Source organism: Corvus cornix, chromosome Z, assembly GCF_000738735.6.
Source record: "Corvus cornix cornix isolate S_Up_H32 chromosome Z, ASM73873v5, whole genome shotgun sequence".
In the NCBI taxonomy this organism is placed as follows: Eukaryota; Metazoa; Chordata; class Aves; order Passeriformes; family Corvidae; genus Corvus; species Corvus cornix.
This window is the reverse complement of record NC_046357.1, coordinates 55,691,506-55,979,863: the sequence shown is the minus strand read 5'-3', so window position 1 is coordinate 55,979,863 and position 288,358 is coordinate 55,691,506. Positions and strand designations below refer to the sequence as shown.

Below are 288,358 nucleotides of genomic sequence, written 5' to 3'. Positions count from 1 at the left end.
GAGTTTGTGTGCTAGTATGTTACTTTAAGACATTAATGGATAGGCAGAATTGACATGAATTATGAGGGGTACAAGTTACAGTTCGTTCCAAAACAATCTGTATCTTTAAGTAAAATTTTAATATCAGAAAAAACACAAAAGCATCTCAAACTTAAACTGAGAGTGATTCTATGAAAAACTATGCTCTACATTTTATAAATAAATAGTAAAAAATCAATGCAAAATACATTTTCAGAGCTGGCAATACTTAAACAAAGCCTAATTCTTGTTTAAGAAACTTGTTCAGGTGGCCATATGCATTTCAGCAAGCACCATTCATTTTAGTCCCCAGTGTATTGATATTCAATACATATATGGTGTTTTCCTCAGTTTCTTTTGTTCAAGGTTATTTATTCCAAAACCTGGAATCCTAATAACTGTACTTGAAAAACAGCTCTGAATGTCAGCTACATGTACGTTATCATTCTGTAACTCTGGTTCATTGCCAGTTGGGTTAGTTTCCACTTCTACCTACCAGAGCATTTTCTGGGTGCTTCCCTTGTTTGCAATGTAAACCCACTGTAATCCTCATGCCCTTGCCAGTGACACTCTCCCCTGTGAGAGATATTTGGTTATCTCAAAAATTTATAATACAGTTATATTTAGAGATTTTAAATCTCACTTCTTATTTTGCTCTAGATTTCTTTATCTATCAAAATATTTTGTCTCATGCTTTCAAAGTGGTCACTTCCCTACTTTCCAGGAGTGTTGGTGGGGTTTTTTCTTTGGTCCTTTTTATTCTATAAAACATTATGCTCAGTTTAAAAAATTGGCTCCTTTTAGCACACAACAAAAAGATTTCCAGTCAACCTAACTGAAACAAATTAGGCCTAGGAGGAGATAGAATAGTCCTAAGCCACTGGGCCCCTCCTTATCTTGCCTTCCACATGACACTGTATATTTTTTGTCATGGAAACACTCATAGCTGCGTTTTGTTCTCTCACATTTTGTTCAATAGCATATACTGTATATATACTTTTTTTTAACCCAAAGACATAGCTGTATTAAGTGGAAAAACATCCTGTCAAATCACCTATCTTATTGATACATTAGTTAAGGTTTGTTCAATATTGTGAATAGATCACATGGTAAGTGTGCCAAGTATTTTTGTTTTTTAGCCATTACTATAACTCTAAAAAAGTAATGTTTTGGTTTCTTCTGAAGTCTGCATATACCCGTACAAAGTCAGTGTGATTCCCTCACTTTATTTTGAGGGAATCGGAAAGATGCATCCTCTGGTTTTTAGGCTTTCATGCATTATGCCTATGAATGTCACAACCTCTGCATGCCTAAAGCCACATCTGTCAAAGACAGAACCATTTTTAGCAAAGGATGCTAGAAAATATACTACAGGGGTGAGTCCATATAAGACCTCCCTGAGAAGAAATAGAGTGCCATTCCTTACCTGGGAAAAAAACTTAATATTTTTATTCCTCTCCACACAGTATCTCCTCAGATTCAAAGACATCTTATTTTAAAGTGTTTGCATTTATATATGAATTATAAACCACTAACTTACAGGAATATGTAAGTTATATAGGGATATAATATGGGACACAAAAGCCAATTTAAGAGAAAACCTACGTGCTCAAGCATGTAACCTTTACAAGCGTAAAAAATCGTATGTGAATGTACCCTATTAGCTTTTACTTACAGTGCTGTAAATCTAAAGTAACTCCTCTGAACTTAATAGCTTTACTCAAGATGTACCCCTTGTACAGATGAGATTAGAATTTTGCCTTTTAACCTCAATTAAACTCCATGTGCACATAATACCATACCATGACAGTCAGGATGGCTGAAACAGGTCCTCTGCATGAAACACTATCACTAGGGAAATGTTGAGACAGTGATATTTAGAGGAATGTTTAGGTCTAGAATTGGGTTTAGTTAAGCCAGTAGCAGTCTTAATTACTCACCAGCAGTGTCCCTGGGCAGAATACTGAATTTAGAGCAACTCTGCATGTATAGTTCTCAGAGTCTGTCTACTTACGAAAAATAATGGCAGCTTTCTTCTGATCTGCTCTGTTACTTTTCCCCCAGCAATATTCCTCTACTTTTTAAAACATACGCTAAAGTACAAAACTAGATCGGAGGCAAGTCTTTGAGGCTTTGCTCTGGCTGAAGAAATAGAAAAATATTAATTTTTCACTTACGGTCTAAAGAAGACCCAACAGCCAAAACATTGCCTTTAGCTTGGCTTCTATTTCTGTGTATCATTTTTTATCAATTCTTTCATTTCCCAACTTTCATACTGCTACCACATCATCCTATTTTTATGAGACATCAGATTCTTTCTTCTGCAGGAATCTCATAGTATCCTGACCAGGTAACTGATTTTTTAGCAGAAACTCCTGTTAGAGTGAGTGGAAAATTCTAATTCTGATTAAAAATCCATGTCACAATTTGACCCAAAATGAGAGAAAAAGTCTTTGAGAAAGTCAAGAAATAAATGACACCTTGATTCAAAATTGGAGGCTTTGCATGAGCTCCTAAAGTGGAACACTGAAGCATATGCATTTTCCTTGGCTTTTGACTACTTTCCAGGTACATAGGGAAAAACAATCAGATTATAAGTGAACTGAGAAACAGACAGAAAAAACAAAGTCATATCAATTATCTGTGTGGAGAGTTTTGCTACATTCTGTTCCATACATTTCATGCTTAAAAAAGGAATGCAATTATCAAGTATTCCTTTTCAATTGTTATTACTTCAGAGGTATAATTTACATTCTTAAATGTTCCTACGTACTTTTCATTTCAAACAACTGTCACACCACTGACAATATCACATTCACCAACATTTATTTTCATATTGTATGTTGCAGTATTTTTCTGTTAACTATTCAAAAATACCACTTTTTTTTAATATACTATTTAGAAATTGGCTTAAAATTAGTAATAGATAGATATATATGCTGATTTTAGTACATTGTAGTTTCATTTTTGAGATTAATTTTTAAATTTTAAAATCTGTTGATACTTGGTAAAGTTAGAAAAATCACCGTTATGTAAAAATGATCTTTCTAGTTTCCACATACTGAGTTAAATACAGTGGAAGAAATATTAGAATACCTAAACCACTCCTTTGAAAGATTAATTTGGAAATTAAACTTTGACACAACATATATCCAGAAGCAACAAATTTTTAAATCTTTTTATTTACTCCTGAACTGGAATATCTATAATTTTCTTTTATGCCAGACATTGAAAAAAGCTTCACAAAATATTGTGATTCAACTGGAAAAATAATTCCTCTCATTATTTTAGATTGGTACACTGCAGTCTTAGGTGAGCATGTTTCCAACAATATTTTTCCACTGTATTAAGTCACCTGATAAAGCAAATAAGCAGGATTTATTTTGTGGTTTTTCTGGTTGATATTTGGGTTGGGGGGCGGGGGGGCATTTTTTCTTTGTTAGTTTGCTTGCTTTTGTTTTCTTGGAGATACTTGTTTTCTTTTTTATCATTTAGGTTCAGGCTCAGAACAAGCTCTTTTAATGAGTTAAAATGGCCACAGCAATTTCAAACTTTCAATTGAAAAATATAGGGACTCTGCTCTTTGTACAGAAGTGCTGTGCAGGGAGAATCAAATGTTATCAATAGAGGGATGTAAGCTTAAAAAAATAAAACTAATGCAGAAATTGAGGTCTGCACTACTGGGTATGCTATCTGTATAGAATAATAGATGGCAATTTAGAAATCCAGACTTGATTTCAGTTTTCACTACAGACTACCAGAAAATATTGCCAAACTTGACGGTGACTAAAATCACTTTTTAAAATCAAGAGAGACGTAATGTTTCTTAGCTCTTTGTTTGCATAGGCTGAGAATCTGCCAACTTTCTGAGCAGAGGAATCAATGGGTTTGCTTAAATTGCTCATTGTCATAATAGAATTTATTACTCAGCTACATTTTTTCTACACTAGTCACCAGTCTTGACTTAATTCTGTTGTCCATACTGATAAAAGTGAATATGTAAATTGAGGAACTGGAAAAAATGGGAAAATGGTGCTTAGCTTTCTGATTAACTTAGGCAAGGATATGTCTACACAATGAAATTAAATTTGAAGTCGTATTCCAGGTATTACTGCAATAAAGAGATTTTTTTTCTTGGATTTAGCATTTATTATATTATACCTAGGTTAAACTAATTATGCTAACTAGCATGCTCAATTATCATTTGAATTGTCATAATTTTTCAACTCCTTTTGATTTCTTTCTGTCATTTAAAGCCATTTCTGATTATTTCCTTTGTGAGAAATAAGAGTTTGTGTTTCTAGAACACAAATGCAACTGCAAAATCATCTAAGTTCTAGAATTTAATCAAAAAAGTAAGTTTCGCATTATTTCTTTTTTTGGCATTTTAAAGTCGAATTGTAATATCAGGTATTCCCACACGCAAATCTTGCAACACATTTCCTTAAAAGTCTTGCAGTACTGTTATTTTCCTTTACATACAAGATTGTTTGGTGTACAGGCACTTCAGCTATGCAACTACAATGACATGTGTAGAACTTGGTTAGACAGGAGAGAAGTAACCTCACCTTCAACAACATGAAACAATATTATAATGCAGAGAGATATGTTTTAATAACAGTAAGACCAAAATTGTGGTTTCTTTTTTTTTCCTGAGGAAAATCAAAATGCCTCAGCAGACATGAAAGTTTTCAAAAGTAATTTTTTTTTTCCATTAGATATGTTCTTAAGCACTTCCATTCTTATGTTCTTCTCTTCTGGCCTCATTCAACAAAGACACAATGCTTGTTCCCAGTGAAAGGAAGAATCCTTCAGTAAAAGGCAGAATAGCACCACATATAGCAAATATCCAGGGTATTTTCTGCTACCCTGCAGCTCAGCATTTAGGTTCTGTGCTTGATTGTTTTATCATCAATATTGCAAGAGTTTAGATACTGACATAGTACATTTCATAATTAGGAGATAGAAAAGCCACTTCATTGCTCACTAGTAAACTACAACAATATTTACAAAAAGCAAATCAAATACAAATCTTGACATTTACTATACGTCCAGGACCATTTTTTTGACATACAGAATTTGTGTATAATAATAATCACAAATGCAAAGCAGAATTCTTTGGTTATTTTCATATTTCATCTAGTAAACTAAAACTTAAAGAGCATGTCCTTCTTGTTAGGGCAAGGATATAGCCCAGTATAGAAAAAGAGTGCATATCTCTGTGCAGTGTTTAGGATAAAGGGTTCAGCACCAAGAAAAGATCAGGAATTAAAAACTTGACTCAGTTGTAAAACAACCCCCACTTTCTGCCTACATAGGGAATGCACCATCTAAGGTCTCCCAGATTGATGGGAGGTTTGACCATCCAGTAACAGAGGTGACTGATTGTCCACTGTGTAGTATTTGCTCATATTCACATGAATCTCTTCGAGGTGCCCTGTCAGAAGACTGAGATTCTTGGATGGAAAATGGAAGCATATCCCAGCTCCACTGATGGCAGTCAACTAAAAAGCTCCCACTTACCTGTTTTCCAGATCTATTCTGGTTTTGTGGAGATTGGTATTAAACCTCAGAAAGGAACAGTCAGGTTTTATCTGCAGGTTGTTCTGTCAGAAATTCCTGATGTCCTACACAAAGTTTCACTGATTGCTGGATTTGGGTCAGAAAAGAAATTTCCTTGAGGGAACATTGACTGGTTCTCGAGATTTTACTTTATTGTTCTTTCCCCTGCATTTGAGAAAGGAAATGATGGTTTTTCAGCCGCTGAGTGTCTACTACAAGATGCTGAACAGTCTCAGCTTCTGTTAAAACCAGCATATCACAGAGGCAGTTAGCTTTCGTAGGGGTGTATCTTTGCTTGGTCCTGAGGGGAGAAGGGGAGGCAGGAATTAACCTGACAAGAGCATGAATGTTTTGAGAACTACAGTTGATCTGCCTAACCTATGCACACCACATTTGGCTGGGTTCTTTTCCCTTCATTACAGACCTTTATTTAAAATTTAGAGACAGAGAGAAAAGAGAGAAAGAGAGTGAGAGAGAAAGAATCCATTTTAAAAAGTATAAAGCATTTACTATGACTTAATTTCAGAATTTGCTTACAAAGACGTAAAATCCTCAGTCAAGCCATCAAGATTGAACTAAAACAGATCAATATGGGACTGGTCTTAAATGGTCAAACTTAGGAGTAAGGTAGTCTAATGCACCCCAAACTGATTCTTAAGAAAATTTCTTTCTGATTCTTGTTTTTGAAGATGAATTTCCTGGATAGACTTGGCATAAAGGTTATACTGATATAGGCTTTTAGTGAAGGTATGCCAAATTCAGTGCTTGACCCTAGTGCCAGGGAGATTCAGCACTTACTTTTTTTGTTATATAAGTTACTGATACAGTTGTCACCCTTACCCTGAAATCCAATTTCAGTTGTGATCCTTACTAAAAAATTATCAAAAAAATTTATAGTTCTGAAAACCACCACTGTAGGTATGAAGTACAAAATCATTTTACCAGTTGCCTGGAGGTCAGCTATGCTTTAGAGTAACTTCAGATTGAGAATTTTCCTTGTCTGCTTCAATAAATTTGCTGAAATTCACTGGAGAAAAAATAGTCTGTGTAGATTTATTCAATTTATTGATCATGTTTTTCTAAAATAAGTAGTATCTAGGCTTTCCAAAAGCAGATGGCCTTTCTAATAATCATTGCAGATAAATATTTTATTTTAATTTTAACTAAACTAATATCTAGAGGAGAGTACATTGCTTTCTAAATGAACATTTATCTAATAATTCTTGATTTTATTCAGAAGATCTCCAAAGATGCTTCTCTGGAATGAATTTCAGGATAAGAAGGTTTGGTGAATTTTAATAAAGTTTTTGATCAGATGAGACACTGACACACAAGTTAGGCTTGCATAAGCTTTTGCTTGTTTGAAACTTAGTGAAGATGATCTATTTAACTAGGAGTTAACTGCCAATGCAAATCAGGAGTTCTGCTTTCTGGGAATACTTGAACTGAAGAACACTGACCCTAAGGCTTCCTAATTTTACATTAAGTTGGACAACTGTTTCTCTCATACCAAACTATTGGGACCATTAATAGGAATATTTAGATTTCCATAGTTCTCTTAAATAATCTATTGAAACTTTACATCTAGCAGCTCTTAATCCAAAAGTCAAAGACACTTCTTCTTAAAATGTCTCTTAGTTATTGAAATCACCTGACTTCTCAAACTAAGTAAAAATGTTCGTGTGTAATTGACTCAAATTTATTTTGCTTTCCAAGTTGCTCTGCTTTCAACTTCTTTACTTGTCTAATGTCATCATACTACTAGCTGGCAAATTGCTATAGAACTCTTCACTGAAGAGAGAGTTGTCACCGAAATTTGAAGATAACATAGAAAAAAAATGCAGTTTCCCGTACTCAGAATGATAAAACATAAAATCAGAGCAAGGTCCAAATTAGTTCCTAAGCAGTGCTGAATATGCTCTTGATCCATCTGTGCTTCGAGGCCATGTCTAAACAGAAGATTCATTCTGGCAAAATAATACAGCAGATGTACACATTTAAAGCATACTAAAAACCTTTATTTGTAAACAATTCTGAATATTCCTTAATTATATGTGTATAAATAAAGTCCAAGTTAGATACCTGCAGCACCAACTCAGTTGTGCCCATTTTTGACTCAAGCTGATGGCAAATGATAAATTTCCCAGTGAAAATATGTCCATTTAAGTCCTTCATGGAGAATTTCAAATTAAAAAAAAAATATTTTGAAAGAACAATAATTCCCTCAAGCTTTCTTAATATATAGAAAATAAATTTTAAAAAGACATATAATTTTGGTGATGGAAGGTCATCTCTCAAGGTCTTCTGAAAGACAGTTGCAGAGTTGAGAGATCACCCTTCTTAAAAAAAAATAATAAAAGCCTCCAAGTAGTGAGCTTCACAATCAAGTGTACCTTATTTTATTATTAATAAGCATTTATGAAGAATTTGATATATGAAGTGCCTTCTCTCTGTATATGTATACCTATACATCTTCTACATTAATGTAAACATAGGAGACTACACATATAATTCCTCACATACACAGACATCCATGCTAAGCATTTTGTAAGGATGCTGTATTACTTGCAATATCTGTGCAAATAAAGATAGGAAAAGGGTTTTGTTTTCATCCTGATTTATGAGTTAAGATCAACAGATCACATTTTCATATTTTAGAATACTCCATAATTCTACATTTTATTCCATTGCTACTTGAAATTTACATTTTATGGAGTATTTTACATCACAATTATCATACAAAGACAAGTTTAAAAAGATATTAGCATTCTTCCCATATTCTTAACTGGTTAAGGGAGATTTGATGTTATTTCCTTCAATAAGTTTTCTGCCTTTGTGAGAAAGACTAAATTGCTTGTTTTGTGAAATATTTGTTAAAATATAGTTTATCCATCTATAATCTGCCCCAAACTTATTGTACAGAAAGGCTTATTACTAATTTATACACACATTTTATACCTAATTTGAAGAGGTATAACCACAAATCAGGACATTTTGTTCAATTTACTCAAGGAAAAAAAAAAAGACCTTTTTCTTTACTTACTAAGTTTCAGACCGTAGCATTTTGGAACAACACTTCCAAAACTCTACAAACTTTATTGTAATAATCCATTTCTACCCAAATCTATGATATACTAAATACAAATTTATCTGGAGCTTTAACCTAGATTATGAAAAATAAATTTCACAAATACATAGTAGAATGAGTCTTCACGGCAAAATTATAATAAAATTGACTTCTTATTGTAAATTATTGTGCAGATATCTTCAATTGCTGTAAAATGTTTATTCTTGGCTTTGCAATGCTTTATATTCTGTTTGGCTGAAGAGGTTCTAATTTTATTCATCACTGCACATTTTTTCCTCTATAAGTACTACTTATCCTTTCCTGCTCTTTGGTAGAGTGAACCAACCAGAGGAAACTGGATGTACATAATATATACGGGCCTATTTTTTGACAATCTTACTTCTGCAATCCCCTACCATACTTAGGTTGGCCCTAGAAAACAAACTTTACAACCTTAATTCTTATTTAAATACTGCAAAAATGCAGGAAGGATTATTATTAGTGGTATTATTTTTAGCAAAACAGGCTGGCAAACTTGAGGGAAGAATAAAAATTGTTTGATTCTGTTCTCATTTTAAATCATGGCAAATATGAATTAATTCTATTAACCTCACTGGGGACAACCAAAGTCAGTAGGTCAGGCAATGTCCTGGTTTGTAAAGGCTGATTTCTAACACTGATACCCCCACTGCAGAAAGCTCTTCTTCTCACTTAGTTGCCCTAAAGGACAGCAAAGCTCGCATTCCAAGAGCAGCAAATATGTGTTTGCTCTCTGTGTTTACTTCTGACAGCCAAATCCTCCTCTGCACTGGTATGGAGGAAAAGACAGCAAGCACAGAATATCTAAGAAAAGAAAAGCAAGAAAAGGACTGTGGATAAACTGCAAGAGACAGATCATGTCAAGGCTATACTCACACTTGCACCAACCCTTTGTGACATCTAATACACACCAAGATATAGCTGGCATCATGAAATGGCATGGCAGTATTTGAGCAAAAAAGACCATGTAAGAAAACATACAGGATAACCCACTGACTTCATCATACCTAGTTACTATTGGAAATTATAAGGGAAAAAAAAAAGTTAAAATGGATTCCTTTCCAATTCAGAATATTCTCTGATACTGTGATTCTGTGATTTGGTGTTGACAGCTCTTTTTTACCCCATTTTTTTAAAAATATGATTTCTATTATTTTTGAAAAGTCTTTTTTCTCTCTAATTTAGCAAACAATGACACAAAGAAATTCTACTCTGGAGTAAAAGCTCTCTAGGTAGTTCATCTATATTGTATATAAAGTATCATCTATATTGCATATAGTATATATATTTTACATATATATGTGCATATATATATGTGTATAAATATAGAAAAATAGATATAGATATAGATATATGTATATACATATGACTATAAATGGTGCACGGCAGTGATGGTGCCAGTAAGACATAGAGAACAACTCAGAGACACCAAATCAGCTCTCATATCATTCTGTCAAAGTGCTTGAATTTGGCAGGCTGAACTATATCCTTCTTATTGAACAAAGTGGCTGAATGTTCATGCCATGTTCAAACTGAAAATTAAGGATGAAACCTGGGCAGGCCCCTCTGAAAGTAACCTGGCCTGGTATTCTGTCAGTGTCTACTCAAAGACAATAACTTATAAATTATTTGACACTCAGTAATTTTAACGTTCTACAGACATTCATAAAGAGATCTTGATTTTGCAATAGTACCAACATCGCTCATTGACTTCAGTAGAAAGATGCAAGCGTCTTTAAAGGGCAGTGCAAGCTGTCTAAACCACAAAAATTTAAAGATACATTTTTTGACCATTTTATTTGTAAGCATGTTGCTATAGACCATAATATAATCATATGCAATATGCTATATTTGTAACACGCTCACAGAAAGGAATAATTCACACACTGTATTACAGGAAACTGTGAAAAAAAGGCTAAGGCAATAGATATCTACCTATGTCAAATAAATGAAAGGAATGTGCCAATATCTAATATAATTAGACCTTTGGGATCTTCAGCATAAAGCTATGCATCTTAAGCCAACCCTTTTAATTTCTGATTTTTTAAATTTGTATTTCAAGATAGTGTTTGTATTCCTATTACTACGGTGATGGTGTCAGGGCAGCAAACACTATCTTGGTAAGTGTCTATTATGTGTGCTTCTCAAAATGAGTATGCAGACGAACTATCCACATTTATCTTTAGGAAACATTTTATTTGAAAATTTACCCTTAGGCAAAAGCATCACCTTGAATCATATAACTACCTAATCATAAAAATTTAGAGATGAAAAAAAGATCTAAGAGGTGATCTAGTCAATCCTCTCAAGAACACAGGATTGTAACCTGCAGTAACTTCTCTGGAGTATTCTTCACTCCAGGTCTAAAGGGCTCAGGCTATGGAGTTAACATTATTTCCTTTCAATCTAACCCACCATCCACCTCCTCACTAGGAATTTTTTCAGATACTCAGACAATGATCTCCTGTGCTCATATTCTTATTTACCTTTCCTAGGTACATAGTCCATCACATCAGCATGTTACATTGTGTTTTATGTTTTATTGGCCAGGCTTTGTTTAATGTCAAAGAAAACTCTGAGTGCATACAAAAAATGACCCACATAATGCAAGCCTTTGGTTGCTGGAATTATTCCTTATGCAAGCACCCACACATATTTCCCTTGATCATCCATTAGCTTAGTCGCTTCTCGCAAGCTTTTCTTCTGAAGAAATGCCTCCATTTTGTTACTTTACCAGTTTTCCTCTTCTATTCTCTGTATCTTCTCAGTTTGATTTATCATAGGTCTTTTTTAATGGTGAGTTATATTCTAGGTAGTCTAATATTCCTATGTCAAAATTATGGGTTCCCAACAGGATGCTTTTACATATACTGCATATAAGGCATTGCTGCTATTTCTAACTTTGTTTTTGTCTTTGTTTTTTTCTTTTTAAGTCAAATTTTATCCCTGTAACTTGTTCTCTTTACCCTTTGGTCTCTTTCTATTACTCAGTATCTGTATCTATTGAATATTTATTTGTGTTTCAGATATTTTTGCCATTCATATGTTCATTACCTTTTTTTTAACACATTAAATCTTACATTGTGGTTTCCATAAAATATTGCTAACCTGTTTTAATTATGCTTAGTCATTTACTTTTCCCACAAGTTTCTATAGTATCTCCAAATATAGTAGCATGAGCTTTTTCTTTTGCACACTCCAAATTATTAGTAAATAAGTAAATTCAGATTTTAAATTCTGTATTCATAGACCAAGATAATAAAATTCCTTAATATTACTAAAGTGTCTGTAATTATTTAAGCTATTTTGGGGGGGGAAAGGGGGGATCATGATTATTTTCTTTAATTATTAGAACATTAAAAGTGCATGTTCTTTAGCTCATTTTTAGGTGAACTCATCATTTTGCGCCTGAGAATTCAAATATCTTTTGATGTTTAACACTATGTAACTTGTGGCAAGTTAGACACAGGATTGGGCTTCACCTGAGGGAGCTAAGGCATTAAAACATATTAAAACCAGATCAAAATCCAGTTTAAAAGTGAAAACATAGAAGATTGTATCCATTTGTGAGAAATACCAATTGTATAGGGTGAACCTGAAACTCTGTTTTAGCAGCTCCTAATTATAGGAGATGCTGAATTTAAAAGACACCATAAGACAATAAGACTGCCTGAAAAGCAGGCACCTTACAGGATTGGGCTCAATGACTGGGAGTCAGTACAACATGTTTTTATTTGATAGGCCTTTTAGCCTACATTCCCAGATATACTTGATCATATACTGCTTGCGACATATTCATAAAATATACACAAGTTTACTTTTCCATAGATGAAATTGGATTAATGTTTTAAATTTCACTGAGAAATTAAGCCTTTGTGTTATATATAGTACCTTATGTTTGTGTTCACAGTCAGGGAATGTATGCTGTATTACTGTATGCTATTAGCAAAATGTGATCAAATGGCTCACTTTCATTTCTGTGAACTGGCACATCTCTTCAATGATACTCTATTCATTTTGCAGATGTTGAGAGACATGAGCAAAACATGTGACTATTTCTAAGCAAAATACTTCAAAATTGTATACTTTCGAAGTGACAGAAATATTTTAAAAATGTATCCCATTTATGCACCAAATGGAGACTTTTGCTGGGAGAATTTACAGCACTGTCTATCAACAGTGTTTAGAACAGGAGTGGTACCTTTCAAATGAAGCATTTACAAGTCACCACTTGCCATTAAATGTAGCTCCATGTTCAAGAGGTTTATAATAATAGCCTTTAATTAAACTGCAGACTGTTAGGGGGTTTCTGTTACCCTTTGAAGTTCTTAATTATTAGTTGCATCCAGTCTTTTATGCCACACTTAAGGTTAAATTAAATAATTAAAATATATGTAGAAGAGAAATAAAACTTTACATGTTTTAATTCTATTTCTGAATTTCAAGGTTTTTAAGATAATAACAGATGTTTTGATTTTCTTGTGTTGGCATACAATAAATGCAATGCAATATACATTAAAAAAACCCCAGTAGATTTTGTGGGAATAATCAGTAAGCATGACACATGTAAATGAGCTGTTTTCTATGCATGGCTGGCAAAAGTGCTAATTAAATAGTTGGTATTCAAGGCTATGCTCGTTCATTGTTTAGTGACATACAAATCCAGTGATGTGTGCCAGCAGACATTTTAAGTTGAATGTTTTCTCGTCTATATTCTTTGTCATGAAATGGTGGCACCATGATGAGAACACTAGTGTAAGCAAAACACTGAAATATGCTTTAATAATGTTTTAACCATGTAGCATCACTAGTCTAGTTTTCTAATGAATTTTTAATTTCTTTCTTCTTATAAGGACATTATGAGTTATCGCTGATGCATATTAAATCATATACAGGAGTAATTTTCTCACTAAATTTGCATAAAATGACTAAATGCTAATGCACCAAATGGGGCTTGCTATATCTGGTACAGTAAATATGCCCTTGCAGGCTTTCTGCAATCAGTCTCCTGTATTTCATTAGCAGCCAGATAAAGGTCTGTTCTGAAAAGGGAAAATAAAAACTATTGTGTGTACACTGAGATCTGATGATGCCTGTGATGATTTCTATCTGATGATTAGGACCCAGTCTAGATTTAAAATTTGGGTGAGACTGAAAATAAAGTTGTTTTGCAAGTATAGCTAAATGGTACCCCTCAGAACAGCCTAGTGCTTCTAATAACCACCATGCTGCTTATTGAGGCTTTACACATTTAGCACTGAATACTGACTTGAAAACACATGTAACCCATTGTTTTAATTTTGCAATTACTGATGTATCTCTAACACTCCCTGTTAAATCCATAGCCACTAAAATCTTGCCATCTCCTCACTGTTCCTCAGTGTATGTTAAAACTGCTGTTCTCCTCTTACTGTTACATACACTCACCTTTCACCCATATTAACTCTTCCCTTCTTGTCTTCCTATTAATAGAAATTCTATGGATTAGCCAAAATATATTATAATTAATTGCAAGTTCACAGTAAGAACGGCACCATTGTTGCAATATTATTAATCCAAAACAAACTCGTTACATTTAAGGATGGAAACTTTGTTCTCTCTCTCTTTTGATATGTGGAACATTTTTTGACCTGGTACAGAAAAGGTACTATTTAAAAATAAATGTATGCTTTTTCCTACACTTATTTTGAATTAGTCTTGATAAATAATTAAGAAATGCGTAATATATTATTTAGATGCAATGGTTTTGTGAATTTCAGTGGTATTTCAACTACAATTATAGAAATTTATTTATCAGTAAAAAAAATTACATAATTGCACTTCAAAATCCAGTGGACTGGAGAGATATCAGAAGGACATCCAGGAATGTGTGTAATGACTCTGGGCATTAGATTAACTTAATAATACAGTGCTATGCAAGATGTTAATATACTACATAGCTGTATATGATGAATTATTTTTAAAAGATGAAAGCAAATAATCGCTTTCTCTTCTCAGTTTTATTTTAAGAAAATATTTGAACACAGACTAGGAATTAAACCATTCTATAGGAAATAAAGTATTATTCCTGCAAGACTGGAGGAAAATTTAAATTTAAATGTCATTTACAGTATCATCCCAGAATCTCTCTCCTCCAGCTACTGTGGGAGCTGTCAAATTAATTACAATTTCATTAAATGGCTACCTGATTTTGTGTAGTTTAGTCTATCCCACCAATCATCAGTGGTAAAGGACAATGCAGGGAAGAAATGGAAGTTTTTTGTACTGTCAATACTCACAGACTGGGGACAGAGGTGACTAACTCCTGATAACTGTGTTAAGGATCTGTACTATGCAACTGCATTAACTATGGATCTTCCCTCAGCACATGAAGTCACAGACTCAGAGAATCACAAAATTAACTAGGCTGCAAAAGATCTTTTGGAGACAAATGAGGTAGAGTGTATGGATACGATGGAACATAGTAAATTCAATTCATGACGATTCAAATGATGACACAGATCATAGGTTTCCAGATTCAAAGTCACAAGTTTGCATATGCCAACTGTGTCCATGTACATAAAAGAGGATCTACATAGCTGTTATATGAGCCCAGCCAGATGAGAATTATGGGAATTTAAAGGAAAACATAAAATTTATATTCATAAATTTCCCAAAAATATATTTATGCCCACTGGTAAAACATTGGTAACTCATAAAATCCCAAGTACTCAGCTGAACAGGAATCTCTACAATGTATGCTTATACCAATTACAGCCATAGAGAAGAAGGTATAAATCGTCTATTTTGAAACAATTATCTAATGTGGAAAAATAAGTGAAGAATTATCTCTGGCTCTGTTTCAGCCTGTACTACCACCAGCCTGTACTTTCCTAAACACCTACAGTGAATTCTGAGATGCTACAGCAGCAATTGTTTTCTGTGACAGAAAATAGCTAAAGACATTAATTCATATATATATGTATATATGAAAGAAAGCTAGTTTTACCTATTCTGATGTACCACTGAATAGGTAAAAGTAACTGAATTAGCTGAAACTGCTGCTGAATTAAGACAGGTGAGAGGAAACTGCATATGTGTGATACCATCCTTGCTGTGAAGGTTTTCTGTTACTGACTCCAGCTTTCTCATACAAAGTTACTGTATGTTAGATTCCAATTACATGAAGCTAGTAGTCTTAATCTGATGATAATTGTACTATTTTATTACACCCTAAAATCTTGTTTCTTAAAGATTGTATTCTACATGACAATGATACTGGAGTATTTTTTATGTTAATGTCCCTTTCAGACAACTGACAGTATTAACAGAATAAATGTAACTGAAGAGATATCTTTTTAAAAAATCATAGTTAAATAACTATTATATGTCCCTCTTCACTGACATAGGGTTTATTCTGAAGGGAAAATGATCCATTCAGACTATAAAGGTTCTTTTTCAAAAGGTGAAATGTTACTCCTATTTGAGTCAAAAATAGACCTACCCATTTTTGACCTAAAGCACAGAATATTAATTTTTCCCAACAAACTCTTATAAGACCCTAAAGAAGACAAACTGCTGACTGTCTTGCATAGTCATTTACTCACAAAGTTCATTTTGACCCGGCTTTTACTTTCTCCATGCTGAGGTACAAACTGGAGGTCAAAAGGCTAAGCAGAAGGTGATTCCTTATCACAATTTCCTGTGCACTGGCAGTTTCCATACTTTCTTTTTTACATGGGTGTGCTGATCTTGCTCCCTTCTGCAACCTTGCTCACTCACCTCACAGTACCATCAGAGCCATAATAGTCATTTAGCAAATGAAGAAGATCTGGGTTCTTGTCAAACACTGCACTTCAGCATAGATATTTAAACCATCCATGTTTAGGAAGAATGAATACCCATTCACTGTTAGTCATGGTGTGAATCTTGGGCCTGTCCTGGGCAGTTCCAGGAGCTAGACTTCAATGATCCTTGTGGGTACCTTCCAATTTAGGCCATTCTAGGATTCTATGCCTCAGATTTAAGTAAGAGCTGAAGGAACTGAGAAATATGGCAACAAAGCATCTACACCTGGAGGAGAAAGATCAGTTTTGCCCTGATCTCAGTGCATTCCATGATTTTTCTTACATTAAATATGAGTGTTTACCATTCTGGCACAAACCACTTTTAAAACGTGTTTTTATGGTGTAGGCCAGGCACAGAAATTTCAAAGGCAGGTGGTTATGGATTTTTAAGTAACAGCAAAGCACCTTGAGTATCAGGTAACTGCAGGGCCCTCCAAAGAGCCTTTTAGTGGCCTATGCAGAGCAGCTCTTGCGACATGACACTGCAGTGAGGGGCGCAGGGCAGTCACCACTGCAGGCGGGTTGAGCTGCACCTGACAATGCTGCGGAGCCAAGATGGTATCATTAGCCCCGCACAGCGTGATTTCTTCTTAATCCTTTCTGCAACTTACAACAAGTTTAAATGTCCATGCACGATGTCATTAATGGGCTTTCGTAACTGCTTAAGACCTCGACCCCTTTTTTTTTTTTGGAACCTGCCTCGTCGGAGGAACACACCGGCGCGGCGCATCAGTCGCGATAGTAACTCAGTTACTTCGAAACAGGGGGAAGAGGGCGCTGGCTGCCGCCAGAGGCGGCTCCTCGGCGGGCAGTGCTAATTAGAGGTTACCGCTCACGACATTTCACAGCGGTAATGCAGCCACGCGGCCGGAAAGAGGGCACAGGGGATGAGGCCGGGCGGGGTTGCACCGGCTAGGTACTAGCGGGAAGAGGAGAGACACAGAGCCCCGGACCGATGCATCCCGCCGCATCCCGTGCGCGCCGCCACCGGTCTCCTGGGAAACTCCAATCAGAGTGGCCGCCGCGCAGCGGGAACCGAGCCCGGAGACTGGACCGCGTAATCTCCTCGGCTGGTCTGAGGCTGCGGGCGCTAGGGATGCTTTTCGGCGGCGCCACCGTGGATCTGGGCCCGTGGCTTGGGCTTCGAACCAGCAGGATCGGCTTGGGGGGCCGTGGAGGGGCTTTCGGCCTGGCAGGGAACCCGCGGGCCCAACGCAGCCTCCTCGTTTGCCAGGGGAATTTCTGTCCCCTCTCCTCTATCTTTCCCACTCCCGCAAGCATGGATTAGCATTAGTTGTATGGAATTAGGGGGAAAATAGCTTTCTGAGTATTAGATTTAAAGACACAGACTGAACACCACATTCTCTTTCCACTGCATTGCTGCATATATCCCTAAAGTCAGGCCGTACAGCTTGGTGTCAGACTCAGTCCTGATCCCCACAAAGTGGATGGCACAAGTTCATCCATGTCAGACTCTGACCCTGACAGGGTCACAGCAGCTTTACACCATAAACTGTGGATGTATATGTATACAGACAAAAATGTATCTTTATAATTATCTGTTTTTACACAAGTGAGAGCTTCAGGAAGAAAAAACCAGGTAACTGTTGACAGGCAAAAGCACAGTCACAAAGGGCTCCTGTCTCCTCCTTTCCCCTCCTTTCCCACTCCCAGAAAGGGCAATAAGAAATGCCCTAATATTTACCCCATGCACTTGCCATTTAAATAGGAAATCTAATCGTCAAAGTCTGACATTTTCTTTCTTCTAAATTAATATAATGGAGGGCGTAAGGGGTAATAAATGTGCTTACTCCAGGGTGAGCAATCTATGGAACGGGTGTATGCTTTAAAAATTTAAACGGACTTTTTCCATCCTGCCTCGGTGGGACAGTTATGCACATACACCCATCCTTCTAGACAAAAGAAAACAGAAAACAATTTTTAATTCACATAGGAAGGGAGGGATCTGGCCAAACAGGCAGTGTGTCCTTGGCTTCTCTACAAAATGAAATAATTTCACACCACCTGTTTTAATTGAAACAAAATTATGAATCTACCCCATGCCATTGCATATTAATGGCAACTTCAGGAAAGGGGAGGTGGGCACATGAATATGTCCACTCATACAAACAACTCTTCTTTGATACGTGAAAGGAACTCCCTCCTCCAACAGCTGCCAGGTTTTGTACAGCAGGCAGGGGACTGGTGAAGGCCTGGCTCCTCTTTAAATCTCCCTATCAACTGCCTGTGCTGCCCTGTTTCTGTTCCAGATCCAGAAGGCCCCAGCTGCCCCTCACTCACAAGTGGTTGCATGAGAAAGTCAGAAAAGAATTTATCTCGCACCAATGCCTGCCCAGTTACCCCACCAGACCTCTGCCTGCCCCATGAACCAGCATTCCCAGTGTCCAGCGCTGTAGGCAGCGGAACTGCTAGGAAGTGCAATAAGTGGAGCTGCTGAAGGGATGTGTTATTCAGCACAAGGGTAGTTGCTCACCATTTCAAGTTTCTATGCCAGGAACTGTACCATGCTTTATGAATCACAGGCAGAATCTTGGTCACTCAGGTTTAAAACACAGACATTCTAACAAAGCCCACACAACTAACCCCTCACCATGCATTTGAACTGTTTCCTAGTCTGCACTGTGCATGAATGCTAAGCAGAGGACTGACCTGAACAGCACTCATAACAGAAACCATTATAAAGTGAGGGTAAAAAAGCAGTAGTTAAAAATTGAGAGAACTGAAAACTGTTCTTCTGGTACCTGTGTCAACACTGAGGTGCCCTGCTGGCTTTCCTCCAGCTCCTGGAGAAATACATTTCCCATTGCTTTGCTTGTGCCATTTCTGCTAAACTTTAAAGAAGAAATCATCTGCTAGACTCAGAAAAAGTGATCTGTGTACTGTAAAGTACGTCTACTAATATTTCATCAGTCCCAAGCTGGAGGGTTAAAATGGTTGCTGAATACAAGTTAGTTTGCACAGTTTATTTTTTAAATTTCTTAAGAAGCAGTTTGGTTGCTTGAACTTTTCAGGAAGTGATTATTCAACTCTATGTGCTGAACTCATTTTAAGAAAATCTAAGTGTTTGTCTGGCTGAAATAACTTGTAAATGAACTAATTTTTTTTCCTCTGTCTTTTTTTGTTGTACTTCAGGCATTGTAGGCACTAGCAATTATATTAGTTCTAGTGTGGGAAAATATTATAATTGAGATCTGGTAAGTTATTTGCAGACTTCAAGTTTTTCTTTACACTGTGCTGACATTTAGTACAGCCCCGGTGAGGAAAACAATGCTGCCATTCATAGCTCTAGACGTAGATTTCAATCGACTTAAGCGGGCATAATGAAACTTGGTCATTCACCGGTTACCCATATTGTGTTCTCAAATTTTCTCTCAGCAAAAGTATAATGACTCAGTATTGTATGGTTGCATAGACAAGGGCTCAGAACAAGAGACACTAGTTTTGTCTGACGGTGTGAGAAAGTTGTGAAGGGATCTTTTCTTCCAGATGGTGTTAAATTCAGCTGCCTTTTTAACATTGGCCTTGCACAGCAATCTGCTGTTCTCTTTTCACAAAGAATAAGCTCCAGTCCCTGCTAATTAACATGCACACTCACGCAACCTGCAACTACCTTCCAACTGTTTTACAATGCACTGGTATGCTAAATAAACTTGATCCGGTCTCCTCCAGTGCTAGAAGTAGCTTGGAGAGAACTGGGCACTGAAATTTCAGCTTTCTGTGTTTGGGTTTGGTTTTTCATCCCATTACATAAAGCTTTTCCTTTGCTTGATAGACTGACTTTTTTCTCCTACAAGATTTGAGGGAACAACACTTAACAGGTAGGTAATCCTAGGGAAGGATTACCTTTCCTAGTTACTTGCTGCATGAGCCTCTTAAAGCATAAAAATGAGGGCCTGCTACCACATTTCCATACACTGTCTTTTCCCAAGTTAGAAGTTTACTGTGTAGGAGAAAAGGTGCAGAGAAATGAAGGAGTGAAGGAGTAGGAGTAGTAATATTAATAATAGCAATAATAGCCAGCGATATTTTATTGATTGATAGTCACTTGACATTAATAAGGTACAAAACAATTTAAGATGACAATGGCCAACACGCGATTATAATGCTGCTATTTTTCTCTGATGCTTTCCTTCACAAATTTACACTGAAGACCAAGACGCAAGCAACAGCTTAAGTAAATTGACACTATTCATGCCTAAGTAAACAATGGGTTTCCCCAGAAAACAGCTTATCGCCTTAATTGAAGCTCGTTGAGAAAGAAAGCCGCGCACTTTGTCATGTAAATGTTAATTTAGTAGACAATGGCTCTACGTAAACAGCACCCCTAGACAAGCAGTAAATGAGGGGCGGGCATTTTGCGGTGAAAGGCTGATGGCTCAAACACGGTTCCGACGTAAATAAACACAGCTCCCCTCGCCGGGCGCTGCAGCAGTAAAACTTTGGCACATGTAGCGCAGCCAAAACGGAAGTTTAACCTCAAAAGAGCCTGGCCGGGGTCCCGGTCGGCACTGCCGGCAACCACCGGGCGGGAACCTCTGGCCGAAACTAAGGTTGCTTTAACAGCTACAGTGAGGATGGGGTAACTTTTGAGGCAAAATTCTTTGGTTTAGCTACAGAGTACGCCTGCTGCATCCTTCTTACAGTGCAGTGTGTGGCGTGAAGGTGAATATTCCCACTGTAAGCCCCAAACCAATACGTTTTATAAGCAGTTCAACAACAAAGTGAAAATACAAAAGAAAATTCAATAACTATTAAAAGCGGCGTGCAGAGGTTTGCCCCAGACGGATGGAGACCACTGAGCCCCATTCCCTTATCGCTGATCTTGTTTTAATCTGCCGTGGAGAATGTTCGGTTACTAACACAGTATCATATTCCAGCGTGCCTCTGGGAAGACGTTTAGGTCAAGTCCAAAGGAAATACGTTACCCCGAGCAATTAATCCTTCTCGATTTCGCTGCGAGAGGCGCCTAAGCCGCCATAATTACAAAGATAAAAACAGAGGACTCTTGCAGGGGCATCCCGACACGCCTGCCCTGGCCTTCCCTTCCTCCATCGGGACCAAAATCCGCGTCCCTCCGCGCCCTCCGCGGGAGAAGGGTTGCAAGTTCCGCCCCGGCTCAAGTTCCGCCCTTCTCTCGCGGAAGGCGTGTTCTGCAGCCACGTCCCCTCGTCCAGCATTTCTGGGATGGCAGCGGGTGGGAAATGCTCTCGCGGGTGCTGGCGATGGGCTCCCCCGGCCCCGGCCCCCGCCGGGCTGTCTGTCACCGGCCGCCCGGGCACGGCGCTGCCATTTGCCCTGAGCGTGGGAATGGGAGCGCCCAGCTGTTCACATCTCCTGCACGTCGTTTAACGGAATCAATTAGGCAAGACAGACCCTCCGCTTCTCCATCCCCTCCCTCCACCCTTTCCCCCCCCCCCCCCCCCCGTGTTTTTGTCAGGTCTGTATACGTCCTAATTATTTCGGTATGGGATGCCAGAGCTGTTTCCCGGATAGATCTGATCATCCTTAAACAAAAAGAGAGGAGGCGCACACGTGGGTTTTGGAGTAAATGTCACTTTCATTTCCAATGCTAGGCGCAGAGCAAGGCACAGAACATTTTTTAACACTTTGACAGGGGGGAGGCGATCTCGTCTGCATCACGTCTTTCTGCTTCAGTAGCTTCCTCAAGGAAACCCTCACGAAACAGAGAAGCATCTATGCTCTCGTTTTGAATAGAGGAAAAAAAAAATCGGCCATTATTTTTTTCCCCCCCATCTTTGTCCAGCTCCGCCGCGTTCTAAGTAGATATAAATTATTAAGCTTGTCTGCACTTCGGTGTAAACTTTTTCTGAAAGACGGCGTTCATATAATTTGCAAGTAACCTCGATGCCTTGACTCAGATGCACACAGACAGGTTTTGAGTTGGTTTGTTGCTTTTCTGTTTTGGTTTCTTTTTTTCCTCAGTTCAGTAGTCAGCTCTGTGTTATCAGCACCACCATCTTCATCATCACCAGCAACCACCTTTATTTTTTAGGCCATTTCATTGCAATGAATCACTTCGCAAAATGAAACTCAGCATTAGGTTTCTAATAGAAAAAGAAATCATGTATATCCTCTTAGTCCGGTTGAACGTTGACTGTTCTGGGTTTCTATTTATTTATTCAACAGCAATATTTGCACATACATTGTTTACCATCAGTACCATGTTCTCTCTGCAGCGGGTAGATATCCATTCTGTGCCATGCGACAGCTTCATATTTTGGAATAAATATGCCATTTACATTCCTCCAGTCTCATCTTCAGCTGTAAAAATGTTAGATTCAATAAGCATTCCTGACTCATCTCGATTATTACTGTCTCTCGCAGCAGTCTTTCATTTTCACATGCTGTACGATGATCTTGAAGGAGTTTTTACTTTCGGTTATCTAGCTTTATGAAGACCAAAACACTCATACAGCTAGATAACCAAAGATAACAACTCGCTTCCCTCAAAGCTTTTTTAAATTTTTTTTTTTTTTTTTTTTTTTTAGTCCTTGCTACAATCCAGATTCTTTCTGGCAAACATGTTGTTTCCTCCAAGAGCACTAGTGCTGCTTTAAAATGTCATCCTTTTATGTAAGTATGTCTGTATGTATGTGCAGCTAATAACTTCCAAAAGCGATTTCTTGCCTTCAAAGTTTATTCTGAACTTTTTGTTTCAGCCAGTAATTTCCGGGAGGGATAGCCAACAATTCGTCTGTTAATACCAGAAAATAAAAACCAGCTAATATGTTGAGTCAAGTTGCATTAGGAGAGAGGAGCATCCATCCTTTTACAGGCCCCTATTTGTATTGTAAATCGCTTCGTTTTCACGAAAGACTCCTTAGCTTCTATGAAGATGTAAAGCCTTCTGCAATTTCCAGCGCAGTATAAGGAGGAAGAAGAAAGGGGGGAAAAATCCATTTCAGTAGGAGGTAACAACATGACTCGAGGATGCGGCTCCTGATCCCTTAGATTATGCACGACATAGACCTCTTTGCGAAATGGTGGCAGCTTGATTGCAAATATCTTGCCTGCGTGTGTATTTTGGGGGGTGGGGGGAAGGAGGGGGGAGCAAGAGGGGGGTGAGGGTGTAGATTCTCGCTTTCTCGGAGCTCCTAAAGCTTGGGGAGAAGAAGACGGCGGTCTTGCCGGCTGCTGCTGCCCCCGGTCTGAAAGGAGAAAAGGGTCATCGCTGGAGGGTTTCAGTGCCAAAATGCGGGCCAGCCCGGCAAGGTCAGAGGTCTTGGACCGCGGGAGACCAAGGTAATGATGATGTCATGAGAAACCTCAAGTACACACGGCTATTGATATGCATGAGCCACCAGCGGCCGGCGCCGGGACCGAGTCCGGTCTCGCCTCCAGCAGCGCCACCTCCGCCGCCCTGACGAGGGGGATCCACTCGCCGCCGTTACCTTCCTCCTCCTCTGCAGCACAGACCGCTCTAACATCCAGAGGCCGGGAGGGAGGACGCTCTCCCGGGGGCCGGGAAGCAGCCTGTCCGATCCCAGGGAGCGCTGCTGCGCTCCTCTTCGGGCAGCCCCCGCTGGCGCGGAGAGATGCCGCGGCGGGGAGCGGGGCCTTGCGCTTGGAGGCCGGGAGGGGGGCTGCGCAGTGAGTCGATGTGTAATTACACTGACAATTTGCTCTGTCGTTGTGCATCTATGAGGTTTTTTTTGGTTGGTTAGTTGCTTTGGGGGTAGAAGGGGTGTGGATTTTCATTTCCTCTTAACTTCACATCTCTGTCGTGGTTCGCACCTATCGTGATTCGCAGGTATTTACAGCGGGACTGTCGTGCGAGGCGTTTTCCTCTGCCTGTCTGTGCGAGAAGCTGCGAGCAGCAGGCTCAGCGTATTCTGTAGCATCTATACCTTCTCGCCGCCCTTCTTCCCACCCCCACTCCCTCCCAGCCTGTGTGTATCTGTGTCTGTATTAGAATGCAACACAGGTGAACATTGCAGCAGTATTTATCTACGACCATGCATCATCTGACGAAACGCCTTAGTAAAAACGCTGATTTATCGATTATTTTTATTAACCTCGTACTAAGAAAAACTGCATGCTGGTGTTACTCATGGAACCAATGGAGGCAAGTCTTTCTAAATTGTTAGGATGTGTTATGTACAGTATTAGGATTTCAGTCTCTCAGCTCCTCCTCCCCCCACCCCTGCCCGCTAAAAGAACATTATACTTTGAATTATTTAACAATATGATTTGTACAGAATTTTCTTAAGTCTAAAGAGCAAACATTAAAGGTCTCTCGAGTACGTGTGATAAAATGAACCTTCTCACTGCGATCTACCATTAATTTGGTAGAATTAAATTAATAAATTAATAAATGCACTTCAACAGCTCTTGTGTGCTGTGTTCAGTATGAGATACACACCAAAAAATTAAGCACAGGCAGACTATGGACTGCTCAGAACTCCTAAAGGAATACCAAGTTAAAATTCATGCTGCTACTCCTCTTCTGAGGTGCAAAATAAAACACGACATGTCCACGTACAATCACAGTTCACAGGCCACACTGCATTTAAATACATTTGTTAGTCAGTTAACCTGCGCTTACATGCATTGCTATTTTTAGGTGGATTTTTTTCTAATGCAAGGGGTTACACTGAAGTTGTTGATGCTCTGTGTCGGCTACAGAGCTTGCTTGTATGATAAATCTTATATCCCCTTGCGTGTACACAGGGGAGCCATACATACATGTGTCAGTCTAGGTGCATGTGTCTATGTGCTTGTGCTAAAATATATATGCAGGTGTATGTGGTTATACTGTAAAATAACAACTGTATCAACAAGCCCATTTTTATTGCAATTATGAAAGCATGAAAATGGGGAAACAATCCCATTTGTCAGACACGGCCCAAAATTAATAGTGCCACCAAGAAGTAGCACATACACATTGCTAATCTGCTAATTGCTAAATCTGAATCCAGCAGGGATATTTCTAATTTATTTGTGTTTTCAGATTCTAAGACTTTGAAGCTGAGCACTTCTGGTTTAAACAGGTATTATATATCCTGGCATAGACTGCTTTTTTACCACCAGTGCTTTTTACCTAATTGATCCAATTGTGACAGCATTCTCGGCACAAAATGGTTAGAATTTTTATAATGCTCATTATGACTTACTGAGCTTCTTCATTACCTCTTGGGCTGTTCAGGCACAATGGGGGCAACTGAGTAAGATATCTCATGCAACCAGAGGCACATGATCACTGTGATATTATATAAATTTCTAATGGCTTTATGTGAGTTTTTCTGAATTGGCAGATAGGCGAAAGATTTTTTTTTATGGCAATAGCTAGGGGCAGTATTGTTGGTGATCAAGCATGTGTTGCACGGACAGGCTTGTCAGCTTATGCATTGAATTCTTTCAGTCAGAGGCATGAAATTACAAGTGATCATGTATGTGTGTGTGTGCATCTATGCTCATACGGGTACATATGTAGATATAAAAGAGCATATGTACATATGTGTATATATAATACATATTAACACAGATGCATATGTACATGGTAAGTGCATGCATGTCACCAGCTGTCACACTACCAGATTTAGAGTTAAATGCAAAGTACCTTATTGCAAATTGGCATTTTTTCAAAGACACAAGGCATATCTCTAAAACACCAAGCTGTCTTCTCACAGCCACCTCACGTATGAATTAACTTGGGAAGTAACTGCAATACACCTGACATATTTTGTTGATTAATCGTTGGAGCTTAAACACATCAAAAGAGGCAATGCAATGGTTATGACCTAGCTGTTCATTAGCCTTATTACCAATTACATTTTCTAGCTCTCAGACATCTAGAACTTTAAAATCATCATAAGTTGTTTAAGTATTTGCCTATTCTGAATACAAAAATATATGCAGCAGTTGTAAAGCACTTTTCTAAAAGTGCAGTGTTGCCTAGCACGTGGAAAGTTTAAGCAATGCACAGTTCTGAAAATTCTGCCCAAAACATCACCTGAATTGTCAAAAGCAGCTGTTAACACTGCTTGCTCTCTTCCAGTTTACATAATTGTATAAAACTTACTTATTCCAAAGTCACTGTAGAAAAACCTGCCTATTGGAAGTTATGGAACACAAACACTGACTTTTTACTCCTAGATCCCTAATAAATTCCTGCTAATGGCCTGTAGATCGTCATGCTTATTTTCTAATCTTTTTATAGGGCTCCAGATGGCTGTGACGTAAAGAAGAAATATCCTGCATAGATTTCTTAAGAGCAAACCGCCTCCACTGACTTTAAAGAGGAATGCTTATGATTCTCTAATCATTGCAATCAGACCTCCATCCTATCTCCAGCATCCCCACCTTCTTTGGGAAGACACACAGGAACACCACTTAAGCTGCCGTGATGTATATAAGAGGGGCGTAGTGTTACATAAATTCCCTTTTCGTACTAAATTATGACAAAATTAATGTAGAGGTAAACAGTACAGCATGCCAGTACAGTCCAAGCCATTTTCCCCGGCAGAGCAGCATCCCTTTTCTCCTATCCAGGTAAGTCACTCGACTGTCTCGCCTTCCAATGAAGGTTCCTCATCATTCCTTTGTGACCACAATTTCATTTTACAGGCAACTGAAGGTTATACTTCTCTTACATTGAACATCGAGTATGCAAAGGGATATCTACTACAAATCCGAATTCATAAATAAGAAAAGAAAGTGTATCAAGGATTCAAAGTCACAGAAAAAATAAACCCACAAAGAGTCAGTGATTACACATGGAAACCGTGTGCCGTTAAAGGACATGTATTCTGTAGGTAATATATATAGTACCTTCTGACTTTTATTAAACAAACAAACAAGCAAAAAATTACCGTTTCTTGTTGCAATTGTCACTACCTGTGGTCTGTCTGCGTTGTTTAAACCTGAAAAATAGGCCCCCAAAAAGCAAAGGATCATAATTTAAACACTTCCAATGTTTGATTCTTGTTCCGGAAAGATATGTGAATGGATAAACCTATGTGTTTAGAGGGCGCTGAGTATATTGACTTTGGGGATTATTAGACAAATCATTAAAATGCTTGACCCTAGATTAAAGGGGGAAAGAGCTAGCCACATTTCCTGCAGATGATTTAGGATGACACAAAATAGATATGAGTGATATCCTCCTGTATCTGCAGGGTTAAAGACGGCTATCAATGTTTACAGGAAATAATATGAATAATATATTTTTTTTAACTGCATCATTATTTCTGGATAATTACACTTAAAAATAAAAGGCTAAAAATATTATTTGGGGCTGCTGAACGGAAGGGACAAAAACTATAGAGGCAGATCTGGGATTTGTATAATATAAGATACCTGTTACGTAACGAAGGTTGGAGGCTCCACCTAGCCTTCAGTTCAAAACATGCAAAACATATTAAACCAGCCTTTCCCCGCCAGATTTCCCATATGTTCCTGACCAATGATGTCCTGAAACTGGAATTACCGGGAAGGCATAGTCTCTATTTACAGCTCTGCGAGTTTATCAAGGGCCGCGGGGGTAAATAAATACAACGTAAGTTGCTGGTTTTCATTGCATTATATTGATCACAACAGCCTCAGCTAAAAAAAAAAAAAAAAAAAAATTCCCAGGCAGCAACAGTGTTCTTAGATGCTACGATGAGGCAGTTTCACCCGTTCAACGGACACGAGTGGACCGCGGTTGTCGAAGGATGCCATTGCTTTGATGGAAAGGATAGAGGGATGCAGGGGGGCACCCCCGGGCCAGGGTGAGCGGTCGGGCCGCACTTCACTGGCCCTCCCCCAACTCCATTGAAACTGTCCTGTCCCCGACACTCCCTTGCCAGGTGCGTTCCTGTGCTGAGCAGAGCCATTTTGACAGGGATGCATTTTGGAGAACCCGAGAAGTGATGGTTGCTTGCTCCGAGTGACCCACTACCTGGGAGGCAGCGGATGGACTAACTGCTGCGAACAATCCCTTGAACCCTGACCAGCTGCAATTTATTCCTACGACTTCTCTTCTTCCCCCTCCCCCCTTGGTTTTTTTTTTTTTTTTTTTTCACTTCCCCCTTTCCTCTCCCAATCCCCTGCCACTTTGTGGGGATTTTTTGTTTGTTTTTGTGGTTTGTTAACTGCTATACTTCAATCCCGTGAGTGTTTGTTCCTGTGCCTGCACACCTTCCGAGGGTACCCAGGCACTGCAAACCAAATTCACAGCTCAGCATCCGCTGGCAGTCTGATAGATAATGAACATTTCCCGCAACTAAATACAGCCCCACGACCAACAGGTTTAGCATCAGACACATAAAATCGGCTCACCGGCGTAAGCCGCTGTGTCCACTAATAAACCCTGCCTTGTTAATCAACTGTCCCTCGCCGGGAGCTAGAGGAAGCCGACAGAGCTATGCCGAGCGACTCGCTCCGACTACCCGGGGAGAGCCGGCCTCATCGCGGGCTCACAGGCAGGTGGGAAACGTCCATCTGCTCGGGGTTCAGCTTCCCCAAATTTTGCAGGGAATTCAGGATACCCACATACATACACAAACACTGAGGTACTTACATTTCTTCGCCTTAATCGGGAAAGATTTTGCCCCACATGTAGGGGGTGAATTGAACCTCTGGCGGCAAACAAAGATTCCCACGGCCAAGCCCCCTCGGAGCAGAAAAAGCTCTTTCAGGTCTCCAGAAATTCACGTCTTTCCCCTCGCCATTCCTATTTAACAGTGCCACGTAGCTCCACGGTGTTGTTCTTGCTCCAACGGCTCAAAAATAGTTAAAAATCTTCCATCCGTGAAAATGGGAGAGAAACCAAGAAAGTTGGCTTGGCTTTGCCATTATTTTTTTCTTTTTCCACACTGTTTCCTACGCCCCGGAGTAGAAAGTGAACTGTTGTATGTGAGGCTCTGCAAGTTTTTTGGAGGGGTTGGCCAAGGTCTAGTCCAGCCCTCTCTGTTAAGAAGGACGTGCTCTGAAATTCAACAAATTTCCCCAACGCTTTTGTTGCTGATGAACTGAAGCCCTATTGTTCATCCATTGCCACGGTCTTTTTCAGTTCCTACTATACGTTATGCATTGCCAGAGATAATGAATTTGCACCAAAACCTTTCATAGTCCCGTTCTGACAGACGGAACAAATTAGAAATGTCTTGTGTAAAGAAGAGCAGTGGCTACTTTTTCCGGGAGAAGAAGGGAAGCCCGCATTTCTTTGGAAACTTTAAAAAAAAAAAAAAAAAAAAAAAAAAAAAAGGTCGAGTTTCCTTATGTGTTTTCCTCCACTTAACTTCTGAAGAAGAGTTTCATCTGAGTCTTGATTTTGGGAAGCACTGGTATTTCGTGCAATTTTTGTCCAAACCAAGCAGCTGGCCAACAGCAGGTAAAAAAAGAGAGAAAGAAAGAAAGAAAGGGAAAGGGAAAGGGAAAGGGAAAGGGGAAGGGGAAGGGGAAGGGGAAGGGGAAGGGGAAGGGGAAGGGGAAGGGGAAGGGAAGGGGAAGGGAAGGGGAAGGCGAAAGGGAAGGGGAAGGGGAAGGGGAAGGGGAAGGGGAAGGGGAAGGGGAAGGGAAGGCGAAAGGGAAGGGGAAGGGAAGGCGAAAGGGAAGGGGAAGGAGAAGGGGAAGGGAAGGGGAAGGGGAAGGCGAAAGGAAGGGGAAGGGGAAGGGGAAGGAGAAGGGGAAGGGGAAGGGAAGGGGAAGGGGAAGGGAAAGAAAGGGGAAGGGGAAGGGAAAGGAAAGGAAAGGGAAGGGAAGGGAAGGGGAAGGGGAAGGGAAGGGGAAGGGGAAGGGGAAGAGAAGGGGAAGGGGAAGAGAAGGGGAGGGATTAGGAAAAATCATGGTGTTAACAAAAACACTCTTCCCATTCCCGCTGTCAGGTGAACTTGTAGCGTGACCTCTCGTCACTGGAAGGAGGATGCCCCAAAACGCTGCCGGTTCCTTCTGTCCCCTCTCATCCATCTCTCCGCGTTTAAAACCGGCATGAAAACACCCGTGAAAGCCCCGGCTAGGTTTTAGGGTGCGGGGGCTGGCGGGAAGGAGTTTGGGTTAGCGCCGGAACGGGAGGTGTGCAGGGAGGGGTGGAGGGAGAGATGGAGGAGGGATAGAGGGAGGTGTGCAGGGCGAGGAGGCGGCATGATGGCGCGCCCCTGCTCTAGCCCGTCTGGGGGGCGTGTGGGGTGTGCCCGAGGGGGGCCGATGGCGTGTCGGCCCCCACTCCGAGTCGGCTACACACGGCTTCTCGCGTGGGCAGTTTTCAAGGAGGGGAGGAGGCTGCGAGGGTTTGGGGCGGGCGAGAGGAGGGGCCACGCGCAGAAATTAATAAATATATACGTACACATATATACACCCTACAGATGCCTCCACACAGACACACGTAGTGTCTGTGTATGCATGTGTAGGTATCCATCCATATATATATAGACGGATGGGGGACACACGCCTGTTATCATATACGTATATGCATGTATATGACAACAGGCGTGTGTCCCCACGGAGCTTGGCTCCAGGGAGAGGGAAGGCGCTCCACTGTTCCCAGGCGCAGATTTCCGCGGGGAGAGCCCCGCAGCAGCCCCGAGCAGACGGGCATCCCCTACCGGTACAGCCGCCAGAGACCCGGAGGACAAAGAGACCTCTGTGAGGATCCAAACGCCAGCCCTCAGGGAATCGAGGGAATTTAGCAAGAGTCCCTGGCTGCACGTACCAAAAAAAAAAAAAAAAAAAAAAAAAAAAAAAAATTATGAGTCGACACCGCCCCCCCCGGTCAGAAACACACTCACGTTTCCGGTTCTTGGAGAGGGCATCTCATTTTAGTTGAGATGCTTGAAGGGAGAAGCAGTGCGTGAGTATGCGGCGTGCAGCCCAAGGAACGGCTGTTCACAGAGGTACTCTGGAACAGCTCATAGAAGGCTGATAAAAGCATATATAATGTCAGCAGAAAAGGAGAGAAACTCTGGTGCTAACAGAGAACACTCCTCGCTTCTAAGCCACCGGCTGTATCTCATCCTGCCGCCTCGCCGTCTAAAGTTCCCCGGGATGTGAAAGTTCTCCCAAACGTCACGACACACCGCAGTCTCCAAAAGGAGAGGGGGAAGGGAAAGAGGAGGACAAAACGCTCTAACCTACTGCCCGCTAGCACTGTATCTGTCGCTCACCGAATTCTCCCTCACACCGCGTCTCCTCCCGGTGGAGGAAGGGGGCATCACTGCAAAGCCGTGAGAGCGACTTGGACTTTCAGACCAGACCGGCGGCAGTTGCGACCCGAGATGAGGGCCACCCTACTCCTCCGGCCGCTCGCCTAGCCTCCCCTCACTTCCTCTGTCCGAGCCCCGTACCCGCGATGCGCTACGGAGCAGCGCCCGGATGGATGGACGCTGCACCCTCAGTGGCTCAACGATCCTCTGTCATGCAATGTTTTGGGGAGGGAGGGGGAAATTTTCTTATTATGTTTTTAAATTGGTTGGAAGCTTCTATTTTCCACTCGTCTCCTGATGAAAAGAAGCAGAAAATAGCGTCCAAATAATAACAACAACAACAATAATATATATATATATAAGGAACAAAAAATGGGAAGAAAACAGATAGAAAAAGGCTGGACGGAGTCGGCGGTGCTGCGGTGAGGTGCGCTTTCTTTTGGGGTCAAGCATTGGGTTGGGCAGCGCTGCTGCTACTGCCAGAGCTTATTTCATGGGATAGAGCGCGGGCGGAAGCCTGCGCGCCCGCAGGACAGAGCGGAGCACCCACGCGGCTGCGCCCTCGTCCCGCGTCCCCCCATCCCCGCTTCACGTTCAAGGTTTAGCGGAGAGGTCGCGTCTATTGACGTCAGCTGAAGGCATTCTGCACGTCCATCTACACTTACACACATTAAAGAAATTAGGGCATTAAAAAAAAGAAGAAGAAGAAGAAGAAGAAGAAAAGAATATTCAAATCCCCCTCCCTGCTCGGAGAAAAGATCGAGGATTCGAAGCAATCATCCCTATTTTCGGAAGATCCTAATTAGCGGAAATTAGCGGGGCCTCCCCTTTTCTTCCAAATATCATCATCATCAACAAAACAAACATCCCCGAAATGACTGATCGGGGCCGGGCTGCGGCGCGTAGAAGAGCCCGTCTGGGCGCGGGCGGCTGCGGTGTGTGAGCCGGGATCCACCGTTGCGCCATTCTCCTCCTCCTCCTGCTCCTGTTGGCTCCAGCGTGTGTTACTTTTAATACTGATGCATATGTAAAGGTATATTTGCATTGTTTTTAATTTACTGAAAGTTGAAGCCTATCACTTTTCCTTCGCTCCCTCCTTTCTATCTCTTTAAATATACTTGTCTTTTTTCACCCCCCTCTCCTATTCCCCCGGTTTTGGTGAGACTCTGCAGTGTACGTGTCTTTTTACCTAGTTGCCTCCATGCTTCTATTCTATATAAGATTACAGATTATGTACAGTGCTAGTTTTATAAATCAAGGTGCACAAGATGTTTATTGGACATTAAAAAGACAGGAGGATCTTATTATCCTGCTCGGTTATCACACTGCTAGCTGGAAACTGGAAGTTTGATTATCTAATTAACTTTAAATTAAGAAAACGAAATTTTAGAAATCACCAACACACCCCTCCCCTTCCGCCCCGTTTTAAGGTATAAGGCAATATAGATAAAGCGTGTAATGGGGACTGCTTAAATGGATTTAAAACATTTCATTGCTGTTTTACAGCCTATAAATGCACTTATATCTGCCTTTATTTCAGGAATGGTTTATTTCAAAATATTTTTCTTAAAATGTGCAAAGCCAGGTACGGAGAGCTTTCCCCGAGGGAGACATTTTGTAATTTCTGTCATAGGTACTCATTATTAAATGTATTACATATCGTTTTTAACAAGTACATATTTGAATCCATATACCTAATTATTTATAGAAAAAGTGTTATTTTAGATTATTTTTTAAAATACTGCTTGTAGCCTTACACTTGCTTTATCTGAAAATCCATAGGCCTTGAATTATATGACAAACACTATTACTACATTTCAGTTTACCTTAATGGGTAATGATAAGAAAGAAGAGTAGTTTAAATATTAAAACCAGAAGATTACTCTGTTTTTTATACTCCACGAGTGTTATGTTTCTAAATGAATAACGTTATTCCACCAAAAAAAAAAAAAAAAAAAAAAGCGCCCGTGCACAATATTTTTTTCTTTTACAAAAGCTCATGTGCATGCGTAGATAACTACACTATGAATGACTTACCTGAATGGACATATCGGGCAAGAGTTAGCCCTCCCCAAAGACTGTTACGCATGTATTTTTTAAATAAAGCGTGGAGTGTCTCTTACTCAGTGCCCGTTTCACCACAAGTATATTTTAATTCCTTGTCATTTCTTACGTTATTTCCAGCGCTACTTCTCGCTCCAGTTTTACAAGCCCTACACTGATATGTCATCCAGTAAAAAATAGTCAGGTGTCTACCCGTAAAACGTGTAAAAAATAATACTCTCCGAAAACGGAAATCGACACGGTCATCCCTCAGATTAGCTCTTACCTTACCACATATAGCAGCAATCCATCAAGAAAGTACCATTTCTACACATTTTTACCAATAGTGGGTGCCGGGGACTGCCGGCCCGCGGACGCAATCCACCCCCCGCCCACCTCCTTCTTTTAATGAGCGCACGTGCAGCTGTCGCTCCCTCGCGGACCTCCATTAGCGTGTGCAGGGAGGCAGGCAAAAGTGAGCGTGGGTCTGTCCGTCTTTCCGTCTCCGCAGCGCATTCCGCATCATCCCCCACACCCCACGGTGGCTTACCCCGCGCCTCGCTGCAGCCCCGACGGGACGGGCGTAGCCGCCGCCTCCGCCCCTGGAGCACCCCCCCGGCGGGATGCCGGGGGTCCGCCTCGCAGCATCCCTCCCCCACCTCTCCCCTCCTCGCCCCGCGTTACTGCACAGCGGCCCCGCTAATCACAACAGTCGCTTTTGTATAAGCCCCGGGGGTAGAGGGGTAGCAGCACACCACTCCCCCGCCCTGCCTGCGCGGCTGCCTGTGCCACGGGCAGCGTGGGGAGAGCTACTTTTCCCCCCACATCCCAGACACTTGACACTTGAACATGACGGGTGGAATAGGAACAATAAATACAGCCCCCGCCCTCCCTCAGCCCCCCGCGCACCCATTACCTAATACCGGTCTAATATCGGATTTACCGCTAAAAACAGGCCTATGTTCCGCTGCGCATCTGCACGGATCATCCAAGGTGATCCAAATGTCACCAAAGTTGGCGATTTCTCGGATTCTCGTCCAAGGATAGATAAACAAATGAATTCATAACAGCATTAACGATGCCCAGATTTGGGGTGGTCGCTGCGGCCACGGGGATGAGACAGAGTGCTGGGTTATAAATAATAAATGTCTAAAATAAATCCATTTCTCCATCTTCTCATTCATTTTCCCCCATCATCGGGTTTTTTTGCTCCCACCAATGCTTTTAACACCTATCCTCCTATAAACCCAGTACTCAGCATTTTACACTTAAATATTCTCCCTCATCTCTTCATCCCTGTCTTCTTATACTATATATAAATAATCCGAACTCCATATTGCCCTACATGTAAGAATTATTTTTTAGAAAAGTGGAGGTGCAGGTACTGTGGGTATAGTGGAAGGTCTTTGTTTTCTCTTTTTCTTTTCTCTTTTTCTTTTCTCGTTCCTTTTCTCTTTCTCTTTACTTTTTGGTTTCCCCGCAACACTTAAATATTGAAATGAAAAAATGTAGAATTTCAAACAGATAATATTTGGTGAAATACTGGAAGTTTGGGATGACAATCTATTTTTTTTTTTCCGTAAGAGAAAAAACTGAATTTAGAATTTTCTCTCTGCATATGTGGGAAAAAAAAAAAAAAAATCGAATTCCTTACACAAAAGCTTCCAGTGCATACCCACCCTCACTGTGTACCTCCGTTGGAAATAATAATAATAAAAATCCAATGCCCATTTTTTGTGGTTAAGAACATCTCTCATTATTAGAGGTACAAAGGCAGAAATCAAGAGGAGCAGCGGAAGTGGGTGTGGAAATTGCAATTCCTTCGTCCAGACTTGATATAATCACTAAATATTGGGGTTTTCAGAGGCTGAAGTACAGCAAATTCTTCGTTAGGGGTGTTTTGGCGAGAATGCAGAATGCCAACTTCAGTATCCCAGCCCGGGATGACCGGCCAGAGCAACTGAGTCTCCGTGCACGGCACGGTTTTGACTTTCAGCACAGGCTGAAAAGGAATGAACCAAATTTTCGCTATGTCATTTCTGCTCTTTTAATTTAGTGTCCGGTTTATACCTAAGCGTAAAATAACTCATCGGAAAGACAAGGTTTGAAATTCACGGTTATCTCGCTGTTTCCCATGAATACTGTCTCTTGCAGTGCAGAGAACTTGATTTTTTTTTTGGGGGGGGGGATTTTTTTTATTTGCCTTTTTCATGTCCTTATTATGTTTTGCTTTGATTTTAAATTCAGTCTGCAGGTGCGAAGTTTATGTTTACCTCCCTCCCCACCCCGTTTGCAATGCCTGGGCAGGCCGGATCTCACTTCTCAGTGGGGAGAAAAGGCAGGAAGGAGGCGGGAGGACATCCAGTTCCTCCGTGCGGTCGGTCCCGCCCAGTGCCCGGGGCTGCCCGGCCCGGCTGCCCCGAACCCCGCACCCCTCATCCGCCTCGGCAGCGGGGGAACAGCGCCACCTCCCGGTGCCCGCCCGCGGGCAGGACCCGCACCGTGTGCGGATCCCGCCGTCTCACGTCTCCTCCCAGTGCCTTCCTAATGATACCCTTGGCCATCGCATATGGGCTCTGCTCCACCAAAAAAAAAAAAAAAAAACCAAACAAAAACCAAAACCAAACCAAACCCTAAAGTGTTACGAAAAAAAAATTAGAGAGATACCCAGCGGGAACAAGGATGCTCTGCAGGTAGAGCACCCCTCCGGTGACAGGCAGTGCTGCCTGTCAGAGTGCTCTCAGCTTTCCGCCCCGTCTCTACTCCTCGCCCCCAGAGAGGGTGGGGTGTGTAACTGTCGCCCCCTTCTCCTCCCCACACCTCGCTTCGCATGCTATTTGTTGGGATCAAAATACGGTGTCGGTCTGCGGGTGCCTGTTTGAAGAGAAGTCGGGCTTACGAAACGCAGGGGGCGGGGGAGGAAAGCTGCAATATCTCAGGGAACGGCAATATTTTATTATTCCTCCCTGCAGAATGGCCGTCCGTTCTTTACTGAATTTGTACCGGTGCTGCGTGGAAAGACCTTTTTCTCGGAAGCTCTTGTTAGCTGATCATAGCAGGCTTTTGCCTTCCCTCGATTCTCCCTTCCTCTTTTTAATAAAAGTAATGAAAATGAAAGGTTTGATGTTAAAGAAATGCAATTTTTACGAGAGGGAATAGCGGTGAAGGGCTCTAAACGCAGTAGGCTCTCAGGAAGAAGACGCACTCCCGAGAAGTTAGAGGTTGTATTTGATTGGATTAACCGTCCCTTCTTTTTGAGTTTTCTTTTTTTTTTTTGGTCTCTTTTCGATTTTGGTAGTTCATTAGCTGAACTTTCTCCAAGACAGTGTGCTTCTATAATTGACTTCCTACATCTCCTCTTAGGAATTTGTGGTTGTCTCGTATCTTAACAGGCTGTGGACAGATAGAAAAGTAACCCGCCTATCCCTCGTAGGACGTTTTTTCTGCACCTCCAGGAAATGATTTCTTCTTCGACAAAAAAAATATAAGAACATGATGTGGGGTGGTTTTTTTTGTTTTCTTTTTGTTTTGTTTTTGTTTTTTGGTTTTGGTTTTTTTTTTTTTTCCCAGTGGGCTCGTATATAAAACATTTAAATTTAATAGCAGCGTCGCTGCTAAATGCAGTTGCAAAATCACGCGCGACGTACCTTCCCCGCGGGTGTTTTAGCTGCCGTACCGACAGGTACCAGCGATGCACACGGAGGAAAACACACAAAACTCGGCTACATCTCCCACGTAGTAAAACCCAAGTGTAAATTTCTCCGCCCGTCAATAGGATAACTATTTCGAGTTGTTTTTCTTAGCATTAAGGACCTTCTCAGCCAAAGGACCCAGTAGATTATCTGAGCGCCGCTTTCAACTGGAGCGGTGGAAAAATAAGGATTAAAAGCAACGACAGAACCGACGGGCTCCGGAGGTTCTCGGGAAGAAGGCGTGGTGGCGGCCTTTGTCTGTTGGTCCTTCTGGGAAGGATGTTGTCCTTCTGTTCTGGTACCACCCGGAACTGCGATGACTATTCTGACACTAAAACGACTGTTCTCGCTCATTTTTGCCCTGTACAACATATCGCCGTCTTCGTCCCACCCCCTTTCTGGGGGCACCGCATCTCCCCACTGTGCCGCGCCGTGCAGAGGTACGGACGGACAGTGCTGATGGCGCCGGTTCCCACGCTGCCGGAGCACCCTCCCCCGGAGCAGGGACAGCAGCACCCTCATTAAGACCTCGCAGTTTGGATGCTTATATGCCTGTTGACAAAACCTTTCAGAGCTCTCCCAGCGCATTCCCCGAACTGAGCATCGGGAGGAGGGCTTGTCGGGCAACCCATCCCACCCTCGGGACATCGACCAGGGCAGACACGCAGAGCCCCTTGCCCTGACAGCCCGCTTCCACTCCTGTTTTCTTCTCCATCTTTTCAGTAGCAACAGGGGAATCTAGAAACTGAGCTAGGGTGGTGTCAGACTGCTGTTCAGCTCCCACGCTGCGGGACCGGGGAGGTCTGGCGGGGAAGCACGGTTTTAAAGAGTGATGGAAGGCTGTCACCTCACCTCCCTCCACTCTTACTGGACCTCAGATCCCCTCTTTCACATCCCCAAGAGGACGCTGGGCAGGAGAAGACAGACCTATACACAAACCTGTATATTGTCCCCTGTCGCAGGGTGTGCCCCATCTTTTTCCAGTACAGACTGTCACAGTCACAGTCACAACCCAAACAATTACAGGAACCACCAGTGCCCACCACCTGGTTCCCACACCACTGATTTTGATTTCATCCCGAGGGGCACTCGACGGCCTTCCCCCGCTCCCTAATCCTTCATGCCTGTGCGGAGCGGTGCGGTGCGATGCTCAGGGCGCAGACAGCGCGGTGCGGATATGCCACGGACCCCTGCACGTGTGTATGTTTAACGAGCCCATGGGTGAAGCCACATCAGCTGATCAGGTTTGAAATCCAATAGCTTCCCTTCACGTGAGTAAGTTTTATCACCGACGGTAAGAAATTAGGGGGCAGGAGGATGTTTAAGAAAAAAGGGGTGCGGCGGTAAAATTTCTCCGCCCGGAAGAGACGCCTTGCTGGATCGTCCTCCTCTTTCCGTTTGGCCTGGACCCCAACTTTCTCCCTCGCCCGTTATTTCAGAAGGCAGAGACGGGAAGGTCAGAGAGGGGACAGGGAACGGCGGGGTTTTCCCGCCTCTCCCCCAATCCCGGACACACTTTTCCCACCTCGTGGTGAAATAGCACTGGCAGACTGCTCCGACCTCCCCCCATATCCCTCTCTGGGGACTCCCCATTCCGGTACTCACGGCGCTGCCTCCTCAGCCGCCTGCCGAGCACCATTATTCGCAGGGACGCCGAGAGAGGCTTCTCCAGCCCACCCCCGCTCGGACGGGCGGGAAGAAGCGACGGGGGGGAAGGAGGGGCCGGTTGCTGTTGGAGAGAGGGCGGCGGCCACGGGTGCTGCCCCACACCGGACTGCGACGTGGCTCACTCCTCCCCTTCGCTCCGGTATTTCCCACCCACTTACCTCCACTGCTCCCGCCTCAAGAGAGACAGCCGTCGGGAACGGGGACACGTCTTTCGAGGGGGCCTTCCTTCAGAAGCCCTGCCAGGCAAGGCGAGGACTCGGAGCTTAGCCTATGGGCCCCAGCGGTACTCGAGACTGGGGCCAAGAGAAGGAGAAGGGTGTCCGGGACTGCTCGCGTCCCACGCCGATAGTTAGGCGGCCGGGGCTCGGGTGCGCTGGTGGCTGGGGTGGGCATGGCCCTCCCCGCGCCACGCATCGCCCCCCGCGCCAGCCCTGGCTGTCGTTATTAACAGTACTGTTCCTACTGATGCTGATGGTAAATTTAAGAGGCCTCTGCAAACGGAGGCCGGCGGCGGGGCTGGAGGGGACAGAGGACATGGGGAAGAGTCTTCTCGGGCAGGGTGAGCTCTGCTGGAGGGAAGCCCCCCAGGAGGATAGCGGACCCGGGAAGAATGCTGAGCGTCTTTGCTAAAGCGCCAGCGGTGCCCGGCACTCTCGGTTATCGGGAGCCAATGAGAGGCAGCTGCCCCTCTCCGCCACATCTGTGTCCGAATGTTTGGGGCCGGAGCATCTCGACTCGGACCCCCTCGAAACTTTCACTGCTGCAGATATACCGATGGCCCTTGTAATTCCTTGGCTGGACCTTTATCTGGCCATATTCTCCCAAAGCTTTACCGAAAATTGTTGGCATCTGTACCCGGCGGGTACGTCCCCACAGTTGTGACTCCGACATCCGTCACGACTTGCGCGCCATTTGCCAAGATGGCATAATTATAAGCCTTCTTCCCTCTGTAATACAAATGACGACAAAATATTATTTGCCATACAGCTATTTGGAGCAGAGTGCATCAACCAGACTGTGGTTTCTGTGGGGTTATGCAAGTTTTGTTAAACAGAGTGAAAGTAAGCTAACAGTGGTATTTGTCAACACATTTCTGGACGCTTATGTCTAATATATGCTATACCCCAAAAACCAAATAATGTAATGAGAAGTTGTGTTAATGCTACCGAATTAAACTAATAAGAATTAAAATATATTTAAAACCAGATTCTACTAATATGAAAATAAATGTAACATAAGCACAAAAAGATGCGTTTTAAGCATCTTATAAAATGTTCACAATTTGTCTTCAGTTTCTATCGATTATGGTTTTATATAAAGTTATTAGTATAACAGAAACAGCTAAGCCAGACCACGTTGTAATTACTATTATTTAAATTACCGAAATAAAGTTCTTCGAATAATGCTATTATTTCAATGAATGCAGAAATATGTTCCTTTTAATTTAGTTATTTCCAAAATAAAAACTAAAACGTATTAGGGCTGACTTCATTTCACAATGAGAAGAGTTGGTATTATCCTTGCTGTAATGTCTGTAATGTGCCACTACCTGATGAAGGAAGGTCCTGAATTTGTATTTTTTTTTTGTTTGTTTTTTTTTTTTTTGTTTGGTGGTGGTTTTTTTGTTTTGTTTTGTTTTGTTTTTTGGTAGGGATTCATGAAAATTGCTTTCGACTTCAGAAATCAGCTAAGCTAGCTAAGCTCTTTCTGGGCAGGTCAGCTCCAGGCATCAGCTACTATTGAACTCTAAGAATTCAGGCGAGATAAAAAGTGGATTGTTAGACAGGAAATCATCAAATTGATTCTAAGGCCATTGAAATCCGGTGAACCGGATTTTTAAAGAGTGAGAATTGGCCCAGCTGTTTAAGTTACAAGGGTGTGTGGCTGCTTGTTTTAAAAAGTAGCTCTCAAATTTATCTCTTGTTAGCTGACGTATAAATAAATGGCAGGTAAAAGCAAGGTATTCGGCTTTTTCAAAGGAATTTAAAGGGGTGGAGAATCTGCTGAAGTTAAACTTGTTTATTTCCAAATTTATTAATGACTGTTCCACCCATGCAGCTGTGCTGAACATAATTATCAGATAAAAAAGTCTTGCTAAGAGCCTGAAGCCATACAATAGGGTATGAACAACTTAAAATCCTTCTTAATTATTCTGGCCAAGGGAAATACTTAGTTCTGTTTTCGTCTTTCCTCTAACGGTTTTCTCTTCTCAAAACTCTTATCGCGAATAGCACACCTACATTTCTGACAAAAGAGTAGGACATTCTGAAAACTGTCTGTCCAGGCAACGAGAGCCGGAATCGGGATGTTCGGTCTGTGGCATTTCCTGAAGAGAGTTCGACTTTAAACAGGACACACTCGTGCTCCTCTTCCCCACACAAAATCACTTCAAGAGCATCGGAAGTATTAAATGTAATATTTTTGCTTTAGTTATTTGAACAACTCAAGGTAGACTCCAGTCCTGCGGCTGCTGCTCAGCCAAAACTTCCGTTATGGGGACGGGACACTTTTTTCTGGTGGAGGACTGAGCATTTCTCAAAAATGAGGATAGAAAGTTTTCTGTCTTCTTTGGAAACTGAGACCTTTTTTTTTTTTTTTTTCCCCCCCTCTATTTTAAACTCTGAGAGGAATGTTATAAAAATGTGCCTAAGTAATAAAACGAGAACTTCGGAACATGCTTTGGCTTGGCACGCTTTACTTCAAGTCTTTAAAACAGAGTAAGATCCCACTCCTACTGCAGTCTAACCCAAACCATCCCATGATCCTCTGATTCCGGGATTCTAAGGTTCTATGATTCTACGATCGGGAAGTGCGGCGTGTGCACGGAGCCGCGCGGGACGTCCACGGCGGGAGGGACACAGTGATAGCTCTCTGTTTTCCGTGTGGGTGAGGAAGGAGATGTGAGCCTGCCCGACCTCGAAACCGAGGTGGGAGTTTCCCTGCTGGGAAGGTACCAATAGGCTCATCCTCATCAGCTACGTGAGGAACATAAGGCAGTTCTTCCCTGAGCTCCACTGACTCGTTTCAGCTGGGATTATTATTCCCGTTAGAGGAAAACGAGAAGTTGATATGAATCGCCTCAGTTACTTTCTTTTTTGTTAGGTGAGCATGTATGTTTTCCAGACATGATCAAAGGGAATAATTTTCTCTAAGAACTGTAGGAACAACAGGATTAAATTTTTTTTAACCCCTATATGAATAACCACACTCGCTAAAGACCAAGGGGTTGGAAATTATCTATAGGAGTGGTTCAACCCACAGTGATCGTGGACCTGCGACGCAGGATCCACCTGGAGGTGGGAATCAACTGCGTGTAGGAGCAAACTTGAAACTCTCACGTTGGTGTCACACCCCATCGCATGGATTAGGTGTCGCTATGTGCCTGCAGGCACCCCCGTAACCTGCGGTACACAAAGCTCTGCGGCTGGCTTGTAAGGGTAGATAGATGCAGTGAGAAGGGAGGGCTTTGGTCACCGAACGCAAAGCGGCTTTGAGGAAGGGTTCTCAGGCACAGTCCCTGACAGGTGAGGAAACACCCTCGTCCTGCGAGGACAGCTTCTCCCCATACACAGGCTGCACGTAGCTCCTTCTCTCCTACTTCCAGAAAAAAACAACCTTTACCTCATGGGCAAGTTGTCCAAATCTGGGACGGGAAGGAGAGCAGGACGTAGGGACACACCTCCCAGAGCAGAAAACCTCTCTTTGCTGTGGTTTGGCAGGATGCAGCGCCATCCAGAGCAGACATTCGTGCAGGATGATGGAGACCCCGCCTGCTTCCTAGCTGTCACCGGGACCCCACGTCCGCTCCGCCATCGCCAGCGAACCAGCCAGCGCCAAGTAAAACCTTCAGGGCTCGGGAAAACCATTACAAAAAACATATTTGTCCGCCCTCATCCCCTCTGTCTGGGTTAATACCGGGTTTTCATCACGACATAATTGCTTCTGCCTGGTTTTGAAGCTGTCCTGAGCGGATCGATGCTTGCGCCTTACCCGTCTGGTGGGGGGAGATATAATTCCCCCCCAACAAACAACCAGCCTCCAAATGGTATATTACATTACACCTGTTATTATTACCATTATAAATATGATTATTAATAATCATCATTAGCATTGTTACTAAAAAAAAAGGTCGAAGAAACCAACCTGCGGAGGTAGAGTGGTGCACTGTCCCCGGAACGGACGGACAGTAAGACGGACAGAGAGGGAGCGAGACCAGGGCAGACCCCTCCCCCTTGGGTGAGAGCCACCGCTCGCCAGCCGTGGGTGCGTGGGGCGGTGCCGGACCCGGTACCAGCGGCGATCCCGAGGGAGCTGCGGACGCGGGGCGGGGGATCGGGAGGGACGGGGGGAGCGGCGGATGCGGCGCTGCCGCTCCCTGGCGGCACCGCGCGGGAGCGCCTCACCCGGCACGCGCGCATCCCGCATCCTGCCGCGTCCTCCGGGGTCCCATACCACCGCCCCCGCTGCCTCGGGGACCCAAGAAACGCGGCAACATCCGGATAGGCAGGAAAAATAGTGATAGGAACGGTAAAGCACGCGGCAGCGACACGGGAGAGAGCAAGCGCAGCCTTGCCGCCGCCCGTGTCTGTGCTTTGCAAGGAAAAAATAAAACAAAAATCGGGATAAGTCTGAAAATAAAGGAGACTTTCTGCTTCTTAAGAGATGCTCGAAACTTCAAAAAATCGCTGTGAAATGCGGTGGTGAGTCTGCGGAGGGTCCCTCTGGATCAGCCGGGGCCCAAAGCAGAAAACACAGTAAAAAGGTGAAAATTTGGAAAGGGTGAGGGCAGAATGCGAGGGAAAGGGGGAGAAAATTTGAAGAAAAAAGCGGTGGAACGAGGCCAAGGAGAAGGATCGTATTGAAAATGGGTGTGGAGACAGGAGGGCTGCTGAAAAAGATGTGACAAAAAGAGATGAGACCTGAAAACACCTGCGGCAGGGAAGTGTTGTGTTTTTCAGTTTGTTTATTTGTTCTCCTTTTTATTATTTTTTTTTTTTTTGTAATGTATATGTTCAGTGGGGTTTTTTTTTTTTTGGTGAGTGTTTGTTGGTTTGGGTTTTTTTGGGCTTTATTTATCTATTTATGTTTAAAATTTTATTTCAATAATTTTATTTTATCCCTGTTAGGGGCATGCAGTGGTTCTGTTAGCCGGGGCAGCTGCTTTCTTGTCCTCCCTACCCCGATCCGCACATCCCCATGAAGGTTCCGCAGCTGTCCAGAGAAAGAGGTGAGAGTTTGTAGGTTCGAATCTCCGTATGTGAAAGCTTCCTTCAGGAAGCACAACTTGAGGTAAGTTCCCACCAGCCATCCCTTTTGTCACTGGTTACCAACTCTCACTTGCATCAGAAACTAAACCTTGAGCAGAAGTAACCCTTGAAGGGAAATCCATGTTTATTAATGAATATTAGCTTTCTTGAGCCTAACAGACCCCTCCCAGTGGCAGAGTTTTGCTGCTACTAAGAGTAAAACAAAAGCTTTGTGAGACGGGCAGAAAACTCCTATTTAAGGTATCAGCTGAACCATTAAAAACTGTTTTCACTGGGGCTGTGATGAAGAATCAGGGTGTTATTTTAGCTGCAGACCCTGCTTCTCACACAGCCCTTTTGCTTTGCTTGTGATTACTGACCCCAAATATGTGAAATAGATAGCTTTTATTCCTAAAATATTATGGGGTTTTGTTTCGCTTTGAATGAATTTGCAGATGAATCTATAAACATGAAAAACATTTCATCTGGTGTTCAGCAGCCAACATTCAAAGGCAAGTGCATTTACAATAAAGCTCTTATTACTTGCAAATAAAAGCATCTTTCACTTGCCTAAGGATTGTTGTAATCAAGATTATTTTCTAGGCTAAGATTTTATTTGTTCACAGAGATGCATACAACAGTCTTTCTCTGTGACTTTATGTTTGACAGTTGTTAAGTAAAACGGTTAAATGCTCAGTTACTGCTCCTCAACTCTACCTAAATACCTATCATATAATTTTGACAAACAGAAAAGAGACAATTAATAAAATGAAACTCAAAATCCATTCTCAATTGGACACTTTTGAAAGAACAAGATTAAAATGGATAGAAGTAACATGCACTGTTTTTCCCTGTTGTGTCCAGAGCAATAGAGGTAAATGTTAGGTGTTAGATATAAAAACCTTGTTTGCCTTCTTCCCCCTCCATTCTTAGATCTAGTTTTGAGGTTCCCCAGGTTTTCCACATATTTACAGTTTCCTTATAAAACAAACTCTAGACTCTGATATAGACATTCACTTTGTCAGCCAGAATCTCTGCAGCACATAACATCACCACTGTTGTTTTTGTAACCCATTAGTCACTTATCAAATAAATTGATATATTACAGGGGTAGAAATATCAAAATTAAATTTATACTTCCTTTTCTTTCCATTCACTTCATTACACAGGCTGCGGACTATATATCTTTTAAAATGTTGAGCAATACTGAGATTATGTATTTTTTTAAAAAAAATGTAGAACTGTCACGATAGAGGGGAAACCCAGACGCTCAATATGAGTGATCAGCAGGAATCCAATTTATTGATTGTACCAGAACTCCTTATATACTAACAATAATAGGCTTCATGCATATTCGTAACAGCGCATTCTAAGTGGTTCACGTCGACTAAGCTGATCCTAAACCCCTCCTTAGTCCCCCTTTCGTGGTCAGCAGTTCTGCTTTTTTCCCTGGCCTTCTAACCACAGATGTCCATTGTTTATACTGCCAAAACCTAACCTTGCTGGCTCTGCAAATAAACCCATAGTTCAGCAGTAAGGCTCGATGGTGGTTCAGTTACTGAGCAAGATACATGTAATATTCTGTAACTTCAGTTGTTACACAGGATGTGTGGTGCATTGTCTTATGAGACCTTGCTCAGCTAACTGCAAGGGTCTATGTGCCCATTCTCACGTAGCCAGCTTCTCAAATCAGTAAGCTGCAAAGAATCTGTATATCCCGAATCTATATGTCCTTTTTCACGTAACCAATCTCTCACAATTCCCCCGTTTATATTAGTTTGAGCAAGTAAAACTCCCTGAGTTAGTTGATCTACACGTTTGGCTAAACAAGAAAATATAATGCGTGCTCCAAGCAATAGCAAAAGTATGATGCTGACCCATCTAAGACCTTCTTTTATGAGACTTACGGCCCAAACTCCAAGTCCTCCAAAGGTCCCTTGAAACCATCTATCGAAAGGACTGCCCGAAACAGTGAGCTTTTTGGTATGTTCAGTGAGCCATTGAAGCTGAGAGTGGATTGATTTACTGTGATCTGATAAATTAAAGCAGCACATTCCTTCTATGTCTTTACATCCATGTCCATGTGCTAACAGTAGGAAATCAATGGCTGCACGATTTTGCAGTAAGGCGTGGTGTAAGCTATCCACGTCTGCAACAAGCTCACCTATCAGATGTGAGGTGACATTTGCTTGCTTGCCTGTCCAACATGCCAACCTTTAAGCTGAGTGAGGGCACGTGCTAATGCAGCTCCTGGGACCAAAAGAGAAGCAAAAAAGACAGCAGGAGTTTTCCATAACTGCACATCATCTCTGCAATTAGGATCTAATGGAAGAGCGCTTCGTCGTGCTCATTTGTGTGTAATATTTAACTGTTGCTGAATGCTAGGAGCAAACATTGTTAGTTTCCCAAAATAGCACGGTCCTCCCACTGGTTTAGAAGGCACTCCTGGCCATGCCCTGTCCCCACAAATGAGGAAAGTTCCTGAGGGCAGAGCCCTAGGTTCTTGTGGAGGATTATGAACTGGCCATACTGAGCCATTGCAGTACACTGTGATGTTAAAGTACCATGAGGTGGTAGGGCTCAGCCATGTACTGTCTTTGTTTGGCCTTTGGGGGCTGACATTGCTGTCAAAGTGACTGCCTTTAAACATAAGACAATAGGGACTGGGCTGAGAGCCTAAGAGATCTAGCTCTTGTGGCTCAAACATAGATGTATTAAGGCCTAAGGCAATTGCTCGTGCTTGGGCAGCTAGAGGGTTTTTCTTTATTTTCAGGTCATTGCAGATGTTAAAAGTAGAGAGGTGAGTATCGAGATAGTTATCAGTGAGGGTAGAATGGCTTACATTACAAAAGGTTGAGAGTGCAATTTCTGGCTCTGAGTAGTTGAGAGTGTATTTTTTGAGGCTACTAGTTTCTGCTAACAGAACCCCAATAAGGCAAGTGCGGAAAGGGTCAGAAGGCGTTGCTAAGGATAAGCAAAAAGAATCTTGGCCTGTTTAGTCAGCCCAGGTAATCCACATGTTTTTTGGTGGTCTATAGCGCTAACGTGGTGTGGATCGGTAGCGTGCATGGTTATCAGCAATGTTGCAAGCACTAAAGCGTTGACACATGCGTTCCCACTTACAATGGCGCACCATCCATTGGCGTGGTACCTTAAGGCCATCTGCGCAAACTCTATGCACTTTTGCGGATTTAAGCTGTAAGCGAATGCGAGCAACCTTGTGATTAATTCAATAGCGAAACTCAGCAATAGCTCGTTGTTCTACTGACTCATAAAGAGTAAGACCCTGAAAAATTGGTAAACCAGTTTCCCGTTCTAAATCTCTCTGTAATGTGTCACGTCACCAAGTTCCCTCACAAATAATACACCATGCTCCCCCTAACAGAAGTGTCTGATGAACCCACCACTCTTTGTTACAACCCCCACATCGGATAAGAAACCATGCAAAATGCCCTGGCTTCCCGCAAACACCACAGGTTCGACAATTAAGTTTCCCTGGATAATACCAAGGGCGTCCACTAGCTGTTCTGCTTCCTCCCGGAATTCAAAGTGCCTAAGTCGGGTAGGCACGATGTTTGCAAGATGTGTGATCACCGGATCAGCTACTAGATGTAGCCGAAGCAGACTCAGCTCCGGAAGGTGATATTATGGAGGATCCAGGCTTGCACGGTGTCGGTTTGACCCAGCGGCTGGGTATCCACTGCGGACCTGTAGGAGTAAGCACACAAACATAGCCACAACCGAAATATAACACTTCTGCAGGGCCTTTCCATTCCCCAGTAGCCATGTCCTTAAAGTGAACATAGCTTCCAGTTCCCCTTTGAGCTGGTGGAGCCCCTTCTTTATGTTTTATTGCAGGAGGCTCCTTTTCATCACCAAAAATACAAAGATGGTTTAATACAAACAAAGCTTTTGCTACTCTTTCTTTTGGGTCTATAATATCTTTAAACTTCTCTAAATATCTCTTTACAGTCCCATTAGCTCTCTCTACAATAGCTTGCCCAGTAGGTGACTGTGGGATTCCTGTGGTGTGACTGATGTTCCATGTTTGCAGGAACGTTTGAATGGTCTTGCTAACATAAGCAGGGCCATTGTCCATCTTGATGGCTTTCAGGACTCCCATCACTGCAAAGCAACTAGTTAAATGTCTGCGCATGTCTCTAGCCTTTTCGCCTGGCTGTGGTGTAGCCCAAACGAAGTGGCTATAGGTATCAATAGAGACGTGGAGATATTTCAGGCGGCCTAATGCTGGAACATGCGTAACATCCATCTGCCAAGTTCATTGGCTTTAAGTCCTCTGGGATTAACTCCACAGCCTATTCCAATTCCACTATTATGGAAACTGCACAGCAGACAGGCCTTGACAATTGCTTGCACTTCGGCTATGGAAATGCCGTAGCTTCGTGCAAGTCCTTTAGCATTCTGATGGAAGGTGGCATGAGCCTCTCTCGCCTGTTGATGAACCGGTAGTGGGGGCTGGACGATTCCTGCCACTAGCTGATCAGCCCTGTTGTTTCCTTCCCCTAGGCCGTCTGTGCTCATGTGGCTTCTAATATGTAGCACTGCATATGCTTTAGTTCGTTTAGCAATTGCTATTTGCATGCTGACAAGGAGTGCTACCAGTCTCTGATTTTTGATGTCACGCAGTGTTGCATCCTCAATGCGATTCGCAACCCCTACTACATATAAAGAATCTGAAACAATATTGAGGCGAATGTCCTTCCATCGCACCAAGGCCCAAGCAACAGCATAAAGTTCTAATGTTTGTAATGAATCCTCTGGTGTTGCTTTTAGAATCCGGTGCCTCCTAGTGTTATCATCTTTCCATGTGACCGCTGCTTTCCATGACTTTCTTCCAGCATCAGTGAACACAGTAAGCGCATTATCCAGCGGTTCTTGAGCTCTTTTTGGTTTAGAAATCCACCCATGGTTAGTCATCCAGGCTAACACAGGTGCTGGTAGTGGCTTTGCTACCAAATTAGGTCCTTCGCTCAAGAGGGCTCGCTGCAGCTTCGGTGAGTTAAGCAGGAACCATTCTAGATCCGTGGGCGATATAGGTATCCAGATCGTCCCTGGATCTGTTCCATCCACCTGCAAAATTCTGATGCACGCCTTTTGAATTAAATCTGCTAAAGTTGCCACTTTCTCTTGAATTGTCCTTCTAGGCTACAATGGTGGTGCAATCCATTCTAGGACCCTAATATCCTTGGGTGGCTCCCCCGTTTCTGTTAATTTGCATTGGGTGATTGCAGCGAGCAGATATATTGGGCCACAAATGATTGTAATGTCCAAAGGTAATGCAGGATCACGTCTTGAAGTGAGGCCTGTAGTGATCTGCTCTGCAATAGTCTGTAGCACAGCCTTCTGTTCAGGTGTCAGTGTAACTGACTGTGCAGGGTTGGTGCCTTTCAAAAGTGAACGAAGCTCATTTAGCAGTTCATTAGGAATGCCAACTACGGGGCGAAGCCACTGCAGATCTCCCATAAGTTTCTGAGCATCATGCAGGTTACGGATGTCTGTATGAATGGTAAGCTTTTGAGGTTGGATAGTGTTGTCAGTGATTTTCCAACCTAGATAAATCCACGGAGCTGAAGTTTGAATTTTCTCGGGAGCTATGTGTAGGCCCCGATCATTCAAAGTATTTGAGCGAGTATGTCTCGTCCCATCAGAGCAGCGACACCAAGTGGCAATGGGATGATGGACACACTGCAATTTATCACTTGCTCAGCTATAGCCCATTGCAATGGGACTTGCGAGCGAGGGTAAGTCCTCCCACTCCAGTGACTGTAGTGTCAGATTCAAAGGTGGGCCAATGCTGAGGCCAGTGGTGACTGCTGATGATGGATACATCAGCGCCAGTGTCTAAGAGTGCTGTCAGGGTAACAGTCTCTTCTTGGTATGTTACTGTCACCTGGCGGCGTGGCCAACTTTTCAAGCTCACAGTGAGCATGGCTGCCGGCCCTGTGGATCCGAAGGCTCCCTCACCCCTAGGGTTGGAGTGTATAGGTGATAGTCCTTCAGTGAGAACCGGCAAAGGCACCAATTGGGCTAGTCGAGTGCCCTTTTCTATAAACATTGGTGGAAAAAAGAGTCTGTATCATAATTTGAATTTCTCCAGTATAATCCGCATCAATTAGTCCTGTAAGTATTTGTAATCCTTCCATAGTAGCTGATGAGCATCCGATTAAAAGTGCTCCGACCGCTTTCCCGTTTATAACTATTGGTCCTTTGATCCCGGTGGGGACACGCTGCGGTCGATTGTCTATAAGAGTACAGTTTATTGAGGTTGCCAGGTCTAACCCGAGGCTCCCCTGGGTTGCAGGTTGGAGATGAAAGTGCTGCTCAGTGCTGGTAGAGGTGTGCAGGTGTTGACTTCCTGGGTCGCTGGGTATGCTGCCGCTTTTGGTGTCATCGCGGGGTGGGCCTTCCCGCTCGGCTTCTTGTTTCCCGACTGCCCTCCGGCAGGCAGCACTGGCACGGGTGTCCGACTGGCAATGCTGACACCAGATGTTACCGGCGTTACAATCCCGTCTCATGTGACTGGAGACTCCACAGCGAAAACATCGCAGTTGGGTGGTCTGTCGTCGAGACCCGCTCCGGTGATTTTGCAGAGGTGCAAGGGCAGCTAAAACCTGACTCTGATTTGCCTCAATCTGCCTCTGAGCTACCTCAGCCTGCTGTTTCATCCCTATTCCCAGTTCCTTTCCAAGTTCCTTTATTGCATTAACAATCATAGCTTGGGGACCTACAGGGACCTGTGACATTCTCTCTAGTGCCTCCTCAATAGTCCAAGTAGCAGGCAGAGTAACTAACACACTACGTGCAGTGGAGTTACAATTCTGGATAGCACATTGTTTAAGCAAAATACCATGCATATAGTCTGGAAGCCCAGTTGCTAAAACAGCATTTGCTACGTGATCTATAAAGGTACCAAATGGCTCATCTCTTCCCTGTCTGATACTCATATATGATGGCAATCCTCCTGAGTCCTTAATCTGATCTATTGCTCGCCGAGCCAGCTGCATGCTTTCCCGGACCTTGTCAGGACCTACGAGAGCTTCTGTCCGGGTATAATTTCTCAGACCCATTAATTCCTCTAAAGTTACCCCATGTAAAGGATTTCCTGCTCTCCGCTGCGTTGCTACCGACTGCTGGCATAAAGCCTGCCAGTAAGCTCCAAACAGCATACGCTGGTGCTGTGTTAGTATTAGCTTAGTGATATTTTTAACATCATTCGGTAGCAAGAGCATAGAGCCCCACAAAAAATCAAGCATTTGACGAGTTGGTTCCCCTTTTATCCCGGATTCATTAACAGTGGCTCACAGCTGGGTAAGCAATTTCCAATCTAAACCCAAATGTATTCAGGTTTGCTGTCCTGTACAGATGTAATGCTACAATGCCTATGGCATATTGTCACCCTAAGAGCTTCATTTTCTGGCTTAGAGGTGATTTTATAAGATCACTTCTTTTCTGAATGCAGTGAAGCCTCTTGACTTGGGGCGTAAGCAATTACAAGGCTTCCACTAAACTTCCCAAAATCAAAAGAGGAGCTTCATTCCTAGTAGTGCAATCCACTAGGATTAGTGGACTGGACACACTGGACTAGAATTAAGAAGCACAGAGAGACCACAACTGTAATGATTTCAAAGTTAATACACGCACTTTACAAACATTTGCAAGATTAAAAAATTTATTAGGCACACATTTAAAAATTCAGGTATTTTGTGATTTTGTGAACTGGATGAAAGCAGCAATTTATCTCCAAGTTGATCTCAATGGGAGAGTGAGAATCTGTCAGACTGATTCATAACACCTTATTTCAGCAGTGAAGAGATGAATAGTTTTGCTGATGGAATTAGCTCAGGTGGAAGAAAGAACTATTTTAAGCACAAGTAAAATTACATTGTCTTTTCTACTTCCCAATCCTTGATATAGTTCATATTGACAAATATTTGGCAGGCCAGAAACTACTCTTTGTAGTATAACTGAGTATTTCAATAAATGTTACTTTTTTGGCTGCATTGGATAAAATAATATCTATCACTTTCCAGAAGAGGTTAACAAAAACAAGCACCTGCCTTTTAGAAAATATAAGGTTTTTTTCTTTTAAAACCCATTTTTCAAACAAAAATCCTTCTAATTTCCTAAAAGTGGCTACTTTTCTTCCTTACCCCTAAAAACAAATCACCTTTTAAAACTGGAAGAAAAGAATGTGATTAAGAAAACAACGGTGAGTAAAACATAAAACTCTACTTGCACTCTGTGCTCTCACATGGGAAAGAGCAGATAGTCAAATAGCTATATGACTAGCAATTTTCCCCAAAGAAGTAATTAAAACATTGCTGTATATACAGCACTACTGGAAGACAGTGCTGAGTTAAACAGGTTGGTTTGTTACTTATTTAGTAAAAGGAAAAATGAAGAAAATCTACCCTTTATACCCATAGGCATGTTTTCAAAATCATACACATTTCCTGCTACACACATTGTCCTTATAGCCTAACTTCAGTGTTTTAAAATGAGAATAGGGTGAAGGACTGAGCTATTCAGGTGTCCCTGAAGAGTTCTTAATTTCATTCCTGGCCACAGGAGTTTTTATTCTTGGCAACAGGACAGTGATCTCCCTTCACGCATGAAATTTAACATTGTTACATGATGCACCTGTATGTGTGATTTGGAGGGACTGAATGGCAGGGCCTGGTCTGTCCCCGACAATTTTGGGGATTCTGGCAATGATGGTAATTACAAGGAGGGGTGGTTCAGAGACTCCACAGACTGAGCTTTGGGTACTGATTCCCTTCAGCAGCAGAAATAAATGAATCAGCCAAGTATATATCACACATTTTCCCTAATACCTCACTATTACTGCTCTGTTTGTGACAAGCAAGCTCATGTGAGATCTTGGTTTGTTTGCAAATGGCTTCCACTGCGCTGCCAAAAGAGGGATGCAGTGTATGACAACCCTTGTTTCCTTCCAGTGTCCGTTTGCATTTTCCATTCTTCTCAGATGGTACTTCTGGTTAGCTTTTCAGATCAAGACTAACTGTTGAAATTTCTCTATAAAACTTTTCTTCCCTCAGTTTATTGTGCTGGTGACAAAGGTAGCTTCTCAATACTTCCCACCATATTGTAGCCATACAAAGCAACAGCAGCAATCCTCACTGCTGAATTGTCCAAACACTGATTCTCACATTTGCTACTGCTAGGTAAATACATAACATGTTTAGCATTCAGCATGGAATTTTCTTTCCTGTTGCCCACAGCTTGTCTGGAAGGCAGGGGTGATGCAGCTTGTGTGCCTCAAAGAGATGACAAGCATCTGTTCTTTGATCACCCTTCTGTTCTCTTACATGAATATTGTGTTTCTTTAGTGAACTGCGCACTGTCTCCCTCCTCACTTTCACCCATCCCAACTAATTAAGTCTACATTCATCTTGTCTGCTCTGCTTTTGGAACCATATTTTTTGTCTACTGTGTCGACAAAGACCCACCAAAAAACCTCACTCATGATACATTTTGAAAGGAGTAATTTTCTAGGACAGTGCCATATTCTGTGTGACCAAAAATTGATGCTTTGCTGGGAAAATGATTTGAATTCACATACAGATTTTTGGATCTTTTCAGTCTCAGAACACGGATGACACTGACTGCAAATAGAACAAGAGTGGATATTGTAAAACTCAGTGCTTTTCCTGTGATAATTTTTTAAAGTATATTAGGTGCATAATTGACACTACTACGTGTTGCAGCGGGGATTACTGTAACACGCATATATCAAACCAGGAGTCCTGTGGAAAGGAAGTATATATGGACAGATTCATCACAGATGTTTCAGAGATGTTTATTTCTCCAGCCGCATGACCGGGACTCTGCTCAGGAACTCCGCAGTCACGGGACCCGAGGGTCCTTGGCCACACAGGGAAACACAAACCAACCAATGGAGAACGAGGCTGACCAGGGGCAGGGAAACCCCGTGTCTCCCCCCCAGGGCCCCTCTCCCAGGGCTCCATGGCAGGGGGGGAGACCCCAACATCTCACCCATTTTATTTTAATAAAAGGAGAATGAAAACAACTGGATAAACATACCAAGATCAGTTTCAAGGCAAAACAAGCCACCCTCCTGAGTCTTTAAATGTCCAAACAGATTCTCTGGAACATCTTAGGGCTGACAGAAGGGAGACAGAACTCTCTGGGCATGCTTTGTGGGGAAACTGAGGCAGGAGAGGGTTTAATTTCTTCCCTCCCCCTTTTCATCCCCTCCTCGGCATCGGAGAGGAATTGTAGGGAAATGGAATTGTATAGGGAAGCCATGGGGTGAAAAACGGATTAGGAATAAACTGGGGATAGGGTAAACTTAGGAAAGGGTTCATATTGGGTATAGGGTAAAAGGGGGAAGTAGGCTGTGGGTAGGGAAGTTGCTGGGATGGATATTGTTTATAATTTTGTGCATAACGGCTGCCTTTGACTGGAATACCTCCAGGCCCAGCAACATTTGCTGCTTGTAAACCCTTCTTTCCTTGCACTATATGAAATTGTACAACTTCCCCATCTCCTACACTTTGCATGTAATTTTTAGGGTTATTCCTTTTAATGGCAGTTCTATGGATGAAGAAATCTTCCCCTGTATCATCTCGTGTTATAAATCCATAGTTGGTTTTTACATTGTACCATTTCACAGTTCCTGTGATTTTCGTTGCTATAACTTCTCCTATCACATGCTTGCGTGTTTGTCGTGGCTGCTGGTCCCGCGTGGCCGCCGCCTCGCCAACTCCGACGTCTCGGCTGGGCCCCCGTGTTGCGGCTGCTCCGTGCTCTCCGAGCAGCACTGCTCTGGCACGTGTCTGGGCTCTGTGCGGCCCCGCGTTGCCATCACCGCTGGCCCCGTGCCCTGTGAGTGGTTCCGCTCCACAAACTCCACGCTGCTTTGAGTGCGGCCCCATTCCGGCTCGGCGCTGCGCTGCGTGGCTTCTCGTGTCGCTGCTTCTCCCCCCGCAGGGCTCTCCGAGCCAGTAGCTCAGAGTGGTCTTCCACACCGATGCCCGGTTCCTGGCTGCTCGTGACCCACGACACCCACGGCGCCTGTGGCATCGCTCCCTCACTTGCGGTCGCGTGGCCGGGGACCCTGAGACAGGGATGGGGTCTGCGATAAGGCGTGCACTCCTGAGGGGGCCGGGCGCATCCAGCACAGGCACCTCTGCCGGCACGGCTGCGGTCACGCGCCCCTAGGGTGGCAGCCGCGCGGTCTCGGCCACGGGATAAGTATGATCTTCTGCTTTAGGGGTAATGGGACCATATAAATGCTCCTCAAGAGCTTCACTGATTAGGTATGCATGGAAAGCTTCTCTTTGATCCCTTACCTTATCCCAGATCTCGTCCCAGAAACACCCCTCACAAGATCCAGGAGGTTCGATATCAAAAAGTAAGTCTCGAGAAATATAGGAGAACCTTTTGAAAAGCCAGTTAAAAAAATGTTCTAGATCTCCCGGTTCCAATACCTTTTTGTTTTGTTGTTCAAGGATTCCTTTTACTTCTAGATACATTTTTTTCTGTGGCTCAGAGAGCCCCATTTCCCACAATTATTCCATAGTCCAGAGAGAATATCCAAACCAAGATGAGAAGAGAGAGGTCTAGAGTGGTTTTTTACTCACGAATTTTCCTCAGGGATCAGTGTCAAGCCCACATCCTCCACCAGTTTGTTGCAGCGGGGATTACTGTAACACGCATATATCAAACCAGGAGTCCTGTGGAAAGGAAGTATATATGGACAGATTCATCACAGATGTTTCAGAGATGTTTATTTCTCCAGCCACATGGCCGGGACTCTGCTCCCAGTCACGGGACCCGAGCGTCCTTGGCCACACAGGGAAACACAAACCAACCAATCGGGAATGAGGCTGACCAGGGGCAGGGAAACCCCGTGTCTCCCCCCCAGGGCCACTCTCCCAGGGCTCCATGGCAGGGGGGGAGACCCCAACAACTCAGGACCATTTGTCAGCAAGATCTTGAGTGGTTGTGGATGGCAATCACTTTACATTTCTTGAAAGGTGTATATTACTGCCAGTAAAAGCCCTTTTTCTACTCGACAAAAGTATCAAGGACAGTCCTGAATCACTCATGATAAGGTTTCTGTCTCTATGTGTAGTCTTAAATTTTTTTATTACATTAAGTTATGAAGGAAAAAATAATTAATGATTAATCTGACACAGCACAGTGAAGAACAGAATGGCAGCACAGAGAGTGCCAAGTAACAGTTTTATGGAAAATGACTTTAATCAAAAAAATATGATTTTATAAGATATCTGGGTTTACTGATAAGAGCAACTGTGTAGTTCTATGCAGGTGTCCTAGGGGTGACTTAATGATGTGTATCCCATATCACTGCCCTATGCCTAGGAATTAATTTTGTGCCTTTCTATGCCTTTAAACTGAGCCTGAGAGGGGGGAGGAAAAACTGAGCAAAACTTCTTCAAAGCAGTTTGCAGCTTGCTCAAGGTCACACAGAGATAGCGACTTTTTTTTCAGCTGCGGCAGGAGAGTGAGAGCAGAGGGAAGCACCCGGCTTGCTGCTTTCCAGCCAGCTTTTGGCCAGTTTTTCAGCTTCTTTTTCCCTGGAGAGAGACTGAGTTGAACTTTTGTTTTTTACTGGAATTTCGGATTTTCTCCCTTTTCTGCTGGACTGCTTCAATATCAGAATACATCAGGAGGACTTTCCACTGAGCACAGAGGGCCTGGCCCTGGGCCAAGTCCTAGCTCCGAGGAGGAGGGAGACCAAAGGGAGGACTCTAACATTTTCCCAGGTTTTTCTCCACAGCGAGAGATTTTATTATTTAGCATTATTATCCTTTTCCCGTGTGTTTGTTAAATAAATAGTTTTTATCTCTTTCACTCTCCTTAGAGGAAAAAGTTTCTTTTTTCCTGAACCTGGTGGAGGAGGGATGGTTGTAACCTGCCTTCTCTCAGAGAATATATTTCTAAATTTGGCCAAACTGGCACAGCAGGGCAGTTTGATTTAGCAATGCCTGACAGTCTGAGTGAAGACTATCAGGTTATCAGTACAACACATATTGTAACGACTTAGGAACTGATCAACCAGTAGACCTCAAAAATTGGTGTCAGTGGAAAAACTCTCAAATGAAGTGTTTTTCTGACAGAAGTCTTATTGCTCAGTTGATAGCTCTGTGCTTTCCAATATTTTATTAACTATTTGAAACTAAACAAAATACCCTACAACTGGCAACTGCAGATTGGTTGGACAAGAGAGAAATAATATTAGTTATATGGAAGTCACAGAGTGTATTCTAGTTTTGATTTGTGTCAGTCAAAGCATTTTCTAACACATGCAAGTCAAATGTGAAGTCATGCATCATGGGTCTGTGATTGCAGCCACCAGCAGAGTGGAGCTTCTTTTGAAAAGCAATAACCTTGTTGAGCATCTACAGTAATTGTCATCTTGAGACTGTTAGAAAAAAACCCCAAAACCCCTTGTTCTCAAAAGGTGATGTGCAGAAAGTTTATTTTGCATTTTTGTACAACTCAAGAACAGTATGTCACATGAGGACATTCCCTCATGGGGGAACACTCCCTCACGTTCACACATTCTTAGATCCATTTTTAAAAACAGAAGCTGAAAAATTGGAGACCACATCTAAAAGCTATTTGAATGCTGGGGAAAACAAAAGCCTAAGACAGGTACATAAATGTATATTAAAAACAACAACAACAGCAACAGCAACAACCACAGGAAGTCTTGTCTATGTAACAAAAGTAGCTTTACTGGCTGTAAAGCACTGAAGAGGTCTTCCTTGAGGGAAGTATTTGTATTTATCAAGAGTAGGCACAAATCTTTAACGGACAGAGGATGCCACAAGTACAAGGGAAGTGAAGCACTTAAGCCTTGTTATCCTACCACAAAGGTGTATTTTGGCACATCAGTGAGCTCAGTGTAAGGTGACGTGAAAATCTACTTCCCACAACACATAAAAAGTCAGCTGAGAGGATCTCAGATTCAGTCTGTTTTTCTAATCTGAAGGGGCTCACTTAAACCATCTAACTTTATAAAAATTAAGAGGCTACTCCCTGTAGGGACTCAACAGTCACTGGAGGGAGACAAAGTCCTCTGTGAGAGTATTTAGGGACTGTTTTCAGAAGGAGCATTTTCTGTTACAGCTGTACAGCATGTCCAGAAAGAGAACTATTTCCTGATAGTAAGGTAATGCAGTACTTGTGCTCGAGGCATGAGCTCTGGCATGCCCCAGGTCAGAGAGAGTCCAGCTGTGTTACTTCCATGCATCGCTGAAGCGACTTCCTCATCAGGAAAAGAGCTGCTGGCTGAGCCAGCTAGCTGGCTTCTTTGCAGAGGGAACATGGCAGGAGCCGAGATGGTATCGGCTCACGTTAGCTCGGAGACAGAGGAAGAGAGGGGCTGTTCAGGTCTCATTTCTAACAGGTTTATTGTTAGAAGTTTCGCAACCTGAACAAGCTCGGAAGGCTGGAATCCGATGTGATGGGAATGGTGGGAATGATGGGAATGATGGGATCCTCCCTTGAGGCTCGTCCTCAGTTTTATAGGGAATTTGAAAACCCTGGTGAAAGGGGAAAACAACCAATGAGTTACAAGCCAAGGGGAGGATACAAATTAACAAGAGCCACTGGGGGAAACCCAGAGGTGGGAGTTGTAACAGAGAACCAGTGAACAACTGAGTAACCGAGAATTTTCCCGAACCGGGGGAGGCGGCTTGTGGCCGGGCACCGCCCGGGGGGTGCAGCTTAGGCTTCTGAGCCGCCCCTCGACCCACCCTCTGAGTCTGCCTCTTCGGGAAACTCGATCCAGGGGATGGGCTGGGATTGACTGGCATCACGCTGCCCCAGCCCCGCAGCGGGCTGGGTCACACCAACAGTAAGGCAGGGGTGACACAGTGCTGATGGGTGTACATTGCTGCTCAGCAGCTGGAGGCACCTAAGAAGTGCTTATGCAAGCAAGGAGTGGGACAGAATATCCCAAAAGTGATGCCCCAAGTGTCCCAGAAAGAGGATGGACCAGGAGCAGGTGGTATTTCAGGTGTGGTGTCTGCACAGAAACAAAGCAAGACAGTGTAAATGAAAGACTGAACTTTGCTCTGGAACAGATGTCAGTATGAATGGTGTGCCTGGTTGTTTGGATGCCAGCTCCACAGCATCAATTTCTGAGACAGGAGAGTCAGACAGCTAGACAGTGAAGGTTTAGTCTCATGTCTGTCTGTTTTGGGGGAAGTGGTTTGCTGCTGCAGGCAATGGGAGACAAAGGGGGGAAAAAAGCTGGTAGGAGAGCAAGAATCCAGCTTCTCTTCATGCAAAACCAAGAAGTAAAACTCTGTTCCTGAAGAAGCAGAAATTCCAGCTGCCAAACTGCATGCACCTCTATACAGCAAAAAAAAAATCAAAATGTGCATACATTCACTGACAAAAATTCCTGTGTTTTCAGGTTACAGGCAATCCACAGTTTGGGGCTGAGCCTCACAGTACCTTGGATGGCCTGATGACCCCTCCAGTGCCAGCACCAGGACCGGGTAGAAGTACTGTCCATGGCTACACTTGATAAGCCACATGGTAAATAAGTGAGCTGGCAACACCATCTTCCATTCTACTCTAGCTTAAGATGTTAAAAGATGGTGGTAGTAGAAAAAAGTTACTTCTTTGGACTTCCACTAGACCTCCTCCCTTAAGATCTCTCTTCAATATATGCTACTGCTTTCTGAAATCGGACATATTTGAAAAAGAGGGTCTTGTCATCTCCTTTTAGTCCTTCTTCACTCTTTTTCTTCATCTTTAATGACATCTCTGTGGTGACATGGGCTTCCCAACTTGGATTTATTTTTTAGTGTCACCTCTGTCTTTATTTTTTTTTGTATAGAAACTTGTCAGAACACATCACCTCTCCCTGCATATCAGAGGATAGAGGAAAAAAGCCACTGCAGTGTCTGTAATTCAAAATAGTCCTGTGCTCTGTCCTAGCTTTGCCCTGAGGAAATACATGCAGCAATATGCTCTCAGGTTTGGCCTACAGAGATGGCAATTCAGATTGTTAGCTGATTTTTCTATTTTATGACCTGCGTAACACAACCAGGTGAACATCCTGAACATCCCTGAACTAGTTTTTTCCCTGTAGCCAGCTTTTTTTGATATGGATTGTTTGGTGACTTATCTTAAAAACATGATCTCACAAACACTATGGAGGTAAAAAAACAGACAGTGATGATAAACTTTCACCTGCTACTGATTTTGCACAAAAGAAGGGCTTTTTATTAAGTTCATAGTCTTCTAAAGGTTTATACTTAAGTTCCATTATTGCGTATCATAAATATAAATTTAGGTATAACACAACTATACACTTAAGCATAACTACACACTTAATTTATCTTATTTAAGCTTAGTAAATGATGGAAAATATTGGCCATGTAGTGTTTAACTGCAAACCCACACATAATTATGAGTGATCCTCTAGGAGTCTTCAAATACACCACAGGCTGAATAGAAGATAACGTCAAGTCATTAAAAAAATCAAAACAAAACAGCTGTTTCCATCTCTACATTCAGAGATTTGAGGTCAGAAATAACCATTTGTATGGCATAGTCAGATGTCTTTGTTTCCAAGATGTAGGAGGAAGATAATGTGAGCTATATTTTTACCAAAACCTTGTGAGCTGTGATCAGCAATGCACCACTAGCAGTTTCTATAGCTACTCTATCTGATGGGAGCTGCTGCCATGTGTCTATCAAAACACAGTTATTAACACAACCACACAAAGAGAGAAGAGTGCTTGATTGATCACACAAACAATGGATTTGTGTCACAAGACCTGTCCTCATCTCCCTCACTTTGAAAGTACCTGCTCCTGTAGAAGAAAAGGAGGTCCTGCTGCTCACCCACGAGCTAGGAATGGGAGCACTGAGGCAAGGCGCAGGTTTAAATTCCCACCAGAAGGAAGAGGATTTGAAAATCACTCTTTAACTGCTTTGCCATTTTTTACTTTGTGAAGCTCATGCACAAGGAGCTGGGGTTAGCAGGCAAAAGGACAGATACTGCATTCAGGGCACAGTTCGGACTAATAGGGTCTGTGCAGCAAAACTGGCAGGTGCATAAGGGAGATGCCTGGGTGCTGCTAGGCAAAGCACATTTTGTCTGCTCACAGCAGTGGTCAGGCAGCTCCTGATGTCACTGATAAACCTTAGGGAAGTGCCTTTGAACATACAAGTCCTACTCCAAAGCCCATTGAAGGCAACTAGACCCCTTCCAACACCTTCCATGATCTTCATCTTGAAACATGCACTGCAGATCTGCCTGGTCAGTTCAAGCAAACTGGTTATAAAGCTGTGTGGGGGTGTCTTGATGAAATGCTTTGATCAGGCTTGAATTTCACCTTTTTTTGTATACACAGCTGGATTGTTAGTCACACAAGTGATGCCAGGTCATCAGTCTCTGTGGTCCTTCACAGAGATGGAACAAATTCCAGTAACAGAGAGGTTTCTCCATCTCAGCATGCAAGCCATAGTAAGCCTTTTATCCCCCTTCACCAAGAACATAGTGTGTATGTCCTCATTTGTCTTTGTTTACTTAGAGATTTGCAGCTGAAAAGGTCTTGAATAGGTCAGGAGTGTCTTTGACACAGGAGAAAACTGAGATGCAGAAAGAACAGCTTGCCTCTCAAGATTTGCAGAGTTTTTATTCCTTTAAATTTAAAAGGTAATTAAGGTGAAAAGATTGCCTAGAAAAGTTTCTAAGTATCTAACATATAGTTAGTAATAATATAAAGTCCTCTGATCTGAAAATATCTTAGTCTTAGTTACAAAAGATTAGTTGCTGTCCTATGTCACTTCAGGAAGAATTTTCCCATTGTTCTCCAAAGAAATATTAATGAACAGTTATATTTTGCAACATGCCCAGAAAAGGGATAGACCCAATCAGACATGTTACACAACAGAGAAGAGATTAAGGGTATTGGTGCAACCTTAACTTCAAGGTGACACCTATAAGCTGTGGCCTGGCATGATTTTGAAGACTCACAGTCTTTTAATGAAGACTATTTCTGTCTTGTTGTTTGTCTATTCACTAACTCTGTTATTAAAATTGTAATTTTAGTCCTCTAGTTTTCATAGAAAGTTACTTTGGACTTACAAGACAACAGGGTATCAGAATGCTACCTATGCCTCCATCACCTGAGTACCCAACAGAGCAAAGCAAGTTGCTTTTTCTCCTTTGGGCAATGTGAGGACAGCATGAGATTTTTCCACATATTCTAGCCACAGAGAGGAGTTTTACACTGTAAATTAAACTCAGTCCTGCTTAGCCTGTACCCTGGTATAAAACAGCATTAACCTTAGGGAAATTAAATCACCCATCAGTGAGGCTGAGACAAGGTGCTGCTGTGCAAGAGCTGTGTGTCCATCTCTGGCTGATTCTTTGCATTTATCAGTTAAACCCGGTGTAGTGAGCAAAGGAGTGGGACCACTTACTTATGTAGAGCATGTCTGGACCTGTTCTCCAAAAATCAGGGAGGCAGTGGTGAAGTATGAGGTTTCTTTAAAGTAACTGGATGTAGTCCAATTGTTGCCTTTCTCTGGTCTTAGAATTAAGAACCAAACATAGTTTAAGGGAAAAGGGGTTTTTACCTTGGTATTTATTTAAGGATCCTTAAGGTGCACCAGCTTGCCCAGGTGGAATGCGCCGAAATGCACACCCAAATGCACCCTGATGATAGATCACATATGCAATATATGACCTTGAAAATTAGCGTATCTATCAAAGATTACCCACTGAGATGCTCAAATGAAGCCCCCCATCCCAAGGAAGCCCCCCCTGGCTGGGCCTATCTTAGTTTACAGGATGTTCTAGGGAAGACCTTGGTTTCTCAGGATAGCATAGGGCTTTCTGGCCACAACTGCAAGGCCTCCAGGATGTTTGGTCTCCTGGCTTAATGGAATACTGGGTCTAAGCTAAGTTATCAGACTTAAGGAATTGTAAGTATGCATGCTAAAAGCACTGGGGATACCTAAAAGCTATATAAAAGGGTATATAAAAGGTATATATAAAAAAAGGCAAAAAATCATCATTGCATCACAATGAGTAGAAGAGGCTTTTGAAGTTTTTTCTTTAATTTTTAAATTTTTTTTTTTAATAAGGAATAGAGGAACTGTCTGGGGTCACTGACTGTCAAAGAGAAAGATTAGAGGAAATCCAGATGCCTGGGAGATGGAAAGGAAGGGTCTTCCTGAAGCCTAATATCCTGTGACTCCAAAAAACAGAGTAGAAAAACTGTATAGGAGAGACAGATACTTCTCCTTACTAGCAAAACTATCTTCCTTATAATCCAGTAGGCTGGAGAAATCTGTTGCCATTCAGAAAGTGGGAAGGGAAAAGGTCTTGCTAATGCCTGTCTCTTCAGCAGCTATTGATAGAATATTTAAAGGAAGACTGATGATAACATCAGCTGAAAAACTACCCAGATACAGAGCCTCCTTCCAGCTGCCTGAATGGCCATAGAAATTTCTTAGAAACAGCAGCTGGTCTGTTTGGCTTTGTCAGAAGAAATAAGTGCAAGTGGGCAGCTACGACTCTCACAGCTATAAAAACATTCGTAATAAGAGACCATATTGGATAAAAATGACCTGGAGAGTTACAGTGCCTACTGAAAAATTACCCCTAGATTAAGGTGTCATTAATTGTCTTTTATATAGCCTTATCTTTCCATGTTTGGCAAACAGAACAAATATGATGTAAACTGCCTCTTCATAGGGTAAATATATTTTATTGTGTTCTTTCTTTCAGCTTCTGACTAGGGGAAAGTAATTTTTCTGTTCATAAGGAATCACAGGAATTAACAGAGAACAAATTGATAATTTCTTTCATTATACAGCCACAGTAAGCCAGAAGCTGAGTCTTGATATCCTCAAAGAGGTGTATGATGAGAGCCTTGGCTGAACTGAGCTTTCAGGTGGCACTCTCTGAATTTGTCTTATTGTGAGCATTCTTATTAATGCTATCACTCAAGCAAGGTTTTCTTAAAAAGTTAATTCTTAAACACATGAAAACTTTAAATAACAGGGTATCAGGAAGAGATACTAAATGATAATAGGTGAACTCCCTCTTCCCTCTGTACTTTGTAATCTTGTAATCTTCATTACTGGTCTTGTGCTCCATTCCAGTAGCAATTCATGGTATCATACACTGTACAATCTTCACACAATTCCCCTCAGCATCTTAGGAAACATTCCTTCCCTCTTTCTTTTCAGTATTTCCTGTGTGGGTGTTTTCTTGTGGGTACATGATCCGTACCCCACCCCTGCTAAGACTGGAGTTTGTACATCACTCTGCTCTTTTTCTCCCTGGAGAGGCTCTGTTTCCCTGTTTTTCCAGAGAACTTTGACTGCCTAAAATAGTAAGAGCCACGGTAAAGCAAGCTGTTGGTTTCTCACAGTCCTTCAAACAAAGCATACAGTAAACTGCAAGCAGGTAACACCTCCGTGCTGCAGAAGGTGTATCACCTTTGGGGTATGTGATGCAGCAGCAGAAGGGAGAACCCAGTCAAAGAAATAATCTTATAGGAGAAAATTACGTCATAATTTATAAAAAACCCTTGAAAAGCCTTAGAATTATAAGCAGTTGATTATACTTTCCATGTTTCTTCCTTCAATACCCTCATTCAGATGTTATTCAGCCTGGGAGTAAACAACAACATATCCAAACAGCAACACGTAGACTGACCATGAATTCTCAGCTAAAATTTTCTCTTTAAAATCATATCTCTCTGTAGAAATATGTAACTAATTCTTGTCGGCGATTGAATCACAGACCCAGACTGGCAGAGAATCTGAATCGTTTATTCAAAGGAGTGAGCTGGTTTTATACACTTTTCCAAGGCACAATATTTCCTTATATGGCGTGACCTATCCCGTGTTGCCACATCAGCAACACACTTTCTCAATGTCCTTCTATGGGGTGATCACTCGCTGTTCACCCGTCTGTCAGCTCCTGGAAGGCTCCTCTCCATAGGGGTCTGCCATGTGACACCTCCTTCCCCCAGGGTCTGGTGGAGACAAGCGTCTCTGTGTGCCACCATGTGCTCCTTTGTGCTGCCATGTGCCTCTGCAGGCAGGTTTTACAGCTCACTACTCAATTCTCTCTTATAATTCCCCATAAATTCTCTTTCTAATAACATTCTTCCCTAAGTTCTGATAAGTTAGATAGGAATATTACAAGGAAAAATTAGAAAGGAGCAAACTGGTATCTTGTATAACTGGCATATTAAAAAAAGAAAGAAATTATGACAAATGAGGAGAAATTTGGGAAAGCACTTTGCATGAGGAAATATTCTGAAAAATCCATACAAAAATCCTATTACATTAAATTGTGTCTCTTTTCTGTCCTCCATCTTAAAATGTGTTAGAAGGCAGTAAGCAACACCCAAGGTCCAGTAAAAAAGCATGTGTTTCAGAGTCAAAGCTCAGTGCCAGATTCTGCCCTTGGGTCACAACAACCCCCTGCAGTGCTATAGGCTGGGGAAAGAGTGACTGGAAAGCTTTCACTTTGGTGAAACTGGTGAGATTTCACTTTTTATGGTGGAAAGGACTTGAGGGTGCTGGTTGACTGTTGGGGTGGCTCATCCGGCTCTCGGGCTGAAACCATCAAATGTCAGTCACCAGAAGAGATCACTGAGATCTAAGTTACCTCCCCCTGGGTGGCTCCCAATCCTAAATTACCTCCCCCTGTTCCAGAAAGTTCTCCCTTTTTTAGTTATTAATTGGTTCCCTGTTATGACTCCTGCCTCCCTGTTTTCCCCATTTGTTCTGAAAAATTGTATCCTCCCCTCTGCTTGTACCCCATTGGTTGTTTTCCCTTTCCCTGCCTTTCCCACCCCCCTGTAAAGGGGCTAGCCCGCGTCTCCTCGGGGCTTCGCTGGTCCCTGGACCCTCCTGCAAATAAACCTGTTGGAACTCACACCAGAAGCCCCTCCCGCCTTCTTTGCCTCCGGGCTAACGCGAGCCTAATCCATCAGCCGCCCGACGTGCTTCCTCTGAGGAGGAGCCAGCGCACGCACCCATCCCACGCCGATTCCACTGAGCCGTCCAGCGAGGACGCTGTGGAGGCCAACGCTGCGTCCCCTCTGCCCGAGGGCAGCCAGGGCTTGTGGTGACAAACCCCCGGTTGCATTAGTTGACAGTTGCTGAACATGAGCCAGTGTGGGCCCAAGTGGCCAAGAAAGCCAATGGCTTCCTAGCTTGGGTCAGACCTAGTGTGGCAAGCAGAACCAAGACAGAGATTGTTCCCCTGTACTGGGCACTGGTGAGGTGCACCTCGAGTGCTGCGTTCATTTTTGGTCACCTCACGACCCAAAAGACATTGAGGTTCTTCAGTGAGTCCAGAGAAGGTCCATGGAACTGGGAAAGGGCCTGGAGCACAAGCCTGATGGGGAGCAGCTGAGGGAATTGCAGGGGGCTCAATCTAGAGAAAAGGAGGCTCATATGGAACCTTGTCACTCTCTACATATGTCTTGAAAGAGCTTGTAGCTAAATGGGTTTTGGTCTCTTTTCCCAGAAAACCAATGACAGGATGAGAGGAAATAGCCTAAAGTTATGCCACAGAAGGTTTAGATTGGAATATTAGGAAAAATTTTCTCATTAAAAGGGATATCAAATCCTGGAAGAGGTTGCCCCGGGAAGCGGTAGAGTCAACAACCCTGGAGGGACTTAACATATGTGTCAATGTGGCATCTGGGGAGGTGGATTAATAGTGGACTTGGCAATGAAGGGTTAGGGGCCGGACCTGACATCCTTAGAGGCCTTTTCCAGCCTAAATGATTTTATGATTCAATCAAGGGAAAATCTACAGTACAGCACAATGGGGCAGGGGACAGGAAGAGACTTCTCGCATTCCAGCATCTCCCAGGCTGAGCAACCCTAACCCTAACTCTAAACCTAATCCTAACCCTAACCCTAATCCTAACCCTAACTCTTTCCCAATCAGGAAAGTGGAGAGAGGGACAGCTGAAAGTGTGTTATGGCATTGCCTTCGTTGGCTATACAAGTTGCTGGAGCATCTGTTTTTCTGTGGCTTCCCTGTGGATACTTTTCCCTAAAACAACAGTTCAGTTGTTTTAAAAGCTACTGTTTGTCTCACAGATTTCTGAGGCAGAAAGAATTTTGTTTTCTCTGAGCCATACTAACATAAGATGGGTTTTGTCTGTATTTTTCAGTGTCCTGAAAAACTCTTACAATAAAAAGAATTAAAGAGAAGAAATATTAGATATTTAATACACTGACTCAGGATTCATCTGCTATTTAAGAAGTGGGAGGCTCAGAAAGATCAGCAGTAGAAAGAAATTTCCATGAAAATATCAGGAGGTGATTGATAGGTATCTGTTGCATGTTGGAAGAAGAAAAGACCTGAAAATTGTACCAAACCATAATACACTTGAAGTATATCCACATTTCTTCCTGAAGATGTAGAGTGAATCAGCCCCAAACACTTGATTGGAGAAATTACCTGTGTTTTCAGGAGGCAGGGTATATAATTCCTGGGCTACATTCAGAAGTTTGCTGATCAGTCATTTTTGTTCTGAAAACCTTAAAACCTTGAGCCACTGTTCTTCCTCTGTTCAAGGTCCTTTAACCTTTTAAAGGGGATTAGAAGTCATTGCACTGGTAACTGTCATTGCTTTATTTGCAGGTTGATCTGCAGTTCTGCAAACTCCCTGCAAATTGCTATTTACACTTGTGAGGGACACCCACAATGACATGTGAAAAGCTCAATCAGGATTAATTTTACCACTGTTTAAATGTAATTTCTCTTTTTGACCATTCAAATTTAGAACAGCTGAAATTTCAAACATTTCAGAAAGAGGGCGCTGGAATGATGTTCGCAAGCTATTTGCTTTTCTTGTATGCTTTTCATTTGTCCAGCTGTCTTCTTCTATCTGTCTTCTACCTTGGGACAAAGTCTGTTTTTCTGCAAGAATTGAACAATTTGATAGACTGAATTTTTCCGTTAATATTCGAGGGGTATAAATAGCAAAGAAGTCATTGCAGGAGGTTGTGTTTGGCTCAGCCTCTGCCTCTGCATGCTAAGGTAATATAGGAGAGGTTTTAAAAAATGATTGTTATATTTATACTGCATCTGTCATGATCATTTCTCATGAGCTGCTATATTACCCTCACTAAATGATTTCATGGTTAGACTATAACTAAACTTGATTAGTTCACTGTCTCAGAGATATAAACACATTTTAGGAAACTCTGAAAATATCCCAGTCTACATGCAGAGATATTAGTGGCAATAGAAAACATCATCCAACAGCCTTTGATTTTGATCCATGTAATATATCTGTGGAATTTTGCTCAGGAGTTTCTGCACTTAGTGCTCTAATTCTAATTCTAATTCTGATTAAACCACAGCATCCTTGTTAAACTGGTCAGTCTAGATACTGTAAACAAAGTCTGCACAGGATGTCTAATCCAGCATATCCATTCACATGCTGGTCTGATGGGCTAGTTTCAAAAGCAATCTTATACACAGAGTATACTTGCTGATAATGTCATTTTGTGACATTTTCTGTGTAACTGGGTACTCTGACTGAAAAAATATTCCATTATTTATTGCTTGTGTATATGTGATTTATTAATTAAAGTTTGATGACTAATACTGGCATATTTACACATGCAAGCAAACCTTTTCATGGTGAGAGCAGTTTTGTACCTGGCACTTTGCAGAAGACTACAAATCCATCTTTTCAGCAAAATTCTGGTATGTAGTTGAACAGCAGGTTTGTGAAATTACAGACCCATGTTTGCATTCATGTCATCACTTTGTTTTCACTTCCCATCTCTATACTTACACACTGATATTTTCTCATTCCTGCATGTGCATGTTAATTCTATCAATCATGCATCCTTAACTGTACCCTTGTGTCTGTAATTTATGCAGTTACTCATTTTTCCCTGGCTGCTGTGGAATAAATAAACAGTTGCATGTTTACACTTAAGCCAACTGGGTATACTGCACAATACTGGAAAAGCACAGATTCACAGATTCATTTAGGTTTGAAAAGACCTCCAAGATGATTGAATCCAGCCTGTCTCTCATCACCACCTTGTCAACTAAACCATAGCACTAAGTTCAATTGTTTCATGAATACCTTTAGGGATTGTGACTCCACCACCTCCCAGGGCAGCCTGTTCCAATGTTTAACAACCCTTTTTTGTGAAGAAGTTCTTCCTGGTGTCCAACCTGAATCTCCCCTGACACACCTTGAGGCCATTTCCTCTTGTCCTTTCTTTGGTTGCCTGGGAGAAGAGACTGAGCCCCACCTAGCTACAACCTCCTTTCAGGGAGTTGTAGAGTGATAAGGTTACCCCTGAGCCTCCTTTTCTCCAGGCTGAAAATCCCAGCTCCCTCAGCCAGTCCTCATATGACTTACCCTTTAGACCTTCTCCAGCTTCATTACCCTTCTCTGGATTCACTCCAGCACCACAATGACTTTACTGGAAGGGTCCAAAAACGGACACAGCACTCAAGGCGTGGCCTCACCAGTGCTGAGACAGTCACTGCCCTGGTCCTGCTGGCCACACTGTTGCTGATACAAGCCAGGGTGCCTTTGGCGTTCTTGGCCTCCTGGGTAAAACTCAGTCTGTCCTGCTATCTGTTGACTAGCACTCCCAAGTCCTTTCCCATCAGGCAGCTTCCCAGCCACTCTTTCCCCATCCTATAGCACCGCATGGGGTTATTGTAGCTGAAGTGCAGGACATGTCACTTGGCCTTGTTGAAGCTCATACCATTGGCCTCTGTCCGTCAGTCCATCAGTTCAGCCTGTCCAGATCCATCTTCAGATCTTTCCTACCCTCCAGCAGATCAACACTCCCACCCAATTTAGTTTCATACTTTCTGAGTGTGGACTCAGTCCCTTTTTCCAGATCATCAATAATAATTAACGGGACTGGCCCCAATACTGAGACCTGGGGAACACCACTGGTGACCAACAGCCAGGGTGTAGCACCACTCACCACCATTCTCTGGGCCCGGCCATCCAGCCAGTTCTAACCCAACAAAGAGTGCAACTGTCCAAGCTGTGGCCTGACAGCTTTTCAAGGAGAATGCCATAAGACACAGTTCAAAGACTTTGCTGTGTCCACGTAGACAACATCCTTAGCTTTCCTTTCATTCATCAGGTAAGTAACATGGTAACAAAAGGAGATCAGGTTGGTCAGGAAGGACCTGCCTTTCATAAACCCTTTCTGCTGATCCCCTGGTTGTCTGGTAGGTGATGAGTGATCACACTTGAGTGGTTTGCTCCATAACGCTGCTGGACACAGAGGTCAGGCTGACAGGCCAGTAGTTCCTCAGATCTTTCCAGCTCTTCCTGGAGATGTAGATCACATTGGCCAAACTGAGGTCATCTGGGACCTTCCCAGTTAACCAAGACAGAATATAAAAGATGGAGAATGCCTTGACAAGGCTTTTCTACCAGCTCCCTCTGTACCGTTGGATGAATCCTATCCAGTCCCAGAGACTTATGAGTGTCTAAATGGCTCAGCAAGTCACTAACTATTTTCTCTTGGATTACAGGGGGACTATTCTGCTCCTTGTCTAGAAGTTCAGCGGTCAGGTTTCCCTAAGAATAACAGGTCTTACTGTTAAAGATTGAGGCAAAGAAGGCATTAAGTACTTCAGCCTTTACCTTGTCCTTGCTGACATGGTCCCCCACTGTGTTCAGTAAAGCATTTTCTTTGGCTCTCCTTTTGTCTCTGATGTATTATAAAAACACTTTTTTTACATCTTTCACACCAGTGATTGACCAGATTGAATTCTAATTGAGCTTTTTCCTTTCTAATTTTCTCTCTACATGACCTAACATCTTGTATTCTTCTTCAGTTGCCTGCCCCCTCTTTCAAAGGTCATAAATTCTCTTTTTCCCCCCAGAGTTCCTGCAAAAGCAAAGCCATGCTAGGTGACAGGTTTAGCTCTTGGCTGATGATGTGTGCTGAATGCTTCATCTGTACTGTATTAATTTCCAGCACTTAAAATCAATATGCATAATCTGAAAAAAAAGGGTTTGCAGGGAAAATTAGGATGGTTATATAAAGTGATGTCTAGACACAAGAACTGCCACATGGGATCACATCAAAAGTCCACTTTTCTCATTACCTTCTCCCTTACAGCAGTCTGTAGGGGATATTCCAGGGGAAGAACACACACATACACAAAAAGCATACATGAATTGTTCCCTAGAATGCTTCTTATTTTCAAAAAATAAGCCATGGAAAATCTTCCTTTGCTCTTGCTGGTAAGTGTATCATCATGCTTAATAAGACAATTGGAACTATGCCCTCTTAAATTAGCAAACCCATTATGAACTTACCCAGGATGTTTACTTTCAGAATCTTTTATGGCCAAAAAGCCTACTGCTTAATTACACATAACATTGGTCATCATATGGCCTTGTGAATCTGCTGTCTGATGGTTTCTTTGGATATATGTGTTCTCCTTTCAAGCAAATTTGTCTCCTGCCCATCTTGTTCTGTATTCAGAACAGACAGAGTAATATGTATTAGGTCAAGATTTCCCACTGTAAAATGCAACTGTAAAGGATGTCATAGTGGTATTTTCTAGCTCTCACTGCCATAAAAAAATGTTACCATAGTGTAAAGGGTTGCAAAAAAGTGACTTGGGCCCCACAGGATGCTGCATTTTCATTGTGAGACTGAAAACCCTATCCTGAGCAACTCTACAGAAAATAATTATCTAAGTAATGTCTGCCAAAACAAAATAATGATTTACACCAATTATGTTTATCATGAAAACACACTAAGTTTTATCACTTCTAAGTTTTTCCTGCACAGTTAGATCTTCTATTACATCATTTCATTTCTTTGGTCAAAGAAGTAAAACCTTCACAACTAATGGTGATCAATCCCTGCCCCCAGAAGGATGCAACATTTTGTAACCTGAAAGAACTTATAGATCATTGTCCTGATAAATAGAGACAGATACTTCAAGCTGAAAACTTTGGGCAGACTATGAATGAACCACAGACAGAAGCACAAAGCCAGAAGAGGGTAGAAAGGACAATTAGAACAGCACACTTTGCAGCTTTCACAAGCAATGTACTCCATTCAAGTTCAAGTATTCTCATGTTAGCCTTCAAGTATCTTTAGGAATCAAGGGGATGCAGAATGGAACAAAAGCTTGCTACAATAGCTGCTGGAAGAGGAGAAAGAAATACCTTCATCAGTAGAAAGTCTACTGTTAACCAAAATATCTGCTCACAACAGAATTATCTTGGATGTGTCTATATGGACTGCGGAGAATGCAGTATAGATTTACCTATTGCAGACACTCTCAATACTTACTGTAAAGCATTAAGTACAATACATGAATAAAAAAAATGTAGTCATATGGCTAAGCAGTCTGAATGTCCCAAAATCAGGGACTCCAGAAAACTGGAGTTCCATGCATCAGTTTAGATGGAGCAGGTAAAATCTTGCTGCATTGGTAAATTTCCACTGAATTAATGAGGAATAGGCTATGTCTGTCAGTAGAGACATGAACAATATCTTTTTGCTGCTTATAGACTTAATGATCTGATTGTTTTAAAATAATTCCTCCTTGCTGTTCTTTGGATTCTCTCACTCCCAGTATTTTACCTCTGGAAATGCAAGCATTGTGTTTGAGAAAGGGTTAGGTATGAATGAGTCACATTGCTGGCTTGCTCTCCTTAATGTGACATATGCAACAACTGTCTCAGCATAGTTTCCTGGTTCTACAAAGATGCTATGTTGATTTTTGCTAAAGAAAAGAAGAAAGGAATTTTCAGGTAAAGCAAACACTCTGGGTGGAAGATGTATGCCTCTTAGTTATTATCTCAGACTGTACACTTCACAATTGCTTTTTAGGATGACATATGTGAACCTAAAGTGAGAAAGCTGATTTAAAGAATTCTTGACTCTCCCCCCACCTCCCATTGCAACATAATTAAAAAAATTGTTTATAAATATAGTTCATAGTATTTACAGCAAAGTAGTCAGTATGTTTATGCTTATTTTTTTCCAGAGCAATAAGTAGCACAACAAAGTACATAACAGACTCTATTTTCTAAGTAATTTCTTTTCCAATGCAGGTATAACATTATCAGTATTAATCACACAGATGACTGCAAGATGACTCCCAGATAAATTTTTTAAGCCAACTGCATTTTCAGAAATATTTTGTTAATCCTGGCCAATGATGACATAAAGGGATTTACTTGAGCAAAATATAATATGTAGTAAAACAAATGACATTTAATCTTAGTTTTAACAGCTCATTGCTAGGCCAATTGCTAGGCCATTGGTAGTCCAACACTGCAATACTAGCAGTATTTCTCCTAAATGAAATTGTTGTGAAAAGGAACAGCACAGCACAGTTTTCTTTCATAAACATATTTACGAACTAGGCTTTGTAAAGTTATTTTTGAAACTGTCCCATTCACCAAGCACCTTAACTTTGTAATAGGTTGTCTGCTTCTGGCATAAAACCACATCTTTTTGAAATAAAGTGATTCTTTTATTCTGAAAATATAAATATTAGTAGGAAAACCCCCCTGTAACTCCCCACAAACAACAAACAAACAAAAACTCCCAGAAAAAAGTATAGAAAGGTGAATAGATTAATTCTGACACAGTCCTTATGCAGGTTTGTTAGACAATAATAGATCCAATGATATATTATTTTTACACAGAACATGCATTTTTTATAGGGTTTTTGCATGGTTGTCCCCATGGATATAATTCACAGGACATGTGGGAGTTTAGATTCCCTTTCAGTAACTAAGCACCTGAAAGCCAGGCATTATTTCATCAAGCTCCTCTGCTAGTCAGATGTCAAGGACAGATTCAGATGGCCTGATTCCAAATGACACTGACTCCAGAGGAGTGATGGAGTTTCTCTGAATTGGTGGAGTGATGTGTGCCAGAAAACATTGCTTAGCTTTCAAAGCAAGCACAAATAATTGGTAAGGGACCTCGAGGCAGCTGCTGGTAGTTAAAGTGCTGATTCTTTCATGTGTTACAATTCAAAACAGTGAAAACTGAACACTATTTAAATTAATAAAAAAATGCACAACAGACACCATATCACTAAGAAAGCCAGTAACTTTACTGATTTGTCTGCAAAATACAAATTATACCTTATTTCCAGCAGGAGAATCTTTTGAAATTTTCCCATTTTTGTTCACTACAGACAGCTGAATTAAGTCCCTTGAGATACACAGATGTGGTTTAACTTAGTTATAACATCTTGTCATCTAGTGGCGACAAAGTCCAGCTTATGCCGCTGTGAGCCTCTACTTTAATATTTGTTGCAAATGCTTGTATGCTCCCATTTACAAGCTATTTTTTTATCACCATTGTTTTATGGAAGCAAATCCCCATGAAAGAGAAGAAAAAAAGAAAAAAAGGATACAACAAACCATCTGAAGCAATCCAAGTGTAATGCCTGCAGTAACCCAGGTCTGATATTAAATACACAAAAGACTCTAGTACTGCATTTTTAATTTGTAATTTTTTTTAAAATTATTTATTTAACTGACCTTTTTTTGAATCAAACTGAGGTATGGATCAGTCTGAGGTATGAGAAGGGAAGGTAGAAATGCAACACGTGATTATGAAAATAATCAAATGGATATTTTTGATGCAGAAAGTCTGTGGCTCAAAGCTTGGATTGCTCCACATCTTTGGTTAAAATATATTAACAAAAGCCTTTTATTACATCTACAGTCTGAAGCATTCTAACAGACACCAATGTTCCATCAGTCCTTCAAGAGACCTGTAGTGGCAGGAAATTAATGCCATGTAACTGACGACATCACAGCAGATGGCACAAACAGGAACAGATGAAGTATGCCATGTTTAGGCAACAGCCTTTATTGAGGTTTCAAGTGGCTTTTAAAAAATTACAAAGCGTTTACCTTCAAGGTGAAGGAAGAAGGAAAACAAAACAGCTGTTAGACTACAGATAAAAGAGGGTATATAGGATAACACATACAATACAAAAGGGTTGACATCCTTGAAAACAGCCTATGAGTTCTATTCTTATGCTAACTTTACCTGAAAAAGATCTGAGGACAACAGATAGTTTTTATATTAGTCATTAAAAATTGCTAAATTCCTCTTCTGGGAAAAATATAAGCCATTTTGTTATAAAACACAACTTTTGAAAGACACTGAAATGATCAAAGCTTTACTGTGAATGGCTCAATGCATACAGTGTACATGTTGTGCAGGTAAGGTATATCATATAATTGTCACCAGCAATTAAACACTAACTGACAACACCTTTTAATAGAGATTAGCTTAGCTATAACAATACTTGCAGATGTCTAGAATGCCACTTCAGGTGTTTGAACTTGCAATTAAGAATGTTGCCTAAAACATCATATAGCATGGGTTAAGGTAAAGTAAATGTTAATACTCTTTCAGGGCTCTGCCCCAAACTCCTTAAATACAAAGGAATCACACAATAAACCCAAATTAGCTTTTGCAAATACAATAAATGGTAAGGTACAGATAAAGGAACAAGAAAGGTAGACAGTTATAGTTTACAGAAAGTGACTTCACAATCAAAGTTGTGCTTCTTATCATTAGATCAGTTTGCAAATATGCATTATCCCCCACAATTTTGCCAGTATAAATTAGTTGCCCTCTGCAGCAGGAACAAGAGGGCTGACTGGCATTTATTTTCACGTGATTCTGTTCTACTTGTGTTTATACAAAAAATCACTGTCAGAGTTAATATAAATTGCCCAGGCAATATTTTTCACGCTACTTTCTTCTTAGTTACTTGCAGTAATATATTACACTGCATCTTCATTAAATATGATACCTTTCATTTTTTTCATGTGTTGCTGAGGCAAATCGCAAGGTAAACTCTTAATATGGCTATTCTTAATATATCAATAGACCAAATCCCCTTCCCCACTGACAAGTTTCTACTACGATACCAATAAAATTGTATTTTTTCTTGAAATTACAAGGTACATTTGTGATATATTTGCATATTTTTGACACACCAAAGTTCAAAATTCTCAGATGAGAATATGAATACAGATTAATCTGAGGGTGAAGAAAGTGGTTTCAAACACAGGGGTTTTGTGTTTGAAAATTAATTATGGGCCCCATTTTACCTTTTTTTTTTTTGTTTGGTTTGGTTTGGTTTGGTTTTTTTTGTTTATTTTTTGTTTTTTTTAAAACATGCGTATCTTTGTTTACCCTGCAGTTTGCTACACGAGATAAGATGGACGCATTAGTAGCACAGTATTCTGCTTAAAGAGTTTCCAGATTATGCTATAGCCCCTGCACGGCTGAAAGTGCCTGTAAGGCAGGCTTCTGTAAAGTCATGGTAAGTGAAGAGCCTGTGTCCTAATGCACACTGTAGTCTGATCATCATTCTCTACTACAGAGAGGTACACTCTATCACTGAGCAGTGCACAGCAACTGCATATATAGGTGGAAAAAAGAGTGTGGATTTCACTTCAAAGTATTTTGCGTTGACATTTCACTGTCACAGCTATATTCTTCATCATAATGTCAATGTATGTAGTTGAGACCTAGAAGGACTCTTGAAAAAAGGAGAAATATTACACTTTTACTATGGCACTAACATTTTGCTTAAACACTTTTTCCCTCCAACAGAAAGATTAAACTGAAACACTTGAATATACCATTTTTTCTAATATACAAGAGGGACAAAGAGGGACTGAAAATGACACATTCCCTCTGGTCAAGCTATCTTAGTCAGAGGAACAATATGAGGCTGGAGAAAATGTGGATGTCGTGTGCTGAAGCAAGTCCTGCTCCGGTGTAAACACACAGGGGGCGTTGCTCAACAACATGCCCACTGTGAGATGACGTGCGGAGGTCCATGAGAACCAAGGACCAGATGGCCAATATTGGCTGTGTAAAATCAACCAGTTTTGAATGACCTTTTAACTGATGATCTCTTTAAGAGTTTTATGTCTGTGAGAGGGGAGGAATCTATACAACCGGCATGTTTGTGCCAATCCCTCCCTTTGTCTCCCCCGCTGCTTCAGCACATATTCACCTGCGCTCACGTAGCTGACAGCCATTAAAGCTGTACATTCAATTCTGACAGGCAGAATACCAGCTTCATTAATGAGAGGGCCAAGTTACGCCACTTTGTCATTTAACCCATGGAAAACTACAAGATACGCAGGACGTTAAGAAATAGAAGGGCCCTTAACTTGTTACAATGCACAAAACAGCATGAAAGAACTAATCAGTATATACAATGGATGGCAGTTCACCCAACTGATTGTAAAATGCTGTATTAAAATGATTTAAGTTGTTACACCATGGGTAAAGTATAATCGTTTACAGATCAGTCTTTCAACAGCTGACTTTGATCTGTAAAACATATACCCAGTAAAATAAAACTGAAAGAAAATAGTTAAATGTGCAACTGCACAAATATAATTCCCCACTATTAAGAGAACAAAAACTTTTGCTATTACCATAATTATTATATATATTAGAAAGCTATACACAAGCATGTTAATTTCACAGATTTTTTTAAAAAGATTCTTAATATTTTATATAATTAGAAATACACATTTCAAAAACAAAACTTATGCAAAGAGAAAACAGTTATCTTGGTTAGCAAAGCATGGAGTTCCTCAAGGCTTAGGGTAGTGCTTTCTATACAAAAAGTCCTTTTTGTTTTTTTCTTCAGGACTGTTTAAAAGATTAGCAAAGCTATCAAGGAAAAAAGAACACATTTTGGCTTAAGGAAACTACAAAAGCCACAAATGCTTTGCAAACTCTGTCTTACTTTTTAATATGAAAATAAGCAAAATGTAATGTACATATTTTTATACTTTTTTTATTTAATAAATGATGCAGACCCATAATTTTAAAAATTAAATATGTCAGCCCTCGAACTCAACATTTTTAGAAGTATGGTCCTCTTGAAATGGTCTGATCCTTTTTAAATGAGTGCCATACTCCAGAAATATGCCTGCATGTTTGTGAGCATTTTCAGTATGTTAGGTGACCCAGACTCTTTCTAGCATCAATTCATGGCCACCCAACTTCTGGGTCTGTCAAAACATCTGTACATTTTCTATATGTTGCATAACAGCTGCTTTCTCTCTCAGTAAAGATCTGCCATTTCTGGCAAATGTTTTCATTTTGTCTATTTACATGTAAATAACGTTGAACCTGCAACATGACACTATCTATTGTAACATACATTTTGCAAGGGAGCACAACAGTGAAAAGAAGTTAGCCTTAAAATCTATTTTGTACAAGTGTTCTGTTGTACAACTCAAGTGCTAAGCTTATCTCAGCATTTCTGTTTATCCTTATACTGCATCACTGAGGCAATTTAAAAGTACTTTTACAAAACAGAGTACCTGACTTTTTTTCACACACAGCACATATAATGCATATCGACCCTTCCCCCCTCCCCCCTCCCGTTAAGGTATAGCACACACACACTGCAAGAAAAAAAACCCCAACTAATAGTAATAATGCTATCATGTTGCCCATCCTTCAGAGAGCCGCATGCGCTTGACAGAGGGGCTTTCCCTTTCGTCCGGCGAAGGTCTGGTGAGTCCAATGGGGGAGTGGAATTCGTTCCGGTGATCTTCTCGGTCACTTCCATCGTAGGAACTGCTACAGCTGCTCAAACTGTCAACAGGAGATCTCCCCGCCTCATGGCGCGTGTGCTGTTGGTATCTCGATGATGTGGTGGTACGGTCTCTAGGAGGAGAAACAGGTTCTGACTTGATGTTGAGGCTTTGAGTAGAAGGCAGGGAGAGATTTGTACTCTGAGATAAATGAGTGCTAGTGCAAGCTCTGTAGGAGGAAAGGAAACCCAGTTACAGACGGAGGAGGCATGGAGCCCCCAGATATGCACAAACACTCACACAAAACACCAGTGTAAAAGCTCACCAGGAACAGCACATGCAGAGAGCTTGGGCACTGTTGTCTGAGCAGAATTCACAAATTCCAGGAGATGAAAGCACCACAACAGACAAGCCCTCAATTTGGAGAGAGGTCTCACTTTCAATCTCTCTCTTTTTTTTAAAATCAAATGTCATCACAAATTTGGGAAGGTGAGCCTTTGCACTGTTGGAACCACCTGCAGGTTTCTGTGTAACTAATACTTGTGCGTGTGTATGCATTAGCTGAGACAGGGGAAGCATGGACTTTCTTCTGGGTTTAATCCCATTAATTTGAATGCACACAACTATTTTTATTGTGGTTTGTTTTGACATGTGACTTCAGATGCAAAACAGAAACAAAAAATTCTGGTCTGGTAATTTTTATACCTTTCAGAATAAAGTTGAAATTACTGGTCCTAGGATTGACATCAACAAAATAGCACAGGCAGGCAAGGATTTAGATATGATTTATGGTTTAAATCTGTAAATCCATAATTCAATCCAGAATGCATTTGGATAAACTACAAAAGGGAAGCAGAGGAATAGGAGAAGATAGAGGACAACTCTGCTTGCCCATTGGAAAGCCAAGCTCAAAGGATGATATTAGCAGACAGACCGCTATGCTGAAACTTTTTCAAAGGTAGGCCGTATAACTATTCTAAGCTTTTTTTTTTTTTTTTTTTCTGTGCATTTTTGTGGGCAGGTAGTGGCAGAGGAAAGAGGAAACAGGTAGGGACGAGAGTGAATACTGAGAACATGCTTTATCTCTATGGGAGAAATGAGATTACTTTCATCTGCAGAATATTTTGTACAAAAGCACCACCTCCTGGCAAAACTTGACTTTTCATTATTGAAATAGAATTCTCAACATGCAGTTCCCATTATGTTCCAGTTCAAGGACCATTTGCTCAGCTGAAGCTAGTGTATTACCCTAGAGACAGCATTTCAAGGTTTCTATTCATATTTATTTATAGAGGGGTAGGAAGGCATTAAGGGCAACAGACCACTTGGCTTTGCAAGATTTTAAACCTAAATGGATATGCAGGCATTTTTTAATGCAAGAAGATGCAATATTGTGATTTGTAAGGAATTTCTAAGTATGTAGAAGACAGAGGTAAGTTTAGGTGTGGTCTTTTCATTTATTGAAATACTCTACTTTCCCAGGTATCTCATCAACTGAAAGCTAAGCGTTACTGAAACAACATTTACTACTACTTGGATGAATTTTTTTTCTTCTGACAGATTAAAAATAAAACTATAAGGCTTCAATATTGAATGATATAATCTTCTTTTATCAGGAATTACTGCAGTGCTTAATAATGAATGGATCTTTTTAGAAAATAAAGTAAACAGGATGTTCTACCTCCAAGTTTTTCATCAACCCCTCAGTCTTATACAGATGTATTTCTCAAACCTGCAATAAGCCCTTTCTTAAGTTACGAAGTTCATGAATAATAACCTTCAATAGTAAAACATGTAACCTTTTTCTTTTTTCAAGCAGGATATTTTCTTTGTATTGTTTCTGTAAATATTAAATTAATACATATAAGAAACTGTAAATATAAGACTTTGCCATTCCAACATAGTGAAATATTCCATTCTTCCTGAAAATTTGTTAAAAACAATCCAACGAAAATCCAATATACATCTCTGTCATTTTTTTCTTTTCATTTCCAGTGACTTTATTTTTGTGTTGCTTAGGAGATCCTAGGACTTCACCTGAGTAAACAGGCTGTCAGTTTAGTATGATAAGATTACACATGAATTTACAAGCCAAGCTTATAGCTAAACTGAAAGTCCTGTAATAAAGGATGGTGGAGCCTGGGCATTTGATTTAGAAGTGTTTGATTTGAGCAAATGACATGCCACTTTGCAAAGCTGGGGATAATTAAAAAAGATAAAAATAGATAAAAAGAACTATATTCAGTTAAATGTGTTCACATGGAACATACTAGCATTCTATTGTGTGACAGCACCCAAGGGAACAGATCTAGAGGGTTGAACTGAGTGTCATTGATACAGAGCTGGTATTGCTGTGCTGGAATATTGCCTTTTTAATAGTGCCTCAGAAGTGAGTATGAGAATGCATCTCTATAGACTTTTCTACAGATTCCTTGGGAATCACCGGCATTATTACATAATCACCTGGCATACAAATTAGAGGCAGTTCTATAAATGCTACAGGTTGATTTGAATTTTGAATCCCCCCTTTTTTTCTGTACATTTAAAAAAGGATAAGAAGTCATTTTGGCAGGTCAAGACTGAAGTTCTGAGATTTAGAACAATATAAACAAATTGTAACAATACAAATAAATTGTAGCACTTATTTTGAGTCACCGTTTTTTTCTTTCTAAATATAAACTTTTTCTGCTGAAAGTATTTCTGTGATTTGATATATTTTTATTTCATTATAATTTGCAATATTTCATTAACATTTTCTGAAACATTTTTATGAGAAGTTCGTCTAAGCTAAAATGGTCACTTACATGGGAAACATAGTGTTACACATACATGTGAATGGTGAAATAATAGGTGCTAAGGTGCAGTTTATAAATCTGTATTCCAAACAGAAGATTGACCTCTATTTAGAATGGAAGCTGCGCCATAAGAAATGAGAGTTCAGTCTGCTGCAAAATGGTTTAATTTCCTGTATATGTATGTGTGAGTGTAGAAACAGCTGTTTGCACTTATATGTATCAATGCGTATTTTACACTGCTGCTTCATATAATTACGTTAATTTGGCCCTATTTTCATCATGTGAAACCTTCACTAAATCCCCTGGTAAACAAACAGGTCTTGGATATGGAAAAACTACTGAGAAACTAATGAAAATTATTTCAAAGGTTTGTATATAGTTATGTGCACTGAATAGGTGCCAGGCAGACCACTTATTCTGACATCATGACCTTTTTCCACATATGGTAGGAAAACACTTCATTTTATGGGGACAATGAAGGAAATTAATGTTTTAACTTGGCACAGCAGTCCCTGTTGAGGCCAGTGTAGTTAAAATTCGATGTTTATTCAGATTATGATGGCCACATGGAGAAATGTTGGTTCCTATCTGGTTTCGACACAGAACAACAACACAGCTCTGCTGTGTGAGAAGTGGGGAGGAAGACAGGGTGCCATGAACTTGGGATGATGCCAGCTCTGTATGCATCTCCTTCTACTTGAATCTCCAACTGGTATTGAAACTCAGCATGACACAGGTAGAAGTGCAGGTCTGAGTAAGTGGTGAGGACATGAACATGGACAATGTAGGGTTTTCTAGGGAGAGAAAGTGGTCTATTGAAGGAAGAAAGCCTCATGCACCTTTTCTATTATGCCTACACTTGCTTCTCTAAATCAGTTTATTTCCTCACTTCATATAATTTTCTCCCATAAATACATGTAAATGAACATTGAAAATTCATGGCGAAATTTATTTATGTAACCTTAGTTATGTGCTAATTTGTATCTAGGAGAAGATATTTTTGACTTACTAGCAATTCAACTTCTTCCCTCCTCTCTGTTTTTATTTTAGGTAAAAGCTAAGTGTTTTTTAGTTGGTTTTGTTTATTTTTTAATACTTTTCTGATCAATGTAAAAGCAGAATAAGAACTTCTGTATCAGGACATTTTGTTAGGCTCTCATGTGCTAAGGTTTACACTTTTTAAAAAGGAATTTTAAAACAAAGAATAACATGAAAATGAATTACTAGAACATCTTATTTATAATTGTGGCATAAGAAAAGAAGGCTCAATCTGAAATACATAAGGTTTTATTAAAAGCAAGGAAATTGTCAGAACTGATATAAATTCATTAAACATGATGTAACTGTTTCAAAATTTTTCAATAAAAATTGTTTAATGGAGAATATTTCCCTATATCTAGATATAGTTATTATCTAATCAAAAATAATTATTGCTAAGTAATAATCTTGCTACGTAAGGATCACAGAACAAGTCAATATTATGTATGAATTTGGACAACTTTTTGTTCATCTGTGTAGAAGTTTAGAGAAACTTCTCTTACTTCTCTTAAATAATTATCTATATTGAAGCATCTTCAGATTAAATGTTGTTTCTATGCTTGCATTCATATTTTAGGAAAGTGAAAACTTCACCTGTGGATGTTACTTTTAGATGAAAATATTGTCTCTTAGGCTAGGAAGATTTCTCATACTTTGGATTTTTGCATAAAAATTTTGATAATTTATTACAAAGTTTGAGAAGGATTTCCCTTTTGGTTATCAGCAGTTAAATTCTGTTAGTCTTTTTGGAACATGTTAAATAAGCAGTAAGAGACATCAGTGTAATATTCAGGCCAAATCCCAAAGCTTTGGGAGGGACTGATTTTCAGTAGAATTTGTATGTGTATTTTTTCCAGAGGTAGATGCAGTTAAAAGACCATGAAAATACTATTTTGCTTTTTAACGCAAAAAGTTGAAAAGTCTGGCTTGTTTTAATGTCCTAGTCATGTCTAAACAGGCTCTACATTGTTATGCTGTTCACCAGGATCAGCAGAAGGCCAAAAGGTGCACAGAAAGTGAAAGTGAGCTACTCCATGTACTCATGTATTTACCCTCTAGTTCACCAGCACTAGTGTGGCTCCAAATTGCACAGTCAGCGTGAAGAACTAAGAGCTAGGTTGCAGAGATCTCTTATTACCTTCAAGATGGTTCAGACAGTGCTACTGAAATTGCTGAGGACTGATCTGGAGCAAGATACTACATCTAACCTATCTTATTCTACTACTAACCACATTCTTTTGTCATGCATTGAGGAAGCAGAGCTGATTTTCACCTCTAGACTTTGGTGAAAAACAAAACCTGAAGGAGAGCTGTAATGTCTCTTCCATTAACTTTGTTTTCCCACAGGTTTTTATAGCCTACTGTTAACAACAGGCATCTCACAGTTGCCAAATATTTCAGTGTATAACCTCACTCAGCACAGAGATTTGTGTTGTCAAAACCTTTCTAGATGTTTTTTTCTCAAGTCTGTGAAGATGACTATAATTTTGTTTCATTTTTAAAATATTTTTGCAAATTCTAGATCAGGTTGACATGGACTGAATATATTCTACAGAATTTCAAGTTTTTCAAGTAATCCAAAAGTTAAAACAAATGCTTTTGCATGTAGAACTCAGTGAATAAAATAAAGGCTTATGATTTTCTGCAGTGATAGAAGACTTCTTCAGAGCTGCCTGTGAAGCAGCTTTCATAGCTGAATTCATTTACAAATCATTGAAAGAATAGTAATAAGAGTAGCAACTCAGAATGTAATCCACAGCCACAGTCATTACACTTTGACATTCTGCAATATGAATCAGAAACAGATCACAATGTGTGACATATCTGAAAAGGCATGTAGTTAGTTTAGGAGCTAATTTATACTTTTTTTTTTTTTGGCTAACCAAATAGCCTTATTACATTCCTTGGTATGGTACTGATTGTTTATACAGTGATATCTAACAAGCGAGCTTTCAATTTGTTTGAGAATTTATAACTGATTGTTCAGTAAGTCTGAATGCTGCCCCAGAAATAGTGCAAACTCAAAAAGAAAAGTGTAAGAGAAAGATATTAAGACTATTTTTTCTAGCACGGCAGGTATTTCAGCTGTATGTTTTTATGTCATTTGTATCTCTATATACTTATTCATATAGGAATGAGGTTTAAAAAAATTGTTTCATTTGAAACACTTGTATAGCTGTCCTTAAAAACCCAAATCTTCTAGATGGTAAGGACATTAAAATAAGTTACAAAAAATGGTCAGATAAAGTAGAAAGAGAATTTTGAAATTTAAGCTGCATTTAGAGTATTAAATAGTTCCACATTATGGCAACAATCTTGAAAAAAAAAGAGTGCATATGTGTAACACTTCTTTCTGAAAAAAAAAATTCTTTTCAAATATATATGAATTAAAATTTTTCCTCATAAATACACTCCAGATGTTTTCAGCTTCTATTTTTATGATAAATCTTTTAAAATTCTGACATGTCTAACCATACATTAGGCTACTGTGCCACACTGGTGCATGCCTATGGTCTTACTCAATAGAAACTGCAGATATCAGAATATTTGAAAGTCATACACTTGTTCATTTCAATGAGCCAAGAGGTTGCTTGATCAGGTGATTTGCCTGTGTGAATTTTCACATTTCAAAGATCCCAAGATGATAGAGCGCTGCGTTTCTCCAAAACTGGAGTAAATACTGTAAAATTAGCCACTAGAGGGCAGGAATACCTGTCCTCCTCAGTACAGGCCCATCAAATTAAGTTTTGTGAGCTCTCAGTTATTTGGCCTAATCATGGTATTTTCTCTAAAAATTATCTCCAAAGAAATGAAACTTGAATTTCAGAGTTGAGCAGAAGGGAGTATGTTATTATTATATAAGGTTAAGTCTTAATCTCAGGTCAATTAATTATGTAAATCTTACTTTATTAAAATGTCTAGAAAAAATTCTAGTTTACTGTAAGTCTTTATGTGATGGTAACTGGAAATAAAAAGCATAAATAGTAAATATAGCATCAGTACAATATAGGTGTTTGGTTTTAGTAGTGAAATAAAATGCTATTTAAAGAAATAAAAACTAAAACATAAACAATACACTACTGAGAAGATATGGACACAGAATATTTCATTGTAGCTCCCTAGCAAACTTTCCATGAATTGCATTGTTCCAGTTTTGCAAAATCTAGTTTTTACACACAGTAACTATGTTCTGGTATGTTACTTGACATATTTCACATTTGGAATTACTGGGGAGACTGAAGTCACAGTAGGACAGTAAAGTAAAGAAAACACTGCTTACCCCAATTGACTGAGGGTAGATGGTGGCATGTTATGTAGGTGTTGCTGTTGCCAGCCAGTCACAGAACCAAGATGAAGAGCACTGGCTGTATTAAAACCAGAGAGAGATGATATATCTGCACTACTCAGAGAATATTCTAGATTTGAAAACAGAAAGACAATAATTAAGTGAGAATTAAAGAGAAAGCAATTAAACAACACAGTAATTTTCATGTCACTTTGTAAGCCTTTTAATTTTAATTGCACAATCACCTTAAGTTACAGCAGAAAAAGTAGATCTTCCTCTTCCCTCAACTCATTAACTTGGGAGCAAGTAATGCACTAATAATTATTCTGGAATCTAGCAGGGCTTTACTGGGTCTGGCAGATCTAAAGCATTCTTGGCCTGTAAATTCACAATAACTACATATGCATAACTACAAATTAACTACAAATACACTGTCAGAAAGACTTGAAAAGTAAAACATTTTGGTTAGAGTCTTCCTTGAAGAATCCAGCAGGCAGCCTATTTCTGAACAACACATGTGTTCTCTAATACCACTGGATCTGTGTGTCACTGTGTGCACTCTGTACAGCAGCAATTCACAACAGGAACTGTAAAGATGCCTTGAGGCTTCATTTTTGTGCCCTCCCAGGTAGGGAGGTGTGATAGCCAACAGTTACTGAACACTGATGTGGAGATACTGAAGCTGCTTATTCCCACTACCCTCATGGCTTTAGGATGTACTAGTGTACTCAACTGCATGAAATTATCTCCAAGGAAGACTAAGAACTGTTAACTGTTTTAAGTTTCACTTTTTTTTTTAAAATTAAAGCCAATGAAATAAAGCTACCAAATCAATTTTTCTTCAAACAAGACAGCTAACTTTAAAATAGATATGTCTGAAGTTAGTGACAGGTACAGAATAAGCAAATGTAGTGCAAAGGCATAACAGCTATGAATATTTCAGTTTCTCCCAAGGAACATTAGCTAATTCATTAATACTGAGATAAACACTTGTCAGCACCTTGCTCCCTTCCCCATCCTTTGCATCCTGCACTCATACTCACCAGTACCATATGTTGTTGAGATGGCTGATGGGTATCCTCCCATCCCTTGCCCTGGTAGAGTAGGAGTTGCTACGGAAACCACTGGAGTAGCCAATGACTGAGCAGACTGGGAGTTATTTATCCTTTGATTCTTTTAAAGTAAGTAAAATAAACATATTATTGACCAGTTTTAAGTCAGTTGAGTGTATCTGCTTTCTGGGAATGTTTTGTGCATGAGAAATACAGACTGTAACAAACTTCTAGAAATTAATCATTTAACATGTGGCTTTGATGAACTCTGCCAACCCTATCATTTATAAGCTTTCAAGAGACCAGTTGTCACCATAGTAACCCATTACATCAGTATCTCCTAGGTAACTGAACTAGTAAGATTGCTTTTATTGTTGGTAGAACAGATCATGTGAGAAACTAATGAAATATATAAGCTCTATTCCCATCGTTTTCCTTTTCACTCATATAGGAAAAAAAAGCAACCACAAAAACCAATAAAACCCACAAAGCAAAACAAAATGAAACAAAAAAGGCAAAAGAAAAACCCCCAAACCCAGCTCTTCTGGATTTTGAAAGTGAGGAGCAGCCCCAGATTGCTGAACACTGAACTCTTACCAGGAGATGGAGCTCTGACTACTTCTTTTTGTGCAAAAAAAAGCCCCAAGCCTTCAAGGCTGTTAGATTACACAGCAGTTACTCGCTTATCTTTAACTCCAGGGCTCTAGATGTTGCACTGTAAAAATTACACTAGAGAACTCTAATTATGTGACTGGCAGGAAAAAATGATTAGAGAGCCACCAAAAAAGATGTCATAAGGCTCCACCATCTTCAACAACGTAAGTTTACATGCTCTCCACCACCACCAAAATGAAAGCTTAATTCTAGCAGGCATAATTTGAATATGAACAACAACTGCATCTGGCGTTCTATTGCTATATTTAAAAATTGTGATGAATTTTCTGTTTACAACATAGCTATTGTAGCATTTTCCATTTTATTTCAACCAACATTTCACTTACATAATGAAAAATAACTGGTTTTCTTTTCCTTGTTATTAAGATGAACATCATTACCACTTACCAGAAGCAGATCAACATCCTCAGACTGATTGCATAGGAAAGGAGTGTTAAAAATTAGTAAATATAAATATTTACCAGGATGTAGGTTTTTAGCTTACAGAATAGTTTCATCTCATAGGGGCAGCAAAATAAACAACTTCTGAGCATAGCTTGGAAAAAATACACCTCATAGATCTCTTATTTGTCCTTCAATTGGAGTGTTTGTCTCAATTGTAGGAACAACCTATCCAGGTTTCAGCACAAGACTTTCTCTAAGAATTAATTTTTTCTTCCACAGTGCCATTGGATGCAGACTGTCTTGCTATACCTGACAACTTAAAGAGTCCCTTGGAAAATATAATTTTTAAAGGGCTTGGAATAATTCATTTGATGCAGACAGCTTGTCACTGCCTTGGTCAGCTTTGAGTATTGCTGTGTAGGACTATTTGTCACTTTTTCACTTAGGAGGCAGCATCACATTTATGGACAGTTTTAGTTTGATGATTAATTTATTTTGCATCAAGCTGAAGAAGCCAACTTGGAAGTTGTTTTAATAATGCTTGTTACAAAATGGAAAGCTGCATCACTTACATTACCATCTTTTAAAATTAAGTTCACTTTTAATGTTAAAATACTCATGAAAGATTTACGTGGAAACGGACTTTTGGAAAGTCCGGCGTGGACACGATACCTTCCCAATTCAGCCTTCTAGCATAGTATATTGCCTAAATTTCACTAGTTCTGACAGGAGATATAGAAATTTCATACTCCTTTTTCTCTTGCTCTATTTACTACCTTATCATTACAAAATTTGGAACTCACAGTGGTAGGGCTCAAATTAATTTATTGCTGTTAATATGCCTTCTGCTAAGAGTCTGTGTGGCTAAATATTTAAGAAAAACATAATAAGTTAGGAATCCTCAGGGTTAAAGTCAGCCTTTATAAAAAATTCAGGAAAGACTCTTTCAGCTACTGGGAAAGACACTGCAGAAGTTTAGACTCTGCAGGGCGCAGTTCCTCTTTAGCAACCCAACAGACAAAAAGTAGGAAGTAAATAGGACTTAAAAAAGCAATCAAGGAGGCTCAGCCTACGTCCCCAGCTTGATGTCAAGCCCAAGTCAGAAAAATCAAACAATCAAGAATTTATTTGCCTGAGCCAGCCTTGAAATTCCTAAGTAACTCCTATCTGAAGGAGACAAAAAGAAGAACTTTGAAAATGCATTACCACTGATGGCATGGTATTCTTGCTTCCAGGTGGAATAAGCACACGGAGGTCTGGTTTACGGTTGTTCATTCCCAAATTCATTGGAGGAGGAGATTTTGCTTGCATATTCTTGTTCAAGTTGCCAGGTGAGACCAGCAGACCTGGTGAGTTGCGGGAGTTGCCATATCCATTTCCTATTAAGGTAAAAAAAGAGAAAAAAAAAAGAGAGAGAAGTTTGATAAAGTCCACTGGTTTTTTTAAGCCTTTCTAAAGCTGTGAAATACAAAACTCATGGTAAATATCTATGTCATGTATCCTTATGGGAAAATACAACATGTGCCATATTTGGAACAACTGGTCTTCAAATGCTTTCTCTCATGGCTGCTGCCATCTCGGTGATGTGTTGAAATTAACTCAATGATACAACTCTGTTTACAGCACTGTCGTATATAGCATGATATACTGTGCCCTAGTAGCAGCCAACATCTGGCATTTGCCTTACAAGGAGCAGGAAAGTCAGATAATTTAAGGGCATAAAAACTGTCAAAGCTATTCCATGTTTTCTTGACAACGACAGAAGATTGTGCCTTTCCTGACTCAGCCCTTTGCAGGTCATGATTTTGTTTTGCTTTTAAACAAAGGATGAGTATAACAAAACGATAATTTCCTCAAAAGGCGGGGGGAAGACCAGGAGGATTCATAAATGCTTTGGGGTCTTTTTCACTACACTTTTTGGACCTGGTCTGTCAACACTAAAGTCAATGGGAGCCACATCATAACCTTATTTGGAAAACACCACCGTATCTTTCATCTTCATCTCTCTTCTGCAGGCCCCAGGGACAATTCTGACAAGCAAATGCTTCTTTTGCCTTTTTTAAAAAGGGTTTTCTTCTCTCACCACACCGTATTGACTACTATGTATCCATAAGGTTATTGACCTACCATACCAATAAAAATGAGACCTTCCTATTTCATTCACTTGATTTCACCTCTTACCCACATAAAATCTAGGGAAAAAGATGACTTTTTAGTGTAACCTTGAAATTCTGTCTACACAATCTCAGGAGAGGTACAGAAACTGCCCAGTCATAGAGAGGGAATAGCATGAAAATTAGTATGGAAAGAGAAAACTTTCATGGGTAAACACCAAAGAAACACTAGGGAAGGCTTTCTGTTCTGTGCTCAGCCTTTGTTCATGAGCTGCAACAGACAGCCTAGAATTTGTGTGAGAAGATGAGCTAGTGAGTGTGGCAGAGCCCTCTGGGTCAAAAACCCCGGACCTTCAAATTTCCTTTGTAGTCCCAAAGTCAGTGAAGAACACGGTATCTCACTTCCTCCTGCCTCTTTCCCCGGATGTGAAATGGGGTTTATAGCCCTAAAGAACATAAATGGATTATGGAACTAAATTTGATAATGTCTATAAGGCGGGCATAAAAATGACAGTACATGACAGCAATTTGCTCCTCTGGTTAGGATAATGAAGTGTGTCCAAGCATGACTAAGATTTTAATGTTTTTAATCCTCAAGCTCATCAGCTACTTGTATTTATCAAATCAACAAATACATGGAAATAAAATCTGTCAGAGGCTGTTAAATACAAGTATGCCACCTTAGGCTCTTGGAGACCCTGAACTGTGAACACCAGGATTAAGGCAGAGGAAAATTATCACAAAACTGCTTGAAATCTGTATTTGTCAGGTATCCTTAGTAACTGGTCTGGCCTGGCTTGTTTGTTCTCACGCTTTTTATTATCATGATCTCCCAAGTCTTTGCAAAATAATGAAAACTGAAGAGCACTCAGATCACTTCCAATATTCTGTATTAAAATGACTTTAGAGATTAAGCTTAGTTAATCTTGTTGTTTATTTCTTTAATAACATCATACAGTTAGTAAGATAAAATGGGTTATTGAAATGTATTTTTGACTTGCTAAGCAAGCTCAGCAGAATGGTGTCAAAATTTTCCATTTTGTGTCAGTAGGCTTTTTTTTTTCAAAATGAGCAATTGTTCTCAATGTAGATTAGCTATCTATTATGCTCTAATTAATGCTGTGTGTTACTACAGGCAGTGAAATTAGAAGGGGCATTTTGAATATACAACAATATTTTCTGCCAGAAACCACACTGCATTTTTGAAAAGTTCATCATTTAGAAACTGAATACTGAAAATCAAAGCATGAAGTGTTCAACAGCAGAAACTGAAGCAAAAGGAGGGTTTCTCTGGTGTCAGTTTCATACAGGAGGTATTTTACCAGCAGGACGTAAAACTGCCTGTGAAATCTGTTGTATGACAAAGAATTGTTCAGAGTGACAATGAAATTGTTTGAAGCAGCAGTTTTTTCAGTTCTACAATATAGGACCTAAGATATATAGCAAAATAGAATGTATGTTTGTTTCTAGTTGTGATTTTTGGAGAACAAAGGACCTTACAAGAAAGAACTCCTATTTCCTACATAAGATGTACTTAATATAATTTACTATTAAACATTAGGGGAAAGAATGCTTCTGTATGAAGCTTTATTCTTCAGAAACTTTCATCTGAAGTTTACACCTTCACTGATGTAAAATAGTTTGAACAATGATTAGATTTCTTATATATATATTTTAAAAACATCAAATTCTTTTTAAGAACTACTGCAATCTTTTCTTTGCCAGATGATTTCTGCTGTACATGGCATATTATGCCAGCTAGCATTTTGGAGCCATATAATAATAGTTCTTCTTTCCAGTCACCAACTTGTTATTCTTTTGGTATAATGAGGATTCAGGAATGTAAGACTGTGGACCTTAAACCAGTAATACAGAAACCCATCATTTGGAAATCAGTGATGAATGCATGCATGTGGTTTACAGTTAAGAAGAGTCTGCATTTAAACCAGCTCTTTAAACTGTATCCTTTTAACTCAAGAGGGCTGTGGCCTGCTTTGAGGCAGCTGTCCCACCTTCAGATAAATCCACCAAAGAGAATGGCCTCATTTACATTCAGAGGCAAAACAAATGTATAAGACTTCTAATGTACAAATTAAACCTTCCTTCATGCTATACTTTAAAATTGCACTCTGCCTGGACAATTATCAATTTAGATGTGACCATATGCAGAACATCTCATTCCACTTTCCACTTGAAAGCACAAAAATTATATGTCGTATATGAATGGATTTCCTGATTATAGATCATAAGAAAATGAAAACCAGATGGATTTTAGAACAAGTTGGCTTTACATTTTTATTTGGTTAAAAGCCATATTTTTGATGGAATAGAACATTTTTAAACATTATGAATATATTCTGTAATGCATAATGAAAATAAAAACAGTGGATGCAGAAGTTTTTAAGGGCATATGTCAGAATTTGTAAATTTACAGCATTTTCAATTCCATAAGTTTTCAGAAAAAGAATTTTTTTCCTTGTATTATACTGACTTGTAGGAGCAAAAATATTTTATGCAGGAAAGAGCTTGTTTCTAGATGGACTGTTGGAGCAGCACGTGTCATGAAATGCAGTGCCAGAAATTGTATTTAGATTAATGGCAGAATATAAAGTCAAGTGCTTTCTGAGCACAGAACACTCCTCTTGGGTATGCTCCCACATTTTGCATTTAGGTACAAGTGCCACTGACTTTAGAATGAATTCTGTCCAAGTACAAACTGCATGATTAGCCCTGTAATATCACTTTTCAAAAAACTCAGAATTTGTGCACTGACAGTTATTCAATCAGGAAGAATTATTAAAAAAATCCATTTAATCATGGAAAACTACAATATTAACTATGTTACAAATTCATGTAATACCACCTTAAACAATCACTTCCATATTTTAAGAATTTCAGGATACCAGAAGGGCATAAGTTTACTCAGGACAGAACAGGGAGCAAGCAGTTTACTTCTCTCCTTTCATCCTCTATTATTAACACCTGTGCCTTTTAAGGAGTTTTGGTCATTGGTGTTAGAGGGGTTGCAAAGTGACTGCAATTCTTAATAGTTTTAGAGTTAGAACAATAATTCTGTACTGAGTATTTAAGCCAGGAAGGTTTCCACGTGTTAAGATAACACAAATGAGAAAAGAATAACTTTTTTCCTTACCTCTCAACATTCTTGAACATCATTTTAATAATTCAAAGTCTTTAAGTCTGGAAAAATTGGAAAATTTTAGTATTTTGATTTCTTGAACTTTTGAAACTGTCATGTTCCTACTTTTTTTTTCTTCTCTTTTTTTTTTTCTCTCTTTCTTTTTGTTTTTAATCTTTTGTGACTTCAAAGATATAGAGATATATTGAATGAAAAATCCTCTATGGTAGTCTGAAGAAGTAGAGTGGGAGAACGAAGAACAAGACACACAATTTATATGTCCTTTATTTGATCTCTCTTTTGTTTACTCTAGTGCTTTTCACGGAACATATGGGTTGAGAATTTACAAGATGCTTAGGAACCTGGGATTAATTTTAATAGAAAGTGAACTTTCAAATTCTTGAAGAAGTTTTAATAAATACTAATGCTCATTTCAAGTTTCCAATAAGTGTATGCTCTTGTGAAAACTTTCGTATTTCTTCCAAGATGCATATGTACATTGGATTTCATGGAGGATATCTGCTTCTTGCTTGGTTATATTAAATGCATATCCCATATATACGATATGTTGATTTGACGCAGTCCGTGCCTTTAATTGTGTCTCCCCTTGTTGGGAGAGACTTTTTAGAGTCTTTGCCAGGAGTTAGAGACGAACGGGACCTTTCGCTTTCTCAATCTTCAGATAGTTGTTTATTAAGTCTTATCAGGAAAGTACAAGCCACTGACGTGACCCAGACATAGAATGAAGCAGAGAATGCAGCAAAAGCCGAATTATCAAGATTACACAGCCTTTTTAAAGGTAAATTACCCAATGAAAACTTAAAACGCAAGGTCTTTTCACTTCTCTACCACTGTCTAATAAATCATCTAGTCATGCTGGCAGGAACTGAGGAATTCCCTGTCAAATCATCCCAGACCACTTCTGCCGCAGAATATGGAGTAGATGGAGAAGAAGAAGAAGGTCTGGAGAACAATAACAATCCTCCATGTGGATGTTTTCTGCTTTTATCTACTTCCTATACTATTAAAACCAAAAACTCTAAATTTTTCACCTTGTGACAATCTTACATAATATTCTATCACCTAATCCACACCATTGTAGATTCTAATTCTTCCCAGAGGGTAGGTAATTTTCTCCATGGGAAGGTCAAAACCAGTATGGTCCAGGGGGGTAGAACCCTTCAAAACAGGCAGAGAAGTATTCTCTATATTCTGGGTTCCCCCATTGACTGATCACCAAGCCTCTCAAAAAGAATGTTAAATTTGGAATTAATCTATATAAACACAAGAGCAAACTATTCTTCAAGTTATCTACAGAAGTTATAACTTCAAAATATATGCATATATATGAAAGAATCAATAGAAATTTTGCTAAATTTGCACCCAGTTTTGCACTCATCACTTGGTTTATTTTCCTATTTTCTGGAGGAATGGTAATCATTCTTAATACTAATTAAAAGGCAATAAAAGTTTCCTTTTCTCTCTCACATTTTATGTGTCTTTTTTTTATGCATACACACTGTTGAAACAGGCTACGGTTTATCACCCAAAATAAAAAGATACCAACAACAAAGAACTAATGCTAGGAAGCTGTATTGTTGTTCACCTAAATATAATTTTAAAAAGAGGTAATTGAAAGTTCTTACTCATATGTCACATGCGTGTCACATTTCACAGCACACAAGTGTTACTAACTGCAAATGGGAGAAGAAAACTAATATGCTGCTACCCTAATCCAGAGAAAAATAAAATCTTCACTTTAAAATAGCTGCCTGTTCCCACTGCACTGAACTAATGGACCTTCTTTACTGAATTATGGGGAGCCAACTCAGAGAGATGTGGTATAAAAAACCTAATGACTTTGTGTGGAAGAATTCTCAAACATCTTGTGAAAGCAGCAGCTACTTTTTTGAGGGGACTGAAACAGGATGGCAGTTCAGAGAACACACAGACATTTGGGAGAATAGGAGGAGAATGAGAAGAAAACTATCTCAACAACTCTTTGTTAGTTTCAGAACCAACCACTTAGAAATAATATAAATAAATGGTAGAGATTTCCACATCAACAGAAATCTAAGTCAACTCTCTCTAACTCATCCATTCTTGACACGCAGGTTCTATAACTGTCAATGGGAACTTCTTGCTCTTTAAGTCTAAAGAGATGAAAAGGGCTCTCTGATGGCACTACAGTTGTCCTGGCTGGGAAATGAGAGGGTATTTGGGAACCACTAAAATACTCCCAATACTGTAGGCAATTTAGGTGTACATGCCACCTGTACTGAACAAAGCTAAAGGTCACATTGTGCATCCCATTTAATTATTCTGGGTGAGTTCTCATTTTAGAAGTCAGCCAAATCTCCAGTTCTTTCATTGCAGCTGAGGTAAATGGTGTCTTCAAATTTCCTTAGGAAAACTGTGTATTATCTGCTTATATTTGCAGTATATTATGAAGGAAGTTACTTCTCTGTTCCATGACTTACGGGGCCAGGAGTTGGACTTGATGATACTTGTGGGTCCCTTCCAACTTGGCTTATTTTGTGATTCTGTGCAGTTATTCAGTTTTGCTTTGTCCCTGTGCTGGTTCAAGTACTTAGGTTCAGATGCTACGTATTGTGACAACATGTGTCTTACTACTGAAAGACATGTTTGGTGCCAATAGTCCTCTGACCAATGTAATGGTTTGCCTGACCAGATACCCATCCATAGGCTAACATCCTGGTCCATCCCCATCCACATGGAGGTTCTGGATGCCTGGGTCTGGGTCTGCCATGGCATCTGGGTCTGTCCCGTACTCTCACTGGCCCTGCTCCTTGGCTGGGGCAGTGGGATGGGTCCTGGCTGCAAAGCCCCAGGAACCTCTGCTCTTCCAGGCTTCCAGCTGCTTTCTGACCCCAGTGTGTCCTGGTGGCATGTTCCTCACATAGGAATTAAAACCCAACTCACATCATCAACGCTTCATATTGAGTACTGCCAGCTGTCTTACTGAACTGCTTATGTGGATGAAGTAGTCAAAATTATTTCTAACCCGTGGTCTAGTTCATATAAAAATTGGAACATCCTTACAATCTAGTGTTTGTGGAGTATTTGCTGGTGCACAAACCTGTTGCTGCAAGAAGTCGTTTTTATCCCATAATGCAGAAATTTGGCCCAGATTTCCATCAGGACAGTGAACCTCTTTACTTTGAACCTCTGCTTCTCAGGCAGAGGTTCAAAGTAAAGAAGGTTCAAAGTAAAAGAAGTGGCTCTTTGGTCACTTGACAATGCAAGACATATTGTAAAATAAATTTCTGAAAGTCTAAGAGCAAGCTGTGAATTTAGGTGGCTAGAAATTTGAGATGATTTTTCAGCTGAATGGAGAAATAGGTGGGCTTATTTAGATTTACCATGAAAGACCATGAGAACAGAAACCTGACTTGTGCATCACACCCCATGCAAACACTTCACTTCTGAGTCAAGTGCATGGCAATCTAACCTGATCACCAACACTGCGGTTATGTTTTATTGCTATAATAAGATCTGTATTTAAATGTTTCTAAATTAGTACTTGCAGTAAGTATTTCCCCACTTTAGGAGTTCACACCTTAATAAAATAAATGTAAAGGTGGCACCTGACTGTTTTGAATTAGCCTGTGGCTACCCACACAAGCGACTGTGAGAAACCCTTCAAAACAATTCTCACTGCAATTATTTTTCCCAAGTGGTAGGCAGGTATTTCAGCACATGGATTCCCTCCTTGCAACCTTTGGAATAGTGATGTATATCATAGACAGCAAGGGTCTGTAGTTAAGTTATACACTGAGAGAAGGGGAAATGTACTTTCTTCTTCAAGGATGATGATCCTTATTCCTTTTGTTTTGTTTTGTTTTGTTTTGTTTTGACTCAACAAAGCAGAGCAATAGATACTCCAAATCAAGGTCCTGTTTGTGTTTTTTTAATCTTGAACTACAATTACTATTGCCAGTATTCTTATAATATAATGCCCAATCATAGCATCTTATTATCTGCTTTCATAATTCTTTAATGGCATCTCACTTCAGGAATCTTAGATCACGCAGCTTTCATGCAGAAACACTAGCTTTCTGTTATCATTACTTCTCATTTTATTGATTAATTTATTTCCATTTCCACGATTTTGTTCTAACACATTTATGAATAGCTATCCTCTTTTCAGAACCCATATATTTCACCTTATCTTGTTTTGATTGAAACTTCAGCTAATCAAAAGAGTGACTAAGTTGCAGTTATTGAGAAAAATTGCTTAATTATACAGTGGTCTTCAGTGCTTTATAAATATGGCTGTAGTTTAAACACATGGGCACTGCACAATGAGCAACAGGAATGTATTCTTGTGTCATAGTTTTGTAAGGTCCAAGCAAAATGTCAGGGATCAGAGAGTAATGGCTCTTACCATGGTAAAAAAGTGTCTTACCAAGGTAAAACACATCTCCTGCCCCTACCACTTGTGTGGTACAAACCTGCTACCATGAGGAGCTGGCACAGCGCAATGTCCCTGACCAATGTCCCTGACCAATGTCCCTTCCCCCTCTTTGTTCTTGCTTGACATTTGCAAATGTTAGTCCATGTTCTGCACTAGGAATACACTTGTCTTCCACATTAAGATGTAGTCTAATAGGAGAGGTCAGTGCCAAGTGTTGAGCATGTTTATCAGAAACTTATCTTGTATCACAGATTTTCCAAAAATCTTGCAGTTACTGGCATAGCCCTGATCTCTTAACATGTGAACAATTCGTACATGGCCTTCCCCCAAGGTCTGAGATAACCATCTACCCTAAATATGTTTTCAGGACTTAACGGTACTCTTATAAGTATGCTAGCTGAGAAGATTCTCCATTCTAGTCCTGTTTATGCAAAAAATAAACAGGTGTTTTTTTCTTTTTAGTATGGGTTGTTTCAGCATATGCAGTAATTGAGAAAAAAAAGCAACACCAGAATGTGACTTACGTCAGAGAGAAAACTATGTTGCTGAAAAATACACTGCTTTCTGAAAATACATAGGAGAAAAATACATGCCTGGGAAGAAAAGAGGACTTACATCTTTTGACTGCCGGCAAGAGGCTTTTGACAAATCATGTCACAGAATCACAGAATGGTTTGGGTTGGAAAGAACCTTAAAGAAACCCAGTTTTAAACCCCTTGCTAAGTGCAGGGACACCTTTCATTAGAAGTTACTCAAAACTCCACCCAAGGTTGCCACCTTGAGCATGTACAGGGATGGGACATCCACATCTTCTCTGGAGAGCCTGTGTCAAACCATCACCATCCTCAGTCAATAATTTCTTCTGAATACCAAATTTAAATCTGCCCTTTTTCAGTTTGAAGCCATGACCTCTTTGTCAATCATCTGCTTTTAACAAATTATTTGCTGATAACAAATGATTTCCTTTTTGGGCTGTTTGAAATCATCATTTTGCAGAAACTGCTTTTTCAATGAAAAATGTTTTAAGACAAGAATAAATAGAATGCCTTATTTGAAAAGATCAGTAACTAACCCTTTGGCTTCTATTACTGGGAGATTGCTCCAACTGTTAGCACAGGAAAAATCTGCTTTTAAGAGATTTGGAAAATAAATGGAACTGTTGGATTCAATCTTAATTGGTGAATCATGTCAAAAGTTAAAGGGCAGGGGTCATGTTAACTTAATATTGTCAGGAACTGCCATGTGAGGCTGCAGTCATAGCTTCCAAAGTTTAAAAGCAATTCTTGTTTTCTTTCTCTCAGCAAAGTCATTGCTGCAGTCCAGATCCAAGAGGCATCAGCTATCCCATTCAGAGCTCAGGACAGGCATGAAATCCAGACATTTTCTAATTTGCAATGCCGCCTTCTATTTTCTGAATTTGAACAAGAATATGTACTGCAGTGTGCAACAGAAAATAGTGTTGTGTCTTAGTGAGCAAGAATGCACAGACAGGAAAAACAGTGAAATCACTGTCTCATTTAAAGCAAGCATAAAATTCCCCCAGACTTCACTAGGAAAGGGATTTTATCTAAAGAACCCAAATTAGTCTTGAGGAACATTTGAAACTTCTTGTAATAAAGGAAGTAAATCATGCCTGTCTTTAAAATCCCATTTACAAAGAACCAGTTCGTATGACTCACTCAATTGTTCATCACATGTGAATTTAGGGCGTTCTCCTTTTTGAACCTTTCAGGCTGTCTTTTTGTAAATACAAATATTGAAACATTGTTATTAGAGAGATGAAGAGACAGAGAATACCTAAATAAACTACTAAGTCAACAATTACACAACTGGCGGAAAACTAATAAAGGCCAAATTTTTACAGATTTTCACTGATGTCTACTGAGAATAGCCTTGCATGGATCTCTTCTTTGGTAAGAGGTCACATATGTTAACTGAACACATCCAACCTTTGCATATGACACATATTGCAAGATTTTTTTATTTTTATATGGACAGCAGCTTCTAGCCTTTCAGACTTATTCTCAAAGTTTCACTGATGTGACTTTCATGTGTTTTTTTGTTACATGGAATTAGATTTGGAAAAACCTGTGTTGACTGCCTACTTAGATATGAAATTCAGTAGATAGACTATTTCCTTCATACTATGTATTAGACCTGTCAAATAGTTCTAGTGTTCTCCCTGCTTTAACATAATCTCCTACCTGTAGGTGCTTCCCTTAACACAATGAAGAAAAAAAGTCTATCTATCTATCTATCTATCTATCTATCTATCTATCTATCTATCTATCTATCTGTCTATCTATCTACATCTCCTTCTTATATGGAGAAAAGCTTGGAAGAAGATCACTTAAAGGCATAATACAAGTGGAAAAGGAAAAACAGAGCTGTTATGTTTTTCGTTTCTTATCCCCTCCATGGTTTTAAGTCAATGTGCCAATTTATGAATTCTTATTGTTTGGATTTGGCACTATTGCATCACAAACTCTGTTATGAATGATTGTGTGTCCTTTCTTTTGTACTGTGAGATTCCTTGGACAGGAAGTATTGTTTACTATGCTTCTGTACCACATTTTTTCCAGTCTTTGGATCAGAAGTCTGTGGGTCATTGCACTCATCAAGTAATAACGGACAGGCAAAAACTTGTCATGCTCTTCCTGGCAAACCCAATTTCTGTCCTACTAACAGGTTGCCCATGAGCTGTGGTTTGAGAAATATTTCTCCAAGCTCATTTGTATTTTTAACATATTCCACACTTGTAGTCCAAGAATTACCTTCTCTTGACTATGCCAAACATGATTTCAGGGCAGAGTAAAGAATATTCCTGTTACATTTTAATTTCTTTTAAAAAAATTAAATTCATTTGTTTATTTGTATTTATAGTTCCAAAAGTCTTTAATGCAGCTAGATGTCTTTGAAAACATTGCTTATTTTTGGTACTGCTGGTCAGCTTAATTGGGCAGATTGCAGATCTTTTTACTAAACCACACTTCTTTGAGGATATAACATCCAGATTGCCTCTACCCTGAGGGCATATAAATTAAAAACTGCTACTATTACACATATTCCCATGTGGCTTGAAATACTAGTAGAATATATAATACATTCACCCACAGTCAGTACACGACCCAGAAAAGAAAAAAGAGAACGAAAGTGCTAGAAAATTATGATACTGGCTGGCACTTGAGGACCTCAGCTGTCAGAAGATAAGAAGGCAATTGTTGGCCTGAATTAAAAGAACTTCACATATTCTACTATATAAACAGGTAAACATATCACTTAGCCTTCATATTAGTTATGGAGTAAACTAAAATGGATTTAGACCATGGCTATTTGGGTCCAAAAAGTTCTTGCTCTGTCTTTCAATCAAAAGCCTCTGTTTTGAGAGAGTAGTGTCAAAGACATTGCTGTATTTATAATTTAGCAATGATAATAAGTGTGAAGTTCACTCCAATTTTGTTGGCAGTTGCTACTATCACATGATAGAAACTATTCAATCAGTGTTTGGCTAAGAACAAATTTCCTCCAACAAACCTGAGACAACCTTTGTTTAACTTAAAAATACCATAGATGGTAATTAGTTGTGTAATATATTAAAGAAGTAGTCAGCTTTTTAAGATCTATTTTTGTCTTAGGTTGACTCCCAAGGTAAATTGTGGATGATTCCAGGGTTATTATTTGAAATAATCCAAACCAATGAAATAACATACTTCTTAAAACACAGGCTTAAATAATCTTTTTCCATATCTGATATTGCAGTTATAGTGCAATTTATTTTATTGTAGTTTATTGAAGTAGTGCAGAAACTGAGGTCTGGTGTTAGTAAGTAAAAGTAGTTTCATTTTATAATAGCAGAAATGAAACTGTTGAGACTCTTCTTCTTGGAGTATATTATTTTGAACATATGCTATTTTTGGATATTGTGGAAAAATGCAAATTCAGAAGGTTCTAATTTGGCCAGAAATAAGAACCCAAACATGATCATGCTACCAGCTTCTCAGATGCTAAATAGAAGAAAACAGAGAATTCTTTGTTTCTTGTGAAAAATGATGAACAAAGAGAACTTTTGATGTTTATTCTTCTGCACCCTAAAGAAAGATGACTGTCCAAAATAGTGCCTTTGTGGAATGATGCAACTAAGACAGAGGATTCAACCTTATTATGACCTTTCCATCTTCCTTCAGCCCTTTATCAAATTCTTCCTATTGTTCTGCATTGAAGAGATTTAGAAAGCTCTTCTTCAATGACGTTTAAAGCTCTTATTGCCTAACAAAGAACAAAGACTATTACTGCAATTAAATATTTATGATGCATTCCTAGCAATGTCCCTCATATATATGCCCCTCAAATCAATTGCCTACTCCAAAGTTACATTGCTTGAGAGCTTAATGCAAATTCTTAATTTGTGGGTAAACAATCAAACCATTGTCTTCTATGCTTATATATGTTTTTTATATATTTCCAAGAAAAAAATATTTAGAAAGAATATAAATTTTCAACTGGTGTAGTGATACTCAGATTTTTTTAAGCACAAGGATTATTATGAGAAATGCACAAGCAGATGAATTTTAATTTTAGTATGCTCGTGTTTTAAAAGAAAACACTGCTTTTACTAACGGCTTTTCAGCGTCTATTTAAAGGAACGGGAGACCAGTAACGAGGTGATGATATTTCTAAATGAGCCAGGAGAGGGAGCCCCTTAATAGGGCGGTCAATTCCTACGCCAGTCTGTCTGCCGCTGTTTCTGAAATTCTACACAAGCTTAAAAGTAAGATGAAATGCGAACACTGCAGAATGAATCTTTCTTTAGCTCTGTTTTGCAGGTTAACTAGAGATAATGAACAAAACTATAATTTTCTGTCATGCTTTCTCTTTTTTGAGAACAACGGAGACTGATAGTGAAGTTTCCATGGTCTGCTTTCCCCTACTCCAAAATTAATACAAAATGACTCCTCAAAACTTTAGCAGAAAGTGCCTTTCTGGTACAGTGCTGTGCAGCTCTAATTATACTATGAACGCACCACATAAATATCTGTGACTCATCTATGTGTGAAGATAAAAGGCGAGTGGGGGTCCTTAATTCACGTTGAGGATAGACAAAGGAGAAAAAAACCCAAACCGTTATATCCAAAATTTCTTTATCAGTAATTTTAAGAGACAATATTGGAATTGCCATTTATATCTGCCTTGGTTTATAGGGCACAAAATGGATCTTCCAACTATTTTCCCACACAATTTTCTCTGAGAGCAGTTACCGCAGCAAAATACCATGCTTTACCACTCAGCTTTTTTTCTGTGAACATATGTGTTTACTTCTCAAACTGCAAAATTAATTTTGCCATTGCCTTTTGTAATGTGTATTTGTCATAATGTAACATTGCTGATATTTCTTACAAACCACTGAGTTTACTGAGCAAAGGGGACTACTCTTATAACATTGCTTTGATAACACAGACCTTAGCAAGTACAGTTCTCATTAGTTCTAAGTGAGCAGGACTAAATGGCTAATCTTTTTCTCTGCCTGGGTATTTTGAAAATCCTTTACCTATTGTGTCTCAAACCAGTTAAGCAAACACGTATAACTAAGCTTAAGTTAATTACTAATTATTTAAGTAAATGCTAACAGATTTTGCTGACTAGCAATTGTCTTAGAGCAGGGCTTTGAAATATAATCTTCACACAGTACACAGAAGTCCAATGAGCAACTCAATATTGAAATCATAATTCAAGCTTAAATTCATAAAATGAAACACCAATTCCACTAAAGTCAATGGCAAACTTTCCCAGGATGCAAAAAGGATCAGGGTTTCTAACACTGGCTCCACTAGGAGTTTTCCTTGAACAGGGCAAAGCAATGTACCTTAAAGTTTTTATGTAAAGGCTAATGTGAAGGAAACTAGACATCTGTTTCTGTGGAATTTGTTGAGGTGCAAGATTTTTGATGCTGCTGGAAAACAAGGCTCTTTCTACTAATAAGAGAAGCACAAATATCAATGAACTCTCCACAACCCAGCTGAGGGAATTAAACAAATGCCAATCAATTTTTAATATCCCACCTCCAAAATGGAGCTATTTTAGAACTCAACTTTTGAAGTAAGTCCTTTATTCACTTGGAAAAATAAATATAAACTCTCTTCTCTTTACCTGCACTGGTGCCTGCACCGGTTGTGAGGTCCCCACCCATCAGGCCACCTACGGGGTTGAAATGAAATGCTGTAAATGAGCATAATAAATTACAACACTCAAACATTCAAAGCATTTTCTCTACCTTCAATCAGCCTGCTGCAGTATCCACCATTTCTTTCCTCTGACTTCAACAGGCAGTTGAATCAGACCCATAATTATAATATCATAAAGTTTAATGTTACCTGTATGAGACACTTGCCTTTCAAGGACACACAAAATATGGAGTACCCGTAATTTCCTTATTTTAGTTTCATACTTCCACAGCATATGAAAAATTATTTTTGAAAGATATGTATAGTAGTCCTTAATTTGAAAACTGTCTTTAGTTGAATGTTAGTCAGAAAAGCAAATGATTGGGAGGAAGAGGCTGAAGGTTCCTGGACAAGAACGGAACTCAGAAGGTATATATATTTACATAGTTTTTAATTTCCTCAGCCTTTCACAAACATTCACACTAAGGATTTTTAAAACTTCTCTTTGCACTTGGAGACTTCAAATGATTTGTTGAACCTGGTGTACTTGAGGGTCTTGATGTTGCTGGAGCCAGACAGATTGAAATAACCTAATCCCCATTTTTCCTATTCAGAGATGAGCCCTCATCATCACCAGAACAAAGCACAACCTCTTGCTATGTAAGGGCCTGAACTACAGAGCTCAACTGACATTAACCCATCAAGGAACTTGTGAATGAATCAATAAAAATAAACTGTGCATTTAGCCTGTAGACTGATTATTAAAGTAATGAGTGTTCTAATTTACTTGCTTCAATTTTTTTGCTTTGGCTACATTTTCTCCTCAGCTTTATGGTATAGTAAGTTCTTGCATTAATTAAATAGATAAGCTGATTTTTATGAAAGAACATGTTGTCTGCCCTTTTACCCTCCCTTTTTACCCTTTTTACCTCCATTGATTTTCTTCAGTCTTAGTCAACATTCAGCTTTTCTTTTTTTTTTGTCTCTTTTGATTTTTCAACACAGCAATTTTGGACAAACTGTTACGACTGTTAAAAATAGAGTTCTTGTTTCTTGGAGTACAGTTTAAAGTGACCCAAAGCATGCAAGCAGCTGATAGTAGAGCATTTGAAGGGATAGGATTGAACAGAGCCTACCTGTGTTACCTGCACTTGGAGGCCGGTGTGTCACACCAGGAGACATGCTATTCCTTTGCAAAGAAGGGTGAGCCAGTGGCAAAAGGTTGGGGTTTCCCAGTGAGCCAACTGGGTTACTGTACACCAAACTGTTGTGGTTGGACACTGGGATAGAAACTGGCATCTCAAAGTTTGGTGGTGGAACAGCCTGTACAAGGAAAAAAGGAAAACAAAGACGAGGATAGTACAAAAATGCAACAGACTTCAAGTACAGCCTTTTGTACTTGGTGGTTAAAATATTTATGCTTGTCCCTTTCCCCCAAGACTCAAGAAAAGAATTTCAAAAGAGTTACCAAGGCTTTTAAATATGATTTTTCGAATCATGATTCTATCTTCCTTTAATGCAGCTTGCATATTTACTTTGTAAGAAGTGGAAAGATTTTTTCTTTTTTTCTATATTTTTCTTGTTTAAAAAAACCTTCTGCCTAATGCAGCTTAATTTTCTATTTCTTTCATTCTGTGAAGTCATAATCGTTCACTTGTCATACCTTAATCTAGTGTCACAGATGACTGCAAGACTGAGGGTACATGACAATGGTGACTTCATTGCATGGAAAAACATTAGAAGGGGCAGAATGCAAAAGGAAAGACTTTAATTTCAGCTTGTGTTGTTTTAGCAACCAGAATTACCCCAAATCACGTAAAAGACACCAACAAATCACTTTTTACTGAGTTTCTATCTTAGCTTGTAAGGTCTTAAAAGAAGTAAAGTTCTTCTCAGAGACAGCTAACAAATACAAGAAATTTAGATACACACTAGTATTTGTGGGGTTATTTTGGGGGGTAGGAGGTGGTTTTTAGTGATGCATTTTCAATATACTCTTTTCATACTTAAATTCAACATCTTCTCCTGAACCACTTCCCTTTGCAAGAGTGCTTTTCAAAAAAAACCCCAAATAATGTACCTCACTAACAGAGTGTGTGAGGAGATGCATATCTGATTATGCTCTCAGGAAGCTCAGGTTTCCTTGGTTGGTTGGGGTTTTCTCAGGTAGCAGTTGCTTGTATTTCTATAAAAGTTATGATTACATTAGAAATCTGTATTTAATTTATTTTTTTAAAAAATTATTAATTTTTCACCTTTTTGATAAGAAAAACCTTTTCAGAATTACCTGAGATTTTAAATATTCAATACCTGAATGCAAGCTAAGTACCCCTCGATTTGCAGTTTAGCAATCTTATAAGCTTCAAGAGCTTAAACATATCAAAAAAATTCTTTAAAGTAGCCTGGTAATATATTCCAAGGGAGGAAATCACAGGTTTTAAATTTATTGTTGGCAGCTGATAGTATTGGTGTGTCTTCAAGAACCTGGAGGGGATACATGGAGAGCTGGACATATTATCTGTTAGTCAGGCAACTGAGGCGCCCTGACCTTGTGCCCCCCATGTCTCTTCTCTGGCTGGAGCTGTTGGCTATGCCTTGTGTATTACAGCACTATCCATCAAATTACAGTTATCAATTAAGCTTATTTTTTTTCTTTCTTGGTCCTCTCTAGGGACAAAGAAAATTTTACTCTAAATATAGAGGAATTATTTTGCCTAACCGCTGAAACACAGATCAAAATTTTCAGGTTATGAGGTTAAGGATAATTTACACAAATGCCTTTGAATTATTTCAAGGTGTTAATTTATCTCTGATACCTTCTCAGTAGCCTGTGGCCTCCTTTCTGCAAGAGATGGCTATACCAGTAGTTCAGTGGATGGGCCTGCTGGCATTGCTCCCCAGCCTGGGGGTTGCACACGGGAATTTGCTTCCCCTTGCTGAGAAGCTGAAGTGCACTCCAAGGCCTGTATATTTCATAGAGCTGATTGATTTAAGTAGAGGTAGGAAAGGAAGGCGAGGTGTTTTGGTAATCCTCATATTCTACATCTAATCTACAGATGTAAGAATCTACATGCAATCTGCATCCTTATAATTGAGATTTAGGCTCCTTGGAAATAGGTTCATATAGCATAATCTGAAACGTTTTATCAGCTTGAAGGTATGTTTTGAAGCAAGTCATTCTTTCTGCTGGCCACAGAAGGACCCAAAAGGTTCCTAAATCCCATGTTAGTCAGAAGCACATGACAGTTTGTGGAGCTCAAAGTCAGCTGCTGCTAATTCCTACCTTTTCAAAAGGTTTTAGCCCATGAATTCACAGGAGGATCTGACTAGCTCTTCATGTTTCACCCCGAATTACAGCCTTATGTGAGACATGAATAAGCCAATATGGAGTTTCTCGTTATCGCAGCACTCAGGGCTGTGATGGAGTTCTCTCCCTGGTGTCTTTGAGCCCATGGTCCTGCCTGCTTGAGTGCCAGTCCATGTTGCATTGACTGTTACCCACAGGAGAGCACTTCGCACAATATTTTCTTCACCCATGTCACAAAACCTATGAAGTCTGCCCTCTGAGTAGTGGTAGAGACTATTATTGCCTCTATTTTCTTAACATCTTTTCCTAATCTAAATTTCTGTTATATAAACTAAATCAAATGCAGAACTGAAGGTCTTGCCAGAATTCAACAAGCTTGTTTGCTTTCACCACTATGCTTTTCCTTCCATCTACAAACCAAACTGTTCAAGAGCTAGATTCTTCTTTTTGTACATTAGTACAGCACAAAAGAGCTCCAGTCTTGGTTGCTTTTGAAGTTGCCAGTCTCCCTAGTCATCTGAAACTTAGCTTTCATTTTACCATTTAAAAAATATATTTTTAAAGTAGTTGAATTATTTGTTTAATTTCTGTACTAATAGTCTAGTTTTCATCATTTTACCTACTCTCTGGATCTACTTACATTTATTTACCTAGCACTTCATAGGCAATTTTATCAGGGCGAAGTCAGTTTACTCTTTGCCTTTCAGCACAATATGTACTATATCTGAAATACAGTAGTTTTTATTTTTTCTTCTACACAGTCAAAAGTTAGAGAGAGTAGTTTGTCTGGATAAACATCAGTATTAAACGCTACACCTCTAACTACAGTTTGCTCTGTTTGTCTGACTTTAATAAAGTCTTACAAATCTCTTACCAAGACCTGCAACCTCATGCAGATTTCCTAGTCATTCCTGGTGGTAAACCACAGGACATATTGATTCCATCTCAGCCTGACGGACGTTAAATTTTTTGGTGCACTTGTGTAATATCTATATTAGTAGGAACTAGGGAGGAACTGAGGCCGTCTGAGGCCACAGAGCAGTTCATGTCCATACCATTAAGCTTTCTCAACCTCAAAAAAATCATAACTGCATATAGACTGACTACTGGGAATTGTTCCTGGCCTGAACTAACAACCAAACAAAGCTAAGAAATTGTCTGTGAGACTGTTATTTGACATCAAAAGGTGTCAAAAGCCTGCTGGGTACTGTTCAAAGGATTCACCTCAGAGATAAGTACACTTCCCACTGCTTCAGCATGTTTGCTTTTTTGTTTTTTGGCCACATTTTGCCTTTTTTCCCCCTCCCTTTGTCTTTTCTCCTTTGGACACCCCTGCCAAAGGGGCAGATGGCTCACCAGAGATGATATTGCCAGTGTACAGCACAGTGTAAAATGCACACTCCACAAGCTGTGGTACATGATGCAAAACAAAATGTTGGACACTCAACCCCCTTGGAAGTTAATGAACCAAATATTCTGTGTTAAATATTGGTTTTATTCCTCCCTTGTTCAACCAGGCCTTCATTTATTCAGAGACAGAGATACTTATAGGTTTCTAGAGGGCTATTTCTGTCTCCTCTGCTTTCATCACTCTTATGAAAATTACAAATAAATGTCTAATTATTATCAGATGGTTTAGAACAATATACTTATCCCCAGAAAATTATCTGAGGGAGCATTATTGGGCTTGGCTGTTAGGAGCAAAAGCCAATGTTGTTTTCATTTGGCAGCAGCTTTTTTACATTACAAGACCAGGCCCAGGCAAGGCATTGTTTCATATATTCTGCCAGTAGTGATTTAGAGACTTGGTGACTTTATGATTAATTTTGCTTTCTTCTCCACAGATTTCTTGGTTACCTTTGATGACCACAAGTAAATGAATATATCTTCCCTGACTCAGTTATTCTGATTTGTCCAGTTAAGGATATTACTCTATACAATATATATATATAAAACCAGGTAGTTACAAATTTCCATTATGCACTAGTTGTGAGCTCTATCTTGCCCATTACATCTTAGCTTATGCCAAGAGAAGGAGTTCCTATTGCATTAGCAGAATATATCTACTGTTTCTTCCTTTTGAGGTAAGCAGCTTGATGGAGGATACAGACCCTGAGCTCTGCATATGAAGTATTTAGAGAAGGGCTATTCTGTCTTACATGAAAAAATGCTAACTTTTGGCAGTTCATCTCTGACACATCTCTGAAGTAATTTCACAAAAATATTAATACACTGCACCTCACAACATCCCAAAAGGTAGGAAGTTATACCCTAAATCACCAAATAATTGCTGAAGTAGGACTATATTTTATGTCAAAAAGTTACATTTAATGAAAGCAACCAGTAGGAAATCCTATTAATTTTGGGAAAACAAAACTCATGTACCATGCTCAGATTAACTGTGTTGTTTCCAAATCTTATTCATTTCCTGAGTTTACAGAAAAGACAATTTCCCAAAATGTTTATCGAGATAAGGAGTGACAGAACTCACTACTACAGGAATGAAGGTTTTTTCTCAAGGTTTTGTTTTTTTTTTTAATTGTCTTAAGATTTCAGATGATTATAGCATGTCTATTTTGTTAGGAAAGAAGCAGGTAGCATAAGATAAACAGAGGTTCTGAAGGGTCATCCCAAATACATTTTTAAGGCAGAAAAGTAGCTTGGTGAAAACTCTGTCAGTTTGATTTGAAAAAGCCAAAAGTCATCCTTGAAAGAGAAAAGAAATGGAAGAATGACAATTGGTGAGATTTTGATGTGAAAAAGGGTTAAGCATTCTGGCTTATTACAGTCTCCCCAAATGCTGCAGTCATCATTTGTCAAACTGAGTTTTATCCTGAGAAACCAAATGCACGGTGACAGCTTTAGAGCTTTTTGTTCTCGGAAAAACAATTTTCCAAAAGAAGCAAATAAAAAAGGAGGTAAAAAGATTGGGACATATCTGTATTCTTTCCTGATATTCTATATACATGTTGGGCATCCTTAACCAGCCATTTCAAATATTACTTTATCAAATTTGGTGCCTTTCTGATCTCTGGGAAAGTGTTATTTAGTCTTCTTATTTTTTTCCAAAATATTTTTGGCATGATGTGAGAACTCCTTCAAATTTTAATTACCTTGAGTGAAAAATCCTTCTGCTGAGAATTAATGGAAAGAACACTTAGAGTGCTTGAGACAGAATCTGAGCCTCCTTAAGAAGTATCCTCATCTTAGGTGTCAAATTTTGTATGTGCAAATGACTAGCACTACAGAAGACACTGCTCATTCTGGATATCCAGACAATGTTTTTGGTAGATAACCATGCAACTTTTGTATGGGAATGACGAATGAACACAGACAAATAATCTCTTGTCTTTTAGAAATAAGCAGTTACCTATGCAAATTCAAATGCTTCTTTGGATCTGAGTCAATATCTCAGATTCCTACTTCCGCAGACAGTTGGAAGATCAACTAAATATAACCTCCAAACCTCCATATTCTTTTTGTTTGCTTTATAAATGTAATATCAAACATAATGACCAAGTATTCATCCTTTGTATGTCCTGTGCAAGCCAAATAGCACATGCAGAGTTATTTCTCTTAAATATCTGGCAAGGCATATGACTGTTAGAAATTTTGACTTGGTTAAAACAAAATTTATCTCATGTTAAAGCATTAGAGAAATGCTGATGAGGTCAAAGCAAATTCTCTGATAAAGCTGTAAAATCACCCCAACACACAAACATGTCTGAATCCTGCCATTAGGCTCTCATGCAGTCTGTTTCTCTGCAGTGAGCAAGTAGCTGTAACCCTTCAGTGCTGCAACTGAGTTTAGCAGAGACAATTGGGAATTGAAGTTACACACACAAAACACACTAATTACTATATAAAAAGGAATTTCATTTCCACATTGTTTTTTCTGTATCACCACAGAAAGTATTGTGTGGATTTGTTAGCCTGTCCACAAAGAAAGATTTCCACTGTTATTTTTTAGGTATAATTTGGGCAAGTGATGTGGTAAAAGAGTTCTGTAAATCAAGTGAATATAGTTCATATATGTATATTTCACTTCCTTCCGTAGGTTTCACCCATAATGGGCTTTGTCTGTGTGTCAGAGTTAGAGACTTGAAAGAAAAGTATGCTGTGAGAAATTTTCTGACCACAGTGTTTAGTTACATATTTGGCTATTAAAGCCTCTTTCTAGCAGAAATTATTTCCTTAAGAAGCCAGAACTGAAAGGGTTATGGTTTGTTACTGCAGCAGTTACCAGCAGACAGCCATCTAACCTTTGGTACTTACAGGTATTTTATGGCTCTTGATCATATTATCAAATTCTTCATTAATTTTTTTGTATTTTTCTTCAGTGCGTGGGGTGAGAGCATAAGAGGAGTCAGGATCAGGGCTTTCACAACCTTTGCTTTCTTTCTTGTGCAATGCCTGCCAGGTTCAGAGAAATATCAGAAAGTAAAAAAAATGAAAAGGAGCTCAGAGTACTTACACATAATCTTTGCCTGCTGATCATTAGATCAATATCTTCATTAATTTTTCTGTACTTGTCCTCAGACTCAGGGCTGTGACCTACTGAATCGTCTGCATCAGGGTCTGGACTGTCACAGCCATTAAGTCCTTTCTTTCTCAACGTCTGAAATACATAATTTGGAAAGTTCCATCCTTGACACAGGCTGCAAGAAAGACTCAGTAGTGTTAAAGAAACACAAACGGCTCATCATAGGAAAGTTTTACATTATGCTTTAAGGAAAGAAGGTGACTAATGATCCACCACACCTGATGCTGTAGGTCTCCAATTATGAGTGCCAAGTGAGGACCATACAGGACCTTTCTGCTGAAGCTGGAGCCAATCAATAAAGAATGAATCTGGCAACGAGCAAAGTACCTATGCTAGTATCTCCCCTGCTCCATGATCCCCATATCCCACAGCATTTAGGGTTTAAGCTAAACACACAGAATGCAATTTATTTTGACATAAACCAAACGTAACATATCTATCCATACTGTTTACAGTGGAATACACTGATGTCTTTCTTTTCTTTTCTGAAGGATGCAGGAGGAGGAAATGAAAAAAGAATCAAACCTGCAACATATATAGGAATAGATTTCTTCACAGAAGAATAATAATTACCTAAATTGAATTCTAGGAATGACTTTAGCAATGTCATTCCTAAGTGTGTATGCTTTTGATAGTACAAGAGGGAGGGCAGAGTTGGTAATATGGCTATGAAATAGCAATGAAGATCTTCTAGACATAGTGTTTACTTTTTATTGACTACACTTACAGTGCTACAAATGCACAGGGCTGAAGCTTAATGTACTGGGAAAAGCACTGCTAAAACAGATGCTTAGTGAAAAGTCAAAATGAAAGAATTTCATGTTCAGCTACTCAAATACTCACGACCATGTTTATCATCACTAAGATAGCAGAGTTGAAAAATCTTAAAAACAGAATGAAATCAGTAGCTTGCAATTCAGAATAGTTGTCTGGCTTCAAATAGGTTTTAAGTGATCTACCTTTACAGAACACCAAAGAACAGCCACAGGCCATATTAAGGTAAAAGAATACGAGAAAAAAGTGTGGACTCCTCAAGTACAAGCAATAGTACATAAAGCCAATATATTAATGATTCTCATATTTAGGTTCAAGAATATCTCACTCAAAAACTCTTCAAAGTCCAGTTGGCTGCCTACAAATTTTTAAAGTCAGCTTGCAGTCCATTCTGTGTTGAAACCTGGCTGAGCAATATCAAGTACAACGAAAATATCACATAACACCTAATGTGTGTTAATAAGTGGCTATGCTTGTGCTGTCTGTCAGTGTGGGATACTCTGGTTTCTTTTTGCCTTCTTAGAATCGTTGTGTATCATCTGAGCTTTTTGTTCCTTCAGGAATAGTATATTTCATAATTATTTTCTTTATGAAAATGTTTGGCTTGCTACTGTTACTACCCTTAAGTATTGTAATGTCATACCTTGTTCTCATACTATGGAAAAAACCCTGAACCTTCCATTTTCATCAACTAAGCAAAGTCATAGTGATCTGCCCTAAGAGTTCTGACCCTTCCAATCTCACATTGTAGACCTCTGAAACAGATTTAGACATTTGTGGAAGGATGGCTTAATGTAGGTCTTTCTTTTCAAACTTCATGTCTAGAGACACTTCAAGTCAATTCCACAAGCTACTTCTGACACACCAATAAAATTATAATCTAATGGAATAAAAACTTGAGATGCTAAAACAACCTGAATGATTCCCTGCAACTTTTTTCTCTCCCTCTTCTCTCTCTTTTTTCTTTTAAATGTTAAATGTTCAGTTAGCAAAACAGACATAGTTGTGCATGATATCTACTGCTAGTAGCTTGAAACAAGCCAATTAGAAAGAGGGTTTTGCAATCAGCTGCTGTTTAATACATTTAATAGACACAACAAGATATAGTAAAAGCAAAATGTCTCATTGTAATCTCAACTAACATTCTTCTCTTCATGTAAGGACAAAACAGTTGTCCTCTAAATACATAAAATATTCTGTTTCAAGATTAGATCAAGCTGTCCAGACATGAAACCAAGATCAGCACACTTGGGACCATTTCCTGAGCTCATCTGATTCACTGATGGAGTCCTGCTGATTCCCATGGAGTCCCTGAGGACTGATGAGGATGTGAGCTGGACTAAATGGCTTCCTCAACTCCAGGCTTTGAGATGACAGACAAAAAGAAATATGAAAACAGAAGAACAGGAGGAATGTTTTGTAGCCTATTTGAATCTTTTCCCCTCCTATCCATTGCAAATCCTTGTCTACTGCATTCACAAGACTGTGTCTGGGTGAAGTAGATGCATCTTGTCCTTAGCATACTCACAATGACCTAAAGCTCTGCAAACGATTACGTAGCACTCAGGTGAAACAGTTGCTACTATGGTTTGTAGAGGTTCAGGGATGCACTGCACCTTTCAGATGCTCAAAAGAGGAAAGGCAATGTGAGCCAACATATGTCTTGCAACAATCTCCAAAGATACTGGATTCCCTCCCATGCTTTTATTACTTATTTACTTTTACATTATTTTCATGCTTTTAGAAAGCAGGTGGCTTGCCACACAAGGCAGAGAAAAACCAATCTCTATTTTCACCAGAAAACACAAGAACCAAATTTAATAAAATTTTGTTGATATTCTACCCAAAAATAACTTTAGCCCTAAAGAGTAGAGGCAAACTTTTTCCTTGCAAAAAACATCAGTCTAGTGTGTTTGGCTGGTACCTTGGCTGGTGGTGCAAATCAAGCTCAGTAATGCAGACCACCACATCTCAAAAAAAAATAAAATCAAAACAAACAAACAAGCAAACAAACACAGACACAATCCCCCAGCCACTGCCAACAAAACACCACACAAATCCCAAACTAAAACAAGACATATTTCAATGAGATGGGTTAAGGCTAAGCAACAGGAATTTCCACATATATGCTGGCCTCAGAGGCACAGCTCCTAGCTTTGTGAGTGCTGGAACTAATGTCTGGTCTCCTGTGAACTGCATTTTGGGGTAAAGTGCAATATGCAGAGAAGATCTCCTCAGTACCCATCCTTCTGCTGATCTTTGCTGCTTCTCTCTGTCAGGACTCAGGCTGCAATGCTGCTTCCAGCGGGGAGTCTTTCTGGGAGTAATTTCTGGTTTCTCTTTTTTTGCACAAGAACGTATAATTTTCATGAAACTTCACTGTCTTTGAGATCTCTCTCTTTGCCCTAGATTTGCTTGGCATTGAATAAAAACTGAAGTTTTAAGGGAAAAGACAGAAGAACAGATTGATAGATTCCACAGGGACTGGAACGCACACACTCACATCACAGTCCTCCACTGGAGAGGAGAGAAGGCTGGAAGTGACAAACTCTGCACTAAGGCAATGAGTTGTATCAGACAGAAAGGACAGAAATAATGACCCCGAACATCTTAGTGTTATCTCTGGCATCTCAACATGCAGGCTACAGTTTTCCCTATCGTATTACCTTGTTTGTTATTTTACTCTCCTTCACATCATTAATTACCACATTAAATCTCTCATTTATTTTTCTTCATTTATTGTTGTGCTTCAACACAACACACGTTCATACAGCACAAGTGGTGCTGACCAATATTAAGCTGATTAATCCTTTCTCACAAGCTCTCTGGACTTTGTGTCAAGTTTTCCTCTTCTCCCCTATTTTGTGTAACCTCTTGAAAGCAGAGCCTGGTTCTGGAGTCTTTGACCCAGTCTTGCAGTGATTTAGAAACAATTTTTCTTATGATGTTAAGCTGTCATAGCCTTTTGCAAACCCTGGAAAATAGCCAGACCTATCACATTCTCCTAGAGATTAGCTAGTTTCCAAAGATTTAATGACTATTCAGGGAATTTTTAAAAGGATAAAATAGCACAATTGTGTAGCACATTGCATTCTAGAGAACTCCAAGCCAGATTTCAGTTATTTTTAAAGAAAATAAGCCATTTTTCAACTACGGAAGCTCCACTTCTTCCAAGCAATCAAACAAGTAATTATATTGGACTCCAATAACCTAAAATCAGCCAAAGCATATGAACAACAAAATGGTTAAAGAAAAACAACCTTTGACTGAAATCTCCATTGCCAGCAATTAGTCCAAATCCTACTCTGTAAACCTCAGAGGAGAAGTACTAACTTAGTGACATGCTGACTTCTGTAAAATGAAGTATAAACAACTATTTTCTTTCATTTCATGCAAAACTTATCATCATTATGGAAGCTCAAAAGAAAATATGGCAGTAACACCCAGGTCTGATGTTATCAAGGCAATGCAAATCATTGTAATTTTGAAGACTTTTGAGGAGGAAAAGCCTTTCGTTTTCCTAATCTAGTCTCTGTTTCTGCAGTTTTATCCTCTGTTTGTTTTTTTTAACATTTCTTTAACAGAATGAGTGGAGAAGGTTAGAATTTATTTTATTTTTTTCCATCTCATCATTTAGTTTGTCCATTCATATTTTTAATAGGTTTATCTGCTGTGGAAGTGCTTCTCATTGCACTCCAGGGCTTGGAAATGCTCACAGTATAGTTGCCAAATTAAAAGGCTAGGTCAGTTGATGAGGCTCCCAAAAGGTTCTGACCAACCCACTATGTTCCTTTCTGATATCCTCTGCAATGAAGACCTAACAAGGTTAGGTTAATCACTATCTTCATTTGTGTAATAAAAAGTGTGATCTCACTGGGTCTTCATCTGTAATCAAACTTTACAGTATGGAAAAATTCAGAATTGCATGTCTACTTCTACAAATTCCCATAACTTTTATGTTGTCTAGAAGCCACCACAATGATCTTTAACTGACAGACTGACTGGCGACAATCCACGGACTTGCAATTTTGTAAATACATTTGGCATTTCACTGCCATTTGACTGTCAGAAAAAAACCTTCAAGTGCCCTCAATTTTCACTATCACTTTCTTTCCCATATCTGGATGGAATAAATCTTTTAGCCACAAATGAAAAATGGTTTTGTCTCTCTTCTTTTCACTGGACCTACATATTTACGTGGTAAAGAAGACAATAGCCAATTTCAAAGGAATTATATGCTATTGTGTTCAACTGCTGTATCATTTATAATCATTCTATGATTTCAATGGACCTGGCCAAATTTATGGTGGTCCCCCAAAAGAGCAGAAAATATTTAGACATGGGCGTGATTCATTTAAGCATCAGTTTGCTCTCTGTGCAACAGAGATATTAAAGTTAGAAAGTGTTGAGTGAAGAAAACCTCCACTATCTTCTTGGTTATAGAATGATGAAATTTTATGATGAAATTGCATGATACAATGTATGGTGCAATCAAGTAATGAAAGGTTCTACTCAAATGAAAAACACAGAGGAAGAGATGGGTTGCTATGGGAACCACCCTTCTGAATTTCCAACTTATGTGTAACTAAAGTCTCAAATTTTATGTTCCATTAACATAGAGTTCATAAATTTTTACATTTAATAATGGACATAAACTAGTATGCTGGTACTAATGTACTTTAATTGTATATTTAGGAGAATCACATAAAACATTATTATCTATCAAACTCCACACACACAAAAATGTATACCAGTAACACAGAAAAATGGAACATTTCTTACCTCTTTTCCAAAAATCATAAAATGTTTTTGTGGTTTGCATTCCTTTTGAAACAAGCTACAGAGCTTATATTAAGCTGAACTTCTATAGCTCCATGCTAATCTTTTTGTTACTACTTTGTTTTTACCAAATTTCAAAGAAAAAAATTCAGTTGTCTGGTACTATATGTCTGTCTTCTTCAAATGAATACATGTAAATGTGCTTTTCATGACAATACACCAAATCCTCTGCTTGGATTTGCTTTTGATTTTCACATGCTAAGTGATTATTCTCTCCTCCTTCAAGTACCTTCTCTAATCACACCTCTTGTGAAACCAAACAGCACCGACAGCCTTTGCCAGTAACACCTGCTTCTCTCTGCTTACAAATGATCAGCCAATGGATTGACAGTATTAGTACATGTGTACTGCAAGCTCAGCAGGGCATGAGATCTCTACCTGACTAAAGAGTTCAGTCTATCCTCTTCCACTCATGCTCTTGTTGTGTACCAAGGCATCTCTACAACATTTTGCAGTGTGGGTACAAACAAAATCCGTTTTTTCAAAAGGGCAATGGGATAGTGGGATTTTTGTTTCTTTGTTACCTGTAGCTCTGCTACCTAACTTGGGTATGGGGGAGCTTTGGAAGACAGTGCACCTGGCGCAGCCCCAGAGCATCCAGGACTTGTCTGTTTGTGCTGACCCTGCAGCCTGGAGCAGACTGGTCAGCGCCACCACATCTGCTAGTGCCTCTCTGCAGTGCCTCTCCTCCATCTGTATGAGAGAACTCACCTTGCTGTGCTGCTGTGCCTACATCTCCCCTCTGGAGAGTTGGTGAGGCTGGAGATGGGAAGATGGCAGAGGTTTGTGTGCTCTCTAAAAGAGATCATGCAAAATCCCTTTCTTTAATGTTCAATCTTGTCAACTTGCAAGTGCTTTTTGTTTAGTATAGAGTTAAATTAGACTGGGTAACTTTGGCTTTTTAAGTATAAGAAGTGTACGTCAGATTCAGAGATCTCACAGTGGCTAAAGTAAGCCACATATCTTTTGGGATTTTCTCTGAAAGAAACAAAAGCAAATCACATGAGGACTCCAGCATTAAAGCTCTATATTAAAATTTCTGCTAATGCATAGTCACTTGGTCTGTTCAGCCTGGAGAAGAGGAGACTGAGGGGAGACTTAATTGAAGTCTACAACTTCCTCATAAGGGGAAGAGGAGGGTCAGGCACTGATCTCTTCTCTGTGGTGACCAGTGACAGGACTCCAATAACTGCCATGAAGTTGTGTCATGGGAGGCTTAGTTTGGATATTAGAAAAAGGTTCTTCACCCAGAGGGTGGCTGTGCACTGGAACAGACTCCTCAGGCAAGTCATCACAGCACCAAGACTGACAGAGTTCATGAAGTGTTTGGACGATATTCTTGGGCACATGGTGTGACTCTTAGGTCTGTGATGTGCAGGACCAGCAGCTGGAGTTGATGACCCTTGTGGATTCCTTCCAATTCAGCTTATTCTGTGATTCCTTGTAAACTTACAGCCCCCTATATGCACAATTATTTCATGGGACACGCAAAAGATTTCTGTCCATCACTTGTAAACTGTTTTTAAAAGAATTTATATCTGAATAATTCCTGAGGTTCTAATTAAGGATATTTTCTCATCCTTTGGGCTTTTTCCTATCCATCATCATGGTGCAAAAGGTCTGACAACCCACAGACCCCATGGCAGCTGACGTAGGATTCCTACGCCAACCGTCAATGGAGGGGATCGCATTTCCTGGGCTCTGAAAGAGGAGATGGCAGCAGCACCTGCTGATCCCAGCCACCCGGGAATCCACGGGGGGAGAGGAGCATCAAATGACCAGTGGTGCTGGCTGGCATGATGTGGCTGCAGCCAGCAGGGAGCGGGTCCCCAGAAATGTCATGCATCCCTGCCATCTGCACCTGTCAGTGCCAGCACCTGCTGCCCTGTGGCCATAGATGGCTGTTCCCAGGGCTGCGGTGCTGATTGGGGACACTCCGCTCCTGGCTGCTTGAGTTTGTCTTTCCTTCACCCATGGTGCTGTCACAATTCTCAGTTCTCATGTGGTTGCAGCTACAGGAGTGCAGTCTTTGCTCCTTACAAATATATGCACATAAATATATGCGTGTGTATCTATACATTTATATATATATTAAAAAATAATATATGTATATGCATACCCTCTACTAAATCACATCTCAGCACCTTTTTGTTCAGATCTAGATGGATTTTTTAGAAGTGTTCACACTTGCATGACCAGCTTCCATTTGCTCTGATGCAGTATAATACTACCTTAATATTGCTGGTGTGCTGCATTAGTGGAGTTAAAAAAAGGGATATGTTTCTTCAGACAAGACTGGCATTTTCTGAATAATGGATTCACATGTGAGATTAATTGGAGGTGTTAAGATTAGTGACATAAATGTCATGCTGACCTAGTTGTGATTACAGCTTCTCATGCAATCCCCTCTGTAAATATCTGAGGTTTAAAAAGGAAAAAAAAGCCCAGCTTTCAATGAACAGAATTTCTCATAAATGTTAGTAACAATTCACTGTAAAATGCACTCTTTACACCCAAAGATGGTATTCAAATGAAACTTCTGTGCAGATGTATTCTAAACCTGTGTTTAAAAAGAAACTCAAATTCTGTTCTGTTGTATTAAAACCACCGGACAACGGCCCAGAGACTGGCTGTCAGTGTGTTATGCACAAAATTAGCAGATTATTTACCTTATGACAGGTATTCTCAGGATATTTTTGTTTTAGTGATGAAATACTTATGAGTGCCTTTTGAGTACCCCAGCGATTCTAACTCCTTATTGAGGGCTCAAAGGCCCAGGCACTTCTTTTGAGTTATGGAAACATGGAAGATGTAGGTAAAGGTAAAAACCATGAGGTTACTCTCCTGTATTTCCCACCATTCTTTCTGCATGGTGTCCTCCCATGACTGTATGCTTTCTGAAGAATGAAGGCTAGCATCATAGCCTAGTGGCAAATGTCTCCATTTTGCATCCCCTATCTTTTTACAGAAAATAGACTCCCATTATTTTTTGAGATACAATATTTGCAGAACAACTAACTCCATGAAGACAAAGCTTCTATATTTTAGCTACTTCAACTAGTTCACTGGCAGGAGCACCACCATTCTGTAGCCAGACCTGGAAGCTGAGGGGTGCAAAGATAACCTAAAGCCAGAATAGTTGCATTCCTGACTCACCTTTTGCCCTTGACCACAGCAAAATATCAGTTCACTATATACCTGACTGATTTTTCAATCTCATTGAAATGCACAAAGTATTTAAATGGCCAGGTTTTCTCTAAGCTTTATTGAGCATCTTTGAAAGAGAACAAGATATTGGTGAGACATAGCATATTTGATTTGTACTAGGTTTTGCTGTCAGACACAGAAAGTGTATGAATGGAAAAATAAACTTTACAGTAGTGCAGAAGAATAATTTCAGTTTCATTAGGGAATATGAGGTTCCTTAAAAATAAACACTGTAATCATCAACAGGTTGTTATTTCACTTCTTTCTTTTTATGTTCGTCTATCTATAATCCTCCTCTGGCTCCAGCCCTTCCAGATGGAGCACCATCCTCAACATTTTCATTTGTGTCTAATTTAGTCAGACATATACACAAATACAAGGCTGAAGTCAGATCTCACTTACACTAGTGCAAATTTATAGCTGGATTTGGAACAGCTGTAAAGATACCAGTCAAGATATTCTAGATGTACAATGGTGTTACCAAGTCTGTTACATCATTGTTGCTAGCTCTTGAAATATAGAGTATTTGAAATATGCAGGGCTTAATATAAACGGCTGCAGAAAAAATTAACTATTTCAAAGGCAGGTGGTGTTTTCCATGATATAAATGGTAACCTTTAATACTAAATGACATATTCAAAATACTTTAGAAAAGTGAAATACAGAACTTGAGAAATGTGACATACAGAAGAACACATATATTTGAAAGAATTTTTTTTTTGTCACAAAAGCCTGTTATGTGAAAGAATAACAGCTGTAAGGAATTATTCTTTGCATATATTTTGAGCATTATTTATGTTCTAAAAGATCCATAAGAGATTCTGAAATTATATCTTTAGTGACTGCTTCATACAGTATTAAAATGCCGCCATCCTGGGGAGAATATATCGCCAACCTGTGTAGCTTCACTAGCCACTGAAGTTTTCAGGAGTAGAAATGATGCATCCCTCAGACAAATAAAAGTGTAACATATGATGTAAGTTACTTTGGATGCAATTTTTCCCAGATTATGAGGCAAACACCTTTACCCTCAACCATGGGGCCAGGTGACTGCGACATTTTGCTTTTCTATTTCATCTGAAACAGAACACTTCCAGCATCACTGAACTCTGCAGCACTGACTCAGCAGTGAAAATGCCACCCAGTGAGACAAGAACGCCATTTCCTTCAGCGCCTGGGTTTTCTTTGGAGGTCTCCCAAAAAATCTTGAATGTATCAATGTTCTGAACAGGTTTGTTTTTCCTCTCAAAATTGGAACATTTATTTTATAACAGATCCAATGACAGGGTACTAAATTAAAAAAAAAAAAAAAGGTACCAGCATGACAATGAGTAAATGTTGCTGAATAGCAGTTTCTTCTATAGGAAAAAAAATGCTTCCTTTTATCTTCATAGTACTATAATTGCTTACCCATTGGTAAAAATGCCCATACCAATATATTTTTCAAAAATGGTGAATTACAATAGAGGCTAGATCCCTGAAACTCTAGCCTCCTCTTTCTTTGCAGCACGGAGGCCTTAAATAGCACAAAGCAACAACCATCAACTGAGTGTTCTGCTGAGAGTGCTGTCACCAAGGAGAAAGAGAAGGAAGGCTCTTCACTAAGTTTAGAGAAAGCAAGTTACAGGATTTCACAATCCAAATTGGCCCATGATTTTAACTATGAAAACAGATAACTCAAATGATGCAGAATTTTATATCTAAGATGGCTTTTTTCCTGTATGTAAGTTCTGTTATTTACCAGAAACATTCGTGCAAATTGTATCTATCTTTAAACAGCTGCTAAAATCTCTAGACTATGATATGTATTTGTCAGCTTATCAAAGTGTCATCTGATAGAAACAAAGAACTGGATTTTGTTTTCCCATGGAAAAGCCTACAGGAGTGGTAAGATGCAGACAGGAACTTTATGAGCTGAAATTTGCAGATACATTAGCTAAACACTAGCCAAAAAAAGGAGTGAGAAAGTGCAGTCAGAAGTATGGAGAAGCTCAGTGAAACTCCGGAACTGGATGATTATCTTCCAAAGCTGGTCCTTCAAAACAATGGTTTTCCTCAAGCATAACTTCTTTAAAAGTCATACTGCTCCTATCGCTCTGCTCTTCCCTTGAGATGAGTAAGTACTTCTCTCAAAAGAAGACAATCAGAAATGACAAAGTTAGCAAAAAGTTGTCAGATTCTGAAAAGCTTTTTGATAATTTCCAGTCAAGGGTATTCTAAATTTCTATTACGACAAACTGTGCCATCATGGAGGCAGAAGCCCCTTTACATAAGATTATCCAAGGATTAAGCTGTTACTGTATAGCCCAAGAAGATGCAGTTTAACTCCCACTTCTCTTACTGACTTCCTGCATGGGCTTTTTTTAATTCACTTTTCTATAGTTTTCCCTCTATAAAAAGCTGAATAATAGTTACCACTACCATAATTGGGGTGCTATAAGAAGGAAACCCCAAGCAAGTGGTAAAATACTCAGTCAGGAGTCTAAATTTGGTATAGAGAAACAGACCGACCCTCACATACACCTGCAGAACCTGTCTTTACATTCTGCCCTCTGAAGCTGTCAAATTAACAACATGATGGTCAGTTTCAGTGCTCTGCTTGGGAAAGAAGAAAGCATTAGAAACAGAGCAGCTTCTAGTTGTTATCACTGCTTGATGAAACAGGAATGTCAGAGGCAGACTCAAGATCTAGTCAGAAATTTTGGCCAGGACACAGTTTACACAGGTACTAGAAAAATCATGGCTGAGAAGATAGAATAGAAAATGAAAGGGAAAAAAATTTCTTAATTCAGAATCTAAACATTGAAAAATCTGGCTTCTTCTGGACACAGCTAAAACATTTTAAATGTTAGGGTGTTCGTTGTAAAACTGGATTTCTTTTTTTGGACAAAATTATAGGTTTGTAGGATGAATTGGTATATTGGCCTGGCAAAGTCTACTGTCTGAGATCTAAAATCTTTAATCATATGGTATTTACAGAGAGAGATCCATGGGCTACAAAAGATGTCTCCACTTGGGTCCCCTAATTCCACAGGAGAGATGAATAAATGGAACAAGATTTCAGCCTGCCTAATTTTTCTGAGACTTGGTAGAAGTAGACATGAAGAGCACTGTGAAGGTGGATATAACAGATACTGTTTCACTTGGTGAAGAGTTATGTGTGGGTTCTTGACCGGTTATGATGTCTCTTGCTACTGCAGCATAAATCACTGTACAGGGCTACCTGCTCTGCCCTGCCATGAGAAACTACTCACCCCATGCCAGAGCCATGGAGATGGAGTAATCAAGGGGTAGGCATGCATTCTCTTCCTCTGACTCTGCTGTGAAGGTTGCAGCCTCCAACACAAGAAAGGCAATAAATAGCTTAGGGGTACTCTAGATAACACAGGTGTTTTTTCAGACCCTCACAAAGTTATGTCACATATAAGAACTTTTTCTTATATGAGAAAGTTTTTCTAATTAAAAATCCCAAATCCAGAGCAGCCTGGTGGTCTGCATTTGTTTTAGTGAACTGACCTATGTGATAAGTCACTTCACAAATGTTTGGCACCATGGATATGAATAGTATTTTGAGGATTGTGTTCCTGAGAAAAAGGTAAATATTGATTTCTGTGTCTCTGAGAAAAATATTCAGAAGCCAGTAGCATTCCGATTTTTTTTCTAAAGTGCTCAGCCTGTGTATAAGGAAGAACCATACAGAGTTCTTACCCAGCAACGAGTTGAAATCCACAAGGGCAAAAGCACTATTCCCAGTCTTCTTGTGCTGGAGGCTTTACAAAACTACAGACCAATCTTGAAACCATTATGATGAGAGATGGAAAAATAGCATTGCCTATTGATATTTCTTCAGCAAGAAAACTGAGTTCATTTACTTATTCCCCTATCTCGGCTATTTTCTAAGCTGTATGCAGCCATCTGCCTGCTGCCACAGAAGCCAGAGCTGTTTCTTAGGCTCTGGAGAGCATTTACAGTGCAATAAAACAGCCTAGAATAAAGGTAAAAAGTGTTACATAGAATGATAAAGGAATACTTCAGGTTCTCTATAATTTATTGCATGTCTGAATACAAAAAATTTAATCAGAAGCTAACTGTGCCAATGAAAGCAGAAACGTGATAAGATTGACTGGGATTACCTCAAAATACACATGGCTTTGCCTCTTACTCTTGATATATTACAATTAAAGATCTGGCAAAGAGATCCTGACTGATTTTAGTGGGCTCAGGCTTTCACACAGCACTTAACAGCAGTGAAAGAAGCCAACAATCTCCTAAATAACTAAAATTTCAATTCAGTAATGCTAGAAAACCCTTTCTGTGAAGGGGGCAAGGGGCATATACACCACGATACAAGAATGTCTTAAGTTACAATGCAAGATGGAACCAAAAGTATGTATTGTATCACTGTCTGTTAAAACCAGGTGGGGCAGGGTTCTTTATCTCTTCCATGACACATCCCTGGTAACTCCCCCCGGTAGATATCTTCTGTTAATGGGCCATCTAGCCTCACTGCATGACTCATAAAATTACATCATCCCGTTGTGAGATGTTCCTCCAACCAAGCATTCCTACCTGGATATAATCTGAGGTTTGTAACACCACGCTCAGCCTTTACCTACTGGATTCCCAGAGGACAAGAGCTACATAACCACAACTGGACCTTCAGAGGAAGACCAGACCTTTCTACAGGATCACCGCTTTGACAGAGCCATATCTATCACTTCAAGAGGACTGCAGCCACCATTTAATCAGATTGCTACCACCACCCTGACCAACAGGGTGTCATATTTCTGTACTATTGCATTTATTTTAATTTTCCTATTAAATTGTATCTCTGACTTGAAGTCACTGGTCTGCTTTCAGACTAGTACAAAGAATTTCTCCAGTTCAGAAGTGCAAAATTTTGGTCCTAGAATCTGTAGAGGGGTTCAAAGTCCTGAGGTTTTTCTAGAGTTTCTCAACAATGTGAAACTTCCAAATAAACTGCAGAAAAGCTTACTTACATAGATTGTAAAACTGGCAAAATTCCTATTCTCCCTGGGTATGGTAGATCACAAGACCACAAATAAAATAGCAGTAGCAGGAATCAACGAGTACTTCTTTTGTTCCTGCCACTCAGTTGGTCATGGATATCAGTAGGAAGCAGACTTAACTTCAGAACTTTTAGGTTTAGTCAGTGATTTAACTCCATTACCCTTCATGAAGAAAGAGTGGAATTAAGAAAATTTCTTCCATGAAAAACACTGTACAGGAATAGGTGGATTTCTCAACTCCTTAATGGGAATGGAATGAAAAAGTTAATCTGTGGGATAGACAAAAGAAGATTCTATAACCCTTGGTATCCAGTGTCTCACCTCAAATCCAAGCCCAGAAGGATCTCCCTAGTTCAGGCTAGAGTTGTGAATCTCTCATAAGTGTTAGTACCAGGTGGGTTTAGTCCTACTAGATAAACTTTATTATTGATAAAGATCATTTCCCAATTGTCATATTATATTTACATATATGTAGTTATCTAAAGGGGTCCTAACTGTTCAAGGGTTCTACAATTAGGAAGAGCTCCCACCTCTTCCTGCCCCCCACTTGAAAGCTATATGTGAAGATGTCTCCAGGACAGTGAAATGACAGCACTTCTTTCTAAGCATCCTTTGGAACAGAAGCAATTTTTAAAGTGTTAGCGTAGGAAAACAGTCAATGAGGGGTGTTCCTTCTTGCTTTGAGCTTACCCTGAAACCATAAAGAGCAGTCCACACCCTGCTGCGATTGCCTTGCTGCAAAGAAGGGCCTTGTTACAGGAAAGGGCTATGGAATAGATCTAATAAAGGGTTTAGGAACATAAAAAGCTCAATTTGGCAATACTAACTATTTAGGCACCTGATCTTCACAGTGGAATTCACACTGTGTTAGGATCTGAGGCACCAGAAGGGTTTGGTGCTACAGAACAATGTCCAAACCTAGGAGAATGTGATGAAGTTGTGAGTGACCCAGACCAAGCAAATGGGATTTCAGAAATCTTATCCCTCATCAGAAGCATCAGATGCTTACCCACAGATACAGAAATGCCTTCACCCACATTCCTACTGGATATTCAGGTATTGACTGAAACTTACTGTCGCCTCCTACAGTCAACATGTCAAAGGCTCAAGGAACACTCATTCTTCCCTTCTAAGAAAACATTGCTGTTCCTGATCTTTTATCTATATAACAGTTAGTGGTTAGAAGCATGCTAACTGGAAACACAGGTTCTGTTTCTTCTTTTATCTGAATAGGCTCAAAACTATTGCCTGCCATATTCCTAGAAGGGATAGGATTTATTCAGCTTCCTATGCTCTAGACAGTTCTAAATGGTTAAACCTATATACCATTCACTGTAATATTTTGCTTTTGAGCATTAACAAATGCACCATTTGTTCAGCCAGAGAAACAGAACTTGACAGGAGACAGAGCTCTTTGACTTGTAACAGCATTTTTGTTTGAGGAAAACCTGTTGAAATCCTTTGAGTCTTAAACTAAGACTGGGAAAGACTGTCAATTTTGACCCATGTTGCATCAATACTTACTAAGCACAGTACAGGCCCCTAGTAATCTTGAAGGTCAAGTAACAGATCCTTCACAATGTTCATGTGCCTCTGGATGCGATTTTTGGACAAGTGACCAAGTTGCCATATTGTAGGCAAGTTTAGTCACTCCTGTGAAACATTTTCAGATATAGGATAGAAAGTACTGAGCATAATTACAAGCTTTTATTCAAGAGTTAAACAATATATGTGGGTCATGTGAAAATTTACGTCTAGGATGTCAAGCTTCTTTTCACACAGGTCACAGAAATGTAGCTCAGATGCTAAGGCACATATTGGAAGGAATCCATATAGCTTCCACTTTACTGATATATGTTTGAACAAATTAGATGTAATAATCATGCCTTGGATTAAAAAAATGAAAGGAAAATTCTTATATTTTTATGCTTTTCGTGTTACAGCCACGGTTATATTGTAGTAACCTAAATATACTTTAAATGAGGTGTTCCAATAGGTACTGCTTCTTTGTCAAGATTTTGATCTCTTTTGAACCAATCCCTGTGTGTTGTTTAAAGTACTCTTGTTGATTCTTCTATAATTTGTTTTCTTTGAGCAACCTGTGTGCTGTAACACTTGATCAAAGAAATAAACAGTTGCTTCAACAATCCAAAGTAAAGTGCATGATCATTTTTATAACTCTGCACTATAATTGTCTATAGATCACACAGGATGATATAAATAAATGAGTTTAAGATTTTTTTTAATGCAAGCATATCCAATATATCACAGTTTTTTACTTTTTACGTAACTGTCTATTACACAAAAAATTAACTAAATGATTAGAACATGGATGATGCAACTTCTTTTAACAGTTTTTACTTCTCCATTAATGGTAACCATATATAGAAATGTTCATGGCAAAACTAAGTAAGGAAAACACAACTACATAAAGTTTTGGATTTATAGATTGCTGCATAAAGAAAATGTTGATTGAAGCTCTTTAAATGGCGTTTTTCTAATGCAATGAGCAATGGTTATTTAAGATTTTAACAAAGTTTAACAGTTCCGGAATATGGACATTGATTCATACCTGACTATAGACTTGTGATTATTAAAAATGTAGAACAACAAAGCATATGTGTTTGAGGTTTTATAGCACTTCAAATTTGGTAACTTACATTAATTTCACCTGTCATATAAAAAGACACATAGAGGCCTCTCTGAATTCAGGGCAAATGGAGTCTAATCAATATGAAGTACATAATGCATAGAGGATCGATGCAAATTTTATAATACACAAATAAATAATTAATTTATACCATCTTACTGTAACAAGGAAGAAAAGTCAGCATATTTTGAAGTTTAACAGAACTTTTGCCACAGCCATGAAAACTGTGGAAAGGCATCTCACAAAAATAGTGTTATTTGTGTGCAGTCTAGGGAAGGAGAGGTATGCAGGTGTTTTGCTTCATACAAATCACATAAGTAAGGTGTTCCAGCCTGAGCAGAACATTTAAGATGTTGGCTCCCTATCAGGAGAATAAAGTAGGCATAAAGCCAAGATTAGACTGACTTTTCATCTCTATCCTCTTTGGTGATGAAGTTCTACTTCAGAGTGCCTTTGTTTCTCACATAATTCACAACTCTGTGGCAGGGAGTTTTACTTCTGAGTACTGATACATAAATGCCACTCATGTTACGAACTATTGAGGTCCCAGCTCTGTCACCTTTACTGACTGCTTCAAAAAAAGAGCCATGGTTCTGCAGAGATTTGCAGGAGCATTCAATTTTCTTTTTGTGACAAGTTTCAGTGTCTAAAAGGTGACTTCCATAAATCTTTTTAGAAGTAAGACCTATTCTAGTATTGCTTACTACAAAAGGTGACAGAATCCATAGAAATTTTTGTCTGTGCTAGAAACTGTAACAAGGCAGATGTGAATTTAGTCAGAATGCTCCCATTGACCTCTCTAGGCTTTAATCAAGGATCTAATAAAACATGAATAGTGAGCTTTGCATAGCAGAATTTTCTGGCTTTTGATACCATAGGGCTCTTTTAACCTAATGAGGGGTAGCTAAGGGCCCACATCTGGAAACATTTATACATCTAAAAACTCCTTACTCATGTGTAAGCATATGAAGAACTGTGCAACATGCAACTGATTTTGCTAGAAACTCAACGTTGCATAATCTTCAACATTGATTTAACAAAGAACAGTTGAGAGCTTATAGAAACCAAATAAAACAAAAAGTCTTGGGGGAAAAGAGGGCAAGGTCAGTAATTTATATTAAAAACAGTTGTGAGGTAAGAGAATATGTAGTATTTTTACACTTGTCATTATCACTACTGCATACAAATCTGGGTAATAACCATATTTTGTATTTTTCTTACAAAGCAGGGGTATTTCAATGATGAAAATTAAAAACGAACTTGCTTACAAAAATCTTTGTGTCTGGAACACAGCTATAAGTAGCTCACTATCTAGGCTGAAAATGGTAATGCAGGGTAGTGTGTCCTATTTTTCTGTGCTTGAAGTGAAGATACAATAGTAGAATTCAGCCTTGGTAGTTACTAATACACCACACAGACACAATAAAACCCTGTGTACTGCATAAAGGAATTACTTGTGGCCTGCCTCCGTTACAAAGAGCAGAGGGGGGCCAACATGCAAGAAGACAAAATGCTTTACAAGGAGGAAGGAGACCAGAAGAGTCGATGTACCCAAATACAAGGACCTTGATTCTTTTTGGAGTGATTTAAGTCCCTTTCCATCAATTATCGTCCTTTGTCTCCAGAGTCTTATCACAAGCAGCATTACAGGAACTGAACAAAACAAAACAATACTCACACTCAAATAACCCTGTGAACTGCGCTGACATTTCCACACCCTGTTGCTGTGTTTGACCAGGTTACTCAGGTTAAAAAAAACAACCAAAAATCCAAATGCAGAAAACTCCATGCAGAACAACAACAAACACTCCTGTTTTACATAACATGCTCAACCATTCCTGGTGTTTCTTCTGCCATGTAGTAGTACTGATATCTCACACTGCAATACCAGAATGGAGGTGTGAAACGAAAAACTGCAATACAGAACAAGATCGATTTTCTCTAATTTGACAGCTTTTCAAATGAAAAGTTCCCGCTTTGCAGGGTTCTCAACAGGTTTATTTTAAAGTAAATTAGATCCTGCCCTTTTCTGTTCCAATCTTCCATACTCTCTTGGTGAAATCTGAGTTTCAGAACAATTAGAAATTAAAAAGCTTATATATATGCAGAAGTGCTCTGCAGCTAAAGTTTGATTTTTCAGTGAAATAAATAATGTCTACCAATTTACTTTTGCTGCTCCGAATCAGAGTGATAAATTTTTCCTTCTTACTTATATATGAAGTTTTGAGGGCACATGAAATAATTTAAAAGCGTCTATTTTTTTCATGCATTCACGCTAGATACGCGACATTTCATAGTAATTCTTGACAGAACATTGCAGTCATTGCTTATCTTAAAATAAATTAAAAACATGTGGAATGTAAAAAAAAATGGACCTTAGGAAAGTCAGCTATTTTTGACAGTAAGTTAGTTTCTGTGAAACAAAGCCTTGTCTTTCAGAAAGTGTTTACGGTCCATGAGGAAAAAAAAGTATATCCTTGGGCTAAAATGTTTATTGGCACCTAGGAGTCTGAAGAGAGCAAGTCAGGCCTGTGGTTTTTTGAGGGCACTTTATCATTGCCCATATTCTCAAAGGGATCTGTGAATGAATAGAGCTGGATTACTCAGCCTTCTATTCCACGCCTATTCCTCTCCATTTTCCTTGGCAAGACTGAGCACCAAGCTATTTTTAGTTAGACAGTGTTCTATTTTTAGACAAATATCCGTTAAGAGACATTGTTAGGAAAAAAATTTAAAAAAAGAAAAACACAAGGAGGAGGGAATGAGGCTTCTCATCTCATATTGTGAAGCAAGCCCTTCAACCTGTAACTTCAGGCATTTCAGCTGCTTCCAATCTTGGAAAAATAAAGAAAATTCAGAGTTCAGGCATTTAAAAATAAACCTACCCTCTGGCAAACAGACTAAAATACAACAAGCTGTTACTATGTGAAACAGTGATTACAAAAACAAAGAACGTTCTCCAGTGGTTACATTGGGATAAAACTTTGGAGCTATTAAGTTCTAAGAATGTTACACAGACATGTAAGATATTTCCAGCTCCATATATCATGTTTTGGAGAAACAAAACATGATCTGCGAAATAGACTTTGCTCTAAGAAATACAGCTTTAAATCCCAGTTTGACAAAAAAAGGCAATGAACCATTTGAAACATATTTATATTCTGCACATATTTTTCACCTTGTTCATTTCAGTATTTTTGCAACAATTCATCCAAAAATTTATTAAGTTATTAAAATATTTTAAAAACTATTAAAAAAGTACAGAAGAATAAATGAAAAATAAAATGACACAATCCACAACAAGGTTAAAATAGGAGGCCCAGACCACCCCCTAAATACACTCAAAAGATGATTCTCATATACCATGTGCTTCAGAATAACTAACTCTGGATCCATTTTATTTTGTCTGTCCCTTCTCTCTTCTTCCACATATGGAAAAGTAGCTGTCAGGTGAGTGGCTTTGCTTTCATTTGAGATATATATGGAGGGGACGCCAGGGTTTTTTTCCCTGCCTCCACCAACCAGGTTTTGTTAAACCAACACAGATTACAAACTTTATTTCATGTTAACCAAATCCTTGCTGAAATAAATCATAATGGAAAACGGTTTTTTTTTTGAGATAAAGCAAAATTAAACAACTCATCATGCAACTTTCCCCTAGCTGCATTTTTCACGTATTGAATTAATTTGAAATATTAGAAAAAACCCCTGACCCACTACCTGTCTTCTTCTAGACTGCAAAGCAACCAAAGTTTCTGACTTATTAAATGCACAGTAACAGGAAGATGCAGAATTATCAAGGAGAGCTTGAAAATAGCCTGGGAAGATAAAGAATCAAAAATCTCATGAGGATAAGTGGGAGGAAGGGAATAAATTGCTACCTACTGGGTGCAGTAGAAGAACTAATTTGGACATTCTCACTGACTGAAACAGCAGTTCCACGGAGAGATTACTTTGGACAGAGTAGAATTACCAAACAGTTTTACAGCTTTGAAGTTTTTCTTGTGGTCTTGTAATAGCTACTATTTACATGAATCCCAAATTGATGAAATAATAAGATTAGGTAAGAATGTCAGATTTTGTTTGGAAAAGATGTATTTCTAAAGTAGTTGCTTTAAAAAATTAGTTCAAGATTGATAAAATGGACAGCCTTGTATTACTTTTGAAACCAAGATATTTTTCCCTCTGAGATTTCTTTTTAACCAGTCATGGTTAGGAAAAACCAGAAAAAACTCAGAAGAGTACATTAATTTACAAACATATTATTCAAAGACTCAATACTCAGTTGGCAAACAAAGACAAAGGAAAAATGCTGAAGATCTTGAATTCAGTCCCATGGTTTTATCATACATGATGTTGGCAATAGTGGTTTGGCTTGTATTTTCTAAAAAATGAAAGAAGACAAAGGCATTTAAAAAGCCTAAATAATCATCCAAAGGAAATTTTTTGGCCAGACTCCTTCCAAATATCTGTCCTGTGTAAATGGTAACTGTTATTTCAGCAACTGGTCTTCAACCAATTTACAAAGGAAATCAATAGTGCTATCCCCATTTCACAGATAGGGAAACTGAAGCATTAGGAGGAAATGTGACTTACCCAAGGTCACACAACAGTATTTGGCAAAGCTATTAATAAAACCCAGGTCTCATGAGTCCTAGTCCAGGGCAGTATCCAATACACTGTACTGTCTTTAGATCACCCTGAATAACCTTTCTTACATACAGGCTTACTTTCCATACTGTCCCAGATCTTCAGCCCATGGTAGTTGAAAGAAATCCCCTGATTTCAGCAGCTCAGGAGCTGACTAGATGTGTATTTCATGGCTTGTTTATACGCAGTATTATGTTATGATGACAAGAGAAGAAAATACACCTATTACATTAAACAAGCTACAACAGTTGCCTTATTTTTCCTAAAAAGAGAACATTTAGAGAGTTGTATGGGCTTATTTACCACAAATAAACAGATAAGAATCTTAATTGATATGAAGAGGCTTTCAGAATCTAATTAACCTCCCAGCTAGTCATTAGCTCTGTGACCTTTAGAAATAATTGACAGAAGAAATTTTCTTTTCTCTTTATCTCATTCGGAACTTCCACATCTATTGACTACATGTGCTATAGGACCCACAGCACATCTGTAAGGATTGATGGGATAATGTGCAGTAAGTCCATGAGCAAAACAGGATTGCGGCATTCCTCTCAGGCACAAGTACTGCCTATAGCCACCTGAGTGCCATTCTTATCAACTCCAACCTTCTACTGTGCTAAAGCTGTACTAAGTGTTAACTCTCAAGTCCCTCAAGGAGATTTAAAAGTATGCCAATTAACATGTTGGGACTGGCCATACAAAAAACGACCAGATTTTCAGTTCAAACTAACTTTTCTACAGATCAGTGGAAGAATGAACTGCTGTCTATCACTAGTTGTATGTTTTCATTAGGCACATTTTTTTCAGAGTAAAAATGGTTGTTTAACAAACAAAAAAGCACACAATAAAAAAAATTCTGAATTCCACCATTAACAAACAAAAAAGCACACAATAAAAAAATTTCTGAATTCCACCACTCTACAGGGCTTGGTAATACTTTGTTCCTTGCCTTCTTAACGTTAAGGTCTGTGAAGATTTCTCCATGTGTTGTAAAACACAAAGGATGAGCAATCTGCAGGGAGAGTTTCACATGTTCAAAACCTCACTTCTTGCTCTTAGGGGAAAATGAAGCTGCAAATAGCACATATTTCTTTTTCTATGTTCAGACTGTTCTTGCTTACCAAATACAGAAGTCCACTGGAAAAGGAAAAATACTCTGTAAAAGGTCAATTCAGCAGCAGTTACTAGAGAATGAACGTGTGTGACCCTATGCAACACAAGTTAAAAGGACCATGCTAGATGCTCATTATCCATGAAAAAGAATCTATAATGTGCAAATTATTTTAAAATGGAACATATTATTGCAAATTAGAACTACATTTTTGGGGTTTTTATTGCCATGCAAAACCTGCAACCCCATCAAAATGTCCCTAAAAAAATTAAACTCCTAGAATAGCTCAGATTAATTCTTGATTAAGTCTTCACTATCACTAAAAGCAAGAGTTCACTGAATTCAAGTTTTCCAAACTTACCTAATTTCCATGAGAAAGAAGAGGCAAGAGAGGATGGAGTACTATCAAGTGTAACGGAAAATCAATCCCTAACAGAGTAAGACAATGTATAGATGAGAAGCCGGATGAGATTAAGGTTCTATTGAAGCAGAAAGATATGACCGCATATTGCAGGGGCTGATATCTTCCTATATGTACAAATCTATGTTGAGGACCACTAAATCCTTCTAAGACTTGATTAAAAAGAGAGAGAGAGAGAGAGAGACAAATGAAGGAGCAGTTGAAGACAGGTGCCAGAAAAAGATTGATCAAAAAGCAGGTAACAAGAGAGACATTTCAGAAAAGACATTGAGTTTATGGGAGAATTTTTTGTAAGGTAACGGAGAGCTGCAAAGATCAGACAGATGTTTGTGCAAGCATACAAATTAGCGGTTTTATGCAGCAAACTTTGCAAAATTAAGATATTTGGTGGATGATCAGCATTCATGATATAGAACCTCAGTTAGCAATGAGAAGGATGAATGAAGTCTGTGTTTCTCTTTTTTCTCTACTAGCGATTAGTGGTATAGTAAAGGGGCACTGAGGAGATGGAAATGAGTTTGCCTCAAAATGGAAGATATGTTTAATGGGATGAATTTGAAAGTTCTACTACTAGGAGAACTTGGACTAAAGGAAGTGACCACTGAATCAGCAGATGAATAGAAGTCGGCTGGAGAAAGAGGGACAATAATAGCACCAGGGCCAAAGCAATTGATGGATTGGGGGTTTAAAGAGAGCTGAAAGATAAAATAGTGAGTGATTTGTGAAGGAATGATTTATGTACACCCAGAGCAAGGCTCAGTGTATTAAACTCAATATACCAGAAACTGAATCAAAACTAGGACTTAGTGAAAACTCACTAGAGATTTTCTAAAGCTGAGACAGTAGCTGATGCTTTGACATGAAAGAAATGAGAAGGAAAAAGGGACAATGAGAAAGAAAACAGGCAGGGAGTTTCACCTTAAATCAGCAAAGGCTTGATGGCTTAGCTGAAGAATCACAGCAGTTCTGTAGCATGGTTAGACTTTTAATTATATTTGCAGCAAAACATTTCCCCATATTCCTGCTCTGAAATCTGCCTCCTTTAGTCCAAGCGTGAGGTCCTTTCTGAGCTTCTGAGTAGTGGTCTTATAGTGCTTCAGAACTAGATTCTTGTTAACCACAGCAGTATGGCGTTGAGATATCACTAAAATAAGTTGTGTTATATCTACTTCTGTTTTACAGAAACAAGAAAAGGATATGGCCTAATTTCTAATAAATCCAAAGAAAGCATAATGCACATACTTGACTTTGTAAAATGCTGACATTTTTTGTTCCCCATTTCCTTACTGACAAAAGAGTTATTGCCTAGTCTTATACAATTATGCTGAATATATTATTGTTGGAATTTACATACACACTTGGAGGTTAGCACAAAGATGAAATATTATATTTTTTCTCTGTGTTGAATGAACTCTCCAGAGTTTCTGCTGTTCCTTAAAAGAAATTACTAAATCCAGCAACTAATGTTCACTTTTTAACTGAAGGAAAATTGAATGAATGACTGTAGTATGAGTAGTTTGGTGGGTGAGGCCATAATAGTTTCAATTTTAAGAATCAAGTTATATGCTAAACACAAGTTTCAGAATGTACCTTTTTTGTTTGTTTGTTTTGTTTTGTTGGCTTTTTTTGTTTGGTTTGTTTGTTTCCCAGAATGTATGCATATTTCCATGCAGATTTTGGTAAGACTCACAGTAACTGTCACTGTTTCTTGAAATGGATAAATGTGAGTATAGAATGCATATATTTTCTCCTTCATGGGTGTCTACTGACTTTTATTTCCCTATGTATGTTGTAAGTATATTTACTGGGTGTTAACTGAAACACATTCAGCTGGTAGACAATTTTTGTGACCTGAAAAACTCAGATATATCAAATTTCATGTTAATCAACTCCATTTTGATGAAGTAAGGGGAAAACATCTCAGTTATATTTATTACATGTAAATAAAATTGCTACATATGGAAAGAAAGTGTTATTTGTTTAAATCATTAAACTACAAAAGCTCGAAGAGCAGTAATTGGCCTTTACAATTCTCTTAATATTAGCATTCTATTTTTTATCAAGATAGATTTATTGAGATCATATACCTGTAAGTTGGGTGGAACTAATTTTCCATTAAAAAACAGTGTGATGTTTGTTAGATATATGACCTTGTTTTCTTCTGATACTTTAAATAAAAAGTTATGGCTTGAATACTCACTTCTTCAGAAATGCTAAATATAATTAATACTAGTAATTACACAGAAAATATTTGCTTTATAAAATTAACAGTTTTATCCAGATCTACATGAAAAGTTATGTCATTTTTCTATTTGAATAGCAGTGGTTTAACTTAAAAGTAATTAACTACATATTAGAGAGTTGCTCTTTTAATTTTCTTTGAATATAAGTAGCTCAAAGAAGTTGCACCACATTCTAATGTCTGATTACACAGTTCTACCAAAACTGAAAAGTAACAAAATAGTTAATATTATGCTGAATGTGAACAAAAATCGGATTCTAAATTAAAGACTTTTATACGGTTTTTAGTTAAATTTCAAATTTTCATAGGTCTGACTAAAAAAGTTTTCTTTCTCTAATACTGTGCAGAAATCTATGAGCACAGCTATGCCCTTTTCTTCTGCTGAAATATAGTTATAGAACAGACATTTAGTTGAAAATTATCAGATTTAATAATGCTGTCTTATTCTCAGCTTCTGTTGATTGCTCTGGAAGAACAAGATTAAAAATTGTAAGTGTGAAATTTAGCTGTCTGAAAGTGAAAAGAAGATGGACTCCTTACAAGGGAAATATGTGTAATGTAGTCAGTTTAACTGATAATTAAAATACTTAAATGTGTGGCAGATTTATATCCTGTACCTAAAACTATACCCAGACTACACTAAGGGTCAAGCCATTTATCAGATTGCATATTTTCGTGGGCTCTGTCCTCTACTGTACTTGTAACTGTGATGTTCAATATCCAGTAAAAGCATGTTAATATGGAATTCTAGTTCAAACCTACGCCCTGGAGAAGTACTCCTTGGATTCTGAAACTGTACAAATATTGATATAGTTTAAGTATTTTATGTTACAGGGAGAACATAGATAAGTAGAAAATCAAACTCAGAGCTGATAGAACATTCATTTCATTTGGCCTTTTATGTCTACTGTTCAATTTAAATAACATTTATTTCAATTACCTACTTTTATTTTGTTTTTTTTAGAGAAATGAAAACAGTTGCCCACCAAACTTTGGGTATAGCCAGAAAATTACACATCTGCATGCAAAACTGCTGATCAGCCTATCTAAATTGGCCCACTGTTTATGCAGAAAGGGATTTTACTGGTGCAGTGAGCGCTCTTTCTGAAAATGTCAACGTTATTTGAAATTTAAAGCTTTCATTCAAGTTCCTTGAAAAGCCATAGTCCTTATGATCAAAAGTATTCATTCATTGTAAAGCAAGTAATAAATCCGTAACTGGATTAGTCACCTATTTTCACAAGAAAGCCTGCAGGAAGAAGTAAAGATATCACAGGAAACTCTTCTGCTAAGAATATTCTGGCTTTTTGCCACTAAAAGAGGACAGGACTTTATTTTGGGCATAAAATTTGAATTCTGTTGGACAGGACATGACTTCCTAGATCTAAGTGACAGGAAAGGCTTCATGTTTGTACAAAATATTTGAAATAAGAGGGGAAAGATGATGGAGAGGAAGAAGAAATTATGCACTTTCCTTCTAGTAGTACCTCACTTAAATTTTATTCTGCTGTCAGAACCTCACCCTCTTCTAATGGGGGAGAGAATCCGGAGGGAAATAATGAGGAAAGCAAAACAGTAGCTTCCTAGATACTGACATAAGGATAGACAGAAGAGGTATATATTCCTGTGTGCAATCTTTGCCCATCTAAGGTGGTGTGACTGGAACTCCTTGTAACAAGTTTAACTATCTTAATTATGCAGAATCTTTTATCCTTTAAAAACATTTTATATAGAAATAACTCACTTTCTTACATTGCTAGTCTCAAAAACATGGCTAACCCTGGTGAAGATTCTAAAAGCATCAAAGTATCATTTCAGACAACATCCAGATCATTCAAAAATCTGAAACTAACTTTATAAAGGTCTGGAGTAAACTAGGCATATACACTAATATATTCAGGAATAAATTTTCACTGACCCTTCAGATAGGTTGTCGTCCTGCCACTACATTTTTAATTGAGCCTTTAGATCCCTAATCAGTCATGTGCTTTAGAAATGGGAGTTGTGTAGGTCACATAACCCATCTTTTAGATATCTGTCTAAGATAGTGTGCTTTGTTAATAGCAAAAAAATCATTGAAGGCTTCATGTATTTTTCATGGTTTGAATCCAAATTAAAGTAAAGTAAACTAACTTTTCTCCAAATATTATAAACTTAATTTTTAAAATCTTAAATTTAAATTAATAATTTTCAGTAATTGTAAATAAAAATTGTTCCTTATAATTTAAAAAAAATAAAAAGTGCTTCTAGCATTCTGACACTATTGCTTTGATACTGTTACTGTTATATTATGGTAACAATATTCTGTGTGGGTAGCTGATATATTTTTACTGAGCAGATTGTAAATCAACTTGCATTTTTTTAGACACTCTTTGTAAACAAACAAAAAGCTAAAAAAGTCAGTCAAACGCCTCCAACAAGTGGTTCTAAATCTTCTCCCACATCTTTTGCAATCTATTCTTAATTCCTTCTGGACAGACAATATTATAACTTTTGGATTGTGGAGACAAATTATGCAATGCTTTCCAGAGACCATGTCCCTGGAAGATAGTAGAAGACAAGAGGGAGATTCAGCTGGTAGGTAGTGGTCAAGGCATGGAGAGGATTAATGGGACAAATTGACAAAGCAGCACAGAAAGCTGGACAATAGGGAGGCAGAAATCCCTTTGCAGAAGTTTCTGCAAGACTCAGAAATATAAAACTGCTCACAAAAGACATGGATTTCCTGCAGCTTTGGCTTCACGGACTCCAATGTCCAAGCGATGCCCTGTTGTCCTGTTCTGCTCTCCTGCTGCTATGTCACTTGAGGGTATAATCTACTTGGGGCACCTCCATCTTAGAGCAAAAGATGAAGACTTACCTCAACAATATCTGAATTCGTTCGGCTCTCATGCGGCTCATTATACTCAGTATATTTCAGCAACACTTTGTCCATATCAGTGCTGGCATACTGGAACAGTTTGTTGGTACTGTTGAAGATGATCAGAGCAATCTCACAGTCACATAGAACACTAAGCTCATAAGCCTTCTTCATTAACCCAAATTTCCTCTTTGTAAAAGTCACCTGGAAAAAAAAGCAAAAAATGTCCATCAGAAATCCACCAGTTGCTCTCTTAGTCCTTCTCCTTTTTTTCTGAAATATAATGTGGAACTGTTGTAGTCTTTGAATTGAGTATGCTCAGGAAACAAATGCATAAATACAAATACAGCTCCAAAATAGATTATATATGTGTGTGTATGTATTACACAAGGGAGAAGTAATATGTAATTATCACCCCACGAAACTTGAGATATAGGTAAGGACTATGAAGTATTTTCATTTAGTGGTGCTATGAAGTGTTGATACTGCATGTCTCTCTGTAACTTTTAAATTCAGATACCCTTTAGACTGCATACATCTTTTCCATCAATATTTAAAAACTGCACCTCAGATTAGCAGCTGTAAATAGCTTGAACAAGTGCAGTCAATTCTGATTTTTTTTCTGATAGCAATTGACTTTGATTTAAAGCCCCCCAACTCCTGCTAGCTTCGAAGCAAAGAAATTATTTCATAAGCATTTAAGTAGTGCAAAAGAGATACATTGCTCACAATACAACACAATAATTTTGAAGAAATATCTAGTATTAAAAATTCACACCTGTGAGAAATGAGAATTATAAAGCATGAATGAAGAAAAAACAATAGCTGGTCAGCAGCCTTTGAAACAAAGTCTTTTCTGAAGACACTTATGGTATTTCATTTCAAGCCATATGCTTAGGAATGTGAACTGGCATTTTTAAGTACAAAGGGCTTTAGATCATGTTATATAGGAAAGAAATAGGGATGTGTTTACAAGTTCTCAGTAGGCCAACTAATGCCCTGACATCGTGCAAAATCCATGCAGTATGAAAATTATAATTATAGTCTACAAAACCATAATTTTCCACTGGGACTGTTTTGATAATGAAAGACCTACACATCAAATGACTTTTTTTCGTCTACTACTAGCTTACAAGTTCCAGTAAGACATGTGACTTGAAATAAGAAACTACTAAGAGCTGTTTAAGCGAATTGTGTGGTTGAATTTTTCTTTGTTTCTTCACATGTGCAATTTCTATTAAATAATTTTCATTTACAGGAATTTTTAAGACAAAAAAAGGTTTTGCTAAGCCTACAATTAATCAAATTTAACACGTAGTCAAGGTACTTTGCATGTCAAGGACAGGCACACAACTAAGTTTATTGGTCTGCCTGATTCTGAATTTGTTGCTACCATCCCTTATATACCCATTAACAGTGGCACCTCTGCTCTTTAATGCTGAGGCAACATTTGTCTGTCTGTGATTCAGATGGGTGCTGTTTTAGCTTGTCACACTTCTAATACAAGTTAATGCTAAGTGCAACCACAAACTACCTTAAAATCCCAGCATGTCAGGCCAAGGAAAACGTGACTTTTTAAGTATTGCTAATCCCTATTTGTTAGACTGTCTCAGAAAGATGAGGCTTTGTGCCCATACTGTGAACACTTATTCTCCCAAATGCATACAGAATGTTATTTCTTTTATTGTATCATTTTATCCTCTGTCAACATACTGTTAAGAAAAGATGGATTGCCATTAAGTACAATTTTTCAAACATTTTAAAAAACCACTTTCTACAGCACTGGTCTCAAGCATGCACAATTGATAGTTCTTTCTAAATTTGTTAATCATGGCTTTTGATATTTGGAATGAATAATGAGACAGGTAACAAAACTTCACTCAAATTCTAAATAATAATAATAACAATAATGATAATAAAATCCTTGTCTTCAAAATACTCCTTTAATGGTTTCTCTGATTACAGAAAAATGAAATGCAATGGTTGAAAGATACATGTATACGTATATATATATAAAAGCTTGTTTTAGAAATAATTAAAGATACAGAAAATAAAATATACTAATTCAACATATTTTTCTGCATCTTACATGCCTTTCAATCAAGTTTTTGACCACCGTGCTGTAGGTGGAGTATCTCTGCATTTAGCATGCTTTTCACCATTAAAGTCCACTCCAGTACAACAATATCCTTAAAGCCACTGTTTGTGTTTATTGTTAGGTAAAATTCCTGCACATTTTGAAAAACCACTCAGCTCTGCTGCACAGCAGATACTTAATTCATAGTACTTATTACCAGAATGATACTGGTTAGAGTTCCTTTTTATGGACAGTGAAAAACCCCACAAACCAGAACAACAAATCATCTAGATCTTCCTTTTCTCTTTCTTTAAAACATAATCTTAATTACTCTGAATTTAATTTGGTTTCAGTTTCTTGATCTTCCTAATATTTTCTGAATGTACCAGATAATCCTTTCTGTAACTGCTGATTAATGAATTAAAGGCAATTGTATCTACTACTGTTCCACTTCTTTTTAAATATCTCATTCATAGTGGTTTATCTTTACATATACATTATCCATATACACAGATGTAAATTTATTATGCTTTTGCAAGAGTTTATAGTAGAGAACATTTCAAATTTATAGTGAAATGTCCTGTCAGTAACTTCAGAAAAGATTATGAATACTCTTCAAGCCAAAATTACCAAAATTACCTCTTTGGATACATTCTTCTATGTGGCTACATAAGGAAGATGAATATGCCATATGCTAAAATACTTTTGTGAGCAATGTAAGTAAACAGAATGTTTATTACTTAACTTTATTTCTTCAATTTGTTCACCATTTGCTATGTTAACTATACTCGTCCACACTAAAGGTATCTAATAAATATTCTCTAAGGTAGCAGACAATATTCTAGTACTGAACAAGATTTGTTGAGTGGTAAAAATTAGCATAAGTTATGTAAAAGATTTGTTCTCTTTTGTCTAGTTGAAAGGCAGTGTGCAACTGCCTTCCAACTCAATTGTAGAAGCTCTGATTACATTTGAACTGATTTAGTGCTGAGAATGAACAAGACACTCACATTGTCATGAGCACAAACTGTAGCTACATCACCAAAAAATTCATGTGTTCACATAGTCTTATAATTATGTACTGTGTTCAAATTACTCAGTCTTGATAGTGTCTTATAACAACTGACAATGTCACTTTGTCATTTGACATAAACAATGCTAGTGACACTGAAGGAAAACATACACACAGTGAGAAAATCCATCTACATATTTCAAATAAGACACCCCCAAAAATGCATACACTTCAATATCTCTTTAATATTTAATTTTTTCAGCAGAAAGAATCAAATCACTACATGTCATTTCCTCACAATATTAGTCAATGTATGCTTAATTACCCCCTATCTAAATCATTGTTAATTTGTAAGTTTTCCAGTTAACAAACCTACTTCTCTTTAGGAGAAAGATAAGCAATTTAGGTTTTCCTTTTGGGATAGAATATTTTATAAAGACAGCGTGAAAATGATGGAAAATTAAAGTGGAGTGGAAAGTGGAATAGATAGGAGGCTAACATTCAAGGGTCTTTAAAACCTTTTTAAGCATGTGTATATAAAATACAAGGTTTTCAACAATTATGCAATTTCTAAATACTTGTATGAGATGCTTGAATGCATTGTTTTACATATACTGGAAAAAGAGTAGGGCGTGGATAACACCAAAATTATTTCTGAATCTTACCAAAAATAACTTAATTCTACCCCTTTGTATTAACTCAAAACCCACTAGTCTTTTATATTTGTCTTAGAACTGTGGTCATTCTACTTATTTAATTTCTATCTATTTATTTTAAATGTAATTGTCCTAATAAGAATGGTGGTACCAAGAAGGTAGGTTACTGAAGTCTGAAGCATTTTTGTGTATGAATAAGCATTAATGCTGGTGATTTTTTATGGTGTGAGCTAATCAAGATGTTACTTGATTATAAAATACTTATAGTGAAGTAGCCAACTTTCAATTTTCTTGATATAAATCAAGGTGAGATTTTTATGCATTTTGGATGGAGTTCTAACTAAAGGTGAAACACATGTGTTAAAAGAAACGCATCGAAAAAAGAGAATTGTTAAAAAGGATGTTTTTCCATTTCAACCCTGACTTTTCTTCAGTTCCATGCAAACAACTTTCAAACGGACTAAGGTTTATATGCAAGTGGAGGTGTAAACAGCCTGAATTCAAGTGTGTGTGTGTCACACACTCATATGCTCCATTTATAGGGTAATTTGGTGCAGAGAAGACTTTCTTATTTAATCACTATTAAGTTAAACTTACTCAAGCTATATTAATTAAAAGGTACTGCTGCTTGTTTGCAATTACAAATTCATCTGCTGAAATTATAATGTAGCTGTGTTGGATTTGTGAATGGGGATGCTGGCCACTGGAAATAGTCTTTATTTAACTAAATTTGTAATGACAATTTTTTACTTCTTATAGATTTTAATATATCAGTGAAGAAACAGATGCATCCATAAATATTCTCATTTAATGAATACAGGCTTCAGGATACATTATCTATCTTTTTTGCCATGTGCTCATTGTTTCTTTCTTTTGGTGGGAGTTGGTTTGGGATTAGTTTAGTTCAGTTTAGTTTAGCTTTATTTTTAATTCATATCCTTCTAGTAATTTTTCTGAAATCTCACAAACTACGAGAGGCTGAACCATAACATCACTCCTTATTTGTCACTAATAGTCACAGCATATGTACTAACACTTTATGTTTTCAAAGTAGGAGTCTGGTGATGCTTCATGTAATTCAGTCCAACCAGTGTCAGAATATCAATGCTCTCCTTACTTCTTTCTATTCTGGCTATAGAGGTATATAGCTGCTGACATAGGAAAATGAGAGAAACAGAATTTTCACACAATCCTTCCCAAATACATTTCCTGCTATTAAACAGGTGAAGAAGAGGGATCACACAAGTATCTGATAGTGGCACCATGTTGTCAAAAAGAAGTGTTGTCTGTTTCTCCTTATTTCATCTGGAATGTCTAAATTTCTGATATGAGGACTAGAGCAAGCACAGTAGATACGATGTATGTGACAAACAGGAGGTACTTACATGAGCAGTCTACCCAACTTCAAACATAAGGCCAAGTTGGCCATGTGTAATCACAGGGGCTCTTCACTGAAATGTCACTGCCAGGCACCTAAGCCTATCCTTTCAAAATCTCAGATAACTGAGAGGCAAAAGCTGTTGTCATATTCTCTCTTCCCTTTTTCCTCTTATTGAGGAAATTCCTCTGATTTTTGTCTAGAACTGTTTGTCGTATGAAGAGGTCTGGCTGAAACTATCTTTACAATAAATCTCAAATGGGACTGGCAAACAGCACCAGTGCAGAATTTGACCTAGACAAACCTTCTTTTATGCAATAGTTGGGCATACCATATTAAATGAAAGACTTTCATCAGACTGCTTCCATGTTCTTATAAACCTCCAACATAACTTACAGGGATAAGACAGCATTGATTTATGCTGGTAAATGAGCTATTGCCCCAGAAAGCCTCAAGCATATTGAGCTATGACTTGCTAAATAGTCCAGATAAAGAGGAGTTCTAAGAGGATGCCATAAAATTATAGGCATAACAAATAAAATATTCATGATTAACTCATGTAAAAAAGAAGGTTTTTTATGTTGCACCACATTTTTAGAATCTTTGTACGAAAATAGCAGACTGAATACTTAAAGTAGTGATAATATTCAATCTGCCCAAATCCAAGATGAGGGTCAATCTTGTAAGTTTTTCCCATGTAAAATAAAGAAAGGAGGGATAAAATTGAAAGCTATATTAATTAAAGATGATCCAGCAACCTAAGAAATTAGGAAGTTAGCCAGTATCAGTAAGCTTCCCATTTTAACTTACAAATTAGGATCTATGACCAAACAGGAATGAAAGAATAATCACAGCTAATCTCTGATACTTCACTTCCTTTTGTTGAACCAGAGAGACATGATTAAGTCCTTTATAGACAGATCTACAGATACGTACACATTCTAGGCAAAAAACATAATCTCAAAAACACAGTAGCTAATACAATATACACAAAAGCTGACTTTTTTTTTTGGTGTGCTATCACTAGTTCTGGCAGGTACAAACAGATGTTTATTGTAAAAAACATGTTTACTAGTTCTGTGCTGCTAAAATGTTCATAAGGTAAAGGTCAAAGAATATTTCATTCCCTGCTGAGCAAATGGTCAGGAAGCACATTTGTCTGCATTTCCTGTCATAACAGGAAGAGTGTAACTTCTTCCTCTCCACAATGGCTTCAGTTCTGCTTACCACCTCCAGCTCTTTCTCCCCCAGGGTTTTCTAAACTATTCCTTGCAAGACAGCAAGGCTGTGCCTTTGTCTGCACTATTTTTTAGCTCTGCTGTGTTGGCAGATGTCTCATTCACTACTGCACTCTCTTTACTTAGGCTTCTTGCTCACACTTCAAATTAAAAGTAATTTGACTAAATATTTACCGTATGATAATTCACTCTAAATTATGCTCAGAACATCAATTTGTAATAGAAGCATATTTAACCTTAAAGTATTGCATTCTAGAAATTCACGGTTCATTTCAGTAGCTCTCTTAAAATGTTACTTCTCAGGTAGTCTGGCATAACATGAAAAGTGTTGCCAGAGTTGTACAGATCACTACAAATTAGGAGTCTTGAAAAATTGGGGTGTAATTCTTTTCTTGCTGAAACCTAACTTTACCTCTAAAAGACCAAGGCCAATGACTAATTTTAATGCTATATTTCAAGTATATATCTGTGTGTAATTTAATATTAGCAATGAATTAAAATGTGTAAAAGATAAAGCATGTGATGTTTAAGACAAAAGTTCCTTGATGAAAATTATGCTTGGTTGCATAGTCAAGCAGTTATGTTTTCATGTGAAAACACTTCCCTGGGGGCACGTGGGGAAATCTCATATCTTGGATAAAATGAAAATGCTTCGTGAAAGAATACTGAAAATATAAATAAATAGGTGGAAAAATGTTTTTTATCTGTCTTGTGCTCATGTTAGCATTAATATTCAAGGTTCTTCCCTCTTTCAACAGGGAAGCTCCCGATTCAGATGATAGTCTCTTATCCTTTCCTTTTAAATAGCACTGAGACACAGATGAAAATAGATACATGAGGCTGAAATTAATTTTGAAACTAGCAGCATTAGGTATTGAAGTCAGTAGAACAAATCTAGGTCTTCCTGCAAATGGTCATTTCCCTCCAGGATATTCTTCCCCTGACCCATAACCTCGCTTTACTTATCTGCTTTGATTTGTTCTCCACTGAGCTGATTGATACCTCAGTAATTCTTAACTTATTGCTTTACAGATTTTCTGAAATTAAAGAATGGTAAAAAGTCTGGGCATCAAAAAATTAAACAGCAAGTGTTTGTTACTGTTATACCCTACTGAATTACACAGACATGATGCTTTAAAAAGGGTGTCTCAATGTTAAACACCTTAATATTGAAGTGTACACTTACTATGGTATTTAATAATAATTAAGGCCCAGGCAGCTCATTAAAAATTGAAATAAATGAACACTGTGCAGAATCATGAGATAAGATAAACTCAGTTTTAATTGTGACTTTTCACAAGTAGGAAAAAAATGCAAAACTAATGAGCAAGAAAATCATAGGGAGAAAAAATGGTGCATTACCCTGTAAGACTTCATATTTCCTAATACTAATTAGAAAAAAAATGGGGATCAAATGCAAGAGAGTGTTCCAGATCCAACACCAAAAAACATTGGGTCAATATGCCCTCGTTCCTAGGTCAAACCTCTAGATTTAGCTCTCAGACCATTGACTTAATGAGATATTTTATGAGAGACCTTGTATAAGAGTAATACAATATCATTTATGTCATTACACCTATTTATTTTAGGCCTGGACAGCCCTGTCTGGATGGCTGCAAAGAGAGTTTCAGATTGTCCCCATATAAAGCAGACCGCAAAAGGCTATCATTAAAACTAACAAAATATTTCAGACTTATAAAAGCACAGAAAAAATACAAGGACTTTTCTGAGGCAGATGAATACAATTTCCCCCTCATGTGTTTACCATGGTAAAGGTAGCTGAATTATTTCTTTCAATTAAGAAAACACAGGAAAATAAAGTTCACACATTTTTTCCAAATGACCCTCCTCCTTTTTTTTAACTAACGTAGAAGTGTTCACAGAAGCCTTCTCCAATCTGTTCAATTGAAATTTCTGCAGAAAGAACTTGTAGTAGTAGTCAGGAACTTCTAGCATCAGATGTCAATGCTAATAGTTTTGAGTATCGATTCTACTGATGTTGCAATTAATATCATGCAAGCAGTCACAGTCTACTTGAATGGTCTGTTGACAAGGCTAGCACAACCTCATGAGCCTGAACAATATTACTAGGGATTCATTCCACATCTATGAAGACTATATTATCCAAGAATTATCACAGGAATAAAAAGAAAGTATTTCATCACATTGGCTGCTTATAGCAGGATTCACTTGAGAGTTTTTATTTCCATTTAATACTGTGGTGGTAACCAAACTAAACAAAATAAATAAACATTTAATCTAGCCTTGGCAGTTATTCATACCCATTCTACATGTGCCAAAGAGTGGTAAAAGGGAATTTTTCAGATAGGCTTCTCTGAAACTTTTACAACCAAAGAGAATTCATGATCCTTCAGAGAGTCAAACATTCTTGCCACCTTTGTCACCACAAGGTAACAATGAGCACTAGAAAAATACAGCCAACTTGCAGCCCACATGAAACAACATTAAATTAATGGCTCCTCCAGGTTAGAAGCCTGAATTCTGCACTCACTAAATTTGATATGAGAACTCTTAAGCAGGCCAGGGTAAAAGGACTGGGCCTCTAATAACTAGTTTGCAGTAGATTTCCTTTAATTTATCCCCAAAAATCAAAGTTTCAAATAGTTTTTGGAAAAGCACAGATTGTATCCTCATATTGCATATTTCTGTGAGATTTGCAGTGAGAAATCTGACTCTGGATAATTTGAACTTATTTATTACCAGGATGATCCCTAAAGTACACAAATCCAACCAACTAGACTTGCTCAGAGGAAATTCTCTTGAAGGGAAATCAACACTATTTTTGTCCTTCCCAATCCACTCATACAAGCCCTTTGAAGACTAGGGGAGTCTCCAACTGTAGCAGATAGTAGTGTGCAAGGAAAGAGCTGTTTCACTGACAGAACAAATACACCATTAAATGGTTGACATAGATAACTATTCAGGAGGCTGGGAAAGCAAGGACAAAAATTTTGTTCCCCAGGTCTTTTAACAACTTGAACCTTTTTGCAAATATCCTGCTTTCCAAATAGACTCACCTTTGCACTGGGAGAGGAGACAGAATAATTAAACTACTGCTATATCTCCTCATATGATACATGTTCCACATATTTTTACCAGCATGTGCAGTACTGCAGAGGATTTATGTGCTTGAGAACAGCTGAGGATGCACCATCCAGGTATATCATATGTAACATACCTTGTATTGTGAAACCACACTATGTTTAAATATATACATCAATAAGGCAGTTTCTAGCCAACTGACTTGCTGCCATTCTTGCATACATTTTTTGGTGAGGTAGAAAGAAAATGTCTCTATCTGTAAATGGAGCTAAAAAGAGGCTTTGTAGAACTGTGCTTGAGCTGTTATCTTAGCTTTACTAATCAAAAACTTTTAACAATTTTTTTCTTTTGCAACCTTTTAATCTTTTTTTTTTGTATATATTTATATATTTATGCAATCAAATAAGAAGCAAATATAGAAATATAAAAAAGTTAATATTTTAAGATTCCTGGAAGTGTGCAAGTTAGAAAACAAATAAACTGATGCTGCTACACTAAAACAGCAATGCCTTGTGATATTTTAAGAACCAGTGAGGTTCTGGTGAAAGAGTACATCTCATATAAGTGGTTAAAACCTCAATCAACTATTATTGAAAATATTATTTGATCACATATATATTACTACAATTAAAAAGCCTGATCCCACACTCCAAAACCTTTTCACTGGCTTCATTGAGCTTTTTATCAGGGCACTAAATGCAAGATAAAGTCAGTAGAAATATTTTTAAAATTATCATTAACATATTAGTAAAAATAAAAAGCAGAATCAAGCCAGTTTTTTGATGTGGAGAGTAAAATAATGTAAATCTATACCTCCAGCTTCATAGTGGCAAATCAACATTAGCAAATATTGAGTTGGGATTGTTCAGCCTGGAAAAAAGAAGGCTGGGGGAATTTAACTATAGCCTTCCAGTACCTGAAGGGAGTCTACAAGAAAGATGGAGAGGCACTTTTTACAAGAGCATGGAGTGACAGGATGGGAAGGAATGTATTCAAGCTGAAAGAGAGTAGGTTTAGATTAGACATTAGGAAAAACTTCTTTACTGTGGGGGTGGTGAAACACTGGCACAGGTTGCCCAGAGAAGCTGCAGCTGCCCTGCCCCTTAGGAGTGTTTGAGGTCAGGCTGGATGTGGCTTTGAGCAACCTGGTCTTTTGGAGGGACTCTCTGCCCAGTGGAGTTGGAACTGGATGGTCTTTAAGGTTTCTTCCAACCCAAACCATTCTGTGATTCTATGAGTCTAAGAAATACTAGCAACACGAACACTTCCTACATTGCACTTGTTGGCATTCTAATATTATGGTTTTATTCATAATTATTAGTTCTGAAAGCTGGTTCTGGAATTCTTGAAACTCTACTGTGAATGCTTTGGAACACTAGCTGTCTTCTTTTTTAAAAGTATATTTAAGGCCTTGAAAGATATTTTTTTGAAAAAAGTGGAGCTAAAATCTCTACGAATCCTATATTTGAGTAAGCAAGTTGAGATTGAAGCTGTTGTATGAACTAAAGTTATGAGTGGCAAAATTTTGTGTTATCATTTACAGAATAATTCAGGTTCCCTTCAAAAAGAAACCATTGTAGCATGGGCAAGTTTCAAACAACTACTGACTTAATATTTAATAATAGATTAAGTTCAATATTTCAAATCCAATTTCAAATCCAATTTCAACTCTGAGCTATAAGACAATCAAAATAAATATGATGATAATTCTATATTGTTAGAATTATTGCTTTTTAGCTTGTCTCACAAGAACAGCCAGCCTTTAGGGAAAACATGAAATGTATCCATCATAAAGAACATTTTGCTGTTACACATGATTTTCTGCTATGGAGATCACAAGTTACTACTAACACCACAAAATTTAAAAATTCTTGGAAAGCATATTTAAGGACTATAATTTGTTGTTATGCTTAGGCTGAGATTTTATGGCTTTTTAAAATCCTCCAAGACTAACAGCTTCTTAAAAAAATCCCTGAATATATGAAGAAATTTATAGATCAAATTAGTAGTACTGCTATATTAATAGTAACTCAGTATCAAGCTCTTAAAAATCAGCTACTGAAGATTATTTCTAAATTGTAGCCAGGTGTATGAAGAACATTAATCATAGTATTAAATAATTATATGGAGAGATTCTCATAATTGTGAATCTCCAGTTTCAACAAAACATCCATTCATTTACACCAGCTGTAAACAGCAGCAACTTTCACCGTTTATATTTGAAGATGTCAGCTATTGAGTTTCATTTTTGTGAAAACAGGGACTCAAATTCTCTAATTTATGACCATATTTTAACTAGCAGCCATAGTGCTGATAATACGTGATAGCTCCTTAGCCATTTTATTTAAAGCAGAGGTAAAAATTAACCGGTCCTGTTGGACCTAGTTAAACAGTGATTGGTTTTATAACTACAACAGGCTAATATTATTGTATGTGGATTTTAGAACATGTTAGGCTACTCAAATTCCTTTAAAAATTCAGACAGGAAAAGATGAGACATTTTATGAAGCAGTGTAATTTTTCATATGAAGGAGACAAAAATAAAGACATTGCAAAGGTGAAGAAGCATAAATAATTGGGATGTCTGAATTTAAATGAAAGTCCTCATATTATAATAAATCATATTATAACAGTTCACAAAATATAGTACTAAAAGCCTGTATTCTGTAACAACTCACAGATATGGTTAACCATGTGTATTCCAGAATGAAGTCAAAGCAAGTGTGCAGTAGAGCACACACAGCAGTTTTTGTAGAATCAGGTCCTCAAGTAAAAACTTCCTAACTGTGCATGTTACTAAACTTGAAAACACTGTGTTTCAGGTTGTTTACAAAAGTATTTTTTCTTTGATATTTTAAAATACTTTTTGTATATGTATACATATATGTTACCATATGCATAATACACTAAGTTATCAACTTTTTAACCACTTTTGATAATAAGTCACCTTATAAATATAACATAAGGTTCAAGTCAGGTATTTTTGAAACTCACCTGTCTGTTACGTTCATCCATAATCCTTGTAATCTGAATCTTTTTTCTCCCCATAGTCCCCGTTTTTTTTTCTCTCCTTCTTCCTTAAAATTACGTATTTTTCCCTTCTCTTTTCTTCCTCTTTCCTGTTTCCTCAAAACAAACCTCCTTCTTCAGCACTTGCACTACTCAGTTCACAGTCTCCTGCATCCGTTCCTGCTAAACACAGAAAGGAAATCAAATGATACTATGAAACTGATAACCACATGAAAGTTGCTGTATGAAGCTGGCCAAGCATCCTCATTATAATTTAGTGTACAAGTAAATTATAATAAAAATTTACTGCACCTATAAAATAAGTAATGCATGGAGAAAAAAATTTTATTCAAAGGCCTATTTTTGTGAAAGAAAGCCCCAAACATAAATAGATCAAGAAATAAAGAAAAAGATTGAAATACACAGTAAAAAATTTTAATGGAATTGGATTCCTTTAAATATCATTCACAGCTCTAATATGACAAATTGCCTAAATCAGAGCATTAATGAACCATTCTGTATCTATGTATGCTCAGCAGGACAGCTAATTCATTTCAGAAGGGAAAACAATTTTGTGTTTTGACAGCAGAGGTGATAATTTCCCTCATTATGCAAATATGATGGACATTTATTAAAGCCTTACTTGATATATAAGAGATATTCCCTACTTTAAATCCAAAATTCTTAACCTTATTTTTTAAGGATATAAATCAGTGAAAGTATTACTGAAGATACTTGAAGAAAACACTAGTGCACTTTTCCCTCATTTCATTTCAGTGTAAATTCTAAAATATTCTGACAAAGGATTTATAACCTGCAAACATATATTTTCTATAAAAACAGAATAATAGAGGCAGACAACAATTTAAGAATGTTTTGAAAAATATTTTCACTGTTTTATTAATGCATGAGCTTTACAATGCTGGCTCTGTCACAGAGCTTGGAGAGATACGTACAGCATATAAAAACACACCAGGCAGGGAAATATTCACAAAATGTTATAAACCACATAATTAATTTCTATCATATACAAAGTATTTTTAACCATACAAGAGCCCATGGAAATAAAAAAAAAATACAAAAAATATTTAGTCTACTATAAGGTAAAAGACACAAGTTTTTTCCTTTTAATAATCTTAATTTACCATATTTGTATATTTATATAATTTTAATAGAACAGCACAAAGTTTTCTGAAACATGGAAGAGGAAAAAGAAATCTGAATAACATGAATTTAACTGTTCTTTTGAAGTTTTTGTATTAGCTCCACAGTGCAGTAAAACTATTGCCTTGGAAATAAAAAATTAGTAATTTTAAAACAGAGTCTGGTATTTCCTTATTTATCCTATTTCGTCTCTCAGCCAACTTGATAGATTCTCACAATATGCTACATAACACTAAGCTGATATCCTGGTCATTTAATCCATTATTTGGCTCTGATTCAAAGCTATTGAGGTAGAAAAGCTAGATTTCACTCTTTCTGATCCTCAATTATCCTTTGATTTTCTTTGCATACATTAAACTTTAAGCTGCTCAAGTGTTTTTTCACTCTAAGAAAAAAAAGGTTGATGAATAAGCAGTCAGTCTGAGTTTTCTAGCTAGCCACTATGATGTAATTAATCTGTTGAGCAAAACAAATGTTCAAGTATAATACTTACTGCATTTCTGTACATGAATGTCTTTTTATATTATTTTCTGGGCATATTTATATATCATTACTGTAATGCAGAACACAGAATGTTGAACAATTCATATAGTAAATATAATAAAATGTAGATTGCAAAAATTCTTTGTTGCTTTTTATATTTGAAAACAATAACTTCTCACTGCTTAAAAAGATACAAAGGTTGTGGTTATATTTGCAACAACAAAAAAAAGAGTTAAAAAAGTCCAAAACTTTGAAATAAATTTATTTTTTAAATGTATTTTTAAAAGTCTTTTTCCAAACAAAGTTAGGAGACAGTCTTATCTGATTTTCAGTGTTGACAAACAAACCCAGTGTATTTTTAGAAACAATTTTAGATTTCCTTGGATTGGGTTTCTTTCCTGTTTTTCCTATAGTCTTACCCCTGACACAAAGCACAAGTTAGAATGGTGTTTCCCGTGCACATGCAGGACTCAAAGGAGTCTAAAAGGCTTTCCCTGTAGCAGAAAACCCATGCTCTAATCCACAGCAAATGCATATGAAACAACTTCCTTTCCTTTCATTTAGCTGAGGCCAGTGCTATCGGTTTACAGCCCTCTGTCTGCCTAAGCTTCTATTCACTGCAGGGTGGAAGGTCAGGGTGGGCAGATTAGAGCAGTGGTGAGGTTAGTGAGGATGAGCTGCTCTGCAGATCAAGATGCTGATGCTGAGTGAGTTCAGAAAAAACTCAGTACTGAGAAAACTCTTGTCAGGAAGGATAAAAATCTTAGCGGAGGAGCAGTATGTTGAGTCCCTCCCACACAATTACCAGTTCCATGTTTAAGACCAGTCTTCAAACAACAACAGCTTTTACAGACAGTTTAAAGTCAGAACCTTAACATTCCTGTGATCTACACAAAATTATCTTAAAGTAATTCATGCAAGACTTGATAAGCAGAATTTTGCATATAACATATAATTAGGTCATCCGCATAAAATATATAATTTGCAAAGAAACATAAATTTGCTTAAACGGGCAGTGAGTTAAGTTTCCTTGCATGGATTAAAAAAAAAAAAGTCTTCCTGTAGGTCCTAGTTTGCATTTTTCCTACCAGTTTAATTTCAAATAAAAGTTTTTCAATTTTTGTAGCAAATCTATTTCCTGTTAAACCCCCACATTTCTGCTATTCTTACTACTACTGCAAACAAACTGGGAAGCCTGTGGCATTCTCTATATCTCAGTCTTTTACACAGACACACAGACACAGACATGCACATATAGGGACGTATATACATATATTTACACACACACCTATCAACACACAGTCCTTCAAGTGCTATTCTTACTATGCGTTTGTTCATAGTTCTATATATTTCATTAGTACATACATTAAAAAGATAGCTGGACTGATTCCCACTCAGTGAAATTCAGATAAGTAAATCAAGTCATCTCATGCAAGGGCTGTAACCTTCAAAGGCTGGTAATTTCCAAGTCAAACAGAATGTAAAGAACTCTGGAGACCAACAAATCCCCATGGCTGCTTGGGACTTCATCAGTGCTCTCAATACCTTTTGAAAGTTTTTGCAGGATCAAGGATTGCAGTATTAAGTATTTAAAGTTCCTGTTAACTGGTAAATTTTTATTTCACGAACACTAATAAAGCACATTGACTAGAAAAGCTGAATGTACTACAAAAGTCAAATAGTACTGCAGGCTTCAATTATCCAACAGAATCTAAAAAGAAACTTTGTTGAAGTCGCTCCACATAAAAGAAACCTTCCAACTTAATGATATAATCACATGCAAACAAGTTGCATTTAAAGAAACACAGTTAGATGCTATTGTGTTATAGTTTTCTGCATTTTTTTTGCAAAGCCAAACAGCAAGGAAAAAAACCAAAACCAAACCAAAACAGACTGCTTACAAAAAGAGGAACTTCATTTTTGGCGGGCTTCTGTTCACTATATGATTTGGCAGAGGTAGTGGTAGCTGACAGAAGATTGATCTGAGCCTTGAGAAGGGAACAGAGCTAAAGGAAAAATGCAGCAAATCACTTGACTGCTCCTGTCTCTCTTTTGAACACTCACACACAGACATATGTGCACACATATACACACATGCACACCCGCTATCCTTTCTTTGCAACACAGAAGAATCTCGACAGAATGGCAGGAAGCACGCACAGAGCAGTCAGGGAAGGATATTATGTCAGCAACCACGAACAATAAAAGGTGTAAAGGTGCTTCCTTCCCTAAACTGTTCCAGAAGTGCAAAATGGGAACCAAAACTGTCCACTTCCTTCTCCGCGCAGAACTGTCTGAATCTGCTCTGCTGCAACACCCCAGACAGAGAGTCCTTTGAGAAGTTACACCAGGAGCAATAAGGAGTATCAAAACAAGACAGTAACAATATTTAATTTATAAACAAGAAGGCAGCCAGAGAAAAACCAAGTTAAAATGTGCTAGAAGTTAGGATATTCATGGCTTTACAAAAGTAACAAACTTGTCATAAGGATGTCCTTCTTACTTTAAACAGCTTGCATTCTGAGTGGATTAATTAGGTTAAAACTGAAGAACAAAATAATATTTTTTTTATTATGCTGATATAAGGAAGTAAACAAAAAAGTGCTGTTCCCTTTCTCTTACCATTCTTATCTTGATATATATAAGTAACTCTAAAGGTCTATGAAATCTTTTTATGCAAACCTGTTTTCTCAAACAAGTTTTGAATCTCTGTCTAATAATGTGAATGTACTGAGTAAGCGCACATTGTCTACTTTTCTGATGAAAAATTAGCTGCAAAAACTGCAACATAACCATAAACATCAACAGTGAGGGACACATATTAAGATAAAATGGTCACTCAAATTTTTCTGTAAAATCCCCGGCTATGTTCCACACAGAGACAAAGACAGCTACACAGTGAAGAAACAGCTGGGCATACTGCATCAATTGAAGACATTACTCATTTTGTGTCTGTCACCTTGAGCTGGATATAGTTTAAAGAAATGCAGAGAAGGGTGAAAATAATTAGCATATATCATGTTATCTGACTGAGATCAGCTGACATTAAAGAGAGAAGTGGTTCTTCACATTTACATGGTGGTTTTGTTGCATGGTCATTACAAAAGATACAGTTTGGGCCATTAACAGAAGGTTATGATAAAATTATATATGTCATCACCATGGCAATATACCAATAAAGCAAAAATGGTACGATCTACAGTATGGTTTTCCAGGCAGAAAGCCATGAAAAATGAATCTGAGTCATCTTAAGCTTTCAAACATCTGTCCACAACACTCTGATTTAGAAATTAAACATAACCTACAGTTATGTGTTTTGATCTTATGGGCAGGCTGCCATATGAAAAGGTTGGAAGAGAGTTCATTTTAATCTACTAAATTTAACTCTCAAGAGATCATTTGGCTCCAGGAAATATAAAACAAACTTTTACACCATAATGGATATATTATAATAGATGAAGTACTGGAGACTACTGGAGAGACAGTAAGTCAAACCAAAAAGTCTGTACACAAAGAAAATATTTGTAATCTGTAACTACCAAGGCTTATCGTTTCAGTTATCTAACCTGACTTCTGACTTATGGCATGAGCTTAATTTATAATGGAGAATAATTCAAGGGCAATGAAGTTCTGAACCACAGCTGGAGTAAAATGTTCATAAAGTTGCAAACTACAAAATCATTCCCTATATCTAAGTTGTTACTTAGAAGTTTAAGAGAAAACTTAAATAATTTGATTTGAATTAATATTTCATTAATTTTTCAACTGATTTTGAAAGCACCTACTGGACTTTTAAGATTATTTCACTCCATTTATTAGTTTGCGTGTTTATGTATAAAGGATAGTAGAAAGTGTTTACTTTAAATCTGAGCTTCCAGAGTTATACCTTATTTTCTTGTTTACATTTCAACATATTCCTAGTATAATGAAAATGTAGCAATGAATTGCAGAAAAATTCCTCTCTTGCAGCTGAGTTACTGGCTTAATCAATACCATTATTTTCTATGCCTTGGAAAAGCCATGAGAATATTTTGCAATGTGATTATTTTTTTTTTTTTTCAATTTGGAATTAAACATTTTGAAGACTCATTGTAAGAATGCTTCAGACAGCTGTGGTCTATGTAGCTTATAATTCAGATACAGTACCAAGTTATCTCACAGAGCAAGAACTTGTGCAGCATGGGTGGAAGAGTTTCTTGTTTTGCAAAGATCCCCTGAAATTTTTTTGAGGGAAAACTAAATATCATTGCCAAAACAGTGGAGAAGATGATACTTAACAGTTGCCCTATTTCTCTATGCCATAGAACCTGCTTTTCAAGAGACTGAGGTATCCAGACACAGAATACTTTGTCTGTAGCTGCTTCTCTATTTAAGTCAATCCATGGCTGTATGAAAGGAAAAGAGTGACTTATCTTACCTTTCACAGAATGTGCTGAGAAGCATCCATCCAGCATAGTGAAGAAGGATTTTATGAATATTGCATGCATGCTATACCAAACCTGGTCATGCTGGTAAAAAACCATGACAGAAGACCAAAATACATCCAAGTGATTGTGGAATTTGCCACAGATGGTGAGTCATTCCTTGCAGCAGTACGCCAAAAGAAGCAACCACCAGATGAAAACTGTTTGCCTGGACTCCAGGCATAAGATATGTGCCTGCTATGCTTGATGAAGAAAGGAAGACTTGGCTAATTTACAACATTTCTAAAGATGGCTAAAATGGACTATTTGATTTGTGAAGCAAAGAATGCAGACACTAATGCAGATTTTAAGTAAGCAGTTAAGTCAAATGATGGTATAAAATATATACCTGTGAAGAGTCAATTTTAAAACTACAATAACTATTGGGTGGTATTTCCATGTGTACCCATCACCCAAAAGAAAAAAATTTAAAGTAAATAGTTTGAAGAAAAGGTCTACATGTTTATGGTTAGATTCATGATGTACCCTTAGCAGCTATACGGACATAATGGGAGTGTGACCAATATAAATGGAATAAGATCTATAAGGTACTTCAGAGACTGGCTCAAGCATAGCAGTTTCTTCAATTAGACATGCTAATAATAAAAGGGGAAAAAATAAAGGACTGAAAAGTGAATCATCTAATTGTTTTGAAATGGAGACTGCCTACGAATAGAAACTAGACTGAAAATGGATTCGAGAAATTGGACCACTGCAAATTCACATAGGAGTCTTGACAGTTTTGAGCTAATAATTTGATTGGATTGCATTATAGTTACTAGATGCATAAAGAATATAATGAAAGGTGTTTCACAAATTCAGTCTGTCATTTACTGAGCTAAAAAGAGGAAGCACTTCAGCATTTATCAGGGTAAGGTTTAGCATCTTGTGAGCTGAAAAGGTCTTGGAGCTACTCTGGTTTGGGTCTACTTGTATTGAAAGACATCTTGCACACAAAGTAAAATACTAGTGCTATAATGTGGGAGCACTCTTAAACACAAATGACTTTAAAGAGTGTTGGCTTATTACAGGAAAAGTGTAAGATCTCTAGTGTTAAGTTATTGCATCACCTGAAAGCAGTCTCTGACTGTGGTTAGATCTAGATGTACAGATTTGTTAGTAATGTTTGTATGTGAGGAAGTCTGTGTAACTTATATCCCCAAAGCAGCTTTTAAGAATCAGGGGATAATTCCAGGTATTATTGGAAAAAGCTGTATAATACAATAGCAAATCATAGTCTGAACTTGTGTACAAGTGCTTAGTAATGCCAATATCAGTAACAGGCAATTTTAGATTTCCTCTATTGAAGAAGTTATGGATTAATTCTCAAAAGGATTATTTCCTAAGAGATTCCTAAGGGGTAAGACTTTCTGCTTATAATTTGCTGAATTGTAGAAATGCAAGGAAGCTTGGTACATGCACTTAGACAGTGTCTGTCTGAGCTATGGTCAATGATTAGCCTAGAAGCAATAGATGGAATGGATGGAGAAGAGAAGTAAATTTTGGATAGAACGGATGGACTTGTCAAGATCTACACAGGCCTGGTCTCATTTGTTTTCATCCAACAAGCTTCAGAGAAATTTTACACACTCTGACCCAGGATCCTCTTCTCACTCAAAGAATCCTCCTTTGGAATCCACCAAAGGAATCCTCCCTTTTCTCACTGTAATCATACATATCTATGTTTAACAACGTAGCTGAGTTCTGCTATTCCAGGTTTGTGCTGCACTACCACTTCATCTCTGTGAGGAGGAGCAAAGACTTGGAATGCAGGAACCTCATAATCATATTTTGAAAACGAATATCTTACACATTTGCAAATGAATCATCACAGGAAGATTTTAGAGAAAAGAGAATGCTTTTAGAAACTATTTTTGTGGCATAAATAAATAGAAAAAAACCATAATAAGAACCCAAAGTGTCTTTAAATTACCAAACAAATAAATGACTGAGGACTATAGTTGGTTCAAAGTTTAAGATGAAAATTAGATGAAGGATGATCTAAGGAGGTAGAATAGAGGAAAAAACTGTAGATGAAAATACCGTAAAACCAGGAACATTAATGTAGAAATTAAGAGAAAAAAAACTGAGATGCAAATAAGTTCCTCATTGTAAGAAAATACGTACTTCTACCAGAAAACAGACTCTATAGAAACATTGTCAATGGGGTTAATAAAAGGAATCCTTTCCAACATAGTTAAGGTGACAAAAATTGCCAAGGTAAAGCTTGAACCAAATTAAAACTGTTTCATGTTTGTGATGGGAAATATCTTGATGTGAAAACTGTATAAATATGTTGGGGTGGCATAACGTTTTTTTCTGAATTGGAAGTGTGGCTTATGGTGTTGCCATATTAAGAGTAATTTGAGTAATGTCTGGAAGATGAAAGAGATAGAACTTATAAGGTTATTGCTAGTAAGCATAATTTCTGTGATCTTGTAGTCCTGAAAACTTGAAAAAAATACAGCAAAGAGCTCTACTAGGTATTAGTTTGTAAAGGTTTGTAATTTGTGATGATAAGGAGAAGCTAAATATATAGAAACATTGGGAAAGAGCTCAGCTGATAGGATAGGGAACTCAAACATTAACACCTGATAATGGACATCAATTCTCAAGGCTTGTTGCATTTAGAGATATAGTAAAGCTTTGTAAACAAACAGTATTAAGGAAATGTTTGAGTCACTTATCAGTTTCCCTGCCCTAATGGCAATCACCTGTATAATACCCTGAATTTGGTTAGCTACTCAAGCCAAAAATGGACAATGACTCTTAACATGGTTCAGCTTCCTACCAGAGAAATGAGGTAATCAAACATGAAAGATTTCACAGGTGTCCTGAGCCACTGAAATTCCACTAAATCTGTACAAATATTTGGAGTCCCATGGAATCTGTGTATGCCAGAATCTCAAGTTAATTGATAGTACTTTGCTGTATGATAACACCTACCCAGGCTTGAATATTTTGATTATAATGGCTCAGATATTTTTTAATTTACTTTTTGCTATTAGATCTTGTATGATGCAACCAGGCATCCAAATCCATCACTGACTCACCAAAGATGGAACAAGTCTCAGACAGACGTGACTTTAAATTTAGAGAATATTACTGATTTCTATGTTAATGATTTTTATTTCTACTCCTTTTAACTCATACCAACATTAGAACAGATCCACCACTAGTACTGAAAAATGAAGTCAGGTAAACATGGAAGCAGAGTTAGTACCTAAGGAAGACTAATAATTTTGGAAAAAATCCTTTATGTTGTATAATTCTTTGGCTCCTCAGTGTACCCCAAACTGATCCTTTGTTTCCAGCTATAGAAGCTGGAAAATGAGATATATTATCTCTGTCTAGAAATAATTTGTCCATGGTATTAGACTATTTTAGCTACAACTATATTACCACAGAAACAAAAGGTTTGTTTTCTTATAATATAGCCCTAAACACATAACTCATATTTAAGTACCTTTATTAGTTTTTTAATGCAACCTCAGATTAGTATATCCTTCATCTGGTAATTTCTTTCTTAAAGAGGAATGATTAGACACAGAGATGTTCTGCTTCTCTTTTTTGTGTATTCGGTTATAGAAACACATCTTTTTCGCTTTAATTCCTGACCTTCCCAGAAATGTCAAGAATTAAATATGATTCTTCTGAAATGTAGACTGCACAACATTGTGGAGAGCTGCTAAGCTGTCTTTTTGTGAGAATGCTAATATGATAAATATGAGTATAAGAACTACGACACTCCCTGAACTCAACTCCTTACCCAGAGACAGCTGCAGGCTGTCTGCAGGAGAAGGAGGAAGAAGGGGAAAAAAAAAAAAGCAAGGAAAATATATCTATCTTCCCAATGACCATGACAACTCAAAAGTCTACATTAATTCTTCCAATCCCACTCAGATAATTTTTTTTTTCCCAAGGACAAAAGGAGATGAAATGTATGTCAGGTACATAATAAGGCTAATAAAAAAAAAGAAACCCCACACCTGCATTTCACTGCAGAGAAGTGAGGAACCACCTCTGTGAAATATATGTCCTTCCTAATGGCAAAGCTCATAAATTAGGACAGGTTACTGCTGTTAAACATACAAAACACAGACAATTTAAGTAGAAACACACAAATTTGGAATGGATTTGCTCTGAAAGAAAGGAAAAAAATGTACAGTGGCACTATAGCAATGAAGAACTTACAATTACAAAAAATTCACAAAGCCACTTGATAGGAAATAAACCTTGCACATATATTGCCTTGTGCCTCATGTCTGCAATTCTGCATGCTCAGGATGAAGCATCTGTTGGAAAAAGTGGAATGTTTTGACTACCGAGAAATAAAGTATGTGGCCATATCTGTTAGTGCTAGCACGCCACAAATCATTGGCTGAAGCTATTTGTTTTCTACGTCCTGGCTGCATCTTGACAAGAAGGATCTCTCTATGCTCAAAGATCCGAACTGGATTCCCACTGGTTTGAAACTAGGAAAATGCATAAACAGATAAAGCTGCTTGTAAGAAAGGAAAGATAACATGGAATTTTCCATGTAAAAAAAGTAAAAAAAAAAGCCTTATGAGAGAAAAAATGCCTGAAACAATTGGCTTAAAATCTCTACTGGGGAAAAAAATTTCTGTTCTAGCTTAGCGTGATATCTATAAATTTCATTTTTTTCCTTACTGGTTAAAACCTAGGCAAACAATAGATATATTTCTGTTAAAAATATTCACATGAAAATAGAGAGAGAAACCTAAGATAATCAACACGCTGAGGAATTATGCTGTGATATGATAAAGAGCTAAAAGAGCTGCTGCTTTGTATCTGCATTAGTTACAAAGACATAAATAGCCTCGTCTAATTTAGTGTGCTGCTCAACCACATCATAGTTCATATGTAATTTTTGAAAACTGTGCTAGGTAACTAATTCATACTTTCCACATGAGGATTTGATCTTCTGATTTTTTTGAGAATTGGAGTCTAACAGCTCTCACCTCAAGCCTTGTAAAAGCAAAATTTCTACTGAAAGGGATGGTGTTTACCACAGAGGTACCCCTGCTACTGTCTGTAACTACAAAAGCCACAAGTGAGCATCACACCCTGCTTACAGAACCTCAGCTATAACCACTCCATTAGCACATGCAGCTGGATTTATTTCTTTCTTATTCATACACAACACACTGCATTTGGCAGAAGCCAATGCAAAAAGTCAACACTCTTAACAAATATCAGAACAGAAATATACAAAATATGCTTAATTTGCAGAAGGAAAATACAGAGGAATTTGCTTGATAATCTCCATTCTACCTTCAATGAGCATTTTGTTTTTCTAACAGGATCACTGCCAGCATTGTTCATCTTATTATCCTAAAAGCATGCAAAAAAAGCAAAAACGTAATCAATACTAAATCTAATACTAATCAAGCTAAATCTTTTTGTGGCCATGAAAGTGCATTACATTTTCTCAGAAATGACACTTTTTGAGGTCTATTGATATGTAAGATGATTTCTGATAAAATATATCCTTAGAAACAGGTGGCTGTGGCAAAAGTAGCAGGCAGCATAGTTCAAAGAATTGGATTCAAGGTGGGAATGCAAGCATGTCTGAGATGTGCTCCTTTTTCTGTCAAAAATATTTCATGTCACCTTCATGTTTTACTCAGCTTCTTTGTTGGAACCTGTGGATTTGGTCATGCAAGTGTCCTGAGAACTAAGTACAGTGAATATGTATTACTCAATAGAGAAATTCTGAGGTCTGTACTTCTCCTCTGGCATAACCACTGAGTATGTAAGCAAATAAAGAAGATAATTTAGAATATGTGAAAATGTATAAAAGCAATCTTAAGGGCCAAGATTATGACTGTAAAAGCATTAATACCTGTATTTGAAACCACTAATTTCAGAAAGTTATAATTACCTTGTATACCTAACACATTTATATATGCATGATGTTCTAGCTCTATCATCCTTTATGCTAATGTGTATCTTCTTGAAATAAAGACATTTGACAGTACTGTCATATAAGGTCCAGCATGATACGCAGCAGATGCATCAATTTCCTGTTTCCCTCTCTCTCTCTTACGGCATCCTAATCAACCTAATTAAAGCTTAGTTCATTTGAAATCTCAGATGACAATTTCTTTAACTCTATCCCACTGTGGTCGTTTTATAAGGAGAATTAAATTTGATCTTCTGACAGCAATTATTAGATGATCCCAACTGGCCCCAATTAAGACACATGGCTCACAGGCCTCAAAATCCAAGAAAGTGCCAAGCCCTGTCATTCACATGTATATCTCCCTTTACCTTGTTTTATTTTCTTAAAGCCAACTAAGCTCATGTTAACAAGTAGAACTGAATGCCATTGGTAGATTAATTCAATGCATCACTTTACTTTCACTGACATTTGGAAGCAGGGCCAACACATTCAAAATCATCATTTTGAAACCTCTCTCTAATTCAATTCACCTATTTTTAATGCTCTTCACTGTGCTGCATGTGACCTACATATGCTTACTTGTAAAATACTGCCTACAACAAGCAGTCACTAGAGAAACATATTAAATACCCATGGTCTGAGTTTTGCACTGCTTACAATTCTCTTTATAATGATACATCTCTTCTGTAAACATTTCCACTTGGTTGTCACCTTTCTACTGCAGAAATTCAAAGAAATGTGATATTCATGTAAATTCTGAGGTTAAAATTTTTTACCTTTAATTTCTGCTCTAATTTTTGCACACATGTTCAGTGATAATCTGCGAAGAAATGTTTTCACATAAAGGCAGGTAGCCCGAGGATTTGAAACTCATTGATTGTGTGGTACTCCAGGGAAATAGCTGAATTAAAACCACCCTCATGGGACTGAAGTAGCTTCCATACACATCTGGCTCTTATTCTAAACTCTAACACCTGCTTGGAAATTTAACTCCCATCTTTTCTCTGAAGAACAAATGGGACAGATTTATCTAATGCCATTTGGTTTAGGTCAAAGCTGAGCTGTGTAGTGTTCCGCTAAATTAATTGCAATGTAATTGATATTGTTTGACACAGTTTTATGACCAGGCTGCTCTCTCACTATTACAATATATAAGATTTCATATTTTTGCACATTCACCCTAAGTACAGCTTTGAGTAAAAATATTAAAATACAGCACACATTTTTTGTCTCAGTAATTCCAATGAAACTTTGTATAAAGTAAGATTATGTGTACAGGTATCATTAAAAGATTAAGTACCAAATAAAAAACACAGCAACTTTCATTATGGTGATTTTTTTTCTGAATTTCCTTAATTTACATACTGAACAAATATAAGCATGATTTTCCTTAACATAAAAAAGATAGAAAGACAGTAACTTTCAGTGCAAATATTTCTTTACTAACAGAAAGATGTGCAATTTTATGTAAGGCATAATTAGATACATTTCCTGTTGAGCTGGGAAGTACACTTTTCTTTGGTAAAAATTAAAAAAATTAAAGTGAGGCCAACCACTTCTCAAGTAAAATATTTTTCTTTTTTTTAAACTAGCAAATATTACATTTAGGAATTAAAAAACATGGGTTTCAAAAAGCAGGCAGCAGTTTTGCTTCTGGAAATGCTATATGACATCAGTAAACTTGAATGCAATAAAGTTGAGTTCTAATAAGTCATTGAAATTTCTGAATATTAAAAAATATTTCAGTATACTGCTAATTATTTCTCATTGTATTCTAATAATCCCATAAAAGATATTATTTTTAGCCCTTTTGCTGAAACCAGCAAACCCTGTAACAGATTTAGTGTCATGAGCTGAAAATATCCTGTGGAAAAAGCTCAGTACAGAGATCAGATCAATCCAAATCCTGCCATTACTCAGCACTGCAGTGACGTGCAGATGTTTGTAGTCATTTAAGGAGCCAGTGGGGGCTGGAAACTCTGCATACTCTACTCCAACATGATTGCAATTGAACCTCATCAAAGTAAGAGCTCATAATTTGTCACAGAAAACAGCCAATTAACATATGTTAGAAAAAAGCTCCCATAAAGATAATATATGATTAACGATCCAATGCAGCTGTCATAAATCAAGTCTGCATTTTAAAAAGAAGTATCAGCCTGGGCCTCTGAATGTTTACATTGACAATGGAGACTGTATTTTAAAAAGCTACAAAGAGGAGGCCCCTAGTAATAGTACTACCTTCAGCTTTGGGGTTAGTTTTGAGAGATCCAGCTCTACTCGCAGTTCTGGCTGTTGTGCTGTAAATAGTTAAGACCCTTGTCAAAACACAATGACTATTTTGTTTTAGTGCTGTTTTAAAATGCAGACCTTCACTGTGAGTGAGGTGGCCTTCATTGATGTACTTTGCTGTCAACACAATCCTCTGAAAACACAGCATCTCCTTATTTCTACCAAAAATGCACTATAAAGATGCGCATTGTAGCCCCAGGGCCAGCATTGTGGTGCTGGCTGTTCAAATGCATGGCCCTGAGTGAAACTACACCCTAGCCAGTCCTGTTATTTCGTATTTACACTGTTGAAAATGAAATCTCTATGCTCCCTGCAACAGTTATTTGTATAAAGAGAAGGATTTAAAATAGTTTACACATATATATGCATGGAAAGTGAAGCCTGTTGCTTTATTAAGATAGAACTTTGACTGTGATGCCTAATCTGAACAACTATCTTTACTACTCGTATTTTGCACAGCAATATTTTAATTCCTGAAACATTACATAAATAAGCTGCTATTTTTTTACAAAACATTATGCATTTTTCTTCCTGCTATCCTTTAGGATACCATGTAGCAACCAGCAAATTCTGAAGCAACTTGAAAAGTACCTTTTTTGTATGTGTGTGCATATGTGAGAGTGTGTCCTTGTCTTAACATGGTGTTGTAAAAAGAAGTGCTTCCGCTTCTGTGTTTGAAAGAGATCCAAAAATTGAAACTCAGTAATCTGACTGGACATAGTCCAGTATTTTTAAAAACGCTCAACTTCTATTCAGTTATACATGGTTAAAACCAGACAAATTTTAGTTGGTGCTAACAAGAATAGTATAATAACAATGGTATTCTCCAGAAGTGAAATGTGATTATTTTTAAGGTCCTTTTCTCACCTTGTAAGTTCTTCAATGATTCAGAAATGCTGTTTCCAGTAATGTTACAGGCTGGAATTTCTGTCATCAGCACAGTTAATTCTCTTAAACCAGAATTTATTATATTGTTACTGAAGTGTCCAGTGACTACAGAGCTGTGGATTCACAACCCCTGAATTGGCAAAGATTTTTGAATATGCTAAAACTTAATATGCTGAGAGGTCAAACAGAAAACCTATGTGTTTAAAGCTAGTGAGCATGTGAGCATGCTCATGTGAGCAAGACTGTCTCTAAAAGATCAAAAGCACTGATACTTCTGACCCATTCACATAGAATAAAAATGGATAATATTTTTTGGCATTCCTCACTATGTTACATTATGATAAAAAAATAATCATTATGAATCATTGCCCCTTTTAACAAAACACTGTGAATAATATTAAGGTTATGCTGCCTTTTTTTTTTCCTCAGGAGGGTTTTCATTGATTCCCAAGCAATCACTAACATTTTTGATTAAGATCTCAGAAACAGCTGAAAATCCCAAGGCTTCTCTACTACTGAAAATTCATGACTTGGACTGTCCCCAACTAATGGCAGTAAACTATGAAGCCTCAAGCAAAAGAGATTAATTTCAATTTTGAAATGAACCGATGAAAAGACTGGACAAAATACCTTCCATATCTATTAATTGTTATGCCTATAACAGAAAATTTACTTTTGGTCCTAGAGACAGCTTGGGGTAAGTAATAATATTCAAGGTGCAAAACAAGCAGTACTTTACAAGTGATACAATAAACAAGACTCAGATGAGAACTGTATATTTTTTCTTACAGTTCTTTTAGAATAAAACCACATTTTGGATAAGACAGATTCAAGTTTAGTATGTCTTCCTGATAATAAATCTGCTTTAAAATCTGCAAACAGTAAAAGCAGAATAATTATAACAAGTTCTTAATTGTATGGAAATATTGTGTCAGAGTGATTTCTTAGCTTGTAAACCTAAATTTCCTCTCTTTGTAGGTAATATGGAGATAATTTTACAACTAGCTCATGCATAAATGACCAGTATCAGTGCACTGCTACTAAACAGCATATTTTCCAAGAAAATGTATCAAATTGTGGTTTACTTATCACTATATCTCCAGGTAAAAAATCTCCAGCATACTCTTTTGTATCTCAGATATAACAAATTATGCATGATGAAATACTGTAAGTACATTCATCCTGCTATCTATCCATGCTGTGCTGCAAAAGTGAAAATTATCTAAGTCAGTAATGGCTTCTACTAAATGGAAATGTCAACAACATGCCATAACCTAATTCAATATGTTTTTACAATTATTTCAAAATTCAGAATGTAGAGCATGCAAACAGAGTTCATGAAAATAATATCCCACTTCCTGATTGCTTTTGTGCATATGGAATTCTGTTGGAATCTTTCTACTGATTTTTACAAGTGGAGACTTTGGAAAAAAAATTGAGAAATACCATATTAAATGCCCAAGATCACTTTAGTATCAAGGTTGCAGACTATAAATGGGCTTAACCCACACATCTCTATGGTATTATCCCATTTAAATAAAAGAAAAATATGTTGGTGCTTCTCTCAAGTAAGTCAACTGGTTGGTTCTGGAGGGGAGAGATGAGTTGCCATGATGTGGAAGGCTCTAAATCCTCACAGATTACAGCAGTGTTATACAGTAATAAAGCATCACAAAAATTGAGCACAAATCTTTGAAATAGTAATATTCATCATCATCATCATCATCATCCTCTTACTCTCTACATGCAATGTTACTACAAAGGTTCTTCTCATGTTGCTTAGAGATGAACACTGAGGAATCAAAGGCTCCGTTCTGCAATTTTGCATGAAACAGCTATAAAATAGTTTGAATATATTCAAGAATAGATTAGAAAGATAACAACTATAGCTTTTGCTGTTAAAATGTCTAAATTACTGAGAAATTTGGGATAAAATTACTGGGATACTTTGGATGCTGTCATGTAATTTTAATCATTCAACATTTTCCCATACCAGCTCATGAATTTACTTTTCAACACCATCACCCTGAGACAAGAACTAGCTGATTTATTTCCCATGTTAGACCTTGTTGTTCAGTTGTCATTTTTTTCTTGGCTCCAATAAATGGAGGCAAATCTCTTGCTGGTTTATAAGTTTAGTGTGGTTTTGGGGCTGTTTTTTCAGGTCAAAGTCTTTACTTTTGCATTTTTTTGTTTGTTGTCTGTCATCCTTTGATGTTAGATTCCCGAATAATTTGTTCCAGTTCACAGAGCAGATTCTTCAGATGAGAACCATGCGTTAGCATGTCTGTAGCTCTTGCTGAAACCTCTTGCAGGGATAAATAGAGCTTGCAGCAAATCTACGAGGTTGTTTCTGAAAACCCCACTGCTGCATGAGTCTGTAGAAATAACCACTGACAAGACATATGCAAGAATTTGTGGTATGAATTCAGGTGTGTACAGACTGGTAGTTGTAAGCCTTACGGTACAATACCTTGTCTCCTAAAAAAACAAGGGAACATGACATTGTGCGTTCTTTTGCAAATTTGGTTAAGCTACTGTACCACTTCTTTCCCTTCATCAATCAAAAATACACTGATCATTATGTACAGAGTCATGTCCATGGTAGGCTGGTTTTAGATGGATTTAAAATGCGAAATTTTAAAACAGCTCACTCTGCTCAGCCTGACTTATCTGATAAAAAGCAGAAGAGCAGCAAGAACAGAGAGTCTTACACTACCTGGAACAGAATGTAAGGATTCTTTCAAAATTAAACAGGCTTTGCATCTGCCACAGACAAAGCATGTTCTTCATCAAGACAGATAGAGTAGCAGTATTTGCTTGTTTCCTAAACCCTAAGTCAGAGCCATGCTCTGCTGCCATGTAAGAGGGTGAGATTAGATGTTCATCTTTTTAAGACTTGTCAACCTCAATCAAAGAGGTGTCAAATACTCTTAAACTGTATGGTGTATGGTCACCCTCATTAATGAAAAAGACACTTCCCTGAGTTGCTACACTCAAACCAGCATGTGCTGTGATCCTGTTGATCCTGACTAATCAGGGTCAATCTAGGTCAGATTTATGTATTGCAAATTCTTTAGGACAGGGACAGTATCTTCCTATAAACTCCAGTGGTGCAAAGAATAACAGGTTAAATAATGGGCCTTCAGTCATAAGACTTCAAACCTATACAGATAATAAAATTAAAGACGTTTCAACCAATGATGTTTTGAAGGCACTATGCGAACAGAAAAGAGTGTGTTACTAATGAATTGCAACCAAGATCCTGATCACTGAGAATGTTATAGATACCAATTAATTCTATAATGATTTTCATATGCCTAACATACTGGCCAAACTCCATAATGGAATTTGTTCTGTCATACAAATTGTAATGCAGATGAAGAAGACACTCTTTGCTTTTTGGTTTAGACAGATTTCATAATATTTTGTCCTCTTTGAAGTGTTAACACTTCACCATGGCTCTGCCTTCAGAATCAGGTGAACTAATGTTGTTCCTTGCTCATATTTTGCCTACAGTAAGTTTTGTAGAGGCCTATTTCATATGCAATTAGAGAGCTTTTTTATTAACAGGAATTTCAACTTATCTGATGTGAGCACAGCCTTTCTCTTTTACTTTTCTAGAAAAATAACAGAAAAAAAAAGCTTATAAGGTCTTACTTTCAAATTAATGAACATTAGTGAAGACATGAATTTTTTGCATCCACCTCCCCCTAACAATGAAATTAATATCTACATTCAGATAAAACTGATTACAACACGGAGTTTTTTGAAATACCAACTTATGGATGATTATAACAATGCCATGAAAGAAAACTATAGACTAAACCTAATTAATTCTTGAGCATTTTCTGAATAAACCTAGAATTGTCTGTCCAGTTTTGTCAAATACCAACACTGACTTTGAGTAATGTTTGCTACTGGCTGTACTTAAGCCTGAAATTATAGCCTGTAAGTAACCAAATTAGTCTTCCATTTTCCAAGGTGCTCATGGCAGAATTCGCTCATACAAAAAAATTCATCACTACATTTTCTATTCTGGTTTGCTGTTAAATCTGTATGAGAATGTATTGATATATTTGCTTATATTTTTACGGAGTTTTCTCCCTGAATTTCGGCCATCTTTCAAAGGAAATATGTGAAACTTTCTACTTGACAAGGTAAAAATAATTTTGGAATACAGTAAGTAAAATTACATGAAAACGGTTATGTTTTGAGCCCTGTCTCACTGAAAGAAAAGTAACTTGTGAAAAATATGGTACAACATACTCAGTATATTATGATTATTAGCAAGAATTTACATGTATTTTAGTCAATATATGTTGTGAGATTGATTTTTTATGAGTATTATTAACTTAAGTCCTTTGTGAAATTCACTGTCACGTTGGTTTCGACTACTGCTGGACTTTTTACATTTTACTGCAGAAAGCAGGCCCAGTGTCACAGCTGTGGGGTTTGTAGCTATGTAGTAGGATTACATGTCATGCACATTATGAAAACAAGAAGTGTGAAGGGTAAATATGTGCATTGCATAGAAATAGTGACTCATCTCAACAGTTCTGTGCACCTGTTGCAGGGTGCAGTGATTTTTTAAATTCTTCCCTGTTCATGGAATAATGATTGGTAATAAGTGATTTAGTTCTACACCCTTTTTTCTCTTCTGTCAGCTAGAAAATAATGAAAAAATTCCTAGTTTGCATTTTAGGAGTGACTATGTAGTCTCTGTAACAGAGAATCTGATAATATTGTAGTATAACATTTTGCTATTGCTGTCTTCACTGAAGCCTAAGATTTTTAAAGATTAGCACAGCTCTTCAGAAAATATTTTCTACAACTGGAGTCCACTTCTAATCTCTTGCTGCTTATCAGTGATTTGATCTGAGATTATGAAGCAGGTTACCTTGATTGTATTACAGTTTAAAGTATCGGTTCTGACTTTTTGCCTCCATGCACATGTATTTTATTACCCTTTTGCTGTCCTTAAAAGATAAATACATTAGCTAAATAAAATGAGGCAGAAAAGGAAAACACTTCAAAAACATGTAATAATGTTCCAACTTTTACATATATTTTAAGTAAAACTGGAGTTTAAATGAACATGATATGCAATGTCCTGAAGAGATGAAGCTTCCACTAGAACCAAACATATACAGGTTTAAGCAATTGAACAGATCTGATTTTTAGAGTCAACTGACTTTTCTGATGTTTTCCATCTTAGTATCTGAACTCATGGCAATGCTCACGGCACCACTTCTTTTATCCTACCTTCTCTGTTTGTAGTAGTGCATTTCCTTTGATAAAGGAGATAAGTTCATCATTTTAGTTCATCTTGAATAGACTAAAAATATGTCCCTGCTGCCACACTGTTAATTCTAATGCAATATTCCAGCTTTAGGTCACTAAGCAACACAATCTGAGCATGTCAAAATTAATGACAGAAAAAGACTTCAGAAGTAATCTTCACTTATGCACTTGCATCAAGTCCCAGGGTACTACAATAAGGACTGAGATCAAACGAGAAACAGAGCATTTAAAGTCCTGGGCAGATGCTAGTCCAAATACATTTGTTCAAGGTACAAAGAAAAAAGAAAATATGCACTCCTTTGTTAAAATGGCTTTTTTTTTATATCTAAGATATTAGAGAAATTGTTAAAAATTTATCTTCTCATAAAGATTACTCGTGCAATGCTGCCAAGGTCAGGGTCAGGCTGAGTTATCAGTCACAGACTGGTTAAGTGCCAGACAAGCAAGATAAGCTGCCTTTTTCTCCTTTCTGTACTGCTTAGCAGCCAGTTTCTAATGGCATGCTGAAAAACAGGTAATCAAGTAACAGCTTCCCTCAAGTTTGAGATAAATTTTGCATTCTGACACGCTTCTTTGTCAGTTGTATAAATTTATACATACGTAGGGCATAAATCCCAGAAAAAATGTCACTTAAGTATCCAGACAAGAGGGAAAATAATATAAAATATTGTCATTCTTTAAGGATAATTTTGGGTCATCTCAGTGTGATTCTTTATCTAGCACAAAGTTGCAACCAGCACTGAAACACATTATCTATTTTTGAATGTAGTATTGTTATGCTTTTGATTTTCAGCAGTGTTTTAAGAAACACTGAAACGGAAGAAAGTAACATTTAACAATGGTCTGTAAAATGTGCTCTATATCTTTCCTAGTAATTGATCAATATTCTCATTGTGAGCATCAGGTATAGCATGACTATGAACAAGTAGTATATTAATATTGGTTATTCTATCCCTGAACTGTAACAGAGCTATTTCTGTCCTTTGAATAAAAATAGATTAACACATCTCTTTTACCATTTTGTATCTAGGGAGAATAGAATCATAAGCAAAAGAATGCATGGTATTCCATGATGCCACAATAAAATTTGCTCATAGGAACCAGTGCTATTAAAAACACCACATTCTACTGGGATTGTGGCTCAAAGCTTAATGATTAAGTTACCCTTAAGACTACCCAATAATAAGGATTTGTAAATTCCCATCTTAATAATATGTAACACCTCTAGATTGTTTCAAAAATTTTTTGGGCTAAAAGGTTCGTTGGCATTGCCATTGACTGTAATCCATTGGAAGATTACTAAAAATAACATGACAAAAAAAGAGTGAAAAACATCATCAGTATGCTAATCTTACAGATCAAGGAGTTTGCACTGAAGTAAAATTTAAAAAGATCTAAATATAATGAAGCTAGCTTCAGGTATGCATGCCAAATTCCCCCACTTCCTTTTCTTTTTTTTTTTTTTTTTTGAAAAATAGCTAATTTGTAAAATTTGATGTAAGAAGAAGAAACCACCTACCAATAACTTTCTTTCCCCACTTCAGACTGGCTTTCACTTTGTAATACTACAATCTGGAAAATATTCTAAGTTCTGATAATTTAAATCAGATTATTTAAGAAACTTGCACCAATGAGACAATGTAAAATTCAAAGGATTAGAAATAATTTAAGACTTACAATGCATAATGGGAAGAAGAAAGGCATACTTCCTTTTAAAGAAGAGGAATAAAGATTCAAATACAATTTTTAAAAATACATTAAATTTAAAAAGCAGCCTGTGTATTATTTAATAAGCAATTATATTGACATATGGTTTATGTTAACACAAAAAAGCTCATGCTCTAGACATGAAACACCATTAAGAAGTCACTGTCCATAACTACATCAATAGTATGCTTAGGTTACTCTGCAAATAAGGGAAAAATAAAATTTGAAAGAACAATTCCAAGAATTACTGAGAGAATCTGGAATAAATATGATCCTAATAAAAATTACACTGAACAATAAGAACAGAGAAGAAAAAGTAGCCAAGAATGTATATTTAATTTTAATGTTTTCTGATAAGGAGATATGGTTCAAGACAGATTTCCTGGGGGAGTTCCTTAACTGAAGACCTATCACGGCAAAGGACATAACTTGCCAACCTAAGATGTGATGCTGAAATTCCTAAAATGTGCTGTGGGGGTGGTGATATCTGTCAAGATGATATTTGTGGAGGAGTTTTTGAAAATAGCCAGGATCTAAACCATTAAGAATTTAAAAATTAAGGCAGCAAACTTTAAAATCAAACAGCTACTTCATAGCAGATTAAGTAAATGAGCGAAGGTACTTGCTCAAGACAGGATGAGAGTGTGTCACTGCATTCTGAACAGGCTGCAAGTGACAGAGCTGAGCTGCTGGAAGCCTTTCTGGGAGAGAATTACAATAATCCTCTCCATCAAAAGGGCATGTGCTGCTGCTATGAGGTCATCACAGGATAAATAAGGGCACTGTCTGCATCAAGCACACCACTAAAAAGACATTTTTCAATCTCATTCACTGCAGAAATCTCCACAGAGAAGAGGGGGATGAACTGGATATGAAATTTTTTCTACAATTTCTTACTGCTCACAAATCCCCAAATCAGACTGTAGTGATGTGTAAAAGGAGAGAGAAATCTCCTAAAGAAAACAAATACATGCTGGTAAGATTTGTGCTTTTGCTGCGGCCAAGGCAGAGCTAGCTGACAATACTGCCTATGTGAAGAGTTACGTTTGTGGAATCCTTTGTGTGACAGTCACCCAGCTCCTTATTGCTCAAACTGGGACAAAGTTTTTGATATTTAACATTCCCACAACACCCACCATGACTTCATGACATGATTTTGGTGTCTGCCAAACTAACCTTGAATGTCAGCACTGCTTTGCAGGAGCATAAAATATTTTATTATTAGTCTGATAGCCTGGGCCACAAAATAGTTGGTTTATCCCAGAATCCCAGAATACTTAAGGTTGGAAGGGACCTCTGGAGATCGTCTAGTTCAACTCCCTCATGCAAGCAAATGAATTAGCATTTGGAATATAAAGTACTTTATTTCCTCATGCTTGGGCAAACTAAGATTTTCTTGCATTTACACATGTTGAATTGGCCTGTAAACTGAAAAATGTATTGTAAGTAACAATACACAAAACCTCCTTGTGTTCATAAATCACAAAAAATTTAAATAAGCATATAATGAAAATGCCAGTGGGTTTGGTTCATCAAACTAAATTAAGGTAAAAAAATGATTACGTGCATTTTTAAAACATTTTTGTAACAGTTACATTTTGAAAGCACATCAGATTATTCACATTATCCATGAATTAAAAGTATTAAAAGTTAAGCACTTATCAGCCCCCAATGAACAGTAAGTAACTTTCTTAAAAGAGAAAGCTTATGTGATAGATACAGTTTATGAAACTTCTGGTAGCATGATTATTAAAAGTAACAGCTTGTACCCCTGTAGCCTGACTAAATTTGAAAGAAAGTTCATAATGGAGGGGGGGAATTAGCTGGTGAACTTATGTCAACTATAGCAGTAGCCTTCATGAATAATTCAAGATCTGCCCCATCCCCTCTATGTCTCAACAGACTAACAGCTGCAGCTCTCAAATGACAAGTGCTATTTTTTCAGAAGCTTCTGAAAATAGTAGACTGATTATAAAATAATGTATATAATAAAATTTTCTCTCGCTGCTTTTCACTTATAACCTACAGACACCGGTGAAGTTTTACAGCAAAAGTAGGAATTTTCAAATGGAATTTTTGGAGTCATGCAGCAGGTCTAGACAATAATGGGAAAAGAATTCAGGTCTTCTACTAAAAATTTGGTCCTTTATCTTAACACAACTACACAATATACCCAGATTACTGCGTTCCTTAAACCTCATTTAGAGCAGCTTTGTACATGTGCAGGCTACAAAATTACGCTTTCATAACATGTACCTTTGTCGTGGCTTCATGCAGACGGGAAGAAACTTTCTGGTCTGAGGTTTTAGTGTCTTATGTTTTCTGTGATGTGTTGTGTGAAAATGTCACACTTAAGGATGCCAGAAAATACAACATGTTTGGTGAATATTCTGATGTGGAAAAGAGTTTCTCTTGAGTTAGAAAGACTTCGGTAAATGGGAGAAGATGCTGAAGGAGATAGCAACACAAGTTTCCTTGTGCAACTAACAGCCTGTCCCACTAGTCCAGTTTAGGAAGAGGCTTTCATAGAATGTCTTCTCACACTTCAACAATTCAGAATAGAGGCTGTATAAATCTGCTTTTTTTTTTTTCTTATTAAGCAAGATAGGCAAAGAAACCAAAATCAGATAAATTCTACTCACTCAGAAAAAGACCTTCCACAGTCACCAGGCCTTACTGCTTAAAGGAATAGATCTCTCAGAGAAATAGTTTGTGTAAACAAGTTGACTATTTTTCAGTGTTGTTATGTAACAGTGTGTATTAAAGGAAGGAAAATATTAGCTTAATGTAATGCTGAAATAGCTAAAATTTTCTGATTTACTGAGAAGCTGTTGTATGCAGCAATTATGACTGAAAGCTGTAGTGGAAAAAATCTTTTTGATGACACAAACTTGATGCTTTGCCTTTTTTTTTTCTTTTTAACAAATATATAAATTATATATAATTTTAAAATTATATATCATTTAAAAATATATAATATTTCTGCCCATAACCCAGCTTCTGCTTGTAGGAAGCATGCTGTATGCACAAGAGATGAAAAACCCCTTGCCTTGCATGCCCTTTAGAGAGAAACACAATAAAAATTAAGAAAATATTGAAGATTTGAAAGTGATCATGTTGCCAAGAGATTATATGCTCCTTAAATATCTGCTTTGCCTTCTTGTATTGAACTGTTTCTCTTCTCAGCTCCAGAAATGTCCTGCCTCTTCTTGTTCAACAAAACGTCAGGATCTTTCAGTGCTTGAATTGCCCAGTGGGTCTGGTATAGGCCTTACTTTAAGTGGGGTGCAAACTATTTAACTGAGCATTTGAATAAGAGCTTTCATGGCTTGAATTCTTTTCGGAATCAGAGTTCTATGTCTTACTGCTGACTTGTCATTGAAACATAAAGAAAGTGGAGTTATACAGTAGATTGCAGTTTAAATTGCTATTTCTAACATACTGAAGAGAGAGGTTTCATTCTATCACATCAAATGTATATTTTCTACACAACAGAATCTACATAATCAGGAAGATATAATATACTTTATGTTTTCACCTACTTACATTTCATATTTTCAAACAAACTAAAGTGGAATTATAAGGCCTTGAAAACAACAAAGCTCTCTGTCCATTCATATTTTTACATTTTTTAGATAACAGAAATAAAAAACTGAAACAGTTATGGAGATAGTGTATTTGAAGGCTTAATGACACTGCCAATGAAAATAAAAAATAAAATGTTATTAGATAGCTTTGTCAATTAAGCTCAATTTAAGATAATTTAGAAGTGTTACCACCAAAGAACTGCTTTGTCCTCAGTCATATTAACACTGTCAGCATGTTTAAATTTTCTGAATAATGCAAAAAAAGTACACTAAAAATTACAGTACTTTTCTTCAAAATGATAAATTTATAATTAAAGCACTGTCTGTATTTTTGCCAAGGACAAATTGTAACAGAAACAGAGGCCATAATAGAATTGACCATAAAATTTATTTCTGACATTTTTGTATATTGAGTATTGTGATGGGATTAAAAATTACTCATTTTTAAGGTATCTCTTGCACTGCATAGATGCAGTTCTGAGATTCTGAGACAAGCTTCTGAGATTTAAGCAGGTGGAGTGCGACTGTATACCACAGCAAAGTCTGTATGCCTTGTAAGAGTCAGTGGTCAGCCCTGTCTCCATCCAGACAGTCCCCTTCTCTCTTATACTGTGGATAAGTATAATTTTTTCTTGAGTTATGTGTTTCTCCTGCATCTGGGGGCAAACAGATTTAAAAAAGGATATGTGTATTTTTATAAGGAAAAAAATTCCCCGTACAAACAGTGCTTTCAGAAGGGCTGTACTGGCCCAAACTATCATTACTGGTGAAGAACCCAGCTCTATGAATAATACATTTTTGAGGCCAGCTCACATCACAAAAATAGGCTGTTTCTGCTCATGAAAAGTGCACATCTAGCCTGACACAGGTAAAAAATCTGCTTCGGCCAACTAGAGAGGGTGATTCTCCCATTGGAAACATGCTATTGGCAAGGCACTGGAAAGTATTTTCAAGGGAAAAAGCCCCAACTATCCTACTTTGTAAACAGCAAGAAAATGTAATCTTATAACATTAATTTTATCCTAATTTTCCAGTGTATAATCATACATAAAACTGATACCTTTAATGATATCTGCAAGTTATTTATGTTACTATTCAAGTGTAAGATGGAAATATGTACAAGATTTACTGACCTATTCTATATATTGTTTTATCTGAAGATATGCAAAACTATCACTTAAGTATCAATATTTATTTTTGAAACATTACTGGGAGTCTGAAAATGCTAGTCCCTATTCAGCAGTGGTGAAAATAAATGGAATACAAAGCTAAGTGCTCTATTTTATGTAAACTAAAATCCGAAGCACCTATGAAAAAGCAGCTCTCAGCCTATTGTTTTTCTGCTAATTTTACCAGTTTTCTTATGGTTTTTAGTTGTTTCTTTGTTTGTTTTTCCATGGAAAATGATCAGCTGTGTAAAATGAAGAAAAAACTGAAACATCCTCTTTATTTCATCTTCTTACTTGCAAAGCATCTACAGCTAAGATCAGCACTGATGTCTGAAACAGAATCTGAAACTGCTTAATGTATAGAACAGAGTTCTATATAGTAGGTCTTCAGCTTTGGAATTTATCATCTAATTTGTCCAGTCTGGAAGTGTATAAATTTCATCTTTTTTATCACATCAGATTCCAAGTAAGATCATGAAATACCAGGCAAACGGTTTTGAGATTCTGGCACTTAGCATTTAGATCTAAAAGCAATATATTGCTATGCTAGCTGCAGTTCCTTTTGTTTTTGTTTTTATTTTTGGGGGGAGGGTGTTTGGGTTTTTTTTGTTTGTTTGTTTGTTTTGGCTTTTTTTTTAGACAAAGGTAGCATAGTCAATATGCTTAAATTTAAAACAGAGTGGTTTTAAAAAAATGAAGTTTGACGGGCGATATAATGAGAAAATGTTGCATTCTACACTCTTTCATTTGGTCTTTGCCATCTTTCTTGACACTTCAGATAAGAATCAATTCTTGTGACAAATACCAGGATAGAAGTTCTAGTCTTTTACAAATGTATTAAATTACTCCTTTCACTTCTTGCTGCCCAAACAACTAATAGGTGTGTTGTAATCAGGGTCTTAAAGGGTAATAGCTAAGTGGTAATGATATTTGTTGAGTTGAACTGAGCCTAGTAATCAAGGCATAGAGGTAGCAAATGAAATCATCTAAGGACCTTATTTTCTCTGTCTTCTTTTTACATTATATGTCATAACTGATACACCAATAGTATTTGTCTCCTAAAAATGCCCATATTACGAATCGCATCCTAAAGTAATTTTAGGACTAATTAAAAAGTTGACATTAATTCCAGAAACCTTGAAGGTCTAGCTTGTAATAGACCCCCGCAAAATACAAAAATGCTCACCTCAAAAAACATGAAAAAAATTAAAAATATTATAATGAAAAACAGGGTTACAGTCATTTTCTAATTCAACCTGTCTATAAAATCAAGAGAAATTATGTTTGGTATTCTTACATTTATTTTTTTGATACTGGCATACACCAACATATATAAAAGCACATACGAAGAACCCACTAAAAAATACTGTATTTCTAACCCATAATACAGAGGATTTTAAGTCTAGAACAATAGAAGAAAGTCATTCACTTTATGTAGCAACTGTATATATGTGAAGAAAGAACACCATGTGATTATGGACTGATTATTTTTATGAGGTCTAACTGTGAAGAGACATTTTGACAGTTTTATTTACAGTTTAAGGCATACCCAGCAGCATGTAATCATAGTTTGAAAACCATATATATTTGTATAAAAAGCACACACACATATATAGAGAAATGTACGTACGTATAAATATATGTACATATTCATAAGAAACAATTTTACAAAAAACCCACAAGCCTAGTTAACACGTCAGTCTGCCATTGTAGCATAGTTCCAGGTAGCCTTTTTAGCATAATACCCTATTAATGGCACAAAACCAAACACCTATGTGAGGGACAACAGCGTGAATTGAGAGTCGTAAGAATATTAAAGGCATTTCCCAAAATGAAATAGTGTTTAAAAATATGTCCTGAAAATACAGATAAACTTTCTTTAAATATATTTAATTTATGTTAATGTATATATATAGCTATTTCAAAGCCAGCCAAGGCACTAGACTCACTACACTAGTTGTCATGTTGGGGAATTAATGGAGATTCTAGCTGTTGAAGATTTTTTTTTCCCTTAGCTGTAGAGTAAAAAAAAGGAAGCCAGAGCCATCAACCCATCCAAACAAAGTACAGTTCAAAGAGAAAATTTAGATCAAAATAAAAGAATTACAGACAACATCAGCTTGTAAAGCAAATTCTGTTTTTTAATAAACATGTAGAGTGCCCATACACATTTAACATTAGCGGTTTTTTAATGGCTTAGGCTGTAACCTTAGTAGCCCAGTGTGGAAAGTGCTGTTGTCATCCCTGCTTTCGTTGGGATAGAGGTAGAAAGCAGCAAAGAAGGAACACAAAATTTGAGCTATTGATTAATTTTGTCTTTGGTGAAGACAATGGGAACACCCCGGCATCCAATAAACAGTATTTGTCTGGTTAGATACTTTCCATAAAGTTTAATTACTTACACCAAGTCTTACTGAACACTGAGAAGAACAGCAAGACATTTGTAATAGTAAAAAATCTTCATTTCTTTCCATCTACCGTCTTTTTTATTATCCTGTTTGTTCATGCTGTTAAGTCCAAAGGTAGAGCTGCTCATTAATGTGTGTTTGCAAAGCATCATGCACAATAGGCCCTAATCTCTGTTAGGACCTGTTACCACAATATCACAATAAGTGATAACATTAAGGTTTAGAGCTTTTTTTCTGTAGGCAATGAAGTAAAAAAATTCATTTTTTGATTTGTTTCTACTCAGCCTCTTACTGAATAGAACTTTGCATGAGAAGGAGCACACATCTCCTTATACAAAATCCTTTTCTATAATTCACATATATCCAGGATACTTAAGAGTCCCCATCTTTGGATGATCAGGATTATTTATAGATTGGAAAATTTGTATTTATATTATAAAATTTAAAGGAAATACTATAATATTTTCTAAAATAGTTGGGAATAGCACATGTATTCCAGAATGGCCAGAATTACTGCCACCACTTGAAATTAGGTCTGTCAACATTCTGTGGTGATTTTATATATTCGTATTATTGGCAAATTTTAATTTTACTAAATAGGAATTTAAAAAGAAAGCTAAGATGTTAAACAAATACTCTGTTTAACCCAATGCAAAGTAGTCCGGATAAAATCCTATGACTGGACAATATGTAAAAAACCCCAAAAAGAATTAATTTCTTCTCAGTTACTTAGAAAAGAGAATCCTGTATAAGTGACTACAGCAGCATGTTCTGCCACATTTTTTTCATAAACTGAGTCCTGTCAATGACAGCAAAACAGATTGTGTGCATCTGCTGGGAATGAGCCAGATGACAGTGGAAGAAACACACATGGATACCTTGGCACAGCTACTAAAGAAGTAGAAGAACGGACAGAAAGAAGTAGAAAGCTCTGAACTTTAATTAAAATGGATTTCTAGCAAAAGTGAAGTTATCTAAGAGTCTGTTGCTTTGCTTTAGACTGTAATTCTCTAAAAGTCACTACATATTTATAGTCTACATTGCCTTGTTTACTCCCTATGGTACTTATATGGACACTGTTACTGCAGTGTCTGTGTCCCACAGAATTTGTCTCATAGAAATATCACCTCATTCTACAGACAGGGAATTGATGCATGAGCAAAGTGAAATCTTCACAGTGCTATAAAAGGGGTTCTGGAAGAATTAATTCCACACAGCCTAAATCCAGGCTGCCATTGTAGATGCTAGAATATCCTTCCTCTGCTTAGTTGTGCTCTCAGACAAAAGTAGCATTATACCTAAAATTGATACTAAGCAAATTGCCTGCTAGTACTCTAGCATTACAGGACTAGAGTGTCTGACAATATGAATTAGCATAAATGGTGATTGAGTCAGCTTTGCTCTTGCTGCTTGCATCTTCTCAAGTTTCACTTGAATATATGGATTGAGAATCCAAGATGGCTCTAAAAAGGATCACTGAGTTACAGTTGTCAGTACAGAACTGGCAACAAAAATAGTTGCAACTATGTATTCTCATATAAAAGGGGAACCTGATCTTCACTAATGGTTAAAAGTATTCTCCAGCTCTTGACTCATCATGGCACCAAAACAGCATGCTTTCTCCCTCCCTTCCTTCCTTCCTTCCTCCCTTCCTTCCTTCCTCCCTTCCTTCCTTCCTCCCTCCCTTCCTTCCTTCCTTCCTTCCTTCCTTCCTTCCTTCCTTCCTTCCTTCCTTCCTTCCTTCCTTCCTTCCTTCCTTCCTTCCTTCCTTCCTTCTAAAGAAAATAGTGTTCCAATAACAAGAACGTACTAACACTTCTGAATTTTACTCTGATGTTTTACACACTATTTTGTCTTATACAACAGGAATAAAATGGGACTGCCAATTGAGTAAGGACTAATACAGCATCTAATGTTCTGAGCACCTCAAGTAATGTGGAACATCTGGAATTCTCATGAGTCCAGCAGTCTCAGTACACATACTGTATATGTATACCATATACAGTGATTATTTGGTATTCTGGCAGTACTTCAGAATAACATTAGAAAAACGGAATGATTTGGACTTTATAAAACTCACACAGATCATTACATAATATAATTAACATCCAGCAGACAGAAGCTGAGGTATACTCTCCTAATTGGAGAAGAGCTCTAGAACAGCATAAAATGTACCTTCACATTCCATCTCTTTTCAGGATGTGTGAATGGCAAGCCTACATACGCAGACTTTAACCCCCAAGGGTGACTTAGAAAACTGCTTAAGTCTGCTTATAATGTTCTTGATCAAAGAAGTGGTAGATCTTTATACATTCTTCCCAAGATGGTCCAGAAGAGAAGATAAGAAGATCTTCTTTTGAAATGTTCTATTCAAATGGTATCTTTGTTTCTAATGAGTCTGGAAAAAGAGTCAGAGTGGAACTGAGAAAAAGAGGTGGATATTAATTAATAGCATGAAGTCTGTATATAAAGCAGTTTTTAGTAGGTCATTGAGTCAGTGAAGTTATGTTCGAATACATGAGCAAAGGACATAGTGCCATGTATTTACTTATATCTTAAATACTTTTACATAAATATATTATATGTGGATGTAAGTTCTCTTCGTATTTCTGAAATCAGAAGTTCCAAATTATAGTAAAAGAAAAGGAAACAGCAGCATGCTTTTATAACTTATGAGCTGCTCCATACTCTTGGATAAATACTAGTCAAGGCAGAATATCAGCGGAACTTTTTAACCAGAGTTGTTATTCTTCATTAATTCAAGCATAATAATGTGGTCAGGAAATTAGCTTTGGACTCACACCCACACATTCAACAGGCACATTAACTATACAAGAAACTGGCTGAAAGGGCATGCATGCTAGGCCACAAGGTCTTTCCTAAAGGACCACCCAAACTCTGCTGAAGATGAGAGAGAACATGCAAAAAATGGTTATTTTTGAACTACTTTTTCTCATATAGGTTTATTAAACACTCCTAGGTAGACTGAGAGATTTATCACACTCTGAAGCTGTACTTCTTGTCTCAGCCAACCCATAATCAATCCATTTCTCACTTACAGCATGCTCACTGTCCTCATATTCAAACACCTCTTCATGTTTCTAACTCCTATCCTAGATTTCAGAACCTCATTAGCCATGGTATATCTCTGCTCAAAAACAAACTCAAATGGAAGAATGAGGTCACTAAAAATTATGAAATACTATCACAGAGGTGATTAAAATCTGGTTTTACATATTTAGATGAATGGACTTGCAAATTTAAAGATAAAATGAAAAGAACTTTTTCTTATACATTGCACTTTATAAAGTAAAACTTTTCAGACAATGCAATAGCAAAAATGGCATGGAATTTGTTGTTTAAACTAGTTTAAAGCTATATTACAGACTAGAAACACAGAAAGGCTTGCATTTTTTAGTAAGAGACATAAAAGAGAACAAGAGACTTAAACAACAGGTAAGGAACTATGACATTCCAGGGAAACATGACTCAGTTACAGTCCTTCATTCAATTACTATTTCTTTATCTATACAAAAATGTAATGGCCTGACATTTGGAAGCGGAGAGTAGCTTTCTCCCAGAATATTCTACCACCAGTGGAAGACAGAATTTGCCATTAACTGCTCTATATTAAGGTTAGGAAGTCTTTCCAGTCAGATTTCTCAATTCTTGAATTTCTACTATAAAAATTAAACCAGTGTTTATAAAGGACTTACAGACTTAATCTAGGGTTGTGGATTCTGGTAGACAACAGGACACAGCAAAGTAAAACTTAAATTCCCCTTTTAGGTGTTGCCCTAAGTCCTCTCTAATTTTTTTAGTAAGTCCCAGCACAAATTTAAGGTTCTAATAAAGTTGATTATTTCATTCAACTGAGGCATTGCATAATGAACTTGCACCAAAAAAAAAAAGTATGCAGTTCCAATTAAAATTTACATTTAGGGGTTCTGATTCCCTTCTCTTACACTGTATATATTAAGCTGTTGTTCACTTCTGCGCTTCACTTGCAATTTTTTTACCTCACATCTGTTGCCTCAAATAAAGTTCATGTATCTCTTGGGAGATGATAATTACTGAATTGTACATTAAGAATAAACATATATTTTTTAAATGCTCCCATTATTTTTAGGTTTTGGAATTCATACTGAAGGATTCTCCTCCCTGGTCTTAGAAATTGTAACCAATGGGTTACATGTGGTGCTGGCAATTATTACATTCAAGAAACTTGTTCAAAATTTGGAGCACACTTTGAAACGGAATGCGCCTTATGTTCACTTTTTCAGTAGAAAACCTGTATTTTAGTTTTAGATATCTAGTTTAGATCATGAGATATTCAAAATGGTCTTTGTGAATGGACATAATAGTGGGTATTGATTTAACTATTCTGCATATAAGAATAGGATTTAGACCAACATATGAAAATAGAATGGTGATGATTCTTTCTTTCACAAATTATCATCATCAGAATCTCACAAAACTATATGTCTTTAGACTCCTTGTGATCTTAAAGAGGCCTTTTTGATATATCCACATTGTATTTTGAATTTGTATCTATCAAGCATGGGACCTGTATTTTTAGGTGATATTTAACTCACAGGGCAATTTTCTGATCCATTAGTGAAACAATTTTCTCTTTCTGATCACATCTGGAAAACAATAAAGCAAGAAGAGCGAATGAATACTTTCTTCCTGACTATTCTTAAAATTACTTTTTATCTGAAATCTGTAGAAGCGTTACTCAGTGGCCCGTTGGAGTATTCAAATAAGTAGTGGTCTCATGACAGGTTTGCTTGTAATCATATACATTTTTATGTATATAAAAATGTTAGAACGGAGTGCTACTGTTTTACACTAGTGACTTCTAGAGACTTGTAACAGAAAGGAGCTCAAGAAAATCACCATTTGTCCAGATATGCGACAAGTACTGCTCCTAAAAACAGACCAGAATATCTTTCTTTTTATGTCATGTCTCTTTGCGGAATAAGATATTGCTTCATACTGTTATTTATTGACAAAAAAAAGTTAAATAAAAAAACACATCCTGCCTCCATTGAGAAATCCTTGCCCTGTCAGTTATGTATATTATTATGCAATTAGGAACATGGGGAAGAAATCCTAATAGCTTTAGAATTGTGATGCAAAATTAGTAATTTTTCTATTGCTTGCTTTGTACCTGTCATAGGATTTACATTATGCCTATCACCACTGCCTATCACCCCTTACGCAATTTTTAAAAATATGAAATTCCAGAAAAGATAGCACCCAGGAAGGATGCTTTCTAGATGACTATTTTGCAGGTCACCACTGAATGTAATACTAAGCCTGTGACAATTTCTACTGGAAGCATAACTGAACTAAATGCAAGGTTCTGGATGAGGATTTAAGTACTGAAACATGTACTGAAAATAGATTCTCATTTCACTTTGTCAATAACAATTTTTGGAAAACCCACAAAAATATTAGTCCCACTTGCATGCCAATATTACAGGATATGTAGAATATTCTTCTGTTTCTATCCTATGCATAATCTTTTTTACTGCAGCCTCAAAAATAAAATAGAAACACCAGATCCTATTGTTTTCCTTGTGAAGATATGCAGATTTCTACCTACCCAGGATACAGGTACAACTGTGGGAAGTTCTGCTTCAATTAAGTAGCTTGCCAATCATTTAATCATGTTTTAAGGATAAACTGAAAAACTATTTTCTACTTAACATACATTTTAAATGTAAATCCATATTATTTCCAATTGATAACCATTCATCATATAGCTAAGAGTACTAGTAATCCAACTAACCTAGGCTATATTTTTTTAAATGTGTATACTCAAGAACATGAATGAAATTTGTTTTAGTTTTAAATGACCATACCAGTTCATAGGCTCTTACCAACATTTATGGTCATATTTATAATTTCTAAAATTTGTATATATGTGTTTTGGATAAAGTTATACATTTTGTATGCCACTGCATGGATGCATTTTCTGGCCCAGTATTCTGAAATAAAAAAATGTGTCATGAAGAAGTTTAGTAAGTATGCAAATTCACACTTATTTCATAGATTGCACTGGGGTCATAACACAGAATTTTTCTCATTCCTCTGCTATATCAGTTCCTTGTCTCCATCACAACACATAAACAAGATGAAGGAAAAACAGATGATTTCTCCAAGACTGTCGGTAAAACAGGTTCTCATCAAATACTGTTCAAAAGATCATTCCTTACAACTATACGATTTATTTCAATCAACAGTCATTAAGACCACTGCCCTATGTCTACAACAGTTAAAGATTATTCACAGCAAGATTAATTAAATACACTTCAACAGGAATTTTTAATGAAAAAATTGTCCAAGATTAATGTTTTAAGTTTGGCTATCATGTATTGTCCACTCTCCTCCATTTATATCCCATCTTACCAAATAGACCATATCCACATTCCTCTTAATCTTCCTAAAGGCCTTCTTCTTTTGCAGTTCTCCCACTTATCATACTCAGTATAGGCAGAAACACATTCAGGACACAGATAGACAGACATAAAGCAGCCCTGAGGCTAAGTCTAGAGAACATACTGTCTCCTGCTGGTTTCACAGAATATCCCCAGACCGTATTAACATTTTTTATAGTAGTTGCCTAGGCATTCCCATGGGATATGGCAATCAGAGGGGAATTCTTGGCAGTAGAAGCGTGAAGCTAAATGCCAGTCTGAAGGGGATATATGGGCCAGCATTATAGGATGGTCACAGAACCTCAGTGTCCTGTTGTTTCTCTGCAATGTCCTCCTCTCCTAGCTCCCATCTTTAGGGACAACTTTTTCCATGAAGTCCATATTGAATATTTAAATGAAAAGTGCTGCAGTCAAGCTTCTTATAGTGTGAATATCTTCTGAAACATTACAATTTCTCTGATGATTTAACAATATCTACCCTATCTGGTTAAAAGAATGCACAACTTTTTCAAATACAATGTCATATCAAAATATATTTTTCACTAGGGGGAAGAACCTATTCAAAATCACATAAATAGCACATGCTACTGTGTTACTTGGTTTTTTATACTACTAAAATTAATGTACCACGTGGACAATGTTCTGCACTTTGTGGACTTGTGCAGATGTGTTTTATAAACAATTTCACAATCCTCCCTTCTTGCCCTTTGTACATACTTTGCTAACAGTTATTGATTGACAACTTAAAAGTAAATAGTGAAATTTAACTGAGCATGGTTTCCACAAGTGGCATGCACCCTATATCTATAAAAGCAAACATAAATAATGTTGTTTCTAATTCAGTTCACTTACATCTTTTGATTACAGTATAAGAAATAAAAGAGGGTAATATTTAAGGTGAATTCCTGCGCTGGTATTTGGTTAATAATTTTTATTATAAACTTCACCTAATCAATTATATAGTTGAAGAAAATAGAGTAAGATAAGACTTGTTAGATTTGAATCTAAGTTTTGTATCAGCTTATAACCTGGGAAAAGCAGACAGAGTAGCTTTATACCATCTGCTCAATTCTGTCCTTAATCTGTGGGCTGCCTTATGGTTAACTTAAACGAAGGCAGCAGATACTGACTGACTTTCCAGGACCAACTGTACTGGCCAAGATCTCTGGAGCTCTCTTCATTCAAAGTCTTGCAGGCTTCCAATATCGGGGAAGGTGCCAGAAGGCAGAAATAAGTACATCTACCCTGCTGGAGCAGGTAACTGCTAAAGCACCTGTTCGGAGGATTACAAAAGGAGCATAGTCTATCAGACCTCACTGGTGTGATTACTGAATCCATATTGTCACAGAGTATATTACAGTGTTAAAATAATTCTCAGACAATTTGTCCAGAACTTGTTCTAAGTCAGATAACACACATGTAGGCTTTCCTAGGACATATTTCTGCAATCTAAATGTATTCAGTTGTTTAAAAAAAAAAAAAAAAAGGCTGGGTGGGGTTCTCTTTGGCAAAATTTTGGAGTATCAGTCCTACAATTGAAATGACTCAAAGATTCTTTTTCATTATGCTTCCCTCTATTTTTCTTCCACATTTGCTTTCTCTTTACAATGGAAGTTGCAATGTAGCTATATCAGAAAATTATATCAATAGCATGTTAGCTTTCCTGGCAGAATACCAGGTGTCATTTGCATACTTTGAAACACTTTCAAGATGCGAGAAAGTTTAAAGGCTAGGCTTCTATGTGATGTTTCTTGGGTTAAATAAATGACTGATCTCAAAAAGATCTCTTTGCACTTTAAAACTACTGGGAGAAAAAATTTATATTAACAGGGCTGATGGCAAAACACAATCCTAAAATATGTGTTTTTTAAATATTCTAAAATCAAATACTAATTCCCAATACCAAGATCTGCATATATAGATTTAACTCTCTGCATTCAGTCATAATCTTTCTGTAAGCAGGCACCTAAATTTACCATATGTACATTGAGAAGAACACACAAATTTTTATGACCCATATTAATGCTTAAACTTTGATTTTTTAATTGCAAACTGACTTTACTTTGTTTTAAAATGTCCTGAATAGAATAAGTACCAAGGAATTTCATTGCTTTTCTTGGAAGTCTTAGAATAATGGTTTTATTTCCAATTCAATTTTCATTAACTTGATCTCATACTTTAGATAAAACTGTGCCACTAAATTGTGCCAGAGTATGCTCAGACTTGGCTGCTTCTTTATCATTAGAATAGCATACCCGACAGATCCAATATAGAGCTGAGGTCCATAGGTTTTGTTTTGTCACAATGATGCTAGCTAACTTTTTGAAAATTAAACTCTCCTATAAAATAAAAGGTAAAAAATTCTACTGTTGTATGATAGAGAATGTGGTTTTTTGTGGCATTCAGGAGTTACATGACCAGACTGCTGTTGTAAGAAAAGGACACTGTCTTTACCACTTCAAGATCCAACTCAGTATTTTACGTACATGAATCCTTTATCAGAAGTACTGATAATCCATACATACATACAAAAGAGCAAGGTGTACCTGTTGTGAATTTGAAAACTGTCTTAATACAGTTTTCTTGCTTATTCAACAGTAAAATAATCAGGAACAGCTACAAAATATGATAACTATTCTTTGAGGACTGTAGTCAGTGTGTATGTCTCAGGCCAGTGTTTTTTGTCTTGTGGCTGTGAGGTCCCTTAGTATATTTCAAACGTTTCTATAACTGCATTAATCGCCTACTTTGAAGGGCTTGCTTTTCAAAGCATTATGCTAGCAAATCTTTAAAATTCCCATTTGAGCTTAATAAGACATTGTTGAGAAATTTGTTTAATGTACATAGGAAACAAAAGGAAAAAAAGAAAATGTACTCTATATAACTTAAACTTTTCAAAACACAGCTAGGCAAAGCTATAATGAAAGAAACTAAAAATGTACCTCCAGTATGCATTAAAATGAGACATCTGAATTTATGCGAGTTTCCTGCCTGATTACAATAAAACATACAAAATTAAATACATAAATATTAATTTTATGTACCACACAAGATGAAGAAAATGAAAGAACAATGTTTACATTTATGGTTGACTCATTAGTGTTTTATTATGTGAAACACTAGGAGGCATCAGTTGGGTAAAAAAAGTAGTTCTTTTGAAAAATGCTAAGAAATTACCATAGAAGTTATCAGCTTTCTACTTTCATACTTCTAAATGTTAAAGGCTGTATGTTATAACTAAATTGTGCAAATAGGAAAAACTCTTTATTCTCACTGATAAATGACATATTTGATAATATAGGGACAGCACTTAATTTCTTGGCTATTTTCAAATCAGACTGCACACACGCGACACAATAGTTTTACAACACATTACATTTAAAAAATAATAGAATAAAGTAAGATGGTTTAGTTGTGTATAATTTTTGCTAAATCTGCAAAGCCCTGGCACATTTTAGGCACTCTTCTCTGCTTGTAAGCTCTTAATAGGGTTAAGTGCTGCGAATTTAGTATAGTCCTAGGCACTTTTTAGAGCCCAGGCACTTTTTAAGTGCTAGGCACTTTTAAGAACTTTTAATTGTGATTACAGGATATTATCTAGAGAAGCATATTTTTAAACAAATCCCAGAACAATAATCTACTACATTTTAATTTTAATTCCCCATAGTGGTGTATTAAACATTTTTTATAAAGTTGGTGTAACAATGCTACAAGTGGCTGTACTTTCACTATAAAGTCATACAAATCCACTAATGTCAAAATTGAGCTTTCCTTGCTTCAAATTGCCCTTAACAATGACTAAGCAATAGAGTTATAATTGTCTCATACAATAATCACTTAAAATTGAAGTGTGCCTTGCTATGCAGCAGCAATCAGCTTTTATCTCTGCCCAATCAAAACGACATGTGAACTGCCTAATCCTCTTTTCTAAGGCACATAAGACTTTGTTGCCACTGTTGGTTTTGCGAATCGCCCCTATAAGCTGGTCTGATTTCCTAAAGATGACAGATCTCAGTGAATAGACAAGCTCTGCTGCACTGCAGTCAATGAGACAGTGACATTAAAGTGGAGGGCTGAAGACACTAGCTTTTAATCACCTGTCCACATGTACATTGATCATCAGTTCTAAGAAAATGACCTTAAAGTTGATCAGAGAACTCAAATAATTACTTCTAAAAATAGTTTAAAAATGCAGGTTTTCAAATTTTCACTTGTACCACCAGTGTTTGCTGACCAAAGTTCTTCTGAATCCATTTTGCTTCTGAACCAGGATGCAAAATTCTATTTTCATCCTTTTCAAATACCAGAATTTTAACTCTGCTGCTAAGCTTGAAGTTTTCTAGCTTTGGAATTAAATATATAATTTTTAAAATATTTTGTACCAAGTCATTACAGAGAATAAATGAGGATATACAAAATCTCTCTACTGATATCATATAGCGAAATTAAAAAACTTAGAATACATCACAAATATAAGTGTTTCGGTTATTATTCAGAATGCTGAAGCAAGGACTATTAACTCTTTGAAATTACATAACACCTTATGTAGATTCATTTCCATCATCAGGGTTTTCGAAAAAATACCACTACACCTTACTTGATTTTTGGAATCATTATCATGTAATTTTGAATAACAATATCAAACAGGTAAAAATGGATCACAGTGTATCAAACACCAAGCATTTTTTCTTTCAAGAACATAATAGAAATTAATGACTTCTTCCTTAATGAAATAACTTTAGCTGTCCCTGAAGATGAACGAAACTATCCTGGTGAACAACAAATTTACCTGTTATAGAGAAAAGTAAAATTAAAGAAATTAAGTTGGCAAAAGTATTCTATTCACAACTCCTTCCCTGTTCCTAAGTTTCTATATAATTACTTTAATCTACTGAATAATGAGTTACCAAAGTATCTCTTAGTCAAACTTTTGTGAGAAGCTTTGGGAAGCTTCATTTCTCTTTGTCTATAATATTTTAGGTGTTTTAAAAGACAGAACCATTTAAGAAAGTTACCTCTGGTTTTCAATATACATGTTGCAGGTAGATGAAAGGTTTAAAAAAAGGAAGAAAAATTTCCTGATCCCGTATTGGAAGAAAATTCACAGTAAGAAAGTATTTGCATGAATTTTCTTATTATGGTCCAAAACTTGAAGCTCAGGAACATAACTGTAAAAAACGTAACCTCCCAAACTATTCATCATTTACTACCAATTTTAATAAGGCTCTTAAACTTAATTTTCCCTTTTTGTTGGTCAAATAATCTTAAGAAGATACAGACAGTATCTGATCCCTGTATGCTTTTAGAGGACATTGAAAGTGACATTCTTTACATCTTTGTCCTGTGAAAGCTTTGGGACAGGCGAGAGGTTTAGTCTCTTTGGGTCCTGATCCTGTAAATTGTTATCTCTGTGACTTGCTCGTTTTCACACAAGTAGTCTCAGCATTGCCAGCAGGACTAGTTGTGTAAGAACTGCTTGCATGAAAGAACCTTTCCAAGTTCAGGTCCCAGAACCATCTTCTCATACTACATAGAGCATATTAGTATAAATATATATGAACAAGTTTTTCAAATAAATGTATGTGTACAACCAGGAACATAGACACCTGGAACTAAGGGCCATTGTCTTAAGTTGTTCTTCAAGGAATTTTTCTGTTACTTCCAAAAGAACACAACTGTGGGCAGAGATTTCAGTGTTATGAATTGAATGTTATGTTATGAATTATGTACTCATTAATACAGAAAGAATAATATAATGGGTATTTTAAGAAAACTGATAAAGTAAGAAAGTTTTGCAGGTTTTGGATTTAATGTAAGGTAATTGAAATTCTGTAATAAGTATAGTTCACAAAATAACAAATCCCCAGAGAAACCATTTGTCTTATCATTTGAATGGAAAATCAGTACATATGCAATACAGAAGTGCTGTAGTACTGGTTCACAGGTGGTAATATTTCCATGCCTTGCCCAGCATCTAGGGATTAGTTATTACACTCCATATAAACATCTTTACTCTTCAAACACAATAGCCAGGAAAGCGCTAATGAAAGAAATGTAATCACAATTACATCTAAAACAATTGGCTTATCATTCATCTTATAATCATGTTAAAGTAAAGATATGAAACTAGGACATTTGCCATTAAGGTGATGGTCAGATATGTGCAGGGAAAATTTTGTGTCAAAGCAATTATTTTCTGATCACCAGCAAAGTATCGGTAAAGTGCTTTTCTTTGTTTAATTCTCTTAAATCTGTAGTCTTAAATTGTGTATTACAGTATTTATTTAAGTATGCAATTATTTGGTAATAATAATCATTATATACAATAAAGAAAATAGAACTTTTCTATAAAAGACAATGCTTAGGTACCCACAATGATTCATTAGATTTTGTTTTGCACCACACTTCATTGCTTTTTTTGTTAATCATTATTATTATTATTTATTATTATTATTATTATTATTTTCTCTCTCTTTTTTTTTTTTTTTTTGAAATGGGATTATTAGCTTGTCTTTATACTTGTTTTGTTTTTCAGGCTGACAGAAAGTCACACTAAGTTTTATGGGAAATACTAAGTATTATAATAAAGTAATGCAACAATAATCTCGTAAGTCTCTCATGTACATTAAACTTTAAGTTAGCCTGTAAGCGATTAGCCTGTACTGCAACTACACCAGCTAGTTATGTAATTCTGATTATCTCTACTCCTTTTTGTTAAAAAATTTAAAGATTACTCAAAGTACTGTGTAAAGACCAAAGCATGCTATTCCAAAAGTGGTTTGCAGCCCATGACTTAAGTTCCCACATAAATACAAGGGGTCTTTCCATCTCAAATGTAAGTAATTCAGATGAAAGATGCACAAAGTTAAACACTTGCAAGCATGCACTACCTAAACTGAGGACTGAAGAGCCTGTGGTACCACGAAGTTTAAGAGCATTTCACTGAAACCTGTTTGTTTCCTTAGTCTGATAAATCAGAGTGCAAGCACTACAAGGTCATAGCTTTTAAATCAACTAAGAGCTATCTAAATCAAATAAGCTTCCAATACTTCATAATATCAAGCACATAAATTATGTAAACTAACTTCATCAAAGTTAAAACACTTATGACACTGATAGAGACAAGTCCGCAGTAATTTACTAGACAGAGATTTAACTATGTTACTTGTCTAACAAGTTACTTTTAAGCAACTGCACAATCACACACTGAAAAGCCTGCAAGCAATCTCAGTCCCAGTTCACATAAAATGACTGATACATTCTTCAAACGGTGATAGGAAATGTACCTAGGGTTTCTGTACCATGCCCACTATATTTCATTCCGACGCTGAATTTCACATGTACTTACATTATAAACAGTTAGCCGTTTGGCTGATCAGACTAGTCCTTCAGATATTTTTCTTTCATAGGAAAAAGAAAAAATCCCTTTACTTCTTCCAGCCTTAAATATTCACCACCTGGTTCAACATGCAGCCGCCTTGAATCACACACACAACCTTCAAAGTCAATCCAATAAGCAGCCAGAAGATGCCTGGGGTGTGTGTGTGTGTGTGTGTGTGTGTGTGTGTGGTGCGCGTGTGTGCGCGGCGTGGAGGAGGAGAAAGTGGCTGAGCTGCTGGTCGGATTAAAAGTAACCGGACTCGTCCTGAGATCGTCCAGGAAGGAAGTGACAGCAAGCGAATGGGAAAAGGCGAACAGCTCACAGCCTTTGTAACATCGCGGAGGGGAAGGGGGAGGCGAGAAAGGGATTCAAACTACACGCCAGATGAGGCGTCCTTTTCTGCTTTGCTTTCTTCCTCCCTTTTCTTCTCTTTCTCCGCGTTTCTATTTCTCTCCCTCTCCCACAATCCCAAACGAATGACTCTCTCCTCCCGAGACGGAGAAATAACCAGTTTCACTCTTGCAAAAAGGGGGCGGGATCAGATCCCGAAAGCGTTTTAATAAAACAAACATAGAGCAGCAGCAGCAGCGGCAGCAGCTCCTTGCCCCTCTAGTCTAAACTAGATTGATAAATTGCTCCACTACACTACTTTAATTATGTATATGGTATGCAGAATAAATCATCGAGCATCAGCACCTCAATCAAGCACTTTTAAAATGATAATTGCATCTTGGGTGAATCAATCTTTCCATTCCTGACATTTTGCTAATTTTAGTTTTACGGTGGGGGTAATGGCATATGCCACACGCAAACCTAATGACATCTTTTATTATACAAAGCGAAGACAAGGCGGCGAGCCGGTGCGTGTTTTCCCCCTCCTGGCGAGGTACCGCCGCGTGCGGGGGCTGGCAGGAAGGGCTGCGGGGCGGGGAGGCGCGCAGTGCACGCGGCAGCGCATCTGCGGCCGGTCAGCGTGGCCGGTCAGGGCCCGGCTGCGGGGCAGTGACCGAGCCCGCCCGCACGCGGGGACCTGCGAGGCCCAGGGTCCGGAACATCCCTGCATGTCGCACCCCCGGCACCCCCGAGGCGTCACCTCCGGCGTGGCTTCGCCTCCGGCGAGGAGGGGCGGGCGCCGAGAGGGGGCAGCCGGCCCGCGGCGGCCCGCGCAGTCCGGAGGGCGCCGACCCCTGCACCGCCTCCGGCGTGGAGCGGGGCTGCCGTCCTCCGGCACTTGCCCCCTCCCCCCGACACCTCCTGCCCAGCCCCTCGCACCTTGGCGGGGCTCCCCCTTCCGAGCCCTGCGCCTGCTGAGCAGTCCAACTTCCCCAACTCATTGGGCTCCGCGTCCCGCGACGTGAGGAGCGGCCCCGGCGCAGCGCCGGTGCAGCGGTGCTTCCCCTGCGGAGAGCGGCTGCCGGATCCGGGCCCGCTCGCCTCCTCGAGCAAGTCCGGGCCACGGGCGGCTGCCGGAGACAGTCTCGTTTCAGACTCACTCGCAGAAACGCAGCATTGACAGCACGCTCTGTGTGGACAGGGCTTTATTTTTTTAATAGGTCCAGTTGCGTCTAAAGCTGGACTGAAAGGACTGCACTGTATGTGAGTTTAAATCCAGATTAAGCACATGCAGTAATTTCTGAGTAAGACTGGACCTTGCACATACTTGTCTTAATTTTTATGCAGATAGCCAACTTTTATGATCCTTTGGGAGCAGCAGGGGAGTTTGTAAAGGCACAGACTATTATTTCTTATGATAAATTAAGGTACTGGAAATAGGAACAGCACACGTGATAAAACCAAATGACTGAATTCAAGCACAGTGATAACTATATATTTAGGTTATTTTAATACAAGTCCTTGGTCTTACACTCTTTTCCCCCAGAATCATCTCATTGGGCCACTGACCTACTTCCAAGTATTTGACAGTGAATAAATACCTTTTCAGTTCCACTGCACTTTTTAAAAGATGGATGCTCAAAGCTTGGTCGGAGCAAAACAAAGCTCAGGTAGTTCTAACAAGCACCCTGCAATTGATCGCATTGCAAATCCCTAGAGAATACTGTGGGTTTCATCATTTCCTGGTCTGTCTGGGTGAGAGTGCACAACTCTCCGTGCAGTGACATGCTACAAATATACCCACACCAATAATGACAGTGATACTGATGTGCCCAGAGTCACCTGGCAGCCAGATACAAGCCAAGCACATTGTACACGGTGGTGAGAGGCACATATTCTTGGCAGTGGCAGCAGAACCCAAAAAAACATTGAGAAATAAATACTTTCTCAGCTCAGGTCTGCTGTGAAGCACAGCAGGAAAGAAATACAGCAGTTACACAGGTTGTACCCTTGCTATGCCTTTTCTGCAGACAATTTTGGTCTCTCAGTGTGGCACCCAACCATCCAATAGTATTTGTATATTCTTAGTGGCAAAAATAGAAAATTGTGTTAAAACTTTGCACTTTTGTGCTCTAATTGAAACCTACTCTCATCTGCTTTATTTTGTGCAGGATGTGTAAGTTTTCTGGTTTCTGGTTAGTTGGTAACACAGCCCTTCAACTGGCAAGACAGAACATGAACACTGCCATATTTTGAAAGTAATTATTACAGTAGGCAAGTATTTCAGAAAATAAAAGTATACAGCAGTTTAGAACATCAACTACACCTCCATGTGGGCACTTGTGGCCTAATCTTTTTATAGTTGTGACCTTCACGTACTGGAGCACCTTAAAGCCATGCCAAGTTTTTGTCATGAGTACAATTCATCAAATTCATGTAAAGGACATCTTGATTTTTAAAACAGGATTCAGATGCTAGATGGACAAACAGATATAAGGGGAGGGATCAAAATTTGTCACTCATCTCAGGGTTAGATAAGGCATGAATTTTTGCAGCATAATTTGAAAGGTTTAGGAGTTTTTTTCCTATCTTTGCATTTCATTTAAAAATCTGGAATAATTTCAAACAGTAAAAAAACTTTGTTCTGATGTCTGTTCTTGTACTGATTCTCCATAAATGCACCCTTTTCAAATTTCTGGCACAAGACTCAAATCTAGGCTTTTTTGCTGTCCACAGTCCATGTGTAGGTCCGCTCACAATTTTTTGTTCCCAATCTACCACCTGAGGCATGCAGTGTTTTAAACTATGAGACATCAGTCAAAATGTAATAATTATAAAATCCGATCTCCAAAGGTTTATTAAAGAGTGTACCCGAGTATCTCTTTCCATTACAAGTGTGATTACCTCAAGGTAACATTTCCTTTCAAGATGATTATCAAAGTCCGTTTTTGTTCTTTTGCGGATGCAGAACATATTTTTCCCTTAGGAGAAATGAGATTGCCAGTTTAAATCCTTTCATGGTGTTTAAACAGAAAAGCAGCGAGGTTACTATGAAATGATCCACCTCCTTTGCATCTTAACCCTGGGTTGGCTTTGTTTCTATTTTCTGTTTAAAGTTCTGCTCAAACCCATTCCACTCTACACCTCGCTCTCTTCCACCACCTCCCTGTTTGTACGAGCAATGCAGTATAACTCTTCTTCCCATGTCTGGCTGCTTTTAAACTTGGCCCACGCTGGGTGCAGCTCTTGAAGTGAGCTTTATGAAATTATTTTAAAGTGAGCTGGGGCGGTTGCCACAGCAACCCACCCTGAGAGAAATCGAGGCTATAGATTAATCTACCCCACAAGATTATTCAACAGTATTGTATTTGTTCTTCATTCATTCAGAATATTCCCTCAATCTATATGCTTTTATAATGAACAAAAATATATAAACTCAGATAATTTCAAAGCTAATAGGGTATATATTCCAAGAGCATAATTTAATTGCTTTGTAAACCACTGCAGTGAGATGACATGTACATGATTCTTTGCAAAATAATTTAATTGCAAAAAAATCTGCAAGGTAGGCACAGCTGGCATATTAACTTTAAATAAAATGGCATGCCATTACTAAAATGGTGTCATACACATCAAGCAATGATTACAGAAAGCCTTTGTCACAGGTGTATCTGTAAGTATATAATAGAGTTTTGCTCTCCAGGTTTTGCTTTGAACAAAAACCTAAAAATAATAAATAGCACTTGGTAATATTAAATGTAAGGAATATTAAACACTCACCACATACACCCTCTTTATTGTCAAAATGATCCACCTCCAATGCTTTACTTAATCTTTCCCATAGTAGTTACTTCGGAGTTTACAATTCTTGTTCGGCACCTTGGATGTTTAAAAGCACAAAAGTAGCATATTATTAAAATGCAAACCTATAGTACTTCAATATATTTAAAGCAATTAATGAAACAATTTCTATAAAAAGGATACAAATCTTTGCTGATGTGCACTTAGGCCCATCTTACTTGTAAGTAACTTGATGTTTTCAGAAGCTGTTATAAACGCCATCTAAATCCTACCTTGGGGATGCTACACTATCAATAAAATTACAAAACTATTGATCACAGGCTGTACTTATCCTCCAATCGGTATTTGTGCGTTGACTTGCATTTTGGAAAACACAGATATCTCGTTGTTTAATAAATGCCTGTTTAAAAGGCCAGGGTGAATTATAAAGTAGTAAAACTTGGCATATTAATTTTTTCCTTTTATCAAGGGCTGGTATGTGTGATGCCAACACCAGACATGCATCTCCTCGGCTCTGCTTTCAGGCAGGCAACACCAGGTAGCAGCAGCAGAACTTTTTTTTACCTCAAATATTCCTTTTTCTCTGCACCTGTAGTTGTGAAGAGCGGGTCCCAACCAGGACGACTGGTCTTGAGGGGCGACCTTTCTGGCCTCTGCCCCAACCCTTCGCACCTGCACACATCACTACCCCGGGCTTCTCATCATTTATTTATTGACTCATTATTTCTAGGTGCTGGGGCGTTCCTCCGGGTGCGTTGGTCGTGAGTCACGGCAGGAACAGGTACGACACCGGTCCCCTACCCCATCTCTTCCGCGGGTTTGGCGGCGCCGGGCGGGACAGCGAGTGCCGGGGGCTCCCGGGTCGCGCCGGCGCTGCCGGTGCTTTTTCCACCGCCCTCTCCTCGTCCCTGCTCCGACGGGAAGACGCTGGGGCAGTGCGGGGGCGGTGTAAGGCCGGCCGGGCGCCGACTGACGCCAGAGCGGGTGGTCCCGGCGAGGGAGGGCCGGAGGGAGCGGTGGTTGTTCCACTGCAGCTATGGCTGTGTGGGACTGGCCGGGATTAGGAAAGAGTTGGGAAGTCGAGACCAAAGGGTGGCTCTGGGGAAGGCTGCCCCGCGTCCCCCGGCAGAACTGCCCTTATCGGGCCCCTCCGGAGCCGGTTCAGAGCCTTTGCCCACGGCTCCGACCTCTGGAACAAGTGGGTGTCGCCACTATGGGAGGCCTAGACACAGCTCTGCAGTGCCAGCGGGACCCGGGTTGCCAATCCTGCCAGCTCAGGGCCAGGCTGGAGCAGGGGCTGCTGCCCGCCAGCCGCAGGAGGGTGGGTGGTGGGTGGTCGGAGCCGCGGTCCCGGGGCTTCAGAGAGGGCTGAAGTGGCCAAACACGTAGGGCCAGGCTCCGGAAGCTCCAGCAGCATATGGCAGTCCTGGGAATGGGACAGATCGGTGTCCAGCAGGCCGGTGTTGAAGCCGTGGACTGATGCTGGATGGAGGGCTTGGAGGTTGACTAATTAATACTGGGCATTATCTGTTAGTTTCCAGCCTTTTGGAAAGATGTTTTTTCAACTCCCCACTCCCCCTGTCCTCTACTAGGCTTTTTTTTTTTTTTTTTTTTTTTTTTTTTTTTTTTTTTTGGGAGAAGATTTTTTTTTTATGCTCTCCTGCTGATATTTTCAAGGACCTTTGCAGGGAAGAGATTGATTTTAAGGGAAAAAGGCTGCCAAATGCGTTAAGTCAACAATGAAAAGGGGTTTTGTTTGTTTTGCTAAATTGATCCTGTTCTAGTAATCTGCAGTGTTTCATTGTTACTAAAGGCAGTTTCTGAAACTGTAGTTTGCAAGTTCATACTGTCCTTTAAATATCTCATAAACAGCTGCCCAAAGGTTATTTTTATCCAAGACTTTTTAAAATTGTAGTTTCTTTTAAAACTGCTTTCAGACTAGAGATAGGAGATAACTTCTTCATAGATAAATACATTTTCTTTCAAGGATTAGGCATTACTAAAATTGTCCTAAAGAGTTCAAAAAAAGTATTTATTACTTTCTGAATGACAACACAGACTGATATTAGAATTAAATCTGAGTCTAGTGATAACCACTCTTGCCACACACGCATTTTAGAAATAAGTAATACTTAAGCTATGTATCTTTTTATATTTTTCTTCAAAATGAGACTGAAATTGCATCTGAAGGAAGTTAACATCTATAAAAATCCTGAATCTCCTGCTTGGTGTGGAACATGGATGCTGTGGAGCTTATGTGGTGTGTCCAAAGGTCCCCTGAAGTCTGTTGAAATCCAGTGTACTCTGACAGGCTGAGATATTACAATGGAAGCTCAGCCCTATGCCACTGGCCACCCAGATCCCACTTCTGCTTCAAAATTAATCTCAGGGTATGTTCTAACTCCAGTTCCTGTACCGGCCACTTTCTCTCTGTAAGTCATTCAGAGATACTTATTATGGTATGACAATGTTCCACCAAATGTGTAGAGTTTGTATATACACATATGCATCTTAGGGGCACAACTCTTGCGGCCCATGATCTTAAGTGTAAATAAAGGAAGAATTTAACCTACTAACTTCTCCCTTGCTGAGATTTAGGGACTCTAAAAATCTGGGTCTAGACTTGCCTGAAAGAAAAGCATCAAGGGTTTTGAAGTTTTCAGTGCTAGTAAGAAATTGTCAAGCAAAACTTTAGTCTCAGACAAACTCAAAAGCTCCGTAACTAGTTTCAATTCTACATCCCTTCCCCAATCTCTTCTGACATAAAGTTAATTAGGTAAAATTTCAAGCTAAATGGGCTTTCTTTTTTCCTATGCAAATATACAAAAATAGATCAAATATGAGCTTAAAGTGGAACTTTGGAGTCAATTCCCCATCTTAATAGGGTTTAAGTACAGGAATATATTTGAAGAATAATCTTGGAAATGTTGTCATTTTCATGAACTGCTGTTCATCAGTCTGATAATTCTGCATCTTCATTTGCAGAAGCATCAGAATTTTTTTTCGAAAGCAAAGCGTTTGGTGGAACTGTAATTTATTTTATGGTTTAATACCTCTGTAATTAAAGTCTATCTAGATTATTAAACAGCCTTCACCCAAGAAATACAGTATCTTTACCATTCAACTTGATTGCTAATATAGAAGAGCTATCTCTCACAGTTTCTAGAATTGATGCAGAGGAAGATAATTTTGTATTTCATTGTTAATTTATGTGGCTTTAGAAGTCTTAAACCTCTGCACCATTAGCTGGGTGTTTCTAAAGAAGTTCCTGCTGGGGCAGTTCCTTCTACTTATTTCTAAGGGTAAAGGCTGTCAGAAATTGTTTCAGAATTAGCATTTAAGTAAGGACCACCCTTTTTATTCCTTCTACCACATTTATTTGTCCACGTGATTGTGTGCCATTGAATAAGGAAAATCTCTCTGTGATTCACTTTCATTTTGGAAAAAGCTGGGAGGGAACAAGGAAAAGCTTTTTTTAGGCTGCGTATTCCTTCTCTTTTCCAGAAATTGAATTGCCTGACTAAGGTATTGTGATATTTTCAGATATTTTGACAAAAAAATCCACAACCCAAACCAAAAAATATGATTGCATCCCCTTGCTCATTGTGTGACACTCAAGCTTTTGTCTATTTTGCACTGAGTGATGATGTGATACAGAAGCAGACAGACAAAGATGGCCAGAAAGGCCTTAATTAAGTATTCTGCAGCTGCTACAAATTAGATCAGCATCTGCATCTGTGTAGACAATGAAATTCACTGTAATTTTGAGGGCCAAGCAAAATAGAGGTTTGTTTTGGATGGACCCCTAGCCACAATTCAAACAAAATTCTGAATGAAACACGTTCCAGGGGAAAAAAAAGGTTGGTCAATTTCATCTCCTGAAAGCCACTATGGTTTCCCGTTCTGGCTTTAGATGTGTATTCCAACGTCACACATGAAACACTTCTCTTACAGTATTCAAAATTGTTGATTTTTTTCCCTAAAAAATAATTTTCAGGAGTTTTCCAGATTAGACTTTGAGCTATATTTTAGGTAAGTGACCAGGTTTTTTTTGCTGTTTCTCTGACAGTTTCCCTCTATTTCAGATTTCATACCACTTTCTGGAACCAAAGTTGGAGTAAATGATGTACAAATTTTAATGGTCAATGATCCAACCTGTTCTAACAGAGATATTTACACCATAAATTGAATATAGAATACAATAGCTATAGATCAGTACATGGAATGAGGGTATGAAGGTATTAGTCTCAAACTTTTTATACAGATATGCTTGCATGCAGATATCGAGAACTAACGGGCTATTCTGTTGATATTTTGACAAAATGCAGTGGTTTTATGTGTTTTCAAACTCTTCTGTACTGAATTCACGTTTTTGTTTTGCATTTGAACAGCTCCAAACCCAAGTGTTGATCTATAAATATGTTTTCTAAGCGCTGCTGTAATACTAATATCTCTGTTGTAAAAACAATAATTAATACAAATTTTTATTAGATGATTTAGAGAGGCCTTTTGAAAGTTGACAGCTCTTCTTGATAAGGGAAGAAGAAGTCGTAACTTCTGTGACGATAAATGTAATTGCACAAGAGTTGGGTCAGCTTTTAGATGTGATTGTGCCACTTACGTACATCTATTTAAAACTTCCATGAGCCCCCTGCTGTGATGTCATTGGTTATAAGTCTTCCCATGGAAGTACTTTAAAAGTTGATATTATTGAGGTTAAAAGGAAAAAAACCTCAGGTCATGTTTGGATATGTATTTTGGTTCAGATTTATTTCATCTGAAGTTGCTGTTACTGCCATATGATCTAGTTTGAGCTTCTTTATACAGCTCATGTATGATGCAGACAGATTTAAGTTCCCATTTCTGGTCTGTTATGTTCTTGCAAGCCTGCACCAATCAGACCAGTGAGATCCGATTTCAGCAATGACTTTACAGATAGCTACCTTAACGTGGCTAAAGGAGAAGAAACCTGATTACTGAATCCAAGAAGTTCCTTGATTTGGAATTTTTTTTTTTTTTTTTTTTTAAATTCAATTAACTTCATCCAAATATGTATTGGAACTTCTTGAACTGACCTAGTATATTGTTAGCCTTTTTAGTTTTAAGCACTCAGTAACAAATAAATGTTATGGTGGCCCTAGTATCTCTCTTTACATTTTAAATCTACAGCAGTTGGAAGGTCTGTGCTGTAAAACCTCTTTGTCTCTGGATGTGATTGAATTGTTTTCTTTGCTGTTGCTCAGCTAAAGGGGCAGGAGCTGGGGAACAGGTACATATTTGGAAGGGGTTTAGAAAATTTTCTAGCTCCTAAGTGAGACCAAAGGGTCTTTTTGTAGTCTACATATTCATGTAGGGGAAGATAAGACAAAAGGAATATAGGCAGAAGTAACTCAAGAGGACTGTTGCTAGTGGAGATAGAAGGGTTAAGAATTTTTGGATGAGGAGTTCACATATCCTTTTTTGCAGATTAAACTAGCAGTTTAGAAGTGTTTAAGGAGTGGTTTCTCCTGGGAACAAAGGAACCAAGTGCTTCTTTGCCCTAAGTGGGAGCCAGTTCCCTTGTATTCCTGTGTATTTTCTCATTTCAGTGAGATTGAGGTGGGGTATTAAATGGCTAATGAATTGATTTAGTGCAAGGACATAAAATTAAATGGCCAGATGTATTTTCACAAGGATAGGAACAATCTCCTGATATACAGGTAGATTGTTTCACAATCTCTTCTATTTTTCTCAGTATTAATGTACTCTTTTATAATTATTACACACATAAAAAAATTGTTATTACCAAGCATTCTTTCTACAATAATTTTAAATTCAGGAGATGGATTGATATTAGGGAAAGGGCTATTTGCATATAGTTATATAGGACTTTAAAAAGTAAAGGAAAAGAATGAATGGTGCAGGTACCTATAGCAAAAACTATAGGAAGCACCCATTTTTTATACTTCTCTACTGTTATTTTTGTAGCGATAAAATAGAGAGAAATGAAAATTATTGGGGGAGAGTTTTTTGTTAAAAAAAGAGCCAAAACAGAAGATCAAATGTAGCGACCCATAAACAGAAAGGTTTATTTTGCAGGATTAGTCCTTAGCAACTGGTTATCATACTGCTCAGCTTTTAATTTTTTTGCCCTGACAGATGATTCTATGTTTTGGGATACAGCGCATCAGCTACATTAACATTAGATTGAACTTCATATGCCATAAGTACAGCTTCTAAGTACCTATGTAGAACTAGTAATGCTATATAGCTATACTTATGAACAAAGCTGTAATTGCTGTTTTATTCATCTATTATTTTATTATTTTAAAAATTATTTCCTGTGCAGTTATTTTATGTGCTTCCAGTAAACTTGTGTATGTTAGCTTAAATCTAGATGTTTATTCTTTGTATTTATTGAACTTGATTTAGAACCCAGTGCCTTTAGAGTTATGCATAGAAAGCACAGTGCTTTTGTCTTTATTGGAGATTTCTTAAGTGGTGCTTTCAGAGCTTGTCTCATAATGCTTAGTTGCTTTCAAAGGAACAAACCCATATCTGACTATGCAATAGGTTGTCAGTACTTTAACTGGAGAAGACAACTCCCGTTAACTGTTTGTGTGCCTATACACTGTGACAAGGGGTATACTTTGAGACCTATCCTCATTACCTAGTTTATGGTGAGTGTAGAGTGCAACAGCATATTTGAAATGGGATAGGAGGGTGGAGCTCCAAGCAGTCATGGAGAGTGGTGTGTGAATGCATCTTCACCTGGGAATGAGCCACAGTGGGGTGCAGGGGTGGAGAACAGCTGCAAAGCCATCCATTTGCAGTCACCAGGACAGCTCAGGGGCATGGAGCCCTCAGTCAAGGCTCCAAGTGGCTCCCTATGTCACCAGCACACTGGCAAAGAGGAGAGTTCTCCACTACTCCTAATGGTAGTCAGATCCTTTGATTTCCATGGTGACTGTCTTGGACAAATAACCAATTATTTCTGAACAAAAACATTAATTAACGAAAGTCCAAGAAGAAAATTATATGCCTTGTTTAGAATAAGATTTTGTTTACTGTACCAAGGGAAAATAATTATAAATTTAAAGTGTGTATTAATTCATATATATATTTGTGCATGCACACACGTTATATGCACACATATACATGTATATATGCAAATACACTTTATAATAGAAATACAAAATGGAAAATTTTCATGTTTAAAATACTCTTGTATAAAGAGGTAATTAAGGCTATTCATTCTACTCCCTTCCTGATTTTTTATCAGTATCTCATCTTCTTATCTAACTTTTATATGGAACTTCACTGCCTTTGGTGGAAAGTGTCCAGTTTTCACCAGTGTAAGTAGAAGGTCATGAGATGCTTTTAAAATACCACATAACAGTATATGAAAAAATTTAAATTAACTTTTGAAGAACACAATCCAGACTGTGGATCTCCTAAAGAGATTTTTGCCAAAGCTTTGTGGTCAAATCCCATTTTTTATTTACATGCACTATGGAAAAAACTAATACAGATATCCTCCTGCCACTAATTGGATTTACTGGAAAAGACAAACATGTGGTTGAAAGCTGAGCTACACTGTAGCTTTTCAAAATAAAAATCATAAAAAGATAGTTGTAGAAGAAATTGTCATAGTTTACAAAACAGACCACAGAGGTCTTAGTTAATAGGGAATAGTTGGTACAAAAATAAAGGAATGTACCAGGCATTTTAGGGGTAATTTTGTTTCTAACTGAAATAGTTATAAAGTTTCAGTGCATTAAATTAGGTTTTCCTATTACTTAATCTGTTAGTACTTCATTAATAACAGAATAATTTCAGAATTTCACTTAGTATGCTGAAATCTGTTGATGACAGAAATAAGAAACCAGAAAGTCCAATTAAGGACAGTCATTTAAATATAATGGTCTAATGGTGATAATCTCTACCTTTTGAAGCATTAAACAATCTTTTTCTAGAGAAGGAAAGCATCTTTCATTTCACAAAATACTCTTTTCCCTCAGTGAAATACAGAATAATTTACCTGTAATTTCATGAAATTATCCAAGAGTTTGTCACTTTATTTACTGTTTCTAAGCCTTTAAAATCAATACAGTAAAATGCTGATGAACTTAGAATATACAGAACTAAAGGCTCTAAACTACAGGCTGTATGTTTTTCTTGTTTAGTGTGGCATGTACAAAGTCTAGTTAGCTCCAGGAACTGCTATTACTATTTACTGAGTTCATATTTAACAGTGCTTGGTTTTAATGACTATTTAGGGGATTTGGTTTCCATACATTACATGTTATGCATGAAACAGCAGAGTTTTACAGGCACTGCTCATTTTAAAGGCTGATCTAGTTTTGGGGATTTCATTTTGTTCTATATTTCATACTTGATCTTAAAGTGTATATTTCATATTTAGAAGTTTACTTTATGCTTTGACTAGTAATGTTTTATGCTATTGGCCTTTTATTCTCACATACAGCAGGATATCTTTGCAGCAAACAAAATTGTGATTATTTTAATATAGCACATTCCAGAAACAGAAACAACCTCTTCTTCATTTTCCGGTCTCTGAAAATGAAGAAAATGGATGAAAACTATGCCTGATTTACCTCTGCTGAGGTAGAACTTCCCTGTCAATTGTGTGGGTCCCACACCAAGCAGCCTAGCAGAAACAAAATCAAAGATCATGGGTGTTTGAAAGGTCATTATTATTCAGGTATTATTGTTCAGCCTAATCTTAGACTATGCATTGCTGATATATAATTTATTTTGATATATAGGGAAGACCTACTACAGAAATAATCTAAAAGTATATTGACATGTGATTCCTTTTTCTCCCCCATTAGTGCCTTCTATGCTGCGCAGTGACTTGTGCCTATGTAATCTGTTTGCTGAAAAAGATTCATATGGTTAAGTTTTCTGTCTGTTTACTCAAATAAATGTTTTCAATTTAACACAACAATTTGTAATGAATACTGTGAAACACAGTTAAAAGAATGAATTCTTGAAATAGAAGTAATAATAAAAATGCTTTTCTCCCCTTGAAAATATTTATTTTAACATGTGGTCACATTTTCCTGCATTTTTGCATTAATTGAAATCTTATTGTTCTAGGAAAAAAATAATTTTTTTTCCCCCATCATGTAGTTTCCCAAATCTTACGCAAATTAAAGAATACACACACAGACATAATTTGTGGTTTTAAAACAAGGGAATGTGTAAATTCATGATATCTTTAAAAAGCACCGTGTCAAGCTCTGCTCTCATGAAGCCTCTAGCTTGCAATTTACATTTTCACTTTAGTATAAGGCAATGGTTTTGTGTGATAACCCTTTGATTGTCTTGTAAAATGCTCTAAACAGTGTTAATTTCACTCATTTATTACAAAGGAAACTTAGTTGATGTTCAGAAGGAATGTCTAAGCTCAGAATGGCTGTTGAAGCTCCAAGCAGTCTACAGACAACAAATCCTTTTGATTTATTTGGGAATTATCAGGATAACTCATTTATTTTTAAGGAGGAAGATGGAGAGTACAGAGTACACCCTCAGCCAGCACTGTCTGGCTTCTGCTGTTCCTGCATGTAATCCTCTATGTCCTTTCCATTCAGAATCATAGAAACAGTTTGAAAGAAAGAGACTATAAGTATCCATTTAGTTTAAATAAACTTTTCTTGGCAATAGAAGCTAAAATCAAGCACTGTATCAAGTTAAATGAAAGCACTCTACAAAGCTTATCTGCTTTCTCTTGAAGAAAGCTTTGTGAGAGTAACCATGAGCCTGGAGCTGAATCACTGTGGCAAGCATAACATTCCAAAGACATAAGAATAATTATTTAATAAGTTTTTCTATTAAAACTCACCAGTGCCCTTCTGCTTCTCCAGGAAGTTGTACCCGTCAGCACCTGCTGAGGGCTTTGTTGATCAAACTGGCAGGTAAAAAAAATTCCTGTAGAATAAAGCCAGACCAGCTGGCTTTGAAGAGAAGCCCCCCCAGTTTGGGTTGTGTTTGCCTCACTCACCCTCTGCTCTGCAGACCCGGGCTTTTTCTCCTTTGGATGTTGACCTGTAGGCTGCATGATGTGGGCGCACAAGTGTCTGGCAGGCCAAGGTGCACCTGCTTCTGTCACTCCCAAGTAAATTTAGCTGTAAAAGGTATCACTGACAAGCAGACCTTTGTCAGTGCTGGCAAATAAACAGAGCATTGCCATCCCCCTTCAAAAGTACCCTGTAAGTTAAAATGGAAAATATCTACTTGGTCGTCTTATCCAGTAACCAGGAATTGCTTCTTCAAGAAGAAAGAAGGACACGAGGCTCGTATATGGCAAAAAAGTTTCCTCCTTTAAATAGATGTTAAAATCACATTATTCCAAGGAGAATCTATGAACAAGATGAGATTTTGTTCTATTAAATGTGGCTGGAAAAAAACTTTTTTAAAATGGGAACACACCACACAGAAATTTCAATTCAGGTTATTAAATTGTGCTAGGTGTTAAAATTGATTGTATTTCTCTTCTGTAACTCATTGTGCTTTTTTGTTCAAGAAGTATTAGAAAACTAAAATGTATCATGTAGAAGGTATTAATCTCATTCCCAAAATTAGAAAGCATACAGAATTGAGAGTTTGAATTTCAAAATTACATGTTTGTAATACTTATGTTGTGGTTATCCAGGAACCAGCCACTTTTAAAATGGGAGTTAAAGTAAATGGAGGCTCTTTTGAGAGAAGTGATCAAAACTTGTTATGCTTGTCCTTATTGGATATCTATAATTTACTCATAATAGGGGTATTTATAATTTATATCTGCCCCTTGCTTTTTTTTTTTTCCTTTTTTTCTTCCTGGAGATGGCTTCTGGTAATTGAAAGAGAAAGGTGTAATTTGCACCAGTGTGTCTTCTCACAAAATTAAAAAGAGTCACCAACATAGGTTTGCCAGGATTGGTAGCATACCCAGATACTCCATTTTCTACTTGAAAACTATGCCATAAACTCAAGCGGCTTTAAAGAAAAAATTTCCATAGTGTCTACTTTGCTCTAATATGCTATTTAGAAGGAGCAAAATGTTCCTTCTAACAAATGAGACAAAAATTGTGGGTCAGGAGCTCTTTGTAAGATAAACAAGGTTCCTATTTATTTACTTGTATAAACAACCACTCACCAAGCTGTATGTCTCTGCAGGGGCACCCTTTCAGATAGAAACATGGACCTTATTGGCATCATCTTGTAACCATGGAAACATTTTAAGTACCTCTCTCTCAATATGTACTTCCCTTATTCAGGGTTTAGGAGCTGAGTACCAAATAAGTAAGTGTTTTTATTATTTTCTTTGTGGAAGCTTGTTTTGTGGGGTTCATATCTGTCATAATAAAGATCTTGTACTTTCTTCATGTTTGCTAAAATAAAGTGTTTAGTTTCAAGTCTCCTATCTGCTCTAATTCTTAGATTAAAATTAATGTTCTAAAAGTCCTAATGAATGGAAATTCTGAAACTTCTCATTATTCATTACTCTTTGAAAAACAAGGATCATAGTTCACATTATCATCAGACTTAATCACTGCTCTCATTGCATTAAACTAGTCTGGTTTTTCTGTGTTTCTGAAAAAGAAATAGGGAAAATAAATAAGAAATCAGACTATTTTCTCTTGGCAACAGCCATACCCACCTATGTCACTGTTTAGTAGGTCATGGAATTGTCTTGAAACTGAACCAAAAGAATGAAAATAAAGGAGCTTATTCTGGGTTTTCACACAGAAGTAATTGAAAAGCAAAATAATAATTTTTCTTTTAAGATGTGTCTGCCACACTTCTTAGTTAAAATTTCAAAGCATAGAGCTAAGAGAAATACGGGATTTTATGTCTCTATATTTCCATGCAGAAAAAGAAAAATTGGCATGAACTACATTTATTTTCAAAACTATCATTCTGAAGAAGATCCTTTGCAGATCAAATGTAGCTATTTCAACACGGCCTTGGCTCAAATTCAAGACTCTCTTGTAATTCCACCTATTAATTGGTACAACTGATGCACACTTTTAATGTACTTTGATTTAAAAAATATGAAAATGGGTTATTGCTACCCATTAGTTAACATCTTCTATGTATTTTAAAAAAATCCTGCCTTAATTTTGTTTATAAAAAGCATTTTCTTCACCTGAGCCAGGCTGTAACAATAGAATACTTTATTAACTACAACTGCTATCAGAAAAACACACTTCTGTCTGCAAAGATCCAGTACTTCTCACTGAAATCCTACTGGTTTAGAATCTTGGTTTGCTAAGATTATATCCCTGCATATTATTTTCATTTACTACTGTTACTGTTTTTATTTGCCCCATTGTGTCCACGACGCAGTCCTTGATGAGTGCAGATAACACAAATGACTTCTCCACTGATTAGGCTGTAGTATTTGTGTAGAAATTCTATAAAACTTTGTTATATGATAAAAATTGTTACCTTTTTACATGCCAGATTCTCCATATCAGGTTTATACTTTTATTTATGGATATATGTTTACAAATGTGCAATCATTTTATTTACAAAGTATGATCATGGTGTAGGCAAGTTGAAGCAGCCTGACCCCCTGTGAAAACCTCAGTGAGTAATCTTCCTGTGGGCTGGCCTGTTTGCTCTGCAAATTGCCACATGAGACCTAGGATTGTGATTGCTCTCAAGAACTTTTACTCTGAGCCAACTAAGCATATCAGAGAGGTGAAACTTTCAGCCTCCAGAGAAGGATGCAGCACACATGGCAGTTTTTTCATTTCCCTTTCATCGTGTGCCTGACCTTGTTACAAGGTCAAGGTTGCTGGGGTACTAAATGGGGAAGTAGAAAGAGAACCTAATCTCTACTCAGCCCTCCATGTGTTCAGCCTGAGGTGGACGAGCAAGCTCTGACCTTGCTCATCATCCTGAACAAATAAAACTTCAGTTACACACTTGAAGGATTGCTCAGGTGCGCTGCAAAATACAGTGAAAGTTTGGCTTAACCCTGCTGTTTTGAAATGATGAAACTTAGATTTGCCCTGTTGACTCTATGTAACTGGCAAAAATATAATTCTTCTTAGCCACAGATCTTGGGGAGAGAAAGGGATGAGGAAAATTGGTAGTGGTATCTCTTGGGCACATAAATCTTCATCTAAGTAATGTTCTCAGCTTTATGATTTTTGGCTTTTTAATCCAAGATGTCTTTTTTTTCCCCCTAGCATTTGTTAAAGAATCACTTCCAAAATGCTAGAAAGTCAGCCTGAGCATATTGCAGATAAAATCTGTCTCCCTTCTCCATCACGCAAAATAGAGATTCAACATTTGGCCTATATTCAGTTTTTCAGGTGCTAAAAAGCTATGACAAAACTGCACAGATCGTATGATAATGGGCATATTATACAACTCTAGATCATCATATGCCTAACTTATTATTACTATTTTAGTTTTCCACAGATCACTATTCTAGTGAAGTATATCAACTTAGACGTACTTTAGAAAAATAAAGGCTAATTTAATGTTTTATGAATTTATAGATCAAATACAAATTAGTGGGAAAAAAACCAGGAAAAATTTAGGAATATGGGAAAGAAGTAGGTAGTATTGCTGTGAAGAGTGAGCTGAGTTGTGTGAAGGCTCTTATGGATCATCAGCAGAATAAAATGTATACAAGGAATTATACAAGGAATAGAATATCCTCCTCTTATTTTTGAGTTATCACAGCAAAAACAAGCCTTAAATTCTGAACCTTACATGCCCGAAGCACACCCAAATGAAAAGGACTGAGAAAGAAACCTGACTGACTAAAAAGCAGCTATGTTTGAGGAACTTGCACAGAACAAAATTGGTTCACATTTGGGCTCGAAAATGGGTGGGAGTCTGCTTCCACTGGTAGGAGCAGAGATTTTCCAGGAGGGAAGTACACAGTTACAGTAGCAAGGTGATGGAGTGTGAAATTCCCCGTTCATAAATTTACTCAAATAGGTGCAATACAGCAGTAAATATACATGGACAAATTTGCATGTGGCCTCCCCTGTATCACTGTGCAAACTCCAAAAGGACAAAGGATGTAAATATACATTTGGCAAGTGAGAGAGAGAGCAAGGTTATATGGGTTTTCCTGATACAGAGGAGGAACTGAACTTTTTTTCCTAAAGAAAAAGTAAATTGAAAGGTATATAGACAGTAGAGGTATGGTAGGAAAAGGGTCAGTTTAGCTGCAGCATTCTGAACAATTTTGAGAAAAGAATGTAGGGCACGGTTAAGGTAGATAATGTGAGGTATCTGTCCATTTAAGTGGTTGTTTGCAATGGTGGTGAGCCACATTTCACTGCAATGAAGATCTATATTTAGGAAAGAAGTTGCATAGTAAAATGCTGGAAATAGGTAGGTCCATAAGTTATGAAAGAGAATGGTTATGAAATACCTCATGTAGTGAGGTAGAGAAGGAAACAGAGGGAAGAGACAGTGTTTAAGTAGGAATAATTCTGTTCATGTCTGTGGCTGTTTGTAGGCAGAGGCAGATGCATGCTGTGCAGCAGAAACAGTCAGATTTGGCATAAATGTAGCTGAAGGCAGGAAAAAAGATAATCACAGAATCATAGAATACCAAGTTGGAAGGGGCCTCAAGGATCATTTGGCCCAACCTGTCTTGGAAAAAGCATGTCTATGGGGGTGGGAGAAAAAGAAAACTTTGGAACATGCTTCTCTACTTTTTCAGTTTTTATGCCCTAAAGTGAGAACAACTTCTCAAAAAAGAAAAATAAAAGCACTGTAGGGGAAGTATAGGTGAGTGAATTAGAGAGAAGAATCTGATCTTTCAGTGAGTTACTGATTCTGCTGAAATGCTGAGACAAACGTATACACATATGTGCAAGCACCTCAAATGCTCCTATTTGTAGATTTTGTTTAAAAAGCGTAACAGAAACTATGGGCAGAATTTATTCATGTAGTCAGAAGTACTTTCTGACACATGCATGAATACTGGCTAGCCAGTGTGCTTGTGTAATTCAATATGAGAGGACAGGGGCAGTAAGGGAGGAGATGACATGGCAGTGCCCAAGTTTGGCATCTCAAGTGCAGCAGCCTCTGTGCCACTCTGTGAAGGCTGTAGCACTGCCTCGGTCACATGAGGTTCACATAGAGGATACACACTAGGTACACACCTGTAAGGTGACAGGCTGATGCCATAAGATAGCTGGTTCCAGGAACTACAAATACCTAACTCACAACAAGCCTGTCTTGTTATGTTCTCTCACAGTTAAAATAAAAATAATGAAAAACAATTCTGAGACAAATATGAATGTATCTATACCACTGGAGTGAAAGCAGTGTGAGCAGCTACAGTCAGGAGGAACTCGGGTATGTATATGCCATTATTTTAAATGTACTCCAGGATTCTGTCAACAGAGAAAATACATGAGAACTTCCCCAGGAATGTTTACTGCAGAACAGTTAACACTGACTATAAGTTACTTTAAAGTAATAAATTAATAGTGACCTTTTCTGCCAAAGTATGGTTTGTTACACACTGATATGCTGTTTTGTATAACTCTTTTACATAGTAATTGCCAGTATAGTTGCCCAAGAATTGAAATGTAAATATAATAGGGAGTGATTCATAGACAGTATCTAAAAGCAAAACAAAATCCTCAAAATGTTACGAGGTTTTAGAATGAAAACATTTTAGTCCAAATCAGCAATATGGTGTATTGTCAAATTAATTATTTGAAAAGGAATATTTATAATAAACATTGGAAAGGATCAGTGAAATAAGGGGTTTCACTAAACATTCCCAGTTTCATGTAAAAATGATTCAACTCCTCTTCCCACAAGTAATTTTTCATATTTTTCTGTTGTCTCCCAAACTCATAAAAAGCTACAGTTTTATAAGTACATTCTGTTCAATAGTTAAGAGATTTATTTTGCATTTGTCCTGGTGACTACAAAAGATGCTTATTAATAAATGAGTAAGTGGGCCTCCTTTATTTTTAGTGCTTTGATTCTACATGAACAGTTGCTTTGAAAGCTACCATTTGAAGTGGTTCCAGTACCACAGACACACACAAGTTGCACTGAGATTTTTCATTTTTTGTGGGTTGTCAAATTTCAACCATTCAAATTTAAAGTTACTGTTTTGGGGTATGTACCTTGTGCTGGATTTTCTATAATGATTTAGCAGTAATTTGAAATGAACAGGAGGAATGGTATTCTAGATTATGTCTGTTAAGAAAATATGTAAAATTGTTTCACTGGGAATTGCTAATAACTACAGATTTTTGGAATAATGGAAGAAGTTCAGGGATAATCTTAGTAATGTACCTACTGTCTGCTCAAATAGTGTGTCTGCCAAAAAGATGTTTGCCAGGAGAACATCAGGTTGTGTATGCTTGTCTGAGACTTCAGTTGGAAAACTGGCACCAAAGAGGGGGAGTGATTAAAATCTGTTGTCATGCCTGTATGCATAGAGCCAACTTGGTTAGAGCTGCATGGCAGCTAATTCTGATATCTGTGGTGTTCTAAACACCTAACATTATCACAGAATCTGAGCATTACTAAGGTGTGTATGTTTTGCATTGTGTATGGATTGATGTGCTGGCTGCTGGCTGCTCCCTACCTGCTTGGTCGCAGTTTCTAGTACAAAAGGAGGAATATACACGTTGTTTCTTCTCTCTTTGCACCTTTTTCCTGCTCCTTGAAATGATACAGAGAACTAACTTCACCTTGATTTTCTCTCTTTGTCCCACCTTCCCAGTTCTTAGTATGACAGCAAACATTGTCCAGTGCTCTATTACAGCTGGTGGTGTGGTCCGAGGCTGGGCATATCCCACAGTGCTCCACAGCAGTAGGCAGAGAAATGTCTAGTAGAATTCAGACATTCTGAAGAATTGAGTTCTGCAACAGGCACTTGTATGTACAAAAATATAATTCTAATCCTCTGTTGTTTCTTGGCATTAATGTACCATATTCATTGAGACTGAAACAAAACTGATGCCTCTAAGAACACGGATTTGAACAATTATCCAAAATCAGATTATAATAAACAGCAGTTTTAGGAATTTTGATTAACCTCTAAATAAGTGTTAAATAAGTGCTACTTTGGAAAAACCCTGATCAAATGCATTAATGATAAGTTGTGAAGTAGTAGTAATTGCTGATAGGGCATTATAGATAACATAGTTAATTGATATCACTCTCTCAAACATATAGGGCACATCACCTGGCATGAAGCTGGAGTGATTATTTACTGCAGTTGAAATACATTAGATAAGATGCATAAAATGGAAACAGGTGTTTACTGTGATCATCTTACTTGGTCATTCAATGACTTTACTTTGGGTAAATATTGCTTCGCTATTAAAGCTTCCAGGTTTCTGATGAGCTGCTCTGACTAGATTTTAAGGGAATGTCACATGGTTCAGATGAAGACTGTAAGTAGTCCAGAGAGTCTTCACAGGGTGAAGTAATCATTCAGGTCCACGGATCACTCTGGGAGCACAGTCAGGACTAGGAGGAGGTGGACCAGGGACAGGGCTGAGATGAGGCTACACCATGGCTCATTAACCCATTCAGGGAACAGTGAAGTTGGACTGGTAAAAAAGCAGGGGTCTGTTTATCCAGGAAACAGCTACCCAGAGCAAAGCCTACTAGTCCATTCAGAGACTACTACACTTAAAACATATCTCTGATTAATTAAGGCCCTGGACTGAACTTAAAGGGAGCTCCTATGTCTGGGACCATGAGTGAAAGGGAAGTTTATCAGCATAATACAGCCTGTCAGGACAATCAGAGCCTTGACAGCTTCTTCCTTTCTCTTTCCTGTATCAATGCTCACACACACAGGGTTCACCAAATGCATCTGCCTCTCACTTTCTTCATGGTGGTCCTAAGGAGTGATGTGTTTTGGAAGAGTTCAGGTTGAGATTACAAATGGGGGTGGCAAAGCTGTCCTCATCTTGCAGGTGTGTTCATAGAAGTACAGTACAGATCACACATGCAGACTCTGAGGAGTTTAGATTATTTTTTTTGAGTGAGAAAGGTCACATATTTGATGAAGAGTCCTCAGTTCCTCTTATTTCAAGCATGGCTGCAACCCACAACAACAAATTGGGAGAAAATACGTGTTGATGACACAGCTGCACATCTCACGAGGGCACATCTCATGCACAGTTCCATTGGACTACAAGGAGTTTTCTTCAACAAAATGAAAATGTTCTTATACCATAGCTTGGCAAATGTTAATAAAGCACATGGGCTTTGAAATGGATGAGATAATATGTGAGTGAAATGTACCCATTTTACACAAGACTTTGATCAGTATTGTTACTTATGACTGGCATTCTATGATATTCTTTCTTTACAACCCCATCTTATGCTGCAGTTCACTTGCCCTAAATTCTGCTGCAGTCTTCTTTTGCAAAAGTTTGAGATTTCAGTCACTGCTGTAAACAAGGTAAAAAAATTGAAGTCTTTACAAAAAATGTTACCATGAGTTCAGCATTGTATGGCATTTTATCTTATATTGCATCCTATTGATTTTATGCCAGATTTAACTTTTCATTTTAAGCAAGCTGCAGACTGCAATGTTGTTACCAAGAGTTGTCAACACAATAAACAGAAGGCTTGAGGAGTGGATATGGGGAAATTTATCAAATTTGTCAAGAATATGAATATGGTCTGGGAAGTACAGATACAGATAAGAAACTAGATAAGAAATACTTACCATCACTGACTATTAAAATAATGGCTATGAAGTTTTTGGTTTAATAAAAATTAAAATCAAAGGGCAATTTATGCGTATTAGAGATACTATGTAACTGCTGAAAACTTGGGCAAATGTCTCTCCATGACTTTTTTTTCAGCTAACATCTGGAAGATTTTCTTTTCTAGCAAGCCCTATTTTAGTTTTAAAAATGACAATCTGCATCCTGCAGCACCCTGCAGCAGTGGGTGGATTCTCTGGCAAATTTAATTGCCACAGAATCACACAAGCCCTTGACTATTACCAAATGATGTGTGATGAACAAACACAGAAACTTATTTCACTGAAGTATTATCTTCATTTAGTACTTAAATGCCCTGGGAAGTAGCCTTTTGAATATCATAGATCATGGAACAATTGCTATTGGAGTATCTGGATTGCTTCATTGTTTATTTAACTTGAAAGCAGACTACCTGCAGTTTCACAACTTTGATTATTTTTATGGCCAAAATGCTTGTATTGTAGTAAAATGTTTTATTGTATCTGCGATGGAATGGTGCCTCATTCTGCAATTGCTCTGGCTCTCTGTAGTTGAGGCTTCATGCAGAGTGGGTGCTTCAGGAAGCTGGGAAACTGTTGACTCAGCAGCGTTTTCCATTTTCTCCTTGTATGCTGTATCCACAATGAGGGAATCTTTTGAAGCTCATTTCAGGATGATTTTCTGGTATTTCACGTAGGCCTGAGGGGAGAAAGAGATGTATTCTGTGATTTGTCTTGAATAAAAGAGTATGCAGATATGAAACAGAATTCAAAAGTATCCTGAAGAGGAGACAAAGCTATTAGTGTGCTAGTGGTATTCTTTGTGAAGCACAGAAGTGCATCAATGAAGGTAAGAAGCTGGCTAGTAATATGAACATTTCACATTCATGGAGACACAGAGCAGTCAGTAATAGATGTCGTATCAATCTTTGGTAGCCTACTTCACCCTAATATTTCTGAAGGGTTCAGATCACAGCATCTCTCTGAGATGAATAAGTAACACATAATAAATCAAAAGGAAAAGCAAAGTCTCCTTCTGCTTCCTTTAGAGTACTTTCACTGATGTGCTGGGATGGTATGGGAAGCAGAAGAGAAAGAAGGATGAAAGGAAGGTCATTTGTAGATACCTTATGGGAAGGCATCTGATTTTGTCTCTATAGCACAAGATTCCATGTCTGAGCGAGAGACTCAAACACTTCTTAACGGGGTGCATCAGGCACAGCATTGCCTGCTGGCCAAAGGAGGTGTTTGTCCTATTTTATTTTGCACTGGTGTGGCCTCACCTCGAATCCTGTGTGCAGTTTTGGGTGCCTTAATATAAGAAAGATATAAAGCCATTACAGAGTGTCCAAAGGAGTCCCATGGGGATGATGAAGGGTTTGGAGGGGAAGCCATATAAGGAGTGTTTGAGGTCACTTGGTCTGTTCAGCCTGAAGAAGACTGAGGGGAAATTCCTCTTGAAGGAAAGAAGGGGAGCAGGTACAGATACCTTCACTGTCATGACCACTGACAGGATTTGACTAAATAGCATAAAGCTGAGTTGGAGTAAGTTTAGGTAAAAGGGAAAAGATTTTCACTCAGAGCTGTAACAGGGTCCCCAAAGAAGTGGTGACAGCACCAAGCCTGAGTTCTAGAAGTGCTTGGACAATGCTCTCAGACCTATGGTGTGATTCTTGTAGTGTCCTGTGCAGGGCCACAATTTGGGCTCCATGATCCTTACAGGTCCCTTCTCTTTTTCTCTGATTCTCTGTATTTCTGATTCTCAACAGCTTTTGATAAAGAACCAAGAGTTTGGGCAACAGTGGACCTGTTGAGCAGAAAATGACACATTTCTGGTGGTCCTTGCCTCTGCTGGCTTCTCTGGAGCATTGAAATCACTGGGTATAATTTCTCCCTTCAGAGACAAGTGAAAAAATCATCTGAAGTAGCAGCAAATGCTCACTTACATCTAGGACTGTCTACAGACACAAATCTAGTGGTGGAAAATGAATCCTAGTGCAGTTCATGAGAAGAAGATGAGGTCTTGGTTCCATGCATCTGGGTGCCAGTTGCCAGCTTGACCATAGGGAACTTTATCCTTGTTGTAAGTTTGCTATTTGTTCAGGATGTGCATGCAAGTGTAAAACAAGGATTTAATTTATTTAATCTAACAATTTTTAAAAGAAGTTTTATAAGAGCTCCATAAGATTGACATTATCCTGCAGTAGTGTCACAGCCTGCAGTCATTTAATGCCTCTTCTTGTGAGGCCAGTATTCCACGCCCAACTGCATTTAGTAGGTCAGTACAATAATTTTAAATGTCTTTCTTTCAGATTCTTGCCATCTTCAATTATACCTTTCCACCCTACTATTTGTGTAATTTTCTTCTGTCTGAAGTCTCTTTACTGTTGTTCTCTATTGCACAGCATGATAAATTACCCATCAAGCCATATCTTTTCAGCCCAGAAATACATGGTAACAGAGAGTAATGGCATTATCACATGTTGTGTATTTTATTTCCTCACAGTTCATTCAAGGGTGTCACTTTATTTTCCTGCTTCCTTTTGGAATCATGAAAATTAACTATTTTAGTGTTCCTAAACTTTACGAACAGTTAGAAACACATCCTAAGCACAGAGCAACACATATACAATTCTGTATCACTTAACGCTTCCCCTGCATGGCAAAACCATATCAATGATTTTGAGTCTTTGCCGAAGCCATAATAAGGAAGAAAGCCTTATTATACAGTTGAATAACCTGGGCTGTGGGCAAGAGTATTATTTGTAGCCTCAGGCCACCAACCAAATTAACTGCGAGTCACCCTTCACTTTGACATTGGACTAGGTTCTTTTGGGAGTTATGAAACTCTCAGGGTCTGATGCATACTGTTTCCACAATCCATCCTCTTCCCCCCCTCCCCCCCCTTCTCTTTAATTTAAGATAAATACCAGTAATTTTAACATTTGTGCTGAGATATCTCTCAGGCATTGCAAGTACATATTAGAAAAATGAACTGGAACAACTAAGAGTATTGGCAGCTAACACATATATAAAAATCTTCTTTAGAAATTGTGATTAAGATGATACAAAGAAATTTTGTTGTTGACAGCATCATTCAGAGCCCTCATTAGCATTCAACAAGGACAGTTTGGTAATTCACGGGCTTGTAAATTCCAGCATTAGTGCTCAGTCTGAAGAGAACTGCAGGAACAAACACAGAGCTGTACTCATAACCTATCTCAGATGTGAGAAAGGATCTTGAGCAAATGTACCCTGTTCTTCTTTATGGGTCACTAGGAAGAATGATTGACTGAAACTGAGAAAAATCCCACTTCTGTAAGGCAAGCTAGAGGAATTATGACTTTGGGTAATCAGAAAGACCACTGTGGGACGAAATTTGGCTGGAAATAACTTCATATGCTTTCATGTAAGTATTTTTGTAATCAACAAAATACTATCTATTTAATACTGTTTATTTAATACTGTTTATTTTATGATTTGTTTAAGTCATACTTGCTCCTAGAAAAGCATGAAAGCAGAATACAATATGCTGAAGCTGTCATAGTGCCAAGAATACCAAGACCTATTTGCAGACTTGTGATAATGGTCCAGTAACTTAAAGAGTGGCATATTCTGAGAGACTGGTCTTGAGAGGTGCTGGAAGAGCCAGAACTCCCAATAGCTGGTATAGGCATAGGTTAAGCACCAGTCCCAAGCCTAAATTAATCTAATCCTAAATAATATTTCTCTCCTACCCTCTGTAGCATTCTACTATGCACTTTGTAGTATTTACCTATTCTGTGACTATTCTGAGTCTAACATGCTGGGATTTTTAAAATTCCAGATATCAGTCAGCACCACAACATAATGTAATTATGTTTCTATTTTTCAAGCATATTTTTACAGGTTCAATGACAAGATTAGTATAGAAATAAAAATGCATGAAGAATTTAGAATAAGCCTGACTTGTGAGCCATACACAAAATCTTTTACTTTGTTTTTGCAACTTTTTGTGTAAAATCTTGAAATTGGTTTAAGTAAGACTGGAATCTCTGGATGTTGCAATTCATTTATCTTGTAATGTGTTCTAATCCATTTGCTTTAGAATGTCAGGTGGAAACTAGTAATAGATAATCCCGCTCCAGTATGTTTCTACTCTTTTCTACTTTTCTACTCTACCTCTTTTATGGAAATTTGTTACTGCAGCTGATAAAGAGAATTATACAAGCTTTGTCACCGAAATCACTTTGTAAAAGGTTCCAAAAAACTTGACAATGTTGACAGTTGTTTTCAGCAAATGGCTGCTTTACTGTAGCACTGTCAATGTTGATGTCCTTGTGCACATGTAAAAGAGCAATGTGATTAAGGCAAGCTTGTCCATGCTAGATATGAGCCAAGTTTTCAATCTCCTCATGGCACTGAAAGATTGCTCAGCTGTTGCAGACAAGGCAAGAATAGCTGGCAGATTTCTGCCATTAAAATAAAAAATCCTTGTCTTTGGGCATACGTCTATAGGAATGTGTAACATCTGCTACTGACCTTAAATTCTAGATAAGAGCAGCTCGTATTTGTAACTCAAATTCATATTCCTTGGTTTAGATGATGCACTTCCAAGGATATAACAAAGTATTTTTGTAAGAAGATACTTGTCTAGACAACGGTCTAAAGCATGATATACTTCTGTTAAGCATTACAGTAGTGAAATGCCATTATTCCTCTAGTGTCACTTGCCACTGCAATTTATGTCCACCTTATGTTGAATTTAATTTGGACAAATAATCTATATTGTATTCTATTCTGAGAATATTTCATATTTATACATGAAAATCAATGCCTGTGATCTATCTAGAACATCAGTCATCTTTTCCACATTTTTTTTTCACTATCAACCAGATAAAAAGAGTGAAAAACTCAGTTCTTTAGCATTTGTCAAGGGAAATGGGCCTGAATTAACACAGTCATATCTTCCATCCTGTTGACCCTGAATTCTTTATGTAAGATGTCAAAGCCATGGGACTCAGCAGATTTGTTGCCATGCAATAAATTTGGGTGTGGAAATAGAGGGAAGAAGCCAGTTTCAACAACATAATCTTGTAACAAACCCAGGGGGATTTTCTCATATAAATTAGTGTAGACTTTGTTAGTCTAAACACACTCAGATTTCCACTTTGTATCTACTAAAAACACTTTGTAAAAATCTGGATTTCTGAAAATACCCTGAGGGAGAGAAAGGCACAGATTTCAGGTAGACTCAGGGTGACCAGTTCAAGATTTCTCAGACGCTCTGTGTGATGCTCTGCACATCATGGGCAATCTAGATAAGCCTATGTTTCAGGGAGGTGATATGGAAATATCTGTGAACTGAAGCTATGAACTGAAGGTTGTACAGTGACAGAGTGTGGTACTGAAGGGCAGCATCTGATAGTGTAGCATTTGATAGTGTCTAATTACAAAACTATGTTTCCTCTTCTTGCAACCCAGTAACACATTCTCTGTTCTCCAACAGAATTCTAAAAAAATGCCTTGGAAAAAAGTCTTCTTCAAAAAACAAGCCCAACTCAAGCCTAGAAAATGGTCTATTCTATACAGAATGAGGCTGAACTTTGATAGAAACAGAAGTTTTTGACAAGGTATTTGAAGAGCGTGACATAATACATGCAACAAAGGGGGGAAGGAGATAATTTAAAGATTCACTCCTCATCTTAATTCTAGTATTTCCCCGTATTTTAAGACTTGATGCTATAATGTAAACATCTTTATAAAAAAAAATCTTATTGCGGTAAACCATAGGCAGCACCATCTATGCCTCCTATAATTATCATGTTTAAAATAAAAGTAATAGCAAGTGTAACAAGAAGGGCTTTTGTCTTAACAGAAACCAATATTAGTTTAGCCTTTTGCATCATTAGGGTAAAAGAATGTGGTGCAGTAAAAGCCACATTGCAGGAAGATGTATTCATTTTTGTGCCCCCTGTGAAATTCAGGGTGACAATACACTTCTTTTTCCCTACTGTTTTGGATAAATATTTTTACCCCAATATTCTGAGCTCAGAGAGCAGCAGTTTGACTTATATTTTGTTCTCAGGTTGAAAACCTAAATCTCATAAAAGAAGGGCTGTAATTATCAGCTAGTAAATCTCTCTCTCAGCAGTTATTATTTAAGGTCAATTAGAATGAAGAACTTTTCAATCTGGACTTATTACTAAAGGAAATCTTTCATGCAGAATTGGTGAAACAGGGGAGCTTCTCCCTGTACCCGCTGTGCTCTCTGTTTTGTGTTTTCCTTCACTACAGCTGCAAGCATTACCAGGCTGACTGCACTTTGAAAAACTAAAGCCACATTCTTCAGAACAGTTGCTTGGTGTTGGTCAGGTTTCTCTGCAGACTTTTTTTTCCATTTGGAGACATGGAGGCTGACACATAGTTTCCAAGAACTTTGCATGTCTTCTGTCTCCTGAATCGTCTCCTGTATCCCAAATATTTCTCAAGTGGCTAGCAAAAGAATAGCCAGATAATTTTTGGCCTGGTGGGACAAGCTTTGAGTAGAGAGTCAGATGGCTCTGAAAATGAATTTTAAAGCAATTATTTCATTTTATGTTAGCTTGTTGTCTTTAACATGTGTGTGCTTTCTTTGCTACAGTTAGAGCATTCACAAGATCTGAAGAGGCTATGAAATCCCACTAACTTTAGCAGCAATTGCTGCCTTTGTTTCTCAGACTGTAAATGATACCACAAAATGATTAATGTAAAAAAAGCAATAATGCAGCTTGAAAAAAGTACAAGATGAGCAATAAACTAAACCAAAAGAGATTGTTGCGTTTCCCAAAACAACACTTTTTCATTCCTGACCTAGGTTTACTTTTTCCCCCCCTTCTTTAAGCATCTGTTACATTATATACTAAAAAATAAATGCATCGAAGGGTAAAACTTTAATTCCAAAATTACTGCCTTTCAGACCCTTTATTTTCCTTTCAGGCATCTAAAAAGATAGGTCAAAGTAACACTGAATAATTTGAAAAGTTAACAAAATTTCATTTATGGGAAATCTAAGTAGATGCAATTAAAATAGTATTTAAACACATTGCTTCCCTGCAATTGTCAACTAAACATTTTAAAGAACTGACGTTTTAGACAAATAATTTTTTTTGTTTTCTTTTCCTAACAAGGCAAAGGGAAAAAAAAAACAGGCTTCAAGGGACAGGACATGAAGTCTTCGTGGGTCACTTTCCCCCTTTGCCGCAAAATGAACAAGTTTTGGCTCACAACCTTGTTTTGTTCTCCCTCAAATTACCCTGCCTAGATACCACTGGGAAGATGAGGGCTGAAGATTGACACACAACAACTGTAGATACAAACATACAAGGTGATAAATAGGGCCCTGATTCTGTAAGCAGACCTCACCAGACATAGCTGCCCTCCAGACCTCTGCTCTACCACAGTCAGTCTGCATTTTCAGTATTACCATGGACTTTAATTTTCTCAGTACTTAAGCCTGACTGGTTAGAAGACATAACACTGATAACACTCAATAATGAAGAAACAGTGTGCAAAGAAGAAAATATTTATTTTCTGGACATACCTGAAGTTAAAGACAAAATATTCAAGAATTTCTTATCACAACTGATAAGGGAAATTTCTCTTTGATTTTCTGCTTTCCATGCCTTGGATAAGCTAGGTTTCCGAAACTCTGGGACAAATCTTTTAACATATGTTGGATGAAGCCTGCATTACAGAGCAAGGCAGGGAAGTCACTAGAAATCCCTGCAAAAGGCTTGCTTAGATGTTCCACCTCTACAGTTCATTTTCTTTGGCTGAAGCAACAGGAACAGTGGAAAAGGAGCTAAGCCACTGCTGGCATTTTTGAACCCAGTTAATGGGATTCTTCTCACCAGGGGAGTTTGGAGTCTAATCTTGTCATTTGAGTTCCTTTTCCATCAGTGCTGTACATACTTTAAGGCTTAATAATAAATATTGAAAATGTATTACATATTTTGAGCTACATTTTAGGGTTTTCTCCACACAGAGTAAATAATTGAACTTAGTCAACTCTGTGCCTCTTCTTCCAACTCTGCACACAAACACAGGCACAGGTAAGGCAGGACTAAATACAACTTAAATTTCTGCAGCATGAGCATTTTACCAATTATAAATGTGTAGAACAACCAACCCCCAAACTTTTATCAGATATACGGTGATTTAATGAATATATGTTTGTAAACGTATGCCCAGAAAATATTTTTTCTACTGAGTGGTATTTGCCCAAGAAAAACAAGGCCAGAATATACACCTCCTGTGGGCCAGGAGAAACCTCTCTATATTTGTCTCTGAACAGTATAGACCTAATAATGATTAGTTGAAAAAATTATTGGGAAAGATGGAGCTTTTCAGATTTAGCAGATTCTTATTGGATTTGCCAGTGCGGAAAAAAGAAGAATCTGAGGATTCTTTTGCACAATGAAAAAAAGTTTTGCACATATTCAAGGAAGATTTAAGACACTGATAAAATGGATTCAGATAAAGTGTGAAAAATAAATAAATTAAGTGACCCCTAAATCAAGGTCTTACAGACATGTCAGATACTGGTTTACTCTTGTATGGATTTCGAGATCCTTGGACTCCTCATCTTTCCCAAAGTGGTCAGGGAAATGCAGCAAGTTTTCAGTCTGAAGGGCAGATTGTTTGATAGACTAAAACAGAATCCTCCTTACAGAACACCTGGAATTTTTTGTTATATGCTGGTAGTGAAAATAACAAAGCAACTGCTAAAAATATCCCTTTGTGTTTTTAAGAGGAAGGTACATGCACATAAGTTTCATTTTCACAAGTTCTTTAGAAGCTTGAAAGTATCTGTTTTTAGGCAAAGTTTCAATATTTTCTTTGACTTGCTTGATTCATTTGAATCTTAAAATAACACAGTTTTTACCCATGTTTGAAAACTACGTGCTTTGGAAAACAGTGTATCAGTCCTTGTTGAATCTGCCCTCCACCTCAAGAGCTGTGATTGTGACCAAGTAAAAGTATAAAAAATAAGTTCTGCAGGGAAAAGATGAGAGGTTTGTGCGTGTATGATTTTTTTGTTTTATCTGTTGTTATTTAGAGAGTTGCATAATTAATTGAACTTCTTCTGCCTCAGAAATCTAATCATACTTAAAATACACACTTACACGAATGTCTTTGGAAGATTATTCCTCAAGTATCTTCATTTCTGTATGCTGATTTATAAAGCTGTTTCAGATCTGTTGCACAGCCTAATACAATGGGTAGGCTTTGCTGGTTCCAGGACCTCTAAGTATCTTGACAGTACCCCAAAAACCTGATATCTCTTGGTTGTGATCAGAGAGAGCACCAGAGTTGAAGCTTTGCTTAAATCACAGTATTTGTCCTGGGAGGTAGTAAAAACATAACTGTGCTATGGACAATGAGGGAAAACACATGTTTGGGGGGCATGGGGTGCTTCCAGCCCTGCTGGGACGCTTGGAAGAGGGTATTTGGGGCAGAGCTGCAGAACACAGTGTGCTATTGGGTTTGTGCCCCATGTTGCAGGTGTAGCTGTGGCAACTCCGGGCTCCGTATCAGGATATCCGAGTCCATCAGGTGGGTGGGGATATATGAATTTGGGAAAGAAATACATACACCAATTTTTCTAGCTGATGTAAAGGAAAAACACCTCAGACCCAGGAATGGTGCTAATAATGGTGGTGTAGTTTCAAAGACACTGTCTTTGCTCCAGTGCATGGTTTCAAGGAACTATATCCAAGGGAGAATTCAGGCCATTTTAGGACCAGAGACAAGTAATTTAGCTGACTTCCAGGTGATGGAAGATTAAGAAAAATGAAGTGCTGAGTGTCTTGTCCTTTACTGAATGTCTCCTTGCTACATCTGATACTGGCCCCCTCTGCAGGCAAAAAAACTGGCAGGGCCAATAACACAAAGGATTTGTTTTGCCTTTTGTGCAAACTTATGTGTACTTCCCTGGTCTATGTAAATCGCTCTTTAGCAGCAAAGTGCCCTACATGCACCTGAAGTAACAGCAACAACACAGAGTGGTTTATGTGTTAGCTGAGTGGGCAATAAGTACCAGCAGGATTATAGGTGGAAGCCTAAACTTTACTCATCAGCCTCAGACCTCAGAAAGCTGTATTATTAAATAATTTTTATGACTTTTTCCTTTTCCCCCAAGTGTGGCAAGTTGGAAATGAAATTTTCTAAGGCTCCAACCCTTTGCTCTTTCACACTGTTGTATTAATTTTGCACCTGGCCACTAATGATGTGTCTGAGTGCTGCTGTTATGTTCCATCATTGTTGCCTGTATGCAGAGCTGGACATGGAGCAGTGGGTCCCAGTGCACCCAGTTTTGGTAGGGAAACTTAGCATTAACTATTTTCAAAGACATGCCTTACAAAGAACAGAAATGCTAATTGAAATGGAAATGATTTTTTATTTCAATTGTCTGAAAGGTTTGATAATGACTTTTTTTTTTGTTAAAAATGGCATGCTACAAATTTGTCTTTGTTGGCAATTCAAGACCTTGTGCCCTCACTTAAGTTTTCAAATCTTCAGGCGACTGACAAAACTATGGAGAATCAGGTTAGCAGTTGATTGGGGTAAGATAAAGTATTACACATTATGCTGAACCTACTTTTCACTTGCTAATTTCTAATATAGGTAAAAAAAACGCTTTCAGAACGTCTTCATTTATAATAAATCTGATTTTTTCTTTCTCTGTGATTCTTCATTAAGAGGATGTAATGTATGCAGTGCCATAGTTCCTGATGTAAAAGTCACTAAAGCCAATGGAAGTTTATCCATGCATTTCACTGGGCTGTGGTTTGAAGGAATCCTGTACAAAATGCGTATTTTATGGCTCTGCAGTACAGATATCCTTTAATTTTAATGGAAGATTTGCTGGTCCATAGTAAGGTGTTTTTATTATTATTTATGTATTTTATTAATGTGTAGCCTAATGCATTTTGTTAAGGAGAATACAATTTATCTGTTTGTTAAATCTAAATAGTGTACCTTGAACTGTAATAGGTAGCGTTTTAAGGGTACAAGGGATCCTGTAGCAATGGCAAAACCTATATTTTCATTTAAGATAATAAGCTGATAGAAAACTAGGCTGATGTCAACTATTTGAAAGTACTTAGTTTACTCAGTTACAGTCTTTTTTTTTCCTCAAAGGATCAAGCGCAGTTTGGAAAACCAAGGACTAAAACCTAATGGCCAAGTTCTTCAAACACGTGTCAGCAAAATTAATTTCAGTGGATAAAGAGTACTGCTTTCTTCCATTACATTACTGAGGAAAATTAACACGTTCTGGGCTTACCCTTGCCATCTAGTTTGTTCTTTCAAGCCCCCGTATGGAAAGGAATTTAATGTGCCTTTTTGATTTTATTGTAGAAATGAGATTGGACATTCTTCACCTGGCACAAAAAGAGGGGCAAGATTCCTTGTTTCTTCTGATCTCTGTTTGTGTAATTATAGAAGTTTGAAATCAATCCATGCACACTACTGTTGGTTGTTTTAAGGCCACCACAGTTATGCTTTAAATGAAAATCTTTAAAAGAGTAATTTATAATTACGGACAGCAGTATTCTTATTTAATTATATCTCAGCGTAGTCTTTGCAACTCTAAGAGGTGAGAATTTAAATTTATTTAAAATGTGTATATTGGGGTGCTTCTGAATAATTCCTTGCTACTAATCTGTGCCAGCTCAGGATTTCACACCCTAGAACAGATTGACTGGTTTGGCTTGCATAATAGGTACCCTACTATCCTGGACTACTTTGTGGGTGGGTGGAGATGGGTGCACTTGAAAATGCCAATTGGTAGCTAACCATAAAAAGTCAGATTTATGTGTGAGTGGAGAGGGTAGAAGTATCTATGTAAAGTAAAATGGATCTACTGATATGCTTAGGACAGACCATGGAACTAGAAATGATGTTTTCCAAAGCACCTAAGACGTGGTTTTTGAGGCCATTGACAAGGTTTCTGGCAGGGCTTTTTGGGAACAGATGCAGGAATGCTTGAGATGATTGGCTACATCTACAGGTAAACCAGCTCTACAGAGATGATATCTAGGGGGTCCGCATATTGCAAGGGAATCACTCTTCATCAGTATTGCATTGCCTGTCATTCCTTTGCTTTCTAAACAGGAAATAAAGGTACATGGGAAGTCTAGGAAAGGGGAGTTTTGATTCAAAGTCTCAATATAGCACCTTCTGTCTGTGTTATTACACATATCTCACTGGATACAATCTGGTGATTTTTTTGCCTTTCCATTTGGTGAGAAAGCACAGACTGGTATCTTGGTTTATTTAAGCATCAACATGGTTAAAGTTTGAGCGAGTTATTTGTTTTCCAAAAAAAAGACATCAAAACAAAATGCATTAATTTTTAATTAACTCTTACATGGGAAACAGTGTTAGTGGAATTATTGTAGTGCGAAACATCTTTGTCTTGGAGTTACTACAATATTTAGCAGTTGAAAAACTTAAAAACAGGCTTCCCTGTTAGCTTAATGAGCTGACTTCTGCCAAAGCCAGCTTAGCCCAGCAGGTTTGGTCAGAAATATTTGCAGTCCTCCCAGGTGTGTGGGACAGGCTGCTTGAGATCCTGTACGGCACAGCTGGCATCACGTAGCACATTCTTGGGTTTACAGGCTCTACATGATATTTCATGCAGCTCTTGTTTCGTGGCTATGACCTGTTGCTGAGAGTCAAGCCACTATATAAACATGAAGGACTTCAAACTTGTGGTGTGCTGCTTTCCAGAGCAAGTGGTCATTTGTTCCAGTTTCCCATGACCACATTATTGTTTGGGTTTGCTGCTCAGAAAAATATGTCAAGTTGAAGCAATAATACTAGACAAGGAAGAGGGGTTGTATTGGAAATACAGGCTGCATTAGTATGTATTATTGAATGTGCCAAGACGATAATGTTACATTATCCCCGGTTTCAGCAGTCAAAATATTCTCCTTATTAAAATTAAAAATTTTCAAATATTCAAAGTAGCGTAGCCAAAATCCAACTTAGAAAATACCTTATTTAGCTGTTAGCAAGATGATATGACTTTTAAACTCCATCTGTGATACCAATTTCTCCACTGGTGCCATTCAAAATAATATCTTTTTCATTGCATTTATAGCTTTATCCAGAAAGAGAAGGGAAAAATAAGATTAGAGAGTGATTTACATTACACTGGATTTTACTGCACCTTGCCATTGCAAAGGAATCTTTGAAATAGTTGAAAACTACATAAGGAATAAGTCAGTTTCTAATCCACAGAAGAAAATATTCTGAGGTAAATGAGGTAACCAAAACATTGTGGCTTGAAGAGCATTCTGAGCAATTGCTGTTTCAGCTGTCCCAATCCACAAGATACTATTAAAACAGACTAGTCATAAAGAACATTCACCTTTTTTTACCTGAGAATGTTAATATTATTATATTGATGCACAGAATTAATGAATTTCCAGTCTTGTGAATTAATACAGATTTTGTTTGCAGAATCAGAGATTTGCATCTAGTAGTGTGCAGCAATAAAAGAGAGGATGACTTGACATCTTTAATTCAAGTGTAAATACAAAACCTCTAGTCTGAACTAAGTGAGTTTTCTTCGGATTTGCATCACTGTTGTTACAAATAGAACCTGACGGTCTATTCTTAGATAATCCAGAGCTGTTATAGGTTGGAACCTTGCAACTGTGTTACCTACTGCATTCATGAAAATCCTCAAGCATATTTGAAAATACATGATTAATACATTTTGGAGTAATCCTTTGCATGCAAATATGCCATGGCCTTCAGGAGACTGTTTCCTGTCATATTTAATTGCTGATGGATGAAGGTCCTTTATCTCTGCAGAACATTTAAGACAAGTCCTGTTTATGCCACAGAAATTATTTTCTTCAGACAACACTTGAAAAGCACCTAAATATTTAATAGAGCTAATTTCTAAAATGATGTGAGATGTGTTGATTTTGCTGATTCTTTGTCCTGCCTTCCTCAAAAGACAAAAAAACCATTCCTCACTGAGAACTAAGAAGACCAGAAGTGTTAGCAACAAAGCTGATGGAATTTTTTTTTCCTTTTCAATAGTTGTACAGCAAGAAGAAAGAAGCAAGTGGCAGTAGTGGAAGGAAATGCTCCTATTCACGTGGAATCCCACCTGCATGAATCCGTTTGAGTGTATTCAGGCAGAGAGAGTGGGCAGGGCAACTAAGCTTCCCAGGCCTAGCAATTAGGTATAAAAAGCCTGTCTTTATCCAAACAGATAATCTACATTCTGGAAATTTCTACCACCCCTCTTTCTGAAGTCCTACTTTTCTTAAAGTGCAGAGCAGATGATCAATAATAGCTATTCTGGGATAGCACTGGCTATAAAGTCATCCATGCTAAAAAACTAGGACAATATACTAAATCAACATGAGTGATCCATGTCACTATCATTTTTTTTGATCTTTACAATGGTGGATTGGGGTTTTTTAGTTTTTAGGAGGGATTTTTTGTTGTTGGCTTGGATTTCTTTCTGAATTCTCTGAATTTTCCATTGCCTGTCATAGATCAGCTGTTGTCAGTGAAAGTTTGACATGAGTGACAGTGGCTGTGGGTGGCACAGGAAGCATTTGGTTTTACCTTGGTGCCACTTGTAATCTGATGTGACTTGAGCTTTTAAGACACTGGTGCTTTTCACTGGGTCTTTGATCAGACATTGCAGGAATAGAAGGGAAGCTTCAATGCTGGCCCTGGAAATGGGGCAGACAGAGGGGGAGAGAAGGATCAAAGGGAGAAAATTAAAACAAAATAATAAAAGGAAGCTGGAAACCAGTGAAATGGTATTAAATTACTGGCATTGCAATTCCCAGTTTTTCAGAAATGGTAGACTAGATCCTCAAATGTGAGGTTGGCTTTAGAATAAAAAAAAAAAGTAATGACCAGATTAAAAAGAGAGATAGAGAGAGAAACCTTATGATGTGCTAGTCAAAGCCAGAAATGACAGTGTTTTGTTCCATGCATTCATCATTTTTTAAATTTGTCTTCTAGTTTTTCACTTGTTAGTACTCATGATTTTTCAATAGTTATAAGGGGCTGAGACTTAAAGATGCTGGATCTAATTCTCCAAGGTTTCATTTTATGTAATCCTCCTAATATTCAGTGCCTGGTCATAAATATCCAAGTGCTGTCAATACTGATTAGGTTAAACTTATTCTATTAATTTAGTTAATTCATTACATTGGGTATTTTGTTTTCTTTGATTAGTGTTGAATATAACTGGAAGGAAAATTTTTTATACTCAGTGTGATTCTCAGTCAAAGTCATGATTAGTAACCCTTGTATCATTTGAAGAGAGAAAGATATGGGTGTTTAAATGATCCTACCTTCTACAGATGACATAAAGGGTCCAGGAAAAAAGCTATTCCCTACAGCAGAAAAAAATTAAACTGTTCAGCATGTGCAGTGTCTCTTTTGTGGTGTCTATTAAAAATTTAATTTTTGAAATATTTTATGCAGATACTTTTCTTTACATATTGAAGTAATTTCGTTAAAACCACCTAAACTATTATACGTTGAAGAACATCTTCAAAACCTGATAAGTTCAAGACTTCAAATCTGGCAATCAAGCACATGAGGTAAGGGAGACTTAACAATACACATGCCAAGCCTGGAGTAAAAGGTGTTTTAGAAGATATAAGCTTATAAGGTGGGCTTTTGACACAGTATTTTCAGGCATGTTTTTGTACCTCATGCATCTTGAAAAGGAAAGTAAATGGGAGAAGAGGAAACAAAGGGGAGTCAACTGTATACTTTTTGGAAATTCATGTAAATAAAATGGTATCCCAACTTTATCTGCTGAAGTAGATTTCCCTACTTACAATACACATTTAGATAAATATGTACTAAATATTCCTACTAAATATGTCAGTTAAAATTTTTAAAGAGTTCTTATGTTATTAAGAATGTTATTATGTTATTTTATGAAAATGTTCACTATAAGTGTCCCTCATACTTGGGCATCTCAGTCGTAGATAAATTAGTTGATAGACATGAGAAGACAAGTTATCCTCTGTTACAACAGGCAATAGAAGGTGACAGGGGATCAGAGGGCTTGGCTGAGTCACTCCACCCTTTTGAGGTATGGCCACATCAGAAAAAGCTGAAAAAAGATGATTCTGCTCTGATTGCACCTGCCTATTTTAGAAAACAGGTCTGCCTGCTGCCATGTGAATCCTCTGAGATAATCCCTGTGTTCCCTACTAAACTGGATCCTATCAACAGGATTAGTCATGTACATCCACCTTTTCTATTCCCTTTCTCATCCATCACTGCGTGTGGAGAAGTACCCATCACCTGGACATCAAACAATACTAGTATGGTTAAGAAAGAAGAAAAGCAAGACACCAATTGAGGTACACCAGTACCCAATTATATTAGAAAGTACCAACATGTTTATTTGCATATTGCCTTAATACAGCATCCAAAATGCCTCAAAAGTTGGCTGCTTTCAGCTGATCTCTTCCTCCATGTGGCAGTCATGCTTCTGGCAGTTTAGGGAAGCTAAATTCAGCAGCTGGACCCCAGCATGGTCTTGGTTTTGCCTTTGTGTTTGCACTGGTGTTCCTTGTGGGGTTGACCCTGAATGTCCCACCACATCTTGTTTCTGGGGGAAACAATGGTAGAACAAATAGGTATTACAGATGTGAAATAGTGCGTAGAGAAAGTAGATGAAATTATTAACAGATGATTATTGTTTGTTTGGATAGAAATGTACCCCAAACCGAACTTACTTCAGAGTTTGTTTTCCTGAGTGATACCCTCAGCCTGTGGGTGGGAAGATGGAAGTGAGGGATGCCAGGTCTTACAGTTTGTGGGGGCAAACCTCATGGGGCCAAACACTCCCTTATGTCTCCTGAAGGCACAAAGCGCAGGCTGCATCCCTCCCTCTTGGTTCTGGCACTGCTGCTGGGACATGAAGGGGCTAGCCCATTCAGACCCAGATTCAGGATCCAAAAACCCCATGCTGGCCTGCTGGAATGGCTAAAAGCAACGAGCACCAAATATATCCAATGACTGGAAGATAATGCAATCTTCCAGCAGTTGCTCTATCCATTTTAATAATTTTTCAGTGTATCATTTGCACAGCATTGCCCTAAAGAACTGTAGCAGTTTGGGCTGTTTTTAACAGTCAGGTCTCCTAAGATCAGCTGGTTTTCTAGGCCCATATCACCACTGCATTGAGCTACTGTGAAAAACAAAACCTTCTTTTCCTCTACACTGGCTTGGTCTATGACCAAAAAAACCACTAAAAAGAACCAACAAAAAATATACTGCTAGTAACTGTGTCCTACAATTGGAGCTGGTGCCCGAAGCTGAAAGCATGATTTCTTTAAGTTATTAAATGCTTCACATAGCCTAATACCACAGCAGTGACCCTGCTGGGTCTTTTCTAAACAAGTTAGAAAAGATAATACAAAAACAGAAAAAGAAGGGAAGAAACCCAAAGTTTTAAGCATCAAATTACTAAAAATTAGAAATGGTATTTTCTGTCTTAGATGTTTAAGAAAAGTTCATTAAAGAGATGAATATTAAGCCAAACATTTGGTTGGCTTTGCTGCAGCAGGCTGCAGGAATGTAAACTTTTTTTTCAATGACTTCAGCTCCTAATTTAAAAGCTAGGATTTTTAGCAGTGAGCAAGAGACTATATTTGGCAAAAAAACTCTGCTGGCTTTACTTAGTTACCTAGCACATTCAAAACAATACTCCTTTATCAAAAAACAATAGTCTGGTTTATTCATAGCATATGTAGGACTTGGAGCTTCCACCAAATTCCACTTTCTTCTCTTGAAATATGTCTGTTACTGACTAATGAGCTCAATAGTGCCTGTACTTCATTTTCAGCAAATTAAATTTATTCCTCACAGGAATTGTGGTTTGGTCATGGCACTGCTCCTAGGTATGGGTGGGGTTTGTTTTTCAACCAGCTCTTGGTTAGCCGCATGGGTACGTGCTGTCGCACCACACAACAAAATCTTCTCTGTAATAACTGGTTTAAGTAGCCATCCACCTCATGAAAGTGAATCCCATTTAATTTACTTCGTGTTTACCATGCTCCTTTTCAAACTGTATTGTTGGCACAGACGGGTATTTATACAACTTTTATTTTAAACTATTTATTTAGAGATGGAACTTCAGTAACACTTTTTGTCAGATTTATAGTGCATGTTTAAGACCAAGATTCTAAAAATGTAAGATTTCAAAGAGGAGGAAGCAGACAATGAATTTATACACCCGGGAGTCTATTCTCTCCCTGGATGTGATGGGAACTGTGCATGTTGCTGATGAAGGAGCCAGGCCTGTGAGGCAGAGTGTATACATCTGTGTTTCTGCAATTATGGTTCATCAAAAACCATCATCTGCAGACTTCCTACAAAAATCCACCAGGCTGATCAGGGAAGGTAGGCTTGGAATCTTGGATCACTGTGCTCCCATGTCAAAGACAGATCTGATGGGATACTCTGTGGTCCATTGGTAAGCACAGGTCTTGCACTGAACTCTGAGGAAAATAAAGAGAACAAAATGAAGTGCACAAAATAAAAGAAAAAAAGACTCTTGCTCAGCCACTGAAAACAGCTGATCCAAAAGTCGCTTTCAAAAAAATCTTCAAAACTAGCCGGCGAAAAATATCTTCCACTTTCTAGTAAAAGCTTTCAGGCTTGTTGTAGGGAAGGAGGAAGTATTATTTTTTTCAAAAAATAAAAAATCTTCATATAGATAGATATTATGACCTGAGCACTTGGGCTTGGTGCCCATTTTCCATGGCTAGCAGAATGAACAGCAACATGTATGGAGCACACAGATTTCTTTATGTCTACAGGAACAAAAGCTACATTTTATGAAGGCAAAACTTGCCCTAAAAAAGTTGGTTTGTGTTTTTGTATGAACCTATGTATTTTTTTTTGTTGTCTTTCTCCCCTTGCAAAAGCACTAAACTTTCAAAACTTTGGTTTAGAAAGCCACTGGTGTATACATCTCAGCACTCCCTGGAATAATTAAACAATGTGGAAAAATAATGAAGGAGAAGTACTTGTTAAGGATTTGTTTTTTTGGTCTTCTTGAAAGTTACAAAAACCATAAAAGTGCTTGGCAAACTCATAACCCTCTTTCTCATGAGACTACAAAACTCAATTTTTACAACAGACTTGTGAAATAACAGAGAAATGGGTGAAATAACTACTCTTTACTCAGAAGTTCAGTTAAGAAATCAACAGTAGATTGATCAAGCACTCCTGATTCTCTATCCTGTGCTGTAGTTTCTAGGATTCCAACCTTTTGAAACCTTATACTCTCAGTGATATTTACTACAATCAATTCCGCATAAATTGGATCGGTTTTAGTGCAAGACCAGTTTAAAGCTCGACAAAAAGTTGGAAGGAGAAAGTCAACCTCTTTTCTCTGATACCAAAGAACAGATATTTAAAGAAAGAAAGGCATTTTAAGATAATAAAAATTGATAGAAAGTAAATTCTTGCATGCAAATACATGCCAACATACATATGCACATATATATATACACACACATAAATATAAATGAGTACTAGCCATAAAACCTTGTGATTCACCCTACTATGTTCTCCACATTCAAATAACTGTCCTTCATATCTTTTCTTTATGCAAAGCACAAGAAACTGGAAACAAAAACCACAGCTTGTTAAAGCTGTCTTTTCAGAAGGTCCAATATTTTAGGCTAATGAGTAGGAAGAGGAAGTGAGCTTGGAAAATGCGGTATGATCTTTATAGCACAGGCTATAGAGCAGGGTGGTCACACAGGCAGCGTTGGTGCTTCTGAACCATGCAAAACGTCCTGTAACACAATACAGTTTTATCCAGGCTGGGAGCATGGAGAGGGCTGAAGCAGGGCCTCTGTGATCTGCTCTGTGTGCACCTCAAAAACTGTATCTCTTTCAGGGTAGGCAGAGGGGAGAATAGGTGAATTTTGTTCATGAAGAGTATAATTACATAATTACAAATGGCAGTTCAGTTCTCTTATTGAATAGTTAGTGAAGGGAAAACAGCATGGAATAATTCATAACTCATAACAAGGTAAAAATACTCATGGTGGCAATATACTCGACTGATAATCTTTTATATAGGACCTTTTAATTTCTTGTTTTCCAGGTCTCTGCAGAGGAGGAAAGTAATACTATCCGAACCACCAATTAGATGCCTTTTAGCTTTTTACAGGACATTCCTGTCTTGCTAGTGCTTGCCTCCCTTGGCTGCTACAAAGCCATGCAGTTGATTTTTGTTTTCAAATGACTTTGAAAATACAAAACCTTTGCAGAAGTGCAAAACCTTTATTTATGATGAGATGTCCTCTTTTGGTGAGACTGCTGAATGTAAAATTATTGTCAGATGTATTGCAAAGATGAAAAGACACAGAGAGTGTCATTTGGATGGTAGCTTTTTTCCTTCAAATTATCTTTTTAGTCTAATTATTAGCAGTAGCTTTATTAATATCCATTTGCTTGCACTGCTTGGGAATCTGCATTTATGAAACATCACTAGGGTAGAATCTTATTGCCAGAACTGTGAGTAGAGTTTGAAGTGTTTGCAGACAAGTGCAGGTGGTCAGCACTAAAAAAATGTCATTGTCAAGCATTTTACCTCATTTATAAGTGGTACAAGAAAGCCATTATGGCAACAAATCACTCAGCTGTTGGGCCCACAAAGTGGGGACAGCACCACCGAGCAGGTTTTCAGGAAATTAATTATGAGCTGGCAGGTAATTAGTTATAAGCAGTGTGAAAAGGGGTGACTTTTTCCTTTTTTTTACCTTTCATTTTTTTGGTTTGATTTGGGGATTTTTTGTTGTTGGTTTTGTTTTTGTTTCTTTTTTTTTTAGTAGGAACTATTTGAACATCAGTGTTAATATAAATGGATTCGTTATAACAGTACAGGGATTTCTGCACAGGTGTATGTGTGTATTGGTATTATTTTCAGCTATTTTCCATTCACTCTTCTTCAGGTGGTGTTAAACTGCATATGTGAAATAACAGTTGCGCCTGTAACAATCCTCGTAATGGTTTCAGTGGTGACTGTAGAGAACTTTTAGTTGGGCTGTCCTGCTGAAATGGGCCAGAGGTGGCTTGTGCTAAAAAAAAATAGGAAGCAGAATTTAACCTTTTTTCTTGCACTGTGCTGTGTGATACAGTAAACAATTTAGGATGCTGGCATCTAAAAATAGACCTGAGCTTTTTCCAAGAGTCAGAAAGTAGTATGTTTAAAATGTCTTTCTAGACTGTAAAGGTAAACATTCAAGTGGAGCTGTTTATAAAGAAATATTTTCTAATAGAGCCCAAAGGATTTGGTTCTCAGAATGACAAAAAAATATCCCCAAACAAAACCACCAAAACCAAACCCAAAAAAACCTCAGAGAAACTAATAACATAACTCTTTGAATTTTATTTTTTGAGAATATTTTAAAATTTTTTTCTAAATTTGGTGTTTATTTAAAAGCCAATAAAGCCGGAAAAGAGAATTAGGATACCATGATCTAATAAAAAATAAACAATTTCTATGTAGACTTTCAATTACTAAATTATTTTATGTCAAAAGCTAGAAAATGAAATGCTTCTAAATATAGTGCATTGGAATTTTCTTATCAGTTAATTTTTTAGACGCTCTACACTTAAGAGCACCATAGTAACAGCTCTGCAACCTGATTCTTCATTACAGTTAATCCACTGAGAGCTTCACTGAAAACATTTCCTCTGGGATCAGAGAGACTAGAAATCAATTCTGATAATATTAGAGCAAATTTAAAGATCAAAACTCCCTAGAAAGTATGTGATGAATAAATAAAGAGATCTTTATTCCTTATATAGTCTTTTTCACCTCTTTTCTACTTTGTTGTGCTGTAAACAAATATCTTTTTCTTGCAAATGGCAATATCTTGAAAGATTTTGTAAAAATGTGGCTAAAATCATTCATTCTGAATCATGTGAGTATTTAAGCTACTACTATTTGCAAAGTAGACTGTGAGAAGGTCAAAGTAATTGATGATATTGAGGTATTGAAGGCATCTTTGCCAATCACTTGTGGTTTCAGCATATGTGTCCAGCGTACATCAAATCTCTATTGAGGGCTGAATCTGAATATTATTTATTACCAACCAAAATAAGGCCAAAGGTTATGATGATGAAAGAAGCACACAAAGGACAAGTCCAGCTATAGTTCCTGTCCTGTGGTTTACTGAGGAGGAATTCTGTTTTACATGGTTGATACCACCTCACTCTGCAGCTGCCTGCTCTAATACCAGAAAAAGCCATCCAAGCATTTTGATTTTATATACTGCAATCTTTAAACAAGGGTTAGGTTGCCCTAATTACATGCTATCAAAAATTAAGAAACCTATCACATGTCACAGACCACCTTGGTGTTCCTGAAGGGGGACCAGCAGAGGTGTCACACTCCACACCACCTTGTCATCAGCTGCAGTTGTCCTTTAAGAGTACAAGCAGCATCTGTGGTAGATGAAATAACTTGAATTCTCATGTGCACTTTTCTTTCAGAAGACAGCTCACACTGGATACATTTCTGGTACTGGACACTGCTACATCTGAGTGCAGTTGTGCTAGAAGGCAAAAAATAATTAAATGTTTTATAAAAATAAAATATGGCAAATCAATATTCTATAAAATTAAAACATTGACTCACCATCTTTTGTGTCATTGCATGTGTCCTTCCATCGTGCCATGCACACTTAGACCACAAGAATGGCCAAAAAAGGCCTGTCAGATTCAAGGTTGCCTGGGGAATGCTCAGTAACGTGTCTCAGCCTGTGTGCATATCCCATATCCTGGACACAATGTGAGTGGTGGTGACAGCTCTTCTGATGCCAGGTTGGCAAAAATGGAGAAAGAATTTTTGTCACTTACCTCACTCTCTCCAATGTTTTTTTCACTTTTAACTCTATTTTGCTCAAAGGAAGAACAAGATATGGTCTGTTTGATGAACTCTGGTTAATAATGAGGTTCAAGATGTGGTAACTGGAGCCATGAGAAGCTCTGCTGGGATGGGGCATCACTGATCAGGGAACCATGGAGGATGTGACTTCCTAGCTGCGTGGGGCCATATTATTGAAATCCCAGTGCAGTTCCTGAAAGTGCAATTGACTTCATAGGGAGAGTAACCGAGCCTTTTGTGTCCCTGTGTATGATATTCATGTGTTTGCTCTGACCCTGGCCATGGCTTGGTGGGATAGCTGGGAATCTATGAGGGCTGGCTCTGAGGCATCACAGAGCACAAACCCACTCACCCTTGTCCAAAAATTGTTTGCAGATTAACTTTGTAAGCCTAAATGTCACCCGTCAAAGCAGATAGTATCTTTTTTGAAACTTACCTAGTTCTGGCACAAAGAAATGAGAATATATGTGGGGTGAGTGCACAAAGAGTACAGGAGAGGTAGGAAGGAGAAGCAGAAAGGTGGTTTTGGGAGGCAAAAAGGAAGAAGACAGGAAAATATTTAGAAAAGGCAGGTTGCCCTGTCCCCTCCAGGGGGTGGAGAGTTAATCTGAGAGATGAGAAAATCTTTAAAATTATTCATGAGACTTTAAAATGGCTGTATATAAAAGATAGAAATCACCAAAAGACCTTAAAGGGGAATTACAGATGTCATACACAATTTTATTTTAGTGGTATCTTGTCTTGGTTGGATCAGAGATGATCTGAATTTTAAATCTCGTTGTAGCTTAATCTCCATATAATCTCCTAAATGGAAAGATCTACTAGTATCTAATATTTTTCTACTGTACTTGAAGATATAAGCTGTATGTGGTGAGATACTGCCATAATTAAGCAAAATTCACAATGCCTAACGGTTATACCAGCAGTTCAATACCAGAATGGCCTCTAAATTATACAATAGTAATACTTTCCAAACCATTCCATTAAAATGACATTTCAGGACATCCTTTTGCTGTCCTTCTCATCTGAACTTCTCAAAACATTCAAGTTGTACTAATAAGGAAAGAATGAGGATTCATAACGTCGCTGTGATACAGTGCAGTAAATACTGCAAAGCAAATTTATGGAAATGACAAAAAAGAAATAATAGCAATATTTGGAACCAGCCAAAATCACACTTCTTTGCTGTTAATTCCATTTTTAGACCTTCACACAAGTAAAGGTGTTGTAATTCCTCATGTTAGCTCAGAGAGAGGGTTAAATAATGTTTTTTCACATCTTCAGCACATACAAGTAAGTACCCTGTGCAATTTTTCAGAATTAGAACACAGAGAATTAGTAATTTCTGGGCAGCAAAATCTTACCAGGGGCAGGACAATGTCAGCACCTTTACCAGAAAATCACTGTTGTCCAGCAGACAGAGAATATATTTGAGTCATTTGAGTCTGAGGGAGTGGAGACCATGCGTGAAGGAAAAAACGAAAAATATCCAGCCATTTTCTTGGTTAGGAGCATTGGCACCAAAGAAAAAGGAAATTTGCCACTTTAACGACTCATTCCACAATTTTAAAAGACCTGAAAAGAGTGCACAGCCTTGGTTATATTGATACTCCCAGACTATAGAATAGAAAGCTGAGTGCTGCTCCACCATGAGCTGAAAATGAGTCAACAGAGGGTTATGACCCATCACAAAAAGCTTTTGATGACCCCATGCAGAAGTACAAGCAGGACAGGATTGAATGAGGGCAGCATGTTTCACCTGAGGCTGAAGCACCTCTAATCAAGCACTTTATGTTTAGCGGAGTTCTTCTGAAGCTGAACACTGCTGGCTGGTGTGACCCAAAGCCATGACATTGTTTTAGGACTCTTCACACCATTGTGGACTGGTAATGTTCTCGTCTGCAGGTAGGATTTTGGGTGGGTTGTCTACTCTGAAGTCAGTTGTGAGCCAGATCTTACCTCCAAGAGCAGTGGAAGGTGTGTCATTTGCTGCTTCTAGCTTGTCTTTGTGGGCTTGGCACACAGAAGAACACACTAACACATGGTTGTGTAGGATCACCATGCCCTTTTGGAAGAGGCAGGAGATTGCACTGCTATGTGTTGAGGCAGTACAGCTGAACAGCAGGTGCCTCTCCACAGAACAAGGCTAGTCAAAATGGCTTCTAAATAAAAGTGTTGAGCTGTGACAGTACTTAACATAACATGCAAGAAAAAAACTCCTCAATAAACACATATGTCCAGAAGACAAATGTGATGCCTGTCATGGGCTGCAGATGAAGCTTCAGATGATGTATTTCTATTTTTTTTGTTGGGCTCCCCCATGAACTGAGTTATACTGTACCACAATGATTAGCTTACTGTCCCCATTTAGCTCTCAAATGGGGTGTGAATAGTTTAACTCTGATGCACGGTCCATTTTCACTGGTGTTTCATCTGCATTTCATCATGCTGGGAGAATTGAGTCTTTGAGCAGATCTGAGGACAGCTGTACAGAGGGTAGTCATGTTTCCTCGCTGTTTTGTCAACATGTGTGATGGTATTCCTCCTTCATACAGTGTCAACCCAGTTTGTAATAGTCTTGGAGTAAGTATTTAAGAAATTTGCTCTGTTCTTGTTGATCTGAGGTTACTTCCTGATTCTGGCACTGCCAGGGATATATGAGCCTGAATGGAGGCTATGTGATGGGTGCATAGAGGCAGTCAACTAATTTAGGGAAGAAAAACCCTTCCATGATTTTCCTTTTCACACATGCTGAAAGAAAAGGAGACAGGTATAACTCACGCTCTGTTTACATTGTACTGGTATCAATACAGGGAACCCTGTATAACATGTGGTTTATACCTTCTTGAAGGAATAAGAAAGAAAAAATAAAAAGGCTCCTCACAATTGTTGACGAAAGGAATATCAGAGGTAATGGTCATTAGCACATATCATGAGCTTGACATGACAAACACAACCTACAGGCCTTCTTCTGGTTAAAATATTGCTGTTCCTGGATACCTGGGTATTGCAAAACTAAAGATTATTTTAAGCCCTGAGTAAATCGCAATTCCAAGTTTTCATGGTAAATCTATTGCAACAGAACAGTAAATATTACTATGAACCTCTTCACTGATTATCATTGTTCATTACATGAAAAAAAATGGCCTGCAAATGTACATTATTCAAACTTCTTGCAGTCCTTAGTTAATCCAGTTGGAGTGACTTGGGTACTGCATGTGTCTGCTGGCCCCTAGCAGACCTCCTGGCAGGTGATATGGCTCTGTTTTCCCTTAAGAATTCCAAAGAATTCCATAGAAACACATGCTGTGTAATGTAATACTTCACTGTTCCCTTTCTGAGCCTACAAATTGCTATTGTGAAGAAAAGAAAAAGGTTGCTATTAATGTAGTTTAATGTTACTTAACTTATTAGTTAGTGTTTATTTACTAACTGTGTTAAAAGGGAGAAATGCTATTTCAATGGAAATCAGTTCTGGTCTGATAAATGAAGGTACTCACCCATTCCCATGAATAATGTTATATACATCTTTCTTAAAATTACAGGGATTTCAGGAGTTCTGGCATGTATACACAGCCATTGACACAACGAAGGTTAGCCTTAGGGTGACACTTGAATCTAAGAGGAATGGAAATCTTTAATCATTGCTTAGGTCATGGAAAATTATCAAGCTTGCAGCTCTCAGATATCCATCCCTGTGTGCTCAACAACTGCATACCTCCTAAGCCTAGGTCCCCTCCCCCTGCCCCAAGCTACAGCAGTGAAGGCAGTTCCCAGCCCTTGATTTCTGATATGCCAGCATATGTTGGCAGTGTTTCACTTTGAACAAATTTAAATTTCTCTTGGGAGCAGGTTTCACTGGCCTGGGAAAGTAACAGACTGTTCTCTGCTTTCCTCTTCTACATCTGAGTATATACCCTTCCTGTACCCGGTACATTGGCTCTGACATATACATATACATATATATGTGTACATATATGAGGTGAAGCCAAATTTCAGAGCCACTCTTTGTTCAAATGCCCATACAATTACAGTGTCATGTTTAACTTCAATCTTTGGAACAGGAATGATAAAAAACCAAAAAGTAGCAAAAATTCTCATGTGGATATTTGTGTCTGAGTCTTTGGGAAATCCAGCAGTGTGTTAGGGTTTTGTTTTTCTAGGTTTGTAAAATTGTGCTTCCCTATTTGCATTTACAGGAAGTAACATATGTACAATACCTACAAGAACAGAGTAAGATGTGACACTGTTCCTGGTCAGGACTCACTTCCAATCGATCCTATCCTTATCTTAAGACCAACACTTACACTATACAAGGAAGAGTACACAAAGGTTAAGCGACAGCTTTCCCAGGAATGTCCTCCTCCTCTCAGCTGTCGGGGTTCTGTTATGGTCAATCTCCTTAGGCTCTCCATCTCTTTAAAGTATACTATGGAAGTATTCCATTAAAATGCTCCTATTTATTTGTGGCAATTTGCTTGTAAAATAAATTTGAGAATAGTTGAGATTGGATCTTACTGCTTTTGGAGATTCTGCCTAAAGGCAATGCATCTCTAGCCTGTATTTCCACATACTTTGGCATCACTTTGTTCAAGATCAAGTCAGAAACACAATAATGATGTAGTTTAATAGGTAGCTGGAAAAGGGGAGCTGGATTAGAGCAAAATACTATGTAGAAAATACCTCTGTGTGCTGTGGCAATGTTGTATAGTGTGATGTGAAGGTAAAGTTCACATCCATGTCATATAGTTATAGGAGAAGAGAGTAGGACACAAAAGAGAGGGCTACAATGAGGAAAAAGTGCAATATCTCTTGCTTCTGGAAAATTTACAGCTTCCTCAAATGAAGCATTCAGTTATGGCAATGGGGTTAGTTTCTAAAAAATGTAGATTAAGTGGCTTCATAAATATGGATACTTAAAATAAGGCACGAACAAAAGCTTCATTCCAGTTTCAAAGATTTTGTGTCCAAACACAGATCAGTCAGTGCTTAAAAAGTGAATGGGGAGGGCAGAAAGGGAAGGGACTGCTTTGAAAATGAGCAAAACTCCAAGCTGTGACAAGCAGCTCCCATGCCCTGCCAGCACTTTGCTTAGACTGTAATGAGATTTATTTGGCGCAATCCCTTCTGCTTCCTCTTGTACTTTGAGGACATGAAAGAAGGTGGAGGCAAGGGAAAGCATTCCCAGATGAAATCTCGCAGGATTGGATGTGGGAGAGGGGCTTGACTCTGTGTGCCACTTGGCCTCAATTCTGCACGTCAGCTGAACTTGTCAACCCCTGTGAGTGCTCAGAGCTCAGACTGAGTACAGTGTTTGTACTTGAGTACTGTACAGACCATGGCAGACAGCTTTTGTTTTGGTTTTGCTTTTTTTTTTTTTTTTGTTCTGTTTGTTTTGAGTCTGTTCATTTGTTTCTTTAATTTTAATCCTAGAAACAAATTAATTTCTCCAATATTTTGTTAGAGCTGGAATATCAGCAAACAGTGCCCACCTAGATCCTGATGAGCAGCTAGCAACCAAATGTATCCCAAAAGAGTATATCTGTTCTTGCTTTACCTTTTTTGTGAGGGTCTGTAAAACATTGACAGTTGCAAAGTTAACTTAAGACTGTGAAAAAGAAAGAGGTATATTGTCAACTTTACAGCTCTTTTTGGAATCAGATTACAATTTCCTGATTAAAATTCATTATTGGGAATAGCTTCATTGATTTCAGTGATTCTGAGTCCATCACAACTATTCAGGCTTCACAGGCATATTTGAATCTGGCCCATGGTGACACAACCTTTTCAGTAGATCAGCCTCGTAGAGAGGCTTTGTACTTTTAGTTCTACAGAACACTTCCAGCACCCCTGTATATACTGGGAAAAAAACTGTTCAGGCATTTTTTTTTATAGCATCCTTTCTTCCCCAGGAGAAATTGAATGTTGTAATATATTTCCCTCTCTGCTTCTTATATAAAACATGTGGTTTATATCTTCTTGCAGGAATAAGAAAATAAAAATAAAAAGGCTCCTCACAATTGTTGATGAGATGAATCTTCCAGGGTTTGATCCCTTGGCAAAGGTCTGTGCTTTGGCTTTCTCTCTTCTGTTAGTATTTCATGTGCATGCCATATTTTCTTTGATTTCATAGAACTATTTATCTGTTAGCTTTTTTCTCAGTTGCCCATTTCTTTTCCTTTACAAGATGCTTCATCAAATTGACTATTAAGTCCTCTCTTTTCTGTATTTTTTGGCTACCTCATTTCCTCAGTGACCATTCCTCAGGACCAGAGTTTGTGCAATGCACCTCTGCCATTTTGCCCATGTTTTCTGTCTCTCTCTTCCCTAATTTCCATTTTTTTTCTCATGTAACTGTCACTTCTTACTTCTAATGCTGTTTTTTGGAAAGTTCTCCTCCTCTAAGCGAAGCTGTCTTTTCTTTAGTTTTTTTTCCCCCTCTTATCTTTTTTTACCTTTCACTCTTATTATGATTATTGTGATTTACTTTTGTGTTCCCATAACAAATACCAACATTTTATTTCATTAGACGTTTTGGAATCCATGTCAAAATCAAAATTGCCTTCTCAAATTGCTACTGGTTTAGAAGACTCTTCCAAATTTTTCTAATGAGAATGGAAATAGCAACCATACCTCTCAGGTTATTTTCTTCGGTGAAATGAAGCAAATATTTTCAGTTAAATGTTTTTGTCACAGAAAAAGAGACTTTGGACCAAAACAGAGAATTTGCTGTGTTTTGACAGTAGGTAAGTTATGACACAATTTCTCAGTGTTATGTTGAAAACCTCTGTGGAAATAGTTATATATTTGTATAGTGAGTCCTTCTGGGCTAAGTATGGTTTCCTCTGAATTCATCTATTGATCTCTCATTGACTGAAGTGCTGGGTCCACCATGTAGGACCTGAAAATAATTTTCAATAAAAGGACCTGTAAGATTTAAAAAAAACCCTATAGGAGTTCATACCTGCAAGAACCTCTGATGCTGGCTTGTGAACTGGGGCTGCTTTGTGAATATTGAAGCCTCTTGATTCCCAGCCCAAGTCATTGAATGGGCATGGAATGGAGAGCCAAGGACACTAACTTTATCAGTCTTCCTCATTTAAGCTCTTCCTGCTCATCATTACTTAGCTGCTAGGGGAAAACAGAAAATCTCAGCTAGTAACATCAGTATCTGTCACGGAAGTCCAAGTAATTTAGTGGTAAGCCGCCTTTGCAGATCAGAACCTGGATTTGTAGGACTAAATAATTTCATGCTCTCCAAAGTGCATTAGAAATGTTACTTAGTTTGGTCCTAAAAGAAATTTTGTCAAATATACTGGATTTAATAGAGTCTAGCGGAAATGGTTAAACATCTATTTATTTTAATTAATGAAAATTAAAAGGAACATCTTAAACTCTAATTTGGTGTTCTGCTAATTTAAGCAAAGATGAATGAGGCATATTAAAAATGAACACAGTTATTATTTTTGTGGGTTATATAGCCCCCTTTCTCACTACATACCTCAGTTAGCAAAGTCTACTTTCAGCAGCGGCAGTTTCATTATCACTTCTAATTCAGAAGCACTTTGTAGCACAATAAAGTTTCCAACTGTTAATGACTCCCGTTTCTTTCTGTGCAGGTTTACCTGGTGAAAACTGGTGTCAGAAGTTCCTCACTTTCCACTCTTGGATTGAGGTCATCATCCTCCAGACTGCTTTACCAATAGTGAACTTTCTTCTCAGTTCTGACCTGTGCATTCACGGCACTTGGACCGAGTATAAGTAGTGCTGTCACCAAATCCCTGTGCTGTTGTTACCCTTACATCTGGCGGCTACTGTAGCCAATATACTTCAGTTACTTTTAGGTATTTACCTGAGCAACTTAGTATCTCTGTGAGGGTTGCCGCACTGTGGGACAACTGCAATTGTATCTCACAGAGCTGTCACACATCTTAATTACATGTGCTCCAACGTGCTTGGAGGTTCCCTGATAAAAGTGATTTCAGTATGCAAAACACTGCAGCAAAACAAACTAATCTAGATGTCAGAGGTCAGCCCTGTCTGCCTACATTAACCTAATAGCCTGTGCTTTTCCTCTTTCCTTCATCATTTGCCAGAACAGATAGGGTTTGTTTTTCCTTTGATCCCATGGAGTTGACAGTGAAAGATGATTCTCAGTTTGTCATCTTGAACCTTCCCACTTTCCTGGTGATGTGACCCATGACATGAGGAAGATCTGTAATCATGGACAGATGCCTTTCTGAGGAATGTCCAGATACCGCAGAAGAGGTGGGAGAGGACCACACAGAAACCTGTGACTCCCGAGAGCAGCAGCTGAGCCCTGGAGGCGTATAGTGAGAAATAATTGTGTCAGGAGCAAGGATTTTTCAAAAGCTATGTGTTAGAATTTTCACAAGGTAGCTCACTACTCTAAAGAGTCTTATTTTCTCAACAGGGTAAGTGTTTCAGGCCATTTAAAATATACTTTTGAAATAAGACACTGTTTTCAATGGTGCTGTCCCTGTGTAACATGAACTCTGTTTCTGTGATATTTTCATATCACTCTGTGCTACTGGGAATGGTGATATTTCTGTGCTCAATCTTCAAAAAATTAGAAAACTGCTGAAAATGGGTTTTGTCAATGAAGAATAGGACTCACTCAGGATCCAGCAATGGGTTGTATGTTCATTAGAGGTACCAAGTACATAAACAAGACTAAGGGTAAAAAAAGACTCAACAACTGTTGAAATCATTCAGCCCTGTTATTCTTCACATCTCAAAGCTCTTAGCATACTTTACAGTGGAATAAAACCAAATTATATCTGATAGATACACAGAAGATGCAACATCAAAGCAAATTGAGCAAATGGGTCTCCTGTCTCACTTCATTCTCAAAGTAGTGCCAGCTTGAAAATTAGAGGGGAATGTTTCAGGATTTTTCTAAGCTCTTTTTAAAACTTCTGGCTGCGCTTCTGGATACCAGCCAGCCTCCCTTGGTTATCTATCCCACTTCCCAATGTCCTCATGAGGAGCAATTTTCTTCCAATATCCAGCCCAAAACTTTCTGATTATCTCTTGTCCTCCCAACATATACTATTTTGGAGGACCTGTCTCCATCTCTTAAATGGGCCCCTGGTGCAGTGGTCACCCTCAATTGGTGACATCTGCAAATTTCATGGAAGAGTACTCCAGCAACTCTTCCAGGACACTGATAAACATGGTTGGTTTACAGGACAGGTCCCACATCTACTTGGACTAACAGTCACCATTGATACTAGAGGTGATATTAAAACATTGTGTTATTGGCTTTAAAGAGCAGAAACAAACTCTAAGACCTTGGAGGGACTGGCAGACTAGAGATCTCACAGAAAAAATCATAGCAATGTTCATGAGATGTGGAAGTGATTCTCCTTAGGAGACAGCCCATTCACTGAGACTCATTATACAAATTTAATAACTCTTTAACATATGCAGCTCTTGAAATTTATTGTTTCAGTCAGATCTTGATCACTAGCACATCTGATTAAAAACAATGGACTGAATTTTGGCTTTTTCCATCAGTTTCATGTAAGAAATAATAACTAATTAATAGCATCATACTTCTCAAAGAGTCCTCCAAGCACCTTTAGCAAACCTATGAATAGAGAAATTAGGGTTGTTAGAAGCTAATCATCTAACTTCTGGTAAAGACTCCTTTGATAATGTTATTGACTTCTTAAGGACAATGTCAGCAGAGTGTTCTGTGAGACAGGCTTCTCCAGAAACATTGTCAGCCACAAACAATACCAAGTTCCTGCACTGGAGCTCATTGATGCTAAAGTTTGAAGGCCTTCAGGGCAAGACACAAGGAAGTATATTTAACTCAGAATTGACTGCGCTTTCTCTTGTTTTGCTTTGGTAAACTCAGCCTCTTCCCTCCCCCTCATACCAAGCTGCTTACATAGCCACATGATCAGTTTCTGTAGTACACTGGTTGTCCAAGCAAGGGTCATCTTTTATTGCTCCTATTTGAACTTTGCAAATCAGCTAAAGGCTGGGGATATTGTATAAACCACAAGACGGAGTCAGCAAGTTCTAGGTTAATGCTTTCCTTTAACAAAATAATATATTTTGTTTTCCACTACTTTCAAATGTACAGGAAGTATAAAAAACTTATAATATACAGGAAATTGTTTAGATGCAGGAACTGTCTGACTGTTCTGCAATGGAAAAACTGCTAATACTCAAAAAGAACTTGTCTTTCTTGAAGAAATATCCTCTTATTGTACAAGATCCAGAGTAACCTGTATTTTGACAAAGGCATATATGCATAACAATTCCTGTTCGAAGCTTTCTACATTTTTACACTTATTCTGGAAGAACATTTTGGAAACTTTCCTACTAAATTCTTAAAGGTTACTCCTAAAACAAGGTACTCAAACATACCCACAGGGATACCATTTTCTGTATCATCCTATGAGTGTGTAGCACCTAATTTAACTCTATCATGTCTCTGTGCAGGTGTAGTGACCCATTCCTAGGAGGATTGCATTCCCTCCACGTTGCTGTGTGCCTCTGCACTTCAGCTCTGTTCCAACTGTCAGACATCCAGAAATCCCAGCATCCAGATATTGTTGAAAAAATATGAATGTTTCTCAGCTTTTGGGAGAGAGAATGGAATTAGAGATAAGAAAACCTGTATGACAAAATACAGCAAACACAGACTGAGTCTTACCATTCTTGACAAGTATTGAACCCACACATCCACCTTTTGAGTATATTCAGACATATGTGAGTTAACTCAATAACTTCTAAAAGCTGCAGTTAAGTTCTTTGTTATAAAAACCAGCCTTTATATCTAGTCTTCAGGTGTTTTTTGGTATTAGAAAATAATGCAATAGATGAACTTGCTAGAGGAATAGTAACAAAACTGAAAATATATGCCTAAATATTTCCATCAAGTAACAGCCAGTTCTAACCCACTATCAATATTATGGTGCTAATAAATTGCATCATCCTATTATTATTAAAATGATAGATTAAATAAGTGACTGTCTCTCCTTAAAGAATACAGCTTTTCAATGGTCCCACAGAATAAAGCAACTAAAGCCTCATCTGTTAAAACTGCAACGACCCATCCTACCTGCAGGAAAAGGCACGTCCACTCCCCACGTGGAAGAAGTACTTGAGTGACTTTAGAAAACAAACACTTAAATGCAGCTTCTTAGAAAGCCAGTATCACTGTGACTGCCTGCCTTGGGGACTTTATGTTTTCTCTGTCCTAGTGAGGCTTCTCTGTGTAATTCCTTTTTTCTTTTCCGGTAAGCCAGTGTACACTGACACTTCAAAAGTTAAACCCCTTTCCCTTTCCTTCCACTACTTAATTTGCTTTTCTGTCACTGCATGCTGCATATGAGAGGTGGAGCAGCCTTTTAACTTCAGAGATAGTCTAGATAGGAGGCCATATGAAATCAAACAAACTTTCAACATTTCAAGGGCAGTAAGGTGCCCACAAAACTAGCACCTGGATCCAAAACTAGATGGATGTCCCAGACAGTCCATCCACAGCCTAACCACAGGTCAGACCAACTCCAATGTTGCTCATACTGTCCTCTGACATTCAGCAAGAAGCCATATCTTTCTGACCAAGGAATTTCCTTCACAGGGATTGCCTTTAAAGAGGGAGGGGAAAGTCGGTCTCCTAAAGAAAATGCACATGTATGCCACCTAATGAAAGATTTATCAAAAAAAAAAGAGATAAATCCAACTTTTGTTGTTGATAAGCATGGGGAAATGGGAATTGGACTTCTACCTCATTTCATAGCAGTCTGATTTTTCCTAGACTTGAGGAGAAAAAAAATAAAAGAAAAAAATTATCATAAATGTTTGTTTTTCTACGTGAATTCCTTCAGGTGGGGTTCTGCTAATTCACTCCCTGCCCATTTAGCTGCCAGTATAAGTATACAAAACATTACTTTTTTAGGCTCATTATCTGCAGTTGAACAACTGTTTATTGTTCTTCATTTCATATTGCTGGTGTAAGACAGAGGATTCAGGTACTTTTGACAATCAGTAACATATATTACGTTTGTTTTGAATGCACATACAAGCTAGAGAATTGCTTGAATCAAAATGATGGTTAAACACAAAAAGAACACCCCAGCTCCAAAGCCTTTGCAGTCTGAGACAACAGACAATGTACATGACAATTTAATACAATTTTTAGTGTAAGTTGTTTGATTCAATCAATTTAGACTCCAAATGCGATTTAGGCTCCGAAGACTTAAGCAGGCAACTAAAGGGCAGCCGCTGAGAGCAAGATGGGCAGATGAATCCATTCACGCATAAACAAGCATGGAAAAGCTTGAAGGCCTTCATGGCAAAGTTTGGGTTCAACACCTCTTTTAGATTTTAAGCTATTACCCTACTTCAGGATGTGATTAAAAGTGAATTGCAGTAAAAAATCCAAAAAGCCCAAATGAAATAAACCTCGTTTCTTTCGCTTTGATTTCAGCTTTCCTACTTATGCTTCTGTCTTTTAAACAGAAATGACTGGGTTTGTAATAAGAAAAAGTGTGATTTCCAGCTATTGATCCATTTTCTTGTTAACAGAATTCTGTGAGACACACTTAAGAACTTGGTCAAGGTATAATTTTAAGAAACTAGCACAAAAGAAAAGAAAAAGCTAATAACCAAGGTATTGAATTGTGTATGTCTAAGGTGTGCAGGTAGATTCCTTAGGATGAGCTATCTGGAGGGACATCAAGTAGAAAAATATTGATAAAATTATAAGGAGTTGTGCCCGTAGTTCTGCCCTAAATTCTGCTGAGCAGATGAGGAGCAGAAGTACCTCACACTTTTTTGTTATTAGCTTTCACTAAGTTGTGCAGGAAAATATTTGATTCATATATGCCTGAATTTTCCAATCAGCTAAGCTATGTGTTGTGCTCTTGCAAAATATCTTTTCTACTTACTGACTAGAACAAGGCAAGCATTAAGTTTTTGCCACAGCACAAAGTGAAATTCTATATAATCCCCACATTATGACTCCTGTTCCCTTTAGTTTAATCTACAACTCTGGGAATTTGTTATACAACAAGAAACACATTTTAAGAATTGTCACATTTTTTAATTCCTTTTTGTGTTTGAAGCGTCACAAGCATTGTGGCTCCAGTTCAAGCCAACTGGAGCCTGGAAAATGAAATATAAGCTAAAAATACCATAAAAATGGAAATTTTTATCCTTAATCTTGTGTAAGGTTTTTACATTCTGCAGTGAAGCTATCTGAACCTGAAAGAGACTATGACTGAAAATTGAGGAGTTTTGCAGCAATCCTCTCATCCACACTGGTTGAACCCATGAGTCCTGCTCATGAAAGGATCTTTGCAAGGAGACCTTGCTCCATCCAGGGACCTACAAAAGCCTGCAGAAGCTTTCATGATAGGATGGCTCTGTATCGAAGGATGGTGGGTTAAGTGGCACCGAAGAGGATGAGGACAAGAATGGCTCAATAGATAAATGCAACTGTTTAAAATATGGGCAATCTGTGTTGTAGTTTCTCTTCTGCTGTTGGTTTCTGGTGAAGCCCTGGGCGTATCTCTTACTCATGGTGGTTGACCGTATAATGGGGAGAACAGCCTCAAGGAGAATGGCAGCAAGGACATTTGCAAAAAAAAGGAAGGAAGGATGTGGGATAAGACTATCCCATACCAGATAACACGGTTTCCAGGGAGGGTTGACATGATCAATGCTATGCTTCTATGTATATCCATCAGGAAAACTAGACACCTCCAGCCTCTTCAGGACCTCCATGAGCTTCTGGGAAGACGAGATCTGGCAGATCATGCTTTCTTGTACCTGCATGCCAGTGACATGTATGAGAAGTGGAAGAACCATCTCTCCCTCTGCTTTCAATTATGAAAATTCTGTAATTTACTCTGGTTGCATGTCAGGGCTGAATAGTGGCCTAGAAAGTTTGCAAATATGTATTAATAAATAATCATGATGCCAAAGTAATTGTATTTGTAACACATCTAATGCTCTTAAGCATTGCTGTGGGTGAACCTGAAAGACAGCAGTAGTATTTTTATGCTAATGCACTATAAAATGTCTTAGCAAAATAAGCAAGTCCCTCTGCAGTGAGTGTTTATTTTCCTTGATACAGTTTAGTAGATTCTCATGTGACAGTCTTTTGTGTTGTATTTGTAAAATGATCTCTATGAGAATAGCACTATTATAATATATTACAATCTGAAGGTGTTTGAGCAGCAGAAAGCTGCTAATACAGTGCTTCACAATGGAGCATTTAAACAGTTTAGAGAGCAGTTTTCATGTACAGTGCTTTAAAGAACTGCTACAAGCCATGTTTGCACTGCTTTTGGAAAAGCAGGGTAATACTCAGGGGACAATTCCTTACCAGTGAGCTTCCTGTCACTGAGCGTTCATGTTGCTGTTCCAGCAAATCCAGGTGGGAACCATTTCAAGGAAATTTTGAATACTTCTGCTTTTGCCCAGAAACAGCTTAGCTATTTTTAGGGATTTTTCCATTGGCCTGAAGCGCATTTCAGTTGCTTAGCTTGATGGAGAGTGGCATATTGTATGTTGTGTTGAATTGAGAAAATGACTATGTTGCATCATGTCTGCATTTGGCACTGAAGGATGCTAAGATGCTCATATTTCCTCATACTTGTGCCAATTTATATGCAACACAGATATACCATAAATAAAATGTAGGGTATTGGATCCATCCTGCACTCATTTAGTCTTGTGACACCTTGATGGCATTTGACTTCTTTGTGGAAGACTGGAATCAGTCACAATGTGCCCCAGTCATAGGGTACTTAAAAATAAGGTGCTGTTGCTGTGCAAAGACTTGCTGTAGTAATGCATCCTTTTCTTAATGGAAAATGCACCCTAGAGTCCTCATGGGGTTTAGACTATCAGGAGAAACAGATTGTCCAGTGGGGAGATACAGTTCCATGTTCAGGAAGTGCCTTTGCCCCAAAGAGCACCACAACTGTGTGGGGAGATCTGCACCCATTTCCCTTCATTCTCACCACACACTGCCGGGATGTGATCAGATTCAGTTGCTTCTATTAATCTCAAGACTAGATGGCAGATGAGCTGCATGGCTAGGCCAAAATGGGTTCCAGGGAATCAGCTGCAAAATTTCTTTTTGCTGTTTTCCTCCTCAATTCTTGTATCACATTTGGGGAGAAAAATAAAGCTCTTAGGCACTCTGTTTTAATCTATATAACTAGTACAATTAGTGTAACAGTAAGTCAGCTTTATATCATTGACTGAAATGTGGATGATTAAACAATTTTCTTTGGAGACACAGAAATTGCAGTGATTTTCCAGAGTGAAATTGCAATGATTTTCCAGATCTGGTGTGTGAGGAAGAGGACTCTGCACTTGATAGTAATCTATCTTGCACTGCTTGATGCAAACCACCAGGCTGAGTTTGCACAGGGATTGCATCATTATTAACCCTCACAATTGACAGTGATGGAGTAACAGGAGCATCACAAGCTAATTTTGTAACTCTGCCACTAGAAACAGGAGATTCTAGTTTTTGAGTCTGCAATTATTTTCAACCTTTTGGTACGTACATCTTTATTCCCTCAGAAAATGTCGCGTCTTTTATGTAAATATCTCAGCAATAACCAAGAAAAGATCTTCTGATCTAAATTGGAAAGATCAGCCACAGTCTGCTCGGCAAGCTGAATGGCATATTGAAGTCACTCTTGATTTAGTTATTTTAGGAGATCAGTCCCTATCACAGTTGTTCTCTTTAGCCCTTCACAATGAGTTGAGGATGCACTTTGGTTTCGTATGTTACTTAGCTGAAATAGCAAATAAAAAGACTTCCTAAAGCTCTTCTAAACTATTTTTCAAGTGAATGAGTTCATTTAGGCTGTTGAAAGATAACATTTTAAATGACTCTTAGAAACAGGTTTTTTGTGACAAATTGAGGCCCTGTCCATAGAAAGTTCCATGAATGGCAGTGAGGACTTTGCCTTCAATCCAGGATAGGATTTGAGTCAGGATGAAAGATGAAATATCAGTGTATTGATATTTAATCCTGTAGTTTCAGCTGGTAGTGAATCAAGTAGCAGCTCTTCAGGAGTCATCCTTTCCTCCATGGAATGAAGCTGCGATCGGTATTTCATACCCTCACACGGTTCCCATCACTGTCTGATGTGTAATCTGATACTGTATATATCTTAAAAAAATGAAGACACAAACCTCGTTTTTCTTTTTATTTCCTATCTGTTCAAATGCAGGCTGTAACATGCAGTGTTATCACTGCTCATAACTATGACACTTAATTACATTTCATGAGTTGAATTTGGGATTTGAATGTCACTCAAGTAGTTCTTGCACACTTTATGATGTATATTTAATCCAGAAAACCTGAAGAAAACAGATCATTTAATTTTCTAATCGGTTTACCAGATACAGGCTGTGAGGCATGGAAATATTTTGAGCATTTTCTATGTTTTTTAATGAAGTGTTACTACAATGAGAGGCGGATGTTACAGCCCAGCTGTTGCCATACACAGCAGTGGCTGCTGTGCTCTGTGCAGAGCATCACGTGCTGGCTCTCAGTGAAGCTTCAGGACTCCAGCCAAGGATGGCTGGCAGCAAGTTGGAGACTGTGATGGTTTTCCTGTTCTGTATTTTTTTTTCCCTCTGCAGTGGACAAATACCTCAAAAATTTTGGAATTAAAATTATTCAAGAGGATGAAATATTTCTAGAGGATGAAAAAATGGAGACTGGATGCTTTCTCCTTCTGCCTTTGCAGATGTATAGGCTGTGGGTTTGTGTCCCACAGGAGCTCTACGAGTAAAGGAGACCCGCTGGAGTCTGTCTCCAACAGGGTGTTTTCTTCTTGTGTTGTTACCTCCTCCCTGCAAGTTAATCTTCTCCACTGATGATATTTTGTGGAGACACAAGATTCATGGGTTCCATGAGGATGCAGACCAAGTTCTTCCTTTCAGTGTGGAGCATCTGAAGTTATGGGGAACATGCTATCAACAGTAAAACAAATGTGCATCAGATCCCTGGGGGACTTGTTTGGAGGGAACGCTGCACACATGGCATCCATCTGAGAACCAGAAGTATTGTTATTCAAGTGTTTCTGAAGCAAAGGAAACAATATGATGCATCCATAAATCCTTCCTCATGAGCATGTGAAACTGTAGTACTCAGACATTATGTCTGAATGGTAGAGTAGTACTCAGACATTATGTCTGAATGGTAGAAGAAACTGGAGTATTGGGGTCTTCACTTCCCAGGTAATCATTGTAAATGGAAAATCACACATTTTCTCGCTGAAAGAAATGTATATGTATTGGTGTTTTATTTACTCAACTGTTTTTTCCCCCAATAATGAAATTACTATTAGAAGAATTCCGTGTGGCTGCAGAAACTTGAAAGTAAAATAAGAGCTCTATCAATCAGGGCCATATACACATATTATTTTTTTAGGAGCAAGGTACTTTTAAAGAGCTGCTACCATCTGAATTGAAAACAGAGAAGAGTCTGTAGGATGACAGTATCCCAAGGTCTCTTAGACCTGGAGCCAGCTAGTAGGCAACAGGAGAGATTAGAAATCAATTTTGTTTGGAAGGAATTATTTCAAAGTGATTTGATAAAACAGAGAGGAGTGTTATAAAATAGCTGAGGTAAATGCTTTTGTCTTGGGAGAGAAGATTCATCTTTTGTTTGAGTGGCAATGGCTCAATACTTCATGCTTAGCTCCTATTATGATTATATGCATTTAAATTCAGATAATGTACAGCAGTTGAAAAAATAAAGATAAGTGAAAACAAGGAAGTCTTGTATTTCCCAGGATATTGATTTATTTATATGATTAGGAGTTAGACCTCATATATATTTATACTTTAAATCAATGCCCACTGAAAGAACCTACAACTGACTTGAAAAAGTGGAATCTGTGGTGTTAAGCTTTCCTGGGAGGTGCTTAGCACTTTTGGCTTTTAGCAACATCTCTAGGAACTGACTGTGCCTTGTGGCTCATCCACATTGAGCCCTACAGAGTTCAGGAAATTTTCCATCGTTTCCTAACTTTAACTCTGCTACCCCTACTGTCCTGTGTTCACACCACAGCCCTCAGTGAGGGGCAAACCACACGATGTTGTTCAATTGTCCAATGAGTTTTATGTTCCAGAGTCTGGAGCCCTTTCCAGCTTTCCAGTCTCTTATGATACCAGAAGTAGGACTTAAAGAAGGAAAAGAAACTTCTCCAGCAACTGGATTTAAACTTAGAATTTTTACCTGAATCAGCATTTCCTGTCCTTTGTTTTGCACCTTGTAGTATCTCTGAAAAAGCTGTGTTGGTTTGACCCTGCTTTGTCAAAATTATTGTGTCTGGCAGTAGTGGTTGAATTCTTAACTAGAACAACATTACTACTGTTGTTGTTGGGAAATGTTATTGTCTTTTTGTACATATTTCTTTATTTTTGACAGAATGAATATTGGGAATTTGCATAATTCTTCTGAAGATTGAACTCTGCTCTAGGCAGCTAATAGCTCAGTCAGAGTTTGGCCTTTTGAAGCTGTGTCAAAAAGATTTAAAACTGTAATTTTATCAAACTGTGTCTTCTTTATGCAGCCTAGATCCTGATACAGAAGTCCTCAATGACACAGGTATTTACTGTTCATGCTGAAAAGTGCTGTTACTTTATTAATATGGCAAACCTAAAACTAAGTATTTGAATTCTTTCATCCTTTGCTGAATTCAAGTCCAGTTACACACAACATCAACTGTTTTCTAACTTACATGTACTTGGAATTCAGCAAAGAAACTGTATTTTTGCTACCAGAGTTACAAGAACACACCAAAAATATTTCAATACTCAACAGCACTCTCATTAAAAGAACAGAGCCCTTAACAAGTTTCACATTACTTTATCTATATAATTCAGGTGTTATCTTGAGATCTGCATATATCTTGCATTCATTTAATGCAAACAGAGACTAATTGCATAATAATAATTATTTTTAATTATAAACCAGCTTATATTGTAGTAACCTTATTTATTTTTAGGACATTACTGAATCTTTCTTTGCCAATTTAGCCAGATACATTTGGACTGTTGCAAAGCCATGACAGCCAGCAGGACTCCATAGTTATCCATGCACAGACTTGTAAAATGCCTTGGATATGGCCAATGCACAGTAAGTCTGTTCGCAAATGGCTCTTTGCAGTGGGATTCCATACAATGCCATGATCTGTCCAACCCTAATGAGAGATGGCTGCACAATTGCAGAATTATTATTTTCTCCTTATAAGGATTTCAAAACTGGTTTCTATTTTCCAAAGCTGAATACACAAATATCCTCAGTAGTATCTTCATATTGAAATTGGTCACCGACTTTACTGGAAACAGAGTGATACTCAGAAGTTCAAACAGTTCTGATCTAGTGCTTTCAGAATGGCCCTGTATACACAAAAAACGGTAAGTTCATTTTATACAGCAGGAAACTGAGGCAAAAATTATAAAGCAACTTGATTAAGCATTCAAAAGTAGAATTTTTCAGGTTTGCTAATCCTAGAAATTCTATAGCTTAGGTTGCATCTTTAAAACTGATTCATAATTTTTGTCTATCAGTAAAACTCACAAAAATTTATTATATGAGTCCTTAGTATATGGTATTTTCAGTTTATGCAAATGGGTAAATAATTTACTGATTACTCTTTATGGTGTCCTAAGAGCATTCAAAGCAGGTGAGAGCAGTTTGTGGATGGTATTTAATACATTGCAATTCATGACCTTCTGATGGTATAAGAAAACTTTTCAGTGTTGTATACCAGATCCTTGTAAAAGTTCATGATTAAAACTGTAAAACAGGTAATCTAAAGGACAGCAATTAATAGAGGCAGGTTATCAGCAAGAGGCATCTGTATTCATGAGAAACAGATAAAAGAATAGCCACAGATTTGTTCTAATGTTACAGAAATTGGTTACGACAGTGAGTTTAGGGGAAGGTTGTTTGTTTCACTCTGGATGGTGCATGAGAGAAACAACGAAATTCTCAGGAGGTTCAGTAACAAACTCTTACTTGCAAACTTTAGAATGTTAAGGTAGAATAAGGTACTCAGCAAATTTTAAGATGTAGCCATTTTGGTTAGAAATGCAACAATATAAAGCATAAAAATAACACTTAAGAAAATTTATAAGCAGAAAAGAAAGAAATAAATAGAAAGGATAAGAGTAGAAAGATACCACCTGTGGATCCAGCGACAACATATTGGTTGAAGTGATGGTCAGAGTCTTGATCTGTCAGGGATAGAGGAAGCCCATGAAACACAAAGTTCAATGGGTTAATATATGCTCAGGCTCTGTGGGAATGCCCAGGTACACTCCCTGGGATAGGGAGTTTTACAGTGTCTGATTTAACACTGTGGATCATGAGCACACTCTGGGGTCTTTGATGGTTCATGGTCCCTTCTAAGATATGACAACTGCCTCTCATGTTAGTGTTGCTGAGCAATTTTGTTCCATCAGAAGGGGTGAATACCCTCAGGCCTACCTAGAATGCCCCAGTGTGTCCTCAGGAGGGAAGTTTTGACACCTGTGGAAGGGAGGACACTGGCATGATGAAAAGCATTTTCCAGTCTCTCGGGATCTGCTTTTCGGCCTCTCCCCTTACCTGGCTCAAAACCCAGCTTGTAGCCTTGTGGTGGGCAGGTGTGCAACCCCTTTGCACCTGCATGGTTGCTTTGTATATGGTCAGCACAGCACCACTGCTTTTGAAAACATCTGACTGTTTTGAGTGATTAACCATTGATATTCCAGTCTCTCACAAGGAGGAAGAGAGTAAAAGACCCATTCTCAGTGTTTATATTGCACAGGATGATTATAAACAATCCTCCTGAAAGGAGAAAAAGGAAGGAAAAAACAAAGTGACTACTTCTGGCTCTGTAACATTCAATTCATAAAAAACACATTGTGGTTGTGCTGATGTGAGTATAGAGTAGAGGTAAACTCACATAGCACAGTCAGCATGGAGATACTCCTCAAAAGCTCAAATGCAGAAGTGGCATGTGGGTGTATGTGCATTTCCTAGATAAATAGTAAAATTAAATGTGAATTATTGCAGGCAGTTTGGGGTTTCTTAGTCTCAAGCAATAATTTCAGAGCATTTCTATTGCATTCATCTATTCTGAGGGCTTTAGGATCCAGACTACTAGTTATGAGGATATTATCTTTGAATCACCAGCAGCTGCAGGAATATTTGAGGAAGTCTTGGCCACATGCCCCTTTCTGTAACTTGTCTGCAGACACTGATTTCCCATCACTAGTGGAAAGCAGGTAAAAGCTGGATATGCCTGTGCTCAGAGCCAGGGTGGCCTCTTTTGTAATATGGAGATCTAATGTTGGTATAAAACATATAAGCCCCATGTTATTTGATTTCATTATTCTTCATGATTTCAGCTTCTTCCCATAACACACAAGACTAATTTATAATATCCTTCAGGCACTCCAGTATTTCTTATACACTCACAAGAATATCTTGACTGTCTGGTGTTCCTGGTCTTCAGTTTTCAAACTAGCAATTCAATGTAGTGTGATCTCATCATGACTGTCACACTGCCCTGTATTATTGCTTAAGTACAACCCTGCTAAAACTACTGCACCACCACTGGGGTTGAATGAATACAAGATAAGAAGTGCAGTATGACCATTTCAAAGGAAATGACACAGGGGTTTAATTAGTCCCTCTGTGTGTGCTTCATTGATTCCTAGAGGACTTTTTGTTCTAGTGGAAGCAGAGGTAGCTGGTAGGGTCAGAGCTACGATTATTTCACGTGTTTTTATTGATAAATCCAAAAAGACTAAAAGAGCAAGGCATTAGAGGACCAGACAGCAGACTCAGACATTGGCTAGTTCAGGAATCAGCTGCATATTTTTCCCATTTTTCTGATGCAAAATGTGCATAAACTCTGAGAATAAAATGCACCTGCAACATTAGCAGGCTGGACTGAAAAGTCAAAGCTGTGTTTGGTCTCCACTGGATGGCTTACCCAGCTAGACGAAGAATTCATATGATCTCATCCAGTCATGACCTGAACATGTTGAACATCCACAGCATCCAAAATAAAACATATCATTGTTATTTACCATTTGAATGGACATAAGGTGAAAGAACCTCAAGACCTACAGAAAAAAAGTGAAAGTGTCCATAATCCAAGGTTGGTATTTGGAAAGCATGAGAAGCTAGTTTTTTGCAGCTGCTGCAGCAGACTGGAGGGGAGAGCTGAATGAAGTTGTAATGCAGCTCAGTGATGCTCCCAAGAAGGAGCAAACAAACCTAACTGCTAGTTATTCATGAAAGGAGATTCCTTGTGTATCAGTTTCATCAGCTGGAGCATAGGTTGACAAGCGGGCAATAAACAAAGATAATATTTTTATATATATATAAATTATTTTGTTATATATATATAATTATGTTGTTTCCCCTGGGTTTTTGAAATACTTAAAGAAGGACAGTCTGGAATTGCATGTCTGTGGTACCCGAGACATTTCTGCTTGTGAGAAGAACAGGTTTCTCACCAAGAATATTAACCAGTGTTGCTTGTGGACCTCCTGGGTGACTGGCGGAGTCAGGAGTCATGATCTCCTGGTTCTGTCCGTAGAGATACACTGGCATCTGTACTGGCAGTGACTTAATGCCTGGTTCTGACACTTAAATGCTGCATCAGAATAGAACGGCTTCCATAAGGAAAATGATTGCTGATGGCCTGAACAAGAAATGATTGCTTGAAACTTCCAAGTGCCACTTACTTTGAGCTCTTCTTTCAAAAGTTGACTAAGTTTTGACACATGTCCTTTGCAATATTCACATTCATTTTCTGCACTGGACTTGTTTTGCTGACTTATCTCCTTTTGGCTGTGGAATAAGACATAATGATTCTTTTACATTCAGTATTTCATACCACTGACCAGGACCTGCTGCTGAAAAGTTTGAGAATAAAACTGAGTGGCAGGATGCATCATTCCTGGTAGATGCCCCAATTCCTGTGTGAAAGCCAGAGCTGCTCACTTTCCCCTTTGACACTACTCAGGCAGATAGCTGTTTCATCCTGGCTCTTTACTGTGTAAGACACTGTTCAAAAAGCATTAGCTGAAAGGATTAATTTGCAGTTAACAGGGAATGCACAACTTCCTGCGCATCGACTCAGTAAAATTTGGGTGAAATCAGCAGTAGGTGATTGCCAAGTCTGAGCTTTGCATTTTCTTGATGCATGTGCATAAATGAATATAATTCCTTTTTTCTTTTTTCTTTTTTCAGCAGGTGGCCACTGTGTACAAGTCTGTGAGGAAATGATTCACATCAAAAGCTTTCCCTGGAATCCATGCTATGCAGCAGGCCAGCCCATGACAGTGAAGTACAGTGAAAGTTTACACACAGAGACTCCATGTGTGTGATACATGTCTTGTATTTCCATCCTGTTCCTAACAGATCACCCTTTGATCTGCTCATTACTCTCCTTCATGCTGAAATGTTTCAGCTTTCCTACACAGAAGCTGATAGAATGAGAGGTTTTATTGCCTCAGCATGTTAGACTTCCAAAGTCTTACAAAGAGAATGGAGGAAACAGACCAGATGCTCAGTCAGATACGACAGCTTCGATATCTCCGTTTCCAACAGAACTCTCTTCTGAGGGCAAGTAGTCAAACCCCATGCACCCACTTCATAGCTTTTCCCATCTTGCAGTCTAGTTTTCTCTGTTACTGTAGAGTGTTGCAAAATTTATTTTCTCCAAGGTCAGCAAGTTACATGTGTGCCACATGTCTAATGATAGTGCTAGAAAAGAAACTGTAGCTGGCGATTTATAACAACCTCAGAAATCAGTTGTTTTGCTCAGTGGCAAAGATTTTTCAGGCTACTTTTTAAAAACAGACTGAATATACACTCTTGCCTCCAAATCATTACATGTATTCCCAATTTCATGAGGAGTCCTTACTGTGAAGATAATATAGCAGTTAGAGTCGGTCAGAGGGTTATTTTGCTCCTTCAGAAAATGGTAGGAGATAGACAATTTCATATCAAAATCTGGCAAAAAACATTTTCTTTTTCTTTCTATAATTTACCAGTGATCCTGCTATAATACAATTACTTTGTTCTCATCTTGATTTCACATATGTTTAGATAACAGGAATTTTTGATGAAGACTCTGAAAACTGAAAAATTTTATAAGGAAATCAATATATTTAATGGAAAAATTTCTTCCAACTCCATTTATGTACCTGGGCTTGGTATTTAAACTTCTAGCTAGCTACAAACTTTTTTTAAAATTAGAATACCCTTATTTTCTCCTTTCCCAAGAAGACAAGACTTCTTTTCTGTAAGAATTGTCTGAAAATAATGACAAATGCTTTGCAATTACATCATCAAGCCAGCCATCAAAAGCATATACATTTGCTTACTTTGATAGAGCTTGACTGCAAGTTTGTGTTACATCTTCAGTCCACCAATCTCCAGAATAGAGAGCATCAACAAAGCAGTTCTGTGAATGTTTCTTTTTTGGCATTCACTAACTTTATACATAAAGCTGGAAATCTGTTAGGGCAAGACACTGATCTTATGAAGAACTGAGCTGCCAAATCTCTGTAGAGTAGAGGAAACATCAGGAAAATTTAAACTTTTGAAAGCAATTTACTCATCTAAGAGGATTTGAAAATTGTGATTGGAAAGTATCAATAGTAATATTCAGGAAAACAAAACAAAATAAACTTCTCTCTATTTGAGTAACACCTATTTAATGGTAGATTTTCTTAAGTGAAATGAAATGGCATGAGTCCAAACAAGCTGTGAAAATATTAAAGTGCTTCTTGAAATGGGAGTGCAATATTTTTCATGCAGACTGCCTTGTCTTGAATTGATCAGAATTTGATTTCTCCACTCACATTCAGGGCCTGATTCCAAACATCTCCCTGCCAGTGGAAAAATCTTTATTAGCTTCAGAGTCACAGAACACGTTAAGGCAGAGAACACTATTGTTGAAAAATATTGCTTTATTTTGGGACTTGGTCCATGCAGTCACTCCGTACAGACAATATCTCTTGCTTGAACTAAAGTCTCATTAATAGCACTAAAAATCCACTCTTGTTCAAGCTGTCCACAAATTATACTTCTCTGGGACATGTGTGATCAGGAAATGCCCTTTGTTGTCTGATTTACTTGATGCTGGCCAGATGACGTTCTTGTCTCACAGCTGGTAGGGACATGCCTTTCCCTGCACTTCATGTAAGTTGTGTTCATGTAGGATTTCACTATGGCATCCTTCTCCTTGTGTTGGGAAACTTATAAGGAATAAGGCATCTGTGCTGCACTGTTATATATGAAACTGGGTAAATAATTTCTGGCTGATACAGAACTAGGAAAAAACTCAAGAAGGAAGTGAAAAAAAAATTAAGGTTTTCTCTTTTTTTTAAGTGAAATTTTTTGTTGGCTACACTCATGAACAGTTTGCTTTAATGTTAAATATTGTGACCTGTAGTAATTTTCCTTAGACCTTTTTGAATTCACAATGAAACATATCCCAAGTTAAGAATGTCAGAATGAAATATGCTGGACTTTTCAAAAACAATATCTCTAGGTTGAGAAGATGCTGAAATAATTTTTCTTGAAACTCTACCTCCTATTTTTGACAGGGAAACCTGAATTTTTTGGAGTTTAAATTTCCTTCAGTTACTTTTGTTATAAATATTATATTTTTTTTTCTTCTTCCATTGCCATGAAAACAATGTTGAAGTGGAGCAAAGGAAAGAATGAACACAGGCTTGTGATAAGTTTGCAAATCATATTTTACCCCTCCCTTCCTGCAAATGGCTGAAACCCACAATTAAATGTAAAGCTTTTGGGAAGTAAAAGTTTATTTTAGTTGCTGATGAGACAAAAAGTTCACCAGTATGGCAGGACGAACATGATGTCAGCAGCAGTTCTTGACAAAGTTGCAGAACAGCATTGCTATTTTTGGGTTCCCATTCAGAAGTATGAATGATTGATTGCATTCTACATTGCTCTTCATTTTCATAAATTATTGTAAAATTATATATTAAAAGAATGAGTTCTTCAAATTTAGAGGAAAGGGGAAAATGCAGTCTGTTTGAAATTCTAGATTCAGATAGTCTCTCAAGATCTGAATTTTTATGGGCTGCTGCTCCAAGTGACTGTTTTTGTGGCTGACCCATGTTCACATCATTTTTTGCACCAGTCATCTCTGTGCAGATTGATGCAGCTATTCGTTATTACCTTGACTAGATTAATTATCTCCAATTTTGTTAGACCTTTAAAATATGTATTCTGCCAGTACTGTATAACAGAGAAAGTTAGAATTGTTACTGTTTGAAAACAAGCTTGCAGCCTGTTGGCAGATACTAATTTTTTAAAGATAAGACTTAAATGAAGAAAAATTGTATTTTTTTAATTTGAAGAACATTTTTCCCCTCAATTAAATATAATGAAGGAAAATATGTTTAAAATACAACTTAGTCTTGCAAACCTCCTTATAAATACCAAACAGCTGATAGAAAGGTGACATTTCAGATGCTTAGGAGCCTGAATACTTAAGCTCTTCTCCCAGAACTCTATTTTTTTGTACTGCAGATGTGACAGGGGTGATGAGATATCCCTTACCATACTCAAAGAATTGTCACAGGATTTTAGGTCAAAGATTTTTCTCCATGAAGGAGACTGTCAGGTGAACAGCTTTGTTGAAGAGATGCTAACGTGAGTTCAAACAAATTATGAAGAATGTGGTAGGTGATGAGGTGTCCAGTGCTGTCAGGTGGCCAAAGGAACTTCTGACCTTCTTGTCTTCATCTTGCATTGTGTAAAAAAAAGGTGCCAATGTAGGTGCCCCAAATCTGAAGGTCTCCACAAAGACAGACCCCATTGCATCAACAACCTTCCATTCATGTTGGAGATCAAAAACCTGTACTTAGCAAGTGTGCTTCACTCTTCCCATTAGATGGTATGAAAAAACTGCCTTTATCTGTCTGTTTCTGTATGCATGGGACTTTCTTCCCACCTTCTGTTGGTCTTTCTGATGAAGTTCTGAAAATATTCTCATTGGTCGACAATGACACCAGGATACCGTTGCTGAATTTGCTAGACTGCAGTCTTTGGGCAAGCAAGAAGCCAACTATCAGGAGAGCTTTTAACTGAAAACTGTCCTGCAATTTGGAACCCCTCTCTTTAAAAAATGGCTCAAGCCACTAATTCCTAAGTCTGATCCTAGATTTCATATGGTTAGATTTTGTACCCTTCTCACCATCGAGTAGTAACATTGAGCAGTGGCATTGCACATTTGCACTTACAGACCTCAAAGATCTCCTTGGAAGAAAACAGTAGGGCAAAAAGAATCAGAGAAGCAACCAAAAAACAGGTGTTGCATGTCCTGATCATCAAGGCTTTCCAGCTGAGTTTAACTTTGAGGTGCCTCACACATGCTTCAAGTGCTGGAGCAATGTCAAAAAGGAGTTGATGTCTTTATCAGGAAATGCAGTTTTCTTCAAAGTACTCCATCTTCTCCTGTTGCCTGTGAGTGAAGGAGAATGCCTCTACTCATCAAGTTGATGGGTAATGCTGCTGTCCTCATCATTGCCTCCAAAACTCCAAAGAGGACAAAATTGCTGCTTTCAACACTGCTCTACGTAGGTTACCTTATTGCAGAGTGAAATTACCTTCTCCCTTACCTGGAGGGGAACAGTGCTGGAAGAAACAATGCTGGAAAATGTCGTACATTCAGAGCTGCTATTTACCAAAAAGAAAGCCTCAGGTCTGGTTCTACATGGCTGCCCACAGGCAGCCTCAGAGGTGTGGACTCAGGGACAGTGATACATCTTCACATCTTAACAGCCAACGTGTGGAGCACATATTCCTTCACTTCTGAATCCTAAAGGCAAAACAGGAAGCCAAATTAATTCTTGTCATAAACTATCCTGAATGACACAAGCACCATTCCCACCAGCTTGGTGGAGGTGGTCACTTTGATCATGAGAGCAGCAGTTTGCCTCTTGTGCAAGCACAGGGTGCTGAAATATCTGGGGCATATTTCCTACAGAGCACTTTCCTACCATGTACTTTATTGACTGCATTAACCAGAAGCATTTTAAGGACTTTTCCAGATGCATAATAAAGTAACAAGAGGCTGGGCTACGAAGCTTTGAAAATCAAGGTCACGATTGCAAAGGGTCATTTACTGAAGAGAAAATAAACTTCTTGACAAAGAACTTGAATTGTGCATATTTAAATATTCACAGCACCTACAAGTTTTGCTGCTACTCTGTGAAATACAGCTTCATTTGCCAGTGAGTCAGGCTTATAAAAATGGTAATTGTGAAGTGCAGTTGCTAACTGTATCAAGAGAGAAGGGATTTTATATGTAATGGAGATTCTTTTTAATGATAAATTATCTAGCTCCTGGCTACCATGTATGAGCTCTATTAACTGCCAATAAATTGTTCATCATTAAATCTAGTTCACTCTTCTTAATTAGGCCAAGAGTTCTTTTCTCTTTAAATCTTTTTCTTGCTTTAATTTGGAAATATATTTGAAATCCTAATGATCCTAACAGCTGCACCAGACACTACTGTAGAGTCACTTAAGGACTGATGTTACACAACTGAAGTCTGGAAAGATCTGAAAATCTATGCATTATACAAATCAGGGTTTAAAACACATAGTTAATAGAAGTGTCTGGTTATAGCTGCAGAAAAATTCTGAGCACATTCTTACTATCAGCTTAAAAGAACCCAACAGCACACCCTAACCTTGTTTTGTCTAGAAAAGATGGATACAATTACCTGATTACTTGAAAAGGATAAAAAGATACCCATTCTAAACAAAGACCTAAATAAGACATTGTCTAGAAAAGGTAATTAAGATTTGGAAGTGCTTGCTCTCCATTGCTGGAGACTTGTTTTTCCTTTCTACCTTCAGTTGTCCATCTGAAATAATAGAATTAATGCACATGCCCTTTATATATGCTTTAACACCCACGTTGAATTGCTAACTGGCTCTCTGGGTACCATTTAAGGTTCAAACATAATCAGTCAGCAATTTTCAAACTTCTGCAAGATGTGAATCTTTTCCTTAGGGCAGACAGAGCACTGGACTTGAGTGACAGGAGTTGTGACTGCAGGGAATCCCAGTTGTCAGAGCTGGAGTTGAGTCAAACTCATATGAGTTTTCCCATAGGATACAGTTAGCAAATCTTCCTGACAGGGGCTAGAGGCAAAAAGAGGCCAGAAGTGCTAGAGCTAAAATGTGTTTGTGTGCACAGATATATAGGTCTCCACTATCTGCTGAGCAATTACAAGTTTAGACAATTGTACTCCTGCCTCACATTCCTCCTGTGAGTGTCCTTTTCTGCAGTTTAGCCTACTTTGGCACTCTTCACATTGCTGGGTGTTTCAAGGAATTGAACATGTATTGTCCAGAGTGAGAGTGAGCAGTGAAAAAAAAAAAAAGGGCTGTAGATATGAAATATTATTAAAAGGACCAGTTTGTGGTAACAATTTTCTGTAGCAGAACAAATGTTTCTTTTGATCTGAAGAGGTTTTGAAAATTTCCAACAGCTACATCAAAACACTCAGTTTTAACTGTTTGTTTAGGTATCAGTATTTTATGCCAATTTGTACAAACATACCTCTTTCAATAAAAAAATATATTTTTGTAAAAGGAAGAATAATTTTTACTTTTCACCAATTTTGGGAGGCAGTAAGGTAGGATGCATGAATACAGGTTGATCAAAATAAGAAGTATTTTCTCCAAAAAGCTTCTCATCATAAAGTTTTATTTGAAGTGAAATATCTCAGTGTAGTTTTATCTGATCTGGCAGATGTTTGCAGAAAATAATTCTTCAGATATAATGAAGTGATTTCAAAATATTTATACTTATCATACAGTTACAAGACGTTCATTCTCTTTGAGCATTAGAGTTACATATACTTGCTTTTCACCTTCCCTGGTCTCCCCGGAGCTCTTTCACACTTCCTCCCAAAAAGCCACATTCAAAACCTTGTTTTTAAGTGGTCAATTTAAATCAGATAGCAGCAGAAGTCATGCTTTTCCTCTGTTGCCTGAAAAAACCAGGTGCCCTCCAGCTCATATTGCTTCCCAGCATTGTTTTGTCTCAGCGGGTTACAGCATTACAGCCGACTCAATAATCAATAACTGGCCTTGTCACTTCAGAAATATTTTCAGATACATTAGATTGGGTATGTTCTATGGAATATTAAGCATACGGGAAAAGTGCCTACAAATCAGAGAGCAACTGGCTTGGGAGACCAATATAGATTCATTCACTTCTCACCTCCACTTCCTCTTACCATTTGCATGGTATTTATGTTCCTAGTTTCTTAGTATTCACAATGCATTACAATTTAATAGTCAAAATAGAACTACTGGATGGTAAGTAAGTGTTTAATTGGCATTTAAGTTCAGAATTAAATATCAGCACTAAAACCATGTACAAATCAGTGCTAGTGGCTCAACAGGGCAAATTTAGCTACGAGCCAAGGTATACGCATCCTAAATTTAGTCAATGGATTTATTGCTTCTCCCACTGCCCTCCAAGGTTTTGATAAGGTGTAATCACTTGCATGCTGCAAATTAAAACTGCAATAAAGATCTTGTTTTTTTTCTTCAGACACTTTATAGCCAAAAATATAGTAAAACATGGAGCTGAAAATCTGAATTTTGAGTCATCATTGTACTCCCTCTTTCAGGCAGTCATACATGCACCTGAACATTGCATTAAGGGGAAATTACTGTGGGTCCAATGTAAACTTTTTCCAACTCAGGTTAAAAAAAAAAATTGCTTTAGTGTGTTTTTGGACTCTGATCTTTCAGTGTGGTAAACAACTTCAAGTCCTGTCCAATCCAATCAACCCTTAGGGCATTCAGTTTTACTCAGAATGCAGTCAGAATCTTTCAGATTAGTTCCTTTAATTGTAACATAATTCTGTTTATTTTGTTCCTATTTCCTTCCTTCCTGCAGCAATGGATTGCTCTTCCAAAATATTTGTTATAGATCTCATAAATAATTAAACCTCTACTTTTCAAGGATACAGTTGTGAGAGCAGGATAAAGTTTTAGATTTCCTGTTCATAAAATAAGCTGTTGGCCTTTCATCCTTTAATTTAAATGTATCTAAGTGATATCTCAGGACCTCCATGAATAATTAGTGCACAATATTAACTGATAAAGAAATCAGACCAAAGCTACCCCTTACTGTAATTAAATACTGCTGCATTAAATAGGTTCTGACCATTTTTTCCCCCCACACAAAGAAATTTTAAGAAAAAAAAAAAACAAGAAGCAGGCTGAAGAACAGTCAAGACTTTCTCCCTTCCTGCTCTTTGGTCTGGAGACAGGACTACAAGCCAAATTCAACATCTTTAGCCCAACAAGCAATCTGCCATTCAGTCCTGCTAATTCACAGTCTGTGCCTAGCATCTTCCTCTGAACAGCAAGACACTCTCAGCTCATTGAAATGGGGAAATAATGAAAAAAGAGACTGTTGAGCCTAGAAAGTCGTCTGCATTTAGCAATGTCTGCAAATTCATCTGTGAAATCTGAGATAGTGGTGTTTGGCTCTTGCCTTCCCAGCAGAGCCTGCAAGCCCACATCTCAATGTCTAAACCAGAGCAGTCTTCAGGAAAGGTTTTTCACTCTGCTGATATTTCTTGACAAATTGCAGTGACAGGACTCAGTGTTACTGAGGCTCTGGATTCACCCAGTGAATGTCAGTGCTTGAACAGAGAGGGATGAAGAAGCCAATGAGTATTTATATGGGCATCTTACAAGCCTACTTCATCATCTCTGTCTGTGGGGTAACACATGGTATTGAAACATAGACCTACAGAACAAAAACTACTCTCATCCAACCAAACAGGAGAAATTGACTGTCATTTGGCAGAATCTGTGTCTGGAATTAAGGTTTTGGAGATATACAGTTAGTCCTCTCTGAAGGCAAATTGTTGGAAAAGGCAAGCTTAGAAATAGAAAAGAATGAAAAGTTTTGTTCTAGCTCTTATGAAGAAAAACAAGGCACATAGTCATGGGGGGCGGGGGGGGTGTGGAAAAAAAGCAATGTAAAAATTATTTTTCACACTAGCTCTGCCTAGCCCTGTAAAATATCTTGCCCATAAAATAATCTCAGCAAGTGTGGAAACTATTGACAGGTCTGCACTATAGAGCTTCAAGTGCAGGAGAGCAGATGCCTGTTAACTCCTGTCAGTCTGGAGGGAAAGGGAAAAAAGGAAGTACAGAGGAAAATAAAAATATGACTAGCCTGTAGAATCCCTGGAACCACCACTTCCCCTCACCCAACACTTACCCTTTTCTCCCAAATGAACTGTGAAAAGACCTGGAGCTATTATAGAGCTACAAAGAAATAAGGAACTGGTACCAGATGGGACCTCTTGTCTCCATCTCTCTCCAGCCCAAACAATCTGCTGCAGAATTTAGAAGAGAAGGGTGGAGAATCTAATAGTGTCTCAGAGTCGGAAAGATGGCTCTGGCTCGAGCACTGCCAGCCTGTTCTGGAGGAGGATTATTATTATTCTGTGTGCCAAAGGATATGGCTATTTTTCTCTCTCACTCACTCTTTGCAACAAACATTTGGCTACTATTAGCCAGCTGGCAAATGTAAATGAAACATCATGTACCACTTTAGTAGGGAGGGTGCCATCCATGTTTTGCCAGTCGTGCAGCGGTCTGACTGCCAGTGCACAGTGTGGCATGTGCCTCGCATCTCCTCCTTTATCTGGAAGCATGGATGAGGGTGGCAGGGAAACTTGTTAGGGAGAAAGTCTGTGGCACAGTTACAAGACATCATACAGGAGAATCAGGCCAAAATCTGTCTAGTAAGAAATTGTGGACTGGCTATACCCTCCTAAAAAGTCATTCCACATTGCTTATTTACAGCAAATTTCCTTCTCTACAGTTACACAGAAGAAAATGCAGAAATTCTATGTGGAGAGGATGGTGTTTATACCTGATGCAGATATAGACCTTTGGGAGTTGGTATAAACAAGTGTATATGGAAGCATGCTCTCAGTTACGCCCATGCAGTTTCAGCCTGCAATGCTGCCTGGGTGTAACAGGGAGCAGGATCTGGCCTCATGCCATTGTTATCCTCCTCCTGCTCTGCAACTTGATGTTCTTACTGCCTCTCTTTTCATTTCTGTTTTTGTTTTTAATTTCTGATTTTTATAAATGTTTATTTTCTCTTTTTCACTGTCACGTCAAATATTGTCATGTCAAAGATTGTTTAATTACTGTTTTTCCTTTAATCTAACCTTTTCTTCTTAATTACCAAATAAGGTAACACCATACAGTAGGAGACATATTTATTTCATTGTCAGGCAATATCCCAATGACCTGTATTTAACAATGTAGCCTGTATGGCAAGACAAGTATTTCAAAACTCATAATTGTCTCCCAGCAGAGTTAACATTCAGAACTTGACTATTTGCTTTTGGAACAAACAATGCCATGTGGTATTATAAAATTTTTCCCAAAGATTTTACAGCAAAACTAAGTACCTATTTACTTTAAAATATGCCAATTAAGCATTACTAATGTACAGTACATTTCTAGGTTAAGGATGATTGATAGCAGCATACAGTGAAATATTCTAAAACTGCAGTTGGAAAACTGCAGTTGGAAAATATAAATGTTCAAAATGAAAATAAAACCCTTACCTACTGACATTACTATTTGCACATTTCAAAACAGTGCTTAGAAATTGTTCTTTTATTGCTCTTTAAAGATTTTTTTTTACTTTGTTTGGTTTTTGTGGGTTTTTTTCTTTTTTTTTTTTTTCTTATTTTTCCTCTTTTTTTTCTGTTTGTTTGTTTAGGGTTTTTTGTGTGTGCATTTTTTTTACAAGGCAGTAGCCAATGCAAACTTTTCAAAAGTTCTTTAAGTCTAGAATGTAATCTAGTATGTAGTCCTAAAAGTTCTCATTCCAAATGATGGAGGACAAGGGCTTGATAGAAAACAAGAATTTACATCGAGCAAAAATGTCAGTATTTCCAGAGGTGTGGGTTTTTTCCCCTCTTTTTATTCCTTTTTTTATGAAAGCAAAACAATGCCAATGAGTGAGAAAGAGAAGACATGAAGATACTTCTCAGATCCAGAATGGCCCAATAAACCCAAGAAACCACCATAATGATATTTGCCAGACTTAATGTATTTTTGTTAGTTTGAAAGTTGACAGATAAGTTATGTTATTTATGTATTATTTCTCTGACCCTGCTGGGAAAAATGGTCTACTTTTCTTGATTTTCAGCATAGAGACTACAGAAACCATAAAAATCACCAGAAAGATATTACATGGCCTGGTCATGGTGGTATTGTACCATTCCACATGCAGTGGAAGCTTTTGGGCTAGATTCTGTCTTAAGATGGAGTTTACACTTTTAAACAAAGTCTCTTGTTTCACTTCTATTAACCTAGAAGGAATCCAGAGTGTGAGCTGTTTGCCAAGAATCACAGTGATTATCTTCCAAGCTGGGATAATCTGCAAGTCCCCAGAATTTTGACTAATTGCAATTGTGAAAATGGATAACTATTTTTTTTTTCTTCTCAGAAAAGCATTAATCAAAAGGTTGCTGACCATTTACACATGAGATTTATCTTAAAAGCAAATAGTAATCAACCCTCTTGCCAAATTAGGTAGGTAATTGAAAAGATCAATTAGTATAATTTACTGTACTATTATTTGGATCAGAACCCATCTATGTGTTTCCTGCTCTTCATTTTCATTGGCTTCTGAGGCTGGATGAAAATTTCAGCAGCATTTCTGCTGAATTTAATAAGATTTGGATCATGATGCAAAAAGCCTCAGAAATAACAGACAGTGAAAGTCCAATCAAATCAAAGAATTCACTTAGCTGGGTGCCCAATATACTGAGCAATTTCACAGCAGTGAAGTATGTGCAGTTGAGCCATACACTGTCATTTCTCACTAACAACACTCAGGGACTTTGTGAGATGGTGTTAATAAGCACATTTCAGTTTCAAAGGCATCACTTGCATTATTCTTTCGGATTCCAACAGGTACAGCAAATAGACTCTTGTTTGTGATGGAAAGGTCTCGACTCAATAAATTGTTAATGCAAAGATATCTTATTTGTAGAACGACCCCTTGTGCCTTCTCTTATCAAAGTCCAGTAGCCACATTTCAAGAAAGAATATAAAGTTTTGAACTCAGTAGATAGCTTTTAAGGCACGCATTTGTAATTTTCACATTCAAGATATTCTTTGTTATTTTTAAAGTATATATTTAAATCTTTTCTGATATTCTCTTATACTAAATTCCATATCAGTTAACAAAGGAAAGTTTCTCCAAAGCCTTCACTCTTTATTTTATTTTCCAGTAGTATTTAAAGTTCTAGGCAGGGAAGAAATTTTTTTCTATCTGAAAGCATCATGGTCAAAAAAATCTGACATTTATGAAAAGGGGTCTTCCCACCAGCATAATCCATTAGCTGTCACCTGTGACAGCAGGAGCTAAAAATTGTCAAGCTGTCTACCACCCAGAATTGTTTCCAGTGACAAAGAATAACTGGTAACATGTAACTTTGAAGGAATATTGGGTCTTTTGTTTGTTAAACAGTTTGAATTTCAGGAAAATCACATTATCCATTTTAGTGGAGAGTGCAAATGAGTATACAAGAGACATGAAGTCTCTGGTCTGGAATACTAGTGGGCCACTGCAGTTAGCAGCCTGGCACACCTGGGATACACCGGTCACTCTCTACTTAATTTTCTTTTTGTTGTGTTAATTTTTATGTCACTTTATTAAAAATTCTTTTTGTTATAAATTTCTGGCTTAAAAATGCTTCCTGACCTTAGAGCACAGAAGCAGCCACTTTGTCAGTATTATGGATGTTGAGTCAGAGTTTGGGCTAATTTGACTGTTTCAGTGCCTGTGCTTCAAATCAGCTCAGTGCAATTATCCTATTTAAAAAAAGAGAAACCATGATCTTTTTTTTTCTTGAACTCAGACAATCATTTAGAACATGTCAAGACAAACAACAGAATCTTCTTTATTGAGATACACCAGAATAATTTTATTAGAGCTTAACCCTATCAAGAAAAGGAGATGGAGGAAACACCCAGTCTCTTAGACTAGACTCACAGATGAAAGGGATCACATTGTAGGAAAAAAAAAAAGCCTGAGGGTTCCCATCTCCCAAACTGTTACATTATTTCATATCTTTTTGAAGCGAGAAGTTAGCTTAATACAATATTTGCCTTGTCTGATATTTTTATGCTTCCACAAAACATTTGTCATTCTTCTTTCTCCATTCTACTATAGCAGTCAATGTTAGAAAGCAATTTTAAATGTCGTTAAATAACAAACTAAAATAGATCAGCCCAAACATCACATTTTCTTTTAGTTTTAAAGGAATGTTTAATTTTCAAATTCATTTTTAAAAAATTTAGATACCTAAAAAAAACACCCGTACTGTATGCCTTCCTTTCACTGGTGCTTCTGTGTGGAGCATTGAGGACACTCAAATCCACAGCAGGCGCTAAGGGTTGAGGAAGATGCAGAAGAGTTCTGTTAAAGGTGCTGTTGAAGAACCGTACTTCTCTTCATAGCCTGGGTGGAGAGGAAAGGTCTTTTGGCATCCCATGTTAGTGGGGGGATATGAATCTTGTGGAAGTATGTCCTGAGCATGTTTGACAAACAGGGAGGCAAAGCAGTGACATGAAAGGCAATGGAATTTCTTCTAGAAAGGAGAGAGATGTTTCTCTCTTTGCCACTTTTTCTCTCTCTGTAGAATTCGCAAAATTCCACACTAGATTCAACCAAGGACTCAGTAGTTGCAAGAAACTAAAATGACATTACACATCTTATTTTTTTGGGAGCTGAGATCAAGATATTTGCTCTCTTAGGCAAGGAATTGCTCACCTTTAATTGCCTTGAGTTGGGCATCTGTAAACCGGAGCTCTCCAACTGATTAGTAAGTAATTTGGCTCTTCTTCATAAACATGCTTGCAGAGAGCAAACATCAGGCAGAGGTACTGCACCAAAAATCACATGTTTTCAGATTTTCACCCAGATGTGTTATTTTTCACCCAGTCTGAAAGTGTTTTAATTGGTCTGTCAATGACTTAGTTGAATACCAGCGTGTGTACGGATGGTAACATAAAATAAAGAGAATAAGAATGAGGTAGGGACTTGACATCACATGCCAAGATTGCATTTCTCATTAATGTTGCCACAGGGAGACAAGTTTGTCTTGCTGGACAAAAGGTGGTGGGGCTAGAGAAAATAATTCTATATTTGGAAATTTCCGGTGAACAGAATGATTGAAGATTACGAGAGAAGGAAAAACAAATACTGCCTTGTATTGCAGATCTTTTACTTGGGTCATATGGTTCAGAGTTCAAATAGCTGGCTTTTGAGAACTCTGTGTTTGGTTTTCACCCTTGGAAAGAGAAGACTATTTCAATGACACGCAGTCAATGTACAGTAGTAGTAGGAATCCTGGAATTCATAAGGTAAAGGCCTAAATCTTGGTCTACTTTTATTAATGCTACGGGAAGGTCTCTGATAGCCTAAATACTAAAGATCTTCAAAAACTATTTTTTTTAAATTCAAAAATAGTTATAAAAATATATTGTTACAAAATCTGTCTGGTTTGTTAAAACATGTCTGGTAAAAAAAAATCATCCAGTATTTTAATGCTAGTTTCACAGTGTCAGTGGCATGTCACACCAGATTCCAGTATGAAGGTGCTGGGGATTTGCTGCACTGAGATATCTTGGCAAACAGAAGCAGTTAAATAAAGTTTGATTTTGTTAACTTTAGCTCAATTGGAAACACAGAGAAGAAAGCCAAATCAAAACATCAAACAGAACAACTCAAAACAGTGTTTTTCAGGTTGAAATGGTACTGACTGGCAAAATACAAACCATTAGCTGGTAGCAATCAAATTCAGTGATCACAGCAGGGGCCTGAAATCTCAAATGAATTCTGAATCTCTATCAGCCAGAGATCACTAGGAATGGATTATCTGACCACCTTTTCCACAGACAGGTATGAGCTCAATTAAAGGGCAAGATTTAGCTCAAAAAACTGTCCATGTGGTTTTGTAGCTTGCCTTCATCCTTCGTACAGAGACAGTGGCGGTTTTGAGCTGTGGCATTCAAAACCTTTGCTGATAAAATCCTTGCAGTCAAGAATTTCTGTACAGAGAGGTATATTAGCTCTGTGCAAAAATTAAAAGAAGGAAATTATAACTAGGTTTCTTAGCATGTTTAATGCAAATTCAGGAAAAATATTATCATTGTAAGGTTCTACTTATTACCTATTTTAGCTCTCTTTCATCTATGTGTCACCGTAAGTATTCACTCTGTTTTTCAGAGCTCTATTCCTCATCCACACTCCTTCAATCCTAAAATGAACAGATTGATCTCTTCTGTAAATTGCAACCAGATCCCAAGATTCACTTAAAATACCCCTTTTTGGAGAACCCAACCTGGTCTCTAGTAGCTGAACTGTCTCTCCTAATATGTTCTATGACTAGCATGTTTGGAGGTGCATACCTACCACCACCACCACCTGTGGTGGTGATGATGCCTTCTGCTTTGGGATTGTTTATATTTTCCTGGACTGAGACATGATCTGCAAGGACTTGAAAGACCCAATGAGGTCTGAGTGTCTACCCCATTGTCTTGACAAATGTCGTGGACATAGTAGTATACATCTTGTGTTTGACATAAATTTCTTTCATGGACATTAAGGCAAGAAGAATGAAATTCAGCCTACTCTGCTGCACTGGAAAAGTTAATTTAATTTATTGAAATGTTACAGATATGGATCTGAAGAGGGAACAGCCTTCAAACAAGAGGAATGTATTCAGAGAGGCCAGGGATGATTTAAGACAAAAACAGCTGTTTGTCTTACAGATGAGCTTTATCTTGCTGTACATGAATGATACCATAATTTGTTTTAACAAAACAAATGTGCAAGCAAACATATGTGCAAAATATGAGTGAACCTTTTCCATATGATGAAGCAATACTATGGACATTTTTTAGGGTGAACTTTGTGAACTCTAACTTAGAAACACAGTTTTTATCTCCCACAAATATCAATTACTGCAGACATTATAGCCATGGTATTTTTTACCTTCACCATCAGCTTGATGGTAGTTTACACGTGGTCACAGTTTAGACTCTCAAAGATGAGCTCATGAGTGGGTGATTTTTAGTTCAGAAAGTATGATTGTGATCCAAATTATCAGGCAGAAGATGTCTTAGTAGTTTAATCGAGGTAGGTAGTCACTTCATATTTACTTCCATGTGAAAGTCAGGTTTCCTAATCTCCATGCTCCTCCATTTCCATGAATTGGTGAAAGAAGAACAAACAGAAGAACACTGCCACTTGGTGTGTTAGTCAGAGAGATCAAAATCCGAGGATGTATTCGAAACTCATTCTTTCAAATACTGCTGCTTTGAATAAAATGCTATTAAAAAAATTGGTAGGACTTTTGACTAGTATATCAGATAAAAATTTACACCAGTTTATGAAAAGCAATTGTAAGGTTTACACAATGGAGCTGGGCACACTGTGAACTGAATGGATAGTGTGATGGAATGGAAATGTGACAGTTCTCTTAAACCGTGGCATCACAAGATTGAGTGGTTTGGCAAACCTGTGAGATCTCACATCCCATCTAGTCAGTGCTGGTGAGTGTAGGTACCTTTCTGAGGACTGGATCTGTCTGGTTAGGATGGAGTGATGAGACACCTAATGAATACTTTTCACAATCATACCACTGAGCACCAGTTCCCATGTTCTGTCACTTCTTAAAATGATTTCTATCCTTCATTGTTTGCAGTGAGAAAAATACAGGTAAAAAGGATTATATTATATTTTTGTTGAAGGAAAGCATGCAGTTTAAGCCAATAGGCTCAAAATGCAAGTGTGTTTTACTGAATTTTGAATTCTTATTTCCTATGAATACAATGTATGTTCACCATATGTGTTTTAGGTATTACCTGCATCTCTTCTCATCCATATATCATCAGTTTCAACACAGGATATAGCATGGCAGACAATCTGGTATCAACCTGTGTATCTTTAAAATGCTGCTGAAAAGTTTTAAAAGTTGCAAGGTCCTGAACTGGAAAGAAAACCCTGGAAGTAACAACAAAATATTGGAAAGACAGACAATAACTTCAGAGTTTTCTATCTGGATCCTGTTGTGCAAAAAGTATATATGCCATCTCCCAGAAAACCATTTCAGTGGAATAAAGTCTTCCTCATTTATTAATGCAACCAGGAATCAACCAGGCAGTTTTTAATTAGCATTGTAATTTTCAAGACGTGAAAAATGGTTGCTTTATAGACTTCACATGCAGCTCAGAAGGGGCTCCAAACACAGCTGCATTTGTATATAATATACTGCTACTTTTTAAGAGGATGCATCTGAGATACTGTACGTACTTGAAGATCTTGTGCTGCATAGCTGGAAAAATTTTATCAAAAGCCATGAATTCAATGTATTGTAATTTTTTTCTCTGATGTTTTTCTAAGCATTAGAAATCATAGGCTGTAGACGGTTTGCAAATAACTGCTCTAGGAGAAATCTCCCATATGTATATTAATAATATAAATATTCCACAAATAGATGAATTCTCATTGAGGGGCAAATATAGGGCAAATCCTCTGTGTTTTTTTGTTCTGCATTTCAGCCATATCTGACATTCAACTACAATATTTTGCATTCCTTTATCTCTGACACTCAAGGATCACACAAATACTTTACCAACGTCAGTGGACTAAATCTAGAAATATTTCTGAAAGGAGGACTCATATGTGCCTGTCATTTATTACTACATCTATTATTTATTAATTATTCCTACATTTATAATTTCTTACTTATTATTGCCATTTATTACTACAGTTCACAACTTTCTTATCATTCATATCATCCTACTGTTTTCTGAATTATAAAATTCTGCTCAGAAATGTATGTGTTTTTCATGTTTTACATATTTCATTGTTGACCAGAAAACAAAAATCTTGCTGCCTTTCATCAACAACAAGAAGATTATGGATTAGCATCACCATCAGCATCATCATAATAATATTCATAGAGGATATGGAATCATAGAACAGCTCAAGTTGGAAAGGGCCCATAATGATCGCTGAGTCAATGTCAGATTATATTTACAATACTAAGATAATACTGCTCTTATTTTGGCAGCTGCAGAGTTCTTACTGATTTCTAGAGGAAAGACATCATAACTGAGGGCTGAATTAGGTGGTAGGCTCACGAATTCATGAAATACTCCTTTCCAGCTCGTAGATACTGCACCTTTTAGATGCTGAACACAAAAAGAGGAACACAGTTTTCAGTGCCTACTTTGAAGACTTTACAAATTATATCTATAGAAATTTTGTTTTCTCCCCTAAGGCCAGTGATTAGGAACATTTAATCCTTTCCTACTACAGTTTACAAAGGTTGATAGGCTCAAGTTTATTAAAAAATTCATTGCCAAAGAGTACAAACAAAGAAAGGTGTTGTAAGGTACAGATTGCCCTGGTTTTTTCCATTGAGACTTGTTGAGCATTTTATTGATGAAGAGAATAAGCAAAGGTTTCAGATTTGGCTCATATTCCCTAATTGTCCATAATTATTCAGAATATCTTAAAGTACTTGCATAATCTAAGTTGGTGGCAGCTGAATGTGGACTCAGGGAAGGTTTCCAGGCTGATTTCCATGAATAATTTCATTTCTCCAAGCTCACAACAAGTTTAGCACTCAAGGTCTAATATCCAAGGTCTTGCTGTGGCTATCAAGGTGCAGCCAGCATTTCTGTGTAGATCTCCTGGCTGCCTCTTGTGTATTCACTCTAAACATGCAGCTCAGACCTGTGAAGCACTGACTATTTTCTTCTCCCCTAGGAGTCAAAAGAAAACTGTTTGAAGTGCCCAGCAGCTCTGAGGATCAAGCCCACAAAAATGCTATTGTTTGGAGATTGAATTGTGGTAAATCCCGCATTTGTACCCTGAGCTCATTACTATATAAGTTCACATTTCCTCACAAATCCTGCTGAAACATATTTTGTACAGCAAGCCTCCACATTTTATTTGTTCAATCTGTTACGAGTTTAGAGATACTTTGTTTTGTTTAGGTTTTGTTCATCACCATGGGGTATGGCCTTACTTTCAGTAGGTAGGAAAGTAAAGATGACTCCAGGATGCCATGCATCAAAAGTCAGTTGATTCAGCTAAGATTTTGTTTCTAAAGAATCTACCCCTAAACAAGTGGACTGAAATTTTAAAAATATATCCTTTTTGTATTTTCCACCAAGACATCTAATTTTTAATTTTCTTCCATTGTTACTACTATAATGCTTGTAGGTTATTTCCTGCCCACTAGCAATAGCCATCACCGCATCTCTTGCTTCAGCAGGGAATCGAAATACAAGCCTTTAGTCAGTAGGGCCACTTTTAAAAAGTTAAATTCCCTTCCTGAATGCTGGTCCAAAACCACCTGGACAGTGGCAATATATTTTCATTTATTTTTCCAGTTTCCCTTGAAGGACAAGGAAGAAAATTTTATATACTAAAAAAAAAAGTAAAAAAAAAAAAAAATAATAGCATAAGAAGCCAAAACAATATTTTTCTTCTAAAAGCAAACTTACAAAAACTTCCATGTAAGGGTATGAAACCTACACTGTTTGCCCAAGAGAAATTTCTAATTACTTAGATAAACATGGGAGGTAGTCTGGGTAAATACATATCCAGGTTAGGCTAAATATTGAGGTGTTTTAGAGGAATATTTATTGAGTTAAATATGTTTATGCATACACACAGAGGCATATTGGTACCTGAAGATTATATATTTTGATATACTACCTCAGAGCCACAGCAGCTCTTAGGTGAACAAAGTTGGCTGTTGAGGAATCCAATTTAAAAATCCAATTGAGTAAATCATAAGAACATCAACAAAACCCAAAACCCCCCAAAAAACCCCAAGACCCCCTCAAAATTTGATGGAAGATCAACACTATCAACTCATTCATTTGGATAATGCCAACTTAGAAATAAATTGGTGTTATTTAAACAGCTGTTTCCTTTGTGATGAGTTTATTATATAAACATTGCCTTAAAATCCAGAGGACACTTGAATACCTGGCAAAATATTACTTGCCATATACTTTCTTGGGTGATAAATTTTAAGAAAAGAGACTTGGAAAAAAAAGTGAACTGAATTATTTTCATGTAGAAAAAAACTAAAGTAGTATTAAAAAGTGAAATTAATCCTGTAGGTGATCTTTAAAATTTTCTTATGGACACTGGAAACCTACTATATGTTATTATTAATCCTGTCTAAAATACTTATATTGGCAGAAAAAACCTCAGGGAGCTTTGCAGGAAGATATTTTAATTTATGAACTTCAAAACAGAATGATTAAAGAACAGTGAAGAAACACAAAATATATATTGACAAGTGCCGTAGATTGGAAAGCTTCTAAAGAAGTATTAAAAATCAAATTCAAATAAAGATATATAAAAAAAGGTAAACATAGGACAGAAATGTAGATATTAAGCTATCATCAATAACAGGCAAAAATGTCTTTCAGTTTTGAATTTCCTCAGTAGCTGGTAGGCAGTTCTATTAAATGAAGGTGTTACTGACAGCAGTTTTTACTTAAAATGAGTAAATTAAAATGTAGAGAAAACTATGTCATTGCCACTTCAGACAGCTGTGTATATGAGTGCAGAGACAAGTGAGAAAGCAGATATCACATTTTTGGTGTTTAGAGGCAGAGAGCTGCTAATAGTTTTTAATTATGATTTTTTGTTTCTTTTATCCCAGTAATATTCTTATTTCATAGTCAGGCTTCCTGTTTCCATGTAAGCTTCATCTGGGAGCACAAACTGCTGAGTCCACATCTAGAGACATAAATGCCACAATTTAAATAAGGTTAATTAAAAAAAAATTTAAAAACTGCATTTTGGTTGGGGCATGCTACAGCAGATAAAAAGCCACTGTGAAGCTGCCTGGTTGAAAACCCTCTAGCTGAGCACTGATAAAATTTATCACAGGGACACACATGGGAATGAGCAGCTTCACAAAGCAGCCTGCGGTGAAACGTGCAACAGCTACATATCTAAAGGGATGATACTGCTTGACAATGAAATGGTGGCAAAAAGGGCTAAAAACATGTTAGGTAAGGTTTCTCATGGGCTGTTGGGTTTATATACTGAGATATTTTGAGCTATTTTGTAGCCAGAGTCAAAGCAGAGAGCGGGGTGCCACATACCTGAACCCTCCCAAAGAGCTTGCCTTTCTGCTGTTGTGACACACCTTGAGCAGGAGTGGCAATGGAAGAGCAAGGCTGGTACTAGCACTCAAAACAATCTGATGCTGGACTTTTGTCCCTTAAATGTTCATCTTTTCCTTCCTGCTGTAATTATTTTTTTTTAAAGTGGTTTGGAAGTTAAAAAAGAAGGAGATTTTTTAAAGTACACCTGACCACAAAGCCAGAACATCACCAAAACCCCTGATCCTGCAAGGTCATCAGGTGTTTCGATGAATTCAGAAATCTCTAGAATACGCAAAATGCAATGTAGCTTTGTTCATTAAATGAATATATATATGTATGGTTTCTCTTTCTATCTCCAGTCTCTCTTGTGCTGCTTGTGGCTTGAGAGGGTAAACTCGACATGTAGATACCTGAGTCCATGTGGGTATGTTTAGCTCAGTTGCCCAAGGGTCTGGAAGCTGTAAAAAAAAAATTGTGAAAAAAAAAATCCCCAAAATCAAAGTGAAACATCCTCTATTTTAAAGAAAATCTGGAATAAAGGAGCTGTTGAGAACAATGAAGATCTGGAGGGTTAAGCAATAGCATAAGTGTTTGCGAGAAATCAGGCAAGCAATAGGGGTAATTGGTGAGTAACACAGACTTTGCTCATATGTATCTGATGCTCCTGAAAGTCTGCTGATTCACTCTGTGAAGGACAGGTTCTGCTTTCTCCTTTGCTGACATTTACAAGCAGCATAAATGAAAATGGTAGTATTTTACACCTGTGTCGCACATGTGTAAATGGCTGTAGGAAGAATAAAACAGCTGCAAATCAGGTCCAGAGAGTTTAAATGAGAAGAAGCAGAAGGTTCATAAAAGAGCATAAGATAAAGACTACTGCCAACATGGACAAAGAAAAGAGAGAGAATAAGAGAGGAAAAGGTCAAAGGAAGTATGTGAGAGAGAGACAGAGAGGGAAAAACTGGAACCAGGTTCAGAACAAAGAAAAGGACAGGAAAAAAGTTGGTTTTTTTTAATGAAACCATCCACAAGCCAAAAGCAGGGACGAGTAACAAGCAAAAGGGACAAGAACATGAGAAACAGACAAGAATATTCTCCTTCCCTTCCCTGACAAGCCAATCCTAAAGACCACACCAACCCATCCTCTAACAAAGGCTACCAGGGATTAAAAAACCACGCACTTTTCAGGTGTGTTATTGCAGAGAAGTTGAATGAAGAGATTAGACAAAATGAATCCCAGAATAAAAAAATCACACTGGGCCAAAATCTCAGATTTTGCTCAATGACAGTCCTGCATGCACCAAATATTCTTTTGAAATCTTTGTCCTTTTGGTGCTTTTTCATGATGGTGCAGCCCTCCTTGCATTATATGAGGTATTTGTTTAGCATTCTCCAAGCTGACAATGGGGAGCCAGGCTCTGTCCCAAACAATCAGGGAGGCATAAGAGTGGAAGCGCTGATTAAGGTTGTGGGACTGGCATGTCATAATGAGCAGTGGGGGGACAGCTGCTTGCATGCCAATTCTGCATGGCACGCTGTCCTTTCTCTCCAGTACAGTTCCCATCTCACTTCTAATGTGCAAAAGGAGAGACTATTCACTAGGGTGTGTTCTTAAGAACACCATGACATCATTAATCTTCTGTCAAGTCGTTAAGGGCAGGTTATGTGGATGCAAGTATTTTGCAAGGCTATAAATAAAATGTAAAGAGAGAAAGAGTCAGGAAGAGAAGGTGCTTTCCTGGGGTTTCCATTGCTACAGTACTGACAATGTTAACACTGCAATAGTTTACTGGTAAAAATACTTAAAAAATCCCTTTTAATATGTTTTTTTAAACATCTGTCCAGAAAAGTGGAACATAAAATGGGATCTTTCGACTGTAATACAAATTTTCTAATCCTGTCTATGAAACAGATAGCTGATCAAATGAAGTGCACAATGTAACTTGTATTTGTAGTGGTTGTAGTGTACTGTACACCTGGCTATTCCTACAAGTGTAAATGTCTGAAAGGAAGAGAAAGAAAGTGACAGTGGGTACCATATGAAGGCTTTTTAGAAAGAATGTTTGATAGATAGCCTTATTAGTTACAAATAGCAAAGATATAATTGACTTATGTAGGTTATCCTTAAATATCCATACTATGTATTCTGCTTGGGCCTCATATATTTTATGTTTATTCTCCTGTCTCAGCTGAGATACCAGGACACAGAAGTAAACAGGAATACCTGTCTCTGACAGAGATTTCTGCTTTGGAAATCAACTTGATGTATTTACTGTCTTAAGAAACTCCAATAAAATAGCTCAAACAGAATAGAAAATATAGTTTTAAGGTCTTGTGCCCTGGATCTCTCAACAGGCATAAGTCAAGACCGAATTATATTAATACACCATGTTTGCCTTCCCCAATCATGTAGAATACCTTTTTTTAGCTATGCAAAGTTGAAGTAAGTAAGACTTTAAAATGGGATTTTTTTCAGCATTAATTAATAATTATTGCTTGCTTTGGGAAATTAAAATAGACATTCAAAAAGAGGAAGAAGCTGTTTATGACTTCTTCACATCATCAAAAAAATGCTGTCTGTCTGAAGTTGCTCTGTGATCAGGAGTATTAGAAATAACTTCAATATAGTCAGGTGGTCAAATTGGTATGATAAACCCAAAAATTATGTGATGCATGTTTCATATGGTTCTGCCATTTATAAGAAAGATATCTGCATATCTTACTCAAAGCATTAATACTGATCTGAGAGCTAGAGCTTAGCTGTTGTTTCTTTCATTTGTCCCAACAAGAGTTAGTTGCTTTTAAAAAATCTGCTTATATTATTACTTTACCCAGACAACGTAGAATTTTATTACGCATAGTTTTCAAAGGTCACACGGTGGTAGTTGATTTTATTTCCATGCTAAAGACTTTCATTA

General features: G+C 38.0%; 1 protein-coding gene and 1 long non-coding RNA gene across 16 annotated transcripts; one reads left to right on the top strand and one right to left on the bottom strand.

Annotated features, from left to right (window-relative positions):
- Positions 1-74,460: 74,460 nt before the first annotated feature.
- MEF2C (myocyte enhancer factor 2C) lies at positions 74,461-200,104 on the bottom strand. 13 transcript variants are annotated; one of them, XM_019281994.3, is made up of 13 exons: positions 195,300-195,813; positions 186,101-186,151; positions 183,681-183,903; positions 152,100-152,297; positions 139,682-139,885; positions 111,829-111,972; positions 105,184-105,370; positions 104,034-104,081; positions 89,408-89,580; positions 88,205-88,228; positions 87,134-87,263; positions 86,085-86,220; positions 74,461-79,200 (listed from the first exon to the last, which is right to left on the bottom strand). In XM_019281994.3, the coding sequence occupies exons 4-13, from the start codon at positions 152,151-152,153 to the stop codon at positions 78,879-78,881; spliced, it is 1,422 nt and encodes a 473-aa protein (XP_019137539.1). In that variant the 5' UTR covers positions 152,154-152,297; positions 183,681-183,903; positions 186,101-186,151; positions 195,300-195,813; the 3' UTR covers positions 74,461-78,878. The 13 variants fall into 13 exon arrangements, with proteins under 13 accessions (XP_019137539.1, XP_019137540.1, XP_019137541.1 ...); XM_019281995.3 differs by lacking the exons at positions 183,681-183,903; positions 186,101-186,151; positions 195,300-195,813 and adding exons at positions 199,446-199,544; positions 200,031-200,104; XM_019281996.3 differs by lacking the exon at positions 183,681-183,903.
- Positions 200,105-221,346: 21,242 nt separating this feature from the next.
- LOC104685222 lies at positions 221,347-269,805 on the top strand. Of its 3 annotated transcripts, XR_751076.4 has the most exons (6): positions 221,347-221,581; positions 232,255-232,400; positions 233,668-233,786; positions 247,106-247,184; positions 247,650-247,866; positions 248,740-258,920. It is a non-coding gene; the product is annotated as an uncharacterized LOC104685222 (long non-coding RNA). The 3 variants fall into 3 exon arrangements; XR_005603930.1 differs by lacking the exons at positions 232,255-232,400; positions 233,668-233,786 and adding an exon at positions 264,405-269,805 and having other exon boundaries at positions 248,740-249,555; XR_751074.4 differs by lacking the exons at positions 232,255-232,400; positions 233,668-233,786.
- Positions 269,806-288,358: the final 18,553 nt, after the last annotated feature.

Coding starts and splice junctions, on each gene's coding strand:
- MEF2C (XM_019281995.3), bottom strand. CDS start 152,153: ATGGGGAGAAAAAAGATTCAGATTACAAGGATTATGGATGAACGTAAC. Junction 105,371..111,828: donor TCAGCAGGCAAAGATTATGT/GTAAGTACTCTG, acceptor TTCCTTGTACAG/GCTGTTCCACCACCAAACTT. Junction 89,581..104,033: donor CGGTGCAGGCACCAGTGCAG/GTAAAGAGAAGA, acceptor TTACCTTAATAG/GAAATGGATATGGCAACTCC.